The 288358-nt window shown below is 41.1% G+C and overlaps 3 protein-coding genes across 6 annotated transcripts in view; 1 reads left to right on the top strand and 2 right to left on the bottom strand.

The window, feature by feature from the left end:
• Positions 1–9945: 9945 nt before the first annotated feature.
• Positions 9946–164626, bottom strand: SYNPO2 (synaptopodin 2). Of its 3 annotated transcripts, XM_072119195.1 has the most exons (5): positions 164392–164626; positions 54793–54944; positions 45249–45979; positions 38591–40710; positions 9946–15923 (listed from the first exon to the last, which is right to left on the bottom strand). In XM_072119195.1, exons 1-5 carry the CDS (start codon positions 164494–164496, stop codon positions 15384–15386), a joined length of 3648 nt encoding a protein of 1215 aa, XP_071975296.1. In that variant the 5' UTR covers positions 164497–164626; the 3' UTR covers positions 9946–15383. The 3 variants fall into 3 exon arrangements, with proteins under 3 accessions (XP_071975296.1, XP_071975298.1, XP_071975297.1); XM_072119197.1 differs by lacking the exons at positions 45249–45979; positions 54793–54944; positions 164392–164626 and adding an exon at positions 44672–44780; XM_072119196.1 differs by lacking the exons at positions 45249–45979; positions 54793–54944; positions 164392–164626 and adding an exon at positions 41782–41839.
• Positions 164627–193817: 29191 nt separating this feature from the next.
• SEC24D (SEC24 homolog D, COPII coat complex component) lies at positions 193818–280251 on the top strand. Of its 2 annotated transcripts, none has more exons than XM_072119199.1 (23): positions 193818–194004; positions 211555–211719; positions 212940–213051; positions 213129–213271; positions 216353–216601; positions 217834–217952; positions 219606–219717; positions 224908–225035; positions 232634–232772; positions 250080–250195; positions 251600–251724; positions 257988–258179; positions 258317–258410; positions 259883–259999; positions 262304–262474; positions 263999–264095; positions 270929–271074; positions 272962–273100; positions 273206–273324; positions 274099–274278; positions 274371–274562; positions 274822–274911; positions 276998–280251. In XM_072119199.1, the coding sequence occupies exons 2-23, from the start codon at positions 211575–211577 to the stop codon at positions 277136–277138; spliced, it is 3066 nt and encodes a 1021-aa protein (XP_071975300.1). In that variant the 5' UTR covers positions 193818–194004; positions 211555–211574; the 3' UTR covers positions 277139–280251. The 2 variants fall into 2 exon arrangements, with proteins under 2 accessions (XP_071975300.1, XP_071975299.1); XM_072119198.1 differs by lacking the exon at positions 193818–194004 and adding an exon at positions 194092–194113.
• Positions 280252–284179: 3928 nt separating this feature from the next.
• Positions 284180–288358, bottom strand: part of METTL14 (methyltransferase 14, N6-adenosine-methyltransferase non-catalytic subunit) — a 16153-nt gene continuing 11974 nt past the window's right edge. Inside the window, exons 8-11 of the mRNA XM_072119200.1 lie at positions 287012–287104; positions 285673–285789; positions 285017–285227; positions 284180–284640 (exon numbers count right to left, since the gene is read on the bottom strand). Of these exons, the coding sequence (XP_071975301.1) occupies positions 284336–284640; positions 285017–285227; positions 285673–285789; positions 287012–287104 (726 nt within the window). The 3' untranslated portion in view covers positions 284180–284335. The remainder of the gene's footprint in view (positions 284641–285016; positions 285228–285672; positions 285790–287011; positions 287105–288358) is intronic.

Genomic DNA, 288358 nt, shown 5'->3' on the forward strand with positions numbered 1-288358 from the left:
TAGAACTTGATACACTGAAAAATAAAAAGTTATGGATTTTTAGAGTAGAGGAGACAAAATTGAAAATGCAAAAACAAAAAAGGGTATCAGCGGGAAAGGGTGAAAGGACATGGTAAGAGGCCTACAGGATAGGCTTTTAGAATTTGCATGATAACATCACACATGCACATAATTTAAAAAATGTGTTAATTTTGGTGTCGAACTATAAAGCTTTGAGAGATCTACATAGGATAATGTAGATGACTGCCACAATAATTAACCTAGTGGCCTAAGACAATGCTTCTCAAACTACGAGGTGAACTTCACTGGTGAGGTACCCCTTAATTGGTGGTAAGGAGCAGCTGTAGGGTCCATTGTGACTAAAGTTAACATAGTCTATTTTAGGGGCATTAGGGCTAGGGTCATTAAATATCAGGGCATAAGCCCTTATGCATATGTACTGAATCCTCAGTAGCATCAACTCCTCTAAGTATCCCCCGCCTACACGCGCTTGCGCTAAAAACAATAACACTTATCATATACAGCCACAGAAAACACAGGAGAAGTCCCTACCTACCTAAAGTTGTTCTCGTGGCTTATCTTCTCAATTAAGGCCCTCAATTTGCTTTCCACCTAATAATAACCTATCAATGTGGCCTAACATAAATGGGATACATGAGAATACCCCTTTAAGGCCTCTTCAATGTGGCCTCCACTAATTCTCACTATATAGGTAGCTCAGCACATGCCCCCTATATATATTTATATATAGGCAATCACTGCTTGAGTGTGGAGGAAAGAAGACTGCACATGTGCTTGGCAAAGGTAGCCAAGCACATTCCCCAAGTATATAGGTAGAACAGCATATGCCCCCCTACATATATTTATATATATCCCAGCACAAGTCCTCCATATATATGTAGCCCATTATATGCCCCAGCATATAAGTGGCCCAGCACATGCCCCAGTATATAAGTGGCCCAGCACATGCCCCAAGTATATAGGTAGCCCAGCACATGTCCCAAGTATAAAGGTATAAAGGTAAAGGACAAGCCCCCATATATATTTATATATAGCCCATCACAAGTCCTCCATATATTTGTAGCCCAGCACATGCCCCCTAGTATATAGGTAGCCAAGCACATGCCCTCATTAGTCCCAGCACCTTTCACCTATATATAGGTAGTCCCAGTACATGCCCCCACTATATTGGTAATCTTAGCACATGCCCCACTATATTGGTAGCCCAGCACATGCCCCCTGTATATAAGTATCCCCCACATATAACTCCAGTATATAGATAGTCTCCACACAGACCCCCAGTATACAGGGAGCCCCAGCACTTGTTCCTCAGTATATTGGTTGTCCCACCACATACCCCCAATATATAGGTTGACCAGCACATGTCCCGTGTACATAGTTATTTTCAGCACATGCCCCCAGTATATAGATAGTCCCAGCACATGCCTCCGGTATATATATATGTATATGTATGTATATCCTCAACATATTCTCTTAATATATGTGTAGCCCAGCACATAAACCCTGTATATAAAAAGTCCCAGCACATGTCCCCCAGAATAAAGGTAGTTCTCACACATGCCTCCAGTATATAGGTAATCCCCACACAAGCCCCCGGTATACCGGTAGCCCATGCACATGGCCTTCAGTATACAAGTAGCTCAGGCACATACCCCCAGTAAATAGGTGGTCTAGCACATGCCCCCATGATATACATAATTATCACGTGTCAGATTTTTTTAAAAAATGGGCCATGTCAGGAAGGTGCAAAATGGCCAAGTCGTTAAAGTTCTGTCTACGTATACCTTCCAAATAAATGGCCATTTGAGTTCATGCATGTGCAACACCCCTGCTAATACATGGGCAGGTTGTTAGTTGCAAATAGCGCCCTCTCCAGCTTAGGAGCTGTTAGAGGGAGTCATGAACCCTCTAATAAGATTCTAGCTCTGAGAGATTATGAAATTGCAGCTGTATCCTCTGCCACGAAAGGCAATAGTTAAATGGCTGTAAGATGTTATCCAATTATGTGGCTGTATTGTGAACTGGAGTGTGATTGGAGAGGTGCTACCACCTGACCAGGGGGGAGCACATGGTCTTAGGCCCTAGGTCTTTTCATAGAACAGAGAGTCAGATCTGCTATCAGAGTGAAGAGAGAGAAAGAGTATGGAGCACACCTTTAATGCTGCGACAGAACCCAATCCCAGGAACCGAGTCAGGAGACTAATCCAGAGCTGCAGCTTCCACAGTTTGGACACAGCTCCTTCTGAATTATCCCAACCTGCATCTACTACCAGGCTGGTGTTTTATTCCTGAGGACCACTCTCCACGACCACTCCAGTACCAGTAATTCGAATCTGCTGTTCAACCGTTTTGGCCTGTTGGCCACTACCTGTTGTATAATAAAGAACCGTGAGTTGATTTGCACAATGTTGCCTCCGTCTGATCCCTGGATATGGTTGGTTACCACCACGGCTTCCCCATCCATTACCCAGGGACTTATCTTACAGACACTCAGGGGCTGCCCCAGGGAGAAACCAGTACATCAGCCTCTCCCTCAATATTTCTTACACACACCACCTGCACCATGACATCAGCATGCCCTGGGCTGCAATTGCAAGCCACTCCGATATTCTGGCCCCAGCTGACTCCAGGCCCCAAGAATAGGCTAGGCCCCAGTGGGGGATGTTGTACGTGTATAATTTTATATCGTTTTGCAGATGTACTTTACATGTGGCACTTTTGTTCATATAGTTAGATTCTTGACTGATTCCTTCCTACTGAGAACAGCCAGCCATTACATACCCAGCTTTCCCAGGTTTCCATCTTCTTTCATTCATACACTAGCCTTGAAGGCGAGAGATACAGCATATTCCCAGCCTCTTTGGCCAAGATTTATCGAACTGGCTGGACACATAAATACATGTGTAAACTGTTTGCACATGTGTTTATGAAGTGTTTGTGCACCTAAAGGGGCATTCCGTTGTGTATTCGCACCACCCACCACTTTGTCAGAAGGCCCGACATGATTATGGCACACGCCCATTAAACTAAGTGCACCAGAAAAAACCTGCTGCACTTAGTTTAAACGCTATCGATGCATGCAGGCACACTCTGTTCATTAGTGAGGTCAACTTTGACTACATGCCAAGGAAGGTACATCTATAAATTAACTTTTTGCATCATTACCTCTTGTTAGTGGAGTAACTTGAAACTTATAGCCCCCACTGCAAAAGTCTGTGCCAGGCCCCATACTTTAATGTAGGGTTTACAGTCTTCTTGTATGGGAAAGTGACTTATGGGCCCCCTAAGCCTCTCGGGTCCAGTTGCGACAGCACCCCCTGTATCCCCTCAAGTTATGCCCCTTCCTCTTGCTTTATGGTTTTACAAGGTGATCATCCTTTACCTTGAGCAATATGTTGGTCTAGTAACTGTAACAGGTATCAGTATTTTAAGGCACATAAGTTTCAACTAAATTAATCCACTTTAATTATTAGGGACATACATGAAATATTCTGAGTAAACTAAATGAGGGTAGAAAATGGGTGTTTTCCCATGATAATAGAGAACTATTAAACTACACTTTCCCACTTTCCATTGCATATGCTGTGTAACCTCAACTTGATTACATTTGCTTTTCTATTCCCTTTCTTGATATTTCTGGCTTTTCTCTGCTGTCTGCTAAACTGTTGACCTTCCTGAATAAAAAATAATGAATATGTAGTTCTGATCGCCATGGGTGGTTTTGCTTAAAGGTATTTATGAAAGCAAATATGAAGGATCAGTTACAAGACCTGCTATTATTTTAGTATAAAATCATGTTGTAGTAATGAGCGCTCAGCCTAGAAGCCAATACAATATGTTCATGTATCTTGTTGACTTGATTTTTTTCTCCACTACCTCCTAGGGACATGGATCATGCAGTTAACTGTTTTTCAGGAAGCGGAATAAGAACATTTACAGCTGGAGACCCGGGTATTGTTCTACCACTGTGCCGGGAACAGCAATAGAGTAATCTTAGATTGCCATGCGCTACCTCCTTCATAAATGTGAACTATGAAATCAAAACAAATCAATGCCTTTTGAGAGGTATTCTTCCTCTTTGTGTGAGGCTAGTAAGCATTTTCTTTTAACAACTTGACGCTAAATTACCCCAATGATGATTTGGTTGTAGTAGCCTAAATTATCTATAGTGCTGTTTTCTTTTACCAAAGGGTAGGACTTGTCAGGATGTTCTCAGACAAATGGGTTCAACTGTAGCAGCCAAGTAGATGTATTGTTAATCAACAGTTTCCTAATAAAAAACTAAATTTATATACAGGCAATACCCGACTGAAAGGAAATCTACCACTCAGTAAAAAAATACACATGGCCACCTGTCTTCATCTTGATCCCTGCGCTGGTGTTCTTTAATCTTTACACGCCTGGTTCACCTGAAAAAAAGACTTATAAAAAGCAGGCCGGAGTGCAGGGATGTGATGCCCAGGGATCCGGGCTGCTAATCATTCACGTCTTCTGTGTGACGTTACCTCCCTCTCCAACATGGGAGAAGGAGGTATCTATCGTGCAGGAAGCTTTAATTCACTCACGTCTCTTGTATGACGCCACATGGGAGAGGGAGGTGGCGAGAGGTGTGAGTCATTAGCAGCTCAGACTGCCAGACATTGCATCCCCGCGCTCTGGCCTGCTTTTTATAAGTCTTCTTTTCAGGTGATCCTAGCACATCAAGATTAAAGAAGAATAGAACCTGGATCCAGATGAAGAGGAGGACAGGTGAGTATGTGTAGTTATTTTTTACTTTTATTGAGTGGTAGATTTCCCTTAAGAACATCCTACCTACAGACAACTCCTGGTTACAAATGGACCTCTGTGCTCACTGTGACCTCTGATGAAGTTCTCTGGATGCAGTTAATTTAATAAACTTTAGCCTTAGGCTGCAATGATCAACTATCAGTTATCAAAGGTGTCTGCAATGAAGCTTTATTGTTAAAGGGGTTGACCACACTTTTACATAAGTACTCCATATGCCTTTACTGTTTTAATAATAAACCCTGAATATTCATAAAGTGATCCACCAGTCCTGCTACTTACTTTAGTGCTGTCTGCAGAATCCCTGCGATTTTTTGTTTACATGTTTGAGCACTGATGAATTAGAGGGGCTGCAGCAGCAGTGATATGACTCATCCTGCTGCTCCTCTCTTCCGGTGTCTGTGGATGGAGTATTGAAAGAGAGAGACAGTGGAGGGCTGGAGCAGTGAGAGGGAGGAAGTTGTGCATATATGCAGAGGGAAGAATGGTGAAGAGGGAAAGACTGAAGATCTCAAAAGGAGGCAAAGGTACAGGTACACATACCTGTAGAGATATGTCTAATGGGACAGATTTATTAAAAGTGGGGACCCCTTTAGTCTATGTTCCTATGACAACCCAAAATATTGAAAATAAAATTGTCACAGTGGCAAAATAATTTTGTCTAGAGTTATATTTTCAATGGTTGTCATAGTAACACAGATTAGAGGGGGTGCCCACTTTTCAATAAACCTGTTACATTAGATATAGCTCTGTATGTTATGTATGTATATGTACTTGTACCTTTTCCACCTTTTGGATAAAGCTAACAAAGTTATTAGGCAAAGCTGTTCTACATCCCATGAGCTATTGATTGATGTTCTTAAAGAACATACCGTATTTTCCGGACTATAAGGCGCACTTAAAAGCCTTGGATTTCATATAGTCCGGTGCGCCCTATGTATGGCGCTGGGCAGCGGACCATACTTACATAGGTCCCCGCTACCGGAGACCGGAGACAGCAGATCTCCAGCGGGAACTGCAGACCACGCGGCACGAACAACTTCTGCCGCGTGGTCTGCAGTTCCCGCTGGAGATCTGCTGTCTCCGGTAGCGGGGACCTATGTAAGTATGGTCCGCTGCCCTCCTCCACCTCCCCCTCACCTTCCCCGCTCACCTTCCCCACGTTCCCCGTCGCGTCTCGGCGTCGCGTCCCGTCTCGTCCCGCCGCATCCCGTCGCGTCCCGTCGGGTCTCCGCTCCGCCCCCAGACCTCCGCCACGCCCCCGGACCCCGCGCCTTATAGTCCGATGCGCCTTATATATGGAATTATTACATATATAAGGCGCATCGGACTAATGCGCCTTATAGTCCGGTGCGCCTTATAGGGCGAAAAATACGGTACACACAGAACCTTGCACATAAGTCAGGGACTGCATGTAATCGTATCACTGAAGCATATTGTCAATGAATTAAAAGTTGAATACAAAAAAATTTAGTTGATTTATGAATAGATGTAACATCAGTTTAGGATTAAATTACCAAAAAATATAGTGCTATACTTACAATACAATAAATGAAGAAACAAACAGAAAGCCAATAAAGGTTCTTAGTTCTAGCATATGGGTGAGAATTTTGTTTTCTTTAGTGTACACTAAATGTGAATACTTAATTAAATAAAAATATGCATTTTGATATAACTTCAGAGTTAAATCACATTGAAATTCAGCCCTTTATGAGGCTATTTACATAAATTTGGGTAAAAAAGAAATAAAAAAGAGAAACATTTAAATAATACTGAATGGTTTAGCAGTTTATGTAAATTCTTTCAGAAATAATTATGAAAATTGAACACTTGATTATAATGATTCACACTCCTTTTTAATAGAAGTCTTATGTGTGCGATAAACTAACCCTTTCTTATTTAGAAGTATATTGTTTGAAGGACATGTTATGCAGCACAAGGGCTCATCCACACAGCCGTTACCTCTTTGTCTTCTGTAATTAATGGATCTTTATGTCTCAGTTTCACTTCTATCACATATCTTAATGTGTGTCTAGTCTAGTTTAGACTAGGCTTTTTGAATAGATGATAATAGGATCTATCCATGTTGATTGGAATAGACAAACAACATATCGCGTTTCTCACCTCTTTTCCCGAGCCTATTACTCTTTCCCTCCTGTTTAGATCCCTTGGCTAACTTCAGTAAAGTCCCATTCGTGCCCAGTGACTGCTGCAGCCAATCACAGGCCTCAGCTGTGATTTGCAACTTTGCCAAGAAATATTTTTCTTGGCAAAGTTGCAAAATAAAGCAGAGTTTTTCGTAATCTGGGAGTCTGTCAATATTTCATATTGCCTGTGGCTAGGGCAGAATCAATCTACTAAGGTCCCTTTCACACTTGCGTTTTTCGTGCACGTTTTATGCGCGTGCTTTTGACGTGCAGAACTTGCATTGCACTCTGACCTATTGTAATCAATGGGTCTTTTCAGACTTGCATTTTTTTTCACGCACACACGCGCGGTTTTTTTAACGCGCGTTTAAATCTCGACATGCTCTACTTTGGCAAGTCACGCGCGTGAAAAACGCACCATACAAGTCTATGGAGACGCATCAAAAACGCATTGCACTCTGAGACACTTGCAAGTGCAATGCAAGTGCAATGTGTTTTTTACGCATCAATTGCCATAGAAAAGATAGAGCTCAGTCCTGAGTCCATTTCACGTGCATTTTCTGCGTGTGAAAAACGCATTGAAATTGCATTGAAATTGCATCAAAAACGCGCGTGAAAAACTGAGACACTGAACAAACACTGACTGAAAACTGATTGCACTCTGATGCAAAATGTGCGTTTTTCACTGACCAAACCCTGATCGCACCCTGATCAAACTCTGACGTGAAATGCAACGCGAGTGTGGAAGGGGCCTAACAGGTTTCCTTTAAAGCCTGCAACACCTCATCTGATACCATAGACACACCCAGGGCTGACATATTTTTCTAAAGTTGAATTTGGCGTAATGGAACAATGTTTACAAGTGCAGCATATGGGCATTTCCTTCTGCTACACTTGTGACAACATATCCCGCTATTTGACCTTGTCTTCTGATAATCTCTTGAATTCACTGCATCTAAAGCAAAATTGTACAGAGGAAGAGATTAAGCGCTTATCCAAAAGCCCACATATCAAAACATTAATTCATCTTACTGTTTGTGCTCTGAAGAAACATTTATAAATCACATACTTTTATGTTTGTAGTTTTCCAAGTGTTATTTTTTATTGTGGAAAATCAATGCATGAAAATAAACAAAGTCCAAAGAGCAATAAAATACATTGAAAGAAACAATATCAGGATTCTTAAGTGACATACGATACATCAATTGTCCCCAAGTGCTCTGGTCTCATCTCAGCCATGCATATTTGGATAATGGGTACAGCACATAGTCCGCACTGATCAGCTTAAAGAATAATGTCATACAGGTGCAGCAGACGGAATATTACATTATGTAACTGCTGAATACATTTTGTTCTTTCCGTATACTTGTTTTGATTAATGTGTTCCTTACCTTGCATTAAATGTGAATGTTACAGAATATTTATGTTCATTATGGCGGTTTCACGGTTTATTTCACTTATTTTATATTGTGTGTACAAATTCATGACAAAGAGAGGTTCTTTCAGTAGAATATAAGCACATTGTATTGTGGGTAATTCCCCCCTCCGTCTACGTAAGATCCAAACCTAGAATAAGTATGCTGCGAGTAATTCAGATTTTTTGTGTATTATCCTATCATGTATGGATTAAATAGTACACATAATGTAACATAATCATCTCTTTCAAAATGAGATATGTACTGATACTGTTACTATGGGATATGTACTGATACTGTTACTATGGGATATGTACTGATACTGTTGCTGGGGACTACAGCTACAGGTCAGCAAGGAATAACTACATCCATACAGCAAAGATTCACACCTATTTTTTCTCAAATTTCAACTAAGCTGATTGGCTTTTGATAGAATAAATGTTGAATTCATATACTGTAAACAATACACAAGAAATATAAGAATTATTATAAAGGATATAGAGTTGACCATCGTAGCATTTGGGGATCACTGATGACAACAATGTGTATACGTAAATGTATAAAATACAAAACATGCGTCTATAAAATTAACTCAGATGCACAAATGTGATTAACACTGAAAAGACAACATCATGATGAAAAAGCATTGAGTAATACAACACATAACTTGGCCTGTGGAAAGAAGCAATTCATGTTTTATTTGCCTGTAAAGCTTGTTTGCCATATATGTGTTAATTTACCTTTTCATTCATCAATTATTTGAATGGCCAACACATAATAAAACTATAATATCCACCATTACATCTTGAGGTCCTAACTGTGGTACTGATTGATATTATAAGGTTACTTTATAGGGGAGCTCTGTTTTTGTGACTTAATAACGGAAATAAATATGTCTGAATATCTGTGCTTTTTCAAAAATGCCACCTTTTTCACAATATGTATGTATTGTTTTTTTTAACTCATATTTATCTATTATATTTATTATTTTATGTTTATTATTTGTGTACATTATCGTTGCTGTTGGTACATTTGTTGTATGTCTGAACAAAGCCAACACTTCTGAGCGACATAGGTATGGTCTATCATTGCTTCTGATGTGTCTGTTTTACTACACATTTATATTATGTATGAAGCATACATTCTGGTGCAGCTTTTCTGTATTATACTTTTCATTTGGTATTTTTACAAGAAGTTGTTGGACACTTTGACAGATTGGCGTTGCATTTTACCATTGCCAGCACTAATTGGTTTATGTTGCGTGTGTATGGACAAACACTGTACTGGTAACTTCTGGCAATTTATTGTTAAGATAATTAACAGAGAGACAGCACAATGCAAACTTCTAATTAAAAATAAATGTTTTAGAATTGTTAGCTTGCAGGAATACTGTCTTCACTAAAGCAGAAATGGCAGCATGCAGCTTTCTCTTACCTAGAAACTGCATATATCTGTAATAGGTAAATGTCACCTAGTGGCCACTACGAGTTACTGCAGTATGGGCAATCATGACCACAATCCTCACAGTAGTTTTGTGTGCTCTGCCTCTGTAGTATGGTAAGTATGCACCTGTATGCACCTGTTCCCAAAAATCATGTCCATTGATGTGTCATAAAGTCTTAACAAAAATAAGGACACTTTATAAACTATGAGAAATTGCATAATAAATGTACTTATTGCCAATACATTAACAAACTTAACCCGGCAGTACTGTACATTCCAAACATTTCTTCGTGATGACTTTGTTGTCATTGTACACACCTATTATTTATGCGCTTATCTATCATAAATTTCTAGATCCCAGCAACGAGAATAGAAATATATGTTTGTTATGAGTACTGCTCCGTTAGTCGACTCATAAAATTATTATTCAAAAGAAGCCCAAGTGCTCACGGGGGGCGTCACCAGAGCTTCTCTGTGCTTCGGAGGCTCTGGCTATTACACATCCTCCAAAGCATTTCTTTACTGACTCTCTCTTCCATCATCACTATTGCAAGCTAATACTATATGCTGCTACAATATTTCGAGCAGAAGGTGCAGGGAGAGGGGAGAAGTGCTTTGGGGGGCAGTGTAAGAGCACTTGTTTGAATAAAGTTAAAAATACGTCCTAGTAGTCTCCAAATAAGGTAGTCCAGTGCTGTACTGTTCGGCTGGCTTGGGTCGACCACAGTACACTGGATCAAATACTAAATGGCACCAATTCTCAACATAATTTTATCATTGTATGATTAAGATATCTTAATGCTGACATACAATCCAACTCCCATCCATTGCAAAAATTTTTGTAGCTTACGTTGTTAATGCCTATATAATAATTACATGTGGATATGCATAACATATGCCTGAAAATACGCCTACATATAGCGAAACAAAAATGTATGTTCACTCATCACTTTTTTAAAACCATAGTCATAACCATGCATTGCCATCCAAAGAAAAAAACATTGCCGACTGCCTCTAATGTAAAGGTTAGCTCATTGTTGGAGACTAATTCTAAACTCTAGTCGTGGGTTGCCATGGAATCCATGCACAGTATTTCTAGCATAGAACGTAGTGTAGGACGCCACCGGGAAAAAGAGAATTATATACAGTATTATATACAGCATAATAATGTTTATGTATGTTTAGGGATTTCAAGCCTGTATATGCTAAAAAATATTCACAACACTTTCATAATGGTCTAGTTTAGACTAGAAGACAGGGTAGCATGTGCAAGCCATTCAGATACAGGTCACTACTTTCATAGTAACATAGAACTTACACATTTATATAATGTCACACAATGGTCCTATGCGTGAGTTATATATTGGGAGTAGCTCCTGGTGTATATGACAAGTGTATCCCTAGGACCCCATCATAATGGGAGACATAGATTGCTATGTCTAAATAGAGGCATATGTTGAATTATTACACCAGGAGTTTTTCCCAGGTGTATACATACAGGAGGCTGAATACAGCTTGAATAGGCACACACTATGTGCAACTCCGGGCTTTTAAAATGATATACTTTGTGAAAGTTCGATAAAACTTGTCCACCAACAAAAATATGTATTGTATTATTCCAGAAATAGCGCCTGTGTTATGTCTATGTTTGCAGCTCAGCCTTGAACACCCTTTAAACTGTGATAGAAATACCATAAAAAGTGTCCATGACATAACATTACCAATAAAATATATCTGTGTGTTTACCCCATCGTCATCCAGGAGCTGGTCTAATGGCAGTTGCATTTGGTTATGCCTACCATTATGTCTATATCCCTAAAACCCTGCTCCGGGCTGACCCTATGTGACAACTGTTGATTGATTTGGTATCATTGATTATCTATTGTGTATTTTTATCTCATCTTTTTGTCACGAACATGAAATAAAGGTAGGGTAGATTTAACAAAAAGTTCCAATTGCCCATGGAAACCAATCATAGCTCAGCTTTAATTTTATAAATAGCTGTAGGAAAAAAAAAGCTGAGCTCTTGGTTGCCATGTCTTATACAATATTTGGCTTATTTTGTTATTATTTGTATAGGTTGTAGTATGGTAATAATTTGCAAGAGGTTAACTACCGGTAACTATGCTGATATCAGAATAAGAGCCGCAGTTTTGCAGAATTTGCTGACTGCATAATAGCAATTTGATTCACACAGCTTATCTTATTTGATGATCATAATTATTGCGATGGCAGAGAAATGGATTCACAGCATGGGTGAGAGAAATGATGATTGCCTCATGTACAGAAAGGTCTCTATAAAGTGTATAGCAAATCTAGAACATTATCTGACTTTTGTGATTAAACGCTCTTTAGAAGGCAAGTGAATGAGCAGTGTGGTGTGCGACAAAATGACATCCACTGCGCTCCAAGTACATAATTGTAACCATGATTGTACAGTATTAAATCCTATCTCTGCTTCCTACACAGCGGCTCCCCCATGTCACGCTCCCCGTACACAAGTTGTACAGTTTCTTGAACTTCTCTGTACTTAATAGGAGATGTATATTAATCTGTAACATTCTTATGTACAAAAGTACAGCTATGTATTGTTATAGCAGAGACCACTGCTGTGACCTCTACTGTGGCAATACAAATTGTGGTCACCCCAAAAGGAAGGTTGCAAAATAAAGGCTGATACCAGGGGTTGTCCATTTGGCTAAAATAATGGCTGGATGTTTTACAAAGTTATAAGGGTTTTCCAATATCTCTCTATTTATAGTGGTGCTTTAAAAACAACAAAGAACTTATGCTTACCTCTACTCCGCATCACTACCTTAGCACACACCTGCTGGAGGCTTGCACAGGCTGCAGCCAAAGGTTGTGCTGGGTCTACGCTATGGTCATGATGTCCCTGCTGAGTCTCTGTATACAGAGATCGGTGGTGACAGAAGGTGACATGCTTGACCACAGCACTGAAGAAAGGTAGAAGCTCTTTTGCCTTGTTTTTACAGCACAACGGACAATCTTTTTAAATTAACTGATTGTCCAGTTTCAGCAAATTAAATATGATATATGATTGAATCACACAATGGAGGAGGGGACTCACTTAGGTAATGTAATGAACCAAATAATCAGTCTCTTCTTCACCATGATTGAGACAGCGAATGAAAATAGTTATCCAGTAACAAAACAGGACAGTCAGCTCTCTCCACCACAAAGAAAACAAGAAGAAAGTGCTACTGGCTACACTAAAATCAAGACATTGGGGCTCATTTACTAAGGGTTGCGTTGCTCATTTTCGCCAGACTGCGCACCTTTTTTGGGGATTACACGGCTTGCACAGGTAAGTGTATGCGCTGGGATTTTGGTGCATGCGCTGGCTTCCATGTGACAGTGTAGGGAGCGTCAAACAATCCAACTGATTCGGATTGAGCGCAGGATTTAACTTTCAAATTGTGTCACAAACCCAAGCACTTAGATTCACCACTAAACTCTGTCGGACCTGAGTGGGGAAGCGACACATTCGTGATATCGGGCGCACAATCTTAGTAAATAATGCACTTCCGGGGTAAGTAGATGTGCCCCATTGTGGCTGAATATAGATCTTTACTAAGAGCAATTCATTTATATTTGCAAAACATTCCCTTCTTGTATCCCTGGCAATTGAGCCTTAAATGTAGGGCTGCGTTCACACATTTACTTAGTATTTGCATAGTGTTTACATAGAGCAAGGTAAAAGTAATGTAAACACAACATATGAACGCAGTCTTGACTAGTTCTCTAGGTAGAGCTCTTTACATGCAATGAAAATGTACATGAGCTTTTGGTGACAGTGGAACTGTCACTTTAAAACTTTTTAAAAATGTGCCCTAATGTGTTTAAGGTAGAACACTGCATTGATGGAAAATTGTGTTGTAGATTTACCGGTACAAACAAGATGTATGATAGGTCTTCTGAAATAATATTATAATATTATCAATCCATTACTTGTATCTAATTTCTCACTTTCATTGTTCACTTTTAATTTTGGCAGGCAGGATTCACATACTTTCTTAATAACTACCTATTGTCACATGCACTCAATTTTCTTCATATTTTTCTTTTATTCTTTCATATCCTCTAATACTATCTTTTCTATATCCCTAACATCAGTATGGTTGCAGAATATATTAGCCTTTTATTTAATGGATAGATTAAGGGGTTGAACAATCCGTTACTGCTAATGGGCCCAACACCTGTTAATATGCATATCCAGACCAGTGCATCCAATGTCCCAGACTATCTACGATATTACATTTATTTGTGAAAATATCAGCTGATATAATGATGCACTCATCCAAGAGCAACTAAAAGAATGCATTGCACTTTAGAGGACCCAGCATTACATTCTAGCCCATTTACCTCAATGGGGTAAATTTACTTACCTTGCACCTTCAACATAGGGAGTGCAACACAATTTGAAAGTTGAATATGGCTCTTGATCCAAATCAGTCGGACTGTCCGACGACACGCCCCCTTATTTGTGTTGCATGTAGGCCAGGCAGCTGTGACACAAAAGGGTCACGAGCGACAAATTCACAGTGGAGGCATTTCTTAAATACCTGTGCAAGCCATTTTAGCCATGAAGAACATGCATGGAACTACAAAAGTGTCGCGAGACTTTGAGTAAATGTGCCCCAATGTGTTAATTTGCCCTGTATTGGCACATAATGGAAACAAAGCACATGCTGCCAGATTTCCCCACAGACATCAGATTCACTAGAAATACCAGGAATAGAACAGCCAACGATAAACTACTTAAAATAATTTCCCTATTGCAAACCCTTTTAAACAATGGGTCAGACACATTGGATGTTGCTTATCCGTAGCCTATACATAATTCTGCACTGACAAAAACTCTCAAACTTAAATCTTCTCTATACATCACACATAACAATCCTTATTAACACGCATAACTAGGAAGCCTCCATAAAAGAACATGACTTTACCATCTAGATGTTAATTGTTAATCGTTTCACTTAGAGAATTGTGACTTTCTGAATTTTATGGTTTTACATCCAAGCAGCCGGATAGTCGGATGTTAAATAGCACAAATAGAAACTTCTAGTTGTAGACAAGGATACAGTCCTCCCTTAGCTGGTAGAAATACTGTATTACAGGAAGCCATTGCTTATAGCTGTCAGCTATTTGCTAGCTTCTTTTTTCTCAAAGACCCTATTTTGTTTTGTTATTTCTAGTACAAGAAAATCCCTGTTATGGCTGCGTGAGATCTGTCTATTGGGCCATTAATGTGGGACATCACTACTGTTTAACAGGCAGCAGTATTCAATAGCTGCACCAAATTTTATTGTAATTTGAGATATATAGTTGATGATTTGACTGCAGGTGCTGATATTCTGAGCAACAAATAGAAGCTTTAAAAATTATGACTGTGCATTTCTAAAAACTGTGATCTCAAGAAGACTCAGTATGTTTCACATGTGCTCCTGGCTACCACCAGTTTACCATAAGCCCACAGGAGTCCAAAACACTGAACCACCATCATAATCCGTGAGCTTTAAGTATAATTGGAAAAAAAAATGAGGCACACTCAGCTCCTCCATGCCCTAGGATAAGGATTAAAGTTTGGATTGAGCCCTGTAGACATGCAATATTCTGACCTAGTTTCCAATGGTGTAGAACTTGTAGAAAGTGAGTTGGGATAAGGATACCTGAGCTGATAACCACATTGCATAGATGGTGCAGACACTACATTCTGTGGTACAGTTGAAATACTAGACCTACTCCTATAAGCAGAAGCAATACTAGTGGGTGGCAGAGTGGAGGTGGACTTCCAAGCTGCTGGAGGTTCTGGCAAAGTCTTTCGACGTGCAGCAGACACTACATTTGCAGATACAGATTCATGGATAGTTTGTGGCAAGAATGCATCATCCACAAACCCCAATGGAGATTTAGTTGCTGCTTCCCATGGAGTTAACCTCTTGCCCGGTGTTTCAGGTGTTTTTGCTGACTTGCCAACATAACCAGGCGCAGGCTCAAAAAGTGCTGGTGACAATGGAGAACCAAATGGTTGTGAACTGGCAGATGAAAAACTCCTGGCAGGGAAGGATATGGATCTTGTACCTTTTTCCTAGTAAAAGACAAAAGTAATGTAATATTATTTATCAATGATTTATTTATAACACTGACTTAGTAAGTATACCTATATATATATATCTCACATTATATCTAGAGCAGACAATATATGTGCTGTACTGTAAGGCAACTGACACGGCTGCTTTTGGCATTCAGGTAAAGAACATGTGTACACCTGTAGCTGTGTAATACAATATTTGGCATTGAGGTCTCAGATGGTATTGCACTTTTGAAATCAATTCACTATAATGAAGTGTGACAGTACTGCACAGTTGGTACTTAGTTCATGTAGTAAAATAAGATGCAATTTCCACATTGCGGCTTCCACATTTAGAATTTTGGGGACTGAGGAAGGTGAGCAGTTTGACTGCTGTGACATGGGAGGGGGTAGTAGCTGATGGAGGTGAGCAGCAGGATTGCAGCTTACTTGGATGTATTTAGGTGATGCAAACTGACTGATGACATAAAGGGAAGGAAATTTTAAAGGGAACCTGTCACCACACAAACACCCCCAAGCCCACAAACAGTACCGTCTTCTGTAATATGTACATTCTCTGAAGGTCTTTTTAGCATATTTCTAGGTTCCAGCATGAATGAAAAATCATCTTTTATTCTTTTGTAGGATGCAAACCTGGTCTCCTGCAGTCAAGTAACCCCTTCTCCTGGAGTCATTCAACCCCGCCTCCTGAGTGTTCTGCCCACTCCATACATCTGGAATCCCAGACAGCAAACTGACAGCAGGAGGTTGGGTTGCATGACTGCCGGAGGAGGGGTTTTCTGACTGCAGGAGGCGAGGCTACCTGACTGCATCCGACAAAAGAATAAAGGATGAATTTTCATTCATTCTGCAACCTAGAAATATGTTAAAAAGGACTTCAGGGGGACGTACATATGACAGAAGAAGTTACTGTTTGTGGGCTTGAAGGGTTAGTGTGGTGACAGGTCCCCTTTAGTACATCCCTATTGGTTAAATGATCTGAGTCTTCATAAAGGCATTAGGCAGAAAAAATGTTGGCAAAGGTGTACAAAGCCTCAAGGAAACTTACCACCAGGAATCTAGCTAATAAGGTGCAGCCCTAAACTATCTTTATACTGCCTTAACTGATATAAACTTTATTTAACTAATATGCAAATTATTGGTAGAGGCTGCTGGGGCGTGCAGTAGTCTGTTTGGGCTGTGGGAACAAAGACTACTCCTCACCCCAGAAGCCTCTGTTATGTAAGTACATCCTACTTACAGTCCTTGTGCTTGCAGGACGGGTGGGACAGCAAAGGCTACTGGGGCGTGGAGTAGCCATTTCATCCACAGACTGGACAGGCTACTCCACGCCTCTTAATTTGCATATTGGTAAGATAAAGTTTTCATCAGGTTTGGCAATATAAAAGGACTAGAGAAAGTAAGTTTAAGGCTTAGGACAGAAGGGGAACCTACCATTGCGTCTACATTAATAGGTAGTTTCCTGATGGTAGGTTTCTTTTAAGGATGGCAGTGAGGTGAAAAGTGTAAAAAGTGGCAGGTGAGCCATATTAAGGACAAGAAATGAGAGGGGGACATGCAAGGGACCAAGAGCAAGGGACAAAGAATAATGGGGCAGTCCTAAACCTGGAAGGATGGGGTACTGTAGGGAGTAAGAAAAAAATGGAGCAGCCAAGATTTAATTGGTTCATGAAGTCCACCTATTTTGATTTATAATTTATACCAGTTGGTCTAAATAATGCTCTGTGCATCCATACCTTTTTGATTATTGATAAGTTTAATAGTATCTAAAATGCGGATAAACATCATAATGATAATTGATTGTTATCTGTGTATTTTACATGGTATGGTATATTTTATTTTTTATGGTTCAAAGATTTGAAAATGCAGAATACTTTGTTGTGCTAATGTTTGTGTACTGTTAATGACCTAATTATAAAATTAGATTCTGATGTGAAGAACTGGTTGACTAACATTACATTGTAAGGGATCTCGTTAGAATGCTCATTATCTGCTCAGCATGAAACCAAGATGGGCTATAGAGAGTAGCAGAGCAGAGAGTGCCACCGGCTGCAAACACACTAGACACAACGTAATTGCACTTAGAACTAACAGCCGTATCTACAGCAAAGGTCAGACCGAAGGTTAGAAGACAAATGTAGGTTTATTGAATATCAGGAATTCAAGAGTTCTTTTGTGTATTGTATTGCTCTAATATGTAATTGTGATCATAGATAGCAGCATATAAAGCAGACTGCTTGTTAAAGTAAGTGTTTATTGTAATGTAGCCACCCTTATGTAATCCTCATTATCACATTGAACTGATTATACCCAATTAGCCACAAATTACCACCTGCCAGGCTAGATAGGTAACTTCCCCCTCTTAATGTTATACATCATGTGCCTGCTGTTGGGTACGGGCACGTTGTACATATAAAGACCTACCAGATCATAAAGCGTTGTCAGCCCTATAAAGCTTGCTTTGGATAGAAATAAAACACATTACAGCAAATGCTATACTTTTATGCTGAGATCCAGTGGTGGCACTATGGGGCCTGCAGTGCAAGGAGCCCCTGTCTGCTCAGCCAATGCAGTAACCATCCTGTCCTATGCCTCCATATGATAAACTATTACTTACTATATGAAATTGTGCAATGAAAATCTGCAGGTAATATGCAACGTCTGCAGGTACCCTAACAGTTTGGGGGTTAGAAAATCTCTTTAAGTGAAAGGGGCCCCAAATACTATTTGGGTATGGGCCCTGCCTTTCCTAGTTACACCCCTGTTTTCAGAAGAAGTGACAAACCTATGCAAAAAGTGAAATCACAACTGTATTTTTTTTTACTAGCCTAGATTTTGTCTCATCCTTGGAGATATTATCAGGCCTAAAGAGCTTTGTATTTTTCTGAAGGCTGGCAATACAAAAACCCTGCAAATTACAAAGTTTTTGCAGCAGTACGTCTGCTAGAAATGCAGCAAAATCTCATCTCATACTACTGCAAATGGTTGTGGCGAAACCTGTGCATACAACTTGTGTGTAAATGGGCTTTGTCATAGACTCTTCGGGGCATATTTATAATACGCCGGTGCTCATGCATTTTTGCAGCGCAATAAATCTTCAACAGCTTTAGGCTGCTGCACAGCGTCTATAATATGCCAGGCAAGAATATACATCAGGAGGCTTTAGCGGGCAGGGTGCTGTGCAGCTTCATGGAAATGCAGCCAGCGACTTTTTACATGTGAAAAGTCGCCAGCCGCAGTGAGTGCGTCAGTGCGGGGACAGTAACACCACGTGCCGGCCATGCTTTCCACTCGGCCGGCCTCGCCCCCCTTTAACATCCCTACACTCCCTGATAAATGTGCCCCTTCACCTCTACTTCCAGCTTCTGCTCTCCAAAACAGGGAAGCTGTTAACACTTAGCACTTGCTAAGTCCTTGCTAAGTCCTTGCTCCATGTAATGAAATCTGACAGACTAGCCTCTATATAGTCTTGAATACATATATATGGTGCAAAGCTCAGTGGATTTACTTGACTCACTACTTATTTTATGAGAGAACACAATGCATCATGGGAAGCGTGGGAAGCGTATAATTGACTCAAATTTAAGGCAAAAACAGTAAGAGGTTAGTTTTCACCTACTTCACTGCTGCTGAGTAAGATTTTTGTATAGTAGCTTAAAAACAGAAATTGCTATATTCAGGAAGTCCAGTTTACATTTTATAAGCACATCCCATGTCATTAGTGAGGTTGAAGTAGAAAAAAGGATCATAACTAAAACATGACATGAAAGTAATTAAATAGCTTAGTGCATTAGTTGAAAAAGTAGAGACTGTTACTGTATGACTTCATGGTGTGGAAACAACTTTGGAATGACACAGCTATTAGGAGGGAAACAGTGATATTCTTTTCTGAGCTTTTTACAGAGGGCATTTTCTTTTATTATTCTACTTTCTAATTCTCAGCAGAAAAATCATCACAGAGACTGTGTCCTTTCTGCCAATAGCAACCAGACTGAATTTTGATCAAAGCATCATAGTAAATAAGAAAAAGTCACCAGACCATCAAGTCCAGCTTATTCATTCTACATTCTACAAAACCCTTCAAGACTGAAGCCAAAATCTTTCCGACCCATAATATGGATGTCAGAATAACTCAATGGAAACCCCCATGAGCCACCCTAATAACACTCAAGACCCTTATGAGCCCCCTTAATAATACAGGAGAAGCCCATGAGCCCCCCTTATAACACTGGAAACCCCAACGTACTGTAGCTTCACAGGCTGTTACAATGTCTCCACCACTCCCTTGCTCTCTTAGCACTTCACACCTCCCTCTTCCATATTTCCATATAAACTCACAGCATCAGAAGATGTTACAGCACAGAGTGGGAGGCGCTCATGGTATAGTGTAATTAATAGCACGGATGGGTTCTGGAAACACCTCCCTTCTGACTAATTAGCATCATTTTTCAAGTTGATTTTAGAAGGAAGGAGACCATCTCTAACAAATATATGAACATTACCACAGTCTGGGTGCCTGGATCTATCAGTAAGTGTCTCTGATTTTGATGGTAGTTTTCTAAGAAACCATAATTCATACTTTCCCTTTCCGTAAATCTTAGTAGGAAAGTATGTGTACATTAAAAATAACCATGTTTTGGGCGTTATTTATAATCTTCTTTACAACTTTCCTTTCTGTAGTTTACATTTACGATGTGCAGTAGTCTCCGAGGTGGTGGGTAGAGACCTAGCTGCTGAGAATCACTGCATTATCTTCCCTTCTCCACACAGATGATATGTCATCAATGAGCTCCTATTAGGAAGCCCCTTTCATTGGTAAGATATGTTACATAGTTCCTTGTATTCTAGTTAATTGTTTATTTATGCAGTAATCTAACATTAATGTAACTACCTCTACAATGAGTCTTTGGAGTAATTATCATGGTATTGACAAATGCACATAATAATTTTACAATGTAAGCCTGCTCTCTGCTATACTGTGGGCTGTGAAGCTCACATCAGGAATGTAGAACTCTTTAGGAATTCTCCTCATTGTGGAAGCATTTCTCTGAAAAGCTGGAGAAACAGGTGTCTGGCATTTGAGAAATTCCTTCCAACTTGAAGAAGAGACATCCTAGAGTTGAGTAATTTAGAAAAATCACCATTCTGTCTGTTTAGGCTTGGTAGTCTTCTGAAAAATAGTCATAATGCCTTAAAAATAAAAGTTATGCACCTCTTACCTAATGAGGCACTTTCATTTTATACATTAGGAGTGGCAGAAAAAGGATAAAAAATATACAATTATTGCTGCTAGATTACATATAACAAAAGTTATCCTTTTCTAGACCATATTTACTGTATCAGGACAGTGTCAGGACTTGTATTTGAATGTGTTTGAGTGTAAAACTTTGTGTGTGTGTATATTAATGAGTGTACAGATATGTATATATATTTTTTAAGGGGAAAGGGGCCCCATGCAGAAATCTGCTATGGGGCCCAGCCTCACCTAGTTACTCCCCTGTATAAAAACCTATGGTAACTGGCCCTTTTAATTACCTAATATCCAGGTTAAGTAACAAACTTCATGTAAGTAGGTGTCAGAATAAGATATAAATCCCAAGATCCTGACATGGCATGTTTCAGCCTATGGGGATCATCAGGGGATATGCAAAAATTGCCAAAGACAACCAACCAAAAAATTAGGCACTACATTAGCTTCATAGAGGTGAAAATATATATTTACCTGTGCTCAGCAAAAAGTTTTAACTTTTACTTTTGTCTAGTGAAGTGTGTGGGGTTAAAGCTTGTAGGTACAGACTGTAAACTGTAGGTACAAGCCAAGCATAATGGCAGACAATAGAGGTGTAAGACAGCAGAGCCATGTTATTGCACTGCTTCCTACCCTGTTTCACTGAAAATTAAACACCTAGTGCCATTGTTTTCAAGCTCAGAAATACAAGGCCTCCCCCAAAAATAAGACCTAGTGGCAGTCATTGTTACAGCTCCCCCACAGCATAAATTTATATTAGTAGATAATTTAGATAATATAAGAGGTTGTGACACAGGTGAAGAATTCATGAAGGAAAGTGCTAAATATGAGAGATTGGGGCCAATGATTCTAATAGATCTGGAGTCACAATAAATTCAGCATGAATTTCAGTGTTTAGAGAGTTATAAGCAGTGGCGTAGCTAGAAGCTGATGGGCCCCAACGCAAAGTCTTTGCCAGGCCCCCATCTATAATGTATGATTTATAGTAAAAGTCTTCTTATATGGGAAAGTGACACCATAAGGGCCCCCTAAACCTCTTGGGCCCTGGTGCGACGGCAACCTCTGCCTCCCCTCAAGTTACTCCCCTGGTTATAAGGATGTTCCAGAAAATGTTGCTTTTATTTCATAAATAACAGGATCGGTAAATGTCCTATAGATTTTTGTACATGGAAATAGAGTCACAAGACTTTCTTGATGGAATGCAGATGGTTATGCTGATATATATATATCAACGCCTTTAATGTATTTCTAGTACCTACCTACCCCCATCCAATTAATTGAATCTCAGATATCTTTCCCACCAAAAAAATTCTGAAAATCTCTCAAGCTAATAAAAACATGCAGATTTTTTATAATAAGACAAAGTCCAGAACAGATTCCCCCGTTATTGCAAACTTCCCTGTTTGCGTCAGTATCAGAAAGGTGACGTGCCTCCCATGTTATGTGCTTGCTATTTTGGGAGTACAGGAGATCTCCCCTTTTTCCAGGAATCTCCCTGGCACTCTCTGTACTATATCAACCTGACGGATGTATTATTCATCATTATGGAGATCAGTTTCGCTCATACTTAAGTCTGATAGGTCAGATTGTTTATGCAGGTTACATGTTCCTATAGGAATACACTGAAGCCATTTAAATGAAGAGATTTACATGTTGCGCCATACCCAACCAACGTTAATGCTAAACAGGTTATGCCAGTTCTAACACTTACAACATTTTTTGAGGGGGGGGGGGGGGATGGCTACAATGCCGGGGCTAAATCTTTATACAAGTGTAAAATATAAGAATGTCTGTCCAGGAAGAAAATAGATAAACACCAAATTGAATCAGAAGATACAACTGCAGATGTATATTTACCTCTTTTTCATTTGTCAAAACCACTATGCTATTCTTATCAATAAATTGCATACACAACAATAAATTCACTTTGGAGGGATGTTAAAATGGACAATGAGAATTTTACCCCAGACAATGACAGAAGTAGCAGAACAGATTCAAATACAAAATCCCTAATACCGCACTTTATGATATAAGGATGAGTCTGCTGCCACCTACTGTGCTGATACAATATTGCAAGTGGAGTGCAAACCAGCTGCCCTTTAGCAATGTTTATGTCTTTTGTAGCTTTTAAATGTTCTGGGGTAAATTGTACAATAAAATCCGAGGATAAAAAAGTTACAGACTGTCACAATAGTTTAGTCTTCTAATGGATTCCTACAGCTATAACAAGCCAGAATCAAGAGCCATTCATGGTATTGATGGCAGATCAATATAACGTATTACAATGTATGTAGTGGTAGACTTTCATTACTAATGTGGTCAATGAAAATTATGTGGCCAAAGTCTCTGATGCAAAAGTAGGCACCTACAAATAAAATGAAGGCATCCTCTCCACATAAGCATGGACAATACAACAATGGCTGTGATGCACAACATTGCCTAAATGTCAAAAGCATAAAACACAAGACTATTACCGTATATGGAAAGCCAGGGTTACTTCATCACCACATCTGGTTACATCCACAATGACATATCATTTATTGACATACGTAATATGGTACCTACAGTGTTCTTGGCCATCCTAATAGATCGTTATATACCAGGAGAATTGGCCTATGGAGGGATCACTGCACACAGCAATGCTGTGCTTCCATCATTCATTATTACTGTGTATCTACTAGTTATCACCCAAACAGTTATTGGGTGATATAGCATTTATTCTTCTGTGCTGTAGTTAAAGATTTACGTCCCTCTTCTGTCCTTGGATCATATTGGATCATACACACAAAGTGTACAGGTGCAAATACTTTGTTCCCATTACTTTTGTGGTTTTCTATGATCTAGCCTGCTATATGTTCTATTATAAGGGTCCATTTTATATATATATACAATGGATACAGAAAGTATTCATGCCCTCTTTGTTTCATTGCAACCAATTTGTAAAATCAAAAAAGTTCTTTTTTTTGCTCATTAATGTACAATCTGCACCCCATCTTGACAAAAAATGTAGATTTTTTTGCTGATTTATTAAACAAGAAAAAACTGAAATATCACATGATCAAAACTATTCAGGCCCTTTGCTGTGACACTCATATTTAACTCACATGCTGTCCATTTCCTTGTGATCCTCCTTCATTGGAGTCCAGCTGTGTTAATTAAACTGATTGGACTTCATTAGGAAAGGCACAAACCTGTCTATTTAGGACCTCAGAGCTCACAGTGCATGTGGCAAGGCACAGATCTGGCCATGGTTAAAAATAACATTTTTGCAGCACTCGAGGTTCCTATTCAACTCTTCCTCGACTTGGTCATTCAGCCAAACTAAGCAATCGTGGGAGAAGAGCCCCAAGATCACTATGGCCGGCGCCACACGTGGCGCTTTTGTCTGCGCTTGCAAACACAAACGCAGACAAAGTCGCGCCCACCGGAGCGGGCCTCGGCCCGATCGCATCGGCGTTTCTATGGAAACGCCTGCGATCGGGAACGAGCCGCCGGTGTTGCGCGTTAATTTAACGCAAAACACCGGCGTCTCGTTCCCGATCGCAGGCGTTTCCATAGAAACGCCGATGCGATCGGGCCGAGGCCCGCCCCGGTGGGCGCGACTTTGTCTGCGTTTGCGTTTGCAAACACAGACAAAAGCGCCACGTGTGGCGCCGGCCTATGGCTTAGCTCCAGAAATACAATATGGAAATGGGAGAAAGCTCCACAAAGTCAACTATCTCTGCAGCCTCCACCAACTTTTTAGTGTTAATTATAAGGGATATGCGTGGAGAAAACCAGGCACTGCTCATTACCTGCCAAATACAGTGAAACATGGTGGTGGCAGCATCATGCTATGGGGGCAGGGACAGGATGAGTGGTTGCAATTGAAGGAGCGATAAATGCAGCCAAGTACAGAGATATTTTGGATGAAACCTCTTCCAGAGTGCTCAGGCTGGGCCTACGGTTCACCTTCTAACAAGACAATGACCCTAAGCACACAGCTAAAATAACAAGGCAGTGGCTTCAGAAAAAAACTGCGTGACCATTCCGGACTGGCCTAGTCAGAGCCCTGACCTAAACCCAAGGTGGAGACTTGAAAATGGCGTCCACCAACATTCACCATCCAACCTGAGGGAACTGGAGAGGATCTGCAAGAAAAATGGCAGTGGATCCGCAAATCCAGGTGTGAAAAACTCGTTGCAGCATTCTCAAGAGGACACATGGCTGTATTAGCTCAAAAGGTTCTTCTACTCAATACTGAGCAAAGGGGCTGCAACAAGGAGTGAAAAATGTATAAGGGCCTGACTACTTTCTGTACCCCCTGGATGGATATATATATCTCAAATATGCATATACTGTATATGCTGCTATTTCAGTTTTTGGCATTATGTACTGGAGGATAGGGGCCAATCACATCTTGTTCTTAGTCACATCTCTGTAGATGCTGGTAAATACCAGCATGTATTCTGTATAGAACGTGCACATCATGTTCTATCAACTGGCATTAAATGGGTTGTACAAAGTATTATTGTTTTCTCCTATGCAATGGATAGGGAAGAACTTGCTGGGGATTTAAAGAACGGACCCCCACAGTTCACACGTTCTCAGTCACTTGAATGAAGGGGCAGTCGGAAATTGCAGAGCAAACAATTTCCAATAGATAATCACTCATAGAATTAAATGGAGTGGCAGGATGCATGCGCAACATACCCCTTCATTTAATTAGTGTGAACTGGACTCCTGTTTTGGTGAATGGTGGGACACTCAGCAAACAGGAGAACGGACACCTATCCGTGTAATTCTCTATCCTGTGGATATGGAATAGCAATAAAGATTGGTACAACCTATTTAATTCAGTTTTATCTTTACTCAACCTTTTATTTTCATTTTTATGGTATCGTCTTTTGAGCGGGTGTACTGTTTTTCAGGACATATGTCATTGACCAATCACTACAGATATCCCGGCAGTGATACATTCACCATTTATGAGAAGCAGCTTATCACATTTTTTTCTAACCCGATGCTAGAAACAGAAGTCGAGCAAAGTGGCTTTGGGTTACTTCATGACAGAGGATGGGCTCCCTGGTGCTCCCATTACCTCATGCCTTTTATATTGATATATCAGATGGCATGTTATATAAATTGCATTGGTAATGACTTTTCAAGCTATCATCTGGTAATACCACTTTCATGAAGTGGCAGTGAATAAGGTTAACGGGAATATTTTTCCATCAATGTTACTTTGCCAGATTAGTGGATTAGACAGGAGCAATAAAATCCACTTAGTTTGTGTTTATACTGGACTTGCATGCTTTGTAGTTTTACTTTCATCATTTTCCTATACAACAATACATCAGCGTTTGTGCAGCGCATTTCCTTGGATCATTTACTATAACTACCAAACAGAGTTAAAAATAGATTGACCTCAGTTGGGGATACATAGAATATATCTTCTTTCTCAACAGATGGATGTTAAAGCAATGCTAGTCCGGATAAGGGGAACAATTTAGAGTGAAGAAATTTAGTTCTATCTGAAGATGAAGGCTGCTGTTATCTCCAATGTATCCATCAAATTCATCTGAGTGATCTCATGGTAATTCAGCAACACAGGCAAATTCTGCCATGTGAAACATTGGGGCAGATTTATCAAGCAGTCTGAAAGTCAGAATATTTCCAGTTGCCCATGGCAACCAATCACAGCTCCCCTTTAAAATATTCATGAGCACTGGTGAAATGAAAGCTGAGCTGTGATTGGTTGCCATGGGCAACTGGAAATATTCTGACTTTCAGACTGCTTGATAAATCTGCCCCATTGTTTTATCATCAATGAAAATCTTCCATCACACAGTAAATCTAAAGCATGTTTTGTTTGACAACCATTCCAGATTGTCCATGGGTCTCCCCTCCTGTTCCTCCAAAGAAAGCAAGAATGCAATTCCCAGGTGTTTGACCCAACAGCAACAATGAACTGTAGGAAAGTTAAAGTATAGTTAAAGTAAAGGAAGTATAAAAGTTTTTTTTTTTGCTTGTGAGACCAGGGCCCAGATATATAAAAAAACTTGTGAAATCTGCCTTCGTGCAGTGGTGGAACTACCGCCGCGGCAGCCGTAGCGTTTGCTACGGGGCCCGCAGTGGAAGGGGCCCGACTGCACGGCAGGTGCAGTATCTTGTCCTGCTGGACTCGCCTCTCTGATGGCTACTGCATCCCTCCCACTGTCCCTTTGCACATGCTCCCTCCTGCCCTGCGCACATGCTCTCTCTTGCCCTTTGCACCTGCTCTCTCTTGCCCTTCGCACCTGCTCTCTCTTTCCCTTCGCACCTGCTCTCTCCTGCCCTGAACACATGCTCTCTCCTGCCCTGCGCACGTGCTCTCTCCTTCTCAGCGCACATGCTCTCTCCTTCTCAGCGCACATGCTCTCTCCTTCTCAGCGCACATGCTCTCTCCTGCCGTGCGCACATGATGTCTCTTGCCCTGCGCACATGCTCTCTCCTGCCCTGCGCACATACTCTCTCCTGCCCTTTGCATCTGCTCTCTCCTACCCTGCGCACATGCTCTCTCCTGCCCTGCGCACATGCTCTCTCCTGCCTTGCGCACATGCTCTCTCCTGCCCTGCGCACATGCTCCCTCCTGCCCTTTGCATCTGCTCTCTCCTGCCCTGCGCACATGCTCTCTCCTGCCCTGCGCACATGCTCTCTCCTGCCTTGAGCACATGCTCTCTCCTGCCCTGAGCACATGCTCTCTCCTGCCCTGCGCACATGCTGTCTCTTGCCCTGAGCACATGCTCTCTCCTGCCCTGTGCACATGCTCTCTCCTGCCCTGCGCCCACGTGATGTCTCTTGCCCTGCGCACATGCTCTCTCCTGCCCTGCGCCCACATGATATCTCTTGCCTGAGCACATGCTCTCTCCTGCCCTGCACACATGCTCTCTCCTGCCCTTTGCATCTGCTCTCTCCTGCACTGCGCACATGCTCTCTCCTGCACTGCGCACATGCACTCTCCTTCCTTGCGCACATGCTCTCTCCTACCCTGCGCACATGCTCTCTCCTGCCCTGCGCCCACATGATGTCTCTTGCCCTGCGCATATGCTCTCTCCTGCCCTGCTATTCCTTTCCTATGTCTTCATATAATAAAGTACTATTTCTTTCTATATATGGAGACACAGAACAGGAATGCAATGCCTTGCAGGTAAGTCCCCATGCCCTTCTCTAGCATTCTGCTTAGAAATTGTTCAGTCCAAGGACAGCCCCACCTCCCATAGTCTACGTCCTGGGCGGCAAGATGCAGGAACACTTTAGGAGGCATGGGAACATGAGATAAGGGGGGTTATGTGTTGTCCATGGTGGGGGATGACAACTAGTCACTTGTTGGGGAGGGGACTTGTCAATAGGGTGTTTTCAGTGGTGGAGGAGGACTTGACACTTGTTTGATGTCAGTGGGGGGAGGGGGCTTGTCACTGTGTTTTCTGTGGGGGACTTGTAAACAATGGGAGAGGGTGACATGTGTGATGTGACTAGGGAGGGGGCCTGTGTGGAGAGCTGTGAGGGTATATAGTTGTGCCTTCGTTTATACAAATATTCTTCTGTCCTGTGTCTTTTCCGAGCAGAGGAAATCAACAGACTCATTACATGGCCAGTAGCATTATAATTTTTCATTACAGTGTATGAAACAGCATTTTTCTGCCAAGGAGAGCAAAATAACAACTAATTACATACTAGTTCATATTTTATGGACCCATTTGTATTATGAATTATGCTTATTTCTGGAATACCCCTTTAATGCTTAATTATAGTCTATGCCCACAATATTTTTCTGCTATGTGAACCAAAATATCAAATAACAACTAATTACAGAAAGCTTATATTTTAATGACCCATTTGAATATGAATTTTGCTTATTCCTGGAATACCCCTTTAGGGGGTCATGTGGTAATGCCCTGTGCATAGCTATTAGGCCCACTGCCTTTCCTATAATATATTAATATAGAGGTGTTAAAAGCAAGTAAGTGGATGATGGTAAGCTATACCTGTAATTAATGCTGTCTATATTACATACACTTTTGTGTTGTTACTGAGCTCAAGGTAGATCACGTTCAAAGAGGTTTTTATGTAATAAAATATTGAAATTGCTGACCTATCCTTCGCTAAGCAATGCTTCTACTGCCCAAGTCAATGATGTCCATCAATCACATGGCTGAGTTGCAGTACCAGCCAAAGCCTCTACAAATACCTGGTGCTGTGATTAGTAGTAAAAATGACTCACCATTTGTCTGAACTCTGTGGTCTTTGTTTGGTATATCCATATATGGGAAATCCCTTTAAAGGGGTTATACGAACTATTAATTTTATCCCCACAGTATTGGGTATAAAAAGCTGATCCGTTGCTGGGACTCCCAGCAATCTGGAGAATGGGGTCACATTCCCTAAGGGTGCAGTGATTCGATTGTATGGTAGTGCTGAGCCCAGTGCTCAGGTAAATCTGGTTATCCAATGCATTGTCTATAGGAGTGAGGGAGATAACGCTAGGCTCAGCAATTTCAGACACTACCATACAATGGAATGGAGCTGGAGCACACCCAATCATCCTGCTGCTTCACCTATTAGTTAAAATGGGACCCCAAATTCTCCAGATTGTAGGGAGTCCCACTCTCATGATCGGTTGGGGTCCCAGGAATCGAACCTTCACTGATGATCTTGTTATTTCTTATCCTATGGATCGAGGATAACCAAATAGTTGGCATTACACCTTTAAGGAAAGCTCCTAAAAGTGCTTTATTGTATCACATGATAATTCTAGAAATTTGTTTTTTGATGTAATTTTCCTGTTGACTTAAACTGCTTTGTAAAATGAAGAACACTTACCACGCAGAACAGATAAAATCTTTTCATAAAACTAGCTCTAGCTTCCTAAAATTGTTTTCTAGCATACGTGTTTGTTGCTGATTTTGTGATGATTGTAAAGTTCTTAAGAAACCAGAATAAGCAATGATGCTTTAGAAAATCTGGTTACTATATAAAATCTGTGTAACCTCATAATGTAATGAGTCCTAGGATGCCCTACACATTAATCTTGCCCTGCTTATTACTTTCCCTATTCATTGTTTTTACATTAGGTTTATCTTTCTGAAGTGTTAACACCTGTCCAGTGCAGATATAGGGAGGATGGCTAGGATGGGTTCATATAAGGATTTCAGAGTTATACTGAGCAAGAGACCAACCAAATTAACAAAATATCTGTTTAATGTGTAGAGGGATTAGAGGCAGACTAGACAGTCTGAAAATGCAGTATCAGATGAGGGGCACAGAGGGTGCAGTCACAGGTGCCTCGTGACTCATAAGGCTTTTCTTGCCCGTGGAAAGAGAACAGCACTAGAGAAACTACACATTATAGTTAAGAGTTCTGGTACCAATTTTGCTTTTAGGCCCTCTTCAGGCAATGGCTAATGCTAAGTGATAAATCTGGTGCATCTTTATACTATTTAATTAATACTTTTTATTTGCTATTTTCCTTAGTCCAAATTTGTTTGAATCCGGTCTAGATGTGGTGAAAAATCTATCCTCAAAAACTGGATCTCAGCTTTCTAAAAGATAGACTGATGCTGGCCATGCCCGTATTCTAGTCTTAAATGAGGATATATTGGAAAACACCTGTTTTGTGCATCAAATTAATAAATGTGTCTATAATATAAAACCTGTCTCCAGGGACCTCATTTTCACTAGACAGTTTACAGAAGCCCATTACAGCTACATTGCAAATGCCTTTCTGCTTTCTCCAAGCATTTGCATTACAATATAATTGTGTGTTATAAATTACCTGGCACCCTGACAGGATCCTCTGTCTAATGCCAGGGGTTGGGCTTTGGTTTTGATGCATTTAAAAAAACAACATGTGCTGCAAACTACTCAGCTCTTAGCCTGTCCCTTATCTCCTGTACAGCGACCCCCTCTTCCACTGATGTCAGCTCACCAGGCTGTGAGCTTTGTGAAGGAGCAGGAGGGAGGAACTGTACAGGAGCACAAAGGTGGGGGCTAAGAGCTGAGGAGTCTGCAGCACAAGTCACATGTTTTTTTTAATGGATCCAAACCAAAGACCACCCCCAGGACTTCACAGAGGATTCTGTCAGGGTGCAAGAGTAAGTTATAGAACACAATTATATTGTAATGCAAATGCTTAGAGAAGGCAGAGAGGCATATGTGTAATGCAGCTGTAATGGGCTTTTGCAACCTGTCTTCAGTGAAATTGAGGTCCCTGGTGACTGGTTCCCTTTAAGCTTAATAAATGTGGACCAATCTATGTCAATCTATACATAATGGTATACATTTATTTAGACCAGCATTTTTACATATAACCATGATAGCCCCTTTGTTAAGCAGGCCTTCTGTATGCGTGCGGTCTTCAATTTAAATACTTAACGCCGAGGCCCTTTTTTGATTTTTTCAGTTTCATTTCTCCCTCTCCACATTCAAAAATCTATAACTTTTTTATTTCATGTAAAAAGTTGTACAAGGGCTTGTTTTGTGCATAACAAATTGCACTTTGCAATGTTGGTATTTAATATTCCATGCCTTTTACTAGGAAGTGGGAAAAAAATCCAAATGCAGTGAAATTGGTGAAAAAATTAATTTGCGCCATCTTCTTGTGAGCTTGGTTTTTACATCTTTCACTGTGCATCCCAACTGACATGTCTCAATTATTCTTTGGGTCGCGATATTAAATTTATATAGGTGTCATAGTTAAAAAAAATGAAAACCTTCTGTACAAAAAAAATTCTCTGTTTTGCCATCTTCTTCGCTAAAAACTTTTTCATACTTTGATGTACAGAGCTGTGTGATGTTTTTTTTTGCGGGATGAGCTGATGAGCTGACATTTTTTGTTCACTTTTTATTAAATTTTTAATATGTTGCTGGCACGGGGAGCATCTCTGCCAAAATGATGGTGCCCACGTGCCACCAGCTATTTAAAGCCGCCAGCATTGCATTGGGTGTTACCGGTAAGTGTTTGTTGCAATATGCAGCAAAAAATTACTGACTATGGAGATCAGATACATCACGCGTCCGGCTTTGGGCTGTAATCAGCGACAACCTTCATCCTACAACCTTCATAAAGGTGGGGAGCAACATCAGGGGTGCATTGAACTGCTACAAAGCAGAATTTGCTGCTTAAACAGTGCTGTCTTTGCACTTCACCACAGCACAGTTAGTAGCTATGAAGCTACTGCCAGGCATGGACAGCTGATGTTACCTTTCCATAAGGTCTTGTGTTGCAGATCCTATCAGAGTGCGATGTGTGAAAACTGACATTTTGCCTGCGTTTTTGATCAGTTTTTGCTAGGAGTCATTAGAGTTTTTGCGTTTTTCATGCGTGTTTCAAATCACATGATTCTTCAATTGGTACCCACATGCCACTTCATGGCTTTTTTTCACATCACCCAGCAACAGATCCATTAAAAACGCATTGACCTTGCACAATGCGTTTTTGATCGGTCCCCACAGACTTGTAATGTTGCATTTTTCATACTTGTGACTTGCAGAACTAGAGCATGCTGAGATTTAAACAAATGTTTAAAAAAAAGGAACGTGTGGGTGTAAAAAAAAAAAAAAGAGTGACAAAACCCATTCAATACAATGGGTCATAGTGCCTAAAAGGGGCCTAACTTGCCTTCCTATAACTCGCCAGAGAGGCTAGGTTTTATCTCCGACTAAAATAAAGACTGTTTATTAAAGCATAACCATCATTTGATACGTTTTTATATTGCATGAGGCCACACAATTTGCGGCATCATGACCCCCTTAGAGATCTATGGCACCCAGTCATGTTGCGGTGAGCACACTCTTACAGCACCCTCTTGAGCTGGGTGGCTTTGCTGCAAAATATAGCATAATTTATCCGATATCCTATAATATATCCTATATCCTATAATATGTCCTGTATTTTGCTATATTACTGCACCTACCACCTGGCTTTCCATGGTGAAGGGATTGGTGAGGAGCCCTCACCCCTCCTCTCTTCTGCATTTGGTTGTGTGCATGCGACCTTAGAGTGGACTCAGTAGAGTGGAGTATCCCGTGTCTGTTGTGCATCTGTTTTGTATCAGTTTTGCTTCTTGTTTTGGTCCGTAACCTTCCAAAAAACCCAAACGTTTAGTATTGGTTAGAAATAACATCTGGTTTCCAAGTCTCATCAGTGATAAAAACAGATATGTTAAAAGGTTTTTTGGCAGACCCATAGACTTCTATTGTCTTCCATGATCCGCACCAGTGGAAAACAACAGACATATTTTGAAACTTTTTCCATGAACAATGGACCCATGAAAACAAAAAGCCAATGTGAAAATACCCATTGCCTCAATAATGTATCCATGAAAATTACTGAACCGCAGATATGAAAAACAAAGAGCCCTTAGTTTGTAAAAACTCAATAAACAAATTTTATATCTTGTTTTTGATGGAAATACCTAAATACGTATGCAGCTTGTAAAGTGTGTGTCTATGGAGACTGACTACAGGCATATATCTAACATCCCTGTGTTTATACAACTCTGAGTAGTCAGGATTAACCTTTTCTTACCTCTGGCAATATTCTATGAGCACTATTTTCTGACAGATACCTTAAAAACAGTATATTAGAAAAATGTTTTCTAACACAATATTAAACATCTCAAAAGAAAATCACTCTTTAAAGAAAACCTACCATCATGTATCTACCTATTTACATAGATACACTAAACTATAACTTATCTAACTATTATGCAAATTTGTATCAGAGGCTACTAGGGCATGGACAGTAGGAGCAAAGGCTACTCGATACCCCAGTAGCCTCTGCTGTCCCTGGCTACCTGCTCCTCCCCTGGTGAGGCATCACTGATTGGTCCTTGGGGCCGCCAAGCAGGTGAGCTCTGCATAGTTCATGCGCAGTAGCTCCAGCTTCAGAGCCTACAGGGCGCTGCTAAGTGCACCGCATAGATATAAGTCTTTGTGTGCAAATAGTGGTGCCAATGTAGCGCAGTCGGTGAGGCAGTGATACAGGGGACAAGCAGATGGCATTTAAAATATAGCAGCAAGTACGGGTCCCTATCGTTTTTATAATTGCTCCTAGCGATGTCACCGGGGAGCAATGATCTGTTGCTGAGACAGCCTCTGGTCTTTATAACACCTGAGGCTTCCTTATTTTAGCAGACCTATAAATGTGTGATTTGCACATTGTAATAGATGATGTGGTAAATCCATTTATCGTGCCTAATCAGAGAAAAAAGTAGAGGTGTGAGAGCCGCAAAAAACGAGCCAACAAGAAATTGGTGCTTATGCATTGTTTCGACGATTTCACCACATTTGGATTTTTTTCCCCCTTCCCAGTACAAGGCATGGGATAATACCATCACTAAAAAGTATAATTTATTATGCAGAAATAAGCCCTCCGACAGTTCTGTACACAGAAATATGAAATAGTTATAGATTTTTGAAGATGGGGAGCAAAAAATGAACGAAAAAAGGCTGTGCCCTTAAGGACTTGAAAAGGCAAATCTCCTAGGATACATCCGATTAACAAAGAAGCAGAGCAAGATAAATTTACAGGAGTGCAAAGCCATACTTAAGATACATGTACCCCAATGTATGCAATGTTTTACGATGGTTCTCTCTTCAAGACTTATATGGCATACCCACTTCCTAATTATGGGGTTTTTTGTCTGTAAAGTCCTACATAGGGAGTTTATGTTATGTGATCTGAGATTTTGGTGAACTTGCTAGCAAGACAGAATTCAGAAGAAGGGAGGAAGAATGATAAGAAGCAGATTGCCCAAAAGTATTAATAGACCTGTTATCAAGTCTCACTTTAGATTTATGTGTCCATTTAACTAGAAAAAAATATTTTGTATTATTTATGTACAAAATTGCAATATTATAATTGCTTGATATTTCTAATGTGTGTGCCATTTTTTGATTAATTTATTTGATTATTTTATTATATTCATTTAGATGGCACATGCATTGAAAACACATGGTGGAAGAGACCCATGAAATAAAGGAAACTTTAAAGTATGACTAATGTACTGTTTTTATCCCATTCCAATGTCATAGAAGAATCGCTTAATACGCATGCATTAAAAAAGAGATGCAGGAAACAGAAGGAGAAGACAGGAATAGTTTTTAATGCTGGAGTGAAAAAAACAGCAAATCAACAATGGAAATATGAAAATGTGAAGAAGTAAAGTTAAACAGAATGTGTCTCTTGTAAAGGGTGTAACCAGTGGATAGTAGATGGTACTCAGTTCCAGTAATGTGCAGATTTCTCTCTGTACAGAAACCACAGAAAGATTTTTTCATTTCAGTACATTCAGATACCTTTCTCTACAAATTTATTAAAGAGTGGTACAAGTGGTTTAGTGAAAGGGTGTTGCAGAACTAACAGTCATGCCTGAGGAGGACTAAAGAAGACATCAGGTAACAGAACATGGCAATTGGGAAGAATGTTACAAATTTGACATAAGTGTAACCTATTACTAAGGCCTCTGTATAGTGCACAACAAACGTCCACATTAAAGATATGTTTCCAAGCTGACTTTTCCACTAGAAGATATGATTTCCAGTTACTTGAAAGCCAGTGCTTATTTATGTGAGTCTAAATGTAGAACACATACTACAGATCATAAGAATGCTGGGAAATATGATCTCTTTGCTAACTTTAACCTAGCTCCAATGCCTACTGGAATTCTACTGAATACGGATATCTCAGCTGAAATGAGGTTTTTATATTCCAAAGGTTGGCAAAGTATACAGTTGGTGAATACCATAGACATGACAAGGCTCCTTTATTGTTGATTACTTAGATTCTTTATCAAGTGGCTGAGAAGTGGGTCCTAGAGCTTACTAGAAGCAGCTGTAGATATGAATATGTAGCACTATGGGTCATGATCAGAATATGAATAGACACCAAGGATGTTCATATAGAGGTTATCGCTAAACAAATTACCGAATGAGGTTCGGAACCTGTAAAATGGAAGACACCATTAACAGGACAGAGAAAAGTAAAACACAATAATATGTACAATAATAATGTAGTTTATGTGTGAAATTGTTAGGATTTGTAATAAAAAACTGTGCGTAACTCAATAAGTAAATACCATATTTGGTATCCTGTACAAAAAATTGTGCTATACTATGTTCTTGGTATCCTGCTTAGCTAGCCAAATATAAAAGATTTCATAATCTTTTTCCTGCAATCTGATAAAAGCTTGTAGACCCCAATGCAATTCTATACATGATGAGCCATTTGGAAGACTTGTTTGTAATGTATAAAAGTTAAGTATTCCGGTTACAACCACATAACCAGAACCATAGTAGTATAACATATTCAGCTTTAGAAGGAGCATTCAGAAAATTGATGAAATTATGAAAGCTGCTAAATATTCCTTGACCATGATATGTTATTGGGACGTTTTGGTTTATGGTAGTTAAATCCTTTAAGAAGCATATAGAGTGGAGGCTGATGTTAATATGTATGGTATGTATCTGTCTTCTCCATGTATAGGCTCAAAGAGCATAGGTGCTATTGTTGTATTGCCGTTGGCTACTACAATGTTGGGCTCAAAGAAAGAGAGGTTCCAGCTCATGTTGGCCCCATCTGTTGGCCATTGGTGCAGTTGTTGCAATGTTAGAAAACAAAGCAAAAACCGTAAACGAACCTTAAGGAGACATTTTGGCTGACAATCTGTTCACTGTGACTTAATTCTAGTGGGAACATGGAATGAATATATGCCCTTAAAATAATTGATGGTCACCTATTGCCACTGAAATTGTCATGTATAGAAAATGTTAATCTAATGTTTATGTCCACTTTTTATGTTAATCCTCCTTATTATACCATAAGGAATGGCAAGGGGTATCAGAGATAAACATATACTGGGCATTTATTTCCTAGGATGGTTGGTTGTGATATTATGAACCTGTACAAGGGATTATTGTATGTACCACTCTGATAAATTGTACACAATAAAACATGGTGCATATAATCAGTTTAAGCTGGTTTGTACTTCAGAACTGTTGAGAAATTTGGGGGCAAGATTTCAATTTTTTAGGATTATTGGAGGATCTAAAACATCTATATTGTGCATTAAACTTAAGTGCATAAAAATATAAAAAAATATCATTCCACCATCTATTATATGAATATAATAATTCCATAAATCTATTATATGAATAAATAATGATGATGCTATCACACGCCTTCTTTTTGGATGATACATTCTTTTGCTTTTGGGAACACAAAAGTACTGATGAAGAAATGATCATCCACATGTTGATTATATGTGTGGGCAATCAATGGCTGATGACAAAGGTAATCAATTCAACACCAACTAAACATCTATATGGAGACAAGGTGGCCCCTTTACTATAAAAAGGAGCAATCATGATCTGAAAGCTACAATTGGTAACAGTTATAAAAAAGGAAAATGCACATACATTTCCTCTTGTAAAAAAGTAGCACTTATGAAATGATGTACTAGATACTAGATAATGTTTCACATATGCAGATGGCAAAGGTGATCATGTAAAATCTGGGATACAAAAGGGGATTTAAGATGAGAAGTTACATCCATCATATACTAAAACATATGCTGAGCCACCCACCACAATCTTTATAAAACATACTTCGTTCAACCACAATGTTTCACTCTGATATACTGTTGTACTTTCAATCATCCTATATACTGTCCCATCTCTTCATAACAGAGGGTGAGTACTGTGATCTCTAATACTGAGAAAACAATTGCTTTGCAAAATACAGCCTATAATGTGCATGATCCCAGGACCCTAGGGATCTTACTATGACATACTGTACATTTGTCTAGCATACTTTCTGACCATTCTTAGTAAATAAACCAAAGATGACAAACTCACTCATCACCCCAAATAAATTAACTATAATTACAATTTGCAAGAAAACTCATATTTTTTTAAATATATCTCTCTACAATCGGCTCAAACTGTTCAATGTTGACCTCATTGACCGAGGAAGACATAAGTCGACATAAAGTATTGGGGATCTGGACAGACAATAGAAGGTGTAATTGCAAATTAGCTTTATATGTAGTGATCGGTAATCCCTGCACTTACTGTGGAAGCATAAAGCTGCAGTCCTGATTACTTAATAGTATATAAATGTATGCATCCAATTGGGACATCAATTACTGCCAAGTACTGAAATGAAGTTATATATATATGTATAGATATATATAGGAAGACCTATGAGTAATTCATTTTTGTTAAAGGTGATAAGTGATTTGGACCCATTATAAAGGATGATACAAGGTTACATTATTAAGTATAGCCAGGACATATGTCAATGTCAGATCACCACTGCAAACTATATTTTCCCTCTACAAGTGGAAATACATTTCCAAACTGAATATTAATCTTCACCAACTTCTGGTTTCCACACCTGGGCTGTAACGCCAGCTTTCTTTGCAGAAAATTTCGGCCTTGGAGGAGCAATCAATGTTGCTACTGGTGATTCTTGTCTAGGCTGCATGGCATAGGCTACAGAAGGATAGGAGTCGCTGGTAGGAGTGAAGACACTTGACTGGAAGGAAGGCTGCGTGTTGTACATGGGCTGAGAATATTCAGGTATCGGCTGGGCATTAATGTAAGGAGCATTGGCAGGCTTTGGAGGCTGAGTTTGCTTTGGTTGAGGGGGAACATTTGACTTTATGGGTTTCTTAGATGTTTCTGTATCTGGTGTGCCAGCAGAAGGTGGTTGAAATGTAAATAGAGAAGAGTTAAGCTGATATGGCTGGTGCTTCATAACTTCAAGAGGACTCAGCATTTTTGTTGGCTTTTTCTTGGCAGCTGTGGATCCAGTTTTGGATCCTGGTTTGCATGCTGCAGGAGGATAAAGTGGAGATTGGATTGGATTGTATGCCAATGGAGGTGGAGCTCGGACATTGGATGAATACTTCCAAGAACATGGTAATGATGGAGTTGGGGAGATTGGTCTTGCTGCCTTTTCTTGCACAGTGGTTGAATCTACCACAAATTTTTCCATCCGAGACTGTCTCCTGGCAAACAGTTCAGCTCCTTTTCCTTTTAAAGCTGGCATCTCATAGGCTGGACCTGCTGACCCTGAAGGAGTCGTAGGTGGCGTTTTAGGTTTGGATATTTGGCTTAAACTTGTAGATACCTTTGGTGGACCTCTGGGGGGAGCAGATAAATTAAGAGTGTTTGGAGGGTTGAAGTGAACATTTGATTGAGCTACCATGGCTTCAGCAGGGCCTTGGCTTTGAAATGAGTTTTGGACAGCAAATGATTGCTGTGCTAGTGCAACAGATGGTGGAGTCCATACTGGTGATATTGGCATCACTGTAGTTGGTGACTTAACTGAAGGTTTGGGGGCAACAGGTGGTGGTGTCTTTTGCTTTCCACTGTGAACTTGCATAAAATTGCATGCTTCTGCTCCAAGACTCAGGTAGTCTTCTTCTGGCCCTGACTCATTACCAGTTCCACGTTTAACTTCTCTGTTCTGAACAAGTGTTAGAAGTTCTGGATTTGGGCTTAATTTTGGCTGCTCCTTAAAGGTGAACATAGGTTTTGTGCTCCTACGTTTCGCCTCCATTAAAATTCCTGTTTTACTTGCTGGAACTGCAATTCTTTCATCTCTGGAAGCAATTTGTTCTGAAGGGTATGATGGAGCCCAAACAGCTGCTTGGGCGTTTCCAGGCACTGGTGAGGTCACTTGAAATCTTGGTTCAGGAGGTGGAGTGACTGAAGAATATGGAGGTGGTGCGGGTATATCTGACATAGGACTTGCTATATTTCTGTTAGGTGCATATGCTAGAGCTGCTTGATTTTGAGCTCCACCAAAGGGTCTTGCTGTTCTGTTGGAAGAAGAGTGAAATTGGCTGTTGGACTCATTTGCTCCAATAATACCATTCTGTACCCTTTGCTGGCTGTTGCTGACTTCTATATAACTTTTGCTTACACAGCTCTGGGTCTTAATGGTTTGCTGTTGCTGCTGTGACTGATATGAAATTGTGTTATTTACATTCTCTGTGATTGACACTTTCTCTTCCACACTATGTTTCCTCATCTCTTCTTGTTCTGCTGTTATTTGATCCATCCTTTGCTTCCTCTTTGCAAACATGAGAACGCCTTTACCTTTGGTCTCTGGAAGTTCCTCCATTGCTTCGGTAGAATTAAGTTTCTTTTCAACCTCTACAAGCCCAGTGTCCCAGTCAAAAGTTACAATATGTGCACTGTTTTCAGGATCTGATGAGAAATCGTCATCTAGATCTGATTCACTAGCACCATACAAAGTGACCTCAAAAGTATTCTCTTTATTTTCGTCTTCGTCGTTATCGTCTTCTTCACCTTCGTATCTTTCTAGTTCTCCTGTTCCGTAGCTGGTCAACGTAAATTTCCTGGCCCTTTGTCGACGCTTCTTAAACATTAACACCCCCTTGGAATTGGGGTTTGGAGCGGCAGTCAGCAGAAGTGCAATACTTTTACATTTAGACTTGGCTTCTTTAACTTGCTTTTCAGATAGACTCTCACTGCGTCTGAGCCCTGAATGAAAAAATAAAATATAGGAAATTAAATCATACCAGGAATATGAATTAACCATAGTATATAGTATATTCGACACATTTAACTAAAGGGAATCTGTCATGAAGATTTACACTCCTCGATCACCAGCAACCTGTGATTCACGACAGTGTTACAATCACAATGATGTCCTGCTATATTTTGGGAGATTTAACATTACACAGAAATAGATCTAAGAATGTTGTGTACAAATGTACTGTAAGGAGTCCAAGGGGAATAAAAAATGTCATGCTAGCATATCATGTCCTGGATGACTTAAAGGGCCTCTACCACTAAGATGACGAACTGTATGCAAATGAGCCTGAGGGGTTCCAGGCTCTGTAGGTGTTAATGGAGCCTAGAGCCTCTCAGGCTCATTTGCAGTCTTGTATGCTGGTTGGCACATTATGATGCTTATGATGATGCACTTTTCTTATAGGCCAACATGACTTTCTTCTCCTCTTGTCTTCAGATCATTTTTATACATTGTTTAAATATAGAAGGACATCATTGTGGCCCAGAACATGTTACCAATAGAAAATAGTTACATAAAAAAATTACACATTTGCACTGCTTTTTTCATGATTTTTTAAATGCCTTATAGTAAATTAAATGTTAGGATTTACAATTAAACTGTATTCAAGGATGGATAGTAAATGCTAATGATATTAAGAAACATAGATATAAGAGTCAAAAACTTCTTGTTTTATAACAGTCATTACAGTATGACTGCCTGTAAGACCCTTAACTTTAAATGTAAGTTAAGCAATGCAGAGAATAATATAATAAAAAGATTTGCTTTTCACAACATATACGGTGACTCTAATTTTGCAGGATGGCAGACACTTTCACACATGCAGTATAGATTTTAGGATATATTGTTGATCTATATATTGTTGATATATATGTTGATCAAAAATTGCTAGTGGAAAGCAGTTTTCACTGCGGAATTCGTCTACAATTTGTGTATATGATTTTCATAAATCCCCATACACTACAAAGCTATTGTAGTAAAGGAAACCTACCATTTGATACATTATGAACCAAACATACCTTGATAATGCTGTAGCTAGACTGATGCAGGCACATATCTGGTTTAATTCCTGTGCTGAGTGGTTTTGCTGAAAAAACAATTATAACATTCAGGACCTTGGGAAAGCTGGGTTGCCTGCTCGCTGCCATTAATAAACACATTACATGGAGCTTTTTAACAGTCCAGACAGCAATCAACCTGAGCTGGATCACTTATACACAGCAGCTGGAGGATGGTGCAGCGAATGATTACTTCTGCCTCTCAGGCATAACAGAGTGATTACATCATTCTCTGTAGGTGTGCATAACTAATGTGAGGAAAAGCGCCGAGCCAGATAACAGCGTGAGAGAGCTTCATTATCATAATTTTATAATAGTTTTTTCAGCAAAACCTCTCAGCACAGGGATTAAACAAAATATGTGCCTGCATCAGTGTAGCTACAGCATCCTCAAGGTATGTTTGCTTCATAATGCATCAAATCAAATGGTAGATTTTCTTTAAATATTAAAAAGGTAAGGGCTGAGGTAAGAATAAACAAAACCACAGAAATACTTTGCTCCAGCTCCCAGTTTCTGCGTCAATCTAGTACATTCATTTTCAGACCCTGCACCACACCAGAATTTTATGGGGGGGTCACAAAACCCACTTTATCCAATGACTGACCCCCTTATAAACCGGACAGGACATAATATCCGTTATTCAGAGATCTTCACTTCCTGTTTGTCTCCTGTTCCTAAGGAGGCAATTCATTATATGAATTTGGTCTCTAACCTCCAAAACTTCCAGACGGGGTCCAAATCCAGAAGTATCATAGTAATACGGGAGCCCAGAAAGTTTAGAACATACAGTTCATACAGTTTCACCACTGTGTAGGTCCCCAAGCAATTGCATGTGTTGTATCATGGTTAGATCAGCCTATCACTATCAATAATAGTTTTTTTTTCTATTATCCAGAAAAAAAATATACATGCAATGTAAGGACAAAGACCTGAATTTACTAAGGGCCGTGCGCCAGTTTTCTGTTGGACATTCTTTTCAGTGCAAACTTCTATCTAAGAAGTGTCTGAAACACATTTCTGGCACACACAACACAATTGTAGCGCACTTGACACTTTCTGGCGCACTTTGCACTACTCTTTATGCAACACAAATTTTAACACTGAAGGGGGCGTTGTGGTGCTCTGGACCGTGCACCAAATTTATCATACAAAGTCTGACAGAAGTGTGTCACACGCCCCATGTTAAAGGTGCACCAAAAAAAAAGTGTTGCACTCTGTGGCAGCTGTGCAGGGGGCGCCAGATTCATGCAGAACTTGTGCCATAAATCATGAATCTGGTGCACTTTGCACTATATACAGGCAAACTGTACAGTTAGTAAATGTGGGCCTATATGTTCCCAACTAAATGGCTCACTGATTGATTGATTGATTGATTGATTGACCCGTCAATTTTTTCTTTCTTTTCATTCATTAATTAATTCATTAATTCCTTTCGAAATATGGGTTAAATAAAGCAATGAGATTCTTTGCTTTTCAGATCGTTTCCATAGGATTTGGAGAAAATTCTTCTATACTATAAGGTTTATATTCAAAAGTAAAATAATATTCATCTAAATAAAACACAAACCTTATATTTTATATATAAATATATATATAAATATAATTTTTATCTTGCCTTAAATTATCAGTCTATTCAAGCTCTGTTTCCGGGACACATAGCAAGACACACACTGGTATGAAATACATATTAGAAACATTCGGCTTCCACATGTCATTGGAGATATTCTTAGTAAACCTACCGCACAACTGTGTCAAAACCCTGCAAAGCGCTGAAAAGTATGCCTTGAATTCTTGCCTAAGCTTTGGGGCTAGCTTCTTATTTACAGCACCCTTACCTCAGCACTGCATTCCAGCAGTTACTCCTGTCCCTTGCCTTAAGTTTATGTGACAGGTTCAAGCAGCTGACCAGATAAACAGATAGTCACACACAGCCTGGACGCTGCTCATGGGCACTCACAACATGCTTCACTTTGCCAATAAATCTCTTACTAAAAACTTGCTAAAACATCAAGTTGTATTTTATGTTTGATAGATATTTAAGATTACATTTTTAAAAGAAAATATTAGAAAAGCCTTTATAAAAAATGACAATATGTTAAAAGACAATACTTAATAATATAATAATGACTTTAGTATTCAATATAACGTATAATATGCATGAAACCTGTGGCTCCCTGGTTATTGTGAAACAATAACGCTCAGCATGCTCTTCTTTAAATAGCTATATTCAACAATTGCTACATGCCCACATTTACTAAGGGCTGTGCATCAGTTTTCTGTTTGACTCTGCACATTCTTTTCGGTGTAAACTTCTTGCACTTGTATTTAAGAAGTGTCCGTGACACACCTTTGTCGCAGCTGCACTATAATGCACTGAAATGGGCATTTCGGTGCTCAGTCAGACGTGCTCTACATTTATCATGAAAAGTCCGACTGAAGTGTGACATACGGCCCATGTTAAAGATGCACCAAAAAAGTTGTGCCCTCTGCAGTGCAGAGGGCCGCCAGATTCGTGAAGAACTTGCGCCAGAAATCCTGAATCTGGTGCACCCTACACACACTAATTAGTGCAAAAAAACCCTTTAAGAGGAATTTCTATTTCAATTATTTTATCACTCAGTGTTCACAATGCGAATCCTGCAGGGATTGAGATTGGGAACAAACATTTGTTTCCCCACAGATGGATAAATAAGATTTCACAAACCATTACATCAAAAGAAAATAATTGCAAAGTCACATTTCATTGTCTAATATAGGCCACGCATGCAAACCAATCTTTATCGAAAAGTAATATTAATGGCGGGACTTATAATGATCAATAAAAGATCATCTCCACATAACTGGTACTCACCGATACCTCATAAATTGAGTTAGTTTATAGCCTGCTCTAGTTTCAGTCTACGATTTCCAGCTTCCACTACAAACCATAGTAATGGTATCCAGGAAAGTTAAGTGAATATTGTGAAGTCAGCATGTAGTTTTGGACTACGTCAGGCTATTTCTCAGAATAGAATTTGTGTCTGACCTCTAAAGGGATCAAGGCAGAAGAAATAGTAAGTTCATTTCACAGTCTAGCAGACTCACAAAATGGAAAGGATCATGTAGCTTCCCAGTACTCCACATGTTAGTGTCTGTCAAACTGTCTTCTGCGAGGATCATCAAGCTTTTCATCCACTCTGACTTACAGTCCATCTCAACAAGTCTCATTTTACTGTACAATGAACTATCAATTAACCTTTGTTGCGCTGTGGGGCCCTTTCATGCAGAACATAATTTTTGCACTGACAGGTCAATGTGTCTTATTTTTACAACATTCTAAGTACTATTAAATCAAATGTAAGAATACAAGATTCTTGGCCCTCAGACATCAGCACAAGTGTCATCGTCATACAAAAATTAATGAATGGCCAAATGTATACATTACTTACTGGCGTGCCTGGCCCGGTGTTTGTTAGGTCTGCTGTGATCCTGCTGATCCTCCTCGCCTTGCTCCAAGTCTTCTACTGTGTTTCCAAAGGAGACAGTAGAAGGAGGTTCCTCTGAGTGCCCTCCTTCCTCTCCAGACTTATCACACCCCTCAGGAGGCAATGATCTGGGCTTTTTTTCTCTGCCAGAGCAATCTAGAATTAATTCAACCCTGGGAAAATGAGTATCTTGTGTTTCTGGGATAGTTTTTGACTGTTGTTTGCCCGTTATCTGGAATGTGGTAGATGCTTTGAGCATAAGTGTCTCCTTCTTAGTAAGGCTTTCTGAAGCATCACTCTTCTGAACACTGTGGTCTGCTTCAGAAGATGTGTCAGCACCTAAAAGAGTCACAGTAGGAACACCTTCAGCTTTAAAATGCATGTCCTGCGAGAGGGATAACTGTAATTCCACCATAGCACCTTTTCGTCCATCTTCTAGAATTCTTTGCACAGGAATGTCAACTGTTGTGTCGCCCTTTGGTGTTTCAATCACTTCAGGAGCAATCTTATGGCACATTTCCATCGAACCAGTCCTTGAATAAAAAGATTGACAGTTTGTTTCAGAGATTTCAGGTTCCTTGGACCAAGATTCCTGACCACTACGGATCTGCAGTGTGGTACTTTCTTTATGTTCTTCCTTTTCAAAATTTTCATCTCCATTTTTATTTTCCATCACCATAGTCTTGCTAGATGTCCTATAATAACAGTGGAAAAAAGAAAATAAGTCATGAATATATCTAATCGAAAGGGTAGATTACTGTTTACAGACCCAAAATAGTAAAACTTCATTCACATTATTGTTGACAATAAAAATAGAAGTAGTGTCAGAAGTTTAATCATTAAAACTTAGCATGATAAACTAGAGACACTTACTCATAAATCCAGGCACCGTGGCTGTGGTAAAATACTTATATTTGTTATTCATGGCCTCCTTCCTTATAAAAATCAACTTTTACATTATGCTAATGAGCCCAAAGGGCTCTGAGGGTGTTACCAGTACTATATGTGTGCATATGTTATATGTATATGCAGTATGGGTGTATGGGTGTATGTACTGTAAGTATGTGTGCATATGCAGTATACTGTATGTATGTGTCTATATGTTGTATATGGGTGTATATGCTGTATATACTGTATGTATGTGTGCATATGTTATATATACTGTATGTATGTGTGCATATGATGTATGTATATGCAGTATGTGTGTATTTACTGTATGCATGTGTGTATTTGCTTTATGTGTGTGCATATGCAGTGTATACTGTATGTATGTGTGTATATCCTGTATATACTGTATGTGGGAGTGTATATGCTGCATGTATATGCAAAATTTGTGTATATATGCAGTAAATACTGTACGTATGTGTGTATATGCTGTATTTATATGCAGTATGTGTGTATATGCTGTATATACTGTATGTATACGTGTATTTGCTGTATGTGTGTATATGCAGTATACACTATATGTATGAGCATATATACTGAATATATACGCATTATGGGGGATATTTATCATACGCTGGCGCTCGTGCGCCAGCGTATGATCGCCCCGCCGCTGCAAATTCGCAACCCGATACATCAAGAGGCTTCTGCCTCTTGATGTATCGGGCTGCCAGCAGCGCAGCGTTTATCCTGCCTGGCGTAGAAAAAACCGCAGCCGGCGACTTTTCACGTATGAAAAGTCGCCGGCAGCAGGGAGTGCGCAGGTGCAGGGACAGTAACGTCCAGCGCCGGCCCACTCTCGTCCGGCCGCGCCCCCCCCCCTTCTCGCCCCTTCACGCCCCACTGGCGTGAAGGTGGCGGATTGGGGAAAATAATCGCAAAAGCTAGCAATAAGCTAGCATTTGCGATTATTTCAGGGCCTCTGCACCACTGGCGGTGCGCAGAGGTCCTGATAAATATGCCCCTATGGGTGTAAACACAGTATGCACTGCGTGTGTATGTGTATATGCTGTATATACTGTATGTTTGTGTACATGCTGTTTATACCGTATGTGTGTGTATGCCTCATGTAGATGCATATGCATCTAAATATCTAAATATTTTTATGGTGTATGTGTGTTTATGTACATGCTGTATAAATGTATATGTTGTGTATGTATATGCTGTATGTGTGTATATGCTCTATATACTGTATGTGTGTTCATGTGCTGTAGATACTGTATGTATGTGTGTATAGGCTATATGTATATACATTATTTTTGTATATACATTTTATATACTGTATGTATGTGTGTGTATGCTGTATATAGATTCAGTATGTGAGTATACAGTGTTTTTATACTGCATGTATGCTTATACACAGTGGGTGTATACCGTATGTAAAAGTATATGATATAGATGTACTATATGTATGTATTTATATACAGTATACATGCAAATTTGATACATATATACTGTATGTGTGTATAAATGTATGTATGTGTGCATAATGCATAATACACATAAACGTGTACACACATATATATTTTTTTTAAGGGGAAGGGGGGCCCCATGCAGAAACCTGGTATGGGGCCCTGCCTCTCCAAGTTATGCCTCTGGTCTCACCCAACTCCAGCAGCCAACATTTTTCCATGCTCACACCATCACAGACATATTATGTGGCACAGACTGGTTAGTAACCTAGTCTTCTCTGATTGAGTTGTGCCAGAGGTAGCCCAAGCCAAAAAACTGTTTAAGCTGTGACTACAATAAGCGACACAGCTGTGACCTTAACATGCACAGTGCTGTAAACTGCATATAATCTGAATTAACTCCAAGCTAATTTATCTTGCTGGACATCCTTATTATCAGCCACACAATGACCTAGTGATCTGATTATTTTGTCATTTTACTGCGTATGACCCTGTAATTAAAGAGGAAATGGAGTGATGATGTAACTGTTGTTTGCCTATTAGAAGATGCTAATAGTTCACATAACTTTACAATAAGAAGAATTCATGTCCCATATGACAAACTTGTATTTTCTCAGGGAAAAAAACGCATTACTAAGTATCTATGCCTTATACACCTGTGCATTTGTCAAAATCCTTCATAAAGTGATAAAACAAATAAATTAAACTCAAGTATGATGTTGTGCTGGCCCATGAAGCTCATGTTTGTACTGGCCTAAACAGTGATATACCATGGGTGTTTAGGTCACAGCTTATGCAACTAGTTGGCTTTAGCAGTAAAATGCCCCAAACAGCACATTACAGCAAATCAGGGAGTTCCGGGGGCCACTACAGAGTTGTCTGCACTGCAAAAGAGGTTGCTGCTGGGTTCTCTTTAAAGGGGACCTTCCGCCTTATCTACCACCTCCAACTCTATGGGGCAGATTTATCAATCTGTCTGAAATTCAGAATATTCTTAGTTGCCCAAGGCAACCAGTCACAGCTCCCCTTTAAAATATTCATGAGAACTGGTAAAATGAAAGCTGAGCTGTGATTGGTTGCCATGGGCAACTAGAAATATTTTGACTTTCAGACAGCTTGATAAATTAGCCCAATTGTGTCCTATTAAAGCATAACCGACATTTGAGATAATTTTTAACTGTGTGTGGGGGGGATGTGATGAACATTTTTTCTAATATACTTCATTAACAAATTCTGCTTAGCTTGTAAAAAAAAATCAAGCTACTCCCTAACATAGAGATCTGCATTCCAGCCTGTATAGTGTGGGGCTTATTTACTAAAGGTCCGCGGCGGCACTTTCGTCGGTTTTTCTGACTTTTTGGGGACTTTTCTGGGACATATATTCAACAGGGGATAGTGTCGCATGCGATCGGATTTTGGCGCAACTGCGCTGGCTTTCATACGGCAGAAATCGGGGGGGGGGGGGGGGAAGGCCGTCAGATGATCCGACTGATTCGGACTGAGCACTGAATTTAACTATAAAATTGTGTAGCAAGATCAAGTACTTGCATACAGGAAGAAGATGGTGAACCCTGTCGGACCTGAACGGGAAAGCGACACATGTAGGATATCGGGCACACGATCTTAATGAATCGCAGCAGACTGCATTCCAGTCGGACAATGCACTTTTATGAACTCTGCGGACCTGGAAAGTGAATGTTTCCCTTTGTGTCTATGGAGAATTCCATGAGCTCACATCTAACACTGCCTTTGTTTGGTTCAACAGCTTTGAAATGGGAGGATTAACCCCTTCACTTTCAGCTTGATCTTTGAAAATAATGCTCATAGCATATTATAGCCAGGGAGAAAGCAAAAAGGGTTAATACTCACAGCTGTGTAACAAACAGGAGAGGAGAAAGCGACCCATCTTCAATACCCTAGACAGATTTGCCATAGCAACAATGTAACTAAGAGGCACTTTGCGGCCTGTTTCTTTACAAACTAAGCAGAATTTTTTAATGAAACAGTCTGTGAAGTTACAGAAAGGAGGGGCTCTGGTATCGCCCACCAGAGCCTGTCTAGCTCATTAACATCAATTTAAAAGTTTATTTTAGAAAGAAGGAGGCCAGGGATTACAAATATACAATAATTATTACAGTCACTGACTTGGTGCGCTTGCCCTCAAATCGCTACCAGCTGTCTGAGGATAGCGGGCGACTGGATAAATAAGAATGAGTTTAGGTGCGTGCATAATTATAGAGCGACGAAGCCATGAGCTTCTCAGGCTAATTTGCATATTTTTATAACATTATATTCTTGCTCTTATGGGAGCCCTTGATTTAGCTGCGACAGTTTCTATCATCCCCTAGAGGTAACGAGCATTTATAATAGGAAAACTTATTTGGAAAACGTATTTGCATATTTCCCGGAACCCCCTAGTAGAGCATCAATAGCTATAAGTCTTCACACACCTGCAAGCCAGTCCTAATTAGCAAAGTCTCTGTAAGGGGAACTCTTACTCCCTCACTCTATTCAAAAGCCTTTCACTCAGCGAAACCAGTTCCCTGCGCTGCACTGAGGAGACACATTAAAACTGGCATATCCTATATATTGATCTGCTGCGCCTGGCAGTAAGGTGTTTCTAATTTAAAGAAGGCACAGCACTCTTAATAAGATCCATTTTTGTTTTTAAATGTACACCATATAAGAGCTGCATAATTGTGACCTATAATTTATGCCAATTTCAGGGATAACATGTATAAAATTTGTAGGCCGCTGGTGGCCATATCTTCTAATGCTGAGCCCAAACCATTTTTTGGAATGGTAAAAATTTGAAACTTTTTAGACTTGTGAGATCAGTTTTAATATAAAGTTACATATTGTTTCTAAAATACCCACTTTCCTCAGGATCCCTTTCTGCTATAAAACTCTGCACAAACTATTGACTAAGTGATCAATGGAATGAAATAGAATATCTGAATATCTGGAGTGCCTTTTTTCCTAATATTGTAGGAAATAGTAGCCAATTTAAGATTATTTAATTTGGAACAGATAGACTCCCAAGGAATGTGAGACAGGCATTAAAAACTATTAGTGGTCGGCAGTAAAGTTGTAACATTAGCAAGTTGTGCTGAACAATAAGAACATGACCTGGAAACAAGTAGTGCTTGTACTGTTCCTATCCAAAGGCTGGGTAATAGTTATCAAAGCACTATCTGTTATATTAAGGAAATCATTAAAAAATGAGGGAACCTGTCATCAGGGATCTCATTTTCACTAAAGACAGGTTACAGAAGTCCATTACAGCTGCAGTGCAAATATGCCTCTCTGTCATCTTTAAGTATTTGCATTACAATATAATTGTGTGATATAACTTACCTTGCACCCTCACAGAATCCTCTGTGTAGTCCTATGGGTTGGGCTTTGATTTGGATGCATTTCAAAAAATAAAATATGACTTGTCTGTGCTGCAGACTGCTCAGCTCTTGGCCCCCAACTTTGTGCTCCTGTACAGCTCCTCCCTGATGTCACATGACCAGACTCCTCCTGCTCTTCACAGACACAGCACAGACAAGTCACATGTTGTTTTTTCTAGTGGGATAGAGGATAACTAGTTGTGTCTAGACAACTCCTTTATGAGTCATTTGAGCAGTCCTACTCAATAATTAACAACTATCCTTGAATTCATAATCATACGGAGAAGGCACTTATCAATAAGCGTGCTACACACTTGCAGGTAAGAATGCTAGTTTAACACCACAGGTTCCCTTAAATACAAGAAGCAGTACAATTTCAGTGCTTCAGTTATTGATTCCAAAATTTGTCTGGATGAGAAACAAGCAGCGTTGTTGCCTCCTTAAAAGGCTGTGGACTTGCGAAGATGCATATTGTGCTGACAATAACCAAGCTGCCAGCCAAAACTCATTTCTCACAGAACCGTCACTGTATTAACTCAATTTATAGTTGGCAGACAAAAAGACACTTCTAAGTACAGCTTGTGTCAAGCAAATAGTATGTATAGATATAAAATGTAAAGTAAACATCTATTGTCACCATTGCAATACATTGTACTGACTACTAACTTTCATCAAAAGACTGTGGTTGGAGAGATTGTTATTTTACCATCTAAATATCTTACCCATTGTAAAATGCCTCTCATATGTAGGAGGAAATGGCTTTGAACATTGAAAAATACACTGCTGTTAACGTAAAGGGAGTCTACCACCTCCATCAAGCATTATAATCTGCTGACACCTTATAGGAGAAATTCATTGTGATTCCCATCAGACCTTTATGTCTAATAAACCATTTCTAAGATAGTCCCGGTTTAATCTGTATGCTAATGAGACAATTGGTGTACCTGGGTTGTGTCCCCAGCCCCTGGAACACTGATTCCCCCTCATTTTGACAAAACATATCTGATGGAAAGGGTTGTGGTCCAATCAGGAATAGAAGTACTCCATGGGCTTCATGAATTTAGCACACCAACTGCCTCATTAGCATATGGAGGAAAATGGGAATTTCTCAAAAACAGTAAAGGTATTTTTGAAATCATAGTGCTTCAATCTGTTTTTCAGATTGTAATAGATTATAATACTTGGGGAGTTGGTAGACTCTCTTCCACTGTAGTGCAGGACCTGCAACAGAGGATGACATTAAGTAAGTGGAAAAAAGTACAGCTAATATAGCAGCTTTGTATTACCTCTGTGTGAAATTTTTGCTTTACCTGTATTTTTTATTGAAAGAAAAATTAAGGTTACAGCTAAAATCTAGTTGGAAAATATAGATTAAAGTAAATTTACCACTTTAATAATGCCTATGTAACGGCTGTGCCAAAACATCACACTATCCGTAGTTGGCAGAATGGGTGGCGTTAATTTGTGTGTGAACTGTGGCTTAGTGTTTTAGTTTTACTATCTGAGCCACACCCTGCTCCTTGCATTTCAGCCTGCCCAGCAAGGGTTACTAGCCTGATTGACAGTTCCCCCCAGTCTGGGAATTGCCTTATATACTTGCCTACTCTGTGTTATCCCACTTTCCCTGTCTCAGACCTGTGTTAGTATTCTTTGCACCAGTGTGAACACTGGTCTATCTCAGTATTCCTGTTACCTGTCCGCTCCACCTTCCAGCAGCTACCAGACGAAATAAGTCTTCCCTGTCATCTTGTAGGGTGACTCAGGGACCATCAGTTAGTTTGACCTTGTCAGAGCGGTTTATCTGCTTTAGGCAGTGCCTTAGCCTGCAGGGACATCGCAGGGTGAGTTTGCCACTACCTAGTCTGACAGCTAGCGCCAAGCCTGGTTGTGGTTGCATGGTTGCTGGACAGGTACTGACAGCCTATTTAAAACAAGCATACCTCCTTCCAGCTGAGGACATGCTGATGCAGGATTTTTTTCTGATTATCGCTAAAACCTTGTCTTTTCTGAAAAAATTAGCTTTTAAAATTATGCAAATTAGTGTGTGCACTCAGCTAGAATGAGGTATTCTTGGTTTAAATAGGCATTTTCAAATTGGTAGATTTCCTTCAAAGTAATTGGTTATACAGGCAGTTACAAGATAGGGTCCATAGGCTTGTTCATAAGTTGAATTTGTATGTAAGTCGAAACTGTATATTTTTTAATTGTAGATTATAGGGACCAAAACATTTTTTTCCCCAGTGACAATTGGAGTTGGACCAATGATTATCAATAAAGCTTCATTACAGACACTTTAGAGCTGATCATTGCAGTCTGGGACTATAGTAAAGCATTCAGAGATCTTAACCAGAGGTCACAGTGGGCAGAGGGGTCTGTCTTTAACTAGGGGTCGTCTGCATGTTGCTTGTCCTTAAGTAGGGGACCGCCTGTATTAACATTTGACATGCTGGGAGCTGATCAATCCCACTGGTATATCTTCAAAACTGTGACTTGAAATTCCTAGCCCCAAATGTTAAAGGAAACCTACCATTTCAAATGGTAGGTTTAAGCTGTAAACACCGAGCACCAGCTCAGGGTGAGCTGGTGCCGGTGCTTAGTTTCGTTACTGTTAAAACCGCGGTATCGCGGTTTTAACACTTTTTAAACTTTATAGCATAAACTGCTTCGGCGCTGCGTGCGCACGATCGTGCGCGCGCCTACATAGGAAATGCCGCAGGCGTTGCGCGCGCACGGTCGCGCGCAGCGCCGAAGCGGCTTCGGCTATAAAGTTTAAAAAGTGTTAAAACCGCGATACCGCGGTTTTAACACTAACGAAACTAAGCACCGGCACCAACTCACCCTGAGCTGGTGCTTGGTGTTTACAGCTTAAACCTACCATTTGAAATGGTAGGTTTCCTTTAAATCTGTAATGGGGCTCTGTATAAGATAACTTATAAATTATAGTAGTCATAAGGTAAAGGACATTCAATGACATTCTACAATCACACAACTGAAACCATAATCCATATAAAAGCTGAAAATCCTATTCCGGGTGATGGTGTAATGACCCACAGGTGCCATGATCCTTTCAGTTTATGTCTTTGGATCCGCAGTTAGTTTATAATAATGCATATCACAGCCATGCGAATTCATCCCATAAAAGCAGGAGTAGACAATAACAGTATAACGAATTCTGACCATATGTGTCACATTATTGTACTTTTTTGTTAATCCAGGGATATGTTTTAGAGTTTGCATATTACTTGACTTAAAGGGGCCATATGATGTCTAAACAATAGCGTCACATCACACAGTCCTCAAATAGCAGCGCCACTCAATTTGGATATGGATGTAGAACTCAAAACAATGGGCCACTTTTACTAAGGTCCTGGCACCAGTTTTCTGGTGGTCTTTTATGTACAAACATGCACATGTATTTAGGAAGAAATGTGACACATTTGTGGCACGCGACCCCTTTGTCTCGCAGCCGCACTTCTCTTCACGCAACACAAATTGCGTCACTGAAAGGGGCGTTCAGTGGACTATGCGCCACATATATCATGCAAAGTCCAACAGAAGTATGTTGCAGACCTCATAATAAAGGTGCATCAAATAAAGTTGGTGCACTGTGTTGGAGCAGTGCGGAAGCGGCAGACTCATAAAGAACAAGCGTCACAATACATCTGCTGCACCCTGCACACTACAAAGGAAAACTACACATAGTGCAGTTTACACAGTTTTTAGTAAATGTGCCCCAATATCTTTGTAATATGTTCTCACCTTTTCACAAGCATCTGGAGACTATCAATAGATTTTTCGATAATACCCACAACTTCCGAATAGGGTATGTCAGTGCAGTTTTTCCCATTGATAGAGATAACTTCGTCTCCCACACATAATCCTGCATTGCAAGCTTTACTCATACTTCGGACCTGAAAAAAGACAGAATTGATTAATACTGGGTTTTTGAGGGGTAAATATATTGCAATATTATAAATTGTGCCTTGTGTAAAATATATGTGTTACACTGCCCATTGTTAAGCCCCTCCATGCTGAGGCTTCACAGGCTGTTAGACTGTTTCATCCTCTCCTTTGCTCCCTCAAAAACCCTCTCTCTGCCTGATATCATTGCAGCAGTGGACGTTTCAGCACACAGTGGGAGTTAGAAGTGCTCCTTGCACACTGTAACAGCTTGTAAGACTACAGCTCTGAGGGGCTCCGGTAACACCCCCAGGAGCTCATAAGCATAATTTTAAAAGTTAATTTTAGAAGGAAGGAGGCCATAGATAAGAAATATAATAAGATTGTCATAGTATGGATCTATGAGTACTGTTAATTGTCCCTGGTTTATTATGCTTAATGTTGATGGTGGATTTGCTTTGTTTGTTGCTAATCCTGAAAGCTGAAGCGCTTTTTTAAAATGTATTAGGTCTAAGGTCTGAAAGGGTAGCACATACAGCTTGAAACTGATGGAAGATTAACATTAAAAGTAATACACTGGTAGTGATATAGGAAGTTTTTAACTTGTAATTCATCAATAATGTTAGTGAAATAGCTGCTGGGAGATCCCAGTCTAACACCACTTGGGCTATATCAACAATGGTCAATATGACTAATATGGACTGTTTAACTTATTCATCTTTTAACAAGTTTTCATTATGCCCTTTGATCATTTGGAGACACTTTTTATGGGAGTCTAGCAAGACAAAGTAATATACCTACAATATATACATCTGTCATGCGTACTGCATATAGAGTACACAATATCAAGAAAGTGATGTTCTGACAGTTCCCCTTTAAGAGACGGTAATAGCCTCTACATCCACACAGCAGAAAGTCGCTCACTTATATTTGAGACCCTTGTTATTGAATGTTAACTGCAGACCTCAAGATAGAATATAGAACATCATAAAACATCATAGAATTGCCAAATATGGATAAAATACAGTATTTCAGAAAAGAATCGTGCTAATTCTGTCTTCAACTTTTTGACTTTAGTCATTCTGCTAAACTCCAACCACTTTTATTGTTCATCAACTAGAAAAACAAATTTTGGAATTTAAAATATGAAGACCCACATGTCATGCACCTGGGAATTTTTCTTCATGAGCCTTTTTTTTTTTAATGTATGTATAATGAGAAAAATTCATTAACATAATTGTAAAAGTTGGAGGCCATGGATATCAAATAAGTGTCTGCGGATTATCATGCTTGATTTTGATGGTAAATCTTTCTGCACAGCCTAAAATTCCATGTACCCTGCATTCATCTCACACTACCAGCACATCCATGTGCCCCTTCTTTTCATACAACCTGATCTCCATAGCGTATCTCCAAAGTGGGATGCCCTTGACCTGCCCCAACCTCAAATTATGACACTCCCCGATACAGGGCTCACACTATATAACAGTGATGGTTAACCTATGGCACTGCTGCAAGAGGTGTTACTCAGAGCCCTTTCTGTGGGCACTCAGGCCATCACCAGAGATGACTCCAGGTATCTTCCTGCAGTCCCAGACAGCCCAGGACTTGCTGTGCACAGAGCTATTTTATAGTGACAGCTCTACCAGGGACTATTTTCTGCTTTATTGGTTCCTCAGGGGGCTGGTATCAATGAAAACTGTGACAGAGAAGGGAGTATAAATCACAAATTAAATTTCTGTGTTGGCACTTTGAAAAAATTAAGCGGGTCTTTGTTATTGTTTGGGCACTCGGCCTCTAAAAGGTTCGCCATCACTGCTATGTAATGTCCTCCTTTATTGCCCCCACATAGCATGATGTTCCCTTCTTGTGCCCCCATACCCTGTACAATTCCCCTGAGGTCTTTCCTCTAATGTGATATATAAACTATTGATGCCTCTCTTCTTGTAGCTCCTTCCATTTGCCCCTAGGTTTAATTTCTCACCCTTTCAGTAACCCATTCCTACCAATAAAGCCCCCTTTTATAGTTCCCATTTAAATTGCCCCCTCTTCTGCAGCCCCTCCTTTAATGCCTACTTTTGTACATCCTTAGTATAACACCTCCTTTTATGAAGTCCCCACATATAATCCCACTTATTGACAAACATCATTCTAATGTTCCATTTTCTGTAAAATCCCCACCCCATCACAGACAGAATCTTCTAAAATGACAAACCACTGGGGAATGATCCCCCCTGGGTTAATCTGAAAGCTGATAGACAACATTTTAACGTCCTATTTCACGCAATGGAGTTGCACATTACTAGAAATGTGGATGCCACCATTTCAGAGACTTTCTTGTAATTGCAGTTCACAGTAAATGATATGAAGACAGTTGATGCCAAACGTCGTAATCCTAACATTTACAAATATGGAATGGTATTCAGAGTTTATTCCCCCAGTGTAAGAATGTAAATAACCCAGTATTTATGAAAGCAATAAGGAAAAAGATGCTAATGCAAAATCCTCTGTAACAATCCTTCACCAGCCAGATGTTTCCATTAAGATCTAAGTTCCAGCTTCTGCAACTAGGAAATATAAATATTAGTATTAAAGATTGCTTGGAAGTGATATGTATTTCTAGATGCCACATCAGAGCTGCACACTAGACAATAGGGCAACATGTTTCTCAGTTAAAGAGGTTTTACACCATGGCGTAGACCTAAAGAACTGCTCAAATATTACAGTGAAACAGACCATTTTCTATGCAATGTGACTATGGTGAGTCATTGTTTTCTTACCTGTCCTTACCAATAATTATAATGATAATAATACAACCTGTTTCTTTCGACCTGCTGGGCATCCCTGAAACAAGGATCTAGGAGGATGACACTGCATCACCCGCTGCACTGTGCTTTGATGGTCTGCACATAGGTGGGGAGGAGGGGTAGGCATACTAATCTCTCCAATGTGCACTTTCCAGGTCATTCCTCCTATTCCCACTTTCCCATCCACCTTAATTCAAAACTCTCACTCACGTCTCCAAGGCTTCTCCAGAGCTGCACCTATTCAATGGAAGCCCTGCCCTGGACTATTAGACTAAAGACTACTAGACTTGAAACCCATCTCTTTAGGCAGGCCTATCACACTCTTTAACTACATTAAGTTTCAACTCTCTCATAGGCTGCAGGGTGACTTGGACAAACTGAATGTTTGGTCATCCACTTGGCAAATGAGGTTTAATGTGGATAAATGTAATGTTATGCACCTGGGGGCCAATTATTATTACTATTGCACACCAGTATGTCAGTGTTCATGGTTTACAATCCTTCATCCTGATAGTGGATGTTCTTTAAGAGTTTGAAGCCCCTTATACACTTACATTGAACCTGTCACCATACTTTTCACTACTCAACTACCATAACTCTCAGGTAGGAATGAAATATCCTTTTTAGCATTGTCTCTTTGATGTTAAACTTTACCTATAAAATGCTGCTTCCATATATGAACCACATTAGGTGAGATGTGTATATTATGGACATGGAGCTTCAGGAAGATGGAAACACAACAAACCAGACACATCAGAAACCTGTAATGAGGAAAAACTTGTAATTTATGACAAGACCTATGTCTTGTGATGAATTAGGCACACTAAGCTAAGGTAGTTAAGGGGTATCAAGGTCAGTATGGAAAACAGTGGTTTTTATAAATGCCTGTCACAGAGTTTTGGGTTGGACTCTGCTCATACAAGATCTGGTATCAGTGATGAAAACCAACCTAGGCAAACACGACTTTCCTTCATAACTCTAAGCCATTTAGGCCTCAATACACAGTACTGACACATTTTGTGGGAACTGGGTGACTAATGTAAAGGGCAATTTTTGATCCGCTAAACTACCAGCCCACTCAAGTAAAGAATGAAATATCCATTCTAGAATTCCCTCTTTTGTGTTAAAACTTACCCTTCTACTTATAAAGACTGTCTCCAAAGCCATATCTAAATAAACTAAAAAAAAGTTACTTTTTTGACAAAGATGAGTTTTATTTTGGGCTCTATATCAGTTAGAATCATGGTTCTGGCATCAGATGAGAATCTCATCCTTCAAAAGGCATTAGTGGTAGAACTAAAGATACTAGTTCAGATTATGAGCTGCAGATATAGATCCTCATTCCTGACTAAGTCATAAACTGCCTGTATCTCTGGTTCTATAGGACACAGAACTCCTGATGCATTTTGAGAGATGGGAATCTCATCTTTATAATGAAACCAGAATCATGGTTCTAGCTTCTAGAATTAATCAGTCTCTCACTTGTGTCTGTACCTCATATATATTTACAATGTTTACCTTTGTGTTCATGTTTTTTTTATATTTATACCTCCTCATTTTAAATTCACAGGTTTCATTATCTATCTGCTGGATTTTTATAGATATGGAGGGGATATTTATCATACACCTGTATTTTCACAGTGGCATACATCAAGAGACTTCCACCTCTTGATGTATTGGGGCAGGCTGTCGGTTATTCTTGTAGAAACAAACGCAGCCGGTCAGCCCATTCCCAGCCGGCCGCGCCCTCTGCTTTGCTGTCCGCGCCCCCTTCACACCCTATTGGAGTGAAGGTGGCAGATTGGGGCAAATAATCACAGGTGCTAGCAATAAGCTAGGATTTGTGATTATTTCAGGGCCTCTGTGCCACGTCAGTGTCCTGATAAATATGCCCCATAGTCTATATTTTCTAGCGTGTGCCATATTTCAGTATTTTCTTTTTGTCTTTGGAGTGTTCGGCAGGGATACATTTAGGCAATAGCTTGTTTACAGTTAAAGGTGATGAAAATCAATTAGACATCCGAGACTAGAAAAGCCAGCAAAATTTTGTTTATAACCACTGGTATCAAGAATGGGATCAGTTCCCAGTATGAAATAAGTGGCAGGAGGCTATAGGCATTTTGATTACCCCGACTGAGTGTTTTTAGTGAATTAATAGGTACCGCAGCTCTGTAAATATGGATACTAACCAGTAAAGAAATCTTTTAGGTGATTGAGATAGTTTTACATTTTTAGGATTCTTTAAGGAAATTAATTTACAAATTCAAGGACATGTGTCATTTAAGATACATAACTACATATTACTATACTAATTCTTTTCGTAAGTCCAGAGATATGTAGCAGAGTAAGAGAGCTTGGACCCTTGAACTGAACCCAGTGACGATAAGATGGTCATTCAATTCAAGAGAAATGATCCTCCAATTCAAGTGTCAAAAGCAGTCACTGGAAAGAACAGTAATCCTCTATAATGACAACTTCAGATTGGGATCCACTGGTGAGCTTTCCCCGTGAAGAGGAAGAAAGACTTATGGACACTTCCCCTCACCCATCCCAACCGAGTCCTGTCATACTAATTTGTTGCCCAACATACTAGTTATTGAAAGGATTTACTGGATAATATGAACAATACTTAAAAAAAAAAAAAAAAATTTAAATCATGGTCATATAGTAATTCCTATAACCACATAAATAATAAAAGGTCAATGTATACTATATTGGCCTGTATGTATATTATCCTTGTCAATATAGAGTATGAGGTTTCCTCTTATTACACAGTAAAACACATTCATGTGGATAAACCCTTAGGAATGTACAGTTTTCAACCACCTGTCTGAGAAGGAGTAAAGGATGAGAGGAAATGAAGTAACTAAGAAAAGCTGATGAGATAACCCCATAAGTTGCTCAAGACACACATATATCTCTGTGCACAAGTCTACGGCTCTACATAGTTTTGTAACTTAACTCAGTGCATTCAATTCTGCATTTAACTAAGCTGTAATCACAGAAGTGTAATATTTCCCAATGTAGATGGAGCACTACTTGTGAAGATATGCCCATCTTCATTTTTGTTTCTCTTCCAGGGGGAGAAATATAAGTAGTAATGAGGTAATGCCCCTGTATTAAGGATCATGAGGACAACATTGAGACATGAAAAGTAAATCTCTGTTACTAGTGCAGTGGAGAGTACAAAGTATTGAGACATGATACATTTTGTCATTTGCCATTCATTCACATGCTGCTCTGCCTAATAATAATAATTCCTTTATTTATATAGTGCACACAGATTACGCTACACAGAGCTTACCAAATCTGTCCCTGTCCCCAATGGGGTTCACAATCTGATCAACTAACCAGTATGTTTTGGAGTCTGGGAGGAAACCCACGCAAACACGGAGAGAACATGCAAACTCTTTGCAGATGTTGACCCTGGGACTTGTACCCAGGTCCCCAGCGCTGCAAGGCTGTAATTCTAACCACTAAACCACCGTGCTGCCCACCTAAGCTGCCAATGTACCTAGACAGATTGGGGCAGATTTATCAAAAGAGTCGCAAGGTAAGACTGTCTTATGCTCTTGAAGATTCATATAACATTGGTCAATTTACATAATATGGCCAATGGGACACATAAGGTGAACAGAAGACTTTTGTTTCACCTTCCATTGTTAGTTTTTGTTTCTATTGACATATTTCATATCTATAGGCCTTGATATTCCCTGAGTGAGAGAAAATTTCTTATGTTCACTTGTTTCTGTATTTAGATTAATACAAAGTTTCTGAGGTTATGAGGTACTGTAATAATAACCAATTAGAATTTAATCTTGTTACCGTAATTGCTGATTATCTATGATATTTTAACATTAGGACACTGGAGGGAGCTCAGAGTACTAAATAATTACCTAATTATCTGTCTATGGTGCTTGAATCCTTCCTCTGACTTCATTGTGTTACATTCATAGCATTGCTTCATCATTCAGTTTCAGCTACAGAGAGCTGAGACAAGCATTTTTAGCATTCACTTGGAGACATGTAGGTAACCTTAGGTTAATATCAGGAATATTGCTAAGAAAAGAACTATGAATAATGTTTTATATTGACATTTTATTATATTATTTTATTATTTTTATTTTACATTGAAACATAAACACAACAAAGTTCTAAGATGCTTTTTGTTTCAATCTTTTCTTTGAAAGCTTTAGAACTTTTTCTTTTTTCTGCTAACATATCTTCATGAGGGTATGCATATGTATAGCGGATTGACTCATGTGGAATCACTACAGCACCTGTATTAGTCACTCTAGGAATTTATAGTATACCATAAAATTCAGCAAGCCCCATTATCTTGTAGACCAACAATCCAGGTTAGAGATCATCTGCACCAGTGAAATTGTTTTATACAGAGGGCACTATTATTTCAAACCCCATACATATACCTCATTGTCCACATTACAGGGCTGTCATTAGAGGAACTGATTTGTCAGTAACTAGGCTTTGTGTGCCTTTTTTGGTGTACAATTCAGACTTACTTTTAGACTACCAACGCCACCTACGGTAGCGCAAAAAAAATGCCCATATCCGGACAGTGAAGTAATATAAAACGTAACTTTTAATGATACTGAGGATAAGAAGTGGTAGTGTAATAACTGTTGACTACTTCACTTGAGAGACTTCACTTTAAAAACACAGGTGCCTATGGCTCTTAAGTGATCTATAGAGAGCTGTAGCGAACCATTGTAGGAAGGAGAATCCGCCTATAGTAAGGAGAGTATGTGCTCTCCGCAATGTGTATTGGAATACTGAGGGCAGCTAGAGTGGCTAAGGAGACTAATACAGTACGTTCCTTGTGCAAAGGGTTATTATATTTAAACCCAGTACAGCAGGTCCAGTAGTGGGGGGATCAATTGAGATCCCTATACATACTGGACATAGCTACGTCCCTCACATATAGTGTTTCTGTGCTCGCCCTCTGGTAAAATTTCAGGTATAGTCTCTAGCTGGACCCTATCAGTAAGACCTAACCTACATGATCACTGAAGAGCACAAGTGTATCAAGAAGAGCCTAGGTATTCCTGCTAGTTCAAACAACAAAGGATTAGCCCCCCGACATGTTTCACCGGAGCACCGGCTTCATCAGGGGTCGGGCTAATAGTGTGTCAATTCAGACTTAGGCTACATTCACACAGATGTGTTCCGTACCGTCTCCATAGTAATATACGGCACATGGTGCCGTATTCCGTTGAAAGATGGGATATGTCCTATCTTTCTCCTGGCTCCGGAACAGTACAATGCTGCAGTGTGCTGTACCGCTCACGTACGGCGTTGTGCGCCCATTTCCCGTTATGGGGGACGTATATATGCTGTATATATGTCAGCCGTATATAAATTCCCCATACGTGTGTGTGAATGTTACCTCACAGTCATGCACTCGCTACTTTTCTGCCATTGTCCTGAAATGCTTGTTAATAACCAAAGATCCATTTATGGGTCACATTTGACTTCAAAACAGCTTGAGTATATATCGATAATACTAGATGGTAACAATGTGGGTAATTTTTCTTAGAGAGTGATGTGAGGCACAAAACTTGTGTATAAGTCTAGCACCAGTCACTAAGGTAACAATGTCTAGTGTCTAAATTATAAGTCATAGTTGCACTGCTTCACAACTATGTCTAAAATAAATAGAAAGGATGATGTGCATAAAAGGCTTCTAAACTTTCTATTCAATGTTCAATAGGCATCCGAAAACATGATGAGGACAGTTCACAAAATGTGTGTGGCAACTGGAGTTTAATGCAAAGTGGAATTAAATAAATATAAGAAAACTTACAACTGACCTAAAAAAACAGAGCTAAAAACAAAAAAAAAAGATAGATATGTATTTATTTCAGGATCTTCCAAAATAAGGTCATAAATAAATATTTACTTCCTACATAAGGTATCAGGACCAAGCTTCTTGGGAATTAAGGGGGACCCTTATTTTGATTTTCAGTTCTGCAATTTAAGGACCTTTGGGGGAACTTTAAAAGTCCTGGTGGGGCTCTTTATGTACATGTCTGTCAAGAGCCTTCACAAATGTATGAAGATTTCAGGGCTAGAGGTCCCTCTCTACTATTTTGTGGATGGTTTGGGTTACTACGTGCCCCCCTAGAATCCTTTGGCCTCGGGATGGCAGCCTAACTGCCCATATTGTTATCTGTTGTTAGTTTAACAAGTAGTTTGGATAATTCATTACAAAAACCGCTATTTGAGACTAGAGAGTTCCCAAAATGGGGTTCCTCATCTATTACGCAGCATAGAAATCGGCCACAAATATCAGAGTTTGATTTTTAAAGACCATGGTGTTGATACATGGAAAACCCAGGGAGATTTATCAGAAATGTCTGAGGTAAAACTGTTCCAGTTGCCCATGGAAACCAATCAGAGATCAGCCCTAATTTTCTAAACAGCTGTGCAAAAATGGAACTTGAGCTCTGATTGGTTGCCATGGGCAATCAGACTACCAGAGACAGACAGTAACTGAAACAAGACTGCCAGCGACAGTCACTAAAAGAGATTGCCAGCGGCAGACAGTCAGTGAAATGAGACTGCCTGTGACAGTCACTGAAATGAGACTGCCAGCAACAGTCACTGAAATGAGACTGCCAGTGTTAGACAGTCACTGAAATGAGACTGCCAGCAATGGACAGTCCCTGAAAGAGACTTCCAGCAACAGACAGTCACCGAAATTAGACTGTCAGCGACAGACAGTCACTGAGAAAAACTGCCAGCTACAGACAGTCACTGAAATCAGACTGTCAGTGACAGACAGTCATTGAGAGAGATTGCCAGCAACAGACAGTCATGAGAGAAACTGCCAGCAACAGAAAGTCACTGAGAGAGACTGCCAGCAACAGACAGTCATGAGAGAAACTGCCAGCAACAGACAGTCACTGAGAGAGACTTCCAGCGACAAACAGTCACTGAGAGAGACAGTCTATAGATACACATAAAATATTTTTTGTCAACCCAATCTATTTTGCTGTAGCTAAGAGAAATTAATGATAATAATAAAGTTGACCAAATTGAAAATCAATATGGTCAACACATGATGCTTTTAACATGGTGCCAACAAATTGTTCTTTATTTGGATGGGTACAAGTTTCATTCGGGTAAAGATTAATTCTACAGTGGGCCCTAGGCTTGATAGAGATTGTGGGCCTTCCCACCAACTTTGATACATGCCCCTATCCCTGATATTCACACTAAAATTACAGGCGATTCTTAACAAAGCACCTTATCTAGAAATACAGACAACTTCAATAATGACTGATAACACCTCCACACACTAAACATGCTGAAAGCTATTTCACACAGAACAGATTTAGTTATTATTGCACTGATAAGACAGGAGGTAGAGGTGAGATCTAGCAATTTAAAGGTGAGAATTCATCTCCATCATGCCCAGAACTTCATGGGAAGTTATCCCCGTGGTAACTTATCGCTATAGCCCTTTGCAGCACATCTCTTAACTGTGCCACTAAAAATATCACTGACAATTACAGAATAGTGTCCCCTGGATAACAACTTCATTCCACCCTGTTCTCTTAGGATAATATATACCTATGATACCATAACTGACCTCATTGGGGCACATTTACTTACCCGGTCCTGTTTCGATCCAGCGGCGCGTTCCTCTGATGTCCACCATATAATTAAAGAAGTTATACCACGTGTCCCTGTTCAGGCTTCCTCGCCATCCTCTGTCTGTATTTGTCTCTGAGGATGATCTATTTTGTTCTTAGGTTACGTTTTCTCCTTGCTAGTCCGAACACTGCTTTACTCTTTCTTTATTGATTTCCGAAACACCTATCTGCCTCCTGTGGATTTGCTCTGGGTTGAAAACATGTTAAGGAAGTCTACCATCAAGATCAAAAGAATCGATAAACCACTAACTCATAGAGACAGTGACTGTGGTAATATTCTTATATTTTATTATCCATGGCATCCTTCTTTTTAAAATTAAATTTTAAAATTATGCTAATGAGCTTGAAGGACTCCAGAGGGGATTACCAGAGCCCCTCCATGATGCAGATTCATAGGCTGTTGCATTGAGCCTGTGAGATGGCCATGGATAACAAATCAACAAAGATTGCCACAGTTATCACTTACTGCTTAGGGTAGGCTGGGCAATTGGGTAGGGGTAGCTTGGAAGGGTGTTTAGCCTAAGGAGCACTGTATCTACTAAAATATATAATTGGTACTGTGTATAAATCAATATGTTTATTTACAAACTATTTAAACCCCTCCCCCCGCACCAATGCATGTATTTATACATATAGGGCCCCACCCTTTTTCATCATTTTACAAAGAATACCATTGGAAAACTGTTTTTACCCTTATCTATGTGATTAGTTTATCAACAAAATTTCCTGTTACATTTGGTTAATGACAGGTTTTTACTGCACTTTTTGGATGCCAACATAAGGAAATCAGGAGTAGATCATAAGACAATACACAAGAAATAAGAAAACAAGAAAGGGAAGTACAATATATATGCAATAAATATCATCATCAGGTATGTAATGTAATTGAGTAGAAGTCTCAGGGTTCCTAAACTTTAGTATAGACAATTATTAAGGGAGGCTGTCAAATATACCATACAGCAAACCTCACAGAACCTTATCACAACCTTTACTACTGATGATAATAGTAAACTTTGTAATATATGTAACTTGGTATATATGTGCATGTGCTCTTTTCCTATCTCCTACTTCCCTATTTAAGCATGCTTGTAAAATAAGCTTTATGTGAGAGATTTATCAGTAATTCTACACCAGTTTCTATTGCGACTATGCCACCTCCACACAAGGGGCATGAAGGGGAGCGGGCATCAGCAGGTTTTTACCCAAAATTATGTCAAGTTGGACCTGACGTAGTTTTGCCTGCCTGGATATATCATGCGGCCTAAGACTCTTGATGTATCCGTTGGTACATGATGGAGCATGGCCTTTATCATACATCAAATGAATGAGTGCCGGCGTATGATAAATTCCCCCCATGTTTCTGTTGACAGCTAGAGACAATGGGGGATATTTATCATACTCTGGCGTTCGTGCGCCAGCGTATGATAGCCCCGCCACTGCAAATTCGCAGCCTGATATATCAAGAGGCTTCCGCCTCTTGATGTATCAGGGCTGCCGGTTGCGCAGCGTTTATCCTATGCCAGGCAAGACGTAGCGTAGAAAAAACCGCAGCCGGTGACTTTTTACGTATGAAAAGTCGCCAGCAGCAGCAAGTGCACAGGCGCGGGGACAGTAACCCCCCGCGCCGGCCCACTCCCACTGGCGTGAAGGTGGCGGATCGGGGCAAATAATCGCAAAAGCTAGCAATAAGCTTGCATTTGCTATTATTTAAGGGCCTCTGCGCCACTGGCGTTGCGCAGAGGTCCTGATAAATATCCCCCAATTACTTTCTCTTTACAGACAGTCCCTTGATAGTTTAATCTTCCTACAGATAGGCTCTGGATGGTCTATTCTCCTCGGAGAGATGAATCCTTGTGATGACGAATCTATCACAATTTACGACTGTCAAGTTTTAGCTTCAGACCTGCTTGTAGCTGGCCACAATGTTGCACACCCTCCTTAGTTTTCCCGCCAAGTCACACCCCTTTTCTAAAGACTGTGTCCAAAATCCTAGATAAATATGCTGGAAGACGGTGTTCGAAGTCTGGTTTCACAAATTCCCAGCATTGAGTTTCTTATACTCATATGTTCCAGAGATTTATGCAATTTTGTTGAAAAGTTGGTAACCAAATAAACTAAAAAAAAAATAATAATGAATTTGGGAATGCAAGTAGATAAATTTGTACATCTTTGTTTAAACTCAGCACGGAAAAATTATCATGGCTTGTATGTCTGTTGAACAAGCCCTGAAATAATTGCAATTTCTTGGAATTGCAATTATTTTCACCTTTACACCACATCCAATACAAGTGGGTGGGAGAGTGCGCAGTAAATCCTGATGCATCCACCATGGGGGGCGTTCATCATACACTGGCACACAATGCATCGGCATATAGTAAATGTCCCTCAGTGACACAATACAAATATCTGCATATGCAGCCCCATTGTATTGAGCATTTCTATTACAAATATATTTGCTGATGATTTTTATTTACACTGCACTACAGTAAAGGTTTTGCCTGCATATAAATGCAAATACTCTATATCCATGAATCTCAATTTCTAAATATATTTTTAAAAGTCAATTGGAGCAGATATTGCATATGGATGTATGACTATACTGACAGGCTGCAGCCTTCTATACTGTCCAGCACCTGAATGTGACAGGCCATACTATTTATAGGATAGTGCTCCTCTCAGCTATAAAAGGATATGAAAGCTGATGACAGCTCTGTACAATACACAGGGACACTTAACCTGAAAGCTTCTCCAGCCTTGTGTTCCTCTTCTTCATTATAAACTTTTATGACTCCACCCTCTGTTGAAGGCCAAAGTTTTGCAAAGATGATAATGAATTGAAGCCAAAGAACTTTGCCAAATGAAACATAAGTACCGGGCTGTGCAATGCTACATTGAAGATAGGAAGATGCTCTCCATACTGCTATGAGTCATAGGGTGATGTGCATTAATAGGTATGAGCGTTTATGGCAGAAAAAAATTATATCAAAATTTACAGTAATCACAACTTATAGTGTTGAATTATCAGATTATCAGACTCTCTTTGTTAATCATTGTTGCCCATTCATCTATTCCTCCATTCATCTGACTAATGCTAATTTGGATCACATTAACAAATGCATTAACAAATGTAGCATGCTTGACCTGTTAATTAGAAGTGATTTGGCACAGCTTTAAATGTACTAAAATGTATCTACTACAACATTGTTTATAAGACACACCAAGATACATCATTGTTTATTAACACACCAACATTTAAGCCAGTTTTATACATCAGTTATTGAGGAGCCTACACATAGATAAGATACCATATATTTCAGACTATAAGACGCTTCTTACTATAGGACGCACCCCAGATTTAGGCTTCCAAAAAAAGGAAAAATATATTTTACACCAATTAAAATATCCCTGTTTGTAGCGCTAAAGCACAGCACAAACAGATCTGCTATATCCATACATTTACATACACAGCTCTGCTTCATCCACACAGTTACACACAATTCTGCTTCATCCATACATTTACTCACACTGCTCTGCTTCATCAATACATTTACACACACAGCTATGCTTCATCCATACAGTTATATACACAGCTTTGCATCATTCATACATTTACACACACAGCTCTGCTTCATCCATACAGTTACACACACAGCTCTGCATAATCGATACATTTAGACACACAGCACTGCTTCATCCATACAGTTACACACACAGATCTGCTTCATCCATACATGTACACACACACAGCTCTGCTACATCCATATATTTACACACACAGCAATGCTACATCCATACATTTATAAACACAGCTCTGCTTCATCCATACATTTACACACAGATTAGCTATACACATATAATGAACACTCTACACATGAATACATACACAGCTCTACTATACACAAATAAGGAGAACACGGGGAACTACTCTACACACACAGACCCCCCCCCCCTTCCCCTCTTCTTCTTACTGTCCCAGTGCAGCACGTCTCCATTCTTAGCAGTATGTGGTGATGTAGAAGCATGTGATCAGTCACATGATTCTGACATTACCGCAGGTTCTGTAGGCAATGGGAGAGACCAGTGCAGAGGCTCTCATCTCTGGAAGATCGGATGAAGTGCTATATCAGGGTATCATCTGATCTCCACCACAGCGGTCAGGAGCATCTGGCAGTTCTGGATCCTCCTGACCTTCGGGCTATAAGACGCAGGCACTTTTTAGCATTTATTGGAACATGAAATGGGTAAATTTCAAGATATATAGGTTTCTGCTACAGTAAATGGGTTAACGCAGGTATTTCCAGTGGCATTGGACATTCTAACTTGAATGTAAATGGGGGTGTCAGAATCCCAGGTGGTCTGGGAAGTAAAGTGGTAATGTTACAATACCAGGTCATGTAATAAAGTACAATAAAAACAAAATCACAAAAAATCTGTGCAATAAACATTATTGGACCCACTCTGTGAACGCCATAAAAAAAAAGCCTGTAAAACTTGTCAAAAATATACATTTTTCATAAAATCGCAAGATCACAAAAATGTTCCAGAAAGTGATACAAAAAGTTAAGTGTGCTAAAAGAACAACTGAACACGTAAAAAATAAGCCCTAAACCAACTCTGTCAACCGAAAAGTACTAAAGTTCTGTCTCTTAAAAAATGGTGATGCGAAAACAAATGAGATTTTCTCTAATTTAGTTTTTCTTCTATATAAATAAAGGTATTACTGCAAGTGTAGTGATCCATACGATAAAGATAACAATATTTTTATGGTACAGTGAACTGCCCAAAAAATACACATTTTCTGAAAAAACTATGATTTTCTTTTCCTCCAAACATTCAAGAGTTAATAAAATTTCCACCATTAGCTAAAGACCAACTAAAATGAAGTATTTGTTTAAAGTGCATCTAATCTCACAGAAAATAAGCCCTTATATGTCCAAATTGCCAAAAAATAAAAATAAAGATGGTATAGCCTTTAAAAAGTTACAATTCAAATCTACATTAATGGCGTGTGCCCATACAGCAGTTTACCCCGACACCTGGGGTATTGGCATACTTGGGAGGATTCGGGTATGAAACTTTGAGGAGAATTTTGATATTATATTCCAAAAAAGAACAAAATTTAAATGTGAGTTTTTGCAGTTTTTATAAATGAAAATGTGAAAGTTCCAAGCCTTATAGAATCTTACAAAAATGAGAGGACGGAGAAAACCCATGTCAACATAAATCAGACATTTGGTAAATGCTAATTATCAAGTTATTGGGGGTCATTTACTAAGGGCCTGATTTGCGTTTTCCCAACGTGTTACCTGAATATTTCCGATTTGTGCCGATTTTTCCTGAATTGCCCAGGGAAAACCCGACAGATTCGGAGAAATCGCCGCATTTTTTTAAAAAAAAGTGTCGCTGGACACGCGCTTACCTGCACCAGGAATAGGATCGTGAACTCCGGCGGACCTCGGCGACACCTGGTGGACGTCGGAGGAACTGCCTTGAATCGCCGGAGGACCCGAATCCATCGCAGAGAACGCGCCGCTGGATCGCGAATGGACGAGGTAAGTAAATCTGCCCCATTGTGTTGTTTTGACTATGTGTCAAAAAAGAAATTTTAGAATTTTAAAATTCCAGAATTTTTCCAAATTTTTGCCAAATGTCAATTCTTTTTCAAATAACATGAAGTAAAATGTGTCATGGGAAAACAATCTCGTAATCACCTGGATATGTTAAAACATTCCAAAGTTATAACCACTTATAGTGACCAAGGGCAGATAAAAAATGGGCCACAAATGTGAAAGAGTGGATCTTGCCAGAGGGGGCATACACCAGTATGTCAGTGTTCTACAATCCTTCATCCTGGTGGTTAAATTTTCTTTAAAAGAACTAGTATTGTGCAATGCCCAGAATACAGACAGCCCCCAGGTTACGAACAAGGTAGGTTCCTTGGGTTTGTACTTAAGTTGAATTTGTATGTAAGTTGGAACTGTATATTTTATAATTGTAGCTCCAGGCAAAAAAAAACATTTTGCCCCAATGACAATTGGATTTTCCAAATTTTTTGCTGTATGGGACCAAGGATAATCAATAAACCTTCATTACAGACACCTTACAGCTGATCATTGCAGCCTGGGACTGAGGTAAAGCATCCAGAGAGCTTCACCAGAGGTCACAGTGGGCAGGGGGTCCGTCTGTAACTAAGGGTCGCCTGTAAGTTGGTTGTATACAGAATAGGAGAAGTAGTACTTTGCTGTGGCCATATACACAAAATTAGAGTTATCATATTGTGCTCTGCATAGGAGCAGTTGATCTGTTCTGTGTCACTATGCAAGATAATAGTAGTTGTGATCTATCCATATCCATACTATGGGGAAGTCCGGATACGTCAACAGGCTGAGGTGCGGCTGCTTGGCAAAACTACGGCAGGTCACACCTTTCCCTAGTTTTTCACAAAAACCATTGAACAAAGTTTTTTTTTTTTTTTTAAATAAGGCAGGCACACAGGGCTGGTTCATACCCGGGGCTCCAGGGGCGCCCACCACTTTGCCCTAAAAGGGGCCCCCACCAAATGTGGGCTTTTTTGGCAGTCGTTTGACCGCCTAAATCGCCAACAGTTTATTTGGCCCCGGGGTCCCCGGGCAGTGGGCCAAATCCCACGATTTGCCTGACTTTAGTCTGACAGAGCGAGGGACAATAAGTTCCCTGTTCTGCCATAGACGATTGGGTTTAAACAAAGATGGTGGCGTCCTGCTGCTGGTGGCGCATAGTGTGACGTGCCAGCGTGCAACGTCACAGCGCCACAATATCATGGCCCCGCCTGTAGCAGGACGCCGCCATCTTTGTTTAAACCAATATCCACCTGACACCAGGAGGGAAGATGAGGACGGCGCGCATCGGGGGAACTATGGAAGGTGAGTACAATTTCATTATTTTACCTAGTTATAGGGGACTGTATATAATTGTTAATGGGGGGTTGTATATAGTTATTATATGGGGCCTATATATAGTTATTATAGGGGGTGTATATAGTTATTATAGAGGGACTGTATATAGTTATTTTAGGGGGACTGTATATAGTTATTTTAGGGGGACTGTATATAGTTATTATAGGGGTACTGTATACAGTTATCATAGGGAGCTGTATATAGTTATTATAGGGAGCCTGGGGTGGTATATAGTTATTATAGAGGGACTGTGTATAGTTATTATAGGAGGTGGTATATAGTTATTATTGGGGGACAGTATATAGTTATTATAAGGGGTGGTATATAGTTATTATAGGGGGCTATATATAGTTATAGGGGGACTGTAAATAGTTATAGGGGACTGTATATAGTTATAGAGGAACTGTATATAGCTATTATAGGGAGACTGTATATAGTTATATGAGGTGTATATAGTTATATAAAGTCTGTATAGAGTTATTATATAGAGTCTGTATATAGTTTTTATAGGGAGTCTGTATATAGTTTTATAGGGAGTCTGTATATAGTTATTATAGGGGGCTGTTTATAGTGATTGCTGGGGAGCTGTATATAGTGATTGCTGGGGAGCTGTATATAGTGATTGCTGGGGAGCTGTATATATTTATTACTGGGGTCTGTATATAGTGATTGCTGGGGAGCTGTATATAGTGATTGCTGGGGGAGCTGTATACAGTGATTGCTGGGGGATCTGTATACAGTGATTGCTGGGGGACCTGTATATAGTGATTGCTGGGGGAGCTGTATATAGTGATTGCTGGGGGAGCTGTATATAGTGATTGCTGGGGGAGCTGTATACAGTGATTGCTGGGGGATCTGTATACAGTGATTGCTGGGGGACCTGTATATAGTGATTGCTGGGGGAGCTGTATATAGTGATTGCTGGGGGACCTGTATACAGTGATTGCTGGGGGAGCTGTATATAGTGATTGCTGGGGGGCTGTATACAGTGATTGCTGGGGGACCTGTATATAGGGATTGCTGGGGGAGCTGTATATAGTGATTGCTGGGGGACCTGTATACAGTGATTGCTGGGGGAGCTGTATATAGTGATTGCTGGGGGACCTGTATACAGTGATTGCTGGGGGAGCTGTATATAGTGATTGCTGGGGGGCTGTATACAGTGATTGCTGGGGGACCTGTATATAGGGATTGCTGGGGGAGCTGTATATAGTGATTGCTGGAGGACCTGTATACAGTGATTGCTGGGGGAGCTGTATATAGTGATTGCTGGGGGACCTGTATACAGTGATTGCTGGGGGAGCTGTATACAGTGGAGAAAATGAATGAAATTCTAGCGTTCAGTCTAAGCAAAAAAATTCTGCAAACATGTGCAGCTGCTCTTCAGCATTTCAGAGAAGTAACACTGCCATCTGGTGGTTGACAGAATTATAAGAGTCATGAGCACTGTTGGTGTAACAGGTTTATGTGCCATATTTAATAAATTTGCACTCTAACATTACCTTTTTTTGCAACATTAACCATTGTGGTGCTTTTTTCCTTACTATTGACCAGACACAGTTTAACAATGTTTTTATTTGTTGTCTTCCTTTTGCAATCCGTCTGCAGAGTCTGGCTGCTGTGGACTGCATCTGCACTATTCCAAATTAACAGCAGATCCCCCCCCCCCCCTTTCCAGTTTAGAATATTAGTATTATTTTTCAAGTGCAGACTTGGAAACAAAAGTTATTGGGGGACATTAATCATAGTGGGTCTCAGGTTCGCCTATTTTTGCGCCTGGTTTGTTCTTTTTTTTGGCTCCTGATCTATGATGGATCTAGTTCTGCCTTAGTAAATGCCTTTTGGAATTGTTCACATGTCCGATTCATTTGCGCCAAATATGTCTCAAATTGTTAGATCTCATTTGTGAGCAGGGCCGGCGCTATGGGTAGGCAAAGGTGGCATTTGCCCAGGGCCCCCAGGGAGAAAGGGGAGAATCTCTTCTTTCAAATGAATCTTGAATTTTGTTTCTAGGTGCTATGGATCCAGAGATATTCAGGTTTAAAGTGAGAATATCAGGTGCCATTTTTATATATAAATATCACTTCCGATGGCAGTTTAACAGTTAATATCTCCGTTTTTCTACATTTTAGAAACACAAATTTAGATTCATATAAAAGAGGAGACTCTCTTCTTTCATTGGAAAAAAGAAGTGGGGTTCTATGAGTCACAGAACCAGAGATACAGCCCCCTGAAGTGTCTCCCCCATCTCCAGATTCTTAGCCACCAGGAAGCAGGGAGAACACAGGAGCTGCTGCACCTCACAGATAATGGAAATATTCACTTTATATGTTACTACATTTTGAGAAGGGATAATATCAACTAATATTCATGTTTTTAACCCTTCTCTATGCAAATCTAAGAACACACTTTGGGCCACATGTATCAATCGTTTTTTTCTGTTGTTTTTGCGCCTTTTCATTCAGGCGCACCGTTTTTGTGCCATTTTTGCGACTAAATGCGACTAAATGCTAGCTGCGCAGCAAAAAATAACCAGCTTTCCCTCATTTATCCTAGCAATCCAGATGTTTTGATGCGCCTAATGATATTCATCACTTGCGACTTTTCATTTAGGCGCAAAAACGGGCGCAAAAACACTCCAGCCCGGAGCTGGCGTTAACTGAGAAGAAAGCACTGAGCCCCTTTGCAGAACAGCTCATTTCTAGCAGAAAAGCTCATCCAGACACTGCAGACACTAGAACAGATCATACAGACATGAGATACTCTGCAGACACTAGAACAGATCATACAGACATGAGATACTCTGCAGACAGGAGCTGCAGACTCTATTTACACTTCATCAACTTCTATTTACAAAACATTCTGCAGAATCCTCAGCTCAGAGCAAGAGAGAAGAGAACGTTACAGAATGTTGCAGATACGACATACAAGTGTCCCCCATGTCATTCTGCACAGTATCACCAGTGTGTCTGAGGGGGATACTGTGCAGAATTACAGGGGTGCAGCAGGAGACCAGCACTGGGGGATCCCCTCCAGGAGAATCCCCTGCTGAGGAGATCACTGGGTGCTGGGTGTCACACACCTGGGTGCTGCTGTGAGTGTTATCTTCATTCTGGGATGTGGGAGAAGCAGAGAGGAGCTTGTAGCAGGATCACATGTAAGTGCCTGAATCTAACATGGCGCCTAAACTGCGCCAAAATTGCGACTAAACTGTGTTAAAGTAAAGTGATTAATAAGAGGCAGAAAATTAACTTATCACAGATGGTTGTAGCTTGTGATAATTCTGGAAAACAGTGCGCCAGAATTTAGGCGCAACTACTACACTTAGGCGCACAAAAGTGATAAATGTGGCCCTTTCTCTCTTATTCCCTTTTATTTTGTGATAGTTATTTTTTGTTGGGAAAATTGACTGATACGATGAACATTCAATCCTCTTCACCTAATGTGACTACACCGCGACCAGAACATGTCCATAAAGTTATATGTAACACCAAAAACACACACATGTCCTGGAATAAAGTTTTTATTTCCCATCATCCTCCATTATTTACACCCATGTTATGATGTTCTCACTCTCATTCTTATGAAGCGCAGAGGGCTCTGTTATTGTGCAGATAATACAATGGCGCACATCTAAACGTGACTTTTATTATCTCATTAGAGAGGTTTATGGATATATAGTTATTTATTTGGGTTACCATTGTGTAAGGAACAGACAATGATACATCTGTGTGAATTTTCTGCAGTTCCCTTTGTTGCATATTTTGGTGAATATACACATGTGGGGTCTGTATCATCTCCTCACATCTTACTGTTTTAGGAAAGTAGATTTTCTTTATATAAGTATCTGGATTTGTACATATTTTAGAGGAAATTTTGAATGTTAATTGCCAAATGCATCGCCTGGTTGAATGCTTTCAAAATTCTATAGGTTTTATGGCGCCTTTACTTTTTATTCTGTTTTATTGATATATTTTGCAGGTTGTGACTGTCTAAAAATGTCTAGATGGAAAGCAGATATCTAGTTATTACAGTTTTAGTGATATTATGTGGATTTATTCATGTGAACATATCAATAGGGCCAGCGTCGGACTGGCCCACCGGAGTACCGGAGAATCCTCCGGTAGGCCCCGACGCTCCGATGCCTGTGGGTCGCGACGCTCCGATGACAGCGCGGCCCCGGCGCTCCGATGACAGCGCGGCCCCGGCGCTTCTATGACAGCGCGGCCCCGGCGCTTCTATGACAGCGCGGCCCCGGCGCTTCTATGACAGCGCGGGCCCGGCGCTTCTATGACAGCGCGGCCCCGGCGCTTCTATGACAGCGCGGCCCCGCGCGCCCGATGTCTGCTGCTGGTCTGGTGGGTCCCGGCATCCTGTGTTCCGGCGGTGACGTCACCGCATCCGCGCCGACACTCAGTGCGGCCTGTGTCTAATTGAGAAGGCGAGTTCCCGCAGCTGCTGCATGGTAAGGCCCTCTGTGTGTGTCTGTCTATCCTGGGGTGGGGGGTAGGCCCTATTTCTATCCTGGGGTGGGGTGGTGGTGGGAAGGCCCTATTTCTATCCTGGGGTGAGGGATGAGGCCCTATTTCTATCCTGGGGTGGGAGAGAGGCCCTATTTCTATCCTGGGGTGGGGGGTGAGGCCCTATTTCTATCCTGGGGTGGGGGGTGAGGCCCTATTTCTATCCTGGGGTGGGGGGTGATGCCCTATTTCTATCCTGGGGTGGGGGTGAGGCCCTATTTCTATCCTGGGGTGGGGGGTGAGGCCCTATTTCTATCCTGGGGTGGGAGGTGAGGCCCTATTTCTATCCTGGGGTGGGGGTGAGGCCCTATTTCTATCCTGGGGTGGGGGGTGAGGCCCTATTACTATCCTGGGGTGGGGGGAAGGCCCTATTTCTATCCTGGGGTGGGGGGTTTGGCCCTATTTCTATCCTGGGGTGGGGGGTGAGGCCCTATTTCTATGCTGGGGTGGGGGGTGAGGCCCTATTTCTATGCTGGGGTGGGAGGTGAGACCCTATTTCTATCCTGGGGTGGGGGATGAGGCCCTATTTCTATCCTGGGGTGGGGGGTGAGGCCCTATTTCTATCCTGGGGTGGGGGGTGAGGCCCTATTTCTATGCTGGGGTGGGAGGTGAGACCCTATTTCTATCCTGGGGTGGGGGATGAGGCCCTATTTCTATCCTGGGGTGGGGGGTGAGGCCCTATTTCTATCCTGGGGTGGGGGGTGAGGCCCTATTTCTATCCTGGGGTGGGGGGGTGAGGCCCTATTTCTATCCTGGGGTGGGGGGTGAGGCCCTATTTCTATCCTGGGGTGGGGGGTGAGGCCCTATTTCTATCCTGGGGTGGGGGGTGAGGCCCTATTTCTATCCTGGGGTGGGGGGTGAGGCCCTATTTCTATCCTGGGGTGGGGGGTGAGGCCCTATTTCTATCCTGGGGTGGGGGGTGAGGCCCTATATCTATGCTGGGGTGGGAGGTGAGGCCGTATTTCTATGCTGGGGTGGAAGGTGAGGCCGTATTTCTATCCTGGCGTGGGAGAGAGGCCCTATTTCTATCCTGGGGTGGGGGGTTTGGCCCTATTTCTATCCTGGGGTGGGGGGTGAGGCCCTATTTCTATACTGGGGTGGGGGGTGAGGCCCTATTTCTATCCTGGGGTGGGGGGTGAGGCCCTATTTCTATCCTGGGGTGGGGGGTGAGGCCCTATTTCTATCCTGGGGTGGGGGGTGAGGCCCTATTTCTATCCTGGGGTGGGGGGTGAGGCCCTATTTCTATCCTGGGGTGGGGGGTGAGGCCCTATTTCTATCCTGGGGTGGGGGGTGAGGCCCTATTTCTATCCTGGGGTGGGGGATGAGGCCCTATTTCTATCCTGGGATGGGGGGAGGCCCTGTCTCTATACTGGCTACTGGAGGGACTGGGTATTACCCCTAAACTCACAATGCTGCAGCATTTCTCCTGTGCTGTGACTGTCCTGAGGAGAAAATAAAACTTTTACTTAAAGAGCTACAGCCGCAGTACACATACATACATACACAGAGCTACAGCCGCAGTACACATACATACATACACAGAGCTACAGCCGCAGTACACATACATACATACACAGAGCTACAGCCGCAGTACACATACATACATACATGGAGCTACAGCCGCAGTACACATACATACATACATGGAGCTACAGCCGCAGTACACATACATACATACATGGAGCTACAGCCGCAGTACACATACATATATACATGGAGCTACAGCCGCAGTACACATACATACAAACATGGAGCTACAGCCGCAGTACACACACATACATACATGGAGCTACAGCTGCAGCACAGAGCCATACATGGAGCTACAGGGGCAGTACACAGCCATACATGGAGCTACAGTCCCAGTACACAGCCATACACGGAGCCACAGCCGCAGTACACAGCCATACATGGAGCTACAGCCGCAGTACACAGCCATGCATGGAGCTACAGCCACAGTACACAGCCATACATGGAGCTACAGCCACAATACACAGCCATACATGGACCTACAGCCGCAGTACACAGCCATACATGGAGCTACAGGCACAGTACACAGCCATACATGGAGATAGAGCCGGAGTACACAGCCATACATGGAGCTACAGGCACAGTACACAGCCATACATGGTACTACAGCCACAGTACACAGCCATACACGGAGCTACAGCCACAGTACACAGCCATGCATGGAGCTACAGCCGCAGTACACAGCCATACACGGAGCTACAGCCACAGTACACAGTAATACATGGAGCTACAGCCGCAGTACACAGCCATGCATGGAGCTACAGCCACAGTACACAGCCATGCATGGAGCTACAGCCACAGTACACAGCCATACATGGAGCTACAGCCACAGTACACAGCCATACATGGAGCTACAGCCACAATACACAGCCATACATGGACCTACAGCCTCAGTACACAGCCATACATGGAGCTACAGGCACAGTACACAGCCATACATGGAGCTACAGCCGCAGTACACAGCCATACATGGAGCTACAGGCACAGTACACAGCCATACATGGTACTACAGCCACAGTACACAGCCATACATGGAGCTACAGCCACAGTACACAGCCATACACGGAGCTACAGCCCCAGTACACAGCCATACACGGAGCTACAGCCGCAGTACACAGCCATACATGGAGCTACAGCAGCAGTACACAGCCATACATGGAGCTACAGGCACAGTACACAGCCATACACGGAGCTACAGCCATAGTACACAGCCATACACGGAGCTACAGCCATAGTACACAGCCATACATGGAGCTACAGCCCCAGTACACAGCCATACATGGAGCTACAGCCCCAGTACACAGCCATACATGGAGCTACAGCCACAGTACACAGCCATACATGGAGCTACAGCCGCAGTACACAACCATACATGGAGCTACAGCCACAGTACACAGCCATGCATGGAGCTACAGCCGCAGTACACAGCCATACACGGAGCTACAGCCACAGTACACAGTAATACATGGAGCTACAGCCGCAGTACACAGCCATGCATGGAGCTACAGCCACAGTACACAGCCATGCATGGAGCTACAGCCACAGTACACAGCCATACATGGAGCTACAGCCACAGTACACAGCCATACATGGAGCTACAGCCACAATACACAGCCATACATGGACCTACAGCCTCAGTACACAGCCATACATGGAGCTACAGGCACAGTACACAGCCATACATGGAGCTACAGCCGCAGTACACAGCCATACATGGAGCTACAGGCACAGTACACAGCCATACATGGTACTACAGCCACAGTACACAGCCATACATGGAGCTACAGCCACAGTACACAGCCATACACGGAGCTACAGCCCCAGTACACAGCCATACACGGAGCTACAGCCGCAGTACACAGCCATACATGGAGCTACAGCAGCAGTACACAGCCATACATGGAGCTACAGGCACAGTACACAGCCATACACGGAGCTACAGCCATAGTACACAGCCATACACGGAGCTACAGCCATAGTACACAGCCATACATGGAGCTACAGCCCCAGTACACAGCCATACATGGAGCTACAGCCCCAGTACACAGCCATACATGGAGCTACAGCCACAGTACACAGCCATACATGGAGCTACAGCCGCAGTACACAGCCATACATGGAGCTACAGCCACAGTACACAGCCATACATGGAGCTACAGCCCCAGTACACAGCCATACACGGAGCCACAGCCACAGTACACAGCCATACACGGAGCTACAGCCGCAGTACACAGCCATACACGGAGCTACAGCCGCAGTACACAGCCATACACGGAGCTACAGCCGCAGTACACAGCCATACACGGAGCTACAGCCGCAGTACACAGCCATACATGGAGCTACAGCCGCAGTACACAGCCATACATGGAGCTACAGCCGCAGTACACAGCCATACATGGAGCTACAGCCGCAGTACACAGCCATACATGGAGCTACAGCCGCAGTACACAGCCATACATGGAGCTACAGCCGCAGTACACAGCCATAAATGGAGCTACAGCCGCAGTACACAGCCATACATGGAGCTACAGCCGCAGTACACAGCCATACATGGAGCTACAGCCGCAGTACACAGCCATACATGGAGCTACAGCCGCAGTACACTGTAATTTAATAAGATGTTTTCCCAGCGATGATTGGACACAGTTAGTGTGCATTCACACTGCGGTGGGCCCCCTCCCCAAATTTTCTCTGGTGGGCCCAAGGTACACCAGTCCGACACTGAATAGGGCACATTTGTGAACTCTACAAATGTCCATGTATTACATTTAGGAGATGTGAAGGTAAACATTTTCTGTTTGGATCAAATTTTTTGCCATCAAAGTCAAATTTTAAGTATTTTTAATAAAATGTTTCAATTTGAATCAAAATTGCATGAAGGCGCCTATGTCTATAAACTCTTTGATGCAATTTTGAAAATGGGGCAAGTGTCTGCTTTTAGAAAATATCGGTCCCCCTCCCCAATGGGCCTCACAGTCTAATCAACCTACCAGTAATTTTTTGGAGTGTGGGAGGAAACCGAAGGACCTGGAGGAAACCCACGCAGACATAGAGAGAACATACAAAATCTTTGCAGATGTTGACCAGCGCTGCAAGGCTGTAGTGCTAATCACGGAGCCACCATGCTGCCCATAAATCTCCCTATCATTTATCTATCTCCTATAAAATTCTCCCATATTACAGTTTGTTTTACCATACTAAAGGAGCCTCTTGCTGACTGTGACTGGTCATAAAATAGTTTTATTTTGGGGCCCCACTTTTAGTTTTGCCCAGGGCCCCACTTTGTCTAGAACCGGCCCTGTTTGTGAGCAATAATGAAAGGAGACTGAGAAAATGTGCCAGAAGGTTCAGGGCTTCATCTCTGCACCAAAAAACTATCATTGTGATGTAACTGCAGGAGCTAAAAGTTACAGATATGTAAAAAAAAAAAAAATCTTGCTGAAATGAGTCTTTTCATTTTTTTATTATAATGTACATGAAATTGAGTCTGTACAATAAGACGATAATCACTCACAGAGAAGATCCCATAGACAATGATGAAGTCGTTACTGGAGAAATTTTACATTTTAAAACTGCTCCAAAGTATTTTCCATGTTGCATAGAGGGAATTTTTCATTTTGGAACCTAAAATTTATGTTTTTAGTAATGTAAAGTGATTTTTTTATTGGAAGTGCACCTGCTCAGAGTAGGTGCATATTTGCGCCTATTTTGCTCCTTTTTAGGCGCAAATTTGTGATAGATCCCGTGCAAACATCTGTATAGGAGGCTCTCACTATGTCAGATAAGGCACAGGGACTCAAAACCACTAAGTGCCGAACTTTGCCGTGCGCCAGAAAATGGAGTATAAATGCACCAAATTATCGAGTTTCGCCAGATTTTTGCGCTAAAAGACGCTCAAAACAGTCTAACAGACTATGGTTAATGTCCCCCAATTCTGTGATGTGATCATACAATGAAGGTACAATACATATGTACCCAAATAACTGAAATTCTGTGGAGTTTATGCAGCCCAAAATCTACAGCGTTACTGCTCGAAATTCATTGCAGAAGAAATTACGTTTTCCATAAAAGGTTTTATGATGGTGTGAAAAAGCCAAAAAGTCATAAATTTGGATGCAAATTGTGATTGCTTCAAACATGCAACATTTTACACTTTTTTTTTTCATTGAGGCTTCTTAACTTTTAATGGCATCATTTGGACATTGAAAAAAAACTTTTAAAGTAAGGCCATAGAGGCTGATTCCCATAGATTACATTTTGGTCTATCTGCAATTGGCACATGATAATATGATAATAAGATATGATGATATGCTCATGTTGTGGTACTGTACCTACAAAAATTAATTTGGCAAAATGTCATGAAGAAACACTATTGCAAAGCCTGTATTCCCTATGGCAGTGGTGGCGAACCTAAGGCGAGGGTGCCAGAGGTGGCACTCAGAGCCCTCTCTGTGGGCACCCAGGCCATCACCAGTACAGGGTTCACCAGACAGGACTCAAGTCTTCCTCCTGAAGTCCCAGACTACCCAGATGTGCCACGATCAGTGCCATTTTAAAGCAACACATCCTTGACTATCTGAAACTACAGCAGGAATTCCTGCTCCAGACTCATCAATTCTTTCTGTTCAGGGGACCCTGGAGGGAAACTACAATGATAATCCAAATTTATTATCCTTTTTTTACTCTTATAGCTGTTATAAAGCAGGTAGCAATTAATTACTGCTTAAATTGCAATGTTGGCACTTTTCAATAAAGTGGGTATTTTGGCACCCAGTCTCGCCATCACTGTCCTATGGTATTATAGGCGCGACCACTAAAAATAATCACAGGGGAATCTTGACTTACCGTATATACTCGAGTATAAGTCGAACTGAGTATACGCTGAGGCCCCTAATTTTGCCAGGAATAACTGGGAAAACTTATTGACTCATAATGAAATGCCCTGCAGCAGAGTCCCCACTAATAAAAAGCCCTGCAGCAGAGCCCCTAGTAATGAAATGCCCCATTAAGCCCCTCTAGTAATGAAATGCCCCATGCAGTCCCCCCTAGGGATGAACTGCCTCGAAGAAAACCCCCCATAATGAAATGCCCAGCATTCCCCCCAATGATGAAATACCCTTACTTATGAGATGCCCTGCAGCAAGCCCCCACAATATAAAATGCACTGCAACCAGTCCCCCTATTGATGAAATGCCCTGTAGCCGACCCCTCGTGGACATTTTTTGTGCTGAAAAACTTGGCTTATACACAAGTATATACGGTATTAACTACTACCAGTAGGTTTCTAAACAGCTTAACATGTTCCAGATTATAAGTATGTCTTGTATGTCTTGGCTCAGAGTGGTGGTATTATCCAGCAAATCAACCTCAAAGTGATATGTAAATTGTAAACTCTCCACATCCCTGACTTTATACAACAAGTTTAACATTTTATGTTGATTTTCTGGATGATTTTACCACAATAGGCCAACCAGTTGTAAATCTGTTTGAAAACATACCGACTTAATAGTTCAATTTCTACTGACAGGGTCCCTGTAAGTACACTTACTTATTAGAATTTATAATTATCATAATTTACTTTACACAGTAAAGTGATACATATCTAATCACTGGGCTCCACTTCAGATTTATCAAATGTAAAGGAGTCCAAAGGCCCTATTTCTCCTGACAACAAGTCTATTGATGGTAATTGAAGCTTAAAGATTTTGTCCATCCATAGACTTTAAACACCTATCTATTGAGCAGAGTTCCACTCAATCTCCCCCTCACTGCAGGAGTGGTGACAGGGTCTCTGAACTCCCAATCTGGTGATTGATAGAGCCACCAACAATCAGGCATTTTCATCTCTCTTCTGGATAGAGGATTTAAGTTTTGAGACAACACAATCACAAACCTCCCAACTTTTCAGCTGGGAAAAAGCAGCATATTTTCCCACACACCACACAAACTTTGGCTCAACCCTTATCCTATGCCCTAGTTTTCCCACACAGTATAATGCCCCCCTTTGCGGGCCCCACATTTTTTTATTCCCTCCCGCTAATGTGGCTGACCATTATATAATGCCCTCCTTTCAGTAGCATTTTCAGATTTAATGCCTCCCTCTTCATTTTAGTGCCCTCTTAAAATACCCTACTTTTTTATGGTACCCCCTACTGATGCCCCTTTTTTTGTAGCCGCCCACTTATTATTCCTTTTATAATGTCTCTTTTTACTTATGCCTTTTCCCCCCACTTATAATGCCCTCAATTTGTGTTCTCCCCTCCCCCTCCCATTGTGGCCCCTCTACTCCCCATTTTGTGCCCCCCTTTGTTTCTTGCTTTTCGTTGTGAGAAGAAGTCAGTTACTCACAGCAGCAGCAACTGCACCCACACTCATCATGGCTGGCAAGGTGAAGCAAGAAGAGGGGGAGGCAGTGTGTGATTTTCCCCCTGGTGTACTCCCAGTATAGATGATGATCCCCAACAGATGGTAGAAGGTATGCCTGTGATGACCGCAGCAGACCAGGGACACACAGACATAGCAAGCGAAGATCTTGAATCATACTCACGGTTCACAACAATAGATAACAGGTTGTCTATGAACTCCTTCCTTCAGAGGGTTATCGGAGCTGAAGATATGCTGGCTATAGTAGTGGGAAATGTCCTTCGCTAGCAGGAACCTCAGCTCAGCTCAGTGGTCAACTGGGCTGGCAAGTATCTCTGCTTAGCGAGGTCGGCTCTATTGCATCAGCAGCACAGAATAGCAGCATACAGAATTGAGTGAGATAATAAATTGAGAAAAAAATAAGACTGAGACTCCAAAGAAAGACTAGGACTCTAGGCTGAGCATGAAATATTAAATTGTGCCACTACAAGGTACAATTTGTCCCGCAGATAACAAGCCCATATTCATTTCAGTTAACAGAAAAATAAAAAAGTTATAAAGCGGGGAGTAAGGGGAGTAAAAACAGAAATGCAAAAAACAAAAAAAGGGCTGAGCCCTGAAAGGGTTATACTGTGTGAGTTAGGTCAAACGTTTTGGATATCTTTTCACAAGCTTCTCACAAAAGTTGGTAGGAATTTGGGCCTATTCCTCCTGACAGAACTAGTGTAACTGAGCCACATTTATAGGCCACCTTGCTCGCTTTGCTAATAATTTTTCAATAGGATTGAGTTCAGGGCTTTGTGATGGCCACTTCATAACATTGACTTTGTTATCCTTTAGTTTGGCAGCAGCTTCGAGTCATCGTCCATTTGGAAGACCAATTTGCACCAAAGCTGTAACTTCTTGGCTGATGTCTTAAATGTAGCAGTATTAAACTGCTAGCTTTATCAGAACCTTCCGATAAAGCTAGCAAACACTGCAGTGCCATACCCTGAGACAACGAACCAAGCTTACAACGGTCCATTGTATTCATGAGTGGGCGGTACTAGAAGCACCGCCTCGGACGGCCCCCTCATGAATACTCCGAACCGCTGTAAGCTTGGTCCGGTGTTCGCAGCGCTATCTAGTGCAGTGTTTGCTAGCTTTAATGGAAGGTTCCAATAAAGCTAACAGTTTAACACTGCTACATCTGGAATAGCGCTAGGAAGTTTTAGTATGCCACTCCTAGAGCGTTTTTTAGGGTGACAGGTCCTCTTTAAGGTGTTGCTTCAGTGTTACTATATAATGTTCTTTCCTCTTGATGCCATTTTGGGAAGTGCACCAGTCCCTCCTGCAGAAAAAAGACCCCACACCCCTGTGTCTCACAGTAGGGATAGTTCTTAGGCTTGCAAGATTTTTCCTCCAAAAGACCACAGTCCATGTCTCAAAAAACAACGATCTTTGTTCTTGTGTACCTGGATAATGACAAACTCATACCAACTTCAGTCCACATCTTCAGAAGATCTTTTGCTTTTGTTCCTGGGTTGATATGCACATTTCATACAAAAACACACTCATCTCTGGGAGACATGAACCCCTCTCCTTCCGGAGCAGTATAATGGCTCTGCATTTCCATCTTATTTACCAAAGGATGAACCAGACTTGTGCAAGTTCACAATTCTCTTTCTGATATTTTGGATGATTTCTTTAGACTTTCCCATGATGTTAAACAAAGAATCAGTGTGTTTTAGATGTGCCTTAAAATACATCCACCGGTGTATCTCTGATTAACTCAAATGTTGCCAATAAACCAGAAGCTTCCAAAATCATGACATCATCATATGGGCTGTCCGTAATAGTTTAAAGTAATCTAAGTGTATGATAACTTTTTACTTTGCAGAAAGAAAAAAATATCTTCTCTCTGTCTCATTATTCTGGCATTTGTCTAATATAAATAATTTTGGTAATTCCAACTGACATAAAATGAGAAATGTTTATTCTGATTTCATGTGAGATATGAAATGTGTATTTTTATATAGTGTATGATGTGTCTTTTATGTGATGTATGTAAACTTATGGTTTCAATTGTATATTTGGCTTTTAGATGGAATTTCAGGAACCCAAAAGGAACTCTAACTTTAACATATGTACTTAACGTGACCTTTACTAAAAGCAGAGGCTGCATTTCACTCTAAGGCTGCCTTTCAGCGCAATAGAGAGGGGTGACCCTTCCCCTCTCCATAGAAATGCACAGCGTATGGGCCGTGCACATGGGGAAAGATAGGACATTTTCTATCATTTGCGCGTGTACGGAGTGGTGTAGTGTGTCACACGGGCTTCACTATATCGCTCCAATGCGGTCTATGGGGGATGTATGCAAGCTTGCGGCAGTACATAAGTCCCCCATTCGTTAGTCTGAATGCAGCCTAACACTGAAGGATCATTGATGATGTAATGGGGTCATATAATTTTCAAGTCACATGACCCAAAGCAGAGGAAGTTCACCACACATAGTGAGCTGTCTGTGTCCATCAGCTACATGGAGAATGGGAGCAGCTGTAGGGACGAGGAGCTGGAGGAGATGAAAGGATATACAGAGGAGATGAGGGGGATTGTTATACACAAGGGATAAAGAGCTGTTGGACAGGGCCGGTTCTAGCCAAAGTGGGGCCCTGGGCAAAACTAAAAGTGGGGCCCCAAAATAAAACTATTTTATGACCTGTCACAGTCAGCAAGAGACTCCCTTTAGTATGGTAAAAAAAACCTGTAATATGTGAGAATTTTATAGGAGATATATGATAGGGAGATTGATGGGCATGGTGGCTCAGTGGTTAGCACTACAGCCTTGCAGCGCTGGTCAACATCAGCAAAAAGTTTGTATGTTCTCTGTGTTTGCGTGGGTTTCCTCTGTGTCCTCCAGTTTCCTCCCACACTCCTCCCACACTTGAATAAATTGTGAGCCCCATGGGGACAGGGACTGATCTGGCAAGCACAGTGCGGTGCTGCGTATTCTGTGTGCGCTATATAAATAAAGAATTATTATTTATAATTATGATAGAAGATAAATATGAAAGATGATAGAGATTTCTAGAAGCAGAACTATAAAGTATATGATATATACAGCAGATAGATGTGAGAGATAAATACAGTAGAAGAGAGAGAGAAGATTGAAAAAAAAAAAAATATATATATATATATATATATATATATATATATATATTGTGACACAGTCAGGGGTTTGTTGCTGGATGGGAGGTATTATCCTCTCAGCTTGTGTTGCTCAGAGTAATGCAGCAAATCAAGCACCGGACCAAACTTCAAGCACCGGTCCAAACCGGGTTTTCAGGGTGTTCCAGCTAACAAAGCTGAGCTGGAAGTGTGCACAAGAGAGTGGAGTGAGCTCTAGTCTCGGAGGGAGAAGCTTGTTCCAAGAGCAAACACGTGTCCTGTCTAGGAGGACAGGTTGGCTGTTTTGGACTTTAAATGGACTAAGTGCTATGCAGCAGTTTCTGCAAGGTGTGAACTTACACCAACAATTTGGACTATTTGTGAAGACCCTGCTACTGGGTGAGAAGGCCAAGCCTGGTCTGTATGTTTTTGTTTTAAACAAGCATGAAGACAATGCTGGATTTTTTGTTCCACTTGTTTTGTGGTGTGAATAAACACTGAACTGAACTGAGAACTGTCTCTTTCCCTCTGTCTGCGACCGCTACCTAGCTTATACCTGAGCAATACCCCACAATTGGTGGCTTGGAGCGGGCAAAACGCAGTGAGGGTGGTGCAAAACCGGAGTTTTTTCTGGGCACCATTGCATGTCGTGGATTAAACCTGCAAAGTTTCAGCTAGCATCACCGGTCAAGATGGAGGAGCTGATTAAACAACTTGTGCAAGCTAATGTTCAACAGCAGATGGCACACTCTGAGGCTATGCAGGCCCAGCAACAGACTAACGACTTACTGCTACAACAAATAAAGGCGCTGCGTGAGACTCCAACAGTGGTGACCCAGCTACAGCCTGCGGCCAGAGAGAGAGTCCGAACTGCGCTGAGAAAGCTGACAGCGGAGGATGACGTAGAGGCCTTCCTGGCGGTGTTCGAGAGAACGGCAGAGCGTGAGGGGCTGCAGCCTGACCAGTGGGCTGAAGTGGTGGCCCCGTTCCTGACTGGCGATGCGTTAAAGGCATATTTTGACCTCACTCAGGAGGATGCCCTGGACTACAAGAAGTTGAAAGGTGAGATCCTGGCACGCATGGGAGTCAATGTTTATGTGCGGGCCCAACGTGTATATCAGTGGGGGTTTGTGGAATCCCGAGCTGCCAGGTCTCAAGCTTATGACCTACTGCACCTGGTAAAAAGGTGGCTTCAGCCTGAGACTTTAACCCCAGCCCAAATAGTGGAGAGGGTGGTGGTAGACCGTTTTGTGCGCACTCTGCCGGTTGCCATTCAGCGCTGGGTAGGTCAAGGTGACCCAGGTAATTTAGACCAGCTGGTTGGTCTGGTCGAACGTTATATAGCCACCCAGGACTTTGTGCGGGACTGTACCCCTACGCGTAAGCCACCCCGTCCCTCACCCCCACTTGCAGTGACTGAGGAAAAGCCCCGACCTTCTGCTGGGAGTAGCTCCCCAACGATGTCCAAACAACGTTCCACAAAGATTCGTGAGATCCCCACACTCCGCTGTTGGCGCTGTCATGTCCTGGGACATATGGCTGCAAATTGCCCCTTGGCCTCCGAACCTATGGACTGTGGGTACGCTCGCCGTACTTCCTTCTATGCACGGCCTGTGTGTACCGCTGACGTCCTGGATGCAGATAGGGCACCTCCCATGTGCCCAGTCTCCGTTGATGGGTGCAGGGCTAATGCATTACTTGACTCAGGGAGCCTAGTGACCATAGTACGGGATACCCTGGCGCTACCCTCTCAGTTCACTAGTCGCAAGGTTCGAGTATTGTGTATTCATGGAGACTTAAAAGATTATCCAACCGCACTGGTGGTCATAAAAACACCTGCTGGAAGGAAAGTCCACGAGGTGGCAGTAGCATCAAATCTGCCCTATGACCTAATTATAGGAAGAGACTTTCCATTATTCTCTGCACTATGGCCATCGTTACTGTATGTCAGTCCCCAGGGGTCAGGGAGAGCAATAGCTGAAGGTCATGTTCCAGACCTAGAACCAGAACCTTGGGAACCCGAGGCGGAAGGGCCAGCGGTAGGGGTGACCGCCACTTCGGTGGATGATGGGGAGACACTACCAATGAATGTAATGGTTGGGGAAGTAGAGGACTTGCCGCCAGGCCCTGAATTGTCAGACTTAAACGTCTCTGGTGACAATTTTGGTACGGCGCAACTCCGGGACCAGACTCTGTCCCGAGCCTGGGGGAATGTGTTAATGGTTGAAGGTGAGCCACAACAACCAGGAGCTGAGGCAGTTTTTCCTCGTTTTGTGGTTCACCATAATTTACTGTATCGGGTCACCCAACTACGGGGTGAGAATGTTGAACAATTAATAGTGCCTCAGGCATATCGTAGGATGGTACTGGATCTTGCTCACCAACATGTTTTAGGTGGACACCTTGGGCCGCAGAAAACCCAGGACCGTATACTACAGCGATTTTACTGGCCCAGTGTGTTCAAAGAGGTGGAAGAGTTTTGTAAGTCCTGTCCGACCTGTCAAATAACTAGCCCCCAGCAGCACTTCCGCAGTCTCCTAGTACCCCTCCCAATTATCGAGGTACCTTTTGAGAGAATTGCCATGGACCTTGTGGGTCCAGTACCTAAATCTGCTAGGGGTCACCAACATATTTTAGTTGTCCTTGACTACGCAACCCGGTATCCAGAAGCAGTGCCACTGCGTCATACCTCTGCCAAACTTATAGCTAAGGAGTTAATGGAGATGTTTTCAAGGGTTGGGATACCTAAGGAGATTCTGACAGACCAGGGAACTCCCTTCATGTCGAAGGTCATGAAGGAACTCTGCAAGTTGCTAGGGATTAAACAGTTAAGGACTTCAGTTTACCACCCCCAAACAGACGGCCTGGTGGAGAGATTTAATCAAACTTTGAAAAATATGCTGAAAAGAGCAGTGTCCAAGGATGGAAGGGACTGGGATCTGCTTCTGCCCTATCTTATGTTCGCAGTGCGAGAGGTGCCCCAGGCCTCTACTGGGTTCTCGCCCTTTGAATTACTATATGGCAGACATCCCCGAGGTTTGCTGGACGTGGCCAAAGAGGCATGGGAGCAACAGCCCACTCCGCATAAGAGTGTCATTGAATATGTCACTAAGATGCAGGAGCGGATGGAGACAGTGTTGCCCCTTGTCAGGGAACATATGGAGGCGGCTCAGCGAGCCCAGAGTCAGGTCTACAATAGAGTATCCAAGGTGCGGAGCTTTAACCCAGGAGACAGAGTCTTGGTTTTAGTACCAACGGTAGACAGTAAGTTCCTCGCAAGGTGGCAAGGCCCTTACGAAATTCTGGAAAAGGTAAGCAATGTAAATTACAAGGTACATCAGCCAGGGCGACGGAAGCCAGAGCAGGTCTACCATGTCAATTTGCTAAAGCCTTGGAGAGATAGGGAGACCTGCGTTGGGAGCACCCCACAGCCGGTATGTTTAGGGGAAGGGAAACCAGTACCTCCAACTGTTCCCGGGGAAGCGGCTGCCACGGTGCGCATTGCTGACAGCCTTTCCCCTAAACAGGCTCAAGAGGCCAAGGAGTTCATTAGTCGGAACACGGACGTGTTCTCTGACCTCCCTGGACGTACTTCCGTAATCCAACATGACATTGTCACGGAGCCCCAGGCAAAAGTCCGGCTAAAGCCGTACCGGGTGCCCGAAGCTCGGCGACAAGCCATCACGGAGGAAGTACAGTTGATGCTGCGGCTGGACGTAATTGAAGAGTCAAGAAGTGAGTGGGCAAGCCCAATAGTTTTGATACCCAAACCAGATGGGACGCTACGTTTCTGTAACGATTTTCGTAAACTGAACGAAGTGTCCAAATTTGATGCTTATCCCATGCCCCGGGTAGACGAGCTAATTGAGCGCTTAGGACGGGCCAGGTATTTTTCTACCTTGGACCTCACTAAAGGGTACTGGCAAGTGCCCTTGACGGAGGCTGCCAAGGAGAAAACTGCCTTTATCACACCTGAGGGACTATTTCAGTATAAAGTGTTACCCTTTGGCCTGCATGGCGCCCCGGCCACGTTCCAGCGTTTAATGGACATTGTGCTTCGTCCACATCGGCGTTACGCGTCAGCGTACCTCGATGATATTGTCATTTTCAGTGCTGACTGGGAGAGTCATCTGGCAAAAGTGCAGGCTGTAGTAGACTCCCTCCGTAGGGCCGGGCTAACTGCTAACCCAAAGAAATGTGCCATAGGGCTAGAGGAGGCACGGTACTTAGGCTATATCATTGGGCGTGGAGTCATCAAACCCCAGATGAATAAGGTAGAGGCAATACGGAGTTGGCCACGACCTGTCACCACCAGGCAAATAAAGTCATTCCTGGGGATGGTGGGGTATTATATGAGATTTATTCCCCATTTTGCTTCTGTAGCGGCTCCATTGACAGGGCTCCTGAAGGGACGTAAGACAGTGATGGTTCGCTGGAATGACCAAGCGGAGAAGGCTTTTTCCGCTTTGAAGTCGGCCTTGTGCGGGTCACCAGTCCTGGTGACACCCGACTTCCAGAGGGAGTTTGTAGTACAGACCGATGCCTCTGAAGTGGGCCTCGGTGCTGTACTATCTCAGGAAATTAATGGGGAAGAGCATCCTGTTGGGTTCCTGAGTCGCAAGCTCACCCCAGCCGAAACCAGGTACAGTATAGTGGAGAGGGAGTGCCTAGCCATCAAGTGGGCACTCGAGTCTCTCCGCTATTATCTGTTGGGGAGGAAGTTCCGACTGGTGACTGACCATTCACCTCTCAAGTGGATGAGCCAGGCCAAGGAGAGGAATGCTCGGGTCACCAGATGGTTCTTGTCTCTACAGAACTTCAAATTCACAGTGGAACACAGAGCAGGCCGACTACAGGGGAATGCAGATGCCCTGTCCCGGGTGCACTGTCTGGCGAGTGTTCATCCCCTCAAGGTTGAACAAAGGGAGGGGGTATGTGACACAGTCAGGGGTTTGTTGCTGGATGGGAGGTATTATCCTCTCAGCTTGTGTTGCTCAGAGTAATGCAGCAAATCAAGCACCGGACCAAACTTCAAGCACCGGTCCAAACCGGGTTTTCAGGGTGTTCCAGCTAACAAAGCTGAGCTGGAAGTGTGCACAAGAGAGTGGAGTGAGCTCTAGTCTCGGAGGGAGAAGCTTGTTCCAAGAGCAAACACGTGTCCTGTCTAGGAGGACAGGTTGGCTGTTTTGGACTTTAAATGGACTAAGTGCTATGCAGCAGTTTCTGCAAGGTGTGAACTTACACCAACAATTTGGACTATTTGTGAAGACCCTGCTACTGGGTGAGAAGGCCAAGCCTGGTCTGTATGTTTTTGTTTTAAACAAGCATGAAGACAATGCTGGATTTTTTGTTCCACTTGTTTTGTGGTGTGAATAAACACTGAACTGAACTGAGAACTGTCTCTTTCCCTCTGTCTGCGACCGCTACCTAGCTTATACCTGAGCAATACCCCACAATATACACACACACACACACACATACAGGAGGTAGATAAGCATCTTCACCCGAGAATTTATCCAAAGGGTATTAAGCCTTTTCACCGCCCGGCATTTCTGGATATTTTATCGCGTTATTGAGCAATTTTTACAATTTTGACGTTTAAAAATAAAATCGAAAATACAGCAAAAAGAATTACAGTAAACCCAACAAACCACATATTTTCTGAAAGCAGACACTTGCCCCCTTTTCAAAATTGCATTTAAGAGTTTATACTATAGACGTAGCGCCTTCATGCAATTTTGATTCAAGCTGAAACATTTTATAAAAAAATACTTAAAATTTGACTTTGATATGAAAAAATGTGAAGGTAAATATTTTCTGTTTTGAGCACATCTCCAAAATGTAATAGATGGACATGTGTAGAGTTCACAAACGTCCCATATTGATATGTTTACATAAATAAATCCACATAATATCACTAAAACTGTGATAACTAGATATCTGCTTTTCAGCTACAAATTTTAAGACAGTCACAGCCTGCAAAATATAGCAATAAAACAGAATAAAAAGTAAATGCACCATTAAACCTATAGAATTTTGAAAGCAGACAACCAGGCGATGCATTTGACAATTAACATTCAAAATTTCCTCTAAAATATGTACAAATCCAGATACTTATAAAAAGAAAATATACTTTCCTAAAACAGTAAGATGAGAGGAGTTCATACATACCCCACATGTGTATATTCACCAAAATATGCAGCAAAGGGAACGTTAAATCCACAGGGGACACCAAACTATTTTTGCAGAAAATTGCACTGAGCCTCACACAAATGTATCATTGTTGCTCCCTTACATAATGGTAACCCAAATAAATAACTATATATCCATAACCAAGCTAATGAGGTAATAAAAGTCACTAATAGATGTGCGTCAATGTATTATCCGAACAATAACAGAACCCTCCGCACTTCTTAAGAATGAGAGTGAGAACGTCATAATAATAATAATAATAATCTTTATTTATATAACATAGGTGTAAATAATGGAGCATGGTGGGAAATAAAAACTTTATTCCAGAACATGTGAGTGTTTTTGGTATTACATATAGCTTTATGGACATGTTCTGAGTCACAGTGTTAATATATAATAGGGACATTAGACGAAGAGGATCAAATGTTCATCGTATCAGTTAATTTTCGCAAAAAAAAATATCACAAAATAAAAGGCAATTTGAGATAAAGTGTGTTCTTAGATAGTTCAGCCAAGAGAAGGGTTAAAAACATGAATATTAGTTGATATTATCCCTTCTCAAAATGTAGTAACATATAAAGTCAATATTTCCATTATCTGTGAGGTGCAGCAGCTCCTGTGTGCAGCAAATTCTCCCTGCAGCCTGATGGCTAAGAATCTGGAAGGGGCTACATTTTGGAGGGCTGTATCTCTGGCTCTGTGACGCATAGAACCTCATTTCTTTTTTCCTATGAAAGAAGAGAGTCTCCTCTTTTATATGAATCTAAATTTGTGTTTCTAAGTGTTAGGAAAACTGAGATATTAACTGTTAAACTGCCATATAAATATAAAAATGGCACCTGATATTCTCACTTTAAACCTGAATATCTCTGGATCCATGGCACCTAGAAACAAAATTCAAGATTCAGGGGGCCCTAGGCAATTGCCCACTTTGCCTACCCATAGCGCTGGCCCTGCTGTTGAGGCGAGGGGTTATTTATTCTAAATGTTTGATAGATGATGGAACAGAACAAGATTAATGGAGCAGAACGGTCATGACGGCTGTTTGCTCCAATAGTCTGACGGAGCGATGAGGGGTCCGATGGCGGTACATGGGATCCCATCAGACCCCTCATTTTTGAGATCTGTGGGGGTCTCAGCACTTGAGACCCCACTGATCAGCAAGTTAGGCACTATTCCGTGGAAAGGGCCTAACTTTTGTTCGTGGGAAAACCCCTTTAACCCCTTAACGCTCTGCGCCGTAGCTCTACGGCGCAGAGGTATAAGGGATGTATGAAGAGGGCTCACGGGCTGAGTCCTCTTCATACAGAGGTGGGGGTTTTTGCATTTTGCACAAAACCCCCACCGCTAATAACCGCGGTCGGTGCTTGCACCGATCGCGGCTATTAACCCTCTAAACGCCGCCCGCAAAGTCGCGGGCGGCGTTTAAAAGACGGCGGCGCGTGGGCGCCGCCATCTTTTTTTCGATCGCCACGCCCCCGAACGTCATCGGGGGGCGGCGATCGGTTACCATGGTAGCCTCGGGTCTTCTCTTGACACGAGGCTACATGGTTTATGCAGGTTCGTTACAATGAGCCAGTGGCTCATTGTAATGTAAGACCTGCAAAAACGCCATATATTGCAATACTGTAGTATTGCAGTATATGGTAGGAGCGATCTGATCATCTAGGGTTAATGTACCCTAGATGGTCTAAAAAATAGTGAAAAAAAAAAGAAAAAAAAAAGTTTAAAAAATAAAAAAAATTAATAAAATATTAAAAGTTCAAATCACCCCCCTTTCCCTAGAACGGATATAAAACATAACAAACAGTAAAAATCACAGACATATTAGGTATCGCCGCGTCCCAAAATGCCCGATCTATCAAAATATAAAAACGGTTACGGCCGGCGGTGACCTCCGAGGCGGGAAATGGCGCCCAAATGTCCGAAATGCGACTTTTACACCTTTTTACATAACATAAAAAATGAAATAAAAAATGATCAAAATGTCGCTCAGACCTCAAAATGGTAGCAATGAAAACGTCGCCTCATTTCGCAAAAAATGACCCCTCACACATTTCCGTGCGCCAAAGTATGAAAAAGTTATTAGCGTCAGAAGATGGCAAAAAATTTTTTTTCTTTTTTGTACACATTCGTTTAATTTTTGAAAATGTATTAAAACACAATAAAACCTATATAAATTTGGTATCACCGCGATCGCACCGAACCAAAGAATAAAGTAGGCATGTTATTTGGAGCGAAGAGTGAAAGTCGTAAAAACTGAGCCCACAAGAACGTGACGCACGTGCCGTTTTTTTTCAATTTTTCCACATTTGGAATTTTTTTTCAGCTTCGCAGTACACGGCATGTTAAAATAAATAACATTACGGGAAAGTAAAATTTGTTACGCACAAAATAAGCCCTCACACAGGTCTGTACACGTAAAAATGAAAAAGTTATGGATTTTTGAAGTTGGAGAGCAAGAAATTAGCCGAAAAACCCTCCGTCCTTAAGGGGTTAAGGGAGTTGTGCCATTAACTATATTTATCCCCTATTCACAGGACAGGGAATAAATATGTGGTTGCAGGGGTTCTCAGCTGTTGGACTCTTCACAATAGGTAGAATGGGGGATCGCAAGTTCTCAATGTATCATTTGGACTTCTGTATTTGGTCTATTTTGTGCACCATTGACTTCTATGGAACTTCCAGATTGGCATGAAGCATGGCTTAAACCTGGACATCCCTTTGCTATGGAGCAGATATGGGGAACTTGCAATCCTTGTACAGACACTTCTAAGTAGAATGGGGAATAGTAACAGCCAAGACCCACCATAATCATATATGTATCCCCTATCATGTTGATAAGGAATAAATATAGTCAATGACAAAACCTCTTTAACTTTTGCACCAGTCTTTAGTTACAGCAAACATCCAAAGGAAATCCAGCACAGTCACGGAGAATGCATTAAAATCCAGTAGCTTTTATTTCTTCATATTAAAAACGCTTGACAACACATAGAGCAACGTACGGACAATACCGCACACTTCATTGGTGGTGTTCAATGTAGGATTCTCAATCCAACGGTATTAGACAAGTAACATGGCACACACCAATTTGTGTATGTTGTATTCTTTTTTATTTATATCATAGTGAAGATTCATGTTTGTACTAATGTAAAGAAACTTATTTCCACATGGTATACAGATCACAAATGATATGATGTTTTCTTCATCTCGGCCTTTGTTTGATCTAAAATTTAGAATATGTAGAGACAGCGTGTGGCAAGGCAAAATTAGTTAACCCTGTCTGAATGTTTACCCCATATAACTTTTTATCCTAAAATAAGGTCATTTTTATTTTTTTTCCTTTTCCAGGTTTTGTCTATGCTACCTCCATCTACCATTAATAGCGCTATATATCAGAGCCTACATTAACAAAAGCCGCAGTTCTAATAATGGCTGACGTAAATAAAAGAGATCTGTCTCTGTATACATCACTTTGTTGTCACGGTGCCCCGTGCCTAATTTTCAGCCAGTGTCGGGGAGTTCGGGCGCTGGAGTAAACACTATATTCAGTTTTCTGGATTGATGCATATTCTGTTTACATTGAATATAAACTTTCTATGACAAACGCTCTCGGGGCAGCATTTATTTTCGCTTTTCTAAAATCATTATCTTCTGCAGACCCATTTCCTGACATCGGCAAAGCTTTTGTTTGTCTTTTGAAGTTACAAAATATGAAGCAGGCTAGTAACCAGAATCCTGTTTTATCCTGTTTTGTAGCTAAGTGCTAATGCCAAATAATTTAACATTAGAAATGGTTATACAATGTAAGATTCTTGTCAGCATTGCTACTGAAGAGTTGTCATAGGAAATTCATTACACTCTATACCTTGCTGTCGTTTATACTTTATCGGTTTAAGATAACCATGACGAAAATTACAGCCAACAGTCTTTTATCTATAGGTAACTACCATATGTGTAACATAACGTAAATTATTCAGACAGATATTGAATAAAGTGGCGGCACAAGGAGGGTCACTACCCCATTAAGGATTTAACTTTCAATTTGTGTCACAAGATAATGCACGATATCCCGCGCACGATCTTATTGAATTGCAGCAGAGTGCATGATCATCGGACAATGCACTGTGAACTGCTCAGACCGTGTAAGTAAATGTTCCCCATTGGGTCATAGTGCACTCTGAGTTCTGCACATCAAAAACACATGCAGAATAGTGTATGCAAAAATTATAATCACTTACACCAGAAATGTAGATATTTTTGCAAATTTAATAAACAAGAAAAATTGAGATAGCATATGGTCATAAGTATTCAGACCCTTTCCTGTAAAACTATTTAACTCACATGTTGTCCATTTCCTTCTGATCCTCCATTAGATGGTTCTACTCCTTCATTTAAACTTGATGTGGAAATTTGGGACAACCACAACTCTTCTTTGACCTGGACATCCAGCCAAACTAAGCAATCGTGGAAGTCATAATGATTACATCAATGTCTAATCTATAGCATTGTAATATGCCCCAAAATTAAGCCATTCTGCATAAATGTTATAGATATTGAGTCCCATATATGGTGACAGTAAGTTTTCATTTACAATGCTTTGAGGTTAATATCCCTAGTATCTATAAATTCTTAATGTTTTATATGTAAGTACAGCAGCTGTTTCTTATGCATTTAAGCATTCGGGAGCAGAAGGTTATTTAAGAAGTACAAATTATTGTAATAAAATGTATTATCTTGTCATTATCAGCAAAACATTTAATATGTAAATGAATTAGGTCGTCCCACAGAAACGCAGGATATGCCAAATGGCATATGGATAGCCGATATCTCAGCAAATGCCTTTAACATTTAGGAGTTTTTTGTAAGCAAAATAAAAAAATTCAAAGTTCAGGTCACAGAGCAGACATTTTATGGGGAAAAGACTTTTAGAAGACCATTTAAATGTAGACAATGGGGCATATTTATCAGGGCTCCTGCTCCTAGACACTGGTGTAAAATCCCTGAAATAATCGCAAATCTTAGCTTATTGTTAGCCCTTGCGAATGGGGTGTGGCCGGCCAGGGAGTGGGCATGGCCAGCATGGTGCATTTCTGTACCCGCCCTGGGACACTAGCTGCAGCCGATTACTTTTTATGCGTGAAAAGTCTCCGGCTGTGCTTATTTCTACATTAGGTAGGACCCGGATACATCAAGAGGCTGAAAATATAATTAGGTGTTGATTATTCTCACTTTATGCAGATGTTTTCAACCTTTAGGTTAAGTTTCCAACTTTGGACAGTTGCTTTTCATAAATGCAACATGAATACAGCTTTATGGCATGCTGAAAATTAACATTGTCCCAAAAAGTTAACCATTGTTGACACATATCTGGACCTCTAAGGCCAAGAGAAAAGATTAAGAAAACATATTTGGACTTCCTTTCGCAATCATTTGTATGTGAGGAGGAAAAGCTTAACATAAATATAACCATCTTCTTCGTTATATAGTTAATATTCCCTTATCATTGTATGATCATTGGTGTGTGGGATTATTTCACTACACAATTAGTATTGTCTAAACTCCCCACAATGGGGCACATACTTAGGCCTTTGCGCCAGTTTTCGGTCTGACTTTGCACATTCTTTTTAGTAAAAACTGCTTGCACAGGTATTTAAGAAGTGTCGTGGCTGCACTATGCCTGATGCAACACAAATTTCTGCACTGAAAGAGGTGTTTCTGTGCACAGTCAGACCGTACAACACATTAATCAAGCGAGGTCCATCAGAATTGTGTCACACGCCACATAGACCAAATTTATTATGAATATTACGTGTGACACAATTCATGTACCTGGCGCACTGTGCACACTCGACAGGCACATTTTGTTGTTTGCATTGTTTTTTTTGGTAACACTTGTATCTGTAATAAAGAGATCCCTATAAACATAATAATGCAAGTTTTAAATTCAGTATATGGGCAGCTTTACAATCCTCTTGTCATTTTTCCAGGTTCACTTTTCAGCTTCTATTATGTCTGACATTGTCTTTCCTACTACTTTGCATTTCTCTGATTTCTATATCAACACAATTCATACCTGAAGTCTCTATAATCTAGCGGGATGATTTATGATATTCATTACAGAAAGATAACATGTAGTAAACTTTGACATATTAAAGTTTATACTGTTTTGTCAGATGACAAAAATCAGCTTTGCTCAATATAAAAGAAAGGAATTACTAGAAATCTGCTCGCTGTAAGGAAAACAAGCAAAATGTCATATTTGTGTGAGCTCCGATGACATTTAATTCTGGGAATCTTTCCCAAATGAAAACACTTTGACAAGTTATGGGTTTGAAAATTGAAACTTTCTCACAGTGGTTGCCAAAGATTATCACAGCACAGAAAATAAATTATTTTCTGGAGAGGAGAAGCCAAGATATTGTTGTGTTTCATGTAATGAATCCTAGAGGTGTATCTAAAAGTATATGTGTCATTGTCTTCCTAGATACATTCTAGTTGTTTGAGGAGAGGTTAAGTTTTTCTGTTATTTACTTGTCCAGCAGTCTGAACTGGGCTCTAGTGGCTGGACGATCTGATTTCTTCCACTCCCTCTGCCTTTCTCTAGCAAGGGTTAATTCTGTGTGCCTGTGATTGCCTTTTCCTTTTACCTTGGGCAGGGCCTATCCTCTCTATAAGTATTCACCACTCACTACATTGGCGGTTGGTCACATTTCTGTCTGTCTTCATTCATACCTGCCCTGTACGATTTTTTGATTCTCTTCTGGGACCTGACCTCTGGCTTGAAGCTGCTTGAATTTGCACAGTTTCTGACCCAGTTTGTTCACTTTACTTTTGTGTGTTTTTTGTTTGTTTGTTTTGTTCAGTATGTGCACAGAGACTTAAGGAAGGATTGTCTTCGAGTTGTCCCAGGTTATTAGGACCGGCCAAGGCAATAGGCAGGTGTCTGCTTTGGGTGGCTTAGCTTAGGGCTCACTGTTCTGTTTGTCTTTCTGAGTTCCAGTTCCCTTTACAATATGATATATAGACAATCCCCTAAAAGTACCTGTAAATCAGGATCTACACAACTGACAATATAAATGGATATTCTTACATTGAAGCTCCATTTTGCAGCGATTTGAGAAAAAAGAGCTTTACGATATACTGTATATTTCTCTAGTTCTGCCAGTTCACGCTCACAACTATGAGCAAGGAATTTCATGTCAGATTTACAAATACTGTTTAAGGCCCCATGTACCTAGCACAGTGCACTGGATGTGAGCCCTTGTATCATACATAAGCATGAAGAAAGGAGTCTCTGTATGCCAGGGGAACAACAGGGCTGGGACTGTAAGAGTAAGGACTCCCATCCAGTGCATTGTGCTTGATCAGTGGTATATGACGAGCACATAGGTCCAATTCCACAACTGAACATGTTTTTGTGCAGGGGGCTTCATAGTTAGACAGTACTTAGTTTGTAGTTCTTTGATAATGAAAAAGATTAGGCATTAAGACAATGTAATAAATTAAAGACTTTGGGCCACATTTATCACTTGTTTTTTCTGTTGTTTTTGCGCCTTTTCGTTTAGGCGCACCGTTTTTGCGCCCATTTTGCGATTAAACGTCAAATTAGCCGCGCAGCTAAACTAACCACCTTTCCCTCATCTATCGTTCAATTCCAGATGTTTTGCTGCGCCTAATGATATTCATCACGTGCGACTTTTGCATTTTGGCGCAAAAACACTCCACCCCGAAGGTGGCGTTATCTGAGAAGAAAGCACTGAGCCCCTTTGCAGAACAGCTCATTTCTAGCAGCAAAGCTTAGCCAGACACTGGAACATATAATAGATACATTAGATACACTGCAGACAGGAGCTGCAGACTCTATTTACAGTTCATCACCTTCTATTTACAAAATATTCTGCAAAACGCTGAGCTCAAAGCAAGAGAGAGGAGAACTTTGCACAAGTTTGCACAAGTTTGCAGATACTACAAACAAGTGTCCCCCATGTAATTCTGCACAGTGTCTGAGGGGGATATTGTGCAGAATTACAGGGGTGCAGCAGGAGACCAGCACTGGGGGATCCCCTCCAGGAGAAGCCACTGCTGAGGAGGTCACTGGGTGCAGGGTGTCACACACCTGGGTGCTGCTGTGAGTGTTATCTTCATTCTGGGCTGTGGGAGAAGCAGAGAGGAGCTTGTAGCAGGATGACATGTAACTGCCCGATTCTAACATTACGCCTAAACTGCGCCTAAACTGTGTTAAAGTAAAGTGATTAATAAGAGGCAGAAAATATACTTATCACAGATGGTTGTAGCTTGTGATAATTCTGGCAAAACAGTGCGCCCGAATTTAGGCGCAACTACTACACTTAGGCGCACAAAAGTGATAAATGTGGCCCTTTGTATACAAAGGGGCTCATTTACTAAGTCGCGGATAGCACTTTCGTCGGACTGTGCACCTTTGTAGGGGATTACACGGCTTGGACAGGTATTTAACAGGTGTCTGCACTGGGATTGTGTTGCAAGTTTTTCGGTGCAGCTGCGCTTCCATTGCCTTCGGACAATACGTCTGATTCGGACTGAGCGCGGGATTTAACTTTTAAACTGTATCACAAGACAATGAACTTCCATGCACCAGGAAAAATATAGTGAATTGTGTTGGATCTGAGTGGGAAAGCAACACATGCAGGACATCGGGCGCGCGATCTTAGTGAATCGCACAGTGCATTATCGTCGGACAATGTACTTTCTGCGAACTCCCGTGGGAATGTAAGTAAATGATCCCCAAAGAGTATTAATAAAAAGACTCAAATTATATAACCATTCAGGATATATTAAAACCTTAAGGATGCAGGTTTTTTCACGCTCTCCACCTTCAAAAAACGTTCTCATTTTTTGTGTACAGAGCTGTTTGAGGGCTAATTTTGTGCATAACAAATTTTACTTCTCCGTCAAATTATTTATTATGCCATGCCATGAACTGGGAAGCTGGAAAAAATGTAAAGTGTGGAAAAATTGGAAAAAAACACGTTCAGTTTACGTTCTTGTGGGCTTAGTTTTTACAAGTTTCACTCTGTGCTCCAAATAACACCTTTGCTTTATTCTTTGGTTCAGTACGATCACGGTGATACCAAATTTATACAGGTTTTATTGTGATTTAATACATTTTCAAAAATTAAATGAATGTGTACAAAAAAGGAAAAAAAATCCCCATCTTCTGACGCTAATAACTTTTTCATACTTTGGTATGCGGAGCTGTGAGATCTGTCATTTTTTGCTAAATGAGCCAATGTTTTCATTGCTACCATTTTAAAGTCTGTGCAACATTTTGATCACTTTTTATTCCATTTGTTATATGGCTCACCGTCGGCAATAACTGTTTTTATATTTTGATAGATCGGGCATTTTGGGATGCAGCAATACCTATTGTGTCTGTGATTTTTACTGTTTATTACGTTTTACTGATGTTCTATTGCATTGCAGTATATGGCCTTTTTGCACAGTATTCATTACAATGACGTTTGTTGAAGTGACAATGCTGTCTAAGATGGCGCAGCTTTGCTGCTTCATCGGATGGGTTAATAGCAGATATCAGCGGTGGGGGTTTCCTGCAATATGCAAAAAACCCCACCTGTGTAGCAAGAGGGCTCAGCCCATGAGCCGTCTTCATACACTCCCCGCACCTCTGTGCCAGGCAGTTACACTGTATTTAGAATTGTTCTTCAGCTTCACGGGTATACTTTATCTAATATTAAATGCTGTAACTAGGAAGTACAATCTGTCTGTCAAATAACAAGCTTTCATATTGTTAATTGAAGAATAAAAAAGACTTTTGAAATGCAGGAAATGAAAAACAGAAACAGAAAAACTGAAAAGGACCACGGGGGTTGAACTATTTGGCTTCTAACTTTGGGTTAATACTGTAGTATATGTTTTAAAGAAAGTATCTGTATTACCATAAACGTGTTGTGAAAACTGTGTAAACTTCAATGTATGAGTTGATCCAGTAAATAAAACGAAATGTTAATGATAAAACTATTGTTACTACAGATATGATCATCTGAAGAATGAGCGTTCATTGCTCTAAATTACAACAAACATCTGCTTCCCTCCCGCCACTATTTCTTGCAGTGGTCTTTTTTTATCCAAATTCCCAAAGGGAATATGGGAAAAACAAATCTATTTTTAGTATGTTTTGGATAACTTCCGCTATGTTACTTAAAATGATCTGGAAAGCTCTTACTGGTAAAATACAATATTAATGAGAAATATCCAAATTCCTAAAGAGTTATCAGCAGCTGCTATTGGGCCTGCAGTAAGGGGCCCGACATCCAACCTGACACACTGAAGAATGGAGGATGTGCACCATAATATCAATGTTGTACAGCATAATTTGTATATAACATATATGTGCTTGCAACATTCCCCCACCGGGGCCTAGCCTTTTCTTGGGGCCTGGAGGCAGCCGGGCCCAGAATACCGGAGTGGCTGGCGGTTGCGGCCTAGGCACGCTAGTGTCACGGTGCTTGGTATGGGGACCGGAGGGCTGTCCTACAGCCTGGCAGGTCTCCAGCTGGTGGTGTATGCAAGAAATTAAATAGAGGGAGAGGCTGATGTACTGGTTCTCCCTGGGGCAGCCCTTAGAGTCTGTAGTATATGTCCCTGGTAGATGGATGGGGGCGCCCTTGGTGGTGATGCAGCTATAGCAGGGACCAGACGTAGGCAATGTTGTGCATAAAAGTAACTTACAGTTCTTTATTCAACCAACGTTAACAACACGCCAAACGATTCTGTACAAATGCAGTACTGGAGGGATTTTGGAGAGGAACCTCAGGAGTTGTCTCACCAGCCTGGATGCAGGGGCAGACTGGGATGTAGCTGTGTCCAATCCTGGAAGCTGCAGCTTTGTCCTGTTTGTGGTTCAGTATCACTCTGCGTCAGGTTGATGAGCTGAGGCCTAGTAGCTTCTCCTGTGGTGAGTGCTGGGCCTGAGAGATCTGCTCTCTCTGAAGTTTCTAGAACTCTCTGACTGACTTAACTCCTCCCCTGACTAAGGGTTTAGTTCCTCCCTAGTCAGGTGGTCTCCTCCTCCAATCATACTCCAGTTACAATAGTGGAACATCATTGGATGATAAAATAACATTGCATGTATACATGCTGTTTCTGTATGTATATCGTTCTTAGCAGCTGAAGCTGAATCAGTTAGAAACTGAAGACAAGTCAAATGAATGCCAAACCCGCCCGGCTTGTAGGGCCAGATACTGAGCAGGCCCATTCTGCGGCCTGTCAACTAGGTGTGCAGGTGGCCTAAACAGGGGTGCATGAATAGGGGATACTGTCCTAAGCACATAATCTTAACCCCTTAACGCCAAAGCCACTTTTCACCTTCCTGACACAGCCCATTTTTTCAAATCTGCCCTGTGTCACTATAAGTGGTTATAACTTTGGAACGCTTTAACATATCCAAGTGATTTTGAAATTGTTTTCTCGTGACACATTGTACTTCATGTTAGTTAAAAAATTTTGGTGGTATGTTTTGCATTTATTTATGAGAAAATCAGATATTTGGTGAAAATTTGGAAAAATTCTCAATTTTCGAAATTCAAAATGTTCTACTTTTTCCACACATGAGTCATAACACCAAAAAATTTAATAACTAACATTCACTAAATGTCTACTTTATGCCTCCGTGGTTTTTTATACATACTATCATTTTTGTAAGATGTTATGGGGCTTTGAACGTCAGGTGCAATTTTTCACATTTTCATAAAAAAAGCAAAATCCTGTTATTGAGGGACCTGATCAGGTTTCAAGTCACTTTGAGAGGCCTATATAAAAGTAAAACCCCATAAATTACCCCATTATAGAAACTACACCCCTCAACGTACGTAAAAACAACTTTTATGAAGTTTGTTAACCCTTTAATTGGTTTACAGGGGTAAAACAAAATCGGATGCAATTTTGAAATTAATTTTTTTTTCTAAATCAATGTGTTTTTCATAAAATGTATAAATTCTCAGTGGATAAAATACCAAAATGCTCCAAAAAATTTGATACCCAATCTCTCCCGTGTATAACAATACCCCATATGTGGTGGTCACCTGCTGTATGGGCACACGCCAGGGCATTGAGGGGGGAGCTGCGCCGTTCAGCGCAGATTATGCATTATCACTTTATAATGGCTATACAACCTTTATTTTTTGGGCAATTTGGACATATAATGGCTTATTTTTTTGCGACATGAGATGCACTTAGTGGGTCTGTAGCTTTTTGATGAGATTTTATTAACTCTTTAATGTATGGAGGAAAAGAAAATTGTCAATTTTGGGTTTCTTTATTTTGTATATTTTGGGGGTCGTACACCATACACTAAAAATACTATAATATTTTTATTCTATAGATCACTTCAATTATGGTGATACCTAATTTATATAGTTTTTTATATAATTTTATATGTATCACACTGTATTATGTGACACACTGAGCATGCTGCGCATGCTCAGTGTGTCACAGCCGGGTCCTGCCAGAAGTCCGGGGCTGCAATGGGAGCAGCGGACCCCCCCGGTGAGTGGGGTACGCTCCATAATACGCTAAAAACCTAAGGGTGCAACTAAACTTTGACATGGCTGTGACACAGTTGAGAAGTGGCTTTGATACAGCCGGTCCTGTCAATTAACTAATTGTGACCATATTATTCAGTAACCATTTCATGTCCTGATAATATGGAACTGTCATTACATAATAAATCTATTATAAATTATGGTCACAATTAGTTAATTGATGCAGCCGGCTGTATCACAGCCACATTTCAGACACATTTAAGATGCACACTTTAGTTGTACCCATACAAGCTGGGTCTTTAAAGGGAACCTGTCCCCAGGAGACCCATTTTTAGCATTCCCCCAGTCCCCACAGAGCATAGTACATACTCTGTATAAAAAATAGGTTTTACAGAAAAATAGATCTGTTATATAGTACCTTTCAATACCATGTGCTGTGTGACTAGGCACTAGGCACCTGGAAGTTGCTATAGAGGAGCAGTTTCCCCCCACCCTTGGGAAACTGCTCCTCCATATGTCCTTTTCAAATATATGAAAACGCCCATCACTTGGCTTAGCAACGTCCCCTGCTCCTATAACTCCCGAGTGATGGGAGTTATTCATATACAGGCGGTCCCCTACTTAAGGACACCCTTACAGACAACAACTTACAGACGACCCATACATACAAATTCAACTTAAGAACAAACCTCCGGGACCCTATCTTGTATGTAACCCAGGGACTGTCTGTATTTGAAAAGGACACATGGAGGAGCAGTTTCCAAAGGGTGGGGGAAAAACTGCTCCTCTATAGCCACTCCCAGGTGCCTAGTCACAGAGCACATAGTATTGAAAGGTACTATATAACAGATCTTTTTTTCTGTCAAACCTATTTTTTATACAAAACTCTTTGGCAGTGTATGTATGGATAGTATTTACGGATGTTGGATAGTAAGACAGCTCTCTGACAGCAGCTCTAAATAACTATAAAGGTAATAGTTTTTTTTCCCCTGTAAAAGGCCTCCCCCCTTCCTCTAGCCACATCAGACATGTGTCCCATATGCCTTATTAACAATTCGTCCCTGGGTGTAAGGGGAGTCAAGTTCATTAGCGAATACAACAAGTATAATTTCAATTCAGTCCATCACTTTTCTTTTATTAAATAGAAACCTGAAACCCTGCTAAAACTAGACATAGCAAGTCATATATGCTCCGTGGTTCTATATACTAGACATAGCAAGTCATATATGCTCCGTGGTTCTATATACTAGACATAGCAAGTCATATATGCTCCGTGGTTCTATATACTAGACATAGCAAGTCATATATGCTCCGTGGTTCTATATACTAGACATAGCAAGTCATATATGCTCCGTGGTTCTATATACTAGACATAGCAAGTCATATATGCTCCGTGGTTCTATATACTAGACATAGCAAGTCATATATGCTCCGTGGCTCTATATACTAGACATAGCAAGTCGTATGTGCTCCATGGTTCTATATACTAGACATAGCAAGTCATATATGCTCCATGGTTCTATATACTAGACATAGCAAGTCATATATGCTCCATGGTTCTATATACTAGACATAGCAAGTCATATATGCTCCATGGTTCTATATACTAGACATAGCAAGTCATATATGCTCCATGGTTCTATATACTAGATATTACAAGTCATATATGCTCCATGGTTCTATGTACTGTATCTGCTGTAAATATTTCTACATAACATTCTCAGTAGAAGACAAAAACCCAACAGTGAGACACAACTACATATCAACAAATGTTCAACATTACTTTTCATGTTTATCTGAACGATCTGAACCTTCTTCCTAAATAGAATACTGTATCAGATGAAAGTGACTGTCGGAGCACATAAGATAGTCTGGATTGGTCTTGTGTAGAACATTTCCTTCTTTGGCTGTCATGCAATGTGCTGTGGGATCTCACTGTGACCTCTGACTTTTGTGAAGCTTACAGAATGAAAGCAGTATTTACTTGTAAAATCAGTGTAAGTGGAAGCAAGAAATGCTTTCTTTTACGCTCTCTTTTAAACTTTTTGATAAATAACGACATGAACCATGACCATTTATTTTGCAACATATGGCAACTTTTTATATAAGAGGAGTCAAATGTTGGGCAAAGTAATTGCTTTTTTATTTAGTGTTTTTTTTCTTTTATGACTTTTCTAATACTGACTCTTATGACTCATATGATCAAACAGATATACCCAGAGCAAAAAAGAGGAAAGACTCACCTTGTGAGGTTGTGTTTCCCACAGCCAGATGAATTTTTTTAGGAGATGACAAATAATAATAAAGCTTTATTTATATAGCACCATCATACTTCGCAGAGCTGTACAGATCATGGGGTACATACACAAATAAAACAAGACATTACAGTGTAATAACATTATCAGATGAAACAGTAGGAATGAGGGTCATGCTCGCAAGAACTTACAGGCTTTATACAGTACAGTCTCATCTAAGAGGGATAGGATGCAGGGAAAGATGTGTGTCTCGTGGAGAGACCAACAAAGGGTTGATCCCAGGCACTTATTCCATTATTCCAAGCGATAACCAAAGGATTAAAAAGTCAAGAAGACGTGTTTCGAACATGGACTGTCAAATGTAAACCACAATAAAAGTTTAAATAGCAAAGTCATATCCAACATCACACAAAATGTTTGAATTGAAAAAAGAACACAGTTCATGTTCGAAACACGTCTCTTCTATGCATATGTTATATGTATTGTGTACCATTGCTTTTTACTAAATAAAAAACTGGAGCCTAAGCCTCACCAGTCATATTTCTTCCCCTCACATACTAGATATAATATTACTTTTAACTACTATGGAACTACCAGTGACAATCTAGAAGTAGTGCAGAGGCTGATGCTTAGCATGACCACTTTATTCTCATGGCTAGGCCCTTGTGATTACACCTTGACCATGTTAGCTGACTCCATCAAGGAGCAGGTGTGTACGGGTCCTTAGCTGGGGTCTCCTTTATAGCTTTAAATTGCATTGGCGTAGTGCAAATGGGTGCTGATGGGACCCAGTGCAAAGTCTGTGCCAGGCCCCCGACTTTAATGTATGGTTTAATGTACTAATACTAGTCTTCTCATATGGGAAAGTGACACCGCACTTTCTGCACCACCTCAAGTTATGCCCCTGGCTATAGCATTGTCTGTGTACTATCCGCTGTTTTAGTGGCACATTTATATGGGCTCAAGCACATGACTGTGGTTATCACGATGCAGTGTATGAGCCAACTGTCCAAGCTGCAAAACTCAACGCAGGTCCTATTCCTGTCTATGTTTGTGATTCAGACAGTCTTTATTTTGGTCATCATTGTATGAGCAGACTTGCTTTTTTTCTTTCACTTTTGAGACTTCATGGTTCTTGTGTACATTTGTGACTTTTTTTGCACCTTAAATTGTCTCCTTTGAAACTTCGTCATTCTCTAGTTTCCTACAGTGTTCCCGGAGTTATCACCTTAATCCAGATGTGAAAGTTGCAACTTTTTAAAAAAAGTTGCACATTTTTGCGCAAATCTGCGGCTGCGCCTGACCAGACGTATAAAATAGCTGGGGAACTGTTTGAGACCTTTGGAGACTTTTTTATAACTTTTGTTTTCAAAAGTCCTATATTCACTACAGACCAAATGCCACATGGACTAATAAGGAAATAACGCTAAGATACATCTGACCAGCAGGAAAGCCAAGAAAAGTTTAAAAAAACAGACTTATGATACATTTGCCCCATGGTCCACATGGGTACAGGGTAGATGAGTGCTTACCTGCTCCAGCCAGCTTTATACTACTATGTGCGTCAAAGGGGCCTTATGCTGTTCCCCTTCCTAAGAAAAGTGCTAAGGAATTGCGTGATGACTCCTGATGAGGTCTGCTTTTCCAGCAGCTGCTGAAGCAGGTATCTGGTACTGATATTATTATGTTGTGATTAATAGAACTGCATGTATAGGATGTTCTTTAAATAAAATCTTATTCTCACATATGGTTGGAGATTTATACATATATCACATACCTGGTGCACAGTATGAATATAACATCTTTAGTAAATCATGACCATGTGTTTCCTATAACCTGCATGTGCAGTTTTAATAAAGACCTGTACCTATGGATTTCATGTATAGCTGGATGCTAGAAGATTGAGTAAATGAGAAATATGAAAAACAGATGACTTCAGTAAAAAGCGCCTTATGTATTCAGAGTATGAAAATTATTCCATTATCATTGCTCAGGACTAATAGAGAGGTAGAGGCGCATGAAGCTTCTCTCCACTTATTGTATATACATTCTTATATATTATTGTCTGCTTTCAATTATCGTTGATTGAAATTGCCCTTTAGGTTTTGTTAATACTACATACAGAATATATTATTTTGCATCATATTTCATGGTATTTAGTGGCAATTGAAATTCTGCAAAACTTGGAATCACATTTAATAATACAAGCTATTTTACACAATGACATAAATGTTTGCATTGCAGGGACATTGTATATTTCTCTATAAAATTGCCAACTTTCTCCATATTTTCTATAATATGGTTAGAGTATCATTGTTGCTGGTAGAACTCCCAAATTGGGCTCTTGTTGGGTCATATCTTGGGTCCTTTTAATCCCATAATCACTGGCCTCTATTTGACCTATTTATAAAGCGAACCTGTCATCAGGAATTTCATTTTTAGCTGATGACAAGTTCAAATAGCCTATCCTATGCTAATTATGCCATCCTGAATCATTTCAGTAGTTTATATGAGTTTACTTCACATTAAATGGCTCCCTGCCAGCAACATGTGGTGTGACCCAGGGGAGGGGGCAGCTGCAGCCTGTGTGTGTCTGTGTCAGTCTTCAAACTTACCCAGCTCCCTCACCCCTCTCCATTTCCTGCCATGTGTATTGAGCAGGCAGGGGAGGGAGGAGGATAGTGTTGAGGAAAGGAAGAATGCATGAGGAGACACAGGCACATACAGGCTGCAGCTACCCCCCATGCCCAGGACTCACGACACAATGCTGGTAGGGAGCTACTCTCAATGCTGCCTCGTTAGGTAACCCCTGCCTCCTTCCCTCGGCGCAGCTGATCTTCAGCGCCTCCCCATCCTCCCGCAAATATTGTGCTGTCATCTCCCCTTGAACCATGCACTTACTTGAAGGGGGAAATGCACACTATGCATGCACTGTATGCGAACGACTTCGGCGCCACGTACCTGCTAGCCGGCTGCGCTGCCTCGTGCATGTTGGAGCAGCGTATTGGTAAGCTGATATCAGGTCCACCAAGCTACTGCTCATTTCTCCTTCCAGGTATGAACAGGGACGGAGGGGAGATGAAAGCCGCACTGTGCATGCACGTTATTTCAAAAATCAGGGGCATACCATAATTTTAAAACTTTGATTTAGAAGGAAAGAGATTATGGATAACAAATATAAGAAGGGTCTGTATCTTTAAGTAACAGTCCCTTTTTTATCCATGCTTGACTTTGATGGTAGATGGTAGACCCTGCCGCGATTCACTAAGATTGTGCGCCCAATATCTTGCATGTGTCGATTCCCCGCTCAGGTCTGACAGAGTTCACCTTCTTCCTCCTGGTGCATGTAAGTATTTCGTCTAGCAACACAATTTGAAAGTTAAATCCTGCACTCAGTCCGAATCCATCGGATCATCCAGTGGCCGCCCCCCACCCCCCCTGTTTCTGTCTCATAAAAGTCAGCGCCACTGCGCCAAAAAATCCAATCGCGTGCAACACGATCCCCAGATTAATACCTGTCACAGAGATGCAAATCCTGAAAACATCGGATAATCCAAGGAAAGTGCAGCCACGGACCCTTAGTAAAAAAAAACCCCAATGGGGCACATTTACTAAGGGATGTGCACCAGTGTTCTGTTGGACATTCTTTCTAGTGCAAACTGCTTGCACTGGTATTTAAGAAGTGTCTGCACCACATATGTGTCGCACGTGGCCATTTTGTGTCACGGCATTATTCTTCGTGCATATCCCGTGCACAAATTTCAGACTCATTCAGATCATGCACCAGATTTAACATGCAAAGGCCGACAGAAATGTACCGCACACCCCTTGTTAAATATGCACCAAAAAATGTGGTGCACTCTGTCAGAGCTGTGCAGAGAGCACCATATTCATGAAGAACGGGCACCAGAAATCCTAAATCTGGCACATCCTGCACACTACACAGGCAAACTGCATGGAGTGCAGTGTGTCCTGTTCTTAGTAAATGTGCCCCAATGGGCCTGCAAAAAGAAAAAACTGATGACATTTATGTTCAGTCCATTTTTTTCTCAGATGTTGCTAGGTAACCAGATGTTTTTTATGCAGACATGAAAAAAAAGGTCAGAGGATGCAATAAAAATGTATTAAAAAATTGGATGCGTATACAATATTGATGCAAAACGGACTGAAGAACAATGCATTTTTTTATAGACATCGAATAACTATGTGAATGATCCCTGAGGTAGAGGCCGGAACTGCATTTTTTTTGTTTATTTGTTTTTTTGTTAAAGATTTTTAAAGACCCCCGATACAAAATCCAGAACAACACAAAAAATACTTTGTTGAATTCTTCAATTTCTACCAACTCTGATGTTCCCTATACTTCCTGAGAGAGGGAACAACCTATCCTGTGAAAGATAAAAGCCCACTAACCTAAAATATTTTTCACTTGTAATACGAATGGCGATCTTTCCCATAAGGACCACCTTTTCCTTAATGCAATGTCTTCCATTGTAATGCAATGGGGGGATTTATTAACACACTTGTGCCACAATTCTGGTGGTTTTGCGCCAAAAACACTGTCTAAAATACCTTGCACCACAGTTATCAAGGCTTTTACACCATTTTTTGGCAATTTTCCGACTTGTCCGAATAAAGAACGTGGCCTTTGAAAGATGGGCCTTGCTTGTAGGAAATCTTCCGTGCGCCCAAAATTCAGGCGCACAGTTTAGACCAACTAAAAGTAGGTATAAAGTAGGAACCGACAGTCTTATCCTGCACCAGTATTCATCATCATAGTGATAAATGTGGTGCAGCAAAAGACTAGTGTTTTCCAGTTAGAAACTAGCGGAGCCTGAGACACACTATTAAATCCCCCACAATGAGTTGTCTGGCTGCAATCAATATATATGTGATGATCCACTTCTTACCCAATGAGTATATGTCAGTACCTATGTGTAGAAGGGACACTATAAATTATAAATCACCAGGGATTAGATTCTGCTGGAAATTGTATTACAATAGTATGAAAAAGGATAACAATTATTTTACCTGGTTCCAGCACCACTGGTCTACCCCAACTGCCCCTTACAACATGGCTGCGGCAGTGACTCAGTTACATTTTATGACCACTGCATTCAACCCTTAGGGCAGGGTTCCCCACGGTCGGGCAGGAGCCTCCGTCCGTCTGGACAGGAAGCTCCTGCCCGTCACTGTACAGTGCTCGATGCGGCCGCAAACGGCTGCTCGAGCACTATTACTGGAGCGATGTGGCCGGAAGACAACCCCGGCGCACATTGCTACATGAACTAGGCTGCGCGGCCGCGCGATGACGTCATCACGCGTCCGCGCACCATTTCCTGCCCGGACGCGGCAAGAAGATAGAAGACGGGGCAGGTTATGAGGGGCAGTATAGGAAATAATTAATTATGAGGGGCTGTATAAAAAATTATTAATTATGAGGGGCAGCATAGGAAATAATTAATTATGAGGGGCAGCATAGGAAATAATTAATGGTGGAGGGGCAGCATAGGAAATAATTAATGATGGAGGGGCAGCATAGGAAATAATTAATGGTGGAGGGGCAGCATAGGAAATAATTAATTATGAGGGGCAGCATAGGAAATAATTAATTATGAGGGGCAGCATAGGAAATAATTAATTATGAGGGACAGCATAGGAAATAATTAATTATGAGGGACAGCATAGGAAATAAGTAATGGTGGAGGGGCAACATAGGAAATAATTAATGGTGGAGGGGCAGCATAGGAAATAATTAATGGTGGAGGGGCAGTTTAGGAAATAATTAATTATGAGGGGCAGCATAGGAAATAATTAATTATGAGGGTCAGCATAGGAAATAATTAATTATGAGGGGCAGCATAGGAAATAATTAATTATGAGGGGCAGCACAGGAAATAATTAATGGTGGAGGGGCAGCATAGGAAATAATTAATTATGAGGGGCAGCATAGGAAATAATTAATTATGAGGGGCAGCATAGGAAATTAAGGTGGAGGGGCAGCATAGGAAATAATTAATTATGAGGGGCAGCATAGGAAATAATTAATTATGAGGGGCAGCATAGGAAATAATTAATTATGAGGGGCAGCATAGGAAATAATTAATGGTGGAGGGGCAGCACAGGAAATAATTAATGGTGGAGGGGCAGCATAGGAAATAATTAATTATGAGGGGCAGCATAGGAAATAACTAATGGTGGGGTCAGCATAGGAAATAATGGTGGGGGCAGCATAGGAAATAATTAATGGTGGGGGTATAGGAAATAATTAATTATGAGGGGCAGTCTAATAATTAATGGGGCGAGGCATATTCAATAATTAATGGAGAGGGGTCCCAGTATATTTAATAATTAATTGGCCCAATTAATTCATTAATTTGGCCAATATATAAAATAGTTCACAAGGGGGTGCAGTTTATTAAATAATTAATTGAGGGGGGTATCAGTGTATTATGGATGCGGTCACATGTACCGCTATTTTTAAACTTTAGTCCGGCCCTCCAACGGTCTGAGAGGGACAGTGAACGGCCCCCTATGTAAAAAGTTTGGGGACCCCTGCCTTAGGGGGTCATTTACTAAGGGCCCGATTCGGTTTTCCCGACGTGCTACCCGAAAATCTCCGAATTGCGATGATTTCCCCTGTATTGCCCCGGGATTTTGGCGCACGCCGGCATGCACACGAAGGAAATCGGGGGGCGTGGCCGAGCGAAAACCCGACGGATTCGGAAAAACCGCCGCATTTAAAAAAAGAAATGTGTCGATTGGGACGCGCTTACCTTCACTTGGTCCGGCCCGGTGAACTCCAGCGCGTTCAGATGCTTTTTAGCGCAGCAGCGCCACCTGGTGGACGGCGGAGGAACTACCTTGATGAATACCGGCCGGACCCAAATCCAGCGCAGAGAACGCGCCGCTGGATCGCGAACGGACCGGGTAAGTAAATCTGCCCCTTAACCTCAGTGGAATAAAGCATCAGATTACTGAGACCATTGATTCACTGCAGAGGAAACATAGGAACATGGAAACAATGTAGCCAAGTAAAGAAAGACCGGCATGCAGGAACAGAGAAGCGGTGAAGGAACTGGAGAGTAATCATTTAGTTAGTTATGCTCTTTATTACTTTTTCACTTTGCTCCCTTTTGGACTAAATTTTAGTTCAACTAAGAAAACCCCATGTAAAGAGATTTTTAAGCATTTGTAATAGCACAGAATAAAAGCTCATTAATCAACTCCTTATTGACTGTTTCCCAATAATCATAGGTGATTTTATTTTCCAGATTGTCGAGTAAACAAAACCTAAAAACTATTCCTAACCAGTTAATGAAGATTTATTACAAATATACTAGACTTTACATCTGCTGACAACATAACCAGAGTCAAAGATGGCACTTTAAGTACTTGAATAAGAAACAACAGATGAATCCCATCTAGCTAAATGCAGCTTCATGAAAGGAACACAAGGGGAGTCTGTCTAAACATATATATCTTTCCACTGTCTCCATGACTGATGTTTAAAGGACTAACATGCTGTGCATTTACAGTGTACATTATATATCTTCATATGTTATATGATGTATTTTATTGTAAGTTCCAGGAGATACACGGAGCATGTACAGCACAGTCAGGTGAGAAGTAAATCAGTTTGTCATTTCACTTGTAGACCTGCGTCCATATTCCCATACAAGGTTTGAAGTCACTGCCTAATACATACAGGAAGCATGAATATGAAGTTTACATATATCACGTTTATTTGGATGGGAAACAGCAGGTTGTATTTTGAGGGAGGTGTGTATACGGACCGGGGTGTTATTTCCACATTTCAAGTTGTAATATATCATTTCTGTTTATACTAGCTGTGCAATGTAGAGATCCTTCTGTCCCTAAAGAATAAACCAATCCTAATGTTCTGATGGAAGCAATTAGACTTCAAAGGAAACACATCACCTATGGTTTCGTAAGCTTTTAAACAAATTATCTACATCTGTTTTGTTGAAGGCAAAGGGCGGATCTCAGTAGTCATAGGAATAGGTATTCAAAATGATATCCTTGGCTTGACCTTAAAGGGATTGTACCATGAATCAATGTTTTTTACAAAAAGTCTAGAAATGCAGACAATATTCGTTCTAAAGTAATCTACAGTATTTCTAGTACATGTAAATAACCGCATCTATATTTGCTTCCTTATGCGGCCCTTGGAGCTGCTGTGAAATCTCTAAGCAAAGCGTAAGCAAACACTTAGCTATGGAGGGACTGTAATCTTATAAATTGTAGCAAAATGCAGCATTATTGTAACAGTTTTTAAACAACATACAATGATTTATGATCCATAAATCAAAGGGCTTTTTGGCAATACAAAATTATGCTGCAAAGGGATCTGCTTTGCACTAGCAACATAATAAACCTGTGATCCCTCTCATTCACTCATTTGTTGAGGCCTGAGAGCCCTAATGTGAGGCTTATTTTAAAGGACATCTACCAGCAGGATGAAATATTGTATGCAAATGAGCCAGAGGGGCTCTGGGCTCCCTTAGCACCTATAGAGCCTGGAGCCCCTAAGGCTCATGTGCATACATTCCTTCATCCTGGTGGTAAATGCCCTTTAATAATGGCATCTACCACCAATACCAATATCTGGTGATCATCCTTTAGACTAATAAAGCATTCACACGGTGCAAATAAAACTGTATCTCAACTGCATCATTAACTACATGTCCACTTTAAAAGTTTAAGTAAAAAATGTGTTTTTTATATACAGCTCTCCATTCCCAACTTTAACATTGGATTCTTTACTTTAATATGAGACCAGATCTGTGTTTCTAAGTGCCATAGATCAGAAGATATAACCGTTTGAAGTGAGCTGAAGGAAGAATAGAGAAAGAGCTACGTGTACACACACACTTTCAAATATATCTGCAGCTAAACCTGGGAAAATTTGACCAGGACATGTGACCCTCGGGCACAGATGGGTAAGGAACCCCTTTAGCAACTGGAGCTTTACTAAAATATACATGTCAGGAAAGGCAGTGATATTCAAATGTGTCCCCAAATACGTAGGTAATAGGTAAAGAAGTTTTGACAATTATATTTATGTAAAGCTAAGGCCAAGTTCTGTACTAGCTATTGTCTTCACCATCAGGAGGGTTCTTAATATAATAAGTGACGAGCCAAACTGGAAGGAGAGAATTACTTTACCTTAAAGTTTCTGTTGTAAACATGGATTTGATGTATTTAAGATGTTACTAAGTTTAATAGTTTATTGGGAGTACATTTAGATCCCAAGGATAAACCTTGGCTTTGTGTCTACACCAGTGATGTGTTTAATACTGTACATCTTCCATCATCTAGCTCACCATTCATCCTGAAATAATGTAACATTACCTCAACACTTATGGACTGCATTAGAACAATTGTTTTAGCACATCATTACATTAACAAAGTAGGCCAATAGCGTACTTATGGTCAGGATGTATGAATCCTCACACATGACACACTCCATTGTTCTTCTATGAGCCTTGCATATGTGCTGATGTGGATTTTGGAGCCAAGGGAAAATGCTAATAGGCTGCAGGCATCTCTTAGCTACCCGGAGTTACATCTGCACTCGATTATGGAAGAACAAGCCAAGTGTACTGCACTAGATAGAACATCAAGCTTTCCCTCGCTTCTTGTGCACAGTGATGATGTGTTCAATGCCCTGGATTTTTTTCCCTATGGTATCACCACAGATCCCTTTTGTGGAGCCACATACCTTCAATGTGCCACAGTATGGTGCCACTATATACCATAAATGGAATGGAATGGTTTTTGTGGTAGAGTGGTTCATTGCATAGTAATTACAGATACTGGTCACAGTCAGTGTCTTGTTTTGCACCTCTGCTTAACAGCAGCTGGTCTGGACAGATCTGCTCTCTCTCACTTTAAGGCGATGCACCCAGTCCTTCTATCTCAGTCACTGTAGAACACAACCATTTCATAGCTATCTCTGTTATGGAACTCTTCTGGCATCATCCCCCTGCAGTTGGCTTCACATTCCCTCTCACAGGTGGACTCACTTTATCTTTATGGTGGTTGAGCTTCTAATATTTCTATTGGAGCGCTGGTCTCCTCCAACCAGGGCAAACTCACATATGCAGCTCAGGCTGAAGTGCTTAGTGCTACTTAACCCTACTTTCTAAGGCTTCATGCACACGTATATATGTTCGCCTGGTCCGTAACTCAGACGCACATACAGAGAAGAGCATACAGACCTCTATGGGGTCTCTAATGCGGCCGCTAATTGTATTAACAGTCCGCATATGTTTGTATGCATAGTTAAAGGGGTATTCTCGTCTGGGCATTCATATTTAGTTTTATTAATCTGCCATATATAAACATTTCTTCAATTAGATGTTATTAAAAAAAATGTTCCTGTGTGAAGATAATTTCTCATAAATGTAGTGATATGGTCCCTTAGAAACAAGACTGTATCCACGGATACGGCCACCTCTGCTGGAGGGATTGCACATGGAAACAAAAAGTTTCTGAATATTAAATGTCCAAGAGTTACTGTATATCATATAGCCGTCCTGTGGTAATGATTGTTGAATTCTGGAGGTCAAGCAGGACTCAATAGCGCATATCTGGCCACCTCTGCCAAAATGTGAAGTGGTCGTATCCGAGGAAGCCATTTCGTTTCTAAGGGACAACATGGTGACATTTATGAGAAATTATCTTCACATAGGACCATTCTTTTTAATAACATCCAATTGAATAAATGTCAACATGAAAATGAATTAAATGTGAATGCCCAGATGGGAATACCCCTTCAACTTTGGTGTAGTAAGTTGTCTCATTAGCAAAATTTCTTCTTCTCGGATTTCTTTCTTCTAGGATTCTATTAAGATCTAGATTATTTTTTTTCCTAAGTGAGTCTGGATGGCCCTTACCGAAGCCTAACTTTGTTCCTTAATTCTCTATGTGTCATCTCCTGTGTTTTCTTAGAATGGGTGATACCATGCAGTTTTATCATGCCGCTTACACTCAACTGTTTTTTTTTAAACTTTATAAAGCCACTATATTCAGACATTTGTGCGTTCATTTCAATCATGAAATGACAAGTCCTGAAGGGTTGCAGAGCGTATTTTGCAGCAAAGATGAAATTTGCATTATTAATATTTACGAAAACTGTTGTCACCTTACCCAGAAAGTTCACTTGAGGTTTCTTTAATAATTCAAACCTGTGTAGTCACTGTCTATAATGACCCAGGACGCCTCTTCTTTGGTGTGCCAAAGTGTAAATTATTTATGCTAGGAAAAATATCCAACCTTTCTAAGTCACATTCAGTACTGTACAGTATATGTTACTAAGATAATAATAAATAGTTTACAGAGCTCATCTGCTGGGGCATCACATTTATTCAGGGATGGGATCCTGGTTTGTTTCCTCCTGGCATGTTTAATTTAAACATCAAGGTACAGTACAATGTGAGCCATACTTTCATGGACCATACTTGTAGATGCTTAGAATTAGGAAACAATATCTAGTGGCTTTATAAAGATGATTAATATATAGTGGATTACGATGCATGTTTTTTAAAGGAAATCTGCCATCAGAATCACTGATCACTGGCAGAGAAGTTCAGGTCCAAGGATAGCTATATAGCAAGGCATTCAAGATTTTTATCCCTTAGTAATATGTCACACGTCAGTTGCGGGTGTTTGGAGAGGGCTCACGGGTTAAGCCCTCTCCATACACAGTAAGTGTTTGCTACATATTGCAGCAAACACCCATTGGTAATACCCGCTGTTAACCCTTCAAATCACTGCCTGCAAAGCTGCTGGTGGCATTAAAAAGCCGGTGGTGCTTGGGCTCCAACATATGGGCTTAGACCATTGCTCCATGTGATGTCATTGGGGAGCGGCGATCTGGTACTATGACAGCCCCTGGTTGTCGAAGCTGTGTGATTTTAGGCTATCTATTTCAATATGCGATTTGTACATTGTAAATGATGAAGGGATAAATCAATTTTTCAGAGCTTTTAAATGAGTTCAAGAGAAATACAATTATAATCAATGGGTCTCTACAGGGTGCTGGAAGCATGAGTAACAGAGCAGCAGGGAAGTAACTATTGACAAGGGTTTGTAATTCTTCGTTTACTCGCCTCCTGTAAAGCCATTTTAAAGACTTAAGGTATAATTTATTTTACTGTATGTCTCTTTCATCCCTTAAATTCTACACACTTGTGAAATGGAATTTGTCAGCAACATTGACCATAAAAAGCTACAGATATAGTTAGGTAGAATCCCTGGAGCGATGTGTAACCGCGATGACGAAAGCCGACACCTGGGAGCGGAGTCTAAGTGGCACGCGGTTTACAACCAGAGCCCGCTGTAGAAAGTCTGACCTGCATTGCGGTGGGCACAAGTGGATACCACCAGGTCACTACACAGGTGTGACTTGCTGGTGGTGGTGGCCAAGACGAGGTACAGAGTCAGCAGGCAAAATCAGAGTCGTAGTCAGGTAGAAGGTTAGAACAGGTGGCATCGGATCGGAGTCGGGGACGTAGCGGAATGTCAGGACAGGCAGAAGAGAATTGAAGTCAGGAATGTAGCAGGAGGTCACAACGGATAGTACACAGTCAGTGAACATTTTCTCAATGGCATAAGGGCACAGAGATCTGGCAGGGGTCACAGGAAGAGGCCAGTTATTTAACAGGTAAGCGGCTGAGCAGTGCCAATTAGCGGCACACTGGCCTAGCAAGCGTGCCCAAGCAGGAGGAACGCGGAGAGTAAAGTGAGGCTGCAGCTGGCACGGAGGGGCATACAAAAGGACACGGATGCGCCTGCGACCCAAGAGTTTTTTGTAGCATAAAGACTATGAAATAATGGATTTATATTTTCTGTAAATTTTAGAACTCTACTGCACTGGGTGTGTTAGTTCTTTTCAATGTACACAGCATAGCCCCTCCCACCTGAGCAACTGCTATAGTATTCAAACAGAAGCCTGCTACAGCAGTTACTCATTGTAGAGAGGAGGGGTGCGCCCTATAACACACCAGTGTACCACAGTGCTTTAAGTCCAGTTACATTCCTGTAATGGATTTTTCAAAGTTCTGTAGCTGCTTGCATCATGCACAATAATGGTATGGTTACCCAGATCTTCAGGACTGCTACCTAACACTAAGATATGCCAGGGTCTTTTTTTACCATGTATTGTCCTAACTCAGTATAGGTCCCCTAAAAAAGTTGGAATAATGTCTGTTTATATGGTTATAGTTTATTAATTAATTTAAAAGAAAGTGTTTACATTTAGACCTTAGGACAGTATTATATACAATGACATAAGAATATAAATTCCAACTAATCGTTGATAAGAATTTACTGATTAAAGAGAAATTGCTCAAACCTTTTTATTTAAATACACGTCAATGCTAAAGCTGTAATCCATATTGGCATTTCTAGAAGGACCAAACAGTACTTTCCCTGGAAAGAATTGCTAGATTATCTTGTATTTAGTTCACTAAGAATATCATTTTGGAGCTAGTAAGAGTGCTGTATCACAAAATAAACTATAAAACATCTGTCTGTAAAATAAACATTTTCCTGGCCAGTTTGGAAGACTAGAGACACAATGCATCCCCCATTAGCAGGGACCGAAGTTTATGTGATACCTTCCAGGTTTAAGTCAGACCATTGCTGTATAAGAATTTGATTTATAAACATGTAGCATTTTTTATAACTGAATAACATTCACACTAACTCTAGAACGTTGCTGAGCGATAGTAACTACTAGAATTGTCTTTCAAGCACATTGACCAGTTGTGAATGTTACAACGTATTGTGCAGGGATCAATAGTGTTTCTAAATTTTAAAATGGCCAAGATTAATAAATATCAGAATTGTTAATAAAAGATTAGATCGCAGAAGGGGTCATATTGTATGTGTGCACAAAATGCATCACCATTCTGTGATTTTTGTGTAGATTGTGTTGTGAATTATGTTTTGGATTGCAGTCAATGGACAGCAGAGGGTAAAATTCTGGGTAAAACATGTAGAAAAAAATAAGAATTGCTACAGGTTTAGATTCTGATTTTATCACAATTTACACATGTATGGGGGTTGTCCACTTCCATAAAAATATTGTTTGTTTAATGAAAAGTTCTACAATTTTCCAACATACTTTCTGTATCAGTTCCTCAAAGTTTTCTAGATCTCTGCTTGCTGTCACTCAACATGAAGCTTCATTGTTTAGTTCCTCTGGATAAAAAAATGATCCCTTGTCATGTGATGTCATACAGGTGCACAGCTCGTTATAATACACATCTATGGTTACTCCTTGTGATATAATGGGGCTATTTACTAAGGTCCCGCGGTCACATTTCCATTGGGGTTTACAGGGATCATGCACGCGTTCGGAATGTATCGCAATTGAGCCGGCTTTCACGTAACACAAATTGGGGGGGGGGTTGCAGGCTGACGGACGATCTGACGGAAACGGACAACACGCAGGATTTAACAAATCAATTTGTGTCGCATCCAATGCACTTATATACACTGGGAGGAAGATGGTAAACTCCAGCGGACCTGATCGGGGAAGCGCACAATCTTCATGAATCGTCGCAGATGGGCATTCTGGCGGACAACGCACCTCAGGGATGGCGCAGGGACCAGGTAAGTAAATGTGCCCCTATAAGACGTGTACCTGTGTGACCTCTAATGACCATGGACTGTTTTTTCGCACAAGATGTAAACAATGAAACTTCCTGTTGAATGACAGCAAGCAGAGATCTAGAAAACTGTTGAACTTTGCATTACACAAACAATATTACCTATTTGCTGAAGGTGGACAAACCCTTTAAGTCACCTTCATGCAACAGTTTCCGATCATTGTATCTTAAAAAATTGGAAACGGAAAATACATGTTAATGTTTTACACATGATACATCAGTTACCGTTTGTTTATATGACTGTTTGGTTTCCTGTCACATGACTATCTCTTGGGCCTAACCCTGTATCTTAGGTCCATGATAGTAAAAGTCCATCTGTCATATGTTATGAAAAATACATTCGCTGCACTGTCAAATAATACTCGCTTTTATTCACGGTATATTCATTATTAGTTTTCAGACATCTGCTGTTGTATTTATATGTATGTTTTTCCTTTCTGAATGGAAGGGATCGAATTGTTATTGGCTGTGCTTCTCCCTCAGCAGTACATTAACTTACATAGTAATGTCACTTTATCAACTTGATGCAACTTCCCAGCTTGTGTTTGCATCAGAATTCATTTGACAACCACTTTAAATGGACATGGAAGAAGAAGACACTGATATAACAACAATAAAAAAGGATGTAAAAATTAATTTGTGAGGTGATAGACTAGTAGAGTAACAGTCACAGACCTGTGTGGCCATAAAAGGACATTTCCCTGAGTCAGAGTGAAGTTATAACGCATACAAGGTCATAGAGGTCACATTATAAAATCCTGGCAGATCTCTAAAGTGCAGAACATAAACTAAATAGGGCTCTTACGTGGTTGGAGATGTGACACAAAAGCCATTCACCTCTCCTTAGGACCACACACCCTTAAAACAACATAAAAACTTTACCACATTATAAAATACATTTATATTAGGAGTAATTCTGATGGTTGCTTCCCAGAATCGGTGTGCATCTTGCATTGATGTGACATAGGCTTTCTTCAGATTTAGATCTTTGCATTGAACATTTTTCATACTTTAATCCCACATTCATCACTTTTTACAAACACGTAGTGGATTAGATAGTCAAATTCTTAACCCACAGTGACTTACATAGGCAACATGTGGAAGCGATGTAAACAATCCACATGAAAAAAAACAATTATATTTATTAAAACCTTAATTACTGATTAGGTCATTCACTGATTGGTCCAACAGTAGCAGATTGTAATATGCTATTCCCCTTGGGGCAGCTTAAAAAAAGAACATATTAGAATCCACCACAAGGTGGAGCTCCACCTCTGGTTTGGAGAATCAGGCATCTATGGCCATTTTTCATTATTTCATTATGTTAATATTTTACTAATATTAACAACATAGTTTAAATACTGATAAAATCACGTCCTAATTCACATTTGCCTGCAGTTTGTCAAGAGTAGTTTATGGAGTAGAAAACTGATACAGGCTACTATTACTCTATACCATTAATGAATATTGTTTGACACAGTTTTTCCACTGGGATGAAGGTACACTTTGCATCCTATGTAACTATGATGCTCCTTTATAATTTACTCAACTCATGATATCCAGTCACTGGATAATATATTTATATTATCAGTGATTCATGGACTGCTCACAGTCCTGTTTCTCTAGCCTTAAAGGGGTTTTCCAACAAAGAAAAGTTAGGCCCTATCTCCAGGATAGGGCCTAACTTGCTGATCAGTGGAGTTCTCAGTGCTGAGACCCCCACAGATCGTGAAAACGAGCGGTCTGATGGTCCGTCAGAATATTGGAGCAGAAGGTTGCGCATGAACCCTCTGCTCCATTAATCTCTATGGAGATTTTCACATTTTCGAGATCTGTGGGGGTTTCCGCACAGAGACCCCCACTGATCAGCAAGTTAGGCCCTATCTTTTTTTGTTGGAAAACCTCTTTAATAATCTGTTATCTAGATGACCTTTAATATCAACAGTAATGAACATTACACTAGTGTAACTAAAAGAAATCATTTGATAGCAGTATGCTAACAACTTCTTTCTTAGACAAATTATTTAACATAAATAGTTTCTGTGGGTTTTTTTTGTGTTTTCCCCCTTTAACTAACATTCCCAACTAACACTAATTTCCTAATTAGGACATAATGGCTCTCTTGGAAAGTTAAGTGACAACACATTACATGATGTGGCATTTTCTAGCAATGTTTTCATGCTATGATCTCATCAAAGTCATATTCACAAGAAATATACTGCTATATTTTCTATGAATAAAGTAAATCTGAAGTCTTTACAAAAAAATTGAAAATTTACAATTTGTAAAAGGTTTCAAAACATGTTGGCAAAATGTATAAAAAGCTGTTTTGTACCTGTCTTCTGGGGTCAAATCTCAATTGTCTTCAAATAGAATATCCTGCCATAGCTTTTCAACTCCACAGGATTTATTCCTTGCACAATCGGTCAACCTAAAATTACACTGACTAGTCATCAAGGTGCTTGGAGACTGACACAATCGGTGCCAGCAACTAACCTGTTAACTACTCTGGCGCATCAACGACACCATATTGGCACCGGGACATCATTACAAAATGCTCAACAGTTATGAAAGACAGAAGGTAGTCTTTCATAGGCTCCCATAGATGTCATTCAGTAGTAATTTTAGAGAATGTAGGAGCCCGATGCTTCCTGCTGTACAATTCATTCAGCTATATCGGTGTCTTATTGAGTGTCAGTTAGGGTGTGGCCAAAAGTGGCATTTGTATTGCATTTACAAACGCAATGCAAACACCTGGGAGTGGGGCTCAGCCCAATAACATATACACTTCCGTTTAAATGCACGGAATCGATAACCAGCACCCAGTGTTTTGCATTATTTAAAAGCAAAGGGGAGTTTGCATTGAGTTTGTAAATGCAATATAAATGCCATGTGTGACTGCACCCTCGGTTTTCAGTTTAGTGTAAATGATTATCAATGGCAGTCCTCAATCTAGTGTAATAGCTACCACCTATTAGTCTAATGTAATCATATATAGTGTCAGCCCTGAATCTAGTGTAATAGTTACCACCTATCAGCCTAATGTAATCATTATCTAGTGTTAACCCTAAATCTAGTGTAATAGCTACCACCTGTCAGTCTCATGTAATCACTATCATTGTCATTGTCAGCCCTCAATCTAGTGTAATCACTTTAATCACTCAACTGTATATGAGCAGATGTATCACACAAATATAAAGGAGCAACTAGTGATTTACATAAATATAAATGGGTGTGAGGTCACTGAGTGATGGACTAACATTGATCACCTATCTTTAGGATAGCTATTTCAAAAAGAGAAGCAGCATCTACAGGGGTATACATTTATATTTCATCTTTTTTTCTTCAACCATAACAAACACAACAGTTTGGTTCCATGAGCCTGTCTCAAGTACTGCAGCAAAGGCTTATGGAGTCTGTGGTCTGTCCACTAGATATGCAAGACTTGTAGACTGTTCCACAATGGCCACATGCCAGCTGCCACATATATTAGGAGGCCACAGCCTCTCCATATGTCCAGTGCGGCAGGATTTACATTGTGCACTACCATGTAATAAATCCCCTCCCCCCTATGTATTTATAATGATTTAGAAAATAAAGATAAATATGTTTTGTTATTTTATACCCCTGTGGATGCCATTTCACCTTTCAAGATTGGAATTCTGGACTGTTGGAATTCTTGGCTGAATTTCTCCTGTATAGAACAAGGTATGCCTCCTAGTAGTGTGCTGTGGACTTTTTCCTTTGTATGTTCCTTAGGACTATCAAATATTTATAGCCTGTAAATAATTAAAATAATTATCATTGAAGTTCTCGACTGCTCTGCAATAAAATTATGCATCTGTAGACCTTTATGATTTCCTCTAAGATGGCTAAAGATTTCAGGCTCTGATTGTATATTTCCCATGCACGTCTCCAAGACTTCTCCTGAGCTGCACCAATTCTCTGGAATGCCCTACCCCAGTCTATCAGACTAATATCTAACTTCCAATTCTTCAAACATTCTCTTAAACTCATTTATTTAGGCAGGCCTATCACATTCGCCAACTGTAAGCAACTTTATCTCTTTATTTTTTTAATTAAATTTATTTTTATTGATTTTAATAAACTTTTACAATAACACACAACAATTATCCATTGAAGTCGGTCAAATGTACATTACAAGGAGATACATACTGAGTCAGCCAAGCATGGCCTATATTATCCCGCAATTCTGGAGTACAATAGACCTAAGGATATCTGCCACATCATGAATTTCAAGTGAACAACATACCATAAGATAGCGAAAAAGAAACCTAAAAATAATACCCCGCCCCCCTGATATTGCAAACTTGACCTTATTTGTAACAACTATTGCGATGGCAGACCCGCCGTATCCATCCATTTCCCCCAATTTCTTTCAAATTTAGCTATGGAGTTCCTTTTCAAGTAAGAGCCATATTCCAGAATGATCACATTATTAACCCTATTTATATATTCCCGCACAGATGGGGGCCGTGGCCTAATCCAATGTGCAGCTATCAACTTCCTCATTTGATATAAGGACCGCTGAATCCCCACCGTTTGAAATTTCAGTAAATTATCTATATCCAAAATCCCAAACAAAGAGGAGAGAGGTACAGCAGGTATACTAACCGCGAACACCCTGCCTAAGATTTCTAGCACTTCTTTCCTAAGACTTTCCAGTTTCCCACATTCCCACATCATGTGTAGGATGCCGCTTCTTCACAGCCACATCTAGGGCAGTTCCAGTCTCCACAGACCCCGATTCTTTATCTCTTTATTAACCAATTCTTGGTCATCCCCATGTCTGTAATCTGAAAAATGCTTCTCTACAGTCCCACTGACTATGGACTTTGTATATAAGATGGCGGCTGATGGTTGGTTCAAGCAGCAACATTTTTATTAAATTATTTTTAATCCGTCCCCTTATAAAAATGGCTGGACCATCATACAAGCTCTTACACCTCTTTTATCACCCCCTCATCCTCATAAACTGTAAGCTCTTGCGAGCAGGGCTCTCACTCCTACTGTTTCATATGACTGTTTGTACTCTGTAATGTAATATTATATTTGTATACGTTCCCCAGAATCTGTAAAGTGCTATGGAATTTGATTGCACTATATAAATAAAGATTATTATTATACTTAAGCACCAGCACCTACAAAGGTAATTTCAATGTCGTTTTACTCTGTCCTATTCCTGTTTGTTAAAGTGGTTTTCCCATGGGATAGGGCCTAACTTGCTGATCAGTAGGGGTCTCAGTGCTGAGACCCCCACAGATAGCGAAAACTAGGGGTCCGACAGACCCCTCAACGCTCCACAGACTAATGGAGCAGACGGCTGCGCATGACTGTTATGCTCCATTAATCTCTATGGAGCTGACAGGTCTGCCAGCACTGAGACCCCCACTGATCAGTAAGTTAGGGCCTATCAGTTCGTGGAAAAACCCCTTTAACATCTAATGCATCAATATATTCAATAAAACCTTAAATGAGAAAAAAAGATGTCCAAAGATTATATAACCTCCAGCTTATTTTCATCCATCAGTAATTGTTAATCATAGTAATTTTATTTTCAGTCCCTGTTTTGTAGCTAATGATCCACATTTTGAAAACTTGTCCTCTTAATATTCATAAGATGTCCCATATAGACCTCATGAATACTATGTTTGCAATGCAATCTTGAGTTTTCATTTAAAAATTAATTTACTTCATATACTGGAGAAATATCTCACTAAGGGATACCGTCATACCGCTGCTGGGTCGCCATTGCCATCTATGGGGATGTATATGAGCCCGCAAATTTGAATGAGCCCTAACATGACCCTACAGAAACTTTTCTGGAGCATACCATTTCCTTAGGACTGATAGCTGTTGATAATGTTTTTTGGAGCCATGTATGTCTAACCAACTGTTTTTGTTCTTATTCTACTTAAAGTATTTGAAATGTGTGAAACAGAATGAGAGAATTTTAGCATTTGGTGGCAGTGATAGACCACAAGAGGATTTATTAAGCCAATGTAACTGGAACAAAGTCATTTTGATACTGATAGGGTTGCATGAGGTCTCTGCCTAAGTACAAGTTGCAAAACATGAATAAAACAATACAGCCGTCACACACGTGTTTTTGTATAGCTTGGCATCGGCTAGATTCTATTTCCAGCCATATGTTTAAACAAAGCATTCTTCAGGATGACTTTGGGCATAATTTTCTAGCATATGTTCAATGCCAAACTTCTCAGGTTTACCTACTGGCAGGAATTATTGACTGCATTGTGTTAGGCCAATAGCTAGCAGTAATCCATGTATTGTCAGCTTAGCTACACAAATATTGCATGGCTGACAAGAGACTGGAGCATATTCAGAATTTCATGCAAAACTACAGTGTTTGAAAAGTTAAATATTTTTTATGCTATACTCTAATAAGTTTAGGGAAATACAATAAAAATATTCAAGAATGCTTGGTAAAAATATAAAGGCAATTTTATATTTAAATCAAAGAGGCCATTTAAAAATACTGTCATTGAGAATTAAAGGGAGCTATGACATCAGAAAGAAAAAACTTCTTCTGTTTCATTACTTTCTGCATTGTTAATCAGATTTTTGTGATCTTATTTAAATAGTGCAGTTTGCAGGCTGCGTGTTCTGCCGCAGATCTGCACATAATTTTTACTATCTCAATGAGACGTGAGAAATTCTCTTTTAAATCTGTAGCCAAATCCATATGAAAATCACTGGTGAAGTATATTACTTGTGTATTCACAGCAGATATTGGGGGTCATTTACTAAGGGCCCGATTCGCGTTTTCCCGACTTGTTACCCGAATATTTCCGATTTGCGCTGATTCTCCCTGAATTGCCCCGGGATTTTGGCGCACGCGATTGGATTGTGGTGCATCGGTGCTGGCATGCAGGCGACGGAAATCGGGGGGGGGGGGGGGTCGAACGAAAACCAGACTGATTCGGAAAAAACGCCGCATTTAAAACAAAAAATCTGTCGCGGAGCTTGCACTTACCTTCACTCAGCCCGAGCCGGTGAACTCCAGGGCGTTCTGATGCTTTTCAGCGCAGCAACACCACCTGGTGGACGGCGGAGGAACTACCTTAATAAATCCCGTCCGAGCCCGAATCCAGCGCAGAGAACGCGCCGCTGGATCGCTAATGGACCGGGTAAGTAAATCTGCCCCATTGTACCGGATTTGTGCATTTACCATGTGTCCCTGCTGTTCTTTACCGTGCTGATATGCACTAAATGCCTTTCATTCATTCAAAGGATTTTAAGTTTAGTGAGGACCAAAGAGAAGGCACCAAAGGAACCCAGTTAAGCATTGAAATAGCAGCAGCTGGGTAATAGTAAAAAATTATTTTTCCATTTACGGTAGTTAGGGTTATATATGTACCTCATGATTGTAATTCTCTAGAGCAGGGCCATGACAAGGTATTTTGTTGCCAAAGGCAGATAAACATTCCCACTCCTCCCAAAACATAGAATCACTGTAAAAAGAATGCAATATTAGGTTTAATGGCAACCTACTCCTTTTAAAAACCGTAATCTAGTCCTCATAAATCATATGTACCTGAAATAAATATATGCACAAATAAATATATACCTGCAATGAAAGTACCAAATATTGTTATAAATGCCTGCAGATACCTGTGACTTTTCCACACATATAAATTCAGTATATTCATGCAATGAATGTATAGTACACATAAATATATTGTGCACATATAAATATATACTACAAATTAATATATCCTTTGTTGCCCGAAAGCGAGGTTATGATGGCGCTACGTATAGATTCCACGTGGGGGTCCAGTGGTTTTAAAAGGATAACGCTTTATTGATACAACTTGAGATGCGACGCGTTTCAGCCCTGGACTAGGGCTTTCATCAGGCATAAAACATAATGAACACTGAACTCATTATATCTGATCCTTTGATCAAAGGATCAGATATAATGAGTTCAGTGTTCATTATGTTTTATGCCTGATGAAAGCCCTAGTCCAGGGCTGAAACGCGTCGCATCTCAAGTTGTATCAATAAAGCGGTATCCTTTTAAAACCACTGGACCCCCGCGTGGAATCTATACGTAGCGCCATCACAACCTCGCTTTCGGGCAACAAAGGATATTCATTCACCGTTCCTGGATCCTGGTCCATCAGTGAACGTGGAGTTTCGAGGTCGGCAGCTATGTCCTTCTACTTGCTCATTTCATCTAAACTAAGGTGAGAGTCGCTCCTTTTACTCCTACCATTGAACCTAACTTTATCACACGATTGTTGCGCCTTCTTTCTTCTTGTTTTCTTTCTTGGGCACTGGGGATTCTTTCCCCACCACCTTGATCCCAGGTCAACCTAGCAACAAATTAATATATATCACATATCTTAGTCTTACAAGAGGAAGATGGAGGGAGTGTGTCTTTACTTATATTGATACTTTTTTTTAAAGAAAAAAAAGGAATTCCCTTAGTAAAAATTGTATAAAGTTTTGTGTGCTGTGATTAATACTAGAAACTTCTGGTGCCAGCAGTCTAGTCTGAATTATACAGACTGTCCTAACAAATACTTTATCAATTAAGTCCACCTTGTAGGCAAGTGGAACCTTATAGCCATTGACGCTCCACTAGGGGATTCTAGGAAAATATGCAAGTATGTTTTCCAGGATGGGATAACGAAAACTACTCCTCTCTTAGCTACCTAGTAAGGCAGCCCCCTTAACATCAAGCATGACTTTTAGGAAGCGGGATTCAAATCAAAGCAGTATATTTATTCCAGAAAGAACAGATTCCCAACTATGGACAGCACTGTTTCGATGTGGTTGTATCTCTTCAGTACAGTGTAGGGAACTGATTTGGTTTGAGTGACAACATTTTTTGCATATTTTCCCAGAATCTCCTAGTGGAGCATCAATGGCTATACATCTCTAAATGCCTACAAGGTGATATCAAAACAATTGGAACAACCTGAACATAGAGCACAAATTTTTACTGTCTACATACATGTATCGTTATTGCATAAGGTATTCCTCCATAGAATCACACTAAACTACACTTGCACTTGAATATTAGCACCAAAAAGTAATGTTACTCAGCTAGAGAGGGAACGACTGTCTGACCCTTTTTATATGTCCTACATACAAGACCATAAAGGAGGACTTAGTGCATATTATCTGCACACCGCAACCGCTTGCCTCTGCCAGGATGACTGACACCCCGAGGCAGCAAGAGAATTATGGGTTATGAGGTTCTTTTGGTAAGAGCAGGCTGGGCTGCAGGGCAGCCTGGCAGGAAAGCTGGGCTCTAGGGCAGCCTGGCAGGAAAGATGGGCTCCAGAGCAGCCTGGCAGGAAAGATGGGCTCCAGGACAGGCTTGCAGGAAAGATGGGATCCAGGGCAGGCTAGCAGGAAAGCTGGGCTCTAGGGCAGGATGGCAGGAAAGCTGGGCTCCAGAGCAGACTGGCTGGAAATCTGGGCTTCAGGACAGGCTTGCAGGAAAGCTAGGCTCTAGGGCAGGCTGGCAAGAAAGCTAGGCTCTAGGGCAGGCTGGCAGGAAGCAGGATGTCGGGTTCCAGTGTCACTGAAAGAATGGCAGGCTGCCGGGTCCCAGCATCACTGGCAGGATGGCAGGATGCTGTGTTCCAGCAACACTGGCAGGATGCCAAGAACTAAGTTACAGCAAGTCCAAAAAGGAGTTCATTACCAAAGTCTAGTCCAGCCATAGGAACAAGCTCAAAAGAGGTATAATCAATAATGATTGTTTTGACCTCTTGCCTCAACTTTGTTATTGCTATTGTTTTTTTGTTTACATTTTTTGTATCACTTCTCTGTTCATTGTGTATAAAATATGGATCACTTCAGAAAGCTTGTTATACCGTGCCTGATGAAGGGACCTAAGCTGTCCCCAAAGCTTGCTTGTAACATCTAAAATATCAGTTAGCCATTAAAAGGTATCACAATCTCAAGTAGGTTACTTTATTAGACCTATCAAAAGTAACAGGAATTACAGAGTACTGTACAAACAAAATCATATGGAACAAAAGGAAAGGGGACCCTGCAAGAGCTTACAGTCTATAAGGATTAAGGGAGTGACACAAGAGCTTTCAGTCTATGAGGATGAAGGGGTGACAAAAGAGCTTACAGTCTATGAGGATGAAGGGAGTGACACAAGAGCTTACATTCTATGAGGATGAGAGGTGGCACAAGAGCTTACAGTCTATGAGGATGAGGGGATGACACAAGAGCTTTCAGTCTATGAGGATAAGGGGGTGACACATGAGCTTACAGTCTATGAGGATGAGGGGGTGACACAAGATCTTACATTCTATGAGGATGAGAGGTGACACAAGAGCTTACAGTCTATGAGGATGAGGGGGTGACACAAGAGCTTACAGTCTATGAGGATGAGGGGGTGACACAAGAGCTTACATTCTATGAGGATGAAGGGAGTGACACAAGATCTTACATTCTATGAGGATGAGAGGTGGCACAAGAGCTTACAGTCTATGAGGATGAGGGGGTGACACAAGAGCTTACAGTCTAGGAGGATGAAAGGGGTGACACTAGAGCTTACAGTCTATGAGGATGAAAGGGGTGACACTAGAGGTATAAGCTTGTATAATGGTCCAGCCATTCTTTATAAGGGAACTGAATAAAATAATTTAATTTGAAACAGCCATCAGCCGACCATCTTCTATCCAAGGTGAAAGTGAATGCAGAGAAGCCTGGAACTTGGTATATATCTGGTGTTTGAGGATAACAGACGGGAGGACATAGGATGGATTAGTAAAGGGAGAGTTGACATTTCATGCAGTTAGCGAGTTTGATAGGCTTGCCTAAAGAGATGGGTTTTAAGAGCACATTTATGGCTTAAAGTTCACCCAATAGATGTTTGATCTCTGTCACATTCCTATTTCACAGACCAAGCTACTGTGATGAATCGGCACATTTTAAGACTGTGTAGTCTATTCTAGCATTACAAAGATTATTAGATTGTAATATGACATGATGAAATATTTTTTTACTTGACATTTTTCATTGTAAACTTTTCAACATAAGTTTTTGATGCATTGTGGCTATGAAATCCATTATAAAAGAAAACATTAGTGAAGTCATGTAAATGTATGTAACCCCCATTTGTTAGATCACATTCCATAATCTCCATGTGTTTGGGCTTTGTTGCTTTCTCTGTGTTCTAGTGATATCTATACCTAATACAGCAATACTCCTGCAATGACTCAGAGGATAAACATACCTAGCCTGTAGCCAGTATTACTAAGAAAGAAAAGAACAAAAAAGAAACAACCTCCTTTTATGGAAGGCAGGCAAATTATAGATGAAGTGATTTTTTACATCTGTTTAAAACACAAAGTGGAACCCATCTGTATCCATTAGCAGGAACGATTTACTTTCTGTATGCTTTGTCATGGACCTTCTAAGAATACAAACAAGGACCGATGGTGCAGAAGCTGTTCTTCTCAGTATTTTGTGTGCACATAATTGTACATGCAATGAACCATTCAATATACACTAGAAAAACACCAGATAAAAACGTGGACGTTTATATTCTATATCACAGGTGTCAAACACAAGGCCATGGGCCAAATCCAGCCAGCAATGTTGGCCAAATCCAGCCAGTTATGTGATGACATAATTAAGTATGCTGGTTTCAGAAATGGCTAATACAGCGGGTGCACACTGGAGCAAAGAAGAAGACTGCTGGTGCTGCTTCAGGGGGGTGGGGGTCTGCGCACTGTGGCTGCTGGTGGATGAGGTGGGTTCTGTGGCTGCTAGGGGAAGCACTGTGCGTTCTCTGGAGCTCTTGGGCGGCTGTGTGTCTCCTGAGGGGACCCTGTGACGAGGGCACTATAGCTGTTGGGGGGGCTCTGTGCCTGCAGGACAATTTGGGGGTTCTGTGACTGCTCGAGGGGGTCTATGGATGCTGGGATGGGGCACTCTGACTACTGGTTGCTGTGCGGGCACATACTGGCTATGCTGGTGTCTTATGTTATTGTTATTTTACAATATTGTCAGATTTATGTTTGCCATTCCATGTGTTCCCTCTTCCTCACTTACAGGAGAGCCCTTTGGTCTTAGTGTCACACATTAGTTGGGAATGAGATTTTTTGCTGGTGATAGGTTCTGATAACCCCTGCTATGCTGATGCCTTTGTCAACAATCGGAATCATCAAAGTTTAATTTACATTACCTGGATCCCTGCCAGCAGTGAGTGGTGAGTCGTGGGGCAGAGACATATACATCTTGTGTGTGCCTGTGTCTCCTTATGCATTCTTCCACTCCTTCACACCATTCCTCTCCCTGCCTTCTCAATGCACATGACAGGAAGTGGGGAGGGAGCTGGAATGTGGAGGAGAGGAGACTGACACAGGTATACACAGGCTGCACCTGCCCCCTCCCCCGGGACTTACCACACACTCCTGGCAGGGAGCCAGGTTATGTGACTTAAACTTATATAAATGACTGAAATTATTTAGAATGCTTACAAAGACATTTTTCAAATCAGTATAACATGTGCTATTTGAATCTGTCACCAGTTAAAAATCACATTCTTGGTGACAGGTTTGCTTTAAGTTTAAAAATATAAGTAACTGGAGAGAACTTTACTTCTGAGGAGGCGACAAGGCAGTTACAAAGTTTGTGAAAAAATCATGAGCACATTTTTGGCTAGCAGCTATCTAAAGTGTATGATCAGTTATCCCCTAATTTTGGCATAAAAAGCGTTGAGCACAATGTTTCTCTATACAATTTCAAGCAATACGGCTAAGAAAATATAAATATTAGTATTGATGCCAGATTTTTGGGTGATTATTTAAAATGATCTATGGCTTCACACTGTCCAGAAATGTGTTTATTTGGGAAATATTTGATGTAGCTTGGCTGCTAAAATAATCTAAACAAGAGGAATGTAGATGAATGAGCCTTCTTGGTAAGTACAATGTGCGTGTTGTTGTTTGTTTGTATAGGATGTGTTCCAAACCCAAGAACATGCCTTATTTAATGCTCACTTGAGTGTGTTCTAGGAATACACATTGTCTGTCATGCATCAATGGGCTATTGCAGAGACAAGGAGAGACGGCAGATTTATGCAAAACAGTGTTCCTGAAATTATAATAATAATTCCTTTATTTTATATAGCACATACAGATTACGCAGTGCTGCACAGAGCTTGAAAATCCTCCCTGTCCCCAATAGGGCTCACAATCTAATCGATCTACCAGTAAGTTTTGTGAGTTTATCATCTAGATTTTATTTTGTTTATACTATTCCTTTCTGAAGTTTGCAGACAATGTAGAGACATTAATAACAATCCAGAACCTCAGTGTAACAGTATATACAGTGTATACTAATAAACGGGGCTTCAATAAATATTTAACTATAGGATTATACAAGGTATTTGACCATGTTGCACACAACACCATTCCCTTATGTGCTTTACATTCAGCCACTGAATTATGTTTAGATAATATATAGATGTCTGGGCTCCTTGTTATCAATTAAAGGGAAACACTAACCAATGAAAAGAGGTGAATATTCATATGGGAACCTTTCTAATGTTCTGATAAATAGTTTTGCAGAAGAGGAGTTTGTTAGTCACAGTTTGCATTAGGGCTTTGGAACTTCAAATTACGCTTTTGCTATGGAATGACCATTAGCTTGCTCAGAATATTGAGTTATGTGGTGTTAGCTTGGAAACCGCTAGTGAAATACATTGTACATTATCCTTATATGGGCATTAGAAACTGCAGGACCTCATGATAAATCCTTTACAATAGTGGATTACAATATAGGGCAGTTTGGGCAGTAGCCTGGGGGCAAACCTTCTAGGGGACCCACCAACTTTTATACTAGAAGGACCTTCACCCGTGAAATCCTCATAAATCTGTACATCCTCTCAATACATATGTACACAAGAGCCATTTCTGGACCTTTGAAGGTCCTCGTAAGGTCCCAAAACTGCAGATTGAAATCAGGGACACATCCTCCATTCTCCAAGAAGCTTGATTCTAGTGTCATATGTAGGAAGTGAACTCCAAACGTGTAGGGGCAACAATATTCATACAATTTAAGTGCTTTCTGTTCATTAAAGCCATAGCTCCCAACTGTCCTGGATTTGTTCCTAAAAAAACGGGACTGTCCCACCGTCCTGGACCATTGGGAGTTTGTCCTGGTTTGATACCCTGTGTCTCACACATATCCGCTGCGATCGACCTCCTGGTCCCAACAAGAATCACAGCTGTTACCTGCCTCCCTTACATTATGCTGGGGGGCACACTGTCATGGGGAGCCACTGGAGGGTGGCACACTTATGGGGAGCTGCTGGGGGCACCATGGTATGGGGAGCAAAATGTCCTGTGGAGCCGCTGGAGGGAGGCACACTGTCATGAGGAGCTGCCGCAACTTTTGTCCCTTTTTCGACGCACCGAAAGTTGGGAGGTATGATTAAAGCAAATATATTATTTGAGCACAGCTTTGACACACCAGCAATAACAAAATACTATAAAAAGAATAGGAACCAGTGAGCTTCAGATAAGGGTGATGACTAGGCCATCTGTTGGACCTATTCAAAACATTTTCATCAGCATATGAAGGTCCTTGTAGACTGCTAAAACAATGAACACAAACTTACGGTTGATAAAACCAAGACATAAAATGAGAATTCCCAAGAGAAAGTCTAAAATATCACAGAACAAAATTCCCAAAGAGGAAAATGGTTTCACTGTTATTAAAGAGAACGTGTCACCAATTGCCATTTTGACTAAATGAGACTCAGTCCTTTTAGTGTTTTTGTGCTTTTGTGTTTCTGTTTTTTTACTCCCTTCATTCCAAAAGCCATAACTTTCTTTTTTTGTGTATGAGGGAATGTTATCTGAGGCGTAAATTGTACATTTTAACATTCCATGAAATATATGGAAAGCTGGAAAAAAAATTCCAAGTGAGGTAGAATTTACAAAACGTATGTGCAATGATACACATACGTATGTGTGATGATACATTTATGAAGACCGATATCCTGCATGTGTCGCTTCCCTGATCAGGTCCGCCGGAGTTCACCTCCTTCTTCCCGGGGGATTTTACTGCCGATCTGTGATAGCCTGAAATCACTTTGAGACTGTAGACTGCCATGGCAACCATTCAGCACCCTCCAATGATGTCACGGGGGGCACCAATCGGTATTACAAGCTGACACAAATGTGTATGAAGCTCAGCTGTGAGCTCTCTCCATGCATCCCCCACAGCACCAGAACATTATAGTACTTATTAATGCACAAAGGGGTTAAAACCGGATTAAAATGTATAATTCTTTCTAAACTGTTGTTATTTTCTTAAAGGGGTGGTCCGAGAGTTCCAAAGAATTAGGAGTCGTGCTGGGGTGGGCCTCGGGGAGCTTCTGGCCACTCATGGTGACCAACCTCGCCAACCCCTGTAAAAAACAGGGGCACGGATCAGTTGGACTGCGGTGCAGGACATCATGTGTGACAGAGGAGGTGAATGAATGTTTATTTTTTTTAAAAGCCCCCAGCCCGACTCCTAACGTTTTGAAACTCTCGGACAACCCTTTTTATGTAGATTTAAAGGGAACCTGTCATTAGAAATTGACCTGATAAAGCATGTTATCAATCGGCTTTAGGGCAGATGCACATTGGCATGTCTTATGTGCGTCTGTTGCATGTTGTCTCCCTTTTGTCTCTGTTTTGCTTCTGTTTGGTCTCCTCAAAGAAAACCAAATGTTTAACATTGGTTAGAATACATAAAACCTGGTTCCCCAGCCCCATCAGTAAGAAAAAAAATGATCTGTCATTGTTTTTTTGGAGATCTATAGACTTCTATTGCCTTCTTTAATCCGCACCCGGGAAAAAAATTAGAGAGGATTAAAACATTTTTTCCACCCAGTATATTGAGTAAGGATACACATGCTTATTTCCTACCCAGAGCAACTGACCCATGAGATTTACTTAGGGATTACAAAGACCCAAAGTAACATTCCTGATCCAAAAAAAACCTCTCACAAGAAGACAACAGAAAGAAGAAGAAGACAAAAAGAAAAAAGGAGCTATATGCAATTTCCCTATTAAAGGAACACAATTAGTTTTTACAAAGTATTGTAAGTTAGAAAGTGTTATAGGGTTAGGGAAGGATAATTTTGTATATTACTGGGGACCTACCAACATATCTCCCTTAATAGGTGGATTCCTGATGGAAGGGTTCCTTTAAAACATCTCTAGCAGTGTGAAAGATTACAGGATTATGTTTTATGAGTATAAATCTATTATGCCTTATCTACGATTTAATTGTTTCCATACAAGATGAGCATGTACATTGCTTACTCAATTACAATCAGTGAGGCTGTAAACGATCATCACTGATAAGTTCAGTATGTTGTGAACAAATACAAGTGTTACAAGATGGTTTGTACAGATGCTATGCTGTGCACATACAAATGCCAACAAAGATATTACTGTATATACTCAAGTATGAGCCAAGTTTTTCAGCACAAAAAATTTGCTGAAAACCCCAAACTCAAAAAAAAAAAAATAGAAAACTCACCTTTGCGGTAGCCCCCATAGGTCTTCTGTGCAATCCGTCTGTTTGTTGCAATGGTATTGTGTGTGCCGGCAGACACTCTGATGTCAGGGGTGGCAGCTGACGTCATAACTGTGCGTCGCACTGACCTGCCGCTGACGGACAGTTCGCACTGACGATCCGCGGAATGGTGTTTTGATTTTTTTTTTAATCAACTGGCTGCACGACGGGGCAGGGAGCTGGCTGTACGATGAGACAAGGAGGCCGGCTGCACTCTGGGGCTGGGGCTGGCAGGCTATATACACTGGGGCAGGGTCTGGAAGGCTATATACACTGGGGCAGGGGCTGGCAAGCTATATACACTGGAACAGGGGCTGGCAGGCTATATACTGGGGAGGCTGTGACCAATGCATTTCCCACCCTCGGCTTATACTAAAGTCAATAGGTTTTCCCAGTTTTTTGTGGTAGAATTAGGGGCCTCGGCTTATACTCGGGCCGGCTTATATTCCTGTATATACGGTAGTTGAATACCCAATGGATTTTTCTTATGTACAGAGGTTCAAGATCATGTACAGCAAATTAACATTCTTTCCTAATGGAACATATTCACTATGAAATGTTTCCACACCTTTCTCATACACATACACTGCTCTTCTCCAACACAAATTCCAGAGCATCTTTGTCTGGGTCTTAACCTTGCCTGACCTTGCATCAATCTATTATCTTCAGCTGCAGAATAGAATCTTGCAAGAAGGTTGTTGGCTAACTAGCCGGGTGATCCCTACTGACCAGTCCTCCAGATGGAGGCACTTTTTATATAGCAGATGGAGAATGTTATTGAATGGGTTAACCATGCACCTTCTCTAAAAAGACATACAAAGAAATAAGGAAAAAGTTCTTGCACTTTTTTGTAGAATCAGGAAGGCTCCAGGCTTTAGGAGCTGAAACGTAGCTTGGCACATGTTGGAATAAATGAGTACGTTTGCTTCACTTTCAATCTCAGAGTGCTGACATTTTCTTTTTCGTATATATATAATAAGGTATGTATATACTAGAAGTTTGTATTTGGATACAGTTATTGGAGTGTGGATATATTTTTGTATATATTGCATGTATCTGTGCAAGTATGCTAACTGTTGTTTCTGGTTTCAACCACCGTGCAAAGAACGGGACTCAAAGCATCAAAGTGATATATATATATGCAAGGAGTACCCCTTTTTCCACATAAAAGTATTAAACAATATTTTTTTTCCTTAGCATTATATATGACACTAATGATGCTTAGAGTCCCTGCCTTATGCAGGTAAGCGTGTGTCAAACGACACATTTTTTAAAAAAAAATTCTGCGGTTTTTCCAAATCCAGTTTTCCGGCGGCCACGCCCCCCCCCCTGAATTCCATCGCATGCATGGCAGCGCCGATGCGCCACAATTCGATCGCGTGAGCCAAAAACCCGGGGCAATTCGGTGCAAATCTGTAATTTTCGAGAAACCCGACGAAACATAGCGATTTGGGCCCTTAGTAAATGACCCCCATAGTGTTCAAATTAGTGTCGAATTTTTAAATTTATAGTAGGTTATACAATTGGAACAATTTAACATATCCAGGGGATTTTGAGATTGTTTTCTCATCACACATTGTACTTCAAAGTAATAGAAAAATGTTGATGATATCTTTTGTGTTTAGTTATGAAAAAAAAAACCCAGAAATCTGGCCAAATATTCTAAAAATTATTCATTTTCAAAGTTCTAACTTTTCTGCTTTTCAGGCAGATAGTCATAGCACCCAAGTAACTTTATAACTAACATTTCCCAAATGTCTGCTTTATATTGGCATAGGCTTTTTATGCATCATCTCTTTTTCTGGGCTGTTAGGAGGTTTTGAACTTTAGGTACAATTTTTTTTTTCATTTTTAAGAAGATGGCCAAACCCCTTATTTAGTGGCACCTGCTCAGCTTTAAGTGACTGAGAAACCCCTTCAAATTATGACATTTTAGAAACTAAACCTCCTCAATGCGTAAAAAATCAACTTTAAGAAGTGTATGTACTTATTGAATTTTATATACTTTTAAAAATGGCAAAAAAGTGCCATATTCGACTTTGGCACTATTTTCCATTACGGGGATGCCTGTGTCTGTAAGGGGTTAATACTAATGTATTGCAACCTCTGAATTGAGCATGATCTAGCGGGCATTTACTGCTGGCAGCCCTGGGGTCCTTCATTATAATAAAATTATTTACATTCTCACAGTGTGTCCAGTCCAACACAAGTAATAATAAATGTCTTTATACTTGGGCTTCATGGCTTCAGTTACACTGTCCATAAGCCGGGCTATGTAATGCTTGGCCTGCTGGCAGCTTTTGTAGTCTGGGTGTCATCATTTTTTAAATGTCTGATATATTAATTTTGATGTCTCATGGCTTCCAAATTTTTTTTAATGACATTTTAAATATATGATATTAGAAACCCCATATATATCAACCAATTTTAAAATCTTCACCCCTCAAACTATCAGAAACTGCTTTCAGGAAGATTCTTAACCCCTTGAGATCTTCTTAGTAACTAAATCAAAATGGAGGTAAAATTTTGGTCTAATTTGGTCGGTAATACATTCTGTTAGCCCTAAAATTAAAAATTTTCCAACAGATAAAAAGAGTAAACCTATCTTAAAATTTGTTATGCAATTTCTCCTGAGTTCAGAACCCCCCCCCCCACATGTGACCGTTACTTGTTGTATGGGCGCACAGCGAAGCGCAGAAGGGAAGAAGCGTCCTGCAGCTGCTAGTTTTATCCTATAGACATTGCCACCCTTTAGTAGTTTTTCCGTTAGTGGGGCAATGTGTGGGAAATGCGGGATGAGAGGCATTTTTGAGTGATACCATTTTGGGGTTGAAAACATATTAAGGTTTTTTGGGTATGGAGGAGTAGAAAAGCATCAATTATGTACCATATATACTCAAGTATAAGCCCAGTTTTTAAGCACAAAAATGTGCTGAAAAACCCTAACTCGGCTCATACTGGAGTCAAGGAAAAAAACAAAAAGTGAACTCACCTTCTGATGCTCCCCGGCATCCATCGCGGCTCCGACATCGGGTCCTGGTCAGTCACAGTCTTCGTGCCACGGACCGGGAGGGTCTGGCAGGCTATATACTCGAGGGGGCAGGCAGGCTATATACTTGAGGGGGCAGACAGGCAGGCTATATACTCCAGGGAGCTGGCAGTCTATATACTCCAGGGCGCTGTGACCAATGCATTTCCGACCCTCGGCTTATACTCGAGTCAATAGGTTTTTCCAGTTTTTGTGTCAAAATTAGGGGTCTCGGCTTATACTCGGGCCGGCTTATACTTGAGTATATACAGTAATTTATTTTTAAATTAATTCTTTTTTTTGTTCACCATATAGCCTAATAAACATTTTTTTTTATTTTATGGGTTAATAGGAGTAGTTTAGGGCATTCATTGTGCATACTTAATAATGATTTATTTTCATTCTACGGATGGTTATGGATGCGTCTATACTATTTGTGTGGGGATTGTGTTATGATTTTGACTTTTTTAAAATGTCATTTTACGTGTTAACTCCTCAAGGACACAGCCAGTTTAACTGGTTAAGGACCGGGCCCTTTCCTGTTTTTTCATTTCCATTTTTCACTCCCCACCTTCAAAAATCTATAACTTTTTTATTTTTACACGTAAAGAGCTGTGTGACAGCTTGTTTTCTGCGTAGCAAATTGCACTTCATAGTCATGGTATTGAATATTCCATGCCATGTACTGGGAAGCAGGAAAAAAATTCCAAATGCAGTGAAAATGGTGAAAAAACACATTTGCGCCATTTTCTTGTGAGCTTGGATATTACGGCTTTCACTGAGCACCCCAAATTACATGTCTACTTTATTCTTTGGGTTGGTATGATTACGGGGATACCAAATTTGTATAGGTTTTGTAATGTTTTTATACATTAACAAAAATTAAAACCTCCTGTACAAATTTTTTTTTTTTTGATTTTGCCATCTTCTGGCGCTAATAACTTTTTTATACTTTGTTGTACAGAGCTGTGGGTGGTGTCATTTTTTGCGACATTTGATAATATTTTCAATGATATAATTTTTAGGACTGTACAACCTTTTGATCACTTTTTATAGATCTTTATATATTTTTCAAAATGGCAAAAAAGTGCCATTTTCGACTTTGGGCGCTATTTTCCGTTACATGGTTAAACGTATTGAAAAACCGTTAATATATTTTGATATATCGGGCATTTTCAGACGCGTCGATACCTAATGTGTTTATGATTTTTACTGTTTATTTATATTTATGACAGTTCTAGGGAAAGGGGGTGATTTGAATTTTTAGGTTTTTTTATTATAATTTTTTTTTAAACTTTTTTTTATTTTTACTATTTTTCAGACTCCCTAGGGTACTTTAACCCTAGGTTGTCTAATCGGTCCTATCATATACTCCCATACTACAATATGGCAGTATATGGGGATTTTCCTCCTCATTCATTACAATGTGCTGTCAGCACATTGTAATGAAGGGGTTAAAACGAAATAGCCTTGGGTCTTCGGAAGACCCAAGGCTACCATGGAGACGGATTGCCGCTCCCCGATGACGTCACGTGCCGCCATCTTTTTGAGGCTGCCGGCGGCTTTGCTGGCAGCGATCGTTGTGATTACACCCGCGATGAGTGCAAGCACCGATCGCGGGTGTTACCGGTAAGTCTTTGCTGCATTATGCTGCTAGCCTGCAATATGCAGCAAAGACTTACCGGCTATGGAGAGGGTTCAGCCCGTGAGCCCTCTCCATGCAGCGGAACCAGTTTAAGCTTAAGGCTCAGCCCGATTTTTTGGATTCTGACTTGCGTTGCTTTATATGGTTAGAACTTTTGAACACTGTTACTTATCAAAACAATTCTGAGATTGTTTTTTCCCCACATGTAGTACTTCATTTAAGTGGTAAATGTCGGCTGATAAGTTTTGCATTTATTTACAAAAAAAATAAAAAATGAAGAATTTTTTGAAAAATTTGCCATTGTTGAAATTTGAAATCACTGCGTTTTCAGGTAGATAGATTTACCACCTAAATACGTTGCTAAATCACATTTCCCATATGTCTACATTCCATTTTCATAATTTTTGAAATGTCTGGATAATACATTTCGATGTCACACGGCCTACAAATTGAATAGCGATTTTCTGTATTAACAGAATTGACTATTTTGGGGATAAGTACACTTTTGAATAAAATTTTACATATTTAGCATCAAAAACCCCCTATGTATCAACCTATTTTCAAATATGCACCCTGCAGACTATCAGGAACAACTTTTAGGAAGATTGTTAACCCCTTGAGATCTTCATAGTAATTAAATCAAAATGGAGGTGACATTTAGAATGGTCAAATTGTGCCCGTTATACGTTCAATTAGCCATTAAATTTACACATTTCCAACGGGTTGAACACCCGCGATCGGAGCCCACTCCGACCACGGGTGTTACACTGGGGTGCCGGCTATGCAGTTTGCCTGTGTAGTGTGCAGAGTGCGCCATAAAACGGTTGTGTGAAACACAAATGTGGCGCAGACGCTTCTTAAATAACTGTGCAAGCAGTTTGCAACTAAAAAACCGTGAAAACTCAGACAGAAAATTGGCGCACGGCCCTAAGTAAATATGCCCCAATGCGTTTTTGAACGCTGAGGAGATCTGTTCAATTGTAATATAACAAAACAATATATAGGAGAAAATCATGTTTTTTCTTTAATCTGATCACACATCTTGGGAAATGTTGAGCAAAAAGTAAAAGGTAAGCAAGAACTCCCTCTGAAATGATCTATCATTGCCTCCCCTTAAATTTTACTATTTTCTCACTTAATAAATACACATCAGTAAAGTATCAGAAAGGCCAAAGAAAACAATAACACAAAGTCTGATAAGTACAGCGGGTAAATTGTTTATGTGAAAATGTAAAAATCTCTACATACTGTATGCAAGTAAAACCAAAATCTGTAGAGTGACAGATTTCTGTTTCTGTGTGGATAATGGGAAACGTGACTACAGCACAGTCTCACAGGAAGCACAGTGTTTGGAAAAGTAGGATAATTAATAATGAATGAGTAATGACATCAAATATGATGGATAGCATAGATGATCAATTCCTGGTTTAATATCCAGACCACAGAAGGTGCCACCCATCATAAAATCACATACTAATCTATTTAACTGACCCAATAACATATAAAGTATGAAATAAAAATAAAAGGTACCTTGGGGAATTGCTACTGGCACTGATTTTATCTATTGTACGGTTCACTTAATTATTGCCTTAAACCTCCCACGGAGAACGCAGGGAATAATCAATCACAGCAAAAGAGACAGATTTCTCCATCTGTGTTAAGTCTAAAATTTAAGATAATGTTTTACTAATTTTAAAAATATATGTTCATGATTTGAAGCTTGCAATACAATGATTAATAACAGTCTACATTACATATTATTGTTTTCTTAAGTTCAGAATCTATATAACATACTGCAAAAACATTTGTGGAGAGGGGATTTATCACCCTTGTATGTCTGGAAGTCAGACGTACAAGCCATGATCTAGTTGGAATTTTGGGCACACAGGAGGGAATGGCACCTAATCCAATCGTGCGCCACTGGGGAGAGGGAGGGTCAGGTCCAGCCTGGCATACAACTGAGCCAGACGCATTATGCGCTTAGCAATTGCGCCCATGCAGCCGAAGATCTACCAGCAGGTGTCAGGGGGTTCAAAAATGAACCTTGTGTGCTATTTATGTATAGTAAAAGGGGTTGATAAACCAATGAAAGTTGTTACCTTTTCTTAATCAGGAGAAACAGAAAGGATGTGTTCACATGTTGCAGTTAAAACTGTATCATAATCAAATTTGATGTGGTTTTAGGTGCAGTTTCTTAATTTACAGTTAAAAGACATGACTTTAACAGGCGAATAATGATAATAGTAATCTTTATTTATATAGAGCCATCAAATTCCCTAGCGCTTTACAGATGAATCACATTTATTGATCAGGTTTCTCCTTCAAAATAAAGTTCAACAGTTCAGTTCATGTCTTTCACCTGGTAAATTAAGAAACTTCACCTAAAACCACATAAAAACTGATTACCATGCAGTTGAGATGCAGGTTTAACCCCCTGGTAACAGCTGTGTAGTGTTTTTAAGGCAGCCATTAAGGGTACTTCTTCCGACGTGCCCCCTTTCTACATCAACGCGTCAGAAGAAGATTGCGGGACATCTGGTCCTGCTGGTGCCGGAGTCAGGCTGTGTCATCACAGCCCAGACTCGGCACTAACACCCTGGATCGGAAAACTCTGATCCTGTGTGTTAAACCCCTTACACACCGTGGCTTAGCGTAACCACAGCATGTAAGTGTGTCTCTCGTGGATCGGACCCCTGGTGAGTTAAGAAAAACTATATAAATGAGGTATCACCATAATCGCAGTGAATCAGAGAATAAAGATAAAATATAAATTTTATGTTATGATGAAAAAGTTCTAAAAACTTTATAGCCTGTACAATGTGACAATACAAATCTGCTCTGCATGGCGATGCTTTCATTCTATGCCCGGCCGTGTGCCCATACAGCAGGTTACCACCACATATGGGGTATGGGTACATTCGCGCATGAAACTTTGCAGAGCATTTCATCATTTCAATCATTATGAAAGTGTCATTTTTGGCCTGAATGAATGTATTTTCCCCCAAAATTCTAAAGTTTCTAAATCGCTCTCCCATTTTGTTTTAACCAATTTTGTCTATTAACTTAAAGGGTCAATAGACATAATAGAAGTTGTTTCACCTATGTTGAGGGGTGTACTTTCTATAGTGGGGTGATTTATGGGTTTTTCCCATTATTAAAGTCTTTCATAGTCATTTGAAAGCTGAGTCGTCCTTCAAAATGTGAATGAAAATGAGAAAAATCACACCTAAAGTTCTGCGCCTCATAACATCCTAGAAAAAGAGAGATGACGCATAAAATATCATCCCAATATAAAGAAGACATTCCGGAAATGTTAATTATCTAGCATTTTAAGTAGTTTAACTATCTGCCAAGCAGAACATTTCAAACTTTGAAAATAAAGAATTTCTCTGAACTGTTGTCAAATTTTCATATTTTTTTTTTAGAACGAAACGCAAAACTTATCACTTAAAGGGGTATTCCAGGAATCAGCATAATTCATATACAAGTGGGCACTCAAAATATAAGCTAATGTGTAATTAGTTGTTATTTAAAATTTTGCTCCCCTTAGAAGAAAATGCTGGTGACATAGATTGTAATGAAGAATTAAAATGCTACCGGCCCTTTAATCAGTTCATTAATTTCCTCCGCGCGGTCCGTTGCAGAAAAGAAGATGGCCGCTGGTCACATGTCCACATCACATGTCCTGTACCTGCCTGGGCAGGGTCATGTGATCACCACTACGTTTGGCTGTAGTCGGTTGGTTGCAGTGCATCCAGTATGATCAGTGTTGTGGTGATGGCAGTTACACAACATTACTATGCTAACAGAGCAAGAAAACCTGTTATATCATCACTGTTAGCATAAGTGCATAAGAGCATAAGTGGTAGGAGGAGTTATTGAGAACTAAAGGATCATGGAACTTGTAGTTTCCAGGGGCGGCCATCTTAGTGATAACTCCACCTACTTTAGAGAGGCCATAAATTTTGTAAATCATAAAATCATATAATTTTAGCTCCGTTTTGTGACTAATGACATTGAGTATTGTTGTATTCATTTATTTATATCATCATGGGTTTTTGTGTCAGACGTTCATATTCCCGGAATACCCCTTTAAGTTTTACAACTAACACGAAGTACAATGTGTCTCGAGAAACAATCTCAAAATCACCTAAAAATGTTAAAGCATTAAGAAGTTATAACCAATTATCGTGACACATCAGATTCTAAAAATCGAGTCTGGTCATTAAGCTGAAAATAAGCATCGTGATAAGAGGTTAACTTCAATGTGTGAATGCACCCATAGTTTAACATACACCTATGTGCATGCATGACTGATGCTCTAACTTATCCTCTATTTACTTGTGAAGTGCATATCATTGAGTATGCCACCCTAAGGATGTGAGCACTGGTGGACATGCTCTATCCATCCTACACAGCCAAGTGTCGGCATAGTGCATTCACAAAAAAGCAGCGAATGGAAATGGCTTTCTGCTGGTCAGGAAGGTGGAAGTGCTTTGCAGTAGCATGGCTTCCTTGAGCCTCTGGTTACCACCCGTTAAAGGACATCTACCCCCAGGATGAAGGATTGTAAACCAAGCACACTGACATACTGGTGTGTGCCCCCTCTGACTGGATCTGCTCTATCTTTTAGCTTTTTATGCCCTTTTTTTAATAGAAATAAAGGTTTTAAAAATTCTGTAATTGAGTCTGAGAGGCTCCAGGCTCCATTGACATCTCTGTAGCTCAGAACCCCTAAGGTTAATTTGCATACATTTTTAAAACATTTTTTTCCCATAAAAACAAGGTCCTAAGAAGCGAAATGAAGCGCAGAACCTGTATGTCAGTGTGCTTGGTTTACAGTTCTTCATCCTGGTGGTAGATGTCCTAAGTGACATTCAAGGGAAGTTAATAAAAGAAAATTACATGCCAAACTGATCTCTACATATTTGGGGGAATTCATATGTCAAGAGAATCTGTCACATGTGCAGTTTTATATTTTGCGGTCTGAAGTTGAGGTTGTGTCAATATGACCGGATTTCAAAGTGGTGTCCATGTGTAAATGCACAATGAAAGTAAAATAGTAAGCAGATTTTATATCTGTATGAAACTATTTAACTTTAAGAGATAGACAACGCTGTTATCTCATAGTAACGGGTCCGATGCTTTAGAGAAATATTATCCATCTTAGGGTATATAGTGGGTCTCAACAGGGTTGCACTCTATTAAACCATAGACATACTGGGGTAAAACGTGAATTCAATAATTCTCAATTTCAATATGCATTACCTATGAAAGTATACCACTAGAATAGAGCTCTCTTTGTTTTTTGTTTAGATCTCTGTAAAGTATGCATTTTTGTAGCTCGGTATACTCTATATTGTCTTTTAATACTTAGAAATAAGAAATGATTTGGTTGCGGCACAGTAAGTATACATTCTCTCAGCTCTCATCACCAGCCAAGTTATGGACATATAACTTAAGTCTATATAACATATAACAATACTTTTTACAAATTATAATCACTGGAACCATTTCTGTCTAGGCAGCTACACAATCCCTATTACTATATTTAAGGGCTAAAATGTATTATGGGATTTTTGTCAGATACATCCTGATGTTTGTCTTCTAACATCTGGACTTTTCATCTCCTGTCTAAGAGGTACTTAAAAGTATAACTGATCTTGAACTAGGGATCATTGATAACTTTGACACATCCATGGTATGTATACATAGTACTATAGTTAAGATGTGTCGAGTGATTGGAAGCAGCATGCTCCTTTATCACTGTCAATGGTTCACATAGCGTTTCTGCTTATATGTGTTTATAAACAATTCCATCGATGTTCTGACCTAATGCAAAATAAAACAATATGCTCTTTAAAGTAAATCCAAGAATGCATGATAAACAAAGGAAGCTTACTCATAAGCTCATAAGAGCAATAAATGCTATGGGTGTGTTACAGAAGGCCTCTATTATCTGGCTTCAAAGGCTGTTACACTGCAGCAGCACATCTCAGCTCTGTAATCTCAGCAGCATTGAGCATACAGTGCGGGGTGGGGGGAGTGCTCCATTACAATGTAACAGCCTGTGAATCTGCAGCACTGAGGGTCTCTGATAAACACGTCATGGATCTATGAGTAATTGTCCCTCGTTTATCATCCTTGATATTGATGGTAGATTTTCTTTAAGATATATAGTGAGAATTGTCTGTTGGTGTCTTTTGAAAGCCCTCATTCACGGATATATGTTATTGGAAGTTCTCCATCTAGGTTTCTACATACACCCAAATAGAACTGTTGACGGATATATCTTTCACTTGCCAATAAACTTCTTTTCCTATTATTTGTCAGCTTCCAGCTGATCAGGTAAGTCGTGTCTGACAGTCTGGTTGCTAAAGATTTACAAATAGTCCCAATAAATAGTCCCAATCCTTTCTTTCCTCATCTGCACAACCGGACTTAAGAACAGTTTTAATGGACTGTAGGCCTTGCATGTATCATGCTTCTCTGCAATATTTAATCGTGGAACTTCAACTTTTGGCCTTGAGTTAGTGTTATACGTACAGTCACATTTTATTGACTTTTAAACAGTAGACCCTTCCCTCTTGGTTGTTTATGAATCTCCAATAGACTATAAAATAAAGTAACCCTTCATTTATTCATTCATTTACTCTCTTCTAGGAGTTTGAGATTAGGTGTCCACATTCTGAATGAATTAGGCGGAGAACATATTTTACCCCATAGAAATTAGGACCATGACCCATTAGCCAAAGTACTTTGCTCTCTGTTTATCTTATGACGGGAGATCAGTGGACCTGTCATTCGTGTTCTGGTTTGGGTTTGGTCATGCAACCTGGACATATTGCTGGATTGGGGGCTGAACCAATCTGGCAAATTGACATCCACAGCAACTAGCCATGGCTATGAGTCCCCCTGGCCAATCATAGCCATGGATTGGCTGTTCAGCATTCAATCCGGCAATATGAATGGGTTGGGCGGCTGAACCCGTACACTGAACCCCAACGGGTACGACAGGCCAACTCATCTCTACTTATGCCCAGAGATGAGGAAAACTTTAGATAACACTTGTCAAGGACTCACTTTGTTCTAACAATAAAAACCATATAAGAATTGCACTCAGAACAATGTACTACAAACTGTAGTCTCCTTATAGAAAAGACAAATAGATTAATGTAAATTTTCCAGTGTTTGAATTTCTTTCTCAGCGTAGCTACATGTGCTTTACAAAAAGTCATGTGCTATGAGCTGGGTTTTGATTTGTATTCAACACTTGGAAATTGCGATTCATAAACTATGACCGGTGCATGTATACTTGCAGTGCTGAATGTTACTGAATCTTTTCTATTCAAAAGAAAAACAGCCCATTTAAATAGATCTCCAACAGCTTATTTCATAAAAAGAATAAGTGAGAAATGTTTGGGGAATTGAAAGCTTAGTTGAAGAATGGACCTGGTATACATTAAAGTTTCTCCATGTCTGCAGTGCTATCTAGCAGCTAATTTAACATGCTTCTGAACTATTATTATAGTATAATTCATCCTGACATCTGTGCTTTTCACAGGCTCCACAGAAAGTCATGGGATATATGAGGGATTACCTAATTCTGCTTGTATTGTATTGAATAAAGAACTACATGTAGACACTATGATCTCATGGATCATTTAAAAGAAAATATAAGCATTTACCCAGCTCATCCCTTAACTTAACATGTGTATCATAAAGATACAAATATGTTTGATAAATTTACAGGAACAAAGAACCAGACATTTGTGGACATTTTGGGGGTCGCCATTAGCCTACCTTAAAATCTGCCAATGCATAGATGGTATGAGGTTTATATACTAGAATGCTGTGTTTTTCTTCCCTCAAATATAAACCTTATTTAGACTAAAAGCTCTTTTTTGGTTTGATCATTCCACAAAATATCTTTTCAATAGCCTCCTGGTTTGTCAAGGTCATTTTTGGCAAACGGCAGATGAGTAGCAATGTTAATTTTAGAGAGTATCAGTTTTGTCCGTGCAGTTGTGCCATGGTTTCAGTTGATGCCCTACTTCTGATGATGAACAAAAACATTAGCTTACAAGAAAAAGGCCTTAGCTGCTTAGAGGTTTACCAATATAAAATAAAACTTAATTGCAATATTAAATTAAACAGTCTAAAATATAGTGAAACGTAAGAAGAGGCAGTCTTATAATGCGTCAGACTGCAGAAAAGTCCAATGTTCAAGTTAATCTGTTGCATTTTAACCCCTTCCCGACATTTGACGTAATAGTACTGCATGGCGGGAGGTGCGTTCCCTCAAAATGCAGTACTATTACGTCAAGCTTCTGGCACCGGCTCCTGAACGGAGCCGGCGCCAGAAGCTGCAGGTGTCGGCTATATATTATAGCCGACACCCGCCTCTAACACCCGCGATCGGAGATTTCTCCGATCGCGGGTGTTAACCCCTAACACGCCGCGGTCGCGCTGACCGCGGCGTGTTAGAGGCATTTAAAAAGTATTTGATGTCAATCGGACCCCCCCGCGGCACTTACTGGGGGGGTCCGCAGCTCCGATCGCAGCCCCGGGACTGCCGGTGCCCGGGGCTGCGCGATCTTCCTCCCGGTGCCGGGTCCGTGCCTCCTGGCAGGACCCGGCTGTAAGACACTGGGCATGCGCAGCATGCTCAGAGTCTTACATTACACAGTGCAATACATCTGTATTGCACTGTGTAACCTGTAAAATAGCTTGAACAAGTGATCAGAAGATCACTTGTTCAAGCTAAAATGTAAGTTGCTGTAAAAAAAAGTTAAAACAATAAATAAAGTTTTTTTAAATAAAAATAAATAATAAAAGAAAGTGAAAGTCCCCCCAAACACCACATTTCCCTGTACAAAAGTAATAAAGTATAAAAAACACTAAATCACAAAAAAACCCTCACTTATTTGGTATCGCTGCGTCCGTAACAATCTGTACAATAAATCCTAATCATAATTGGACCCGCTCGGTGAACATGGTAGAAAAAAAAACCAAAAAACTTGCCAAAAATTAAAACTTTTTATCAAATTGCTTTACAAAAAATGTTCTAAAAAGTGATCCGAAAAAGTTACAAGCACCAAAATGATACCACTGAAAAGAACAACTTGTCACGCAAAAAATAAGCTCACAACCAGCTCCGTCAATCAAAAAATACTATAGTTATGCTGCTATAAAAATGACAATACTAAAACAAATGCAATTTTTTCTATTCTAGTTTTCCTTCAATAAAATTGGACAAATATAAAATAAACTATATAAATGAGGTATCACCGTAATCGTAGTGATCTGTAGAATAAAGATAATATATTATTGTTATGCTACAGTGAACACCCCCCAAAAAAATGCTAAAAATCCAAAACAAGAATTGATGATTTTATTTTCCTCCACACGTAAAAAGTTAATAAAATTGCTTCAATAAACTAAAAACCCACTAAAATGAAGGTTTTTTTTTACAGTGCATCTCGTCTCGCAAAAAATAAACCCTTATTTGTTTAAATTGCTTAAAAAATAAATAAAGATTGTATAGCCTATTCCCAACGAGCGTTGTTATAGAACGGTGCGGTGGGTAGTGACTTGCCCACACGGTACAGACACCGTGATCGGGGCAAGATGGCGGCTGATCCTGACGGCCATCCATCCTGCCCCATGGACCAGAATGGTTCCGTCCCCCCCACACCCCCAGTTCATGATCGCTGCTATTGGCTCATCAATTCAGACCAGCCAATAGAAGCGAATTTACTTATGACGTCAGTAATACCGGTCACCATGTCTGTAGACACGGTGATCGGGGCAGGGTGGCGGCTGTTCCTGACTGCCACCAATTGTGCCTTGTGCTCCAGAAGGGTTTTGCTGCCCCCCTCTGTCCATGTTTGCCGCTATTGGCTGGTCGATTTGGTCCAGCCAAAAGCAGCAATATTCGTCACAATGGGCATCGCTAGGGTGAATAAGAGCAACACTTGGCAATAATTTCCCTACGGAAAACGAAGATATGGTACAAAAGCGCTGGCCGTGTACATTGTTCAGATTACGCTGTACAACTCTTACGTGCTGTTCCAATGTGCAGGTCCTGCCGTATCATTTCTCCGTTTTCAAGAGGAAGATATTAGGAAACTAATATTGGGACAAGAAGGACGGCCCCAGTACCTCTGGTTTAGATGTTCCTGTGTTTTGCCAGGACAGCATTTTCCCGGTGAATTCTGCTGCTTCTAATTGTAGGACTCAATAAAGAGTCTGTTCCAAAAGAGAAGTTAGGATGGACACTACATACTACTAAGAGACCTGTGACACCTCCAGAGTGACAAAAGTTTAGTTGGTCCCTTGGTATCCTCTACCTCCTTATACGTAACACATTCACAATTCACGCCCAACCTGTTGTGAATTAATTTCGGTAAAATGAATAATTGTAACAACTGTTATGTCCCGTTGCTCCCTATACCCCTCCATTGCAATTTCCATCTTGGACTCCATTGCACATCATATTTGGAAACCACCTATATGTTCAAAATGCTCATTTCACCACGTGTATTACACTACACCACATATTACACCTTGCTATATTCCCCAAGGGGTGTACATTCAACAATTAGGGTCACTTTTCGGGTTTTCCTCTGTTTTGGTACCACTACGGCTCTCCAAATGTATCCTGACACATGTGAAGGATTTCTGTCAAATTTGGCCACTAAAAGACAAACATCCCTCTTTTCCTCTACTGTGCGCCCATAAAGCATTTTATATTCACATGTGGGGTACTTCTACACTCGGGAGAAATAGTTTTACACCTTTTTCGGGGTTATTTAATATATTATCCCTTGTGGCTTACAAAAATTAGGGGTAAAGTGACATTTATAGGAAAATGTTCACCTTTTTTATGTTTAGGGCCTAATTGGATCATTCACCTGTAGGAGCAAATACATATATTGCACATTGCAAAATTCTCTAAGGGGTGTGCATTCAAAAATTAGGGACACTTTTCGGATTCTTATCTGTTTTATACCGCTAGGGTTCTCCAAATGCATGTCAAACATTTCTGTCAAATTTGGCTTATAAAAGGCAAACATCCCCCTTCCCTTTTACTGTGCGCCCATACAACATTTTATATACACATGTGGGGTACTTCTACACTCGAGAGAAATAGGTCTACACATTTTGGGGGGTTATTACATATTTTTATCCCTTGTGGCTATAAAAAATTAGGGGTACAATGACCTTTATAAGAAAATTTTCACCTTTTTCCTATTTAAGTCCTAATTAAATCAAACAACTTTACGGACAAATACACATATTACACCTTGCTAAATTCTCTAAGGAGTGTGCTTTCCAAAATGGTGATACTTGTTGGGGTTCCGCTCTGTTTTGGTACCACTACAGCTCTCTAAATGCATCCTGACACATGTAAAGGATGTCTGTCAAATTTGGCTTCTAAAAGGCCAACTCCCCCCTTTCCCTTCTGAGCTTCACAGCGTACCCATACAACATTTTATTTGCATGTGTGGGGCAATTTTATACTCGGGAGAAATTCTAGTACACATTTTTTGGGGTTGTTTTATCTTTAATGCCTTATGGGATACAAAAAATAGCCGTAAAAGTGACTTTTTTGGGAAAATGTTCATATTTTTCCTTTTTGGGACCTAATTGAAACAAACACCTGTAGGGGAAAATACACATATTACACCTTGCTAAATTCTCCAAAGGGTGCACTTTCCAAAATGGTGACACTTGTTGGAGTTCCCCTCTGTTTTGGTACCACTAGGGCTCTCCAAATGCATCCTGACACATGTAAAGGATGATTGTCATATCTGGCTTCTAAAAGGCCAACGGCCCTCTTTCCCTTCTGAGCCCCACTGTGTACCCATACAACACTTTATATGCAGTTGCAGTTCTGTGCTTAGGAGAAATAGTTTTACACATTTATGGGGGTTGTTTCATCTTTTATCCCTTGTGGCTTACAAAAATTTGGGGTAAAAGTGACTTTTTTGAGAAAATTTTCACCTTTTTTCCCTTTTGGGGCCTAATTGAATCAAACAACTGTTGGGGCAACTACACAAATTACACCTTGCTAAACTCTCCAAGGGGTGTACTTTCCAAAATGGTGTCTCATGTTGGGGCTTTCCTCTGTTTTGGTACCATTATGGCTTTCCAAATGCATCCTGACACATGAAAACTTTTTCAGCCATATTTGCCCTGCAAAAACGAAACAATGCTCTTTCCCTTCCAAGTGCCCCCCTGTGCCCGTACAGCAGGGTACAGTGACAAAATGGGTATTTGCATACTCAGGAGGAATTGCCCCCAACATTGTAAAATGCATTTTCCTTTTTAACCCATTGTGAAGGTGCAAATTTTAGTGTTCAATGAATCTATAGTAAGATAAAATTACATTTCTGTAATTTCACTTTCATTTATCTTCCACCCTCATGAAACGCTCATAGGGTTAACAAAATTCCCAAAGGTTGTTTTGAATATTTTGAGGGGTGTAGTTTCTGAAATGGTGTCATTTGTGGGGGGTTTTCTGTCATGTAGGCCTTATAAAGTCACTTCTAACTAAATTGCCCCTCCAAAAGTAGGTTTTGATGATTTTCATGAAAATCGGAAAAATTGCACCTAAAGTTATAAGCCTCCTAACATCCTAAAAAAAGGAAAAGATGTTTGAAAAATGATGCCAAGTTAAAGCAGACATATGGAAAATGTTAGTTATCAAGTTATTTTAGTGATATGACCAACTTTTCAAAAAGTAGAAAATTTTGAATTTGGAAAACATTGTTTTTTTCAAAAATGTTGCCAAATTTCCATTTATTTCATAAATAAATACTAAATATATTGATTAAATTTCTCAACCAGCATGAAGTACAATGTGTCATGAAAAAACAATCTCAAAATCAACTGCATATGTTAAAGCGTACCAAAGTTATAACCACTTAAATAGACACATGTCAGATTTTAAAAAATGGGCCGTGTCAGGAAGGTGAAAAGTGGCTTCAGCGTTAAGGGGTTAAGATTTTTAGAAGGATCTATCATGGCTTTTGTTTCTTGTGCTCACTGTCATTGGATGTATGAAAGTTCTGAATGTATCAGATTCATGATGTTCTCCTATTTTACATGATACATGTTAGGCCCCATGCACACCACTGTATTGGGGGTACAATTTTCAGCCAGATCACAGACCTCATATAGGTCTATTTCACCCGGTCACAGTGCGCTCAGTAGACTGTCTCAATGTACCCCATGACTGAGGCGGGCGGCCACGCAGCAGAATTTCTACAACTTTCTACGGAGAAGCGCTAACTCTGTCCCTTCTACACCTGGCCGTGTGCTTTGCCCGGCTTCTGGTCATCTGCACATAGTCTTAATCTGCTTGCTGTCTTTAATTTGGAATGGCTGTCTTACTGCCAGCAGGGCACTGCAGTCATTTTGAGACAAATTGTTTGCCTAAATAGTCTCAAGACATAAATCTAGCACAAAGCAATTGATCAAACATAAAGGCAATGATGAATTTGTCGCAGCATGGGTATACGTGTACGTGGCTTTGAAAAAGTCGGTGGCAAAAAAAAGGAATGAACCAAAACGATGATTCAAATTTTTTAGATAGGTCACCCCTGGAATCTAATTTTACTTGCTCTGTATTCCTTGTTTTTAACCCACTCCTAATTTTGGCTTACAAATACTGATGCAAAATCCTAACAGTGGGAATGTGACCTTAGTAGCAGGGGCTTAACTAGGAAAGCCGGGAGCACCATAGCAGACTTCTAAATGTGCCCCCCCCTACCCCTCAGAAAATATGCATATTTGTATACTCACATATTTATGTGCACACATTTACGCACTGAATCTTGGATTCAATTTTCTTTCTTTTCATTTGTTGAAAATCTAATATAATTTTACAACACCTTTGTGTCTTTTCTAGTATAGTATTGGTAAACTTTGTAAGTGTACTGCTCCTCCTTAAGTTTGGTGACTGCTTGTTTCTACTAGCATTCTTTTCCAGGGACTGTGATGTGGGATTCTCCTGCATCCTTAAGAGGTAGGGGAATGACAAAAAATCCCCAAAGTCTGCATCAATGTCTAGTCTGTGCCAACCCAACTATATTTAGCAGTTTTCTCAGGTAAGCAATAATGAAAATAATATTTTTTTGGGCAATAAATTAAAAAATCATTAGAAGTTGTATTGCTAGTGATGTTTTATGTTCAAGAAGGAATACTCTTAATACCAGTCTTTCATTGTTCTCATCACTTTAATGGAAATCATCGCTGTAACATAATAAATTAAAAGATAAGAGGCACTTTTTATTCCTGTTTTTAATCAACCTGCTTGATGTGAAGAGATAAAAATTGTTGGCAGTCTCTCTACGTACGTAGCATTACCCTAAGGTACATGATAAAAAACTGTTAGTGTCCTTAAGTTGTCCTCATCTGTTAAAGGGAACCTACCACCGTGGATCTACCTATAAAGGTAGATCTGGTGGAAGGTGGATCTATAGGGCGTGAGGATAGACCTTTTAAGGGCTAATCCTCACGTCCCCGCACTTTTTTAATAACTTTTTAACTCCTCATATCTGCACGGTGAAGATTTCGGGTAGGAGGATCGAAGAGGCTACTTGGCCATGGGGTAGCTGCGTCGTATAGCCTCAACTCCGGCTAACCCATGCCCCAGTGGCCTCTTTAGAAAATGTACATATCCGGATAGTAAAAGTGCAGGGACGTGAGGATTAGCCCTTAAAAGGTCTATCCTCACGTCCTACAGATTCACCTACCACCTGATCTACCTTTATAGATAGATTCGAGGTGGTAGGTTCCCTTTAAGTGATTTCATAGTTTCACAATTTATATTTTATGTTTTTATTGTAATGCTCCTTTTCTCTTGTGCAGTTTCTCCGGTATTACTTCTAGAAAAGTATGAGTAATTAGTGGATGTAAACATCTGGAGAATGTCCAACAGGTATTACCAGTTGGAGGAGTGTCCACAGTCTGATATGCTCAGCACCGATTGGAAAATATCAGACTGTGGACACACCTTCAACTGGTAATACCCGCTTGGTTAACTACTTATAAATTGAGATGGTATTAAAAGATGATTCTAAATTGATATTATAGGGAGAAGGCCATTTTGAATAAGTCAGGGTATTGAAGGGTCCTTTTTGTAAAAATTATAACTTCCTGGCAGCATGTTGTAGAGTAATGTATTGTGATATTGAAAATATCTTTATTATTGTCTATTATTTAATCCATATACTAATGAGACAGTTGGTGCACCAAGGTTGTGTCCTCAGCTCCTAGATAACTGCTATTCCTGTCTAAGTCACTATTCTCTGATTCCAGCATTGTCCCATGGTACTTACAAGACAACACTCCTGCTTATCTGATAGAACGTAGAGGTCCAGGCAGGAATAGCAATGCTCTGCCTTTTTATTTTATATTTGGCCAGATCACTGCAACAGACTGAAGGTATCATAAACTAAAGGAGAGGTGGCCTAAAAAGTATTTGATAGTGAGAGCAGAGGGGTGTTATAAAGCATAGGAATGTAGGGAAGTTGTGGTTCATAGAAATGTGGATTTGAGGGGAAAGGGTGTCACTATGTATGGAAGTGGAGGCAGAAGTGGTAATTGTACTAAGGCGGGGGGAGTAGGTCATAGTCTAGATTTAAACTTTAAGCTTTCTTAATACAGACAAAATATTATAGAAATCATGAGCCTTTAATAGGGGGCATGTGGAGGGCAGTCCCAAGTGGACTGAAGCGCAATGTTTCAGTCAATGACGAATATTCCGATTTTGGTCAGCTGAACCCTAGTTATAAGCAAGTTCTACAGACCTGAACTGTGTATATAAAAATACCTTCATTCCATCCATACCTTTATTCTATCCATTATGTAGTTTCTGGGACATTTTAATGCATATGCTAATGAGGCAGTAGTTGCACTAAAATATGTTTATTTTGGATGAGCTCAAACGCCTAAACTGAACTTCTAGATGAAGTTGCAGTCCTCTTACTACCCTCATTTACAGCCATTAAGGCTTAAGCAGTCGGGTCCCCAATAATTTTAATGGGGATTGGGATCAGATCAAGTTTGGGTACCCAGACCAAACTTTTGATTGAAGTGTGGACAAAATTGTCAAAGCTCAACAGGTTCACTCAGCACTAACAGTTAGCTGTAATATATAGTGGCATGTGCCAATAAGTGTGCACATGGAGAACAAAAGCTCTCCTCTAGTGTACAGATGTGCTAGGTCCTTCAGTATGAGAGATGCTTTTTGTAGCTGCTCTTTAGTATTTTATTTAGAATATTCAGCAATATTAATCTCCTAATACTTATCAGTTACAGCTGATACACATGTAAAAGTGTGGTGTTATAAGGCGACCACTTTAACTACAAATGTAGCCACAAACAATTTAAGGCATATTCCCATAGTAGTGGGGAAATCATTTAGTTTATACCTTATGCCTATGGGTGGTTCTGTTGTTGTTATTAGTCATCTGACTGTGACATATCTGGACTGTGACATATCTATATGAACTTTATGAATATCCCTGTATCGCCAATGGGTTGCATTGGCGATACAGGGATATTCATAAAGTTCATTTGTGTATAGGAGCTTGACTAAGACGAAAGCCGTCGAAACGCCTTGATCGATTTGAAAGTCTTGTGGATGTTATTTTGTAAATCGGAATAAAGGAACCTATTTTTTAAGGAATCCTTGGAAGTGTCTATCAAGTGCTGAGCGATTCGCTCTTTTCCTGGTTTATGTCCGGCGGATTTGGATATTAACTTGAGCACCAGTAAGGACAATGGATATCAACATGAGGTCTGTGGGTGAGCTGGTTAATCTCCAGTGTGTTTTGTTTCTGGATGTGCCAGGTCATCCAGTATGATAGATGCTTTTTGTAGCTGTTGGTGTTTGCTGCCTATACAAGCAGTTTACACAACAGCTATCATGAAGTAAGGAGGATGGTGGAAGACGACTCTTCTCAAGTACAAGATATCTATATCTTCAAATTTTTATCTTTCTCATTTAATGATATTCAGATATGCCTGCAGCATATCTTAGTTACTTAGTTGTATTTAAAAGGCAGGGTTTCCGTGCAGCAGTCGCCTCATTTACACCATAGTCAAGATTAAGAAAGAAAATAACATCTCTAGAAAAAAAAAAATTGTTCATTACATGCACTACTGGCAATAGGTGCCGCAACCTCTTCATACCTACTATCTGCACAGAGCATGGACTTCAAGTCAGTTTCAGACTGTTGCTGCTTACAGCCATGTGTCTGCTGTTAAGCATAACACTAAATACTGTCAGGCAAGATGGCAGCTCCAATAATCATGGATAGGAGACAATAGAAGACAAAATTCTTTTGGAGTAAAAAAGTAGTATGTATTTCTATCTATTTACATTGCTCACTTTTGAAATGATGTGACATGATTCAATTTTTTTAGTTGAAAAGAGATGAAGACGGTACAGTACGGGTAGTACACAACCAGAAATATATGTTCGTCTGCATGAGGTATAAGGCAAACTTTCCAGTTATGTTTTGTTGACAGCTAAATATAAAAACTAAAGATAGAGTAAACAAATACAAGGTGAGTTCCCTACTTCATTAACATATTTTATGTTAAGGGATTATTAACACATCAGTTTTATCTCAATATGCTATCTGTGATTTTCAAGGATATGAAATCTTAATGGCCATTTTAAGTCTGTTCTGGGACAGTTTTGTATCCACATCCGTTGTTCGGTTTACAACAATTAGACTAACATACAACTGGTTACCCAGCATCATAGGACAGTATCAAAAATTTTTTCAATAGAAAAAAACAGAAATATGTAAATGCACACATAAAGCATCATCATGCTGTCCTCTGCATCACAAGCAAACTGAGAAAAAATAAATGTGTGAATAAACAACTTAAACAACTCCAATTGGCTGATTTTGTTAGGCAATGTCACCAAGGAATGAACAAGAAGCCATCTATGTAATGTATGTATAGGATAGGTTTAGCAAAATACCCATGGAGGTGACTTCCTTGAACAGCTGCATTTGATAATATCCTCATACCCTATGGCTAATTCAGTTACCACCATCTAGACCTCAGCTTCACTGATAATTATTTGGTACTAGGCCATTGAGTCGTTTTATTTATTTTACCCCAGAAAATGTATGAAATATGAGTTTCTATTTAAGTAACTTTTAATGAATAAATATTATTGAATAGAGAAAAAAGTGCCATATTCTGGTAAATAAGCAAAGTACAACTAAGAAGCATTAATAGCCTCAGTTTCAAGGTCTCTCGGTGCTTAACACTAAGTTTCAGAATCTCCACTCAGTGTTTGGAGCTAAGCAGTTGGTTGGGCAAAGAAATGAAAAGGCAGATTGGTGTTCGTAAACTATTCCTCAAACCAATATATGCTTTGTTATAAAGTACATATTATTATAACCTAGAAGAACTTTAGAGACATATGCAGTAAAAAAAGAGCATCCCACTAGGTGGCAGGATTTCACTATTCCTATGTGTGTGCTATGTGCGTTTGTTAAGATGCCACCATTTTTCTATCACAAGTAAGTTTCAGTAGTAACTTTGGAAATCAAGATGTCTGTGATTGTATAAAATATACAGGATAGGTATAGAGTAAAATTGTAGGTGAATAAGACATGAATGTTGGGCTTGTCACAAATGTCGCAGAGTTGTGTTATATCATCCCACTGCTGTCACCTATCTATCTACCCATCCATCCATCAATCTATCTATCTATCTATCTATATGTCTGGTGACACACTCAGACAGTTATATTTGTGTTGAAATCATGGGTAATATTTTTGATTTTATATAAGTCTGTTATGATGTTATGTTCCTATCAAGTGATAATTACAGAATGAAATCTATATTCTAAACAAACTTGTACAGAAACTTGTGTAAGTTTGTGTATCCTTTTATGGACTATCGTATATATTTATACATACAGTACAGTGTGGTAAGGATTTGATTGTAGATTGATGTAATACTCTGTGCTTGTGGTCCACATAAAACATGAAGAGCTGCATACATGCCATTAAAAAGACATTAAACATCTTCTCCATATAAACATTACCACATTTGTTAGTTCTTGCAGTGCCCCCGGGCTGTGTATCTAGCTGTAACTTATTTAAAATGCAGCTCTACATCCATGATCCCGGCACCAAGTTATTACAAGTTATCTGTGCTACATCAGTAGAATATGTTATACAATACATGATGTGTAAGTATTCTGAGAGTCTGACATGAAGAATTCCCAGTGATCAGATATGATCAAAGACTTCCTCGCAGCTTGACTTAAGAGTAATCCTTGATGCAAACTTGTGAATGTTAAGGATCTTTTAACAAAACGAGTCTTGGATTTGATGTGTTTTATGAGAAAATCTTTTAATTACTCCAAAGAGACCAGAGGAAGCAAAAATCAGCATACAACAACATACAAGAATGAGGGTATAATAACATTGATGCAATGGTAATGGTAACAGGCTGCTTACCTTACAAACATGCAGAGGTTCTTGGTACCCTTTGCCACCTTGCAGTCTGAACCCCCAGGGTGCTCCCCCACTCATTGTAACGCAGATATAATCCCCAGTGCCCATCTCCACTTGTAGTTGAGAATAAACTCCTTTCTTGATGATGAAAAAACTTTTTCTAGCGTGGACCTGAGTGGTGGAAGCAGACCAGCTGAGTATGTGCAGCACCACTCAGTGACTTATTGCACATTGAAATGTGGTTATGGAGGAGGACAGAATACATCCAGAGAGCTCCAGGGATCAGCCCACTGCACCGTCATAGGAATATGTCCATCCCCCAGATCCTGGGAAAGCATCAGTGCTCCTTTCACAATATTAGGACTTGCCAACTACTGTAAATGTATTCACTTATGAAATGAATAGTCATGCTGTGCAGTAAACAATTACATCTGAAATATTTGTACAGTTATTAAATATAGAATTCATTTAATCCATATATAGGCGGTCCCCTACTTAAGAACACCCGACTTCCCAGACGATCCCTAGTTACAAACAGACCTCTGGATATTGTTAAATTACTGTACTTTATCCATAGGCTACAATAAACAGCTATAATAGTTATCAAATGTGTCTGCAATTAAGCTTTATTGTTAATACTGGTTTGACTATTCAACATTTTTAAAATCCAATTGTCACAGAGACCAAAAAAATTCTGGCTGGGGTTACAATTCTAAAATATATAGTCCCGACTTACATACAAATTCAACTTAAGAACAAACCTACAGAATCTATGTAACCTGGGCACTGCCTGTATAAAGAAGCTGTTCAGATGAGTATCCTCATAATGTATTAAAATGAAGCTACTCATTCTGCACCAAAGATGTCCCCGAGCCATTATTTCAGAGACATGACATGTATTTCTTTACATGTACTTCCAGTCTCCCATAGGTAAACAGACTCATTGTATACATGCATACATTCATAAAACACATTTATGAAGCAGGAGGATAGAATGTGTATGACTGACTGTAAGTATGGCCTTACTCATTATAACAACTCACTCTATTACCCTTCCCAGAACCAAATAATTTAAATGGGCTCCTTAGGATAGTTCATCAACGTCATATTCGTGGAGGTCAAACATCAACATTTTGACTGGTGAACACAAATTATGGTAGAAAAAAGTCTGGAGCACAATAGAAAAGTTACTACACATGTTACACGAAAATATGAGCAACAAAGTCAATTAGAAAGTGGCATATTACAATTTACCACCACATTAAGGCAAACTTGTCACAGTAAATGCAGGAGGACCTACGCCTATCTCGGGCATGGGGGTCCACTAACCCCTTTCCTGTGGCCTGGCTGAACGGGCAGTTTGCTGCCCATGTATGGCTACTCTCTATTCAGGTCTATGGGAGCTCAGAATGTAAATGAGTCTCTATGCCTGGCAGTTTTTGTCACTCCCTTAGACTTAAGTGACTGCACATGCATTAGTCATGGATTTTGTAACATCTGTGCCCAGTGGCCCAGTGGCGTAACAAGACTCTACTCTACTCATACACCTTATAGGTAGTGTCCAGCAGCTATTAAAGACATGCTGACAGCAGAAACCCCCTAATGAAATGTCAGCGAAACCCCTTAATGATATGCTGACAGCAGCACCCTTAATAAAATGTCCGCAGAGGACCCCATAATTAGATGCTCACAATAACCCCCTTGATGAAATGTCAGCAGACGCCCCCTTAATGAAATTTCAGCAGGGGCCCCCTTTATGATATGCTCACAGAAGCCCCCTTAATGAAATGTCAGCTGAGACCCCCTTAATTATATTCTCACAGGAACCCCCTTAATGAAATGTCAGCAGAAGCCCCCTTGATGAAATGTCAGCAGGGACCCCCTAATGATATCCTGACAGCATTCCCCTTAATGAAATATCAGCAGAGACCTCCTTAATGATATGCTTACAGTAGCCCTCTTAATGAAATGTCAGCAGAAGCCCCTTGATGAAATGTCAGCAGAGACCCCCTAATGATATGCAGGCAGCTGTCCCCTTAATTAAATGTTAGCAGAGACCCCCTTAATCATATGCTCACAGCAGCCCCTTGATGAAATGTCAGCAGAGACCCACTTAATGATCTGCTCAAAGCAGCCCCTTGATGAAATGTCAGCAGAGACCCACTTAAAGTGGTATTCCCATCTTGGCATTTATATTTAATTAAATTCATTTTCCGTATGTAAACATTTCTTCAATTGGATGTTATTAAAAAAATGTTCCTATGTGAAGATAATGTAGCAATGTTGTCCCTTAGAAACCACATAGCTTCCTCAGTTACGACCACCTCACACTCTGGCTGGGGTGGCCAGACAAGCGCTATTGAGTCCTGTCTGACCTCCTGGATTCTGCAATCATCACCACAAGCCTGCTGTAGGACATGCAGTAACTCCCGGACATTTTATATACAACAACCTGCAATCACTCTGGCAGAGGTGGACAGACACAATCTTGTTTTTAAGAGACCATATGACTACATTTGTGATAATTTATCTTCACACATGTACTGCTTACAGCAGCCCCTTGATAAAATGTCAGCAGAGACCCATTTAATGATCTGCTCACAGCAGCCTCTTTAATGAAATGTCAGAAGAAGCCCCCTTGATGAAATGGCAGTAAAGACCCCCTTAATGATATGCTCACAGCAATGTGGAGACTTATAGCCATTGACGCTCCACTTCCAGGCCATAGTCACAAGCTTCTCACTCAACCAAACCAGTTCCCTACGTTGTACTGAAAAGACCCAACCAGGTCAAAACAGTGTTGTGTACAGTTGGGAATCTGTTCCTTCTGGAATAGATATACTTCTTTAGTTTTAATCCCACATCATGCCATAAGGCTTCCTAAAGGTCATGCTTGATGTTAAGAAGGCTGCCTTACAAGTTAGCTAAAAGAGGTGTGGTTTTCCTTATCCCATCCTGGAAAACTTATTTACATGTTTTCCCAGAATCCCACAGTGGAGTGTCAATGGCTATAAGTCTCCACATGCCTACAAGGTGGCCTAAATTGGCAGTCTACCAACAGATTCTGAAAGAGAATACAGACGGCCCCGTACTTAAGAACACACGATTTACAGACCACCCCTAGTTTTAGCCTTAGGCTACAATAAACAGCTACAACAGTTATCAATGGTGTCTGCAATGAAGCTTTATTGTTAATCCTGGTTCTTAAAATAATCCAACATTTTTAAGACCCAATTGTCACAGAGACCAAAAAAATTTTGTCTGGGGTTACAATTATAAAATATACAGTTCCGACTAACATACAAATTCAACTTAAGAACAAACCTACAGAACCTATCTTGTACGTAACCCGGGGACTGCCTGTATCAGGTCATCTGTTCATAGCTTCAAGATGAAACACATTTGGATTATGCAGCAGGACAATAATCCGAACACACATCAGAAAGTCCAACTGTGCCATGCCCTTAAAAAGTGGCTCATTCTCGGAAACCCTGCAATGTGGGAGAATTACAACAATTCTGTAAAGAGGAGAGAGCCAAAGTCTCTCCAGAGCAGTTGCTGTGGCCAAACCAGTTATATGGTTTAAGGGGCAGCAACATTTCTACACAGTGCCCTATAGGTTTTGATTACTTTTTCCATTAAACATAACACAAAAATGAAGGTTCTAAATAAGGGCATTTATTATTAATATTTAAAGTACTTTGGTTATCTGAAACATTTAAGTGTGACAGACATCCAAAAGATTAAGAAATAAGAAAAGGGGCAAATACTTTTTACAATACACACTACTGTATAAAAAAACAATAGGGATGAGAATAATGTTCACAAGAGCTCACAATCCATGACATACACTGGTAATTGTTACAATGAAGCTCTTTCCTATATATCTGTTTAAAAATTATTACTTGTAAATGAGCTTTTACCTAAAACTTGAAAACCCTTGCATAACAAAGTTTGTACCAAGGCAAGATAACCATGTTGGTAGATGAAAGGTAAAGTGAGTGCATTATTCCTAGGCATGTTACAACTAGCGGCAAGCACTAGGAAACCGATAAATTGCTAGATAGTGTTCCACTTTGCAGATGTTGATGATGTCCAACATATATTAGTATGAAAGCTTATCTACCTTTAGGACCCATACCTATCTCAAGAAAGGGGGTGCTCTGACCTAATCCCGCAGCCAGGGTCAATGAAGAGTTGGCTGCACATGAATGGTCACCCTCTATACAGATCAATGGGAGCACTAAGTGATATATTTTGGAGTAAAAAAAAATACACTCCCTTTATAAACATATTTATAACAAAAACATATTGTTTTTATATTTTATATTATATATATTGTAATAGTGTGAACCTAGAGAGCACTGGAGAGCGACCCAAAACCAGGAACCCATCTCTGGCCAACTCCAGAGGGAGAGCTCACAGCAAGCCAGTGCTGTGTGTCCTGCAGTAAGCATGAGGACTTTGAACCAGTTGTAGACAGACACGCGGTCTGTCCCAAGAGGACTGGAATCCAGAAAGAACATTGTTCGATTGAGCTCACTGAGAGCCAGAGCCCTGAGTAAAAACCTCAGCAGGTAGAAGGTAGCTAGGGTTAAAGAAGTGAACCCCTATGTAGGGGCTAAGCTGTTTATTATATTTTTCCTGCAATAGTCGGAGAGCTGAATAAAGCCATTTCTTTTGGATTGCTACAAGCTCCTACACCATTGCTTTGGCACTGAGCACCACAAAAGACGTCTGTGAGGCCCGGAGGCTTCTACTTTTGATGCTACGTTACCCCCAAACCTCACAATATATAATATATTATATATTTTTTTCCATTGACTGTATTTATTTTGATTGGACAACCTTTTATTTTCTGCAAGATTAGATGCACTTCATTTTAGTGGCTCTTTTCTGATATTAGATTTTTGCATCTTTCTTTGAGATGTCCACTATACCATAAAAGTAATATGTTATGTTTATTTTATGGATCACTACGATTATGGTGATAATTTATATACCTCTTTTTATATACTTTTACAATTTTACTGAAGAAAAACTAATATAGAGAAAATCGTATTCATTTTAATATTGCCATCCCTTCAGAGATATAACTTAAGTATTTTTAAGTTGACATAGCTGGTTGAGGACTTATTTTTTTGTCTGATGAGTTGTTCTTTTCAGTGGTTCTTTTCATTTTGGCACACATAACTTTTTTGATCACGTTTTAGTGAAGGTATTTGATTTACCAATAAGTATGAAAATTTGATAGAAATGCTCCAATCATGAAAGCTTTTAAAGGCCTGGTCAGAAATAGGTTAATACACATATTTAGATATATATGAGAAATGTGTGCATGTGCCTGTGAATATATGAACATGGGGCGCAGGAGCGCCGGAGTACGATAGCGGCCATGCCCTGCCCCCTCATTGCAACGGATACATTAAGAGACCTCTTGATGTATCTGGCGGGCAGCGCAGCTGGCAAGGAAAACTTCAAAAGGTCGGATCTGGCTGCGCCCGCTATGCCCCCTCCAACCCCACATGGCATGGAGGTGGCGTATTTTTAATAATTTCCCCATAGAGTGAATGTATGTGTCCGTATTTATGCAACTGCAAGCATCTGTACATGTATAACTCTGCATGTTGCTTTGCATCTTTGTGTCTGCATGCATATGTGTGTGTGCATATTTCTGCAAGTATGCATGCATGTTTATGTGTCTACATGTATACATTTACATTTGCATATATTAATGGGCGTGTGTGGTATTATGGGCAAGTATATTTCTGTGTATATATGATCTTGTATTGAGTAGGTGATTTATATGTGTACTTCCATTGTATAACAGCAGACAAAGGGGCTCATTTACTAAGGGTTCGAATTGCGCATTTTCATTGAATTTCCCGAATATTTCCAATTTGCGCCGAATTGCCCCGGGGTTTTTGGCGCTTGCGATTGGATTGTGGCGCATCGACACCGGCCTTCACACGACAGAAATGGGGGGGAGTGGCCGTCGGACAACCCGACGGATTCGGAGAAACCGCTGATTTTTTTAAAAAAAATTTGTGTTGCAAGAATAGCACTAATATACACCGGGACGAAGAAGGTGAACTCCGGTGGAACTCAGTGTACCAGCGACACCTAGTGGTTATCGGGCGCGACCTTAGTGAATCCTGGCAAGCTCCGAATCAACGTCGGAGAGCGCACCGTGGGATTGTGAATGGACCAGGTAAGTAAATGAGCCCCATAGAGTTGCCGCACACCTCATTTTCACTGAAAAAAAGAATGAACAAAAACATGACAGAAGGAGCCTTGTATACATGTATCCCTATCAAAAACAGAAGGTGAACAAAGACTTTACTGTCACCAAATGGAAGAGCATAACAGAAAATTATGCCCTTCCAGCAATAAAAATAGAAAATCTGCCACTAGCGGCAGATTAAGACCCTGGGCTGTATGAATATTATACAAATCTGGAATTCCCTTCCTATATATGTTATTAGAATCAATCAAGAATCTGCGGTACCAGGGACTTTGGAGGATCTTCAAAGGTCCAGAAAAGTCTCTTGTGTACATGTTTATTGAGGTGGAACAGTGGTAAGAGCATTTGATAGGTGAAGGTCCTTCTCAGTATAAAATTTGGTCGGTGGTTTGGGTGGCCATGGGCCCCCTGGAAGGCTTGGGCCCCATGCTTCTGTCCAAACCTTCTATATTATAATCCTGTTTGCTGCAGCCTATGTTTTTTTCTTTTATAAGGAAAAAACGAAGCTCAATATGTGTAAATTAAGAATGAGAAATGAAGGGTTAATGAAGCATTATTAAGGGCAAAATCTGTGACAAATTTACAGCTGAGATCTGTATGATAATGATCTGCAGCAGAGGTGTGTATTATCAGTTTTTGCATTATAATTTTTCACATGTTCAATAATCTATAACTTTTTAATTTTTCCATGTAAAGTTTTCTGCGTAACAAATTGCACTTCATAGTGACGGTATTTAACATCTCATGTTGTGACCTGAGAGAAGTTGCCCCCCTCCCCACCTTGTTCAAATCTAACAAAATTGGTGTCAAATGTTTGTGCTACGTTTGTGCAGCAGAAATTTTAGTTCGTGTCGCTGTTGTTTTTTAGATATTAATAAAAGCTTCCAGAGGTCATCAGAGGTCAACCAGCCCCCCATACATTACCCTTATCAAACAAAACTGGTGCCAATCAATTCTGTAATGTTTGCTCTGCTCAAATTTTTGTTTGTGCTGCTTTTGTTTTGAAGACATTAATGAAATTGTAAAGGTCAAAAGGTCAGCCCCCCATTAACCGAATCAAACAAAACTGGTGTAAAACATTTGTGCTTTTACAGCTTTCACTAAGCTCCCTAAATGACATGTCGATTTCATTCTTTGGGTCAGTAGAATCACAAAGATACCAAATTTTTATAGGTTTTGTAATGTTTTCATAAATTTACAAAAATTAAAACTTCCTATACAAAAATATTCACCATTTTGACGTCTTCTAGCGCTTTTTCATACTTGAAACTGTAGACTTTTGATGGGTTGCAGGGTTAAATCTTGGAAAGAACATTATTATATTTTGATAGATTGGACATTTTGGGATGCGACAATACATAACGTTCAAGGGAAAGGGGGTGATTTGAATTTTTAGGTTTTTTTAAATTTAATTTTTTAATTTTTTAATAAAAAAAATTTAAATTTAATTTTTTAATACTTTAACCCTAGGTTGTCTGTTTGATCCTACCATACTGCAGTATGGCAGTATATGGGGATTTTGCACATCATCTATTACAATGTGCAAATCGCACATTGCAATAGATAGCCTAAAACATAACAGCCTCGGGTCTTCGTATCACAGGGAGCGTCGATCCGAGCTAAGATTTCAGCCCCCACACGCCTCCGACTTGGCAATGCTGCAGGCAGCTTTGCCAGTGGCGATCAAAAAATTAACACCCGCAATTGGGTGTTAGCAATGGGTGCCTATTATTATTATTTGCCTGCTTTGTTGTCTCTTGTTTATTATTTGGTCTGTATTGTTATTTATTATTTGGCCTGCATTATTATTTGTTGCCTGGTCTGGGGTCTGTACTGTTAGTTATTGGTGGTTATGAATGCGGCCCCCTGAAGTTGAGTAGTATGACAATGCAGCTTTCTGAGCAATGAAGCTTGTGCACCCCTGAACTAGACAGAGGGCTGACATTGAATGTGTTCTACATGATACCAATATAGCCGAATTGCATGGTAAATCAGGGAGCTAACGGCCTTTGGAACTGACAAAAGAAAAGAACAGACATGGAAAGCTTTAAAGAGGATGGGTCACCAAAAAAAAATGCTCTAGGAGCTGCTTACAAAAGTGCTCCTTTTATACTTATACTATACACTGCAATACAAGTGTATTGCAGTGTAAAGGCTTGAGCAAGCGATCGGATGATCGCTTGATCAAGCCAAGAAGTAGAAAATGTAAAAAAGTAAAAAAAAAAAAGATTTAGCCATTTTAGAATATAATTAAATAAATAAATAAAATAAAAGTCCCATAATCTCCCCAGTTACACATAAAATGCAAATAAACTATATAAAACACAAAAACACGTACATATTTGATATCACCGCGTCCGTATTAATCTGTACAATAAATCTAAATCAATATTGAACTCGCTCGGTGAACAACGTAAAAAAAACTCGAAAAACTTCCCGTAATATACAATTTTTCATCAAACACTAAACACTAAAAATGTTCTAAAAAGTGATCAAAAAAAGTTTTGTTCCCTAATATGATACGACTGAAAAGAACAACTCTTTTGGCAAAAAATGAGCCCTCAACCAGATCTGACAACAGAAAAATACAGAAGTTATGGCCCTAAAAACGTGTCAATAGTAAAAACAATGCGATTTTCTCCAATATTGGTTTTGCTCAGGAAAATTGAGAAAAGATGAGAAAAACTATATAAATGAGGTAACACCGCAATCGTAGTGAACCAGAGAATAAAGAGAAAATATTATTTTTACATTATGGTGAGCGGAGGGGGAAAAATGCTAAAAATCCAAAATAAAAATTGATGATTTTGTTTGTGTCCCCCTTGAAATAATTAATAAAATCTCATAAATAAGCTTTAGACTCCCAAAATGAATTATATATACATTGTATATCATCCCGCAAATAATAAGCCTCATATGTTCGCATTACCAAAAAAAATGCAAATTTATACGTTGTACAATGTGACAATACAAAACTGCTGTGAAGGGCGCCTCCATTCATTCTATACTCGGCCGTGCGCCCATACAGCAGTTTACCACCACATATGGGGTATCGCTACACTCGGGAGGAATTGGGCATCATATGTTGCAGTGCGTTTCATCATTTAATTTATTCGGAAACTGTCAGTTTTGGCCTAAATAAATGTGTTTTCCAAAAAACTTTGAAAGTTTCTAAATAGCAGGTCCATATTTAAGGGTTAATAGACTTAATAGAAGTTGTTTTACATACGTTGAGGGGTCACGTTTCTATAGTGTGGTAATTTATGGGGTTTTACTATTATTTAGGCCTTTCAAAGTCACTTGGAAGCTGAGTTGTCCCTTTAAATGTGAGTTTTGGCAATTTTCATGAAAATGAGAAAAATGACACCTAAAGTTCTGCGCTTATAACATCCTAGAAAAATGAGAGGATGCATAAAATATAATCTCAACATAAAGCAGATATTCCATAAATGTTAATTATCAAGCTTTTTGGGTAGTTTTACTTCCTGTCTGGAAAGCAGAACATTTCAAACTTGGAAAATGAAGAATTTTTACAAACTTTTGCCAAATTTTCACTTTTTTTCAGAACTAAATGCAAAACTTATCACTTAAATTTTGGAACTAACATGAAGTACAATGTGTCACAAGAAAAAAACATTCTCAAAATCACCGGGATAAGTTAAAGCGTTCCGAAGTTATAACCAATTATCGTGAGGCATGTCAGATTTGAAAAATCAAGTCTGGTCATTAAAGGAAACCTACCACCACAAATCTACCTATAAAGGTAGATCGGGTGGTAGGTGAATCAATGGGACGTGAGGATAGCCCTTTTAAGGGCTAATCCTCACGTCCCTGCACTGTTTTATAAACTTTTATTACTTATATATGTTAATTTACTTATGCGGCTACCGGGGCGTGGAGTAGCCGCATCTGAGGTTACACGAGGCGGCTACTCCACGCCCCGGTAGCCACATTACCCCTCCTACTCACCATGTTCGGCGCGCAGCTGCTCGTAGCTCGCAGAACAGCAGGCCCGCGCCTGCGCAGCCCCGGCTTCAGAGCAGTGACCGCGCAGGCGCGGGCCTGCTGTTCTGCGCATGCGCAGACGGCAGGATCGGCGGACGAGGGCGCGCAGCTACGAGCAGCTGCGCGCCGAACATGGTGAGTAGGAGGGGTAATGTGGCTACCGGGGCGTGGAGTAGCCGCCTCGTGTAACCTCAGATGCGGCTACTCCACGCCCCGGTAGCCGCATAAGTAAATTAACATATATAAGTAATAAAAGTTTATAAAACAGTGCAGGGACGTGAGGATTAGCCCTTAAAAGGGCTATCCTCACGTCCCATTGATTCACCTACCACCCGATCTACCTTTATAGGTAGATTTGTGGTGGTAGGTGCCCTTTAAGCTGAAAACTAGTGTCGGTGATAAGGGGTTAAACACAAAGCAAATGCCAAGTAAACGCAAGCACTATTAAAACACCATGCAAGTGCCATGTCAACACAAACTCCACATAACCGCAACCGTGACGCAAACACCATCATATATATATTTGCATTTATTTTGTGTTTGTGGTAACATCACATTTGCTTTCACAATGCGTTTGCATACATAGAATTACTGCTAGTGCAACGCCAGATTCATGACTTGAGACTTTTGCAAAAAGTTCCATAAAAAGTCTTATAGTTACTCCGATCCCCTGCAGACAGAAAGTAGACCATAAGAACATTTATTAAAGGATCAACCACTTTAATGAATCTGATGGGCAGCAGAGCTCCAAGGAGCTTGCCTTATGATAAATAACCCTCATTGTGTTTATGTAGACTTGGTGTAAACGCAATGTCAACAGAGTATAAGTGAAATGTGTGTAATCACAGCCTTCAACCCCTTAACGCTCTGCGCCGTAGCTCTACAGCGCAGAGATATAAGGAGTGTATGAAGAGGGCTCACGGGCTGAGTCCTCTTCATACAAGGGTGGGGGGTTTTGCATATTGCAGAAAACCCCCACCGCTAATAACCGCGGTCGGTGCTTGCACCGATCGCGGCTATTAACCTTTTCATTGCCGCCATCTTTATTACGATCGCCGTGCCAAACGTCATCGGGGGGCCGCCCAAACGTCATCGGGGGGCGGCGATCGGTTGCCATGGTAGTCTCGGGTCTTTGACACAAGGCTACATGGCTTCTGGCTGTGGCTCATTGTAATGAATGTGCTGCAAAAATGCCATATATTGCAATACAGAAGTATTGCAGTATATGGTAGGAGCGATCTGACCATCTAGGGTTAATGTACCCTAGATGGTCTAAGAAATAGTGGAAAAAAAAAAGTTTAAAAAATAAAAAAAAATTTATAAAATATTAAAAATTCAAATCACCCCCCTTTCCCTAGAACTGATATAAAACATAATAAACAGTAAAAATCACAAACATATTAGGTATCGCCGCGTCTCAAAATGCCCGATCTATCAAAATAAAAAACGGTTACGGCCGGCGGTGACCTCCGAGACGGCAAATGGCGCCCAAATGTCCGAAATGCGACTTTTACACCTTTTTACATCACATAAAAAATGAAATAAAAAATTAGCAAAATGTCGCACAGACCTCAAAATGGTAGCAATGAAAACGTCGGCTCATTTCGCAAAAAATTACCCCTCAGAAATCTCCGTGCACCAAAGTATGAAAAAGTTATTAGCGGCAGAAGATGGCAAATTTTTTTTTTTCTTTTTTGTACACATTCGTTTAATTTTTGAAAATGTATTAAAACACAATAAAACCTATATAAATTTGGTATCACCGCGATCGCACCGAACCAAAGAATAAAGCTGAGGTGTTATTTTGAGTGCACAGTCAAAGTCGAAAAAACTGAGCCCACAAGAACGTGACGTTTTTCAATTTTTCCACATTTGGAATTTTTTTTCAGCTTCGCAGTACACGGCATGTTAAAATAAATAACATTACGAGAAAGTAATAAATCGGCACTCAGTCTAATATGGGCCGGACCTTATATCATATCTTGGGTCATCTCTGGGTGGCCACTGTGCATTGTCGGCAAAATGCAAAAACCTATGCATGGCTTCAAAGTGCAGCCTACTCATCGCCATGCGGGACATCGGGGTGTGGTACAGTACATCTGTGCTCCAGTAGTCCCTGAGTGCGGGCTTTTTGACAAGTCCCATAAGAAGTTCTATGCCCCAATACTTCTCCGTATCTGCTGCACTGTCCACCTGTGGGGTTGTGCATAAAAAGAAGTGGGGTTTTGGGCCACATATTGTGCAGTCTAGATTAGGTCCTCACAAAAAAAAACATAAAATAGTCCACTGGTCCGAGCCCTGCCCTGTCCCTGTCTATCCCAGGACTGGCAGTAAAAACAGGGTTACTGGAGGTCACTCATCTGGGTGAAAAGTTTCAGGCACTCCAGCAGATGTCCCGGGCACTCCAGCAGAAGTCCCCGGCACTTCAGCACTACTACGAAAGCGCCTTATCGGGGTTCCTCGGAGCTGCTTTGTGAGACGAGGTGGACAAATAAAACGGACACCCGCCCAACTTGCTGACTCTGTATCGGAGGTCATATAGTTACATACCTCCAAGTCATTGTATGACTTCTGGGACATGATGGGGGAGGGGGGGGGTAGTACACAACCTACACAGATCAACACCTACTCCTCCGCAGAACAACACAGAACAACACCAACACCTAATCCTCCACAGAACACCTACTCCTCCACACAAAATCGCCTGCTCCCCCACACAAAAAAGCCTGCTCCTCCACACAAAAATGCCTACTCCTCCACACAACAATGGTGCAGATTTATCAAGTGTCTGAAAGTCAAAATATTTCTAGTTGCCCATGGCAACTAATCACAGCTCAGCTTTCATTTTACCAATCATCATGAATATTTTAAAGGGCAGCTGTGATTGGTTACCATGGACAACTAGAAAAATTTTGACTTTCAGACACTTGATAAATCTGCCCCAATGTCTGCTCCTCCACACAAAAATGCCTGCTATGTCTGCTCCTCCACACAACGCCTACTCCTCCACGCTACTGCAACTCCTCCTGTGATGTCCCACCGAGGTGTCACCCTGTCTTGCGACAGAGTCATTTCCAAAATACAAGCAGCGCTAGGGTCCGATATATCGCTAAGGGGTTGAAGAAAATCTACCATTTGATTTCATGCATAATGAACCACACATAGTTGAGAATGCTGTAGCTGCACTGATGCAGAAACATATCTTGTTTAATACCTGAGTTGAGTGGTTTTGCTGAAAAGACTATTATGAAATTATGATAATGAAGCTCTGTCGCTCCTTTGCCTGGCTACGTGCCTTTGCTCTTACATTAGTTATGCACTGCACCATAGAATGATGTAATCACTGTGTTCTGCCTTACAGGCTGAAGTAATCAATTGCTGCTTCATCCCACAACTGCTGTGTATGATTGACCCAACTCAAGTTGATTAGTCCTGTCTGGAATGTGCAGACAGCTCATGTAATGTGTTTCTGAACTACAAGCAGCGTGCAATCCAGCTTTCCCAAGGTCCTGAATGTTATAATTGTTTTTTCAGCAAAACCACTCAACTCAGGGATTAAACAAGATATGTTTCTGCATTAGTATAGCTAGAGAATTCTCAAAGTATGTTTGGTTCATAATGCGTGACATCAAATGGTAGATTTCCTTTTGTGTCATTCATTAAGGGTCCTCTATTGGCCCTCAATGTGGTGTGCGCAGTTCAGTAGGGAAAACTGTTTTTGTGGTAAACCCAGTTTCACTAAGCTCATTTATGCTGGTTATAAAAAGACTGTTTGATATCAAATCTAAAGCACTCAAGTTAACACTTTTGCAAGGGATCTGACTTGGCAATAGAGTGCAAGTCCCGAGGGTAACAAAATGAAAGTATTCCTTTTATAGTATTAACCATAGCATTAAGTCTTTAATAGTTCTTGGTTACTTTCCATTGCTTACTCATAAAATAGACAAAAATCATCTAAACTAACCTAGGCCTACATGCTTACAGTTTAAAGAAATGTTTGACACAGCTCCAAAGGGACAAAATGTAAATATTGTTATTGTGATTGTGTCCCATATGGCTAACCAGACATAAAGGACACTATGGGGGAATGTATTTCAGCATGATATTTTATTGTGGCACATGACCATCATTAATTTGGTGCACCACAAGTAACATTCCAAATATAGGAAGAGGTGTAGATGTATATAGACCTGCTTTGGGTAGATCTTTATGTGCAGCAAAAGATGCACCAGAAATAGGTGTATGATATAAATAAATGCAGTGAACCTGTCAGGATACAAAGGCTGTGCCTATCTTAAAGGAAACCTACTGATGTTTGTAAGGATAGCCCTTTTTAGGGCTCATCCTTTTCTCCACTCTATTTTTTATAATCTTTTATCGGGGTAGTATGCAAATTTTCTAAAGCGCCTACTGGGGCGTGGAGTAGCTGGAGCTGCGTGTACACGGCTACTCCAGTCACCTCTTTGATCCTCTGACATCTTCAGTACACAGCTACGAGGAGCTGCGCGCACTCGTCCACAAAGACGGAGTTCTGCGCAGAACGCAGGCCTGCGGCTGCACGGTCTCGTAGCTGAGTGCTGAAGATGGGTAGGAGCATCAAAGAGGCTACTGGGGCGTGGAGTAGAAGCATCATGTAGCCTCAGCTCTGGCTACTCCATTTGCATACTACCTTGAATAAAAGAAAGAGTGCAGTAAAGGATTAGCCCTAAAAAGGGCTATCCTTACAAACATTAGATGCACCTACTACCGGATCTACCATAATAGGTAGATCCGTGGTGGTAGGTTTCCTTTAAGAGCAACTGTGAGATCATGTGGCAAAAAACAGGCGCTAAGACAATAATACATTCCCTCCTCTTTACTGCCTGTCAGGGTTCGGGGTCAGTGGACCCCCTGGACCACCACGGGAGACGGTACTAGCCGACACCTGTGACCGGAGTCTAATTGGCACCTGGTCTTCACCAGAGCCCACAGCAAAACAGGATGGTCTTGCTGCGGCGGGGTGCCACAGGTGCGACTAGCCCGTGGTGGCAGCCAAGGTTGCAGTACAGAATCGTAGTCCAGGCTCGAGGTCAGGCACAGGCACGTGGTCAGGGCAGCCGGCTGAGATGTAGAGGTCAAAGGTCAGGTCCAAGGTCAAAACAGGAATACAAAGCAAAGAAGGCACGGGAACAGGTACTGAAACACACAGGAAGCTTTCTCTGGCCAGGTAGCTTAAAGATCTGTTGGGGAGTGATGTGAGCCGCCAGTTTAAATAGAAAACATGGAAGTACCAGGGCCCATTAGCGATGCAGGTCGGGGGGAGTGCGCAACAGAGAGACACGGGTGACACTGCCATGTATTGCACTATTGGCAGCAGAATATACCAGGCCTATCCATCCTAGAAGCAATTCTTTTAGCAGAGATAAATAAATGTAACTATACCAACAGTAATAGAGGGTACATAAATACCACGCTTCACATGGATATGAATCCTTAGGTGTAAAACTGTAATGTGCTGGCTTTATGAGGAACAAAGTTTGACTTTGGACATTCACCCTTTGGACTTTGGAATCTGCACTGGAGTAAATATTTTTGTCTTATTGTTTAATACCATCATCCAATATGGGCACTATACTCATTATACTTGAATTCTATAACTTTTGCTATGATTTATAATAGGTGTGACCAGTTTTTATATTTTTTTTCAGCTTCAGTGACTGTAATTTTTATATGTGGAACTAATAAAATTGCTAGTTTTTAAGAACAGTGGCCCACATTTACTAATAGTAAGGCAAACTGCAAATGCAGCAGACAACATGTTCATGAAGTGCAGAGCTCGGCCCGTAAAGTGAGATCCCTTGCTGCAAGGGCTGAAGTGCATGAAATGTGTGCACCAGATATCTTTCTGTGCAAATCATTGGGGCAGATTTATCAAGCTGTCTGAAAGTCAGAATTTTTCTAGTTGCCCATGGCAACCAATCACAGCTCCCATTTAAAATATTCATGAGCACTGGTAAAATGAAAGCTGAGCTGTGATTGGTTGCCATGGGCAACTAGAAATATTCTGACTTTCAGACAGCTTTATAAATCTGCCCCATTATGTTGCAGCGTGCATAGTGCAACCACAATACAATACTAGTGCAGACACTTTATAAATACAATGCAACCAGAATTCTGGCACAGACTGCATAAGAAATTTGGCCCAGTGTGGTTACTTTGGTATTTTATTCATTTGAGATATATCTAGGTCTCAAAGTTTTATTTATTATTGCCGGTTTCTCTGGTGTATACGTATTTATTGTAGAATCTGTTTTGTGCTGCCTTTACCGGCTGATTCTGACATTCAACACTTACCCTTTTACAGGAATCTGGACTTCACTGCAGTTAATCCCTTTCCTCTGATTTACTAGTTGTAAGCTAAACACAGCAATGATGAGAAGTAGAGTAAAATTTGACATGAAACACGGACCAGCCCAGAGTATAGAAACCATGAACAGTCCAGGATCTTAAAGCCGGAAAATAGAAACCAAGAATGGACCACAAGCTGCAACCAGGAACAGACCAGGATATTATAGAAACAGCAATCATGGAAAGGACAGTCTTAGGCCCCTTCCACACTTTTGACGCGCAGAACTTGCATTGAACTCTGTCCCATTGTTTCCAATGGGCCTTTCCTCATTTGCATTTTTTTCATGCGCGTGTGTGCGTTTGTTTAGACGCGCGTCAAAATCGCAGCATGCTCTACTTTTGCGTTTCACGTTTTTCCCACCCCATTCAAGTCTATGGAGACGCATCAAAAACGCATTGTACTCGCAAGCATTGCAAGTGCAATGCGAGTGCAATGCGTTTTAAACGGATGGGTTGCTAGGTGACATGAATAATTCCCCTGGTTGAGATCGAGCATTTAATTAAAAAAACACAGTGAAGAACAGTGAAGAATAGAATAAAAACATTGAACACAGTAAACACAGGATCATTTAAGTGAAAAACACAGTGAAGAACACAGTAAAGAATAGATTACAGATGTTCGGCACATCTGCTTAATTGTCGGGAGATACGCGCGGAATGGTGCAAACAAAATAGCATGCAATCTATTCTTCACTGTGTTCTTCACTTAACCCCTTAACGCTTCATACATAAGGGATGTATGAAGAGGGCTCACGGGCTGAGTCCTCTTCATACAGAGGTGGGGGTTTTTGCATTTTGCACAAAACCCCCACCGCTAATAATCGCGGTCGGTGCTTGCACCGATCGCAGTTATTAATCCTCTAAACGCCGCCGGCAAAGTCGCCGGCGGCGTTTAAAAGACGGCGGCGCGCGGGCGCCGCCATCTTTTTTTCGATCGCCACGCCCCCGAACGTCATCGGGGGGGGGGGGGCGGCGATCGGTTACCATGGTAGCCTCGGGTCTTCTTTTGACACGAGGCTACATGGTTTATGCAGGTTCGTTACAATGAGCCAGTGGCTCATTGTAATGTATGACCTGCAAAAATGCCATATATTGCAATACTGTAGTATTGCAGTATATGGTAGGAGCGATCTGACCATCTAGGGTTAATGTACCCTAGATGGTCTAAAAAATAGTGAAAAAAAAAGAAAAAAAAAAGTTTAAAAAATAAAAAAAATTAATAAAATATTAAAAGTTCAAATCACCCCCCTTTCCCTAGAACGGATATAAAACATAATAAACAGTAAAAATCACAGACATATTAGGTATCGCCGCGTCCCAAAATGCCCGATCTATCAAAATATAAAAACGGTTACGGCCGGTGGTGACCTCCGAGGCGGGAAATGGCGCCCAAATGTCCGAAATGCGACTTTTACACCTTTTTACATAACATAAAAAATGAAATAAAAAATGATCAAAATATCGCACAGACCTCAAAATGGTAGCAATGAAAACGTTGCCTCATTTCGCAAAAAATGACCCCTCACACATCTCCGTGCGCCAAAGTATGAAAAAGTTATTAGCGTCAGAAGATGGCAAAAATTTTTTTTTCTTTTTTGTACACATTCGTTTAATTTTTGAAAATGTATTAAAACACAATAAAACCTATATAAATTTGGTATCACTGCGATCGCACCGAACCAAAGAATAAAGTAGGCGTGTTATTTGGAGCAAAGAGTGAAAGTCGTAAAAACTGAGCCCACAAGAACGTGACGCACGTGCGTTTTTTTTTTCAATTTTTCCACATTTGGAATTTTTTTTCAGCTTCGCAGTACACGGCATGTTAAAATAAATAACATCATGGGAAAGTAAAATTTGTTACGCACAAAATAAGCCCTCACACAGGTCTGTACACGGAAAAATGAAAAAGTTATGGATTTTTGAAGTTGGAGAGCGAGAAATCAGCCGAAAAACCCTGCGTCCTTAAGGGGTTAAATGATCCTGTGTTCACAGTTTTTATTCTATTCTATTCTGAAGAATAGATTGCTGATGTTTCCATACATCTGCTAACTTATCAGAAGACATTCTTTTTCAATTAAATAAAACATTTTATTCCCGAACCATGGTCCCTTTGAAAAATGCTCGAGTCTCCCATTGACTTAAAAAAAACGAGTGAAAAACGCACCGAAAACGCAAGAAAAATGCGAACAACACGCGCGTGAAAAACGCTAATACGCTAAGTCACAAAGGAAAAATGGAACAAAAAACGTAGCCAAAAACTTCAGTTTTTCACGCATTGCACCCTGACGTGAAATGCAGCGCAAGTGTGGAAGGGGCCTTAGTGTGTGGGGTGGAAAACCCTCAAAATGCATACAAGGCATGAAAAAGTCGCAATTGCAAATGCAGATTTTCATGCTTTGTATGCTATAAAATTAGCATACAAAGCATATAAAATTCCCCCATTGTTTTTTTATGGCTTAAAGAGGAAGAGTCATTTAACCCCTTAAGGACGCAGCCATTTTGTAGCTTAAGGCTCAGCCCGATTTTTTGGATTCTGACCTGCGTCTCTTTATATGGTTATAACTTTTGAACACTTTTACTTATCAAAGCGATTCTGAGATTTTGTTTTTCCCCCACATGTTGTACTTCATTTTAGTGGTAAATTTTGGCAGATAAGTTTTGCGTTTATTTACAAAAAAAAGAAAATATGATAAATTTTTTGAAAAATTTGCCATTTTCGAAATTCTAAATCATTGCGTTTTCAGGCAGATAGATTTACCACCTAAATAAGTTGCAGAATAACATTTCCCATTTGTCTACTTTACATTTTCATAATTTCTGAAATGTCTGGATAATTTATTTTGATGTCACGCGGCTTACAAATAGAATATCGCTTTTCCGGATTTTCAGAATTGACTATTTTGGGGATAAATACAGTTTTGAATGAAATTTTACATATTTAGCATCAAAACCCCCTATATAACCAACCCATTTTCAAATCTGCACCCCTCAAGCTATCAGAAACCGCTTTTACGAAGATTGTTAACCCCTTGAGATCTTCATAGTAATTAAATCAAAATGGAGGTGAAATTTAGAATGGTCAAATTGTTCCCTTATACGTTCATTTAGCCCTAAAATTTACACATTTCCAAAATATAAAAAGAGAAAACCCACCATACAATTTGTTCTGCAATTTCTCCTGAGTACAAAGACCCCCCACATGTGGCCGTTACTTGTTTTATGGGGGCACAGCGAGGTGCAGAAGGAAAGGAGCACCCTGCAGCTGCCAGGATTTTAGTTTCCTCATTGGCCCCTTTTGAAGGCTATAAAATTTTCGCTTTTTCGTTATTGGGGCCATGTGACGGCATTTTTTTTGCAGGATGAGATGCTTTTTCCATTGTTACCATTTTGGGGTTGGTATCACCTATTGTTGAAAATTTAGGAACTTTTTTTGAGGGCAGGAGTAGAAAAGCATCAATTCTGTACTGGATTTTTTAATTTTTTTTTTTGGTGTTCACCGTATAGCCTAATAATCCTGTTATCTTTATTCTATGGGTCGATACGATTACGGGGATACCAGACATGAATATATTTTCTTACGTTTTACTAAATTTGTCAAACAAAACCCTAATGTGGGGAAAAATCTATCATTTATGTATTGCCGTCTTCCAAGTGGCATAACATTGTTACTTTTTTGGCTACGGAGGTGGTTGATGGCTTGTTTTTTGCGGGACATGTTGTACTTTGCACCAGTATCATGGCTTAGTACATATGGTTTTTTGATCGCATTTTATAGCATTTTTTGTGGGATTGAAAAGGTAAAAATCATAATTTTTGGAGGGTTTATAACAGTTTTTTTTTACGGCGTTTATCGTGGGGGTTCAATAATTATTTATTTTTATTCTACGGGTTGTTACGGACGCGGTGATACTATATATGTGGGGTTTGTGTTATGATTTAGACTTTTTTTGAGTTATATGTCTCTTTATATGTTTTGGGAGTTTGGGGCATTTTTAGTGATTTATGACTTTATTTTTTTATTGAATAACTTTTTTTTTTTACTTTTTCACTTTTATACCATGGGACATGAACAAGCAATCCTCTGATTGCTTGTTCATGATAATATTCTGCAATACTCATGTATTGCAGAGTATTATCAGTGTCAGCCTATACACTTGCATAGGCTGGCACTGTGCCAGTAAGAGGACGTTACAGACGCCATCTTACCGGCAATTCTTGCAAGTAACTCTGGGGTCCAGATCGGACCCCAGAGTTGCTATAGCAACGATCGGCGCCCCCCGAAAACGGTTCGGGGGGGGGCGATCGTGGGGGAAAGACCCCCCAGATGCAGGTTAGATGCCGCGGTCGCGCTGACCGCGGCATTTAACGGGTTAAGCACCCGCAATCGGGGACAACTCCGATCGCGGGTGTTACACTGGGGTGCCGGCTATTAGTTACAGCCGGCACCCTGTGTTTCCCGATGCCGGTTCGGCTCTGATCCAGAGCCGAGCCGGCATAAGCGCCGTGGCGGATATATCCGCCACTGAGCGCTAAGTCACTGCGCTCCGTGGCGGATATATCCACCACGGAGCGTGAAGGGGTAAAAAAACTTTTTTGATATGCTGTAAAGCATGCAATTTTAAGCCCTTCTGCAATTGGATTAGTTACTTGAATCTTGCGCCTTTCACTGCTATCCAGCAGCTTTCCCCCTGTTATCAGCCTCTGTCAGTGATGCCTCAGATACCCGTGCTGATTATGGAGGGAGAATGTACAAGTGAGACACCCCTCTCTCCCTGCTCTGTTCTCAGCTGATTTACCCATAGCTGCTCCCAGCACTCAGTCATGTGCTGCCAGGAGCGCTAACTAATGTAATTACCAAACACCTACACTTTTATCTCTCTCGTACACCCTCAGATTTCCCTATAAGACTATATGAACAAAATAACCCTCTAGAAGCTGAAGCTCCTGCACAGTCTCCACTCCCCCATCATCTCATTCTTGCAGCAGGAAACGGCAGACAGGTGAAAGGGAGGAGTGATAATGTGCTCTGTGCCTCTCCACATAAACTGACCCATGTGCTGTGCTGCAGTTTTACATAAATACATACATATATAGATACAAACATAGATAGATAGATAGATAGATAGATAGATAGATAGATAGATAGATGATTGAGAAAATAGAAGGTGTGATAGAAGGAGGGGAGGTTTTGTTATTACACTCTTCTCTAGTTACACAGAATATTAAAAATTATGTTATTTAGAAGAATAAAATACAAATTCTATGGAAAAGATTAATTGTGGATTTATGTAACTGAAAAGGGGTGTGGTTAGGGGGGTGGCCTAAATGTCGTTCCTCTTTCTCGTCCCGAGAAGTTGGGAGGTAAAATTAATGGTAACGTGTGGGTTTTGTGGGTGTCCCATTTTCACAAATACAGCTTGTAACAGGTTCCCGTAGAGTCATATTAACTAAATTACACCTTCTCTTAGCTAAAAATTGTTTCTTTAGTGTTACATTACTTGGAATCAGAGGGTAGTGCCATGCTCTGCCGGACCATTCTATCTACTCCTTTTCATGTAACAAGCATAGCAGGATGTAAATAAAACTTTACCTTTATTGATTACGGATAAAATTCAGTCAAGATGTCAGTATTGACTACCTAGTCAAGAAGGGAGCACCAGATTAGCAAATGCTTCACTTCCCTAGTGACTATATCACAAACAGCTATTCACCAAGTTCAGCGTAACTCAAACAGTGAATAAGTGCAGAAATCTTACAAGTACCATTCGTAGGAGCAACAATCCACTATGTGCTTTGTTTTTCTAAATAGTGAATTGATGCAATAGTAACATAGAATGGTATTGCATAACGCTTATCAAACAGATACAGCACTCAGGACAAATAATGATAAACAGGATGATAATTAACCTCTTAACGCTCAGCGTCCGATATATCGGACGCTGAGCTCGGTGACTTCGCGCTCAGCGTCCGATATATCGGACGCTGAGCTGATGCCGGTTTGGCTCAAGATCTGAGCCGAACCGGCATCGGGAAAGACGGGGTGCCGGCTGTGACTGATAGCCGGCACCCCAGTGTAACACCCGCGATCGGAGTTGTCTCCGATCGCGGGTGCTTAACCCGTTAAATGCCGCGGTCAGCGCGACCGCGGCATCTAACATGTATCTGGGGGGTCTTTCCCCCACGATCGGCCCCCCCGAACCGTTTTCGGGGTGCGCCGATCGTTGCTATAGTAACTCTGGGGTCCGATCTGGACCCCAGAGTTACCTGCAAGAATTGCCAGTAAGATGGCGTCTGTGACGTCATCTTACTGGCACAGTGCCAGCCTATGCAAGTGTATAGGCTGACACTGATAATACTCTGCAATACATGAGTATTGCAGAATATTATCATGAAGAAGCAATCAGAAGATTGCTTCTTCATGTCCCATGGTATAAAAGTGAAAAAGTAAAAAAAAAAATGTTATTCAATAAAAAAATAAAGTAATAAATCACTAAAAATGCCCAAAACCCCCAAAACATATAAAGAGACATATAACTAAAAAAAAAGTCTAAATCATAACACAAACCCCACATATATAGTATCACCGCGTCCGTAACAACCCGTAGAATAAAAGTAAATCATTATTGAACCCCCACGATAAACGCCGTAAAAAAAAACTGCTATAAACCTTCCAAAAATTATGATTTTTAGCTATTCAATTCCACAAAAAATGCTATAAAATGCGATCAAAAAACCATGTGTACTCCGACATGATACTGGTGCAAAGTACAACATGTCCCGCAAAAAACAAGCCATCAACCAGCTCCGTAGCCAAAAAAGTAACAATGTTATGCCACTTGGAAGACGGCAATACATAAATGATAGATTTTTCCCCACATTAGGGTTTTGTTTGACAAATTTAGTAAAACGTAAGAAAATATATTCAAGTCTGGTATCCCCGTAATCGTATCGACCCATAGAATAAAGATAACAGGATTATTAGGATATACGGTGAACACCAAAAAAAAAAAAGAAGTAAAAAATCCAGTACAGAATTGATGCTTTTCTACTCCTGCCCTCAAAAAAAGTTCCTAAATTTTCAACAATAGGTGATACCAACCCCAAAATGGTAACAATGGAAAAAGCATCTCATCGCGCAAAAAAAATGGCATCACATGGCCCCAATAACGCAAAAGCGAAAATTTTATAGCCTTCAAAAGGGGCCAATGAGGAAACTAAAATCCTGGCAGCTGCAGGGCGCTCCTTCCCTTCTGCGTCTCGCTGTGCGCCCATAAAACAAGTAACGGCCACATGTGGGGGGTCTCTGCACTCAGGAGAAATTGCAGAACAAATTGTATGGTGGGTTTTCTCTTTTTATATTTTGGAAATGTGTAAATTTTAGTGCTAAATGAACTTATAAGGGAACAATTTGACCATTCTAAATTTCACCTCCATTTTGATTCAATTACTATGAAGATCTCAAGGGGTTAACAATCTTCGTAAAAGCTGTTTCTGATAGCTTGAGGGGTGCAGATTTGAAAATGGGTTGGTTATATAGGGGGTTTTGGTGCTAAATATGTAAAATTTCATTCCAAACTGTATTTATCCCCAAAATAGTCAATTCTGAAAATCCGGAAAAGCAATATTCTTTTTGTAAGCCGCGTGACATCAAAATAAATTATCCAAACATTTCAGAAATTATGAAAATGTAAAGTAGACAAATGGGAAATGTTATTCAGCAACTTATTTAGGTGGTAAATCTATCTGCCTGGAAACGCAATGATTTTGAATTTCGAAAATGGCAAATTTTTCAAAAAATTTATCATATTTTCTTTTTTTTTGTAAATAAACGCAAAACTTATCAGCCAAAATTTACCACTAAAATGAAGTACAACATGTGGGGAAAAAACAATCTCAGAATCGTTTTGATAAGTAACAGTGTTCAAAAGTTATAACCATATAAAGCGACGCAGGTCAGAATCCAAAAAATCGGGCTGAGCCTTAACCTGCAAAATGGCTGCGTCCTTAAGGGGTTAATGATGAACAGTGTCCTAACCCCATGAATAAACTACCACCTTGAAAAGGGCTGTCCCAAATCTGTCCCTAGTAGTATCCCTATACCCTATCCCTATAATCCCTATTGCTACAAGATAGATATCGTAATGATTCCCTACATGTTTCATGCTTAATCGAACACGATAGTCAGGGGAAACTCTTAAGTACTAATGCCTCCTGAATACGGCTACTAATAGTTGAAGCCTTAGAACATGGCTTCAAAGGGCTAACTTAGGGTGATGTCACACATGGCGTTTTTAGGTCATTTTAGTTAGTTCGTTTTCAGATCGTAAAAACGCACGCGTTTTTGTCAGTTTTTAATTGCACAAATTGGAAACCGGACAAAAATGCATGCGTCTTCAAAAAACGCATGCGTTTTTTTACAATCTGAAAACTAAAAACAGCCCAAAAACGGACCAAAAACGCCATGTGTGACATCACCCTTAGTCTTGTTAGCGAGCAGTGACTTACTCCTCTTCATGCCTTATGCATCCTCACTATTCAGCACTTCATGTCATGTGTTCAGGGTGGTGTTATCTGAGGTCTTTCCCCCCCTAAAATTGCCATTTGTACATGTTGTATCTGATCACATTAAATCACAGCATGCCTCCATGGACTTCTAGTTCTCACAGGCATGCTGTGCTTTCTTGTGATCAGATACATTCATGGGGTAGATGGCAAATTTTATGGGGAAAAGGACCTTAGATGACATTAACCTGATCACATGGCATGAATGTAACACATGGCATGGTGTAAAAAATTTGACTCAATATTTCCTATAAGTAAACAGAGTTTTATATGTCTGAAGTTAAATAATGACAGAAGGTCCCTATGTACTACTTCCATGCAGCAGCATGTTCTAGCCGACCTGTCAGGAACAAAGAGGCTGGTCAGTGCCCAAGATTTGAAGCTGTCCGTCAAAATAAGGGGGCGTGGGTCACTGGAAGCCCAGGAGAAAAAAGTTTTATCCAGGATAAAAGAGTCAAATATGCTAATTTGCATATCAGAAAAACGGCTGTAATTAAGGCACAGTGCCTCGTTGAAGCTAATTAGGTGATATGGCAGGCATTGTTGGTTTGGGGGTAAAATTCTGGTGACAGGTCTTTAATGGCTTGAGTGAAAACTGCAAAATTTAATGATCATTGATCAAATAAAGACTTGATTGTCCGATGTCACATAACCTTTAAACTATATAAATGGTATGTGATGCAGCTTAATTGTTACATAGTATCTCTAAAGTTACTGAAAAAAATAGTTTTAGCACAGCTTGACAACAATTCCAATGATACCTATTCTTCCTAGCCTTAGATAAAGCCTGGTATATCTATCATCCCTTCTTATAAAATCATATTCAGCTATTCCTCAAGTGGGCAGGCACTTCCTGGTTATGACATCAGTTAAGGGCACTGAGGCCAGGAATCAGGAAAGCACATTTGTAACTGGACGATCAGAATCATGTAACATCACTCCAGATCCTATAATAGTGAGGTCTGCTATTCTCTTGCATATAGCAGGCTCCAGATGGGGAGCACACTCCTCTCCTATTGCCCCTCCCAACAAACTGTATTAGAATTGTTTTTTATTGTACAAATGCTATGTGTGAACTTATCTACAGTGATATAAACCTTTAGTGAAATCCAAAAACAAAGTAAAAATTTTGTTTACATAACACAAGAAATTTCCTTTGTTTTTCCAACATAAATCCCATATTGATTCAGCTTTCCTTGTTGTTTGCTTAGAAATTAATCAGCTATCATTAACAAAAGGTCAGTGTATGCAGAATACATGCTTGGTTTAAAGTGGAACCATTTCTTTTATTTGGATGCAGAGTTTATTTGCTTAAGAGGTGCTGGAGGATTATCTGGCGCAGGAACAGAATTCAGATCATTTGGCCTCCTTCTAATATTGTCCAAATTCTACCACTGAAAGCAAAAATAGCTACAACCAATTTCTCTTATTGTTCATAACTTGTCAATTATCCTTTAACAATGTGTGATCACTTTGGCTTAATGGTTCTGTGGTCTCCATTGTTATAACACACTTGGCTCCACAGATGACACACCCCATTGTAAAATCAAAGTGATTCTTTACTAAATACATCTGTGGACCTTTCAAAATTGGAGGTATGCTTCTGCCCGATTTCACTGCTGAACTTGAACCTTAAGGCCTATGCAAAGATAATTGCTATGCGACTGATGCCGTTACTGCCCCAAATGATTAGCTCAGACCAAGTAGGTTTTGTGAGAGGCTGACAAGCATCAGATAATACAAGAAGAGTGGTAGACCTATCACACTATTTGGAATTGCATAGTATTCCTACGGTGTTGGTGGCAATAGATGTCGAGAAGGCATTAATTGGTCTTACGCCTTCTCGGCTCTAGAAACAATAGGGTTTGGGGGAAGGATACTAAGGGTCATACATGCATTATACTCAGCTCCTTTAACCAGGGTGTTTGTCAACGGGGTGTTATCGGATTCGTTCAGTAATACCAAAGGAACTCGCCGAGGGTGTCCCCGCTCACAGCTTATCCTTATTTTATCCTTGGAACCTCTAGAAGTGGTGCTGAGAGGGATCCCTCAGGTAAAGGGTATTGAAATAGGAGAACAGCATACTATATCATTATATGTTGCCGTTATTTTGTTACTGGCGAATCCAGTGGACTCCTTGGCGGGGGCGATGGAGATAATAAGAAACATTTCCTATTATAAGCTAAATACCTCTAAAACCCTGGTGCTGCCATTCTCATTGTCTAAATCAACACTGAACCTATTGAAAACCCAATACCCATTTGATTGTCAGCTATAAAAAATAGTATATCTGGGAGTAATGGTAACAAAACTGATCAAAAAGTTATATACACAGAATTACCTGACTTTGTTAGCCAAGTTAAGAGAGGAGAGGGAATCCCTACTAAAACAGAGGTCTCATGGATAGGTGAGACCATGAGAATGATGCTTCTATCTCGCTTATTATATCTTTTCCACACCCTACCTATCCCACTGCCGAAAAGATTATCTATAGAGCCCCAAGCAATAGTAACCGAGGAGAGCAAACCCTGCATAGCACGAACTACATTATATAAACATAAATTGGCTGTGGGTCTTGGAGTGACAACATTGGGACAGTTAACTGGAAACCTAAATATGAATGCTTGGGAAGAGAGGGGAATTTATAGTTGGGTGGATATTATGGCAGAGGGGCTGGCAGGCTATATACACTACAGGGGCTGGCAGGCTATATACTACAGGGGCTGGCAGGCTACATAATACAGGGGCTGGCAGGCTATATACTACAGGGGCTGGCAGTCTACATACTACAGGGGCTGGCAGGCTATATACTACAGGGGGCTGGCAGGCTACATACTACAGGGGCTGGCAGGCTATATACACTACAGGGGCTGGCAGGCTATATACACTACAGGGGCTGGCAGGCTACATACTACAGGGGCTGGCAGGCTATATACTACAGGGGCTGGCAGTCTACATACTACAGGGGCTGGCAGGCTATATACTACAGGGGCTGGCAGTCTACATACTACAGGGGCTGGCAGGCTATATACTACAGGGCCTGGCAGTCTACATACTACCGGGGCTGGCAGGCTATATACTACAGGGCCTGGCAGTCTACATACTACCGGGGCTGGCAGGCTATATACTACAGGGGCTGGCAGTCTACATACTACAGGGGCTGGCAGTCTACATACTACAGGGGCTGGCAGGCTATATACTACAGGGGCTGGCAGTCTACATACTACAGGGGCTGGCAGGCTATATACTACAGGGGGCTGGCAGGCTATATACTACAGGGGGCTGGCAGGCTATTTACTACAGGGGCTGGCAGTCTACATACTACAGGGGCTGGCAGGATATATACTACTCCTCCCATAAGGCACACTGCCCCCCCCCTACCCCATAACGTGATCTAATGACATCATTATATGTGCTGGCTTTAGAGCAGTCGTGTACAGTGCGGAGCACCGCTTCGGGGGACGAGGAAAGGTGAGTTTTGGATTCTGCCTCTATCATAGAGCCTGTACACTACACAAGCGGGGGGCCAAATTTTTTTCTGTCGCCCCAGTGGCCCCCTCCAGCACCCATGGGCCCCGTCACTTCCCCGGGTAAGGCGAGTGCTGAACTAGCCCTCATATAGCTATGTAAATGGAAAAATCTAAAAAATATGACTTGTGGACTGGCGGGGAAAAACAGATATACAAAAAAACTAAAATCCCTGGTCCTGAAGGTGTTAATAATTCCGCCAGTTTTTCAAAGCGTCTCACAAAGTGCTAGTCTTGATACATTGCGCTCCAGTGCGACTCTTAGGGCAGATTTTGAGACATTTGGCTTGCTGGTAAGAAGAGGCCTCAGTCTTGGCTTTCTCCATGGTATTCCAGTGGTAAAATAATTTACTCCGATTTTTACTATTGCCAAGTATTTTAAGCAAAGAAAAAAATTTTAAGGTAAAATCTCAGGTCAGTCTACTCCCCCAGTGTTGAAGTTTGATTTGTTTATGCACCACGGCTGTAAGGCTGTATTCACACACAACGTTTTTTTAACATTTCGTTTTGTGGAGGGTAGGAATAGTAGTAACTGAAATACCTAACCGCATGAAACAACAGGCCGGTTGTGTAAGTGTGACAGCCCCAGGTCACGTTCCCTGAGCTCGGCGTGTAGCCGGCCCCACTGCTGCCTCCACGATAAGCCACGACACCTCTAGCAGCAGCGCATCCTCCAGAGGTGACGTGGTGCGCGCCCCCGGCAGGCAGAGAGGCCTACAGCAGGACATGGCGGCGCGCTCCCGGCAGGGGCACGCGGGCACGCGCAGCGGCTCCAGCTGTGGCTGTCTGACGTGGCAGAGCTCGCTCCCCTGCTGCCTGTACTGCCGGCTCCGCTACAAGTTCCCTACAACTAGAACCGGGCTGCAAGCTGGGACGTCACTGCTAGGACAGGTAACTACTCACCCGACACACACTCCACACAGCCCGGCTTTACCTGGAAATGTGCGGGGGATGAGGGCAGACGTGTCAGTAAGGGATGGAGGCGACACTAGGGGCACAGGTATGGCTTACTATAGTGTCCTCATAGCAGCCGGTGTCACCTGTCATGGACTGTCCTGTCTGTGGCCACTTGTCACTGGATGTGGACAACCAGCATATGGAGCCGGATACCTGCACTCATGTTATCACAACTTTCTAACTACACAGATCAACAAGTAAAGTACATAACAACCTGCTTATCTCTATATCTATCTATATCTATCTATATCTATCTATAGATCCATCTGTCTATATCCATCTATCCATCTTCCATTTATCTATCTATTTATCTAACTATCTATAGATTAATCTATCTATTTATCTATATATCTAGCTCATATCTATCTATCTATCTATCTATCTATCTATCTATCTATCTATCTATCTATCTATCCATCTATCCATCCCTCTTTCTCTCTCTTTATCTCTATATCTATCAATCTTTATAAATCTCATTTCATACTTTATTATTTGGTGAATTTGGTGAGATATCTTGTAGCTTTTGCCTATGTTGCATATCTCTATCTATTCCCGTGTCTTTACACGTGTATATTGTGTGGCAACATCCAGCAGTGCTGTTGGGTGACTAGTGTTTTCCATTTTCATTCCCTTTAAGGTTCTGTCTACATCAGGTTTATAAGTTGCAGATTTTCCACCACAGAACTGAATGTGCTAATTTTGCAGTTTGCTACCACATGATACAGCAGAAAATCCATGAGTATATGGTACATACCATCTAGACCTAAAAAGTTTATTATACAGCCAGTCCCCAGGTTACCTACAAGATAGGTTCTTCAGGTTTGTTCTTAAGTTGAATTTGTATGTAAGCTGGAACTGTATACTTTATCATTGTAAACCCAGCCAATTTTTTTTTTACTCTTCGTGACAATTGGGTTTTAAAAATTTTGGATTCTCATAAGGACCAGAATTAACAATAAACATTAATTGCGGACACCTTTGATGGCTGTTATAGATGTTTATTGTAGCCCAAGGCTAAAGTACAGTAAATTACCAACATCCAGAGGTCCGTTTGTAAATAGGGGTCGTATGTAAGTTGGGTGTTCTTAAGTAGGGGACCGTCTGTAGTTGGAATAACATCTTGTGACCTATCAGTTCTGTAGGGTGTAACAGTACTCCCATTACCCTGAGGGTCTGCAATAACAGGTCAGAAAGTTGGCTAAATATTACACAAAACTATCGTGCACATTGAATTTACAAACGCAGCGCCAGCGTACGGGGGTGGGACTCAGACTGATTTCACTTGCGTTTCTATGGAAACGCAAGCAAACGGTAACCAGAACCCAGTGTCTCGCATAGTTTTAATGTAAGACACCAGGTTCTGGTTACCAGTCATACGCGTTTCCATAAACGAACGCTAGCGGTACCTGTGACCGCAGCCTTAATGACCTGGCCTGAAAGGCCTTCATTTCCGAACAGTTCAGCATATTTGTGGACATAGCGGTGGCCTTAACTATTTTATTTGATGGGCTATAAAAAAATTTTTTTGGGTCTTTTTTCTGTGCACCAAAGGTCTATTTAATTATTTCCCTTATTACACCTACTGCTAACATCCACAATCAGTTCTGGCACCAATCACGAGTGTTATCCAGCCCCATGTACAGGCTTATGTACAGTGGGTGTGGAAAGTTTTCAGACCACTTAAAGTTTTCCACTCTTTGTTTCATTGCTGCCAATTGATAAGATCAAAAATGTACACTCTGCACCTCATATTGACAAAAAAAAACTGAAATGTCAATATTTTTGCTAATTTATTAAACAAGAAATCTGAAATATCACATGGTCATAAGTATTCAGCCCTTTGCTCAGTATTGAGTAGAAGCACCTTTTGAGCTAGTACAGCCATGAGTCTTCTTGGGAATGATGCAACAAGTTTTTTCACACCTGGATTTAGGGATCCTCTGCAATTCCTCCTAGCAGATCCCCTCCAGTTTCCTCAGGTTGGATGGTGAACATTGGTGGATGCCATTTTCAAGTGAAGGTGTGGTTTTCCCAAGCTTCTTCCATTTAAGGATTATGGACGCCACTGTGCTCTTAGGAACCTTGAGTGCTGCATAAATTATTTTGTAACCTTGGCCAGATCTGGGCCTTGCCAAAATTCTGTCTCTGAGTTCCTTGGGCAGTTCCTAAGGCCTCATGATTCTAATGTGCCCTGACATGCATTGTGAGCTGCAAGGTCTTATATAGACAGGTGTGTGCTTTTCCTGGACTCCAATAAATGAGTAGAACCATCTGACGAAGGATCAGAAGAAAATGAGCAGCATGTAAGTTTAATATGAGTGTCATAGCAAAGGGTCTGAATGCTTATGACCATGTGATATTTCAGGTTTTATTGTTTATTAAATTAGCAAAAATATCTACATTTCTGTTCCTGTTTGTAAAGATGGGGAGCAGAATGTACATTAATGAGCAAAAAAAATAACTTTTTTGATCTTACCAATTAAACAAAGAGGGAAAAATGAAAAGGTCTGAATACTTACCATACTCTCTGTAATCACCAGTTTCCCCATGACATCATCAGAGGGCAGTGATATTTTGCTATGGCAGCTCTGAGCCTCCCGGGGGCTCCCATGGCTGTCAAAGAGTGACCTAATAGACCTTGCTGGAGGCAGGGTCAAAGCCTTATTCACATGATATGATATGATCCCTTTTTTACAGCCCATCTGATATCAGTGGAGGTGCGCCCCTCACACCATCCATAAAAAGGACTGCCCAGACATAAAGACAGACAGGAATATGACCTAAAACTTTGTGGTGCGGGCAGTCAGCTGTGGCACATAGGAAAAAATCTAGAAAGGGTCCTGTGTAAGCCATAAAAAAAGTGGCTAGTACATGACCCCATTAAATGTTTGTGTGCAAGAGACCTAGATCAGAGGCTGCATTCTCGTAATATACTGCAGTACATTAGTATTTCAATATATCGTAGGATTGAACAAGTACCCTGCAGGGGCCTATAACAATGTGAAATAAATATGTTTTTCAAGAATTTAAATAAATATAGAAGTTCAAATTGAACCCACTTTCCCTAGAACGCATATATAAAAAAACTAAATCATGAACTTGTTATGTAGTACAAAAATAAATTAAAGTATAAAAATAATAATTATACAAATATAAAAGATGTGTCCAAATCTACACTATTAGACCATTTTACCACCCATACCAATTTTAAAACAGTTGATGAAAGTCCCCAAAATGGTTTCAATGAAAATGCTGCTTGTCTTAGGGTACCTGCTGAAATAACCTACTCCTGCAATGTCTGCAGGTGCAGGAGAAAACTGCAGCAACACCAGAAGACATTGCTGGAGGGATAGGACCTGCACTGATCAGGTTGAAGTAACTAGGTATAAGTCTCACACCATGCCCTTGCGTTTCAGATGAGTGTGTTGTTAAAGGTGCTACGGTAAAGGTGACACTGTTGGACATGGGTAGCATTGGTGCAATGGATTTATGTGAAGGGTTACTGCTATGTATTGTTTTTTATCTGCCAAAATATGTTGACTTCAAAGAAACATGCCTAACCTGCACATGCTTCTATATTGGGATTGAGTCAGCAGTGGTTTCCTGACACCCCAGGAACACCCCGATCTGGGTTATTAGTAGAGTATTGAGGTGAGCTTCCTATGTTTGTAGCGTGATTCGTATCTATGCTGCTTTCTATAGCCACAGGGTATAGCTGAGGAGGCGTTCAGCACCCTCCATGGAGAAAAGCATACAGTGTGCATAGGATATCCGGACAGCAGTCTCACAAGTCCAAGTAAAGTCCCACAAAAATGTTATATCTGGAACAGACTGGGCACATCACATACACTTTTTCCATAAGATATGTCCACATTTTCATTGTCGAAGCCTCTGAAAGAAAGGAAAGCCCTCACAGTCCCTCTTGTAGATTATAGAGGCACATTTATCATACATCGGCGCTAAGTGCGCTGGTGGCAGCGCTATGGTGCACCAACAGGGCACTTCCACGGCAGGTCTGACCTGGCGTAGGATTGCGCCATAGCCTGCGCCTGAATGAAGCCACTACTTTGTTATTTTAGCTGTGTGCTTAGGGACATTGGGGCAAATGTATCAAGCTGTCTAAAAGTAAGAATGTTCTTAGTTGCCCATGGCAACCAATTAAAGCTCAGCTTTCGTTTTACCATTGCTCATGAATATTTTAAAACTGTCATTGAACATTCTTACTTTTAGGAAGATTGATAAATCTACCCCATTGTCTTGTTAAAGGGGAGGCTTCGGCCTAGTCTGAAATACACCCCCATAGCACGATGCTGCTACCATCATGTTTCACTGTTGGGATTGTATTTGGGAGGTGATGGTTTTCCACAAAGACAAGTTAGGCCCTATCTCTGGGATAGGGCCTAACTTGCTGATCAGTGGGGGTCTCAGTGTTGAGACCCCCACAGATCGCCCAAACGACCCCCCGTCGCTCCATGGAGCTTATGGAGATCGCCAAGCGCGGCTCTCAGCAATTTCCATCAGCTCCATGCAGATTAATGGAGCAGAACAGTAATGCGCGGCCCTCTGCTCCATTAGTTGGAGGAGAGATGGACCCCTTGTTTTCACGATCTGCGGGGGTCTCAGCACTGATACCCCCACTGATAAGCAAGTTAAGGCGTATCCTGTGGATAGGGCCTAACTTGTCTTTGTGGGAAAACCCCTTTAACACCAAAAGTTCAACCTTCATCTAATCAGACAAGAGAATCTCATTTCTCATAGTCTGGAAGTCCTTCAAGTGTTTTTTTGCAAACTGTATGCAGGTTTCATATGTCTTGCACTGAGGAGGGGCTTCCGTCATCAGACTCTGTCATAAAGACCCGACTGGTGGATATGTGACTTTGTGGAACTTTCTCCCATCTCCATACTGCATCTCTGGAGCTCAGCCACAGTGATCTTGGGGTTCTCCTATACCTCTCTCACTAAGGCTCTGTATAGTTTGGACAGGTGGAGGAGGAGTTGTGGTCTTCGTAAACTTCTTCCATTTAAGGATTATGGAGACCACTGTGCTCTCAGGAGCCAGCGTGCAGGGCACTTCAATGGCAGGTCTGACCTTGCGTAGGATTGCGCCATAGCCTGCATCTGAATGGGCGGAGGCTACAGGCAGTAAGCAGACTGGGGGCAGGAACGCCCTGTGCCAGCCCACTACCCCACCGGCATGCCCCCTCACACTCCCCAGGCCCACTTGGCGTGGAGGTGTCTTAATGGGGGAAATAGGTGCAATTCCTAGTAATTTTTTAAAAAACAGTAAAAATAATAGAAATGATGTAATAGATTGGGAGAATGAAAATGTTCACTCTTTGTAGTAAAATATTTTCTGTGTTATTTGGTATCCAGTCATTTGCTTATATATTGGAGCAGGAATACTGAGTGCTGTGCTTCACCATCTTTGCCAGGCCCACAGAAGGTAATAGAGGAGCCCCAGGGATCGTGCTCAATTGCATCTTTATTTACAATCCTCTAGTGTTAAGTGCTGGCTTCAGTGGTAGCTTCCTAAGAAGTCATAGACCTTTAAGAACACTAAAAATCATCAAATCTGGGGAAAAAATATTAATAAAAAAATATAAATTAGGCTTGGACCCTCCTGTGAGTGTCATCCAAGCTGCTCAGCGCTCTGTTGGCTAATAATTATTCATGCCTCTGCTGACGCTTATTCCCTCTTCCTCCTCCCTGACGTCACAGGGTCCCTGGCAGGAGAATAGAATATAGGAGGAGGAAATAAGCGCCAGTGAGAGGCGTGAATAATTATAAGCTGATAGAACACCGAGTAGCTTGGATGACGCTCACAAGACTAGGAATAAAATAATCTTACTTTTGGATCTAGTGGGCTTCCTACTGCTAGATTCTGCACTCCAACCCATCCACCCGCTTCATTGTTTAAGACATCTCATTGAACATTATTTTGGGACAGTAAACGATAGAAGGCAACTCACAGTATCAAAGTAAGGCTAAATTCACACGAACGTAGGGCGTGCATAGGGACACGCGCTAGAGTGGAGGAGGGGGGGAGCACTGCACACCCCTCCTCTCTCCATAGGATGCACGGCCAAGCACATGGGAAAAGATATCCCAAGTACTATCTTTCCCCCGTGTACGGAGTGGTACGGAGCGGTATGGACCGTCACTACTGGCATGTGAATGAAACCTAAAGTTGTACAAATAAGATCAGTCCATCAAGTCCAACCTATAAATTCTACAGTGTTGATCCAGAGGAAGGGGAAAAAACACTCAACTAAGAAAATATGGCAGAACAATCAGCATCAAATTTACAAAATATATTTCTCCTTTAACGTGATATTTTTGCTATAAAGATAGATAGTATCATACTAGATAAGAGTTCAGTGCTTGGTCATGGCCACAGCTGCTCTGGACCTGATCCCAGAAGCTGCCTCTCGTTTATTATGATTTTATATGTTTTTGCCCTCTATCGAACATGAGGTTGCAGGTTTTGCCCTATATTCTGAGCAACGTCCACCTGATTACAAAATAGGCACAGGACTCTCTCTACATTTTAAAAGAAAATCAATCATTATATTTAGTGTGTTTTAAAGCAAGCAGACTTATTTATCATGGTGATGATTCTAGAACAGGATCTTATCTTCTTTAATGCTGAAAATGTTTCCATTTGGAGAAAAGAAATAAGTAAATTAGTACAGGTGCCATCTAATCTGCCCAGTGCTCCTTTGGCTTATTCACGCCTCTTGTTGGCGCTTATTCCGTTTATTTCCTTTAATGGCATGGCAGTTTTTCCACTGATTTTCTCAATGGAAAATTTGTAACTAAACACATTTATTACCTGTTACAATTATTTATTTGGGTTATAGTTTGGTGGATAATGAAATACTTAGTACAGTATACTCCTATACATATTCTACTTGTGGTTGGAAAATGATATACTTTACCTATAGTATTTCCAGTTTTACACCTACAACTTTGAATGTAGACATTTACATTTTTAAAGTACTTTCTTTCGCATATGGCCAAGCATTTTAGTCACTACTTGATGTTCCATCATTGTTGCTTATAGTCACTATAGTTACTATAGTTGCTGTAGACATGTATGGAAGGGGTTATGTGTTCTATTTATACCTGCTTCACTGTGCGTAGTTTCCACTTTGATGTCCAGTAACATAGTTATTCCTCAGAGTGATCTCACAATACAGGGAAAACAAGTGATGTCACAGCTTAGGGACAACAAACACAGTGATGTCACAGTATAAAGACGACAAACACACTGTTTACACAGTACAGGGACAACAAACAAGCATAATCAAAGGCATAATAGGCATCATATACGCAGGCATAATATACACTGATATCACAGTACATGGGGAACAAACACAGTGATCTTACTTTACAGTAAACAATACAATAAACAGTGATGTCACAGTACAGGGATAATACACTCAGTGATGTCACAGTCCAGGGATAATATACACAGTGATGTCATAGTACAGGGGTTAAATATACAGTAGAGAAATAATATTCACAGTGATATCACAGTACAGGGACAACAAACACAGTGATGTTACAGTACAGGGATAATACACACAGTGACGTCAGAGTACAGGGATAATACTGTCACGGGTGGTCCCGCGACCCATATCTCACCCGTGCCTCTCACACCACGCCAGCGTGGCGCGCGCGACTCACGGACCACGGGTCCTGCTCCGGCTTCTGCGCTCCCCGCCGCGGCTGCTCCATCATCATCGGCCGTGCGCGCGCATCCCCGACTCCTAGGGTGCGTGCGCATCGACATCTGCAGATTTAAAGGGCCAGCGCGCCATTAATTGGCACTGGCCATTCCAGGTAATCTATTTAATCCAGCCTCTTCCTGTGATCTTTGCCGGATCTTTGTGCTTAGTGCCCTAGAGAAAGCTTGTTTATGCCGTGTGCTATTTTTGTGTATTCCCGTTGTGACCCCGGTTCTGCCTTTGACTTCGCTCCTTTGCCGCCTGCCTTGACCTATTGCAACGTCTCTTAATCCGATCCTGAGCTGCCTGTCCTGACCTCCTGCCTGTCCCCGGCTACGAGACTGCCTGCCGTTTCTGTACCTCGACCTTGGCTGCCACTGCGGACAAGTCACGCCTGTGGAACGACCTGGTGGTACCACACCGCAGCTTGTCTAACCCGCTTTGCGGTGGGCTCTGGTGAAAACCGGGTACCACTTAGACTCCGGTCCCAGGTAGTGGCTTATGTCATCGTCCACAGTGGTCCAGAGGATCCACAACCTTGAAGCCTGACAAATACACACAGTGACATCACAGTACAGGGATAATACACACAGTGATATCACAGTACAGGGACAACAAACACAATGTTGACACAGTACAGGGACATACCTCCCAACTTTTGTGGAGGAGAAAGAGGGACAAAATGGCGGCGCGCGAAGGGCGCCGCGGCGATTTTTTTACCCACAGAAGCCACACCCTAGCCACGCCCCCTAGCCACACCCCCTGGCCACGTCACTGCTCATACCTTCAACGCATCCACTGGCACCAATGTATATTTATGTATATAATTGGGGGGCATATTCCACTTCCCCTAGACAACGAGCATGCCCCCCCCCCAGACAACGAGCATGCCCTCCCAGACAACGAGCATGCCCTCCTAGACAACGAGCATGTCCTCCCCTAGACAACGAACATGCCCCCCCCAGACAACGAGCATGTCCTCCCCTAGACAACGAACATGCCCTCCTAGACAACGAGCATGTCCTCCCCTAGACAACGAGCATGCCCCCCCCCAGACAACGAGCATGTCCTCCCCTAGACAACGAGCATGTCCTCCCCTAGACAACGAGCATGTCCCCCCCTAGACAACGAGCATGTCCCCCCCAGACAACGGGCATGTCCGCCCCCAGACAACGAGCATGCCCCCCCTAGACAACGAGCATGTCCCCCCCAGACAACGAGCATGTTCCCCCTAGACAACGAGCATGCCCCCCCTAGACAACGAGCATGCCCCCCCTAGACAACGAGCATGCCCCCCCTAGACAACGAGCATGTACCCCCCCCTAGACAACGAGCATGTACCCCCACCTAGACAACGAGAATGTACCCCCCCCTAGACAACGAGCATGTCCCCCCCTAGACAACGAGCATGTCCCCCCCCTAGACAACGAGCATGTCCCCCCCCTAGACAACGAGCATGTCCCCCCCCTAGACAACGAGCATGTCCTCCCCTGTGGCTGCGTGCCCTTTTTGTGTGTTTGTGTTATTTTTGTCTTCCAGGACCGTGCCTGCTGTGGACTGCTTCGGATTCGAAGGATTACGTCGATGACCGACATTTCTAACAAATAAAATGGTCAACGAGGGTGTGTCTGCGTTTTTTGTTCAATAAAATTTTCTGAAAACGGTGTGATTATTTATTTTTTTGCGACACTCTTCATAGTTTGCCATAGTAGTGGTGCCGGCTAGGTGACGGTGCTCATTACTAAGGGCAGGCCTTAGTGTTTGCCTTAATTTTTTTGGCAAATTCACACTAACGCCCATACCATTACCCCGGTACCCACCGCCACCAGGGGTGCCGGGAAGAGCCGGGTACAAACCAGTACCTGACCGTCTATAGATGGTCAGGTAGTGGGGCGGCTGCAGGCTGTTATTGTTGCGCTGGAATAGCCCCCTAACAGTGGCCTATCCCAGCTCAGTAATGGCAGGCTGCTGCTGCTTTATTGTAGCTGGCTGATTTGAAAAATAGGGGGCACCCCATGCCGTTTTTTCTTCAAATTTTTTACAAAAATATGCGTGGGGTTCCCCCTTTAAAGGGGGCTCCCAGGCTGTTTCCCCCACTTTTACAAAAAAATGGGGTGAAAAACGGCATGGGGTGCCCCCTATTGTTCAAATCAGCCTGATACAAAAAAGCAGCAGCAGCCTGCCATTACTGATCTGGGATAGGCCACTGTTAGGGGGCTATTCCAGCGCAACAATAACAGCCTGCAGCCGCCCCAGCACCTGACCATCTATAGACGGTCAGGTACTGGTTTGTACCCGGCTCTTCCCGGCACCCCTGGTGGCGGTGGGTACCGGGGTAATGGTATGGGCGTTAGTGTGAATTTGCCAAAAAAATTAAGGCAAACACTAAGGCCAGCCCTTAGTAATGAGCACCGTCACCTAGCCGGCACCACTACTATGGCAAACTATGAAGAGTGTCGCAAAAAAATAAATAATCACACCGTTTTCAGAAAATTTTATTGAACAAAAAACGCAGACATACCCTCGTTGACCATTTTATTTGTTAGAAATGTCGGTCATCGACGTAATCCTTCGAATCCGAAGCAGTCCACAGCAGGCACGGTCCTGGAAGACAAAAATAACACAAACACACAAAAAAGGGCACGCAGCCACAGGGGAGGACATGCTCGTTGTCTAGGGGGGGGGACATGCTCGTTGTCTAGGAGTCGGGGGGGGACATGCTCGTTGTCTAGGGGGGGGGCATGCTCGTTGTCTAGGGGGGGGGCATGCTCGTTGTCTTGGGGGGAGAAATGCTCGTTGTCCAGGGGGGGAGAAATGCTCGTTGTCTAGGGGGGGAAATGCTTGTTGTCTAGGGGGGGGACATGCTTGTTGTCTAGGGGGGGACATGCTTGTTGTCTAGGGGGGGGAGACATGCTCGTGGTCGCAGTAAAGGGGAGGGGTCCTATGGAGCGCAGTAAAGGGGAGGGGTCCTATGGAGCGCAGTAAAGGGGAGGGGTCCTATGGAGCGCAGTAAAGGGGAGGGGTCCTATGGAGCGCAGTAAAGGGGAGGGGTCCTATGGAGCGCAGTAAAGGGGAGGGGTCCTATGGAGCGCAGTAAAGGGGAGGGGTCCTATGGAGCGCAGTAAAGGGGAGGGGTCCTATTGAGCGCGCAGTGAAAGCCATAAAAACCACATTTGATATTTTCCTTCCCGCTTCCCAGTACAGGGCCTGGAATATTTAATACTGTCACTAGGAAGTGTAATTTGTTACGCAGAAACAGGCCGCACACAGCTCTGTACATGGAAAAATAAAAAAGTTATTGATTTTTGAAAGTGGGGAGTGAAATATGGAAACGCAAAAATCGTTCCGTCAGAGTAATGGAGCAGACGGCCGTGTATGACCATTCTGCTCCATTACTGTCACAGAGCGATGACATGGACCTTATGTGGACCCCAACAGACCCCTCGTTTTCATGATCTATGGGGGTCACATCACTGAAACCCCCACACATCAGCAGGTTAAGCCCTGTCCTATGGATAGGGCCTAACTTGTATTTGTGGGAAAACCCCTTTAACCCCTTAACGCTCTGCGCTGTAGCTCTACGGCGCAGAGAGTATAAGGAGTGTGTGAAGAGCGCTCACGGGCTGAGTCCTCTTCATACAAGGTGGGGGGTTTTGCATGTTGCAGAAAACCCCCACCGCTAATAACCGCGGTCGGTCATTGTCGACCGGCAAAGTCTTTTTTAGAATCGCTGTGCCCCCGAACGTCATTGGGGGGGCGGCGATCGTTTGCCGTGGTAGCCTCGGGTCTTCTTTTGACACGAGGCTACATGGCTTCTGCAGATTCGTTACAATGAGCCAGAAGTATTGCTGTATATGGTAGGAGCGATCTGACCATCTAGGGTTAATGTACCCTAGAGGGTCTAAGAAATAGTGGAAATAAAAAAGAAAAAAAAAGTTTTAAAAATAAAAAAAATTTATAAAATATTAAAAATTCTAATCACCCCCCTTTCCCTAGAACTGATATAAAACATAATAAACAGTAAAAATCACAGACACATTAGGTAACGCCACGTCCCAAAATGCCCGATCTATCAAAATATAAAAACGGTTACGGGCGGCGGTGACCTCCGAGGCGGGAAATGGCGCCCAAATGTCCGAAATGCGACTTTTACACCTTTTTACATCACATAAAAAATGAAATTAAAAATGATCAAAATGTCGCACAGACCTCAAAATGGTAGCAATGAAAACGTCGGCTCATTTCGCCAAAAATGACACCTCACACATCTCCGTGCGCCAAAGTATGAAAAAGTTATTAGCGTCAGAAGATGGCAAAATTTTTTTTTTTTTTTGCACACATTCGTTTAATTTTTGAAAATGTATTAAAACACAATAAAACCTATAAATCCGGTATCACCGCGATCGCACCGAACCAAAGAATAAAGCTGAGGTGTTATTTTGAGTGCACAGTCAAAGTCGAAAAAACTGAGCCCACAAGAACGTGACATGTGCGGTTTTTTTAAAAAAATTTTCCACATTTGGAATTTTTTGCAGCTTCGCAGTACACGGCATGTTAAAATAAATAACATTACGGGAAAGTAAAATTTGTTACGCACAAAATAAGCCCTCACACAGGTCTGTAGACGGAAACATGAAAAAGTTATGGATTTTTGAAGTTGGAGAGCGAGAAATGAGAGGAAAAACCCTGCGTCCTTAAGGGGTTAAGGGATTAAGTATATGGTACAATAAAAGCAGAATAGAAGGGCACTGGGGGGGGGTTAGGGATGGGGGCAGGGGGTCTATGGAGGAAAGTTAAGTGTTTAACCCTTTAGCTGCTGCCTGCAGTCCCTGTAGAGTACCTGTTATCACACTGCAGCAGCTGCACACACTCGGCTCTGCTTCATCAGACGAACTTCAGTGAAGAGCAGGAGGAGGTGGGGGCAGGGAGCTATTGATGTAGCAGAGCTGGAGAGCTCCTGCCTGCACGGAGGCTGATCCCCTGGGGCTGCTGTGCAGGGGCAGTGCAGAGAATATGACATTCTGCACTGCTCCATCCATCCATCCATCCATCCATGTGCCGAGTGGCAGCCTGAGGACAGGGAGGGCTCTGCCTCCCAGGGGAGGGGATGGGGGAGGTGCCGGCTCTGCAGCAGACAGCCGGGAGCTGGAGAGGAGGAGGACGCTGCACCCCGCCCCCTGGCTTCTCTGTATCCTGAGCAGGACGGGGGCGGGACTCGGGGGGCGGGACTCGGGGGCGGGACAAGACGGAAAAATCCGTGAAAACGCAAAAAAAACGGGACTTTCACTTAACGATCCGTGCAGGCGGGACAAGGGTTAAAAAACGGGACTGTCCCGCCCAAAACGGGACGGTTGGGAGGTATGCAGGGATAATACACACAGTGACGTCACAGTACAGGGATAATACACACAGTGATGTCACAGTACAGAGATGAAATATATAATGATGCCACAGTACAGGGATAATACACACAGTGATGTCACAGTACAGGATAATACACACAGTGACATCACAGTACAAGATAATACACACAGTGACGTCACAGTACAGAGATGAAATATATAATGATGTCACAGTACAGGGATAATACACACAGTGATGTTACAGTACAGGATAATACACACAGTGATGTCACAGTACAGAGATGAAATATACAGTGATGTCAATGAACAGGGACACAGGGATATCACAGTAAAATATACAGATAAAATATACAGAGATGCCTCAGTACATAGTAATACACACGCTAATGTACTCAGAATAACAATTATACACAGTGATGTCACAGTACAGGGTAATACACAAAGGCCCACATTTATGATAAAACAGTGAAAACTGCATTATTTGCTGTTTGCCTGTGTAGTGTGCAGGGGGCGCTAGATTTAGGATTTCTTGCGAACTTTCTTCATGAATCTGGTGCCCCCTGCACTGCTCCCGCAGCGGGCATTTTTTGGGTGTACCTTTAACATGTGAAACACATTTCTGTCGGACACTGCATGATAAATATGGCGCACACTCCCACCGAGCACCGGAACGCCCAGTTCAGTGCAGAATTATGTGTTGCGTCGGGTATAGTGCAGCTGAGACACGTGTCTTGTTCACTTCTTAAATACTTGCGCAAGCAGTTTGCATATGAAAGAACGTGAAAAGTCCGACTGAAAACTGGCGCTGGGGCTTTAGTAGTTCTGGGCCATAGTGATGTCAAAGTATAGAAAAACCACACACACAGTGATGTCACAGTCCAGGGATAATATTCACAGTGATGTCATAGTACAGGGGTTAAATATACAGTAGAGAAATAATATTCACAGTGATATCACAGTACAGGGACAACAAACACAGTGATGTTACAGTACATGGATAATGCACACAGTGACGTCACAGTACAGGGATAATACACACAGTGACGTCACAGTACAGGGACAACAAACACAATGTTGACACAGTACAGGGATAATACACACAGTGATGTCACAGTACAGAGATGAAATATACAGTGATGTCAATGAACAGGGACAAGAAACACAGGGATATCACAGTAAAATATACAGATAAAATATACAGAGATGCCTCAGTACATAGTAATACACACGCTAATGTACTCAGAATAACAATTATACACAGTGATGTCACAGTACAGGGTAATACACAAAGGCCCACATTTATGATAAAACAGTGAAAACTGCATTATTTGCAGTTTCCCTGTGTAGTGTGCAGGGGGCGCCAGATTTAGGATTTCTTGTGAACGTTCTTCATGAATCTGGTGCCCCCTGCACTGCTCCCGCAGCGGGCATTTTTTGGGTGTACCTTTAACATGTGAAACACATTTCTGTCGGACACTGCATGATAAATATGGCGCACACTCCCACTGAGCACCGGAACGCCCAGTTCAGTGCAGAATTATGTGTTGCGTCGGGTATAGTGCAGCTGAGACACGTGTCTTGTTCACTTCTTAAATACTTGCGCAAGCAGTTTGCATATGAAAGAACGTGAAAAGTCCAACTGAAAACTGGCGCTGGGGCTTTAGTAGTTCTGGGCCATAGTGATGTCAAAGTATAGAAAAACCACACACACAGTGATGTCACAGTACAGAGATAATACACTCAAGGGTGTCACAGTGCAGGGTTAATACTCCCAGTACAGGCATAGTACAAATAGTGGTGTTGGTTAACATATAAGGAAAGTTTTGTACCTGTTCTGTGTGTTCGACCATGCTGGGTTTTGGCTGACTGCAACTCATGCAAAAAAAAGTACGGAGTAACCAAGCTGTGTATCTTTCCTGGGTGTGTTGGGAGCAGTGGCGTAACTAGGAGAGAGAGGGCCCCCTAGCAGGCTACTGCATGGGGCCCCCCTTCCCACTTAAAAAATATACATATTCGTATACTCACACATGCGAGTTACAATCACATATAACAGTGATGGCGAACCTTTTAGAGCAGGGGTAGGGAACCTATGGCTCGGGAGCCAGATATGGCTCTTTTGTTGGCTGCATCTGGCTCTCAGACAGATCTTTAATAAATAGTGATGGCTGCTGATCACTGGACACAGGCAGCAACGTTAACGCTGCCTATGTCCTTTGTACGACCCCGGGGCCATCGTCTAAGCCTGGTTCAAACCGAAGAATTTGGGAGCGATGAGGCGCTGCCTGCAGAGAGTGCTGGTAAGTGAATATTCTTTTTTTAATGGGGCTACCAATATACTGGGAGGCATGTGCTGTGGCTACCTATTTACTTGGGGGCATTTGCTGTGGCTACCTATTTACTGGGAGTATGTGCTGTAGCTACTTTTCTACTGGAGGTATGTGCTGGGACTACCTATCTACTGGGAGGCATGTGGTGGGTGTCAGGATTTGGAGTAGTGAACCCCCTTGACCACCGCGGTCAATGAAGTAAGCAGACACCTGGGACTGGAATCTAAGTGGCACTTGGTTTTCATCAGAGCCTGCCGCAAAGCAGAATGGTCTTGCTACAGCAAGGTACCACCAGGTCGTTCCACAGGCGCAGCTTATCCACCGTGGCAGCCAAGGTCGAGGTACAAGATCACTAGGCAGTCTCGTGGTCAGGAACAGGCAGACTGTCAAGGCAGGCGGCAATGATGCAAGGTCGGGGATGGAGCAAGAGGTCAGGGCTAGGAGTGAAGGAGCAGAATCAGGAACAGGTCCGGGGTCACAACGGGAGGTCAACTCTTTGGAAACATTAAAATCCGGCGGAGAAGAACCCGGGAAGTGGGCAGCACCAATCAGTGGCGCTGGCCCTTTAAATCCGTGAGTGCCGTCTGGCGCGCGCTGGCCAGCCGGGACAGGAGCCGGAAAGTGGTGAGTTGAGTGAGCTCAGAAAGGGGCGCCGCCAAGGAGAGGGGCACGTGTATGCCTGCGATCCGAGATGTAGATTGCTGGGACTACCTATCTATTGGGGGGCATGTGCATATGGTACGGTTCTTACGGAATAACATTTTAAAATATGTGGCGTTCATGGCTCTCTCAGCCAAAAAGGTTCCTGACCCCTGTTTTAGAGCCTCGGTGCCCAAACTTCAACCAAAAGCCACTTATTTATTGCAAAGTGCCAGTGCAGCAATTTAAGCAGTAATTTTTTTCTGCTTGTTCATTGACAACTTTCAATCCTTCAGCCTCCCAAGGACACCAACCCAGTTGAAAGGAGGAGGGAAAATTCATCTATCATTGTAGGAAGATTCTGCAGGAAGATTCTTTGAGTTCTGTCTGGTGAACTTCATTCTGGGGTGATGGTCTGGGTGCCCACAGAAAGGGCTCAGAGTGCCACCTCCGGCACCCGTGCCATAGGTTCGCCACCCCTGACATATAAATACACTTGTGTGCACACACAGCATATACACATACAATACAGTGCCATATGCAACATACTCACATACAGTGTATACAGACACCATCCCACAGAATAACCCACTCTGTCTTGTTTACAGCGCAGCTTGGCAAGGACTTGGCGAGGATTTGTTTGTAGCCAGGAGTACATGGCATCACCACCAGATGATATTTATGTATAAAGCACTATCCATCCTCTTTATATATACTGAACTGGATGATTGGACTCATATATCTAATGACAGGTTCCCTTTAAATGTCCGGTGTGAAGTGTGTGCAGTATCATGTGGATCATGCAGGGCATTAGTGGGGCGTGTTAACTCTGACGTGATCATCTCACTGTGTTGATATATTTCTGCTCAATACGGCTGCCTTGTGATTCATCATACATGGCCTCCTCCCTCTGTGTCACGTTCTGCATCATACAGATTGACAATATTACCAATGATTTTGTTGACTAAGGATTATAAAGGGAAAACAAGAAAGAAACTATTCCAGGGCTTGGAGTGTCCAAAGCTCATGGTTCTGCCACGTCTACCTCCAGAGCACACACTGCCCTCCCCTTTTCTCATGTTGTAGGAATAAAAGCTCAGTAGCTACAGCCTTACATGCACCAGTACAGGCACTCTGATACTATAAGGGGATCTTAGGATGTAGCTGGTATACAGGAGGATTCATTGGCAGCTGGGGTCATTCTACACTCCTGCAAGTTACAATGCTGTGCAGTACTAACTATTTCTATGTTTTACTCTTGAGTTGCTGGATAAACAGTGAATGTCGAGCAGAAGCTATATTACACAAGGTTTCCACTTCTTATCTTTACTCATATCAGTCAGTAGTTATGTGAGCAAACAACCTGATAAGAGCAGATTTACTGTAGTTCATATGTGTCATTACATATAATGTTCTCTATTGTAGAAGAAGCTGCTAATGATAGAATGAGCCAGCAAGGATATGTGGCCTCTCCTCCGTACTCTCAACCTGGATTGGGAGGTTTTCCTCCAGGTTATGGAACACCTATGATGTCACCCACCTATGGCCATTCTGGTACTCAAAACGTTGCATCTCCCCCGCCACAGTCAGGTGAGAAAAATGCATATAAAACCATGTGAACTTCTAAAATAGCATTGCCTAATGGATCGGTAACCTCAGGGGACAAACAAATACTCCCTCTCCTATTATTTAATCTGGTCTATGAAAAGAACAGTGGTACCAGCCAAGAAATCTATAGAATCAAAAATAAGTTCATAAGGTGCATTTTAGTTAGAAAGTAGCAGAAAACCCCTTTTTTGTAGAAAAGGCTAAAAATAGATTAAAAGGTAAATATTTTTTTTTCTAAATTATGCACTTTATGCTGCTACGTGTCGACACTTGGGATGTGGTGCGCAGCAAGTCATTGGCTGACAGTGATTGGTTGAGCAGGCATTTAAGAAGGGCCAATGAAGTACTAAAACAGGACTGGCACAGAAGCATCAGGGATTGCTGAGGTTGATTGTCCATCTTGAATTTTTTTTAAGAAAATCAACCAGATGGATTTAGTGGTTTTATTTGCATATTTGCAGATTTTTCTCAAAAAATAAGCTAAATGAAGAACGGATCCTGTTTCAGGGGGCAAGCGTGGAAGTGCACTTGGGTTAAAACCACTGAACTCATGTGGTTGATTTCCTTTAACCCTTTCTAAATCATTTCTCAAATATTTTTACTTGATGGGATAACCTTAAAATGTATTGTGTTTTCCCATATGGTAAGAACATACTTCCAAGTTATGTTTAAACATAGGGGAGATTGGTTAATACTGGGATATTAATATTTTATATTACAAAGGTGCGTTTCTGAACATAGTGCCACAATCAAGATATTACAAGCAATGTTTACTCAATGAGTTAAAGGGCAGCTGTAGCTGTTGAAAGGTATAGAAAATACCCTCTTTCACCACATGAGCATATTAAAGGCTCGGGGATCTCCACAACCCTGGAGACCCTGCAAATGACAGATAAAGCTTCAGAATTATCCTTGTGATCAGAGATTGAAGATCTCCATTAAAAAGTGAAGAATGGAGGTTTAATGGAGGTTTAACGTATTAATGTAAACTTGTCATCCGTTATGGTCAGTTTGTCATGGATCCGTTATCCATGCATTTTTTTCCTCCGTCATTTTTTCCATCCAAAAAACATTGATCTCAATAGGATTTTTAATTAATACGTTTAACCTCCAGTCTTTGCTTTTTAACGGAGGGAAGGAACAGTAGTGTGAAATGAGCCTTACATGGTTTATTCATTTACATCTTGTACGTGTTTCTTTAGCTGGACTAAAACCTAGTGCACAAATTGGACCTCCTGTTTCATTGAACTCGCAGCCTCCAACTCAGAATCATTTATATAACGGACCAAATACCCCTGGAAGTCTCCATCTAAGGTAATTGAGAGATGTATTTAGTACAGTTTAATATCTGTATATATGTAGTTCTATATTTATCAGATTTTTTTTTCCAGGCATCCAGGACCTCCAGCTACCAGTAATGCCTCTCCTTCTTACCCTTCCTTTGGGCAGTCTCCAACACATTTCAACAATGGTCCTCCAGCACCAGTTCAGCAGATGACCAACCAGTTCAACAACATGCAGCTAGGAGGATACGGTAATTTATACATTTATTCATACAAGATACTGGGGTAAATGTTGACACGAAAATTGAACATTTTGACACAAAGATATTTCTTTGTATTTTGTATTTAGTGCATATGAGGCTGATATTGTTTAATACATGTCAGATTTTGCAAAAAAGGTGCTAATAGAGCAAGGATCACGGGGCTATTCTCTTTCCTCTCTTTAATCCCTTTATGACTGCCATACGGCTGTATACCGTATATACCCGAGTATAAGCCAACCCAAGTATAAGCCGAGACCCCTAATACTAACACAAAAAAATGGAAAAACCTATTGACTTGAGTATAAGCTGAGGATTGGAAATGCATTGGTCACAGCCTCCCAGTATATAGCCAGCCCCTGTAGTATATAGCCTGCCAGCCCCTGTAGTATACACCCTGCCCAGCCCCTGCCCGCAATATAATTCCTGTAGGAAAAAAAACAAACACTTCACTCACCTTCCGACGCCCCCTCGGGCAGTGTGTGACGAGCGGCCGATGTCGCGGTCCCTGGGTCGCGGAGCCGGAGCATCGTGGTATAGAAGAGGACCTGCCCGGGGGGCGTCGTAAGGTGAGTACAGTGTTGGTTTTTTCTCATGTATATGAGAGTATATGCCGAGGTGAAGTTTTTCAGCACACTTTTTGTTGTGCTGAAAAACTCAGTTTATACTCCTGAATATATACGGTACGTTCTTTTTTCTCATGGCCCGTGCAGATAGCATGTATATACATTTCAAGACAGTGTCCAACTTTAAATGGTGATATCTCTTGAATAATGGCAACCTGGAAACAAAATTCTGGTCATTCTGGTCATAGGGGAAATAAAACCGGGGATATCCACTGTTAAAGTTGCAATACATTTTTGATATGTATTGGTGCACATCAGATATTATAGCATGGGTGCTTCAGGATTAGGGATTCAACTCCAGATAATGTGAAATATATAATACAAGCACTCCATATATGTGATTAAGAAATTTATTTAGATATACGGCCAGTTTTTTATATGAAATACTGAAATACAAATATGAAATACAGAGATTATTTTACTCAGTGAATGACCCAGAAGACAAATAAATAAATAAGACATCAGAACCAAAAGACAAGTTCAATTGATAATCACAATAAATGGTCACAATAAACAGTGAATTTCGTTGAGAGGTGTCTTAAACTATGTATAGGTAGATAAACTGCTGTATGCATAGAGGAAGCACTTTGTATGCATAGAGAAATCTGAGTTACAGATTTCTAGGACTAAGCATAACAGATGAACTACGGTATATGCAGAAAAAACACTAAAGATTCGTTTACATGATGAAAATATAGCGATACAAGGTAGTCCTAGGGTGGGCAGGAATATGCTGTAACCTTAACAGTGGATATCTCCAGTTCTCCAGTTAACCGAAACACGCAATCATGATATAATATTAAATGGGAGATGCTCCTTTTTTAGAATTCTATAAAAAAAAGTTATTCAAAAAATTATTCCTTCAAGTTAAAGTCTCAAATATCATGAAAAATGTAAAAATTGTTATGATATTTAAAGCTGTTCAAAAGAATGTCACTTAAAGAAGAGCAGAACAGGACCTGGATGTTTAGGCACCAATGACCCTTGGTCGTGAAAGGGTAAATTATTAGTTTGTTGCTGATTTTTTTTTTCCTGCTGTTGGGTTTCACATACTGTATTGATCTCAGTTACAGTTACTAAAAAGCACCTTGAGGCATACTGCAGAACTGATATGAGTATGCTAGGACCCAGAAGATGGTGACCATGTAGGGAGTAGGGTCGAGAGCTTTTGCCAGGGATGGATTAAGACTGCCATGGGCCCTGGGCTGTATGAATATTTTATCCCCTAAAAGTCTTGAATTCACTTCCTACATATGGTACTAGATACATCCCTTCTGCCTGCTTTCAATCCGAATTTTCAAGACTTTTGGAGGACCTTAAAAGGTCCTGAAATAACTCTTGTGTACATGTGTATTGAGAGGAGGAACAGATGTATGAAGATTACATGGGTGAAAATCCTTCAGAGTCCTAAACACCAGAGTGGCTGGCAATGCAGCCTTGTGGCCAGCGATGATCAGGAGGCTTGGTATCAGGAGCGGGGGCCTTGTCCATAGCCTGGCAGGTCTCCAACAGGTGGTGTGTGCAAGAAAATGGAAAGAGAGGCTGACAGAGTAGGTTTCTCCCTGGGGCAATCCCTGGAATCTCTGGGGATGGAGGATCGGGGTGCCCTGGATGGTATACAGGCTGATCCAGGGATCACTTGGAGGCACTTTGTTGAAATATAACTTACAGTTCTTTATTCAGCAAACAGGCAATGGCCTTAAAGCTGGGCTGGTAGAGATGGAACAAAGTCTTGATGTGGACCTCTGTTCTGGGCCTTGTCTGCTTTGACTGGCCAAGGTGTCAGGCAGCTTGCCTGGGGAACCGCTGCTTCCTGGGATAACTCCAGACGCTGACTGAACTGTACACTGGACTAGATTCTGGAATACTCTGACCATGTGCTCCCACCCACAAGGGGTTTTATAACCTTCCCTTGTGAGGTAGCAACTAGCTTACTCCTTCCTCACAGCACATACAGATCATATAATTGGTTAGTACAATTAACACTTAGACTCCCAAGCAGGGACTTACAGCTGCAATTCACCAAGTTCCCCATGCTAAAGATCTCCTAATGTGGTGATCATTTTCACCAGGTAGCTACTAACATGGAGATGGACACTTTGGCAACACCTTTAACCCTTTGCATTGGCAGGGGTGTTGCATATACACATTGCTGATTGGAAACTAGGACGCTAGCAAAGAGTATTTTGGCTTCTCTATGGGAGAGACTGAAAATAAGTGACAAATGGTCTCTGCTATATTGCATGATAACCACCTTTGGTGTATATAGTCCTCAGGGAGACAGCAAATAGATAAAAAGAGAATTGAATAACTTAATTAATCCTTTTAAAATATCATCACTGTGACCAGTGGTAGGCTGTAGCCATCACTTCCATACTCCAGCTATCTCTCATAAAGAATCTGTATTATTTTGAGTGTATTGTATGTATCCTCTTTATGCTTACAGGTCCACCTGGATCCAATAACCCTCAGGTACCTCCTAGCCCAAACTTGCCTGGCAGTTTTCCACCTCAGACACGTCACATGGCACCTGGCCCCCTTACACCAGCACCACCACTTACTCCAGCATCACCTAGCAGTTTTAATGGATTAAATTCTGAGCCACTCTTACCTCATGCCAATATGCAAGATGGAATGAATTTCCAACCACAGATGCCTGGACAGCCCCCTAGTTTTGGATACCCCCAACAAAACCGTAAGTAACAATACGTATTAAAGTTCACGGGGATGGATAAGGTTTTATGTGTACGTGGAAGCTTATTGGTAAAATACTAACATTTGTGGTACATCCTAGTGGGCTGTCCCACGCAATAGTTGGTTGTTTTTATAGAATAGGCCCTCCTATATGGGGAATATATCATGGCTTGTACCCCAGTTTTCTTTTTATCCCCCATGCCAAGTGGGTAGGTAAGGGGTGTTGGTGAGTGGCGAAAGGGGGTCAAACCTAACATTGAATTCACCTTGTGCCATAGCCTCTTAGTATGTTGGGGGCATTCTGTGCTACTAGGGGGAGTATGACGACTGGCCCATGATGGCCCCAGTCTTGATAAATCCCCCCCCCCCCCACAATGTTTTTTCACGAAGTTCAATCTGATTTACTTCTTATGTTCTGTATCCTGCTACCCACATAGAGGACTGTATGGTATCTTTCACTAAAGATGAGATTTCATTTTTCCTAGAAATTACCTGCACATTTCAACAGCTTTAGCAATTGTAATAAAAATTTATTGAAAGGAAATTATTTTTACTACAGATGCTTCAATACAAAATAATGGAATCAGACCAAAGATTTATATTCTTAGAGTAGTTTAGTCATTGTAATTTAGTTACGGTACATTATTTTTCTTTCCCTTGTTTTTGACAAAGCTTTTAGGAAGTGTTTTACTGCAGTTTACAGCATGTTATGGCATTGGAACCTGTCTTGGTGGTCAGGATAGTCCTTACCAAAGCCTATTAAGGGCTACCTTCTTCTTTTCATGAGCGGCCAACATCACTCATGTAGTTTTACTTTATTATTGTTGAGCTGCAGTATCCATAGTTAGATATACACAAGGTACATTGTGTTCCTACTTCTTTTCTACCAGTTTTAGACATTTTGCTCATCTTGTATTGTTGGATCAAATGCACTGCGTAGGAGCGTTGACACAAAAATAGCTCAGAAGATGTCCCAGGGAAGAAAGTGTATCCCAGTTAATAAGGTGATGAATACAAAGAATGACAGGCTGTGTTAGGGAATTGATATTGAATAAGTATCAACCTTCATAGTACTGGCATATATTGTCCTGCAAATTGTAACCAGCCTCCCATGTGGTGACTCAAGAGGATAGCAGTATAAATACAGGTTCCCTTTTTGGATTTATGTAGGAAGAATGAAAATGATATGTATGATATTGAGAATTACTGTATATTGGACTGTTCATATTGTAGAAAACAACTATGGTGCTCAGTTACCTGGACCGCCGATGCCTTATCCTGGTGCATTTCCTGGAAGCCAAATGTCTGGCCCACCACAAAAGAAACTGGACCCAGATTCTATACCAAGCCCTGTAAGTTATAGCGCTATTGTTCTGTAGATATTTATAATGTGAACATTTTTTGGTGTAAAATTAATTTTAAAGAAAATCTACCATGAAAATCCATCATAAACCAGAGGCACCTGCTCATATATCCAGGCACCGTGACTATGGTAATCTTCGTATAATGTGTAACTGCCTGGGAAGCTACGGCATGAAAGTGCTCTGTAAACAAGCCTAGTAGCCCTTCAATTTTAAAAGTTGATTTTAGAAGGAAGGAGGCCATGGATAACAAATATAAGAAGATTCCCACAGCCAGTATATAGCCAGCAGCCCCCTTGTATATAGCCTAGTATATAGTCAGCACATGCCCCCCCATTTATATAGCCAGTGCCTGCTTCCTAGTATATAGCAATTTCCTGTCCCCTTGTTTATATCCAGTGCCTGCCCCAGTATATAGCCAGTGCCCGCCCTCTAGTATATAGTCAGTGCCTGCACCCCAGTATATTGCCAGCATCCCCCTAGTATATAGCCAGTGCCTGCCCCCCAGTACATAGCCAGTGTCTGACCCCCCCCCGTATATAGCCAGTGCCTGCCCCCCATTATATAGCCAATGCCTTCCCCCTAGTATATAGCCAGTGTCTAATCCACAGTATATAGCCAGTGCCTGCCCCCTTGTATAAAGCCAGTGCCGGCACCCTTATTATATAACCAACAGCCCCCTGTCCAGCCTGAAAAAAACCCACAGCTCCGGCCCTGTCTTCGGCTTCCAGCGCGGTTCCATTGCATACACCATGACGTCAGCCGCTTACTGACATGGTGGGACATGGCTGTGCACAAACTATGATGTCGGCAAGCGGTGCTTATACTTAAGTATATACGGTACTACAGTATTGGTGTAAGCTACTGCTCTTTATTTTGTTCTCATTAAATGCATCCATATGTATATAAAAACATTCATTATAGTAATAATTTTTGCAGGATTTTCATTATATATTGCTAGCCTATGTTAATATTCCTTCATGTCTGTCTTTCTGTGTGATTGGGTGATTGCTCACATAGGGGCAGATTTATCAAGCAGTCTGAAAGTCAGAATATTTCCAATTGCCCATGGCAACCAATCACAGCTCCCCTTTAAAATATTCATGAGCACTGGTGAAATGAAAGCTGAGCTGTGATTGGTTGCCATGGGCAACTGGAAATATTCTGACTTTCCGACTGCTTGATAAATCTGCCCCATAGAGTTCAATAATAAAGCAGCACACTGCAAAAACTAAAGGTTTAGGAGATCATTTATTCATCATTTGTTGTAGACTGTGATTCTTATTCGGAGATACTTTTATGTAGCTGATTGTCTTATTTATGTATTTATCTCTATTTTTATTGATTCCATCTTTATTTATTGTATTTTGCATTGTCTGTGGTAATTTACTATTAATTTTTACTAAAGCTGCAACTTCACTGTAATTTTCCTTTGGTATGAATAAAGACCAATTTAATTACCGTAAATATGGCCAAATATCCCACAGCAGGTATAAAACACTAAATTTGTAGAACCATAACCAACCATTTATGAAGCTTATCAATTTTCATTTTACTAGTTGTATTACTACTTTTACCTAACTAACTATTACCTATAGTATTAACTATTACCTGATTGATTTAGTGAATTTATTGTTTTACCAGATTCAAGTAATTGACAATGATAAGGTCAGCAGAGCCGGGCAAGTCTATACCACTAACATCAGAGGACAAGTCCCTCCGCTTGTCACCACAGACTGTACTATACAGGATCAAGGTAACGGTGTGCCAGGTGTAAAATCATTACTAGTGCGGTTATGGCACTAGATCTGGGCTTCTCAGGTTTCCCTGTGGATGCCCAGAACTGTCCCATATTAATGTAAAGTATAGCATTTCCAAATACTATACGTGACACCAGGGCCGGATTATAGGCGGGGCTCCCGGGGCTAGAGCCCCGGGGCCCCCACCATCTTGCCCCCCCAGGGGGCCCCCACCAGATCACCCCCCCTGGGCCATGGCTCCTCTGCCGCCACCTCCCAGAGCTGTCCGCCCGACCACGACACAGGTGACCGCCTCCCCGCATGGCCGAGGCGTCTGCCCCCCGCACAGGTTCCCACCTCCCTGCCCGCCCAACTCGCTGCATGGTTACGCCTCCCCGCCCGCTCGTAACCCCGCTCGCGCTCGTCCTCCCCAGCCCGAACAAGCGGCCGCCCTCCGCAACCCCCCCCCTCCCCCGCCTGAACAAGCGGTCGCCCTCCGCTCCCCAACCCCCCCAGAAATGTGGCCGTCCTCCGCTCCCCAACCCCCCCAGAAATGCAGCTGTCCTCCGCTCCCCCCCCCCCACCAGCGGAACAAGCGCCCTTCCTCCACTCCAAACCCCCCACCCGCGCCCGAACAAGCGCCCGTCCTCCGCTCCTCGCACCCCCCCCCCTCCAGCGGCGGATCAAGCAGCCTTCCTCCGCTCGCATCCACCACATCCCCCCCCCCCCGCTGTAAGAAGCGTTCATCCTCCGCTCCTCCTCCCCCCCGGCGGAACAAGAAGCAGCGGTCGCCCTCCGCTCTCCCCACAACAACCCCCCCCCCCCCCGGCAGAACAAGCAGCTGCCGTCCATCCTCCCCCCGGCGGAACAAGCAGCAGCGACCGTCCTCCGCTCTACCCCCCCCCTTCCCCCGGCAGAACAAGCAGCTGCCGTCCTCCGCTCCCCCCCCCCCCGCGGAACAAGCGGCTGACCTCCGCTCCTACTACCCAGCCGAACATGCGACCCCCCCTCTCCCGTCCAAACCAGCAACCGACCGACCCCCCCACGCCGAAGACCCGCCTGACCCGACAGCCAGTCATCCTAAAAGGGTAAGTATACACTACATATGTATTTATCTGTGTTTATATATGATGTATATACTGTGTATATGTGTATAAATGCATCTACTGTGTATATATGCATCTACTGTCTATATATGTATATACTATGTATATGTGTATATATGCATCTACTGTGTATATGTGTATATACTGTGTATATGTGTATATGCATCTACTGTCTATATTTGTATATACTGTGTATATGTGTATATATGCATCTACTGTGTATATGTGTATATACTGTGTATATGTGTATATATGTATATACTGTGTATATGTGTATATGCATCTACTGTCTATATTTGTATATACTGTGTATATGTGTATATATGCATCTACTGTGTATATGTGTATATACTGTGTATATGTGTATATATGTATATACTGTGTATATGTGTATATGCATCTACTGTCTATATTTGTATATACTGTGTATATGTGTATATGCATCTACTGTCTATATTTGTATATACTGTGTATATGTGTATATATGCATCTACTGTGTATATGTGTATATACTGTGTATATGTGTATACATGCATCTACTGTCTATATATGTATATACTGTGTATATGTGTATATATGCATCTACTGTCTATATATGTATATACTGTTTTTATACACGCATATATTTGTATAAGCATATATATGTGCAGATTTAAAAATATATATATATATGATGTATGTTTACATATATATATGCTCCGTATACTGAATGTGTGTGTATTTCTCGTATGTCTGTGAAAATGCTGTATATACTGAATGTGTGTGTATTTGCTGTATGTGTGTATATTGGGGGCGAGGCAGCTGTATGTAGGTGTGTTACTGGAGAGGCATGTGTATGTAGCTGTGTTACTGGGGATGAGACGGCTGTATGTAGCTGTGTTACTGGGGATGAGGCGGCTGTATGTAGCTGTGTTACTGGGGATGAGGCGGCTGTATGTAGCTGTGTTACTGGAGAGGCATGTGTATGTAGCTGTGTTACTGGGGATGAGACGGCTGTATGTAGCTGTGTTACTGGGGATGAGGCGGCTGTATGTAGCTGTGTTACTGGGGATGAGGCGGCTGTATGTAGCTGTGTTACTGGGGGTGAGGCGGCTGTATGTAGCTGTGTTACCGGGGATGAGAAGGCTGTATGTAGCTGTGTTACTGGGGATGAGGCGGCTGTATGTAGCTGTGTTACTGGGGATGATTTGGCTGTATGTAGCTGTGTTACTGGGGATGAGGCGGCTGTATGTAGCTGTGTTACTGGGGATGAGGTGGCTGTATGTAGCTGTGTTACTGGGGATGAGGCGGCTGTATGTAGCTGTGTTACTGGGGGTGAGGCGGCTGTATGTAGCTGTGTTACTGGGGATGAGGCGGCTGTATGTAGCTGTGTTACTGGGGATGAGGCGGCTGTATGTAGCTGTGTTACTGGAGAGGCATGTGTATGTAGCTGTGTTACTGGGGGGTGAGGCGGCTGTATGTAGCTGTGTTACTGGAGAGGCATGTGTATGTAGCGGTGTTACTGGGGATGAGGTGGCTGTATGTAGCTGTGTTACTGGGGATGAGGCGGCTGTATGTAGCTGTGTTACTGGGGGTGAGGTGGCTGTATGTAGCTGTGTTACTGGGGATGAGGCGGCTGTATGTAGCTGTAATACTGGGGGTGAGGCGGCTGTATGTAGCTGTGTTACTGGGGGTGAGGGGGCCGTATGTAGCTGTGTTACTGGGGGGCGAGGCGGCTGTATGTAGCTGTGTTACTGTGAGCGAGGCGGCTGTATGTAGCTGTGTTACTGGTGAGGCGGCTGTAATGTAGCTGTGTTACTGGGGGCGAGGCGGCTGTATGTAGCTGTTTTACTGGGGGCGAGGCGGCTGTATGTAGCTGTGTTACTGGTGAGGCGGCTGTATGTAGCTGTGTTACTGGTGAGGCGGCTGTAATGTAGCTGTGTTACTGGGGGCGAGGCGGCTGTATGTAGCTGTGTTACTGGGGGCGAGGCGGCTGTATGTAGCTGTGTTACTGGTGAGGCGGCTGTAATGTAGCTGTGTTACTGGGGGCGAGGCGGCTGTATGTAGATGTGTTACTGGGGATGAGGCGGCTGTATGTAGCTGTGTTACTGGTGAGGCGGCTGTATGTAGCTGTGTTACTGGTGAGGCGGCTGTAATGTAGCTGTGTTACTGGGGGCGAGGCGGCTGTATGTAGCTGTGTTACTGGGGGCGAGGCGGCTGTATGTAGCTGTGTTACTGGTGAGGCGGCTGTAATGTAGCTGTGTTACTGGGGGCGAGGCGGCTGTATGTAGATGTGTTACTGGGGATGAGGCGGCTGTATGTAGCTGTGTTACTGGTGATGCGGCTGTATGTAGCTGTGTTACTGGGGGCGAGGCGGCTGTATGTAGCTGTGTTACTGGGGGCGAGGCGGCTGTATGAAGCTGTGTTACTAGGGGTGAGGCGGCTGTATGAAGCTGTGTTACTAGGGGTGAGGCGGCTGTATGTAGGTGTGTTACTGGGGGCGAGGTGGCTGTATGTAGGTGTGTTACTGGGGGCGAGGTGGCTGTATGTAGCTGTGTTACTGGGGGCGAGGCGGCTGTATGTAGCTGTGTTACTGGGGGTGATGCGGCTGTATGTAGCTGTGTTACTGGGGGTGATGCGGCTGTATGTAGCTGTGTTACTGGGGATGAGGCGGCTGTATGTAGCTGTGTTACTGGGGATGAGGCGGCTGTATGTAGCTGTGTTACTGGGGGTGATGCGGCTGTATGTAGCTGTGTTACTGGGGGTGATGCGGCTGTATGTAGCTGTGTTACTGGGGGTGATGCGGCTGTATGTAGCTGTGTTACTGGGGGTGATGCCGCTGTATGTAGCTGTGTTACTGGGGGTGATGCCGCTGTATGTAGCTGTGTTACTGGGGGTGATGCCGCTGTATGTAGCTGTGTTACTGGGGGTGATGCGGCTGTATGTAGCTGTGTTACTGGGGGTGATGCGGCTGTATGTAGCTGTGTTACTGGGGGCGAGGTGGCTGTATGTAGCTGTGTTACTGGTGGCGAGGCGGCTGTATGTAGCTGTGTTACTGGGGGTGATGCGGCTGTATGTAGCTGTGTTACTGGGGGTGATGCGGCTGTATGTAGCTGTGTTACTGGGGGTGATGCGGCTGTATGTAGCTGTGTTACTGGGGGTGATGCGGCTGTATGTAGCTGTGTTACTGGGGGTGATGCGGCTGTATGTAGCTGTGTTACTGGGGGTGATGCGGCTGTATGTAGCTGTGTTACTCGGGATGAGGCGGCTGTATGTAGCTGTGTTACTGGGGGCGTTGCGTCTGTATTTAGCTGTGTTACTGGGGGTGAGGCGGCTGTATGTAGCTGTGTTACTGGGGGTGAGGCGGCTGTATGTAGCTGTGTTACTGGGGATGAGGCGGCTGTATGTAGATGTGTTACTACGGATGAAGCGGCTGTATGTAGCTGTGTTACTACGGATGAGGCGGCTGTATGTAGCTGTGTTACTACGGATGAGGCGGCTGTATGTAGCTGTGTTAATATGGATGAGACGGCTGTATGTAGCTGTGTTACTGGGGGTGAGGCAGCTGTATGTAGCTGTGTTACTGGCGAGGCGGCTGTATGTAGCTGAGTGACTGGGGGTGAGGCGGCTGTATGTAGCTGTGTTACTGGGGGTGAGGCGGCTGTATGTAGCTGTGTTACTGGGGGTGAGGCGGCTGTATGTAGCTGTGTTACTGGGGGTGAGGCGGCTGTATGTAGCTGTGTTACTGGGGATGAGGCAGCTGTATATAGATGTATTACTGGGGATCAGGCGGCTGTATGTAGCGGTGTTACTGCGTGGATAGTGTGCAGGAAGACGTGTATGCACGCTGCACACAGTGGGGGCCTCCACCAGATTTTGCGCCCAGGGGCCCCCACCAACCTTAATCCGGCCCTGCGTGACACAACAATTTGGGCACTGAAATGTTGTTTCAGACAGATTCAATGATTCGCCTTCAAGGAGTCTCTCTGTTGTAAATTTGTAAGCATTTATAAATCATTACAGGATGCTGGCTGCTGTTACTATTTCATTGAATTTTGCAACAATTTTAAATACACATAGGTCATATAGAAATGTTAAAGAAAAAAATATTTTATTTTGCAGGGAATGCAAGTCCTCGTTACATTAGATGTACAGCATATTGTTTCCCTACCACCTCGGATATGGCGAAACAATCTCAAATTCCACTTGCGGCTATCATCAAGCCTCTAGCTGAGGTTCCCCCAAATGAGGTAAGAAAATCCTTTGCCAAAATCGTCCATATTATTGATTAAAGCTGGATCTGCATGACCTCATCATCTAGCAATGTGAATGTAATCTAAGTTGTAGGAGTAATAGAAAACACTGTGAGAGACTGGGCTTAGCTCACATTTAGTGATATGATATGAAAGACATGGCATATTCATAGGGTAATTCCTAAATATCTGATAAACATGAGTCCATAGAGGAGAATGAGAATAACAGAAAGAAATCATTGTTCTACGCTGTTTCTGCATCTCTGTAATTCCTATTCTCTTCTAAGAGAATTAGAAGAGAACCAGGGTTGATGGGAAACCATTGGAAGGGGACTGGGGGAGAATTACAGGTCCCAGAGGTGGGACATGTATCTATTAGTCCTTTATGGCTAAATATACAAAAACCTGCTAAACCCAATGGAACTGATTGATCAAAGTGTTTTTATTTTGGCAAATGAGGTGTTAATGTCTGGAGAGGATTTGAGGCTTCTTGACTAAAATGTTGCTAAAAAGTCACAACTACCGTATTTTCCGGGCCATTAGGCGCACCGGAATATAAGGCGCATTAGTCCGATGCGCCTTATATATGTAAAAATTCCATATATAAGGCGCATCGGACTATAAGGCACAGGGTCGGGGGCGTGGCGGAGGTCCGGGGGCGGAGCGGAGACCCGACGGGACGCGACGCGGAGAAGAGATGCGGCGACGCGGGGAAGGTGAGTGGGGAAGGTGAGGGGGAGGTGGAGGAGGGCAGCGGACCATACTTACATAGGTCCCCGCTACCGGAGACAGCAGATCTCCAGCGGGAACTGCAGACCACGCGGCAGAAGTTGTTCGTGCCGCGTGGTCTGCAGTTCCCGCTGGAGATCTGCTGTCTCCGGTAGCGGGGACCTATGTAAGTATGGTCCGCTGCCCAGCGCCATACATAGGGCGCACCGGACTGTAAGGCGCACTTTGGATTTCCAAGGAAATCCAAGGCTTTTTAGTGCGCCTTATAGTCCGGAAAATACGGTAGCTTAGGGACTTGAGTGAATTTGCATCTAAACTTTCGACTTTTTGAAAAGACACATTTGGATTCACATGAATACATTTGGAGTAAATTATCTTAAATGAAAAAGGAGTGGAATGGCAAAGACACATTTGGCACAATTCTGAAGTATAATGTATTTGCGGGAACTGGGAATTCTTAAAGGAAATCTAACATTAAAATTTATCATGATAAACCAGGGACACTTATTCATAGATCCAGGCACCCAGACTGAGGTCATCTTCTTATATTTGTTATCCATGGCATCCTATTTCCAAAAATCAATTTGTGACATTATGATAATGCGCCTGAAGTGCTCCTGGAGTTGTTTCCAGAGTCCATCCCTGCTGCAGATTCACTGGTTGTCACCCTGTGCTCCTGCTTGGCACTTCCCCCTCCCTCTGTTTGATGTAATCCTACTGCAGCACAGGAAGTTTCAGTAACCAGTGGGAGGGGGAAGTGCTTCTTGCACACTGTAACTGCATACAAGAAACTATAAAATACTGAATTAGATCTTAATAGAATAACGCAAATCCTTGTCCATTTACATTGGCCTGTATAATGTCCTCTCCTTCTTGCCGAATCTTTTCAGTCTGCTAGCTATAGAGACAGAAGCATGCTAAGGTGTCACATTACATCAAAACTGTTTGGAGAGGGGAGGGTTAACAGCAGCTTTCAGAGAATGCTGGAAAATGAAGATTACATGTCACCTAATGGACATAAACAATTGTATCCCTCATGTATACACTCTGGGGTACTGATTTCTGCAAAGTTTGTTAAAAGATGAGGCTTTATGTGTTTTTGTTGTTAGGGTTGTTGCAATATGACAACCCCTTTCCGTATACACTTGTAGGCTATATGGACATCATAGACAGAAGTCCACCATTTAAGGGATTTAACGAAGAACAACTGTTGGTCTGAGCCTCATACATGTTTTGTAATCTGAGTGTAAGGCCGGCGGATTACATGGCGTTTTGAACCCATTTTTAGGGCGTTTTTGGTCATGCATTTTCAGATCGTAAAAAGTTTTTGCCCATTTTTAATTAAGATAATTGGGAAAACCAGACAAAAACGGATGCATTTTTAAAAAAATGCATGCGGTAATTTATAATCTGGAAACAAACGACTAAAAATGGCCTAAAAACGCCAAGTGTGCCACCACCCTAAGGGTGTATTCACAAGTAGCATTAATGCATGCGTTTTGTAAACGCAATGTTCACAGCAATGTTATTAGGCAAATCTCCTATTCTCAGCTGTTGTGATGCATTTGAAAACACAAGGGTTAATGCCACGTGTGAACGCATCCTGAGTGTGATGCCTCATGTTGGGTTTTTGGACCGTTTTGAAGCATGTGTTTTTAATCCATTTAAAAACGCGTGCGTTTTTAAAACGCATGCGTTTTTGAATGTTTACCATGTGTTTGGCGGGTTTTAATCTGTTTTACAGCTGCCTACCTTCGAGAAATGAAGATAAACAGGTTCAAAGCAGCCAAACACATGATAAACATTCAAAAACGAATGCGTTTTTCAACAGACTGAAAATGCATGCTTCAAAACGGTCCAAAAACGCAACGTGTGGCATCACTCTCAGTCTCCATGTGCTTCACCAGGCTGTTACCTGGGTGGAGAAAGAGCGCGTGAGTGCTGCACACCCCTCCTCTCTCCATAGGTAGCTGAGAGGCCAAACAGCAAATCCAGACAGGAATAGGACCAGTTCTATCCTTTGCAGTGCGGCCGCACGGTGGGGCAGATTTATTTACCCAGTCCTGTCGCGATCCAGTGGTGCGTTGTCCGACGAGGATTCATTAATGCGCCCGAGGTTCCTGCATCTGTCGCTTCTTTGCCGAGGTCACCTGCTTCTTCCAGGTGCTTGTAAGTGCGTGTCTTGCAGCACAATTCTAAATGTTAAATCCCGGCGTTGTCCGAATACGTTGTCCGAAGATGCGCTCCACGGACCCTTAGTAAATGAGCCCCAATGTGCTCACCACATCATGCCAGTGTATAATGCATCTCTATGGCAGCTGTGAGCTGGTTGCCATTTTTTCCAGCTAGCTCATGGCAGACCATATTTGGACATGGAGCATGGAGCTTTATACTGGAAATCTTCTAAAGATTGTTCCAACTATTGAAGTTATGCCTTATCCACAGGATAGCTGATTTGTGAGGGTCCAACTGTGGAAACACCCACAAATCACTAAAATAGGATCCGCAGCAACCCATGGGGATCACTAAGGGATGGATTGGCAGTTTGTGCATGTGTCTTGCCACGCCATTCAATTGTATGCAAGTAACAGAAATCACCCATCTCTGGCACCCTCATAGACACTGAACTGGAATGCTGGAGATAGCAAAGTGCTGTGTTCTGCACTTTCTGCCCTCCCCATAGTGTTGAATTAAGTGGCAAGTTGCATGTTTGTCCTGCCACTCCAGCCATTACTGAGAACCTCAGCCATCAGCTTCTCGTCCCCAATCCTTTGGATGGAGGATCATTTAAATAATTGTTACAACCGCTTTAACATAGGATGCCCAGGTACTGAACAGGGTGGACTTTCAATATGATCAGTGACTTGGAACTGAAAGTAAGAAATGTGACGATTGGCTCAGAAGTACACATGCGCTGTTTATAGCACACTATAGGAAGTTTGTTACCATTGTAACTGTTTATTTCTCAGCAACTTGTTCTACAAGGACATGGACATTGTGTTCACATTCAGTAATATGACAAGTCTTCAGTGCGGTGTAAATATATTGCTTGGTTATTATCCCACAGATCATATTTGGGTACACACAGAGCCTTTGGTTTCCCTCTGCCTTGTCTTGGCTTTGATAATCTCGCTTTCTGTCATTATTAGCTCCCGCATGCCTCTATCTAACCTGATATGATTTGAGGCCACAAAGCAGATGTCTGTTACTGTAGTCATATTGCAACTGAGCCTTGTCCTGACGCTCTCCATCATTTCATTCTCAGTCGTATTACATGTCTACAGTGGTTTTAGAAACTTTCTGTGAAACCAGATGGTCCTAGCGCAGTGAGATAGTCTATTATTATTACATAACTAGTATTATCCATCTGGAATAATTGGTAACAATGAAATGTTTATTCAGGGTTTGTTTATCTTGTATGCTTTGTTGAGCTGGTCCGATGTTTTATTTGTTGTATCGAGGCCACATTTATATCATGTTTTCTGGATATATTCAGAATATATGCCAGGAAAGCTCCCAGGACACACCAGATATATGCATCCTTTTGCCTCTGACTAGTATACATCATAGACCCTATGCACATGAACTTATATGGCAGCCGTATCATAGCCATATGAACATCAGCTAGCATACGGCAGCCATAGAAGTGCATTGTACAAGTGCATAGCATGCTCTGTCTTTTGCCAGAAATACAGCATGACTGCCCGTCTCCCTATGGAGAGGCGAAGAGCACTCACCACCTCACCCTCCAGCCGCCGGTTTGCTAAGCCTAAGCGTAGTATACATTTATGTACATGAAAACTGTAGAAAACACTGAATAGAAAATAACAGCAATGTGCTTCTTGTATATCCTGCTACCTCCGCTGAGTGTACGCTGTGGGTGGTCCTCAGTGATGTAACTGTCTATATAAAGACAGTAACATCACTGGAAAAGAATATTGAACATACCATGTTCTTCACCTGCTTTCATGGGTGAAGAGACGAACAACGAAGGTCTACAACAAGATGTGACACAAATTGATGGATATGTTCATTGTATAAAATAATATTTCACAATCCTGATGGAATGTATGGTAATGTATGCAGTGTGTGGAGTTTTAGTCCTATAGAGTTTTAGTCCTATGAAATGATACTCCCAACTGTAGCTTTTTTTTTTTTTTTAAATCGCTTTATTGGCACAGAAATGAAACGGTGCAACATCACAACACAAAGAGCATTAGCTGAGGTACATCAGATATAACAACATATATCTTTACACAATCATTTGTCATGTGTGATAACATCTGTACAAAAACAGCGATCCAGTAAACAGTGGTCGAGAGGTGTCAAGAGAGAAATGGAGTTAAAGAAAAGGTAGTAACAATGGTTAGGCAACGAGGTAACCTACCACCCTATTTCTCGAGAATAAGGAATCCCTCCTGTCGACAGTGCACAGAGGAGTGCAGGAAGGGTGCCCAACTGTATTATGTAAAATTATAGTAATATCACCTACAGCAAGTATTGCACTCACTGAAAAGGGACAAGAGACTCTCTCAGACTGCGAACATTAAAAAGGGTATCTGGGGAAGAGCACCAAGAGCCCCACACTCTTTGGAACTTATCCGGGCAGCCGCGGTGTAAACTATATTCTCGTAGGGTATAGTCAGATTAACTAGTTTCTTCCACTGAGAGACAGTAGGAGAGCGATCAGCCATCCAGAGCTTCCTTCAAGAAAATAGCTTCCAACTGTAGCTTTAATAGTAGATATCTCTGGATCTATTGGACCTAGGAATACAATTGTGTGATGTTAAAAGGAGATCTTCCTCTTTAAAATGACACCAGAACTGTGTCACAGTTACAAATGCAGACATTTTAACTAGGGCTTATTTTTGGAGAAACAAAGCATAGAAAATTCTGTATATAATGCCTATGTTTTTTAACAATCAACTAAGTTTATGGACTTAACATCCTAATCAGCTTACTGTATGTAAGATCATCTTACTGTACGGGTGTGAACTCTCCAATGTTTCTGCTGCAAAATTGAAGAACTACATGTAATACATTCAAGTGTTGAAACACCATTGATATTTCCCTCCCACTTCTGAATATAATGTATGTGATGACAAGTAAGTAAATCTATCCAAAATCCCCAGCAGGTAGAGAGGTTATTTGTCTGCCATTGTTAAAGTAGATAAAGAAACAAATAAATACAAGATTTCCCTAGCAACTATCTTCCCCAGCATATCCACAATGGAGTGTGGCATGCATTATTGGAATTAGACCTAGTCATCCAGGTCTATTCTTTATACTCAGAGGTCAGCCCCTTGTGTTATCTTGCTGCTGCCATTGCTTGAAGAGCTACGACTGGTGACAAGGGCTGTGCTACATAGAACAAAGATGCACATGAGTGAGGGCTTATCCAGCAATCCTTCATGTGATGCAAGTGCTTTTAGGTTACACCAGGCTGGAAACAAGATAAGGTTCCAGAGGTTTTCAATGCTTTATCACTTGTGAAAGGTCAGGGGAAGTAGAAAGGCTTTAAACATGAAGGTTTCCCCATAATTCCTATAACATCCCTGCAATGGTAACTGTCCATGGTAAAAAGAGGTGTTTATAACTCTAATTTTTATCAACTCCATGCCAGGCAGGAACTGTGTCTAACACCAGTTCCCTGGTGAAAAGTAATGAACCTAAATTCTTACGGGTCTTCTTTTTTGCAGTGGAAAGCAAGAATTTCAACTTTTAAAATCTCCATACAGGACATGATAGATTAACTTGCTGTTCTTATCTAAGAATAACAATGAATGGGCCCTTTGATTGATGTGCCCTCTGATCACAGCCTATCCATGAGGCAGGTGACATCCAGCTGTCCGATCCTTATCTTCCCTTACACCTGCCCTAAGGGCACAGTCTGTAGTAAGTGACGCACCTGACCTTTAGTGATGCAAAAAGGGAATTGCTTTCTTATTGGCTTAAACTTTTCATACATGGTATGTGATTAGGGTCTTCTTCAAACACCAATGTGAAGACATAGTTGGAGGTATTTTGAGGATTTCTGCAGTACTGGAGCATATGTCTGTATTGCTAGTATGTGCGCCTTCCTATATGGTCCTGTACTGCGTGAATCCTCCAAGTACCTCCAACTTTGTCTCCACATTGGTGTTTGAAGAAGAAGACCTTATCGGTGGAAACATTACATAACATATATAAGAGGTTTAAGCCAATAAGAAAGAAATTGCCTTTTTGCAGGGCTAAAGCTCAGGTGTGTGGATTCACTTACAACTGAGCACATGTGGACCCCGACCTAATAACACCCGGCTTACAGACAACCCCTAGTTACAAGTTCTTTGGATGTCACTTGTTGACATTTTCAGTGTCAGCTGATTGATTGTTTAGTTATGTAAACATGGATAGACTTTACAGATTGCTGTATACAGTATTAACTGTGCATATTTTTACCTCTTTCTTCTTTGTTTTTTTTCCATTGGGACATTTTAGCAGAGCACTTGTACATGAATGCCCTTATCCTCTCTTATACTATGGAGTTGTTTGATGGTGCTCTAACAATTGGTTATATAGTGACTCCTAGAGAGAATTGTAGGAATTGCACTACTGTGAGCTTTAATATGCTAATATACTGTAGAAATTTAGTTATAAATTACAGGAAAGAAGTGAAAACAAAGCTATGTGATTCCACAATAGTTATATCTACTTTTTTTTTTTAGAGAAAAGTATCAAGCACTGCTATGGGGTATCTCAGGATGGAAGGGGTTTATCTTGTAAATAACCATCTTTTAATGTTTACTCATGGGTGATTTGAAGAGATCTATATATTTCATTTACTAGGTTAAAGCCATTGAACTAGACTGTGTAACTTGGTTTTTCAGACTCCTCTCTATCTCGTGAACCATGGGGAAGCTGGGCCAATTCGGTGTAACCGGTGTAAAGCTTATATGTGCCCTTTCATGCTTTTTATTGAGGGGGGAAGAAGATTCCAGTGTGCATTTTGCAATTGCGTTAATGAAGGTAAGCCTTATTTATCTATATTTCTCTAACTCTTGCTGACGTTTGTGTATTAATCCTTGTTTAAAGGAAACCTACCACCACAAATCTACCTATAAAGGTAGATCGGGTGGTAGGTGAATCAATGGGACGTGAGGATAGCCCTTTTAAGGGCTAATCCTCACGTCCCCGCACTGTTTTATAAACTTTTATTACCCTAATATGTTAATTTACTTATGCGGCTACTGGGGCGTGGAGTAGCCGCATCTGAAGTTACACGAGGCGGCTACTCCACGCCCCGGTAGCCACTTTTCCCCTCCTACTCACCATGTTCGGCGCGCAGCTGCCTGCGCGGTCACTGCTCCGAAGCCGGGGCTGCACAGACGCGGGCCTGCTGTTCTGCGCATGCGCAGACGGCAGGATCGGCGGACGAGGGCGCGCAGCTACGAGCAGCTGCGCGCCGAACATGGTGAGTAGGAGGGGTAAAGTGGCTACCGGGGCGTGGAGTAGCCGCCTCGTGTAACCTCAGATGTGGCTACTCCACGCCCCAGTAGCCGCATAAGTAAATTAACATATTAGGGTAATAAAAGTTTACAAAACAGTGCGGGGACGTGAGGATTAGCCCTTAAAAGGGCTATCCTTATGTCCCATTGATTCACCTACCACCCGATCTACCTTTATAGGTAGATTTGTGGTGGTAGGTGCCCTTTAAAGGAAATCCTCCATCACAATCCATCATGATAAACCTGGGGCACTTACTCATAAATCCAGGCACTGTGACTGTGGTAATCTTCTTATATTTGCTATCCATGGCCTACTTCTTTCTAAAATAAGCATTTACAAATATCCTAATGAGTCTGAAGGGCTAGGGGGTTGTTACTACAGTCCCTACATGCTCTGGATTCACAGACTGTTTCACTGTCTCCCCCTCAGCACTTCCCCCTCCCTCTGCCTGATGTAATCTCACTGTAGCAGATGAAGTTTGAGCTGTAGGGTGAAGTGCTTCTTGCACACTGTAACAGCCTGTGAATCTGCAACACAGAGAGTTTCTGGTAACACCCCAGAGCACTTCTGGCGCACGATTAGCATGATTTTAAAAGTTGATTTTAGAAGGAAGAAGGCCATGAATATTAAATATAAAAAGATAACCACAGTCACAGTGCCTGGATCTATGAATAAGTGTCGCTGGTTTATCATGCTTGATTTTCGCTGGCAGAACGCACTGAAAGCTGCTGTAAGTAGCTTATTTTCCAGAGAGAAAAGAGGCCAGGCAGAAAAAAAAACTTATATTCCCCCCAATATGTGCTGTTGGGGGAGAGTCAGGAAGCCCAATTCACATGTTAAATGGTTGGTCCTGTAAGAGTGTGTAGGTTTGGCTCATATGACCAGCAATAGTAACTCTATTAAAGGGATTCTTGACATGCAGCCTTCTACTGCTCTTACTCAGAGGAGAGGGGTGGGGCTTTGCTGGGTAAACTTGGTCCACATATTGACTGGAATGAATGGTCTGAACTCACCGTGTTGTTCAAATAAGCTAAATAAGGTTTGTGTCTTTAACCCCTTAATGACCGCCCTATCGGCTTTTTACGGTGGTCATTAAGGGTACTTCTTCTGACGCGTACGCTTTTCTACGGCGGCGCGTCAGAAGAAGATTTCGGGACACCAGGTCTCGCTGGTGCCGGTGTCGGGCTGTGATCTTACAGCCCAGACCCGGCACTAACACCCAGAATCGGACCCCCCCCCCGGTGTGCTTACCGGGGGATCCGATCCCTCCTGCCGCAGCCCGGGTTCCGGCGAGTGACCCAGGGCTTCCAGCTCCTCTACCCGCATGCTCAGTTACTTTCACTATACACTGCAATACAAGTGTATTGCAGTGTAAAGGCTTGAATAAGCGATCGGACAATCGCTTGTTCAAGCCAAGTAGTAGAAAATGTAAAAAAGTAAAAAAAAAAGATGAAATCATTTTATTATATAATTAAATAAATAAAATAAAAGTCCCATAACCTCCCCAGTTACACATAAAATGCAAATAAAGTATATAAACCACAAAAACACGTACATATTTGGTATCACCGCGTCCGTATCAATCTGTACAATAAATCTAAATCAATCTTGAACCCGCTCGGTGAACAACGTAAAAAAAAAAAAAAAAAAAACGAAAAACTTCCCGTAATATACAATTTTTCATCAAACACCATCACAAAAAATGTTCTAAAAAGTGATCAAAAAAAGTTACGTTCCCTAATATGATACGACTGAAAAGAACAACTCTTTTCGCAATAAATAAGCTCTCAACGAGGTCTGACAACAGAAAAATACAGAAGTTATGGCCCTAAAAAGTTGTCAATGGTAAAAACAATGCGATATTCTCCAATATTGGTTTTGCTCAGAAAAATTGAGCAAAGATAAGAAAAACTATATAAATGAGGTAACACCGCAATCGTAGTGAACCAGAGAATAAAGATAAAATATTATTTTTTTATGTTACGGTGAGCGGGGGGAAAAAATGCTAAAAATTTAAAATAAAAATTGATCATTTTGTTTGTGTCCCCCTTGAAATAGTTAATAAAATCTCATGAATAAGCTATAGACCCCCAAAATGAATTATCTATACATTGCATCTCATCCCGTAAAAAATAAGCCCTCATATGTTTGCATTACCAAAAAAAATAAAAATGTATAGGTCGTACAATGTGACAATACAAATCTGCTGTGGATGGCGCCTCCATTCATTCTATACTCGGCCGTGCGCCCATACAGCAGTTGACCACCACATATGGGGTATCAGTACACTCGGGAGGAATTGGGCATCAAACGTTGCAGTGCGTTTCATCATTTAATTTATTCTGAAAATGTCAGTTTTGGCCTAAATGAATGTATTTTCCAAAAAAATTCCATAGTTTCTAAATCGCAGGTCCATATTGTTTTAACCCATGTGAAACACTTAAAGGGTTAATGGACTTAATAGAAGTTGTTTTACATACGTTGAGGGGTGAAGTTTCTATAGTGGAGTAATTTATGGGGTTTTACTATTATTTAGGCCTCTCAAAGTCACTTGAAAGCCGAGTTTTCCCTCAAAATGTGAGTTTTGGCAATTTTCATGAAAATGAGAAAAATCGCACCTAAAGTTCTGCGCCTCATAACATCCTAGAAAAGTGAGAGGATGGATAAAATATCATCCCAACATAAAGCAGACATTCCGTAAATGTTAATTGTAAAGCTTTTTGGGTAGTTTTACTTCCTGAACATTTCAAACTTGGAAAATGAAGAATTTCTACAAACTTATGCCAAATTTTCACTTTTTTTCAGAACGAATCGCAAAACTTATCACTTAAATTTTATAACTAACATGAAGTACAGTGTGTCACAAGAAAACATTCTCAAAATCACCTCGATATGTTAAAGCGTTCTGAAGTTATAACCAATTATCGTGAGACATGTCAGATTTGAAAAATCGAGTCTGGTCATTCAGCTGAAAACTAGTGTCGGTGATAAGGGGTTAAAGAGCCACTGTCACAAGATGTTACCCTGATTAAACTACTAGCAATTAGTTTTGTTAAAAAAATCTCCTCTGAAGTCATGTCAAAATGAGCAGAGAAGTGTCATATTTTGCCTGAAATGAGTCTAGCTTAGAGGCTGCAGGGGAAGTGTCACTTAAGACGCCCCTATCTTCATTCCTGTGGTACCTAGAAACATTCTTTGTTTCATATAAAAGAATCTCACCTTTCAGCATCAGGCTTCTGGTTCTGTGATCTACACAACTGGATTCTTGGAAATTCTTGAAAGGACACTTCCGACACTACCTTTGGTTGCTGCTGGTCTAATTGGGTGAAATCTGATGGCAGATTCCTTTTTTTTTTTTTTTTTTTTATAATTCCGTTTATTGAGGACAGACAACAAACAGATCAGTACATAAGATGACAGCATTGTACATGTCAATAAAAAAAAAAAAAAGAATAGCACATGAAAGTCGCGCAAGCTTAACAATAAATTTTTACAAACATAACCAATCCGCCTGTCTGTCATTTTGTTTAGAAAATTATAACGAGCTGTCCCAGATAGTCTCCGGGAGAGCAGCAACAGGATGTAAGAAAGATAGAGGGCAAACTAGAGGGATGTTGGGGTCTTAAAACAGGATGTAAGAATTAGGGGGAAGTAGTAGAAGTAGGGGGAGGATGAGGGAGGGAATGGAAAGGGGAGAGACAGGAGCCTGACTCGTCCAGGAGGGGTACGTTACCTTTAAGGATTCACAGCAGCTCCCTATATTCAGGAGACTGTTGGAATTGAATCCAAGGCAGCCATGTCTTATGGAATCTTTCATATGTACCATGGACAGAGGAGGTCAAGTTTTCCATGTACATAAGGTCGTTAACTTTGGTCACCCACATAGCCATTGTCGGTGGTGTCGTCTGTTTCCATAGTAGTGGAATGCAGGCCCTCGCAGCCATGATAAGGAATCGGACTAGGGACTTTTTGTACCGTTGTGTGGACATCTCGCAGTGATGGAAAAGGAAGAGAGAGGGCTCAAGGACAATCGTCTCTCCGCATAGCGTATTCATTACTCGCCCTAAATCTCTCCAGAACGTGGAAAGTTTTCTGCAAGACCAGAAGGTGTGAAGGAAGGAGCCCTCTTCTTCCCCACATCTCCAGCACGTATCAGGGACCTGTGGGAAAATTGTGTGCAATCTGGTAGGGACTCTATACCACCGTGTTAGTAGTTTGTATCCCGCTTCTTGATACCGAGAGCTAATAGTCGCGTGATGGCAGAGCTCAAAAATCCTGTCCCTTTGCTCCGGAGTCAATGAGATATTTAAATCCTCCTCCCATTGTCTGAGGTACAAAGGACCCGGATCGTTTGGAATTGATAAGAGGCAAGAGTAAGTCAACGACAAAGTGTGCCGTAGTCCGTTCACGTTACCACACAGACATTCGAAAGTAGTTTTCGTTGTTGCATACTGCTCACTAGGGGGTAGTGAAGTCAGGTAGTGCCTTAATTGAACAACTCTCCAGGTTCCCAAAGGACAAGGTTCGGTCAGTGCTGTCATGTCTTGGGTCGTTATCCATGCCGTGTCTTTAAGGAAATGTTCCGCCCTGAACTTCCCAGCCTCCCTCCACTGCTTGAAAATCAAATCCTCAATACCCGGGGCAAAGTCGGGATTACCGAGGATCGGAGTAAGAGGGGACTTTGATGGTAGAAGTCTGTCACGTACTAGCTTGGACTGGCATATCGCCAATGTGGGGCCAATTGTAGGGTGACGCTTCAGAGGTGCCGTTTTGGGGGGTTCCAGCCATGGCAAGACTTGTAATGGGACCTGTGTGAAGGATTGCTCGAGATAGATCCATGGCTTGGCGCTTTTGTTGCAACACCAATCTAGGACCCTTGCCATGTGTGCGGCGTTATGATAGTTTCGTAAATCAGGGAGTCCCAATCCACCTGACCTTTTAGGTCTGTATAAGGTGGAGCGACCAATTCTTGCTGGTTTGCCCGCCCATACAAATCTGTGTTGTATGGTGTTTAAGGAGCGGAAGAAGGCAGCAGGAATATGTATAGGAACAGCCTGAAATAGATATAACAATCGTGGAAGGATGTTCATTTTGAAGATGGCACATTTCCCAAACCACGAAAAGAGGCCCTTAGACCATCTCAAGCAATCCTTTTGAATATTTTGAAGGACAGGCGGGAAGTTCAATGCATACAATTTAGATAGCTCCGATGGGAGGTTAATTCCAAGGTACCTTATGCTGTCTGTGGCCCATTTAAAACCAAAAGAAGCGCGTAACGTTGTCTCTAGCTGGGCGGGTATGGTCACGTTTAGGGCTTCAGATTTCGACCAATTGACACGAAAGTTGGATAGCGAGGAGAAGAGGCGTATCTCCTGCAGAAGATTGGGTAGGGAGATCTGTGGGTTTGAGACAAAAAAGAGCAGATCATCGGCATAGGCTGCGATTTTGTATGTAGACCCTCTAGATGTGATGCCTGAGATATCTAGGTTGTTGCGGATCCTGCGTAGGAAGGGTTCTATAGACAGAACAAACAATAAAGGGGAGAGTGGACAGCCCTGCCTTGTACCATTTTGAATTTGGAAGATATCTGATAGTAAACCATTCACTCGGACAGATGCGGATGGGGTGGAGTACAGGGACAATACACAGGAGAGCATTCGGTTACGAAGACCAAAGTGTCTTAGTACTTCGGACATGAAAGACCAATTGACCCTGTCAAATGCCTTCTCGGCATCTGTAGAGAGAAGCATGAGGGGGAGTTGTTCTTGGTGTGCTTTGTGTATCAGGTTTATCGCCTTGGTGGTGTTGTCCCTGGCCTCTCTACCTAGAATAAATCCGACCTGGTCCGGGTGAATAGTCTGTTTTAGGTAAGGGGCCAGCCGTGTCGCTAAAACTTTTGAAAATAGTTTAAGGTCCTGGTTCAGTAGCGAGATTGGTCGGTAGCTGGAACATAAAGTCGCGTCTTTGCCTGGTTTGGCTATTACAGTAATTGTGGCATGCAGAGCCTCCTTTGGAAGGGGAGCACCCATGGCCACTGAATTAAAGGCCGCCGTCCAGTGGGGTTCAAGCTGTTGTGTCAGTACTTTATAGTAAGGTAACGAGAAGCCGTCCGGGCCAGGAGCTTTACCAGTGTGAGTTTCTTTTATAGCATTTCGGAACTCCAATGTCGTTATGGGGGCTTCAAGAGCGTCTGCTTCAGTCTCCGTCAAAGCGGGAAGCCCTGATTCTGTTATGTAGGTTTGTATTTTGCGTTTAAGCCCTTCCCTAGCTTGTTGAGTTGTCGGCTGTTCTAGATTGTACAACGACTGGTAGAAGTCTTTGAAAGTAGCTGCTATGTCCTGGCTAAGATGTAGGGACGTTCCAGTTGGGGATGTGATTTTGGGAATGTAGGTCTGAGCTCTCTGCTCCCTCAAAGCCCTAGCAAGAGTCCTTCCACATTTATTACTATATTCATAGAAGTGTCGTCTACATTTAGCTAAAGTACCCTTGGCTCTTTCAATGAGTAAAGCCCGCAGCGACTCCCTAGCTGCTATTAAGGCAGTCCTGGTGTCAGACACAGGTGATCTCTTATGTGAGAGCTCCAACGCTTTAATCTGATCCAGTAAGGTGACCACCGCTTGGGCCCTTTCTTTTTTACGGCGACAGCCATGTGTTATTAAAATGCTGCGGACATTAAATTTATGGCCTTCCCATGCTGTACAGGGGTGTACGTCTTCTGTCATGGTTCTGTCAAAATGAGAAGCAATCGAGCTTTTAAGCTCTTCCAGAATCAAAGGGTCGTCCAAAAGGGAGGCATTGAGTTTCCACTGCCATTGAAATTCCGAGGAGTTTGGAAGCGAGATGGAAATGGAAATCAAGGCGTGGTCTGAGAAGGTGATATTGTCTATCGTGGCTTTCTGGAGTAGTCCTAAGTCCCTGTGTCGTAGAAATAGGTAATCTAGTCTGGAGTAGTTGTCGTGGGTCGAGGAGTAAAATGTGAAGTCTTTGTCTGGAGGATGGAGCAGCCGCCATGTGTCCATTAATTGGTGTTCATGTAACGTACCCTTTATACGCCGCAGACTAGCGTGTGTGAGTGTTGATGAGCCGGAGGATGTATCTAGCAGCGGATCTAATGCCACATTGAGATCCCCGCCAACCACTACTGTGCCCTCGGCAAAGTCGTCTACCATGTCAAGGAATGAACGTATGGCCTGTGCTTGTCCTGTATTTGGGAGGTACAATGAGGCAAATGTGAATAGGTTATCGGCTATTCTTCCCTTAACCATTACCACTCTGCCCTCTCCATCACCGCGAGAATCCACAAATGTCCACTGGAGTGTGTTAGCCAAGAGGATAGAGGTGCCTCTGGATCTGGTGTCGTCCGTGTAGCTATGGTATGAGTGTGGGAACCATCTATTCTTAAAGTTGAACGGTCTTGCTTCAGTCAGGTGGGTCTCCTGAATAAAAGCCACCTGGATCCCTCTACGTTTAAGTAAGTTAAACAGGATAGATCTCTTCTCAGGGCTATGAAGACCTTTTACATTGAGGGAGCCTATATTTAAGGCACACGAATTCCCTCCTGAACGAGGCATGGCTGGGAAAAAGAGGGGGACGGGGGGATACGGCGGAAAAGTTATGTGGAATAAAAGGGAATGGGGGGAAGGCGGGAGGAGTCAGGTATAGGCAGTCAGGGAAAGAGGAGAAAAAAGAGCGAGTGAGTGGGGGAAGTAAATGTAGTTAACAGAGAGGAGAAAACTCCTATATCCCGAGTGATTACACCAGGGAACACCTACAATCGGTGTATGGGAAGCGTAGAAGAACAATAAGCGGAGCTGGTAAACCAACAGGCAGTAAATTGTAAAACATCATATAACAAGGTCTAGCAGCAACAACATCCCCGTCCTGTCACAAGAGGTGGTGTTTTAGACCCGCTAAAGACAGGAGGGGGAGGCACAGGCTTGAGGAGCTGCAACTCCTACCAAGGGAGGCAAGCCAGTTACATACAAAAGGGGAAAAAAAATGTATGAAGCCATAACAAGTATTAGACACAAATACTTTCTCAGTACCGTCTATTAGGCCTAAAGACCAGACATCCGGCTTAAAGGTAGCGACATTAAGACACAGAATCTATCTTAATCAATTAAATGTTCTGCACACTTCAGCAGTACGCCAGGGAGCCGTACTTACACGACACGATCACCGTCCCTCTCTCCTCACATCGGAGAGTCAGAGGCAAGTTGAAAGTATCCCTCGTATTACCGATGTAGGCAACTCACCCACCAGATATCGCTGGGGCATGGGATGCAGGAAGGTGAGAGATCCTTCGCAGAATTGTCTCTATAAGCCAAATATGGAGGATAAAGTTTTCTCCGTGTCCATAATAAGTAGAAATGCGTCTGAAGAGGGCATCGCAACATGGGAGTAAACTCAGGCTTCGTTGGGGAGCGCCACAGATAAGTCCGGGCCCATCGGGGCGACGTTGTCGGTATGAGCAGTGGTGGGTGGATTATCTGTGTTTGCAGCGGGTGGGCCTCTTCTTCTCAAGGAGCCCCTCCGTCTCCTAGGTGGAACAGTGTTAGACCTTGCTTGTTCCATGCTGAGCCAATTAGGTATATCCATAGGGGGCATATTCAGAAAACGGAACAGTTCCGGTAGATCTTCAGGCTTCCTCAAAAAAAAGGTATTGCCATCATATCTGACCACAAGGTGGAAAGGGTGGCCCCAGCGATAAGTGGCTCCTAATTCCTTTATGTTTTGCAGAAGCGGTTGCAGCGTGCGTCGCATGTTTAGAGTGCGTGTTGAGACGTCTGGGTATATATGTATCTCGGTCCCGTCTATCCTGATGGTGCCTTCAGACCAGGCTGCACGAATAATTTTATCTTTATCAGTGAAATAGTGAAGGCGGCAAAGTACATCTCTGGGTGAGGGGGACTCTGCAGGTGACATCCGTGACACTCTGTGAATGCGGTCTATAGGCAGGTCTGTATCCGGAGGGCGGGATAACAACTTATTGAAGATAGGGGTCATCCTTTCCACCAGATTGTCATTAGGAAGATTTTCTGGCAATCCCTTGATGCGAACATTATTTCTTCTGCCCCTATTCTCCTGGTCATCTAGGAGAAGTGCCAGATGTTGCATATGCTGCCTGGATTGACTTGTCTCTTGTTCCAGAGCGGAGACTCTAGCAATTAGAGAGGCAGTAGTGCTTTCAGTGTTCTCAGTGCGGGTAGCAAGCATGTCGAGATCTTCCCTGATTTCTGCTACCGCCTGCTGGTGAGAGGCCTCTACTCTCTGTATCACAGAATCTAAGTCCTGCCGTGTAGGTAGCGCTTGAATAAGCTCTCTGAGGAGTTGGAATTCTGAGTGTATCGCGCCCCCATATGTGACAGTGTGGGGGGAGGGTGATATAGAGCCATTTTGGGGGCTATTTCGTAGGCTCTCCCATTCGGGGCTCGCAGCAAGTCCGGGCTCCAGACTGTGTGGGGAGCACATGCCTCCATCAGAGGCAGGCAGGCTGCTATTGTCCTCCTCCCTCATAATGTTGTTTGTGGACTGGGCAGCAGCGTGTGTGGGCACCCCATTAAGATCAGGCTGAAGGCCTGGTACCTGCTGTTGCCGGTGAAGAGGGGGTGTCTGTGCCTGCTCCGGGGTCCCTGAGGATGAGCGACTCTCTCCTGAGGCGCGCGCCGCGCCGTCCTTCCTCCCAGCGGCTGCGGCACTCGCAGTGCGGTCTGCGGCGGGAACAGGCGCCATCTTGGGCCTCCTTACAGGGTCTGGCGCGTCTCGCGGCTGGCGCCGGAATCTGTCCAGGTCCGGTGTCGGGGCTGCGCTGTGTGTTGCCCCCGTCCGAACCGCGCTTCTTCCCCTCCTGTTTGACATAACAGGGAGCGGGGATCGTCACCGGAGACCGGGTATTGGCGCCTGTCAGTGAGGAGCTCCTGTGTTGAGCGTCCTCACTCCGCCATGTCCAAGCCACGCCCCCGGCAGATTCCTTTTTTAATGTAGACATCACACAGATCATATATTAACAAAATATAGTAAAAAGTTTTTTTTTTATGATACCTACATCTAAACACATTTAGGCACATTTACTAAGAATAGTGCAGTCTGTACTATGTGCAGTTTGCCTGTGTAAAGTGCAGGGTGTACCCTGCACATTCTTAATGAATCTGACGCCCCCTGGCATCCTGACAGAGTGCACCCCTTTTTTTTTTGGTGCACCTTTAACATAGGGCATGTGACACACTTCTGTTGGGCTTTGCATGATAAATGTGCCGCATGGTCTGACTGAGCACCGGAACGCCCCCTTCAGTGCAGACATTTGTGTCTCTTGAAGAAGAATGGAGCCGCACCACAAAACAATCGCGTGCAACACAAATGTGGCGCAGACGCTTCTTAAATACCCGTGCAAGCAGCTTGCACCTAACAGAACGTGCAAAGTCTGACCAAAAAATGGCATACGGCCCTTAGTAAATGTGCCCCATTACTTATACATTGAAGAGAGTCTTGGATATGTTGATGCTTTTCTACACCCACACATTTTCTTCATTAACTTTGCGATTATAAATAGTATTGTAGGAATTTTTGTACTCACATACATAAACCATTGCCTTCAGCTAGTACCATGTTTTTAATTTCTTGCAGAAAGGCAGTCAGTGTAAGACATGCTCTTTAATAATGATATCAGCCCCGGGCTATCTTATAGCCTTTCTTACAAAGCTCATTGTTTTCTTCTATTTGCCCCATGGATTTGGCTTCCTATTAATCACAAAATGTAATGAGACTTAGGAACATAGGATGACTGTCAGTCTCCACGTCTTACAGAACTATCAGACAACTATAGTAATGGAACTTAACAACATTGCATCAGCGAATGTGCCGGAAAGGTATCTATGATGTGCTGCTGGAATTTACATTGTTTCTTGGCAAAACATTGTGAAATAACAAGCAGGATGGAGGAAATACTTCTTGCTTCTGAAAAGGGATGAAAAGGGGGGAATCACGCACAGAGACTATGGAGCATATTTATCAGGGCCTCTGCGCCACGTCAGACCAGCTGGGAGTGGGCCGGTGCGGGGTGTTACTGTCCCTGCGTCGGCGCACTCGTGAAAAGTCGCCGGCTGCGATTATTCCTACACCATGGCCTTCCGTGCATGAGCACCGGCGTATGATAAATATGCCCCTATGGCTTGTTCTAGAAATGCACATTGTATATTGACATAATGATATTATAGGGGCAGTTGTGAGTGTCTATACCCACACCAGACTATATTGTGGCCTAGGTTAGATTAAACCCCGAATCTATTTTGATATGGTCAGTTTATACCCCTCAGGCCATACTATTCCCTCATCATTAGCTTTGAGTTATATATGCAAAAATTACTTAAAGGCAATGTGTCATCAGGAGCCCTATTTTTGGCTCCCCCATGTTCCCAAAGAGAATAATCTTCACATTGCCAAAGAGTTTTTGTAGTTATTTTTACTACAAAGACTCTTTGGCAAAGTATAAAAAAGATTCACCGAAAAAAAAAGCTAACTTCAATTAAACTTTACCTGTAATGTATGCAGAGACTAGTACGTTGTTCCCTGGGCATGACTAGAGAGGAGCGGTTCCCCCACCACCACCTTCGGGAGACCGCTCCCTCATGAGTCCTTTTCAAATAAAATAAACCCTCCCATCTTCCGCATAGCTCTGCCCCCATTGCTTCGTCATAAATACAATGCCCACCCGCCGTCTCTTCTTCTCGCTGACCGCATCGGGAAATTCTTTTGCCTGCACTGACAGCACCAGACACGATCAGCGAGAAGAGGAGACGGTGGGCGGACAGAGGGGAAGCGACGAAAGCGGAAAGGATGCACAATGCCGTAGTTACCCGAAGGTGGTGGAGAAACCGTTCCTCTTTAGCCACACCCAGGGGACAGGGAATAGGCTTTGCCTACAGTTCAGGTAAAGTTTGATCCTAGTTATCTTTTTTTTTGGTAAATGCTATTTTTACTACAAAAAGCTCATCCAGTCCTCAAAATGTTAGCAATGATCAGCTTGCCCCACCACAAATAACACCTTACACAGGTCCTTCTTCCAAAGTATAAAAAAGTTATTAGAGTCAGAATATGGCAAAATAAAAAATTTTGTACAAAATGTTTAAATTTTTTTTAAAGCTATTAAAACCTAATAAAGCCTTAAAGGACACCTGTCATCAGGTCTATGTCACTATTTCTGTCACCACTACCTGTTGGAGCAGCTCACAAGGATTAAATCCCAGCCTTTATCTAGTTAATTCATACATTAATCATTATAAAATCATCTTTTTTATTATGTAAATGAGGCTGGTCACATGGTCAGAGGCAGTGATGACACCCCTCTTACCCCTCCCCTCTCCTCCCTGTGTGTCTGTGCGTAATGTAAAACATTGCTAGTGTCTGTCCTTTATCTGCTGACATGTGAGAGACACAGACATCAGCTATGCAAGTACCTGACATGTTCTATAACATGGCTGCCTGGAGCTGTTGTATCTCTCCTACACACACACACAGGCTGCAGGGGGCGCCAGCACCAGGAAACAGATGGAGGAGCCATTACACCATTATAAGTCACATCATTATACAGGCTGTCAGTCAAGCACTGAGGGTGTGGCGTTGCCTCCCACTCATGAATAAGCTGGACAGCTTGAATATGCTAATGGACATTTCACAGGTCATTTGCATACAGCTTTAGGACCTCATTGCTTAGGTTAACAGGTATGTAGAGGGGAGAATGAAGGGATAGAGGCAATGCTTTCTAATAGTTTAGGGGGTTAATTTGCCTGACGGGTTCTCTTTAATTTGGTATCCCTGTGAAAGTACCTGCCCAAAGATTAAGGGGAGGTGTCATTTTGACCACACAGTGAAAGTTGTAAAAACAGAGCCCACAAGAATCTGACTCAAATACGTTTTTTCGCATGAATTTTCCCCGCATTTTGATTTTTTTCCTGCTTCCCAGTGCACAGCATGGAATATTATAATTAAAAATAAAAATAAAAAAAGGGCATTGGTGGGACGGGGTTAATAATAAAAGTATTTTTTCCTAATTGTGAAGGAATCAGTGCCTTCACATTTTCCTGGTGCTAAGTCCATTCTGACATATGGAGACTATGGCCACTTTCCTAAAGGATGTTGTGGAGCAGATCAGTCCGAGGCTGTAGGACGGCTTCAGTGCTCTCTCTGTAAAGTATTTCCCACCACTTACTTTCAGATAACACTTAAAGTGACATGCAGAGGGGAGCTGGAAATGTGAAATCAGATAGTTGTTTTATTAAGCTCCATGTGCCTATGGATTTCATGGCTTCAACATCTATTAATCTTCTAGTGACAAGCTCATTTTCACTGAAGATACCATGCCATATTTGTCCAAGAATGACTCTATGTGACTCATAAGCAAGTGTTTCTGTGATTTTGGACGAGTCCCAAGTTTTTTTTTTCTGTCGGAACAAGCCCTGCTAGACATTAGAATCAACTTGGATATCCTCATCTGAATCTTTGTGGCACAGTCTTTTCCCTAAAACAGTAATCTTTTCAACTTTGAAACTTGAGCTCAGAGCATTTTCTTGTTCCCCTTGGCAAGAGGTGGGCTTTTTAGAAGAACCAAACTAAATAGGACATCTCTGCTTATTTTTACGAGCGCACATGCAGTATTTTTGGCAGAACAAAGATCAATGTACTACATACACAGGATTGTAATATCTGTAGGATGCTATGGTTAACATTGACTAAAGTCCCTTCTTCAAGTGTTTTTTGCGCATGTCATCAATATATTTAGGCTTAATTTAGAGGGCAATGTTATATTCATGATTAAGCTCAATGTATATGTCACACAACTGGTTTACAGCTTGTACATCCATTGTGACACTAAGGAAATGCAAACTGTATTAGATGTGGGTTCCTACAGAAAGAAAGGGAATGTTTAAAATACGGGTGACCCTATTAAGGTACTGTATTAACCCTAGTAAACTTTCTTATACATGACCAACCCCTTTAAAGGGGTATTCCCATTAAGACAAGATTCTTACAAATACTCAGGATAACAAAATAATACATTCTCTAATTCACTTAATTAACAAAAATACAGCATTTTGCAGATATAATTCCAAACTTTCTCTATCAGTCTTGGTGTTCTGACTATGGTCAGATTAGTCTGAATAGCTTCTCTTGTCTGCACACTTCAGTGCTCTCTGGCTCCTTCCCCCTCCCTGCATTACAAGACCGCAGCAGTGGGCAGAGACTTACTGTACAAGCTACAGACAGATAAGGTGTTTATAGCAGAGCTGACTGTGTGCTTTATTGATTAGGTGATCTGAGTGTCATTGTGTTTTATAGCCATCTCATCATCTTTGATCTATCTCATATCTCTTTTTCTATGTATGTCATATACTAGTAGAATGTTCAGAAGCAGGGGCATAACAAGGAGAGGCAGGGCCCCATTGCAAACTTCTGATTGGCACCCCCTTCCCATATATATATATATATATTACACAAACACATTTATATACCTATATACATAAATATACAGTTCTTCACTCATACACACACATTTATACACTCTTTACACACTTGCACACACATACGCACACATACAGAGCATGTACACATCACATATACACACACAGAGAGATATACACACATACAGTATATACAGACCATTCACCATATACGCATACAGCATATACACATCACATATACACATACATATACAGCTTATATAAATCACATATATGTTATATGTTATGTTGTACAATATGCAGCATAATATGTATTTAATGGGGCACATCCTACAGTCTGTAGTGTCTAGTTAGATGTAGGGGCCCCCTGACACTACAGGCCTCATAGGAGTGTAAATAAACTTAGGTACCCTGATAATTTAAACACTTTGTCAGTACACAGCATCCTATAGCACATGGAATCGTGAAGTGTCTGCTTAGAGAGTCCCCACCCACACTCTGGAATTTTACACTAACCATCACTGAGTTGTAAAATAAGGGGTTTAAAAATTATCTTTATTGTGTACCACTAAGGGATTAAAATGTGCAAACCCATTTAAGCTTGTGTGGCAGTGCATTGGGGCTACACGGCTACTGTTTGAGGTGCTTCACACTGACAGAGGCATCTTCCACTAATATCAGTGTTAAATAGGATGGGACCTTGCCGCCATGTAAAATCAGTACAGAGTAGGGTCACAGCGCCAGCCCTGGTATAGCTTTGTGTAAAATTAGCATAATATATGCATGTACTTAACTGGTGCTAAAGCTGCATATCTGTTGATCTCCAGTGGAAGTTTCCCAATATTAGCAAAGAATATTGCTCCTGGACTATTATACACCTGTAGATCAAGATCAGCAAAAAGGAATGGATGGGGTTTCTAGCTGTATTTTTCCTTCTTCAATCTTTAACAAATTATAGTTGCTAATCATGCAGTGCCAATGTTACATTGAAGTACAGTATACACTGAAGAGTCATAGCGTTAAAATCACTGAATATTAAGGGAATAAAATTGAATTATTCATTACAGTGTACAGCATCATGCTGAGTGGAAAAGGGAAGGGGAGTGAGTGCTCCTCACCAATCGCCTCTCAATTGAAAGCAAGCCCTGAAAGCTGCAAATATTGGACATATCCTATATTTTTATAGATTTTTAAGAAGCACGGGCTTCTTACAGAGAAGGGCTTTGATGCATATTGCAGCAAAGACCCATCACTAACGCCCGCGGTTGGTGCTTGCACCATTCGCAGGTGTTTACCCCTTGTTTGCCGTCTGCAAAGACGCCAGCGACTTTAAAACACGGTAGTACCAGAGGCTGCATGGTTTCAGTAGATTCGTTATATGAGCCAGTGGCTCATTGTAATGAATCCTATGTAAAAACGCCATATACTGCAATACACTAGTACTGCAGTATATGGTAGGAACAATCAGGCCATCTAGGGTTAAAGTACCCTAGAGGGTCTAAGAAATAGTGAAAAAAATAAATAAAAATAAGTTTAAAAAATGTAAAAAATGTATAAAATATTATAAATTCATATCACCCCATTTCCCTAAAACTGATATAAAACTAAATAAACAGTAAAAATCACAAACACATTGTCTCCGCGTCCCAAAATGCCTGATCTATCGAAATATAAAAACGGTTATTCCCAGCGGTGAACCACATAACGTAATATAGCGGCCAAATGTGTACGAAATGCAACTTTTACACCATTTTACATCACATAAATAGTGTAATAAAAAGTGATCAAAATGCCACACATTCCTCAACTCCTTCAGCTCCTTACAGCGAAGTATGAAAAAGTTATTAGCATCAGAAGATGCACATTCTTTTAATTTTTGAAAATGTATTAAAATGCAATAAAAACTATATAAATTTGGTATCACCGTGATCGTATCGAACCAAAGAATAAAGGATAGGTGTTATATGGAGCGCAGAGTAAAAGTCGTAAAAACTGAGCCCACAAGAAAGTGACACAAATGCGTTTTCCATATTTGGATTTTTTTCCCCTGCTTCCCAGTACACGGCATGGAATAATAAATAACTAATCACTAATGATTTTTAAATGTATTTTGAATATTGTTTGTGTCTGTTTTTTTGTGTAACTAATAAAGTTTTTCATGTTTTCAACTGTGTACTCTGGGTGTGCGGCCTGTGTACATGTGGTACATGTGGTCTTTTTACCTATTTAGATGAGTGTGCCCCTCTCCTGTAGCCTAGCAGTGTGCCTAGCAGCCTGTAGCATCTTGAGCATCTTTCACTACATTTGTTGTGTACAGCAAAGTCTGGTTTAAATGAATTGTTATTTCTGTGCCTTCCTGTTTATATTTTCTTAGTCCCTCCATTCTACTTTCAACATCTGGACCATATTGGCAGAAGAGTGGACTATTATGAAAGGCCAGAATTATCTCTGGGATCTTATGAATATGTTGCTACACTGGATTACTGCAGAGTAAGTGCACTGTGGACTTCATCTCCTCTGTTTTTATTTAAGTCATTTTCAGCCTCTATTTTATCTCTGTGTACAAGACAGTGTTGGAGTTGTCTTGCTTAGATCATCTTTTAAGCCATTAAATGGGCTTTCCAGTATCATGTGCCAGACAGTCACCTACAGTCCATACACCCTGGTATAAGTATCAAGTGGCACTACACAATTATCAAGGCTCTACATAGCCCGACACCCAGAGTTAATACATTTTCACTGATTAGTAATATGTAATGTATGCACTAGTATATAAAAAGCATAAATGTGTTATTTTGATGAAGTAATAAAATTTGGATTATGAATAAGGAGTGGATGGTAGTCTAATATAGTGGCGATGTGGCATCCGCTACATAAAATATAATCCATTTAAAAATACAAAACAATCTGAAATATTAGAGTGCCTAAAACACTAGCAAGTGACTCTAAAGGTCAACCACTTTCCCAACTCATAAGAGGCAGAAAAACTAATACGTAAGGGCTAAAATAGATGATCCTTGAATCATGGACCTTTAGGCCCCTTCCACACTTGCGTTGCAGATCACGTCAGAGTTTGATCAGGGTGCGATCAGGGTTTGGTCAGTGAAAAACGCACATTTTGCATCAGAGTGCAATCAGTTTTCAGTCAGAGTTTGTTCAGTGTCTCGGTTTTTCACGCGCGTTTTCAATGCAATTTCAATGCGTTTTTCACGTGCAGAAACTGAGCTCTATCTTTTCTATGGCAATTGATGCGTGAAAAACGCATTGCACTTGCATTGCACTTGCAAGTGTCTCAGAGTGCAATGCGTTTTTGATGCATCTCCATAGACTTGTATGGTGCGTTTTTCACACGCGTGACTTGCAAAAGTAGAGCATGTCGAGATTTAAACGCGCGTTAAAAAAAACACGCATATGTGCGTGGAAAAAAATGCAAGTCTTAAAAGACCCTTTGGTTACAATGGGTCAGAGTGCAATGCAAGTTCTGCGTGTCAAAAACACGCGCAGAAAACGCGCGTGAAAAACGCAAGTGTGAAAGGGGCCTTAGTGGTCAGATCAGCCACAATGCAGAGTGGAACTCTGAGCCTAATAGTGATATATAATGCAAGGAGTCTCTGCTTACCAGCTTCATCCATACGGTTCCAGAGTTACCTTATAGATGAAGACATTCTGCCATAAATTAATTAATTAAATAAAATTTTGCTGACAAATTTTTAATCGGCAAGCCTGTGGCATCATTGTTCTACATTGCCTGGAACACCATAGGAATTATAATGAGTCACACATATAAGAGAGCCGCCATTTTTCAGGAAATATGCTCACCCAACACACTTGCCACTTGCAGGGTAAAATTTGCTTTAAAATGTCAAATTATATAATTATATATTATTTTTCTAGAAAAACAAACCTCCAAATCCACCTGCCTTTATATTCATGATAGATGTGTCCTACAGCAACATCAAAAATGGCGTTGTCCGCTTGATATGTGAGGAGCTGAAGACATTGCTGGATAGACTGCCAAGGTAAAGTGGGTTTTCAACACCAATGTTAATTGGTAAAAATCTAAATGGGGTTACCGTAACCATTATCTCAGAAGAGGTGCTCAGAGTACAGCAGGATTTCCCAGGGTATACCTCTGACCTCATACACCTCCGGTATATTGAACTGTGGCTATACTTGGCTATAAAACAACACCTGTTTTTTGAAGAAACCAGCTATGTTTATCAACCTTTGCACATCCCCTTTAATTAAAAAAAACTGTATACTGCATACTATTTTATACAGCTGATATGCTAAAAGGACACTCAGAGTCTTTAAGAAAGGTTTGCATAGGATTATGCCATAGAATTGAATCGAAATTCGCCACAACCCTCTCCAAACTTTTCATAGGTGCTGCTACAAAGAAAATTGCACTTGCCATTACTGTCTGAACATTTTTACCATATAGTCTGTTAATTCTTTACTTATACATCTTTGCAATGTGCTACTCCCCAATCCAATATTTTATCCTCCTTTATCCAACTAGACACCTAGAAGCCTCAACTACTTTGAAGCTCTGTCTTTCTGTGGTAAAGATAGTCCTCTTCTTTTACCTTTTCCTTTCAAAAAGCACAATTATTTGTTTTATTTCAATCACATTAAAGGGAGTCTACCACCTCCAAAAACATTCTAATTAGTTTTATTATTTCACTCCATTATGACTGAGAAATTGGCATTTTTATCCATATGCTCATTAGGCAGTTGTTGCACCAAGGTCATGTCCTTAGCCCCTGGAACACTACTATTCCTGCCCGGACCACAACCAGGAGATTTGTCTTGTGTGATGCATGAGGCAATACTGGAAGGAGAGGAAAGTGATTTGGGTGTGAAAAGCAGTGCTGCGGGAGCCGAGGACATGCGCCAGGTGCACCAAATGCCTCTTTAGTATATGGAATAAACTCAATATCTCGGAAATGGCATAAATTATAAAGGCATGTTAGAAATGACAGTGAATTTCTCAACAGCATGCTGCCAGTAGATTATAATACCTGTTGGAAGTGGTAGAGACTCCCTTTAATGTGTTTTTTTTTTTAGGATTGATGGCCTATCTTTAGAATAGGTCATAGATATTAGGGTCCTGCATCCGGCACATGAATTGCTTTAAGTTTTACTTCCCAAGCCCATGACATTGTGGTTATTGCTCACACATAATTCCAGTAAATATGACGTGGCCATTATATTACATACATACCTGTGCAGTGAAGAGGCTGGAGCTCTCGGTAAACCCCTTGAAGAATGAGACTCTTTGGATTTTCTCTTTTTTTACTTATATTTGCAACCTTTTTTTTTGACAAATTTGTATATCTGTGCATGCATTTGCGATTTTTTTCACTCGCTTAGCAAAGTTAGCCGTGCAAGAATTTTTCAGCTGCCTTATATCAACCTCTAAAATAAATCAAAACCCAGAAAACCAAAAAAAGACACACACAAATGTCCTGGCTAAAGATAAATGACCCCCTTTGTCTCTACACCATGCCAAATAATGACTCAGTCCTTTTCCAGGAACCTCCTTTGTGCATATCTCTTGTTCATTTTACCTTATCTCTATAACATGTCTGCCCATTCCTATTAAATACTAGTATCATAATGTGGCATTTCAATGTGCAGTGCATTAGACCTTGTTAAGACTTTCTCTTTTATGATTTTCGAAGCAGATTGAAGATTTTATCTGTATTTCCAAGTTGTGTGAATGCCTTAGCTGCGGGAATGTGTCAAGTCATTGGCTGAAAGCCAGTTACCCATAATATAAGTCACGCTATGTCACGTGTAGCATGTACATAGCCCCCATCCGTCCTTACCTCCAGCTTCCATTACAAGCGCTTGCTTTATACTTTGTAGAGATGCTTGCACTATTCCAACTTGGTCAACATATCTTTATGGACAAGTATTGTACTAAATGTTATGGTTGTACAGTATTATCAATGATGATAATAAAAATTATATCATAATTTGTTCTGCCTATAAATGCAGCATCTATGTAACTGTACAGTATTCTGCACATTACACACTTATATTATATGGGATAATTGGTGCTTACAGCGGGTTTTATCTTCTGTGACAGCTACATTAATATACTTAATGGTCCTCCATACTGAAGCAGACATTTATTGCTTTTCACAAAATGTATGTAGGTTACTAAGGAAATGTTTGCCATAATAACAAAGAGACACATGGGTAGTACAGAAGAGTTAATTGCCTCTACAATCTCGGGATTTACTCTATGTATAACAGAATTGAGGTGATGGATCCATCTTGTGATTTATTAAGAGTTGGTGCCACCTTCTGGGCAAATGCTAGTATGTCTAGGGAAATATTGTGGCTCTTTCACATCTTAAAGGAAACCTACCACTTAAAAATGTTAGTTATAAGCCTCAAATACCTTGCACTAGCTCAGGGTGTGCTGGTGCCGGAGCATACCTTCCTAATTTTCACAAACCGCTGTATCGCTTGAAAAACTTCTTTATTCATTTGATTTCAGCCCCCCTTCGGCGCACCATGACACGTTCACGGCGCACCATGTGCGCGACCGTGCGTGCGCCTGAATAGGGAGAGCCGGTGACATCACTGAGCTCTCAGGCACACTCGCGCCTGCGCAACTCAAAGTTGCTCCCTTTTCTGTTGTTTGTCTAATAAGAAGCATCTTCTACAGAAAAGGGGACACTGTAATACCCCTATTTCTATAGCCCCACACATCTATAATGTCTTTCTTTTAGTTTCTTATACACTGGTTTTTACAAAAAAGGGCTTTGAAATTATGCAAATGAGCCTCATGCTCATTTGCATATTATTTAACGCCTTTAAAAAAAAACAGGGCATAGGAAGCTTTAAGAGGATCAGATCCTACCAGAGGGGGCACACACCAGTAGATCAGTGTGCTTGGTTTACAATCCATGATCCTGATGGTAAAGGAAATCTACCACCTGTATATGAGGTTTTTTAGCTAAAGGCACTTACTTGTTGGCTCTGTGCTGCTGGTCCTGGAACATATTGTGGTTAGGCACAAAAACCGTTGCTTTTGTCAAAAAGTCCAATTTAGATGATATTCAAATGAACACAAAACCTATGAATACCAATGGACCATTTACATATACATAAACATGCGCAATGCAATGCAAGGAGGACACAAAAATTGCAAAAATGCTCAAAAGTCAGACAACACCAATAGGAAAAGGAGATGAGCATAAATTGTAATAAAAATGCAAAAATTTATTGAAGTCATTTTAAAAATAGAACAAAAGGGTAGTGTAGTTTTTAGGTGCTGGGCAGCGAGCACACAATGGCTAACAAGGAAATAGACAAGTTTAAAGTGCTTAGTGCATGGCCAAAAAGTGCAATTACATCACAAAAGCAAGTTATGCAGCAAAATACCGCAATGCATAAACAAGGAGCGCACAGAAGGAAATAATGACCTGTACCTGGTGGGTTTGGAGTATGAGGGCGCTGAGGAGAGGACGCTGCGCACTTTTTGGCAATGCACTAAGCACTTTAAACTTGTCTATTTCCTTGTTAGCCATTGTGTGCTCGCTGCCCAGCACCTAAAAACTACACTACCCTTTTGTTATGTTCTATTTTTAAAATGACTTCAATAAATTTTTGCATTTTTATTACAATTTATGCTCATCTCCTTTTCCTATTGATATTCAAATGAAGCTCAGGCGGCTACCTCCACAGCAAAGCTTACATTTGGCGGTCCGCCGAATTATAATTATGCCCATCTCCTCTTTCGGGGGCCTCCCCTCCCTCCGAGAGGCGGTGATGTCACCCGGCTCTTGGCACTTGTCGCGCATGCGCATTATATATTACACTTGTGAGGCCGGCTGTTCCGGGTTCTCATGCAGCCACTGTAAGGAACAGCCAGCAGCACGAGTGATGTATAAAATGTGCATGCGCAAGAAGTGCCTAGAGCCGGGTGACGTCACCGGCTCTCTGAGGTAGGGGAAGGAGGCCACCGAAAGAGGAGGAGTGTATAATTATAATTCGGCGGATTGCCCAATGTAAGTAGGTAGCGCCTGAGCTTCATTTGAATATAATCTAAAGTTGATTTTTTGAGAAAAGCAATGGTTTTTGTGCCTAACCACAATATGTTCAAGGATCAGCAGCACAGAGCCAACAAGTAAGTGCCTTTAGCTAAAAAACCTAATATACCGATGGTAGATTTCCTTTAAGAGCTTTTAGAAAACATATTAAAATGGCTCTATGGAAATGTGCAAAATCAGGGAGGCCCACACCCCCATTCTATTTCGATTTGAAGGAACGACCTAGGACCAATCTTTTGTCTGAAATAGATATAAGATTTTTGGTAGCGTTTCCATTTTAAGAACGTTGACTATTCAGGAATCATATTTTTTTATTTTCAAGTTAAAAACCGTTGTTGTAAATAGAGAGAGTATTAACACTAACTCTCTAATAGAAAGTATGCAAAGTATTGATTAACAGGTAGAGTTATGTATAGCTGTCTACCTATTTTATGTACAGTGTTCATTGTACATATAGTGATGGGTATTGTAGAGAAGAACTATATATGCAGGTCTGGACATATCAACATATGCAATCATTAGGAAATTTCCCTAATACAGGATCTCAGTTCTGGATTGATGCAGAGCAATGTATGATCTCACTATAGAAAGCCCCCAATTTCTCCCAGTGGAAAAGTGCAATTACTTTTTTGCTGGAGTGAAACAACATCAGCTAATGGTTCTTCTTGTTAGGACTGATTCATCTTTTGGGCATACTTCAACTTGTTTTTACTGGAACATTTCCAAGGCCATACATCACATAATATGTCCTCAGAAAAATCCACAATAAAGAAAAAGTGAAGAAAAAATAAAGTATATGCTTACCTTGTAATTCTGACGCTATGTCTGCAGACCAGCAAGGATTTTGTCTGGAGAGACCTAGTTAGAGACACCAGTGGTATCACTTCTGCAGTTCTCAGTTCTCCCCCTTTTCACCAACCTCTAGCTGTACCTATTGCTTTACCCTATTTTGCAGGTGGCTAAATATCCATGTGAATTGGTTAATAAAGGAAAACATTTCTATGCATACATGCATGTATATAGATACATGCATATAGATGGACAAAACAGGTGTTATTCAATGTACAGAGACAATAGTAATATAGCTTCCCCATATTATTATCATGCTTCTAGTGGTGGATACCAATATCTAATGAGGTATTCCACATTTCACATTTTTCTCTCTTTGAGTTATGCATAAGCTCTTTTTGAAATTGGAGATATACAAAGGTTAACTAACGTATCACACGAGCCTAAGAATGCCAAATAATGGCTTTGTAAAATTTGGAGAATGCACAAAGCTGAAATAAGAGCAAGCTTAACATTTGCAGGAGCACATAGTTGATGTTATGTTATTACGACCACTGCGGCACTGTTGTTGATAGTAAGTCTTGTAATATACTTCATTATAGAAAATAGCTACTTTGTGTTCCTTTTCCTCTCTTTCTTCCAGCAGTTTGTCTAATTGGACATTCCCTTCATACAGACAGCGAGAGATATTTGAAGTTGTTAAACTTTCCAGCATATTACTCCGAACAGACAGTCACTACATAGACTTGTATCTGTGCAAAGCTGAATTGTCCAGATAAATATTATCCAGAGTGTAAGGAGTTACTTATATGCAGTGCAAAGATTACTACTGCCAGATACACTGCTGAATACAGGGAAAGAGAGGAGGAAAACATTAAGACACATGTTCAGAGAATTGGGATAGTCCCAAGGGACTAGTGCACTTTAGGTGCTGTTCAATATCCTACTTTTCGTTTTCTTCCAATTATGTTAAGGGTTAAATTCCTGAAAACAACCTTGCAAAGTCCCCCAATTAAAATTCTCTTTCATGGGGTAGTTTACTAGATATAAACATCATTGTGGACAACCCCTTTAATGAGGTAGATTTATCAGAAGTCTCTGAGCTAAAACTGTTCTAGTTGCTCATGACAACCAATTAGAGCTCAGCTTTCTTTTTATAAACTGCTTTGGAAAATGGAAGCTGAGTTTTGGTTGGTTACCATGGCAGACTAGAACAGTTGTACTCTCAGACATTTCTGATAAATCTCCCCCAATGTGAGCTCTTGATTGTATCAATTCAGTAAGAAAGTGAGGTGTGACTTTCCTTAGTATGGTCCATCTACTTCTTGAATATTCATTTTCATAATATGTAAAACAGCTATGATTTGCTATATTTTACTTATTAATTGAATTTCATTGAATGGTTTTCTTTTTTTCTGCAGGGAAGAGAATGCGGAGTCCTCTGCCATCCGTGTTGGATTTGTCACTTACAATAAGGTTCTTCACTTCTACAATGTGAACAGCAACCTGGCTCAGCCACAGATGATGGTAGTGACAGACGTGGCCGAAGTCTTTCTGCCTCTGCTGGATGGTTTTCTTGTCAACTTTAATGAATCCAGATCAGTCATTAACAAGTAATAAACCCTTCTATGCCAGAAGTCAGGATGAAAAGTCTAGCTCACATTAGTTATGTTATAACAATGATATACTTGGATAGTGTTGTATGTGACGTTGTTCAGACATTTATTCACAGGATGATTTTTTTTTGTAGTCTGCTCACTCAGATTCCAGACATGTTTGCAGATACCAATGAAAGTGAAACTGTGTTTGCACCCATTATCCAAGCTGGTATGGAGGCGCTAAAGGTCAGAATGTCTCTTATATAGCAGTCTACTGTATGGTGTCATCTTAGCAAAATATCTTCCATTTAATTGTTTGGTAAAGTCAGTCATGAAGATCAGTAAATGGAATTTGTGCTTGGCTTTCTTGCCTCATTCATCTAGTCATGTGTCAGGTTCCTTTTCTACTAATTGTTGTGGCGATCTTGCTTTAGACATTTGTGTAAATCTGGCTCTAAGCCTGTATTCATTGTGCTGTCATCAGGACATGATAGATTCAGGTCCTAATATCAACCGCTTCATGACCAGGCCAATTATTTTTAATGATTAAAATTGCTGATAAACTAACTTCGAATTGTATGAGTGTACTACATACTAAAAATATTCAACACAACCTTCTAGATTTATTGAATAAAAGAGGAATTATCTGTCCACCTCAAAATATATTAATATTATTTATCAAAAATATATATTTGGACAATGTAATTGTGATGTATAACAACAGGGTTAAAAAAATCTCTGCAAAGATATAGACACGCCTATTTCTACAGACACTAGTTAACCAAAAAAGCACAAATTGAGGATAATCCAATATTATAAAAAAAAAATATATATATATATATATACCACACCATCCAGACAATGTTCATTGAACATAATAGATTTTGAAAAGGATTTTCATCTCTAATCTTATGACAGCATCAATCACTTATTCCATTATGTGAGAGAGAAGCCTGGTCCATTTGCATTTCCAATCACTGGATAACTTTTTTAACATGAAGCCTACTTAGTGTTTTAGAAGATAAAAGTTGTGCATTTACTAGAATGAAGTCCAGGTCACAACAATCTAGTATGAGGCATAATAATACCTGTATGTGTTCTCAAAAATGCTAAAAAGGTTGTCCATATTTATTGAGAAAGATAAGGTCAGGACAGGTTATCACCTTTGACTGTAAACAAGAGTGTTTTGACTGGCAGCAATGTGAGAACTTGATAGTGATCTGTAAAACATAAATCCTATGCTCAAAGAATAAAGTGAAATGTAGTGCATAAGGATAAGATAAAAGGAGCACAGCTATTTGTGAACCAGCCATAGAGGATCTCCTGCAGTACTTCCGTGGGTACTGGCATGAGTAATAGGGGGTAAGCAGATGCTGTGATCCCCACTGACCACAAGAACAGGTTGATCATGCGTCTTGATGCTGCATTTATGGTGTGCAGCATATGACAGTCTTCTGTATACAGCTATCTGCCCCATAGATGGCGAATGGTCAGACAGTGTATATGTTAAACCTGGTGCCTGTTTACTAGGCTTCCTAACAGCTGGATGTCCCCAGTTCAACACTGCATTTACTATCCCGTGGGAAATTTTAATATTGGTCCAACCCCTTTGACTTTGAAAAATTAATCGTATATAGACACATTAATTAAATATTATTAATAAAAATGATTAATGTACTACATGGTCTGAATAATGAAAATGTTTACCTCCATGTCAGGCTGCAGAATGTGCAGGGAAGCTTTTCATCTTCCATTCTTCCCTTCCAACTGCCGAAGCCCCAGGAAAACTGAAGAACCGAGATGACAGGAGACTGATAAACACCGACAAAGAAAAGGTATTAAGAGAGTTTAATACTCTGGATCTGGAGATGAGCTGACAAGATTCATTTACTTCTGTACAGCGATGTGAAGCATATACACTATACCGACTTCCTTTCTATCTTTGTTGCCACAGTATTGATTCATTGGTTTTTAATTTTATGTTATAATCTGGACATTTGGCCAAGTGTGAATGTATAGATAACTGTTTTACCAACCAAAATGGGCCACGAACACTCAGGTAGGTATGATAAATCCTGATATAATTCATTTCCACCAAAACTAAAATTACTCAAATCAAGTATAATGCCAGACAATTTTTAATACTTAATGAAGTACTAAAATAAGAAGTCACTGCTGTCATGTATATCTACTCCTAAGTGACACAGCATATATAAATATTTAAACAATCATCCAATACATAGAAATATGTTATACCCATAGTGGCTACAGGATAATGAATACAAAAATAATATGGATAATATTCATACCCCAGATGAATCCCACATAACATGTTTCAAGTGTTTTCTCCAGACCAATCCCCTCATGCCCCCCCCCCAACTGTTTTTACCTTATTATTATTTTTGTATTCACTATATTTGATTATAACTATTATTATTCATTTTGCACATTGCAAAGCAATTTTTCATCATACCATTAAAAGGAAATATGTCAATCAGTCTCACTTGGTGTTTGTTGTGAGACAGACCTGGCATAGGCTTTGTGGCTTCTGTTCTAACTGGATGCCACAATAATGCTGTAAAAACATGAAGTTTCCTCACCTGTGCAGTGCTGAAAGGTATTTCTTAGTAGCCTTGCACTCACTAGGATGAGCACCATGCTTTTGTATCAGGCAGCTATAGAAGGACTGTAAAATGAAAGATCCCAGTTCTCAGTAAGCTTCACAGCTCAAACTAGCCAGACACCACAGCTTGTATATGTAGCAAAAATCCACAGAAGCAGCATTCCAAACAATGGAGATGTTTATTTACTGAAAGAGAAAGAAAATACATTTCAGCTCTTCAGCAGGGCTAAAAAAAATGGCTCCGTTGAGGAGTTGGTGAATAAACATTGCCATTGTTTGGGGTGCTGCATCTGGGGATCTTTGATATGCTTTTTATCACATGTATAAAAATTTTTGGTACCCCTTGTTTAATGAAAGAAAAACCTTCAATGGTCACAGAGATAATGAAAGTTGCCTCAGGAGCTCAGAACTTTTTTATAGGGTTATTAGACTATATCCTAGCAGCTTTATGTTCCCGTGTCTATAGTTTTACATATTATTCAGAAAATTAAGATCTATAGGACTGTAGCCAACCTACCTGGATGTGGCCACTGGAGGAAAAGTAATGACAAATAATACAAATCGAGTCCAGAAAAAATTCTGAATAGATTAAAGGTGAACTTTAAGGAACATCAGTGTCACATTGCCACATCCGTCGTTGTGGAATTAATGGGAGATGTCCAAGGAGGGCACCATAACAAATCATAAAAAAGCTAGACTGGAATTTTCACAAAGTTTCTGGGAGAATGTTCTATAGACAGATGAGACTAAAATGTAACTTTTTGGCAGGGCACATCAGCTCTATGTTCACAGATGGAAAAATTAAGCTTATCTTGAAAAGAACACTCCCTTCTTTGCAGCATCTGGAAGAGGGTGTCTTGAATGTGTGCAAGGTGCAATGAAATCTCAAGGCTATCAAGGGAGAATGTGCTGCCCTGTTTTGTGTCAAAAAGCTTGTTGTCAGCTAAAAACATTGAGGAAAATATAGGACTATTCTGAAGTGTCCTTCTATTAGCCCTGACCCAAATCATATTGAGCATCTTAGAAGGGAGAAAAAACACGCCACCTGGAACAGGCACCATTCATACCCCAGAAAACTAAAGCAGTTTGCAGACAGTTACAGAAATCATTTCATTGCCTGAAAAGGTTGTGCAACAAAATATTAAGTTAGGGGTACCATCATTTCTTTCCAGACCTTTTTCATGAATTTTATCTTTTTTTAAATGTTCTGTTGAAGCATGGATGAAAGTGTCTGCCTTTTATTTGTTCATTTTCATAGAAATTGATTGATTTTTATTAATTTTTTGGGATTATTATATTTTTCAAATTATTTATGAGACTAGTGTCAATTTTTTCTCATTAAAGGGGTCCCAACAGTTTTGTCCACATGTATTACTGTGACCACTGTGCTTTACTGTCTTTAGATCTTTAAAAAAAAACTATGAATAATTCTGAAAAAAACGTTTTGAAACAAAAAACTGCAAAACAAATAAGACATGTTTTTGTAATTTTATGTTTTTCCTTTTCTTAATTCTAGACTCTGTTCCTGCCCCAGTCTAATGTATATGAAGGCCTGGCCAAGGATTGTGTGGCAAATGGATGTTGTGTTGACCTCTTCCTGTTCCCTAACCAGTATACGGATGTGGCATCTATGGGTCTTGTAACCATGCTAACTGGAGGAACCCTTTACAAGTATAATAATTTCCAGGTAAAAATACAGCAGTAATTCTCATCCTTTCCCTACCATATAAGGCAACAAATCGCAATTAATTTCTCCTCTGTTAGGTTGCTTAGTATAGTATATAGTATAGTGCCAAAGGGTGCTATGAGTTGGACCCTGCCAGTTTTATATTAAATAGCTATCCTTAGGATTGACCAAATAGGCCGATAAATAGGCTGATCCTGTAAAACCTATTTATCAATAAGCAGCATGAATGTCTAACAGTAATGGCACCACACCATGGCATCGGCCGTTTGCTGTCATCATAGTGTGTGCTTGCCGTTCGCTGATGTTGGTGCAGACTCTATGATGTAAGCAAGCGGCTGACGTCATGGTGTGTGGGACGGAGACCTGCTGAGCGTCGTCGAAAATGTGAGTTAGTTTTTTATAGGCTGGCCATACCTCGGCCAGGGGGCAGGCTATATACTAGGGGACATGGACAGGCTGGCTATATTAGAGGGCATCGGCTGCTGGTTGTATACTAGAGGGCATGGGCTTATTGCTTTATACTGGGGCAGGACCAGGCTATATACTCGGCGGGTATGGGCAGGATATATACTAGGGGGCATGGGCTGCTGGCTATATACTGGGGACAGGGGGCTGGCTACATACTAAGGGGCATGGGCTGGCTATATACTGGGGGGCATGTGGTGGCAGTCTATATACTGTGGGCCAGCGGGCTGGCTAGTTATATACTAGGGGGAATGGACTTCTGGGTATATACTGGGGGCATGTGCTGACTGGCTATATAATGGGGGCAGTGGCTGGCTTCATACTAGGGGGCATGGGCTGGCTGGCTATATACGGGGGGCATGTGGTGGCAGTCTATATACTGTGGGTCAGGGGGCTAGCTAGTTATATACTAGAGGGCATGGTCTGGATGGCTATATACTGGGTAGAGACTATGACCAATGCATTTCCCACCCTAGGCTTATACTTGGGTTGTCCCAGTTTTTTTTAGGTAAAAATTAGGTACCTTGGTTTATAATCGGGTCGGTTTATACTCGTGTACATACGGTAATAAGAAAAATAAAAGTTTCAAAGGAACTTGAACTAAATTTCAAGGAGCATTAACAAAAGAATCGCAAAAAAAAAGTTTTAACAAAAGTTGGTCGAGATTGGATACTTAAAGGAGAATGCCAGAATTTGCTATAATGTTAGGGGCATTGACAGGTCCATTTTATGTTTGAAGAATGTCCCAAGATTGCAGAAATCAGCTTTAATTTCTCATAGCCAGGGGGCAGGGTTTTACCCTAGCAGAGCATCATAACATACATGATATCTTGTAGACAGGCCATCAGTGTACAATCAGTGGGGGTCCAATACCTAGAACCCCCACTAATCAGTAGAGGCCTTTGATAATTCCTTACTTTATAACTTTTAGTAAACCTCTTAAAGTGTTAATAGTAAAGGCTTAAGACCCTTATATCCTTGCAAGTTTGTTGTAGTTTGCTGCCATCTGGTGGATAATTTACATGACATGTCTAATAAGTAAGCCTCTATGTTATACAGGTGCATACGGATGGGAAGCAGTTTATAAATGACCTCAGGAAGGATATTGAAAAGCGAATAGGATTTGATACTATCATGAGAGTCCGTACAAGTACAGGTAACGATTTATTGTTAATAATGTAAAGACTTATTATTAGAAACAGAGGTTCACAATAGCAGTTTAACCCCTAGGGGACACAACCTATTTTGGCCTTAAGGACGCGGTCCCATTCTTCAAATCTGACCTGTGTCACTATAAGTGGTTATAGCTTTGGAACGCTACGAGATATCCAGGGGATTTTTAGATTGTTTTCTCGTGACACATTGTACTTCAAATTAGTTTAAAAATTTGGATGATATCTTTTGTGTTTAGTTATGAAAAAAAACAAAATTTGGAAAAAATTTGGAAAAATTCTTTATTTTCAACGTTCTAAATTCTCTACTTTTGATGCAGATAGTCATAGCTCCCAAATAAATTCATAACTTACATTTCCCAAATGTCTGCTTTATGTTGGCATGGTTTTTTAAGATTCCACATATTTTACTAGAATGTTATAAGGCTCAGAATTTAGGTATCATTTTTCACATTTTTTGTAAAATCACCAAAACCCGCATTTAGATGGACCTGCTCAACTTCTAATTGACACTGAGAGGCCTAAATAATAGTAAGACTCGTAAATTACCCCATTGTGGAAACTACACACCTCAACGTATGAAAAACCACTTTTAAGAAGTTTGTTAACGCTTTACGTGTTTTATAGGGGTTAAAACAAAATGGAGGTGCAGTCTGCAAATTGTAATATTTTTTCACAATACACCCATTTTGGGTGGAAAATTAAACATTTACAATGGATTAAATGAATAAAGGCTCCACAAAGTTTGTTACCCAATTTCTCCCGAGTACACGGATACTCTATATGTGGTGGTAACCTGCTGTATGGGCGCACGGCCGGGCATAGAAGGGAAGGAGGCGCCATCCAGAGCAGATTTTCTATGTCACATTGTACAGGCTATAATTTTTTTCTTTTTTTTTTAATGTGGACCTATAGGGGCTTATTTCTTTTGCCACATGAGATGCACTTTTCTGGTACGTAATTTGGGGGAATCTATAGGCTAATTGGTGAGATTTTATTAACTCTTTGTTGGTGGAGGAAATGAAAATCATCACTTTTCAGGAAGATTTTTATGGGGGTTTTTTTTTGCCCGTTTACCATACCATAAAAATAGTATATTATTTTTATTCTATGGGTCGCCACGATTACAAAAAGACCTCATTTATATAGATTTTTTATTTTTTTCCCATTTTTACTGCATAAAAAGTAATTTGGCAAAAATGTTGTTAATTTTAGCATCACCGTCTTTCATATGCATAACTTTTTTATTTTTTGCCTCACAAATCTGTTTAAGGGCTTATTTTTTGCGAGAAGGATTGTTCTTTTTAGTGGTCTTATTTTAGAGTGCATAACATTTTTTAAATCTCTTTTTAGAGCATTTTTATAGGGTATTAATTGAAAATGATCTTTTTTCTGGAGCTTTTTTTTGTTTTGTTTTTTACGGGGTTCACTTTGCGGATCTAATAACGATTCTGTTTTATTATGCAGATTGTTACGGACGCAGGGATACCAAATATGTGGGGTTTTGTGTATTTTATTCAATTGTACTGAATAAAAACCAATTTGGAGAAAATCTTGTTCATTTTAGCATCACCATCTTTTCATATGCATAACTTTTTTATTTTTCGGCTGACAAATCTGGTTAGGGGCTTATTTTTTGCGAGAAGAGTTGTTCTTTTTAGTGGGCTTATTTTGGAGTGCATAACATTTTTTAAATTACTTTTTAGAGCATTTTTTGATAGGGTATAATTAAAAATTATCTTTTTTCGGAAGGTTTTTGCGGTTTTTTTTCTACGGCGTGTACCGTGCGGGTCCAGTAACGATTCTGTTTTATTATACAGATTGTTACGGACGCGGCAATACCAAATATGTGGGGTTTTTTGTGTTTTTGTGTTTTTTATACTTTATTAAGTGTTTTTATGGGAAAGTGACATTTTAGGGGCTTATATTTTTATGTATTTATTTTTTATTTATTATAATGTGTAGTGTTAAGTGTTTTTGCATATTTTTACTTATACATACTTGAACTTAAACCAGTGATGCTCTGATCACTGGTTTAAGTTCAATACACTGCTCTACAATACTATTTTATTGTAGAGCAGTGTATTGAACTTAAACCAGTGATCAGAGCATCACTGGTTTAAGTTCAAGTATGTAAGTTCAAGTATGTACTGTCTGCGCATGCTCAGACAGTTTACAGTCAGACCCGGAAGGGGTCTGGCTGCCATGGAGACCGGGCAGCTCCGGGGCACATGCCAGTCCTCGGAGCTGCCCAGAAGTGGATCGGATCCCCCGGTAAGCGGCACGGGGGATCCGATCCACAGCGCAAACACCCTTACACGCCGCGGTCATGTTTGACCGCGGCGTGTAAGGGGTTAACACCCGCGATCGGAGCCGGCTCCGATCGCGGGTGTTAGCGCAGGCTGTCAGCTGTACTAGACAGCTGACAGCCGCTGCTTCTGGTACCGGCTCCGTTCGTGAGCCGGTGCCAGAAGCAGGACGTTATAGAACGTCCCCGTGCGCTAAGCATCTAGCCCCGGGGACGTACTATAACGTCCTGGTGCGCCTAGGGGTTAATTTACATCTTTTCTCACTTAGTTTGTAAACACTAATGTATATTGTGCAGTCTCTCTCTCTGTATATATATATATATATATATATATATATATATATATATATGCGCAGTAGGTATTGAAAGTATTTATATATTTATAAATTCAGAGCCCTTTAATTTCTTCACACTTTCTTTCATTGCTACCAATTGTTAATATCATAAAAATTCTTTTTTTGCTCATAAATGTACCCTCTGCACTTGATCTTGACTCAAAAAACGGAAATGTAGATTTTTTTTGCTAATTTATTAAACAAGAAAAACAGAAATACCACATGGTCAGCCCCTTTGCTGTGACACTCATATTTAACTCACATGCTGTCCATTTCCTTCTCATCCTCCTTGAGATGGTTCTACTCTTTCATTGGTCCAATTGTGTTTAATTAAGTTTAATTAAAATGATTGGACTGGATTAGGAAAGGCACACACCTTTCTATATAAGACACAGAGAATCATGAGATCTAAGGCCGGTGGCACATGTGGTGTTTTGAACCCGTTATTGGGCCGTTTTTTAAGCAGTCCATTAGAAAAACACATGCGCTTTTGAAAACACATCTGTTTTTGTCTGAAAACGGGAAAAGCTTTTTCAAAAAACGGATGAGTTTTCAAAAAATGGATGCGTTTTCAAATACGGATTGCTTAAAAACGGCCCAAAAACGTGTTCAAAATGCCATGTGTGCCGCCACCCTAAGGAGCTGCCGAAGGAGCTCAAAGACAGAAGTTTGGCAAGGCATAGATCTGGCCAAAGTTACAAAAGAATTTCGTAGCAGCACTCAAGATTTTTAAGAGCACAGTGGATTCCACAATGCTTAAATGGAAGAAGTTTTGGATGACCACAACTCATCCTCCACCTGGCTGTCCAGCCAAACTAAGCAATCATGGGAGAAGAGCCTTGGTGAGAGAGGTAAAGAAGAACCCCAAGATCACTGTGGCTGGGAGATGGGAGAAAGTTCCACAAAGTCGACTATCACTGCAGCACTCCAACTGTTGGGGGTTTATGGCAGAGTGTGCTGACGGAAGCCTCTCCGCAGTGTAAGACATATGAAACCCTACATACAGTGTGCAAAAAAACACATGAAGGACTCTTGAGAATAAGATTCTCTGGTCTGATGAGACGAAGATTGAACTTTTTGGTGTTAATTTTAACCGCTACATGTGGAGAAAAACAGGCACTGCTCATCACCTGCCAAATACAATTCCAGTGAAACATGGTGGTGGCAGCATCATGCTATGGGGCAGGGACATGATGACTGGTTGCACTTGAAGGAGCGTTAAATGCAGCCAAGTACAGAGATATCCTGGATGAAAACCTCTTCCAGAGTGCTCTGGACCTCAGAGTGGGCCAAAGGTTCACCTTCCAACAAGACAATGACCCTAAGCAAACAGCTAAAATAACAAGGCAGTGGCTTTAGAACAACTCTGTGACCGTTCCTGACTGGCCTAGCCAGAGCCCTGACCTAAACCCAATTGAACATCTCTGGAGAGACTTTTGAAAGTGACTTCCACCAACTACTCAACACTGTGCAAAGGGTCTGAATACTTATGACCATGTGCAACACTCCTGCCAATGTATAGGCATGGGGGCAGTTGTGAATATGGCCCTCAAGAACCTGTAAGAACCCATCTAGTGAGTCTGATCAACTCATTGAGGGGGAATGCAGCAAGTCTCAGGTAAGTAACCCTTGCCTGTTCAGGCAGAATCTACAGATGCTAAGTGGATGTGAGTTCCCAGCCAATTGTATTTTCCCATGTACACTGGAGTGTGATTGGAGAGTGAGCCACCACATGTCCGGGATAATAAAAACCCCTGGACAGGGAGAAGCCTCAGAGGTCTTACCACAGAGGTCTTTCCAGCAAGTTCTTAGGCCTATGAGGTTCCAGAAACCTCTTAGAGCACAAGCTCTTTATCACTAACTCTCCCTAGAGAGCACATCCTGTCACACAGACAGAGCGAAGAGAGAGAAACAGTTTCAGTCCACCATCAGGGCTAACACCCAGCTAAACCCAGTACAGGAGCTGCAGCATTCACAACTGGACACAGCTCCATCCCAGCCTGCATCTGCTACCAGGCTGGTGAGCCAATAACTGAGGACATGTCTCCATGACCCCTCCAGTACCATTTCTGCCGTGAATTGTTTAGGCATGTTGTCTGCTGTTGGTCAGTAATGAACCTTGAGTTATTTTGCACAATGTTGCCTCCTTCTGATCCCTGGATAAGGCTGTACCACCACGGGCGGGCCCGTCCATCACCCAGGGACATATATTACAGATATTAAGGGGTTTCTCTTGTGAGAACCAATACATCAGCCTTTCCCTCCATCTTTCTTGCACACACCACCTGCTGGAGACCTGCCAGGCTGTAGGCAGGTCCCCATACCAAGCACCGTGACATCAGCGGGCCTAGGCCACAACATGCCAGCCACTCCAGTATTCTGGGCCTGGCTGCCTCCAGGCCCCAAGAAAAGGCTAGGCCCTGGTGAGGGATGTTGCACATGTGTACATGAATGAGCACAAAAAAGAACTTTTATACTCTTACCAATTGGCTGGAATGAAACAAAGAGTGAAAAATTTAAATGGGTCTGAATACTTTCCGTACCCACTGTATATGTGTGTGTATATATATATATATATATATATATATATATGTCTATGACTCTTATGAAGGTTACAAATTGCATCAGTTAGGTCAGGGTCAGTTTTATTACATGACCTCAATAACAGTGAGCGTTTTATTTTTAGAAAATAATTACTTGTGGCAGTCCAATTTTTTTCAGTAAGCACAAGAGGTTAAGAGGAGGCAGATTTTACAAAATTACATCAATTTGCATCAGTTCCTCAATCCATTTTTCATTTGACTTTGATGTATTTGAATAAGTATACATAAAATTATGTCATGTCAAGGCTGTACAAATGTCCCACATTTATCAGAATTGGTGTCATTGTAGATAACATTCAGGTTATATTATAGTTCAACAAATGTATGACCTTCTATGCCTCTTTTACCAAATACATCACATCCAGTACTAATGTTGTTTTCTTATGCTTGGGTCAATGCGGAATAGAAAGGTGCCATTTTTTAATATAACTTTTTGTAAAAGAAAAAAAAACACCAAAAACGTTCATTCTCTAAATATGGTTAAACCTTAGGTAAGGGTCAACCCACACCCACATTTCTCATTGCCATGCATTTTGCTAATGACTGGTTTCACATATTGCAGATTTGTTAGTGTTCCCTGTCTTCCCTGTTAGTCTTTGGTAGTCTTCCATACATTACATCCTGAGAGAATTCTGTATTATTTATAGAGCCATCTCCTAAACATCTCAGATAGGATTGAGCAGAGATCTAAATGTATGATCTACTAGTAAGGCCCCCTGCACATGAACACGTTTTGTTCTCTGGAAACACTCATGTGCCGGTCAGATCCATGGACTGAGCAAAGTGCAGTGGTTGGGAGTCCTTACATCATAGTCAAATATGATGTGCAACTGTAACAACTGTATCATGCTGGATGGATGGACCTTTAATGACCAAATGTCACCCACCCAGCCACAGTTGAAGAAAATCTACCATTAAAATCAAGCATGATAAACCAGGGACACTTACTTATAGATACAGGTACCGTGACTGTGGTAATCTTCTTATATTTGTTATCCTTGTCCTCCTTCCTTCTAAAATTATGCTGATGAGCCAGACGGGCCCTGGGGATGTTACCAGAGCCCCTCATTGCTGCAGGTTCACAGGCTGTTACAATGAACAGAACATGTCTAAGCCTCCTCTTGCACTCTCCATCCACCCTCTGCCTGTGTAATCTAGCAGAAGTAGGAAGTCCAGGGCCAGGGGAGACCTGCTTTTCTCATTGTAACGGTCTGTGAGTCTACTACACTGAGTGCACTTTAAGCTCATTAGAATAATTCTAAAAGTAAATTTTAGAAGGAAGGAGGCCATGGATAACAAATATAAGAATATTACCACAGTCACAGTGCCTGAATTTCTGAGTAAGTGTCCCCTGGTTTATCATGATGGATTTTGATGGTAGATTTTCTTTAAAAAGTTATGCTTCGGCCGCTTTCACACGAACATGTGTACTATACCGTTGTGGTATGGGTTGAATAGTAGCCCACATGTACTGATGGTACTTTACTTGTCCTAACAATAACAGTGTATCCTCTGCTGTGAATGCACTTGCCAATTCTACTTAGCATTAAATTGTTATTTGTCCTTCGCAGGGTTTAGAGCCACAGACTTCTTTGGTTCTATATATATGAACAACACTACAGACGTAGAGATGGCTGCTGTTGACTCAGACAAGGCTGTGACGGTAGAGTTTAAGCATGATGATAAACTCAGTGAAGATGTTGGAGCATTAATTCAGGTATGCCTTTACTGTATGCAAAGCAACATTATTATTTCTCACACAGTTACAGTGGGTACGGCGAGTATTCAGACACCTTTATATTTTTTACACTTTGTTTCTTTGCAGTCAATTGGATCTAAAAAGATCTAAAATGTTTTTTTTTTTTTTTTGCTCATTAATGTACACTCTCCACCACATCTTGACCGATAAAAAAAAGAAATATTTTGCTAATTTATGAAACAAGACAAAACAGAAATATCACGTTTTTGAACCCGTTTTTGGGCCCTTTTTAAGCAGACCATGGAAAAACACACGCGTTAAAAAATGCATGCGTTTATGAAAAACTCATGCGTTTTTTGAAAACACATCTGTTTTTGAACGGTTTTACCAATTATCTTAATTAAAAAGGGTCAAAAACGGATGCATTTTCAATAAACGCATGCGTTTTTCAAAAATGCATGCGTTTTTTCACGGATGTGTTTATAACGGACTGCTTAAAAACGGCCCAAAAATAGGTTCAAAACACCACGTGTGCCGCCGGCCTTAGGCTGCGCCGAAGGTTCACGTTCCAACAAGTCAATGACACCTTGCAAAAACTGACTAAAGCCAATTGAGCATCTCTGGAGAAACTTGAAAATGGCCGTTATCAACCTGAGGGGATCTGCTAGGAGGAATGGCAGGGGATCCCCAAATCCAGGTGTACAAAACTTGTTCCATCATTCCCAAGAAGACTCATGGCTGAAAAGATGCTTCTACTAATACCGAGTAATGGATCTAAATACCCATGATCATGTGATATTTCAATTAGCAAAAATATCTACATTTATGTTATTTTTCTGTCAAGATGGGTACAGAGTGTACATTAAGGAGCAAAAAAAAGAACTTTTTTGATGTTACCAATTGGCTGCAATGAAACAAAGAGTGAAAAATTTAAACGGGTTTGAATACATTCCGTACCCACTGTACATATGACAAGACGCAACTGAGCCTAGAAGCGTTATTTATCCCAGAGGAATGTTGGAATATGTTCAACATTGCCTGTTTTGGGGTCACTTACCCTGGAAAGCAGATAAATCAGACATATAGCCATGTGACAGACTCTGTATTATAAACTAAGTCGTCCTTGACTTCCAATGTTTAGAGCATCTTTATTGAACATCTTTTATGAAAGTATATATATGCTGAGATCATTGTCTAGATCATTGGTGACAAATCTACTGCATAGGTGCCTGAGGCGGCACTGAGAACCCTCTCTGTGGGCATCCTGGCCCTTTCACCAGCACTGAGTTCAAGGTGTTCTCCTGCAGTCTCAAGCAGCCCAGGATATTCTGTGCTCAGTTATGTTTTGACGCAACACCTTCTTGGTTTCCTGAGACTTCTGGAGGAGTGAGGAGGTGTGGGCAGGGATGGTTATCATTTGTTTATCTACTGTGGACCCCTCAATTGTTTATATCAACTGGAACCCTGAATGGATTGGTGCCCTCAGGGCACCCATACAAATTAAAGCTGAGGCAGAGCAATTAAAAATAAGTTACTGCTTTAATTGCTGTGTTGGGTTTTGATAGTAGTTAGGGAGCTCGGAGTTTAAAAGGGTCACCAACACTGGTCTAGATGATAACTTAGTAGCAACAGTATTGATCATACATAGGCAGGAGTGGCATCTAGCAAGGCACATGTACATTACTGTATGAAAACTTCTGGTCACCTCTCATTGCTGCAGAATATAGGACCACATAATTTTGCTTTGATGTGAGGTCTTAGATCTAAGATGTGGGTTCATAATCTTTTTCCCTCATCACCCAGTGTCTCTTTCCTTTCATTTCCTAACCAGTGAAATATATAGGCACAACCATGAAAGTGGCTATTTATCTGTCTCCCCATTATCGTGTTGTCTTCTCTCTTCAGTGCGCTTTGCTGTACACAACCATTGGTGGCCACAGACGTCTACTTGTACACAACATCAGTCTGAGCTGCAGCTCACAACTTGCAGATATATACAAGAGCTGTGAAACTGATGCCCTCATAAACTTCTTTGCAAAATCAGGTAACTATTGAAATCTGTGCCATCCCCTGGAAGAAGTGTTATTCCATAGTGAGGCACTGACATGGCTACTGCAGGTTACATGGTTTATTGTTTTTTTCTTTCCAGCCTACAAAGCAATCCTGCATCATCCTTTAAAGACAGTACGTGATGTATTGATCAGCCAGACAGCCCACATGCTAGCCTGCTATCGAAAGAATTGTGCCAGTCCTTCAGCCGTCAGTCAGGTAGGTAACAAAGGGTTATAGACTCGAATATAAGCACCTAATTTGATCACAAAAAAAACTGGGGAAACGTATTGACTATAAGCCTGGGGTGGGAAATGCAGCCACTATTCTTTAATAAAATGTCTAGCAGCAGCCTTACTTCACTAATACAATGGGGTTCATTTACTAAGAGTCCACACTATCGTCGGAGCGTGCGTTTTTGGCGTATTAGCGCTGGCTTTCACGTGACACAAATTGGGGGGCGGGCCATCGGACGATCCGACGGATTCGGACTACGCATGGGTTTTAACAAAGCAAAGCCACGCACTTACTTGCGAAAGAAGGTGAACTCCGGCGGACACCACCACTTTATAGAGTGTACTGACAGAGTGCATGGACTTGCCTCTGACCACACTGCCGGGAAGCCACTATAGATAATGCAATAATTAATGGAAGCTGCAAAACACGAGTGTGAACTCAGCCTGAGGGTCAAATGCTGAAATGAACAATAGCTGATCTATACGAGTGTATGTATGTATACAGAGCATTCACTCTACATAAAGCATATTTTATAGGTGATTCTGTTTATTAATACACTTTCTATGGATGTCTAGTATTTGGATACATTGACTGCTTCTTATTCAGGCTTCACTCTATTGCACGGATGTAGGGTTGTGCAGGCCGCAAATGATGTGTGACCGAATCTGGTTAGAATTATCCATAGTTCTGTAAAAGTCGGATATGAATCATTAAACACAATGCAGCTGATTATGATTTTTCCCTCTCTATCCTCAGCTCATCCTTCCTGACTCCATGAAAGTGCTGCCAGTCTACATGAATTGCTTGTTAAAGAACGAGGTTTTGGTCGGAAGCCCAGAGATCGCCACCGATGAGAGGGCATTTCAAAGACAGCTGCTCATGTCCATGGATGTGGCCAGCTCCCAGCTCTTTTACTATCCACTTCTATTACCTCTAGTAAGTGATATTGTAAGCATGAGAGCAGACATGCTGAGCACATATGGAGCATAGGCGTAGGTGGTTTAACTACTATTGTGATCTCTATCCAGCACACAATGGAAATCAAGAATGACATCATTCCCCCAGCCGTGCGTTGCTCTGAAGAACGATTGTCTGATGGAGGAATTTTCCTGCTGGCTAATGGTATAAACATGTTCCTGTGGCTGGGAGTCAGTTGTCCTCCAGAATTCATCCAAGGAATCTTTAATGTTCCATCTTTTGCGCACATCACCCCAGAAGCTGTAAGTTACTGACATGATAGAGCTTATTATATATTGTTCTACTGGAAACAGCATGGTGGTGGAAAAAGTAGAAAGTAAATTGAATCTTTTTATATGATGAGTGACTCAATGTATCCCACTGACATTGACTTTCTTAGAATAACTTAAAAAAGTGATAAACGAAGGATGTTATATTTTGTATAAAAGACAAGCAGCCTAGGATTCATATCATATAATAGATGAATTTTTTTATTATGTGTATATTTTAATTTCCTACCAGACATCTGTTCCTGAACTGGACAGCCCTCATTCCAAGAAACTAAGGACAATAATGGAAGCCATTCAGAGCAAAAGTCCATACTCAATGAAGGTAAAAGAGTCATATAAAATGTTACAGGTTATCAATTATGTAACTATCAGTACCATTGTCACGCATAGGAAAAGGATTGGCCAATTTGGACCATGGTCTCCAAACAATGTTTCTCCACGCTGTTGTAAAAATGCTTTAGTGATGTCTAAACAATAGGTTATTATGATTAAGGGAGCAGTTTATCAAAAGCTATTAATGCAAATCTTGACATGTGGGATGTTGTGAGAGATGAGGAATTTAGATGCCCAATCCTTGTTCTAAGGGAGATGAGCCACAACAATGGAGATGTCTGGTGGTCTACCTTCACTTTCAAGAAAGGAAATAAAAATGTATTTTCTAAAGTGGAGTAAAGAAAACTTCTTGTCAGAGTGTGCATGTGTATGGGGGAGTCTAGTCTAGCAAGACAAACAACAGTATAATGTGTAGAACTAGCCTAAGAGATGTAACCTAGCCAATAAATGTCCCAGGGGGGCTGGTCACTGGTCTATCCTATTGCTGAGAAGGCTGTTGTTATCTGAGATTTTACTACAATAAGGCTTCATGCACATGTATGCTGATTTAATTCACATTACCTGGCTCCCTAGTAGCAGTGTGTGGTGGGCCCCGGGGCACAGCGGCAGCCTTTGTCTGCCTGTATCTCCTCATGCATTCTTCCTCTCTTCCACATTCTCCCCCTGCCTGCTCAATGCACATGACAGGAAGTGGGGAGGGAGCTGGATGAGTGTGGAGTGGAGGAGACTGACAAAGATACACGCAGACTACAGCTGCCCCTCCCCAGAGACTTTCTACATGCTGCTGGCAGGGAGCCAGGTAATGTATTTTAAATTATTATGAATGTTGGCAAAGGCATTTTTAAAATTTGCATAACAGAGGCTATTGGTACCTGTCACCAGCTAAAAATCACATTCCTGGTGACAGGTTCGCTTTAAAGATGTAAATGGGAAATGACAGTGATCTCTTATTTCTGCACTAGATTCGTTTTGAAATCACTGAACCACCAGTACGGTGACCACCAATTTAGGAAATGAGCTACTAGCTAAACTACATTACCTACAATCATATCCAGTACACTGGAAGTAGGTTTATTATACATGAGGAACATCTGGGAGGCTTACTAATTTGCATATGCTACTGGTTTTACTGTGGTTATTAGGGGGCTGATAGACACCTATTTTAGAGGTGGATTTGCCATATCTCTACACTTGTATTTCACTATACTTGTATTTCAATTTCCCTGACACCATTTTTTTCTGGTATAATGCATATAGTTAAACAATATAGGGACACTTCTTAATAAAGTACAATAACTTAATGCTGATACTGCAGGGTTCACACCTTGTCTAAAGAGAACCTGTCATGGGATTGGGGTCATTAAACCACCCACAGATCCTCATGGACCGTCGGTTTAGTGTCCCAAATCGCCCAAGTCCCTATGTGCCCGTTATTAAAATAAGAAAACGTTTATACTTACCTGGCTCAGATGCTCCTTGCGTCTGTGCTGTTGTGTAGTGAAGCTGGCGTACTACACCGCAGCAGCAATGCAGCATGGTTACAGCACTTGCACAATGAAGCCAGGGTATACAGCTCTGGCTTCATCGAAGAACTGAGCAGGAATAGGACCCATCTCTAGGTAGTTATAGAGGTTTATTTTTATTTTTTTTTTAAAAGAGGGACTTGCGTTTTGGGACACTAAACCCTGATCCATAAGGACCTGTGGGTGGTTTAGTGTACCAAAATCGCTCTTAAAAATCCTCTGTTGCCAGTGTACATCTGGACCTGTAGTACCAGTACCTATAATGAGAAGGTTGCATATTACCCAACAGACGCACAGTTGGATACATATCCTGTCTAGAGAGACAAGACTATTTTGGCCTCTGTTACAAATGGCTAGCAGGATGAAATAGCCTTCTACGTGTTTCAGTCAGTACAGACAGTAGAAGTTTAGCGTGTACTGTATATTAGGAGCTCGCCTGTCAAACACACTGAATGTATTCAAAAAGACGCAGTGCAAAACAACTCAGGATCCTCCAAATATAGCTCTTGATCTCCAAACGTTAAACTAATATATTTTTTGTAAATCTTGCAGCTTGTCTTGGTGAAGCAGAAGGACAAGGCAGAGATGGCCTTCAGACAGTTACTGGTTGAAGACAAAGGCCTCCTTGGAGGAACATCTTACATGGATTTTCTCTGCTGTGTTCACAAGGAGATACGCCAGCTTCTTACTTAAGACACATGAAAAAAATGCAACATCCGCATACACATCAACTTCCACACTGCCCTGTGGTACCATATACTGTTGGTAGTGCATTCTGTAAGACCTTGGTGAGCAGGTTCACAATGTGCACCATTTCATTGTGTGAGGTCTGGTGTGTGCTCACATTCAGAGACTAATTATTTCTCTCTTTAAAAAAGAAATCTAGCGACTTACAAAGGGATATATATATATATATATATATATATATATATATATATATATATATATATATATAAAGCATATAAACTAAAATGGCGGAGGAACCAATTTGTACGTATTTATATCTGAAGCCTGAATCTAAACACATTGTTATAGCCTCCAATGGAAAGCACATGATTTACAGAAGCAGGAACCTTGTGACACATTTGCAATCTGCCATGTCCTTCTATGATAAGATTTAGAAGTGAAGCTGTGGTTTGGGGCTACTTTTATAAGTACAGTAAGTAAAGGCTCCTAAAAAGTGGGAGAGACCAACTGTTAATTTCACCTCCAACAAGTATCCAACAGCAAACTATGCTATGGAGAAAGGTAGCTTTAGTTCCCATTGCTTGGATTCACTCACGTGGGGGAATGTATTAAGACTGTGCCTAGTGCGGCAGACTTAATCCCCTCCCTCCCCCTCCACTGTCTTACTAAGAAGCTCCTGCCTCTAAATAAGTCTGCCGCGGAGTACAAGCATCATACAATGGAGGCTGTAGTACGTGCAGTGTGGGGGTGGGGTGGATTTTGCATCATTTTTTTCACTGTGTTTTTCATACCTTCTGTGGTCAATGACATGGCAGCCAAAATGTACTTTAAACTCAACTTTATAACAAACTATTATAGTCTATATACACAACCATTTTCTATTGGAGGTCTGTAGTCCAAAATGCAGCATACTACATTTTATGGGGTTTTTCCTGGTGCTTTTCCCATAGACTTTTCTGTAGGACTTGAAAATGGCAGAAAATAAAACATGTTCAAAAGTAACAAAATAAAAATATGTCACAAAACAACACTTGTACAAAGAGACAATGAAAAACACCTTTTGAATTCATCTTTTTAAAGGACATCTACAACCAGGATGGAAGACTGTATGCAAATGAGCCTGAGGGGCTCCAGCCTCCCTTAACACTCATGCTGCCCAGAGCCCCTTAGGCTTATTTGTATACTGTCCTTCATCTTGATGGTAGAAGCCCTTTAAACAAGTGTTTAAGGTGAAGCGGTCACATTGCACAGGTAGCATATTATATAGTTTTGTGGGTAAGGATACAGTATAACATGCCCTTTTATTAATGTATCCCCCTATTCTTCTGGGCTGAGTAGCCAAGTATACATCCTATCAGTGACTGGCAACAATCTCTATGCACACTCAAACAGGGAGGACTGTTAATCTATGAGTAGGACCACCCACTTGACAACTCAACACAGAAAATTTGGGATTTAAATTAATATGAAAACATATTCTTTCCATATATAGCACAAAACCTCAGATTCCCTTTGGAAATTCTTACATGTGCCTTTCCATTAACTTCAGTGATATTGACCTTTTAGGCGTCTGAGAATATATTTTCATACAGTTGTATCATTAATATATTTGTAAAGAACAGTTTATGTTGATGATATACAGTGTGTCACAATACTGCAATGCAATACCGTGATAATAAAAATGAAAGGCCAAGAATAAAAAAATAAATAAAAATGTAGGTTTAAGCTGTGCCTTTGCTATATCACTATACAAACACCTGTCCTTTCAGGGCCAGGTCATAGGTTACAGAGGGAAAGCTGTGACATAGGAGGCCTTCAGCTCATTATTCTGGGCAGCGCTTTGCACTCCTTGGTGGAGCCCTGCATAAGACACAATGGTCTGCGGTGGAATCAGAATGAGCTTATTAACGGCATGTTTCCTGCACAATCTTTCCTTGTCACTCAAGGCTCTTAGTTATGGCATTGAATACAAGCGGCGCTGACCTCAGCCCAGATCAATATAATCTCCAGCAGTATGGAATCCATGATTATTACTATAGCGGCATAACTGGCCTTACTGAATCATAAGGTGTTTACAGAAGGGCAAAGAACTAACCCCATCATGTGAAAAAACAAAAAAATCTTACAGACTTTATTAGCAGTGACACACATCATCTAATGCCTGACAGGGGACATTATAAGTTGTAACAAGTGGAGAGGTATGCAGACTTTTACTGAAAGAGTTGTGCATCACATGAAGGCCCCATTCACTCTGCACGTATGGGGATCTATGTCTGGCCACAAGTTTATTTGCCCCCATAGACCGCTATAATGACCCGGTGGCACCATACCATACTGTACACAGGGAAAAAATAGAGCCTGCTCGGCCGGGCAGAGCCCCTCCTCCTCTCCTACGTCCATGTGAATGTAGCCTTATGCATTATCCATTAAATGTACATTTTTTTTCTGACAGACTGCACTTTGTCCCAAACAAGTCAATGTGGCAATGTACATGTAGGGTCTATTACAGAGGATGAGACGAACTCCTGCAACTGCCTGTAAAGCTGTAGCAGGGAGAGATTCTGGTGAGCCCGCCTGGCACACTAGTATCATTGTACAAGTTGATTTTTAGACGGAGGGGACTATGGTCTACAAATATAAGAAGATTACCAGTGTCTTGGTGCCTGGATCTATGAGCAAGTGTTGCTGGTTCATCCATGCTTGATTTTGTTGGTAGATTTTCTTTAACCCCTTCCCAACATTAACATAGTAGTAGTACGTCACGGGCGGTAGGGACTTGCCGCATTGTGATGTGCTACTACATCACGCTTCTGGCACCGGCTACCGAACGAAGCCATACACATTTAATAAAGTACAAAAAACACAAAATCACAACCCCCTCCTCCCATATATTTGGTTTTGCCGCATCCCTAATAATCTGTTCAATAATTCGGAAACATTAGTTTATATTTTTTTATAAAATCCCTTTACAAAAATGTTCCAAAAAGTGAAAAAAAATGTTATGTGTGACAAAATGGTACCACTAAAAAATAATTCCTAAACCAGCTCTGTCAACCAAGAAATATTAAAGTTATGTCTCTGAAAAGATGCCGATACGAAAATAAATGAGATTTTCTCTATATTAGTTTGTCTTAAGTAAAATTGTAAAAATATATAAATATATAGAAAAGATAATATCTTTTTTTATGGTACGGTGTACGGCCCCCAAAAAGTACACACGAAAAGGAAACCAAAATCAAAGATTTACATTCCTTCATGCATTCAAGAGTTAATAAAATCTCATCAATAAGTTAAAGACCCACTAAATTGAAGTATCTGTAAAGTTCATCTAATCTCAGAAAATAAGCCCTTATATGTCCAAATTGCCAAAAAATAAAGATTGTATAGCCATTAAAAAGGAACAATGCATAATCTGCTCTGAATGGCGCAGCTTCCCTTCGATGCCCTGGCGTGTGCCCATACAGCAGAGAATTTGTACATTTTTTTAAAAAAATATAAATTTCAAAATTACATCCGATTTTTTTAAAAACATTTAAAGGGTTAAGAAACTTCATAACAGTTGTCTTACATGCGTTGAAGGGTGCAGTTTCTGCAATGGGGTAATTTATGAAGTTTTACTATTATTTAGGCCTCTCAAAGTGATTTGAAACCTGAGCAGGTCCTTCAATAGCAGGATTTAGCGTTTTTTATGAAAATGTTAAAAATCGCACCTAAAGTTTAAAGCCCCATAACATCCAACAAAAATGTGAGGATGCATAAAAAACCATGTCCACATAAACCAGACATTCGGTGAATGTTAGTTATTACGTTTTTTTTGCTGTTAAGACTATGTGTGAAAAAGTAGAATATTTTACATTTTGAAAATCAAGAATTTTTGCAAATTTTCACCAGATATCTGATTTCCTCATAAATAAATGAGAAACATGCCATCAAAATTTTTCAACTAACATGAAGTACAATGTGTCACGAGAAAACATTTTTTAAATCACTTGGATATGTTAAAGCGTTCCGAAGTTATAACCACTTGTAGTGACACAGGGCAGATTTTAAAAAATGGGCCGTTTCAGGAAGGTGAAAAGTGGCTCCGGCGGTAAGGAGTTAAAGTGTAAGTATACCTTTGAAGCAATTTCTGAAATGAATAAAGCAGGTGATGATAGTAAATTGTGTAATATACTTTATTGAAGGGGTTTGCCCATGAAAGAAAGTTTTCAAATTTGAATCCCCTAGTGATGTTTACACAATTAAGATCATTTTTAATCCCTTATGTTACACTTTTACTCAGGAGCTAAAACATCAATAAAACTATCACTCAGTGATGATCAGTGTACGATTCCAGAGTGTGGGCAGGGACTCTCTAAGCAGACACTTCATGATTCCTCTGTGCTATGAGATGCTGTGTGCTAACAATGTGGTTAGAGTATCAGGGTTTTTCTACACATTTATTAAGCTTCTGAATATTCACTAGTATCTGACAGCTAGAAGAAGAGAGACCATGAGATGGATATAACAAACAATGACACGCTGTCAGCTCCGCTACAACACTCACACTGAGTGCCCCCCTCCTCTGGATAAAGTCCTTATCTCTCTATAGCTTGTAGAGTAAACTCTGAACGCTGCTTGCCGTTTCTGTGTGTGAGCTGGTCTTGTAAAGCAGAGGGAGGGGCTGGGGGCAGAGAGCACTGCAGTGTGATGACACAAAAAGCTATTCATGAGAAGAATCCAACCGTAATCATTAGATTTACGTTCACATACCAGGGCAACTGAAATTGCATACACCAGGAATTATATCTACAAACTGCTGTATTTTTGTTAATAACAGTGAATTAAAGAATGTGTTATTTTGTTATCCTGAGTACATTTAACAATCATGTCTTCATGGGAATACCCCTTTAAGTAAAGCTGCATTTCTGTCTTTTTTCTGCTTTTTCTCCTGTAGTGAGCAGGGTCTCTGAAAGCCTTCTGAGGTTCATACACTTCAGAGAGATAAGGAGGCTAATGATTAACTCTTTGCATTCCTTTGAGCATATTTCCTGAACAATGATTGAGCTTTAAGAGGTGATTACAGTATCCAGTGACTGTAAAGTGTTAAGTCATTTTAAATATGAACAGGCTTCTTTGTATATAACAAAGTTAAACATCATCTGCATTATTAATTTCTATCAATTGTGTTCAAAGTTTAGTTACACTTCAAGAGATTTAGTGGTGAAAAAACTGGTGGTAGCAAGAAATAACTGAAGTTAAAATGTTCCCTTTTAACCTTTAGATAAGTGCAAATAACAAATGTTGGACTGCAGCATGAGGTGACCAGTCACTTGGGGCTCTAAGACCTGTCAGATCTCTTGATTTCTCTATATAATAACAATACAAGGGCTTTTATTTCTAAGAACTCTGTATTGTGAAGTTCCTTGGTTGTTTCCTCTAGAAATAACACTGACAACCACTTAAGGCCTTGGCATAAGCAGAACACAAAGGGCCCAGTCCCATTTTAATGCCGCCTCCGTTCCACTTATTTAGAACATAAAAGAAAGTGTCAGAAAAGTAGGCGATGCTTTAGACTTGTGACTTCATGATGATTTAGTAATACATTACCCCAACTCTAGTACTATTTTCTTTTGTTTGTACTTTTCTGTATCAGATGAGTGCAATTTTTTTTATACTGCTACAAGTGGAAACAGTGAAGCGTCCTTAGTATACAGATCACAGGTGTTAACCATTTAGGTACCCCCAGCAAAGGAGCTACAATCTTGGGCCGGAAAGGCGCCCTTGCAACGTCTTTGGGAGGTGATGATCCATTGCTTTGAGGTTTGTAATTCAGTGCAATCTATAACATTAGGTAGGAGACTACCCATAGGATTTAAGAATCCGGGGAAGGGGGGGGCATATAGTACCCTAGGGGTTCTGAAAATACTGTAAAAAACTCTAAATTGCAGATCACCCCACCCTTTGCTTAGAACTGATATAAAAATAAACAAATAATATAAACATTATAACCCAAATTAACTACGTCCTATATAGGAATAAGGGTAACTTCCCCCCAACCTAAATTACAACACCCTAAAGAATAGGGGAACTTACAAAATGTATTAAAAAAAAAAATTTACCGCCTCCTGAGGAAGCAATAGGCGAAACGCGCGTCGGGACGAGGGGCAGACGGCAGCCACAGCAGTAAGGTAACTACCAGCTTAATCTTTATCTAACCAATGCGGATGCCAATATTTGATACTGCAATATAATGTAATATTGACTTGTTACAGCTGGGTTGCCGGGCTCCAACTTACTCTTGGGATCATTTTAAAATTTGTGTGAATTGTTAAACGTATGTTTTCATTTTAATATTGATGCAATAAAAAGAAATAATATAAACATGTTAGGTATCATTGTATCCCAAAATGCCATTCGATCCAGAGCTGAGGAGTTGGTAACTCAGACTCCTAAATTTCCTCAGTAATAAATTCAGTAACCACATGGGCAACATCTCCAACTCTAATTTACAGTTTGTTTTTCGAACGATTAAACTTTCGATATCAGGCTTCTCTATGGAACTGCTCAGAAAGTGTTTCACATTATAATGCCGCAAAATATTTAAATTTTTTCACTCTACTAAAACATAATAAAACCTATATAAATTTGGTATCTCTATGATCATAACAACCTAAAAAATAAAGAGGTGGTATCATTTGGAGCGCACATTGAAAGCTATAAAAACAGCAGATGTGTTTGTCAATTTCACCACACTGGAATTTTTTCCAGCTTCCCAGTAAACAGCATGGATTATTAAATACCATCACTAGGAAGTACAATTTGTTACGCAGAAAACAAGCCCTCATATAGCTAAAAGTTAAGGATTTTTGAAAGTGGGGAGTGAAAAATGGAAACTCAAATACGAAAAAGGGCTGTGTCCGTAAGGAGTTAAAAGCAATGCTTCATAAAGAACTGAGCAGAACCTGTGCATCACTGCTGTATCTCTATGGAAAAAACACAATGATAAGAATACCACAAGTCCAACATTAATACAGTGTGATAGGATATTCATCACATCCCAGAATATAAATTTCGTATTGTTTATTATAAAAAATATTAACATAGTTCCCAGTGACAAGTCTTGCATTTTATGAAAAAAACGTTTTTTTTCTTTCTTTCAACAACATAACATTTGTTACATGGGAATAAAAAGAAAGGTTAAAAGCCTCTCCTAGGAATGAATCAACGAGGGGCAAATCCACCCCGATGAGGACCTCCCCGTCCTCGGAAGTTTCCTCTATCTCCACGGAAGCTTCCTCTGTTCCTCTCTCTGCCTCGTTCTCCTCTACCAACAGGAGGTCCTCCACGGCCGCCACCTCGAGCTGTACCAAAGCCGCGGTCTGATTTTGGTGGTGGTGTCTTGGGTCGAAGCCTCTCAATTTCTTCAGTACAGCCCGTTAATGTGGAGTTAGGAGCATTAAAATATGATGAATATGCCTCGGAGTTGAAGTTGCTGTTGGTCAGAGTCGGTCCCACAGTAAGCCACCCTATAATGGCAAATAATAAAAAGGTTTGTTTTTTTTTTCCATTTAAACTTAAAAACTAAAGGATTCCTAAAAAATGACTTTGGGTTACAGAAAAGGGTAGAAAAGATCATAGCCAGATGTTCTTTGTAGGATGCTGATTATATACAGCGTGCCCTCTAGCTCATCCCTTTTGCTATGCCTCATTAGGCCCTATATACATGATAGTGGTGGGTCCTCCTCTCAGGATACCTTACACAGAGCTGGTAACAAGCCGTGACTCTCACGGCTTTCATCCATTAGAATGATCACATTCATACCTTTTCACCCAAGAGAAGGAACAATTGATGGGAACATCCACCACATACATTTATATTTCAGTCTTCTGAGATATACTCACCAGGTCTGATTGTACTATCTCTGCCAAAGAGGTGGAGCCTCCTGCGCCCCAGACAGAAGTGTTCAATAATGTGAAAGATCTCTACAGGCTTTTCAATGTTTCCTATTTCTGGCTCCTCTGTGATGATCAGGTCAATGTCAACGTTGGCGTGGATGAAGTCGCCATCGGTGCTGCGGTGTACAGTTCCTCTAATACCCATAAGGCAGTGCTCCTGTGGAAAGAAATGCACAACACCTGTCAGGTGAGAGTGGACGTGAGACAAGTGCTATATATAGGGATGGGTGTCGGAAATACAACTCTGATGCACCATCTACTAAAGAGAACTTGGTAACACTATAGCTTGTATAAAAATTGCTTTTCTCACCGCTTTCTCTCAAGATTTATGAAACGGTCACCTGCTATAATGTGCAGACGGAGATCTGTCAGGATGATGCACCACTTCTATAATTTTTTCATCATCACATTAAAAGATGAAAACATCCATCACCTCCGGTAGCAGGGCCTGGGTGCTTTCCTAGCTGGTACTTTATTTTAATACGTTACCATGCTATATATTGCCGCTTTCCCACAGCAGGCGTGATGATTTACAAGATCTGACGCTTGTTCTTGTTTATCCTACAAATGTCTCATTCTGGTGACAGATAAGAAGGTTGTACCTTTGTCCTCTGGAAGATTGCCTTCGGGTCCAAGGTCTTGGTCTTGCCAGGATTGTCTTTATTAGTTTTTATCCAACAAATGTCCTCAGATCGTCTAAAGCCCCACTTCCGCAAGCACTGCACACATGAAGCAGAAAAAGGGCTGGGAAATAAAACACTGAAAATATCTGAGGTTCCTGCAACCTCATATGAATAACCCCATAGAACCCAAAGCCATTCACTATGCAAATGTGTACAAATTACTGACACCATGTGTAGCTCTCACATATAGCATTACGGCTTTACATTAAGAAAAGATCAGCAACATGTGATACATGGGGGAATATGAAGCTTCACTTTCATATTGCAGTGGCATCATCCACGTCCTGCAGAAGCCTACCCTCATTCTTAAATGGCTTGTTTGCAAGTCTTATTTAAAGGTGTGTTCCAATTTCAGCAAATTGTTATTTTTGAGATTTAATGATAAAAAGTTATACAAGTTTCCCATATACTTTCTCTATCAATTTCCTAGATTTCTGCTTCCTGTCATTCTATGTAAAACTTCTAAGTCACACAGGTGCACGGCTCATTATATCATAGAGTAATCAGAGGTGTATGTTATAACGAGCCGTGCACCTGTGTGACCACGGTCCGAGTACTGTCCACTAGTAGTAAACATAGAAGTTTTCCATAGAATGACAGCAAGCAGAGATCTAGAAAATTGATAGAGAAAGTATATGGGAAACTTATATAACTTTATATCATTAAAAGAATTGCATACATTTACTGTAATGGTACTACCCCTTTAAGTAAAGCCTGTTGCCCATAAGCGAGTTTGGTCAGAGAAAATCGCTCTGTGCACTTGCTGGATTTGTGACGCTTGGGGAGGGTATTATAATGGTCAGATAGCAAGACTGATATCTCAGCAACCGGGTGGGCTAGAGAGAAAAGTCAAAGTGGCCCATGAATCTGTTAAGCAGCCCTACAGAAAGGTATGTTGATCCGCACAGATTGAAATGGCAAAAGGTCATCTTTAAGATAGCTGATCAGTAAAATTCCGTGCAACTAGTCCCTAATGTCAAACTTAAAATTGAAAAGTAATGAATTCCACCACCATCCAAAATATCTGTTACTGGGATTCATGCCTATGTAATACAGAAAATATAGACACTATAATGAAACACCTGCCTTCAAGAATAGGACCCTCGGTGAATAGAGCACACATGGCTGCCTGTATATCACCAGGAACTTCTAGCACCGTCTCATATATTACGTTACCTCATCACAGACACAACTTGTTAAGTGTGCATATGACAAGCGAGGCAGGAAGCAGCTCGATAACAGGGATTATCCCACTTACCATTCTACCAAAGTCCAGACCTTCTCCAGAGCCGCACCACAGGAACACAAAGGCCCTCGAGCCTGCAATGCCTTCAATATCTAGCTTCATTATCTAAAACGGAAAACAGGTTCATTTGTTAGGAGAAGAGAATGACTTCTTTAATACAGTGCAGACATTTTGACAGGACGTTAAGTCCCAGGGCTTACGGCATAAAAGCAAGTCTGACATCAAAACTACAGCTCTAATGTGGAGCAGATGCGACTCAATACATAGAAGATATTGTGTAGTAAGGATCCTGAAGCTGTCCTGAAAATGGTTAATACACTGGGGCCAATACACTAAAGATAAAGCATCCTGGAGAAAACGGAGTGGCCAGAGGTTTAAGGGAATACATAGGAGTCCCTCCTCTATGGGCCAGGAAGTACTGTGTTACACAGGTAGCTTATATATGCCAAAGGCCAACTCTATTAGTATAGACTGGGGGGCAGATCCTCCGAACACACGCCAGGTATGGAGCCTTCCCAGTGCAAATGCTGGATGCAAACCAAAATGTGAGGAGACCCCCAAATCAAATAATTTATAGCTTGTTTTTAGCTGTGACATCTATAATCGAAAGAAAAAGGACTTAGATGCCCAATTAAAACATTGAGGCAGAATTCAATTCTTTTCATGAAATGGGTTCCTGTAGCACTGCTTACAGACAGATTGATCTGAACTCGGACTAACAGGTCGGTGACAGAATTAACCTTTGGTCAAAGATGAAATCCCAAGGGACATTACACAATCTATTCTTATATTGTGGTTGCCCTGCTTGTGGCTCATTGCACAAACAAGAAAAGATGACCGCAAGGTGCACTGGATGGCAATGTCCCTTAGCTACAATGGATTATATGTCATCCGGATCCAGTCCCTAGAAACTATGTACTGCAGTTTTCCTAGCTTATCAGTATGTACCGATAAACCTAGTGATTCAACACTGCTATTACCGGGGTGGGGTTTGGTAACTGCTTACTTTAGTAAGCAGCTTCTAGAGGGATTATTCTGGGTATCAGATCCTCATCAACAGGGAAGTCCAAGTTTCATTCATCCAAAGGATAGGTGACAACAATGTGATCGGGGGGGGGGGGGGGGGGGGGGGGGGGAGGAGTGTCAATTGCTGGGAGCCATACCGATCACTAGTTCATAATAATTGGAGTTCCATTCTCACTAAATGAATGAATGACACATGCTCAACCTGCTGCTCCATTCACTGTATATGGAAGTGCCTGATACTGGAGTGTTGGATGGAAAAAGAAAGGAAGGACTTCAAAGAGCAAAAAATGGATGACTGTGAAAACAGTGACTGGTCGGACAAATCCACATTTC

Source organism: Engystomops pustulosus, chromosome 1 (assembly GCF_040894005.1).
Source record: "Engystomops pustulosus chromosome 1, aEngPut4.maternal, whole genome shotgun sequence".
NCBI classification, from domain to species: domain Eukaryota; kingdom Metazoa; phylum Chordata; class Amphibia; order Anura; family Leptodactylidae; genus Engystomops; species Engystomops pustulosus.

Coding starts and splice junctions, on each gene's coding strand:
- SYNPO2 (XM_072119195.1), bottom strand. CDS start 164,496: ATGGGCACTGGGGATTATATCTGCGTTACAATGAGTGGGGGAGCACCC. Junction 45,980..54,792: donor CTCCAGATGCTTGTGAAAAG/GTGAGAACATAT, acceptor CTGTTATTATAG/GACATCTAGCAAGACTATGG. Junction 15,924..38,590: donor AAGCTGGCGTTACAGCCCAG/GTGTGGAAACCA, acceptor GTCTTTTACTAG/GAAAAAGGTACAAGATCCAT.
- SEC24D (XM_072119199.1), top strand. CDS start 211,575: ATGAGCCAGCAAGGATATGTGGCCTCTCCTCCGTACTCTCAACCTGGA. Junction 232,773..250,079: donor TTGCAATTGCGTTAATGAAG/GTAAGCCTTATT, acceptor ATATTTTCTTAG/TCCCTCCATTCTACTTTCAA. Junction 250,196..251,599: donor CTACACTGGATTACTGCAGA/GTAAGTGCACTG, acceptor TTATTTTTCTAG/AAAAACAAACCTCCAAATCC.